The sequence below is a fragment of the Entelurus aequoreus genome, linkage group LG04 (assembly GCF_033978785.1).
Source record: "Entelurus aequoreus isolate RoL-2023_Sb linkage group LG04, RoL_Eaeq_v1.1, whole genome shotgun sequence".
Lineage (NCBI taxonomy): Eukaryota > Metazoa > Chordata > Actinopteri > Syngnathiformes > Syngnathidae > Entelurus > Entelurus aequoreus.
Window position 1 is genome coordinate 69,665,764 of NC_084734.1, and position 288,358 is coordinate 69,954,121.

The following is a 288,358-nucleotide window of genomic DNA, read 5'->3' on the forward strand; positions in this document are numbered from 1 at the left end:
TGGGGATGATCTGTTCGACTATTTTGTCAGTGACAGGAGTGAAATTTGCTAGCTCTAGTTGTCTAGTTGGCTGCAGAGTAGCTATTTTTTTTCTGTGATTTATTGCTTTGTAATGCCTAGACATTATTATGAAATAATATCGCAAACACATTGCACTTTGATGTAGAAATGAGTTTTATTGGAAGGGAAATTGAAGGGTTTGATGAACTGTTTAATACAGCAAACATGATATGACAGTTATTACTACAGTTTCTGATGATTTCAGAAAAATGTTTGTCCCTTGTTTTACGCAAAGTCTTATTTGAACACATTTAATTTTTCTTTGTGAATTTATTATAGGCTTGGAGATTTGACTTGCATCATTTCCGTTTGGCTCTGCGGCACTCCCTTTTCTGTGCCCAGACCGAGTCTTCATTTATCTATGGAGCTTTTTGCCTACTTTTAACCATTCTAACCTTGACAGGAGTAATGGTATCCAAAACATTCACGACATGTGATGTATAAGAGTTCAACAGATCAATAGCATATGGAATGTTTCCAAACCTAATCATTTCCACAAACTGGGTCTGTATGCTGTCATTTATGAGTCTTCCCCTAAAAAACGCAAACCCAACTGCCGGTTTGGGTCTAACAGACAAGCCAAAGAAAACACAAACATGATCTGATGAAGCAGCATCGATAACATTCACGTTTGAAATAACAAGACCGTTACTAATTTTAAAATCATAAATTCCCTCTGTCATAATTTCCGGGCCATAAGCTGCTACATTGCCCCACTCTTCAAACCCTGTGCTTATATAATGCTGCAGCTAATTTATAGATGTTTCTGGGGTTATGTGCTTCACATGCCACCTATGAATTTAGTCTCTGTCATAATCTGGCAGCTCTGCTCTCGTCAAGCTCCTTTTTGTTGCAGTGCCTAGTTTCTGGGTCACGGGGCGCAGCCACCCGCGTGCACACCTGATGCTCATTTCCCCCTGACAACTTAAGCTGGTGCATCAATGAAATTGTTCACATTAAAACAAACACGCTGACACAATCAGTCAGTCAGCCATTTAGCGCTCTGTATAACTGCCATCATCAAGTCACGGCAAAATGGACACGACGCAGCCCCAAAGCCAAAGAAGATGGACCGGGCCATAGAAAAGGAAAACGGAACGGAAACCCACCCCCACTAACGGGTCCCAAAAGGCCGGACCACCAAACATTGAAAAAGACGGCACAAGCTTATAGGCGACTTGCTTTGATACTGAAGTGTATTAATTAACTCATATTATGTTCTACATATGGTGAATGTTCATATTCATCTTGGAGAAAGTAAACCATCAAGTTTGAGTAAACAATGGTATTTCAGTTTGAGCACATGATAAGTGTGAGGTGTGGGGGGCGGGGTTGAGGTGGGCGGGTTTTGGGGGGTGGGGTTTGGTTTTAGCGGGGGTGTATATTGTAGCCTGGAAGAGTTAAGGCTGCAAGGGATTCTGGGTATTTGTTCTGTTGTGTTTGTGGTGTGTTACGGTGCGGACGTTCTCCCGAAATGTGTTTGTCATTCTTGTTTGGTGTGGGCTCACAGTGTGGCGCACATTTGTAACAGTATTAAAGTTGTTTATACGGACGCCCTCAGTGTGACCTGTATGGCTGTTGATCAAGTATGTCTTGCAGTCTCTTAGTGTATCTGTAGAAGCCGCATACAACTTGTGACTGGGCCGGCACGCTGTTTGTATGGAGAAAAAGCGGATGCGACGATAGGTTGTAGAGGACGCTAAAGGCAGTGCCATCACGGCACGCCCTCAATGTTGTTGTCCGGGTGAAAATCGGAGAAATTTGGGAGAATGGTTGCCCTGGGAGATTTTCGGGAGGGGCACTGAAATTCGTGAGTCTCCCGGAAAAATCGGGAGGGTTGGCAAGTATGAGGGGCACACTCAGATGATTTACATTTGCAGCTGCTTTAAACATATAGCACAGGATTGATCAGCATATGAAGAGAGGACAGCAGCAAAGACAGATTGCATGAATAATTTAGGACTGAAGTGAGAGGCCTCACAGACCTGTGAATCACTACCAATGACAGCTGTCTGCTCCTCTCTCAGCTTTTTAACGATCCCTCCCATAAAGTCCTCCTTACTGTGGATTGTGGGGCGTAACGTAGGCCCAGCAAGTTCTTCAAGGATACCTTGAAAAAGTTAAGTACATTGTTGGACTAAAACCATCAAAATCCGTCAACCCTTCTGTATTTTCCAGTATTTATATACAGTAGTTCCAATATTTTAACTAGCACAGCTTTGGGGCCACTCTACAACACATTCTGTGGCCTCTAAAGTTAGACCTTCAAAATAAAAGCATGCCAGTAAAAACCCTGTTCCACCATAATAGGCAATCTGGTCTGGTCCACATCAATCAACTGCACACAATTGAGTAAATTCTTCATAAAACAATCTGTTAGTTGATTATTATGCCCATTATTCTACTAACGTCTCTTCTTGCTGCCTTAGCAGACAGATAACTGGTCGTCAATAGCTGTGTTGCATATAACGCCACATCCGTGTTTCTTCTTCGCAGCTTAATTCAGACGATGGTCAAGCAGCTTGAGCATAGCATTAAAACAAGTGAGAGTAAGTGTAGAATTTGAGCATTAAATGCCGTATTGCTGTTCTATTTTTGGGTGTTCCAGTCGTTCAAATATAGAGATAGGAAATAGCTTTCATTGAGTCCTGAAATAAGTCGTTCATAAAGGTAATAAAGTCAGGGAAAAAAACAAAAGTGCGTAGAAGGCTCTTAAAAATATTACTTTCATCATCTTGTGGACTACAATCAGACCACTTGTGTCTGCAGTAATCACTTTGTAAAATGTTTAAACATTAGATTTTTTTTAGATACTTTCTGTGATGCAATTAAGTTTATTCTCTACTGTATAAGTAGTGTTTGACAGCGGAATTAAACGTAAGAAAAGAACAATCTTATTAATTTGTGTTTTTTGTGGTTGCTATGCCTAAATATAACTGCAAAGACCTGCTTGTGCAAATAAACTAACTTCATGTTAAGTCCTATTAATAAATATAGTGATTGTTGGTCCAAGCCACCGTATTTTTGTTGTCCATTTCCATAGCAAAAATTAAAAGCTTAGTTGTTGTTGTGCAGGAAAGCCAAGTGCTTTATTCGACATAGATGACCACATTATAACCTTGGAGATATTTGTTAGCGTCAAGAAAATATCCTTAATAGCATTAATAAACTAGATGAATAAATCTCTCGTAGGCTCGACAGCATATACTGAACATTGATATCACTAGCAAACATTGCTGAACAACAGGGACATTTATAGGTAAAGAATGAGGCAAAATATGAACTTCACACCATAAAAACAACTGCAGAGATTAATTGTAGATGAAAATCAACTGCAATCAAACTTATCCTTTATCTCATTAGCTTCACGATCACAGCGGCACGGCACTCGTTATGTCAATTAAATACGTTACTTAGCGATGCACGGATAAGTCCAACGTTGTCTTTCACGGATTATTGTTTAATTTGTGGACCCCTCAGACGTAAAGACATGATGTGTCGCCAATCTTTTCTTCTCTGAATACCGTAAGTGTCAAATGTGTCAAGTGAGGTGAACCGTCTAAGTTGCTGTTAGGAGAAGAGTGACGAAGTTGGTAGAGTGGCTGTGCCAGCAATCGGAGTGTTGCTGGTTACTGGGGTTCAATTCCCACCTTCTACCTTCCTAGTCACGTCCGTTGTGTCCTTGGGCAAGACACTTCACCCTTTGCCTCTGATGGCTACTGGTAGCGCCTTGCATGGCAGCTCCCGCCATCAGTGTGTGAATGTGTGTGTGAATAGGTAAATGTGGAAATACTGTCAAAGCGCTTTGAGTACCTTGAAGGTAGAAAAGCGCTATACAAGTACTACCCATTTATCATTTATTATTTACCAGCTGCCACCTCTCAGCCTAAGTGCTTGATGAGGCTTATTAGTGGCAACTGTGCCCAATTGCTTCACCGTGCCCATCAACAGGGAGGAAACGGAGAGAGAGGGCAGCAGCATGAAAATGTATAAACAGATGCCAATTTACTTTAGATGTGCCATATACTTTAAATGCTACTGGTTAGCATTGGCAATTTTCTAGGGTAAAATTTAACACTTCCAAATTTGATAATCAAACAACCAACCAAGAAGTGCAGAACAATTGGTAGATGATGTGTAAAAAGTACAATGCTTACGAAAACTTTGCAGGACTCAATAAAAGACAAGACTATCACATGCAGCTTAAAGGCCTACTGAAACCAACTACTACCGACCACGCAGTCTGATAGTTTATATATCAATGATGAAATCTTAACATTGCAACACATGCCAATACGGCCGGGTTAACTTATAAAGTGCAATTGTAAATTTCCCGCGAAACTTCCGGTTGAAAACGTCTATGTATGATGACGTTTGCGCGTGACGTCAATGGTTGAAACGGAAGTATTGGGACACATTGTATCTCAATACAAACAGCTCTGTTTTCATCGCCAAATTCCACAGTATTCTGGACATCTGTGTTGGTGAATCTTTTGCAATTTGTTTAATGAACAATGGAGACTGCAAAGAAGAAAGCTGTAGGTGGGATCGGTGTATTAGCGGCTGGCTGCAGCAACACAACCAGGAGGACTTTGAGGATAGCAGACGCGCTATCCGACGCTAGCCGCCGACTGCATCGATGATCGGGTGAATCCTTCGTCGCGCCGTCGATCGCTGGAACGCAAGTGAGCACGGGTGTTGATGAGCAGATGAGGGCTGGCGTAGGAGGAGAGATAATGTTTTTATCATAGCTCTGACGAGGTTCCGTAGCTAAGTTAGCTTCAATGGCGTCGTTAGCAACAGCATTGCTAGGCTTCGACAGGCGGCACAGCATTAACCGTGTAGTTACAGGTCCAGTGTTTGGTTCGTTGTCTCCTGATAGTAGTATTGTTGATCTGCTGTCTATCCTTCCAGTCAGGAGCTTATTTCTTTTGTTTCTATCTGCATTTAAGCACGATGCTATCACGTTAGCTCCGTAGCTAAAGTGCTTCACCGATGTATTGTCGTGGAGATAAAAGTCACTGTGAATGTCCATTTCGCGTTCTCGACTCTCATTTTCAAGAGGATATAGTATCCGAGGTGGTTTAAAGTACAAATCCGTGATCCACAATAGAAAAAGGAGAGAGTGTGGAATCCAATGAGCCAGCTTGTACCTAAGTTATGGTCAGAGCGAAAAAAGATGCGTCCTGCACTGCTCTCTAGTCCTTCACTCTCACGTACCTCATCCACAAATCTTTCATCCTGGCTCAAATTAATGGGGTAATCGTCGCTTTCTCGGTCCGAATCGCTCTCGCTGCTGGTGTAAACAATGAGGAAATGTGAGGAGCCTTTCAACCTGCGACGTCAAGCTACTTCCGGTACAGGCAAGGCTTTTTTATCAGCGACCAAAAGTTGCGAACTTTATCGTCGATTTTCTCTACTAAATCCTTTCAGCAAAAATATGGCAATATCGCGAAATGATCAAGTATGACACATAGAATGGATCTGCCATCCCCGTTAAATAAAAAAAAATCATTTCAGTAGGCCTTTAATGGCAGTACTTTCTGACAACATCATCAATCAAACAAAGAGAGGCTGAACTGAATGTAAATAAGAATACGTTTACACTGCAGGTCAAAGTGGCCCAAATCTTTTTTCCCGCTGACTGATTAACTGCAAGTAAAACGTGATCTTGACTGGATCCTGTAAAGTGCTTTGCAAAATAAAAGTCGCCACATCTTAAAAATGAATGTTTTTTTTGTTTTTTTTACATTAAAATACATTTTAGTAATATAATGTATGAATATATAAAAATTGTGCAATATAATTGGTAGGGCGCAAATGTTTTTATGGCTGTTAAATAGAGGTAATACTGACGTCAGCGTGGCTCTAGTTAGCTTTTTTTTCTCCAACTCATTTACGTTTACAACTTACATGTAAGCAAATGCACCACAACGTACATGTCATTTCTAGTCCTTCAACAATCGCCATTTCTTCGGAATCAAAGTAAATATATATATGTATATATAGTATATATATGTATGTCAATCAAAGTTGACCTGTATAGCCCTTAGTCACAAATGTCTCAAAGGGCTGCACATGTCACGGCGCGGGCTCAAACCCGCTTTTCATCGGCAGCAAGTTCTATCAGCACCTCAGTTGGCAGCATGCCAGGACACGCCCCTGCTCGCGCTGGGCGCTTCACGCCCACGCAACGGCGAAGCTGCAGGCAATTAGCAATCTGCACTCCTGGGACTAATAAAGACAAGCAGCATAAAGACCAGCGGACCCATGGAGCCTACGCCGGAACGTAGTTCACTCTTCGCATGTCCTTCCTGTTCCCCGTGATCGAGTTGTGTATCTCGACTCTGGATTCTGGACTGCCCCCCTCGGTCCTCGACCCCTGCTTGGACACGGACCTCGTTGCTTCTCTCCAGCCCCCGACTGCTTCCCTGCCCACGGACTACCTCTTTGCTTCGCCCCTCTGGACTGACGAAGGATTCATCCAACACGCACTTACAACAAACCCTTGTAACATTTACATGATTAATTCTACACATCGTCTTGCACCAACCACTTAGAGTAGCATGGCCCTCCCACACACTCATCAAAGGTTGCAATAAACCTGTTAACCTGATCCTCCTCGTGGTGTCATCTCTTTCTTCTGCTGTACAACACAAGCCACAACGGCTCAGATCCCACATAAGGCAAGAAAAAACTCAACCCATTGGGCACAATCAGAAACCTTGGAAGGGACCGCAGACGTGGGAACCCCCCCCACCCCCGGGTGACCCAGCAGGGGATCCTTTTGCATGTAGACACGTCACGGAGCAGAGACGTCACCGACTGATGCATAAGGAGTGGTCCACCCAGGGGCTCCAAAGCATGCATAAATGTATCCATCCATCCATTTTCTACCGCTTGTCCCTTCAGGGTCGCGGGGGATGCTGGAGCCTATCTCAGCTGCATTGGGAGATATATATATTAATATATTTTATACACAATAAAAAAGGGTTGCACAATACAGACTATATATAATATAAACTATATACATTTGGCCGGCAATAAAGCTTTTAATTCTATCCCGTTGATGACACATTCTAGATCAGGGGTGTCAAACTCATTTTAGCTCAGGGGCCGCATGGAGGAAAATCTGTGCACACTATTAAAATTATGGCCTTAAAACTAAAAAATAAAGAGAACTTCAGATGGTTTTCTTTGTCTTACTTTGGCCAAAAATAGAACTAACACGTTCTGAAAATATTACAATAAAAATGTAGAAAAAAATACTGGCAGCGGTAAAGTTTAGATCCATGAAGGAAAGAAGAAAGTGAATGAATGTTTTATAACTGAATACATTTACATATGCATAAACATTTGTTTTCTTTTGTATTACGTTCATGACAAACTTTTCCCAAAACACAATATAGAATGTGAGATGTAACAGGATAATGCATACATTTGTCATTTGTTTGGTTTGAGTTTTTTCTTGCCCTAATGTGGGATCTGATCGTTGTGGCTTGAGCAGCCCTTTGAGACACTCGTGATTTTTTGCAACACGTTTTGAAATGGTTATATGATCATTAATATGCCAAATAATATATAGTGATATATATTGGTATCCCAGAAGGCTGCAATGTAAATTGACACACAGATTTTAACCAATATGTGCAATACCTGTGCAATGGGGATGGAGGCTGGCAGATTGCACACAAACAGTATTTATATACTACATATAGCCTATTATTTGCGCACTATTGAATAGTGATATACTGAAAATTCAGCCGCCGAAAAAATACTTTGCTCACGGAAACCAAATGTTGTAATGACGGAATGACTTCCGCTGGCGGGCTGCGTCTTTCCCCCCCGCACACGAATGATGCAGCTCGACCACAGATGACGTAAAAGTTGCATTCAGGTCGCATTTCCGTTTAGACTTAAAGGCCTACTGAAACCCAATACTACCGACCACGCAGTCTGATGGTTTATATATCAATGATGAAATCTTAACATTGCAACACATGCCAATACGGCCGGGTTAACTTATAAAGTGCAATTTCAAATCTCCCTAAAAACTTCCGGTTGAAAACGTCTATGTATGATGACGTATGCCCGTGACGTCAATGGTTGAAACGGAAGTATTCGGACACATTGTATCCAATACAAAAAGCTCTGTTTTCATCGCAAAACTCCACAGTATTCTGGACATCTGTGTTGGTGAATCTTTTGCAATTTGTTTAATGAACAATGAAGACTGCAAAGAAGAAAGCTGTAGGTGGGATCGGTGTATTAGCGGCTGGCTGCAGCAACACAACCAGGAGGACTTTGACTTGGATAGCAGACGCGCTATCGGACGCTAGCCGCCGACCGCATTGATGATCGGGTGAAGTCCTTCGTCGCTACGTCGAACGCAGGTGAGCACGGGTGTTGATGAGCAAATGAGGGCTGGCTGGCGTAGGTGGATAGCTAATGTTTTTAGCATAGCTCTGTGAGGTCCCGTTGCTAAGTTAGCTTCAATGGCGTCGTTAGCAACAGCATTGGTAAGCTTCGCCAGGCTGGAAAGCATTAACCGTGTAGTTACATGTCCATGGTTTAATAGTATTGTTGATTTTCTGTCTATCCTTCCAGTCAGGGGTTTATTTCTTTTGTTTCTATCTGCAATTAAGCCCGATGCTATCACGTTAGCTCCGTAGCTAAAGTGCTTCGCCGATGTATTGTCGTGGAGATAAAAGTCACTGTGAATGTCCATTTCGCGTTCTCGACTCTCATTTTCAAGAGGATATAGTATCCGAGGTGGTTTAAAATGCAAATCCGTGATTCACAATAGAAAAAGGAGAGAGTGTGGAATCCAATGAGCCAGCTCGTACCTAAGTTACGGTCAGAGCGAAAAAAGATGCGTCCTGGACTGCACTCTAGTCATTCACTCTTACGTTCCTCATCCACGAATCTTTCATCCTGGCTCAAATTAATGGGGTAATCGTCGCTTTCTCGGTCCGAATCGCTCTCGCTGCTGGTGTAAACAATGGGGAAATGTGAGGAGCCTTTCCACCTGTGACGTCACGCTACTTCCAGTACAGGCAAGGCTTTTTTTATCAGCGACCAAAAGTTGCGAACTTTATTATCGATGTTCTCTACTAAATCCTCTCAGCAAAAATATGGCAATATCGCAAAATGATCAAGTATGACACATAGAATGGATCTGATATCCCCGTTTAAATAAAAAAAATTCATTTCAGTAGGCCTTGAAGTCACATTTGAAAAGATCAGATTCTAATCGGATTCAGACTACCCCTTGATGTGGCCCAAATATTATGCGAAAGGATCAGATTTGGAACACTTTGGAGCGTTTAGACTGGCAAAAAATATCCGATCCGTGTCATTTGAAGGCAAAAAATTCAGATTAGGTGTGCAGTGTAAACGAGACCAAGACTGTGCAAGAAAACAGCACATAATCCATTTCTCATAAATAACTTTTTTTTTTTAGTATTTTGGGGTCAGCTTTGATTTAAATCAGGGAACGATAAACCCTCACATGTGTTGAGATAGGACAATAACCTGTTTGACTCTATTTCATTTCATACGTTTTTGTTATGTGACTGAAAACCATCAAGCGTAGACATTCTAAATCCCACAAAGCTTGCTTTATTTGCCACATCTCATTTGTTTAACAGTGACCTTTTTGTATGAACATGGATTAAAGAGGCACCGACCGTAGTTCCTTTCTCTAGGCCGGAAGCGATTAGTAACAGCATTCTGTTTCGTGTCACGTACTGACAGATTGGCAGGCGGACATACGGCAATCTGCATTTTCAAGCTGGCCCCTGTCCCTTTTCAAAGAGTAAGTTGAAGGGTTATTAGAGTTGGTGGCCTGTGATTGGGTTTTAATGAGAGAATGACTGCGCTGGGGAGATAAGGCCCCAACTTCGGGCTAAGAAGTCCTTGGTGGGATTAGAAAAATCATCAAAAACGCCATGTCTTAAAAAAAACCCACTCACAATAGGCCACGGCTGCTCCTGTGATCCTTCCCTCGTCTAGCGGTCAACCCTCCATCCACCAGCCAGCTAATTGACATTCCGTTTTGATGGTCCACTGCTTGCAGAGAAATGTGACATTTCCTCTCATTACTTTGCAGCGAGTCAAATGTGCCGTTTTACAGATTAGAGAGGGACATTGAGGAAACGTGAATTTGGTTGGGAGAATGTGCCAGGCAGGGAAGGACAGGAGACAGACATAAATAGGGAGCTCGAAATGCATAATAAAGCATCTAATAAATACAAAACCCAAAACCAGTGAAGTTGGCACGTTGTGTAGTACGTAAATAAAAACAGAATACAATGATTTGCAAATCCTTTACAACTTATATTCAATTGAATAGACTGCAAAGGCAAGATATTTAATGTTCAAACTGAGAAACTTATTTTTTTTTTGTAAATAATCATTAACTTAGAATTTAATGGCAGCAACACATTGCAAAAAAGTTGGCACAGGGGCATTTTTACCACTGTGTTCCATGGCCTTTCCTTTTAACAACACTCAGTAAAAGTTTGGGAACTGAGGAGAACAATTTTTGAAGCTTCTCAGGTGGAATTCTTTCCCATTCTTGCTTGATGTACAGCTTAAGTTGTTCAACAGTCCGGGGGTCTCCGTTGTGGTATTTTAGGCTTCATATTGCGCCACACATTTGCAATGGGAGACAGTTCATCTTGGATGAGCTCGGCCCCAGCGAAGCCAGCGGCGTTTCTGGGTGTTGTTGATAAATGGCTTTTGCTTTGCATAGTAGAGTTTTAACTTGCTCTTACAGATAGCGACAAACTGTAGTTACTGACAGTGGTTTTCTGAAGTGTTCCTGAGCCCATGTGGTGATATCCTTTACACACTGATGTTGCTTTTTGATGCAGTACCGCCTGAGGGATCGAAGGTCCGTAATATCATCGCTTACGTGTAGAGATATCCAATAATATCGGCCTGCCGATATTATCGGCCGATAAATGCTTTAAAATGTAATATCGGAAATTATCGGTATCGTTTTTTTAATTATCGGTATCGTTTTTATTTTAATTTTTTTTATTAAATCAACATAAAAAACACAAGATACACTTACAATTAGTACACCAACCCAAAAAACCTCCCTCCCCCATTTACACTCATTCACACAAAAGCGTTGTTTCTTTCTGTTATTAATATTCTGGTTCCTACATTATATATCAATATACAACAATACAATCTGCAAGGGATACAGTCCGTAAGCACACATGATTGTGCGTGTGCTGCTGGTCCACTAATAGTACTAACCTTTCACAGTTAATTTTACTCATTTTCATTAATTACTAGTTTCTATGTAACTGTTTTTATATTGTTTTACTTTCTTTTTTATTCAAGAAAATGTTTTTAATTTATTTATCTTATTTTATTTTATTAATTTAAAAAAAAAAAGGACCTTATATTCACCATACCTGGTTGTCCAAATTAGGCATAATAATGTGTTAATTCCACGACTGTATTTATAGCGGTATGGGTTGATATCGGTATGGGTTGATATCAGTATCGGTAATTAAGAGTTGGACAATATCGGAATATCGGATATCGGCAAGAAGCCATTATCGTAAATCCTACTTACGTGCAGTGATGTCTCCAGATTCTCTGAACCTTTTGATGATATTACGGACCGTAGATGGTGAAATCCCTAAATTCCTTGCAACAGCTTGTTGAGAAATGTTGTTCTTAAACTGTTCGAAAATTTGCTCACGCATTTCTTCACAAAGTGGTGACCCTCGCCTAATCCTTGTTTGTGAATGACTTGCATTTCATGGAAGCTGCTTTTATACCCAATCATGGCACCCACCTGTTCCCAATTAGCCTGTTCACCTGTAGGATGTTCCAAATAAGTGTTTGATGAGCATTCCTCAACTTTCTCAGTCTTTTTTGCCACTTGTGCCAGCTTTTTTGAAACATGTTGCAGGCATCAAATTTCAAATGAGCTAATATTTGCAAAAATATCTTGTCTTTGCTGTCTATTCAATTGAATATAGGTTGTAAAGGATTTGCAAATCATTATATTCTGATTTTATTTACATGCCAACTTCTCTGGTTTTAGGTTTTGTACATTAAAGCAAACCAATGGTATTGAGACGTTTACATATTCAATCAATCAATCAATGTTTATTTATATAGCCCTAAATCACAAGTGTCTCAAAGGGCTGCACAAGCCACAACGACATCCTCGGTACAGAGCCCACATGCGGGCAAGGAAAAACTCACCCCAGTGGGACGTCGGTGTGAATGACTATGAGAAACCTTGGAGAGGACCGCATATGTGGGTAACCCCCCCCCTCTAGGGGATATTAAGCCACTGAGTTGCATTTAGAAAATCAGTAAGCAACTTATCTCTCCAAATCTGGGCGTCTGACAAGGTCAAATGGCAATGTCACGTTAAGACATTATATTTGTTCTACAACAAGGTGCAACTCTAAACAATACATGTGGGCTAAGTCTGTAGTAGGGTTGTACGGTATACCGGTATTGGTATAGTACCGCGATACTAATGAATCATATTCGGTCAACCATCCACCCCGCCCTTCCGTCGTGTCATTGCTGGTCGAGCAGACGAGCACGTTCGGCAGCGCACAATCACGGAGAACTTACAAGCAGACACAATGTGTAGACAGAAAAGGGAGAATGGACGCATTGTGGCTTAAAAACTAACGATAAAAAAAAAACAAAAAAAACAAAACAAAACCTAACGATAAAGGTGAAGTTATAACACTGAAACGCCCTCAGGAAGAGGTGCTTTAAGACATGGCTAGCTAGCTAGCGGCTAAAGTCCAGCCGCAATCGGCAGTGTTTTAGCTACTTCCAAATCACTAATCCTCGTCTCCATGGCAACAAATAAAGTATGTTTCTTACAAGTATCATCCCTGCAGGACGAGGAATAGCTAAACATGCTTCACTACACACCATAGCTCACCGGCGTCACAATGTAAACAAACGCCATGAGTGGATCTACTCCTGACATCCACTGTAATGATACCAAGTACAGGAGCGTATCTAGTCGATATTACTATGATTACATCGATATTTTTTAGCATCACAAAATCTTTTTTCGTTTAAAATTATTTTTAATATTATGTTTATAAACTCAGGAAATATGTCCCTGGACACATGAGGACTTTGAATATGACCAATGTATGATCCTGTTACAACTTTGTATCTGATTGGTAACTAAATTTGTGGTATCATCCAAAACTAATGTAAAGCATCCAAACAACAGAAGAATAAGTGATTATTACATTTTAACAGAAGTATAGATAGAACATGTTAAAAGAGAAAGTAAGCAGATATTAACAGTAAATCAACAAGTAAATTAAGAATTCCTTTTCTACTGCTTTTCCTTAATAATTTTGACAAAATAATAGAATGATAAATGACACAATATGTTACTGCATATGTCAGCAGCTAAATTAGGAGCCTTTGTTTGCTTACTTACTAATAAAAGACAAGTTGTCTTGTATGTTCACTATTTTATTTAAGGACAAACTTGCAATAAGAAACATATGTTTAATGTACCCTAAGATTTTTTGTTAAAATAAAGCCAATGCAATTTTTTGTGGTCCCCTTTATTTAAAAAAGTATCGAAAAGTATCAAAATAAATTTTGGTACCGGTGCCAAAAATATTGGTGTCGGGTACAGCACTAGTCTGGAGTAATTACGGTAATAACAGAAGGTGGAGTGCAAGGTCTCTAACATCTTGTCATGGAGGAGTGGAACAGGATTCCAGAGGCAACCTGTGAAGCGCTCGTGAAATCCCTTGCCCAAGAGAGTTAAAGATAGTACTTTATTGATTCCTTCAGGAGAGTTCCATCAGGAAAATTAAAAAGGGGGACCTGTTATTAGTTTTCTCTTTTCTTATAAATGTTACAATGTTGGTTACTCGTGTTAAATAAAGCCAATGCATCAAATCATAAGATTTATGCATTTGGGTGTGAGCTCGCAAGCAGTTTTGGATGTCTCTCAACGTTCTAATGTGGACGTTTGTAGTTCATGCTCTCTTCCAGGCACCTCCACTCTGCTCTGCTCTCTTGCGCCGATCTCCTGGAGAATCCAATATCATTCTTTCAATCAATCATCAATCAAAGTTTTTTTATTTATATAGCCCTAAATCACAAGTGTCTCAAAGGGCTGCACAAGCCACAACGACATCCTTGACTCAGATCCCACATCAGATCAAGAAAAAACTCAACTCAATGGGAATCATTTGTATTTACAATATTAACAATATATACATACTGTCAAAATATAAAAAAGGTAAGCTTTTAGTTAATTTTTTTGTTTTTGTTTTTGTAATTGGTTTTCAATTTTCATTATTTACTTCAAGTTATTACTGTTTTTCTCTACATACATATATACATTTTTTTCTTATTAATTTTGGCCAAAGGTAGCGCATTTCAATTTCTTACACACACACTTGTTATTACATATGTTGGCCAGAGGGGGAGCACTTCAAATTTTTACACACACTTGTTATTTCATATGTTGACCAGAGAGGGAGCACTTTTAAAACCGACACACAGTCCATTTGAAAAATCCCTCCTTATTGGAACCAGAGGTGCGGACTCGAGTCACATGACTTGGACTCGAGTCAGACTCGAGTCATGAATTTGATGACTTTAGACTCGACTTGACAAAATGTAAAGAGACTTGCAACTCGACTTAGACTTTAACATCAATGACTTGTGACTTCACTTGGACTTGAGCCTTTTGACTTCACATGACTTGCTACTTACCCCAAAACCTAAAGTTTAAAAAGTTATTTGGGAGCGCTCCGTATCTTTCATTTTATACGTCTGTGTCTATAAGCGTGTGTGCTGCTTGTCAGCTGGTGTGCTGTCAGTACAACAGCCAATCAAATTAAATCTACGTTGTTTTCATCACACAGCTCTCATCCAATCCAATTGCAGGACAACCACCGAACAAGAGTTGTCAAACAATGCGGCAGTGAGAAACAATTATGCCAAAGTTGGTTTCGTTCGGGTATAAAAACTACGACTTGGTCAACAAAAAACGAATTGCCGTATGCAAATCACGCAGTTCGAATATTACAGACGGAGACGCAACAACTTCCAACTTCGTTCGACATTTGAAGTTGCACAAAGAAGGGTAAGTTTTGAATGTAAGATAACGTTTATTGGCTAAGTAACATGACTTTTATTTGCTGTGTAGTTAAATCAGTGAGGCTGCAAACTCGCTGCTAACGTTATAACCATAGACATCTTATAAGGGTACGCAGCATGGAGCGCTACTGCCTACTGGCGCAGACGAGACGCGGAGCCGCCATCTTGGAGTGGTGATCCGCTCCACTCAGTGCAATTCATTTGGCAGGAGCAATGAACTGTCAGCAAATTTAATTCATCTTACCTCACTGAATACCACTGATTTTCACGCGTTTTTTTTTGTCATACGTGTAGCTATGATAACGGACACACGTTTTGCCGTTTTTATTATTCATAGTTTGCTTAACAGTAATATAATATTCTTATACGCTATAAATGACCAGACGTCCGAGATCAAAACTGGGAATATAATCCCAGAGAAGGGGGAAAAAAACGGTCAGCTATTTTTAAGTTGAAGAAACAATATGATTAGATTATATATACATGCGTATATCCTACATAAACAATGTATGAATACATTAGATATCTATATATTTTAGGGACCTATAGACTGTAACTCTGTTGCTGCAGCAGCAGAGAGTTTATTCTGTCTTGACACTTTGTATTGATATTTTGTATTACATTCTTCCCTTAAATGATAATGTTTACAGTGATTGTTTTATATCTATTTTTTATGTATGTCGCTTTGGATAAAAGCGTCTGCCAAATACTTAAACATATATAAACACCTGAAAGTCTTTATATCAGCTAAAACCACCAATCTGTTTCACTGGATTCAGAATAAAACCAAATGCTGTTTTACCCAACAATGTTAGTATTTGAATATTGTTACTTGAAGACTTATTCCTGGTTACAATTATACTGTTAAGAAAGTATTGTCTTATACTTTGCCTAAAATGAGAATGCATCATAATCAGTGGCGGCTGGTGAATTTTGTTTTAGGTGGGGCTGAAAGTTTGTAAACCAGACCCCTGTAGGGGTGTCATCCTCCCCCAGAAGATTTATTTGTGATTCTCACATACAAATATTGAAGATCTTTGCTCCTTCTCAACTTTGTGGTAATGTTATTTTCATAAAATACAACCAATAGTATGTTAATGTTTGTTTTTGCAAATGTGTTTATTCTGTAAAGGAATGAGTTAAATGTTTAAAATTGTTTAAACTATTAAAATGACTGGTTAATAGTGCTATTATGAATTGCAATGTCAGCACCATTTTTTTTCCTGCAATTTCAAATGCACTTGTTTTAATAAATACATACAGCGTTTTAAAAGCATACACAATTTGTGTAAAAATATTAGTCTGTGGTTAAAAGGACTTGAAAGGACTCGAAACTCAAAATGCAGGACTTGGGACTTGACTTGAGACTTTCTAGTCTTGACTTTGGACTTGACTCGGGACTTGCCTGTCTTGACTCGGGACTTGACTCGAGACTTGAGGGCAAAGACTTGAGACTTACTTGTGACTTGCAAAGCAATGACTTGGTCCCACCTCTGATTGGAACCACCCTAATTTTGATAGATTTCACCACCAGGGGTGCAAATGAGACATTCTCTGTTAGATGCAATGGTTTTCCGTATTGGGACCATGATTTATGTCCTAACTTGTTCACGGGTCCTCATATGGACGGTACTTTTCCTTGTTGATTACTCAAGAAGGGTAGAAATACAAGAACACACACACACACACGCACACACACACAAAGTTAGAGTCGCAAAACCTTGCAGGGCACATTTTGGTGTGAACTAGAACACTCGCTTATTTACGTCTCTTTAAATGCTGTTCAAATCAGACCGGCTAATCTGTAAGGCTTTACTGCTATTGATGTGTGTGTTTATGGGACAGAGGACGAGAGGAAGGAACGGATGGAGAGGAAGTGAGAGAGAGAGAGAGAGAGAGAGAGAGAGAGAGAGAGAGAGAGAGAGAGAGAGAGAGAGAGAGAGAGAGAGAGAGAGAGAGAGAGAGAGAGAGAGAGAGATAGTAAGCTTGTGGCCTCTCTCTTCAGGGAGAGGGGATTATGTTCCTCTGCTGTCATGTGTTCTGACATTCAGAATGTTATTAAACTTCAATAGGCTGAGCTCAGGGTTCACTGATTACTCCAACTGAATCCATTATTCAGCTTTTAACAAATCACAACCGCACCTGCATGCTACATGCAGTAATGCATACACAGAGGATGTCTGCAAACATACATGCAAGTCTGGATGCCCTCATATTGAAGACATGCTTCGATAAATGCATTAGAGCACTGTTTTTCAACCACTGAGATACAGTTTATTGTGCCGTGGGAGATTATGTAATTTCACCTATTTGGGGTAAAAATATATTTTTTGCAAACAAGTAATTATAGTGTGCAAATAATGTGCCGTTGTTGAGTGTCGGTGCTGTCTAGAGCTTGGCAGAGTAACCGTGTAATACTCTTCCATATCAGTAGGTGGCAGCAGGTAGCTAATTGCTTTGTAGATGTCGGAACATCCTTTGTCGTGATCCCAATATGCAGACGACAGTGGGAGGCAGCATGCAGGTGAAAAGGTATCTAATGCTAAAACCAAAAATAAACAAAAGGTGAGTGCCCCTAAGAAAAGGCATTGAAGCTTAGGGAACGAAACTAAAACTGAACTGGCTACAAAGTAAACAAAAACAGAATGCTGGACGACAGCAAAGACTTACAGCGTGTGGAGCAAAGACGGCGTTCACGAAGTACATCCGAATATGACATGGACATCAACAATGTCCCCACAAAGAAGGATAAAAACAACTGAAATATTCTTGATTGCTAAAACAAAGCAGGTGCGGGGAATAGCGCTCTGGGAAGACATGAAACTGCTACAGGAAAATACCAACAAAACAGGAAAAGTCACCAAAATAGGAGCGCGAGACAAGAACTTAAACACTACTCTAGGGTTGTACGGTATACCGGTATTAGTATAGTACCGCGGTACTAATTAATTATTTTCGGTACTATATCGCCTCTGAAACGTACCGGTCCCGCACCCCCCCGCGCCCGCGTCATCGTCACATCGTGACATTGCTGGTTTATGAGCAGAGGAGCATGTTCGGCAGTGCACAATCAAGGAGTACTTACACAGTGTGTAGACAGAAAAGGGTGAACGGACGCATTTTGGCTGAAAAACTAAAGCTAAAGGTGAAGTTATAACACTGAAACACCCTCAGGAAGAGGTGCTTTAAGACATGGCTAGCTAGCTAGCGGCTAACGTCCTTCCGCCGTTATAATTTATAGCTACTTCTAAATCACTAATCCTGGTCTCCATGGTGACAAATAAAGTACGTTTCTTACAAGTATCATCCCTGCAGGACGTGGAATAGCTAAACATGCTTAACTACACACCGTAGCGCACTGGCATCAAAATGTAAACAAACGCCATGGGTGGATCGGTACCCGACATCCACTGTAATGATATCAAGTACAGGCACGTATCTAGTCGATACTACTATGATTACGTCAATATTTTTTGGCATCACAACATCTTCTTTTGTTTAAAAAAAAATTATATTATGATTATAAACTCAGGAAATATGTCCCTGGACACACGAGGACTTTGCATATGACCAATGTATGATCCTGTAACTAGATGGTATCGGATCGATACCTAAATGTGTGGTATCCTCCAAAACTGATGTAAAGTATCAAACAACAGAAGAATAAGTGATTATTACATTTTAACAGAAGTGTAGATAGAACATGTTAAAAGAGAAAGTAAGCAGATATTAACAGTAAATGAACAAATAGATTAATAATTCATTTTCTACCACTTGTCCTTAATAATGTTGACAAAATAATAGAATGATATGTTACTGCATATGTCAGCAGACTAATTAGGAGCCTATGTTTGTTTACCTACTACTACAAGACAAGTTGTCTAGTATGTTCACTATTTTATTTAAGGACTCAACTGCAATAATAAACATATGTTTAATGTACCCTAAGATTTTTTGGTAAAATAAAGCCAATAATGCAATGTTTTTGTGGTCCCCTTTATTTAGAAAAGTACCGAAAAGTACAGAAATGATTTTATTAGCGGTACCGGTACCAAAATATTGGTATCGTTACAACACTACACTACACACAGGAAAACAGCAAAAAACTCCAAATAAGTCACGGCATGATGTGACAGGTCGTGGCAGTACACCACTTTGAGTCAAGAGCTATAGTGATGCATGCTTGGTTATGGTTTAAAGTCATACCCAACAATTGCGGCAACGACTTTTTGGAGTTTCATTTCTTAATGATTTCTGCTGGTGGTGTGCCTGCGGATTTTTGCAATTAAAAACATGTGCCTTGGCTCAGAAAAGGTTAAAAAAAACACTGCATTAGAGAAGAGTGTCATTGCAGCCGTGAAAACATTCCGTAAAACACGACCTGGTTTGGCAGGTGTGATTTGTGTCCCTGCTAAATATGCACATTTCATATTTCATTTTACGTCACAGGAATGAGAAGAATGAACAATGTTTTGAAAATGTTTTATTGTGATGTGATTGCCTTTTAAATGACCGCTGACTAGAGCCAACACAAGCCCACTGTCCTCCATTCCACTTTACAGAGTGATATACTGTACATGTATTACTCAGTAAAAAAAATGAATTTCCCAGAGTAGAGGGTATTTCCTTCTTCATATATTTTGGCCGGCTGCTTGGCGCAGGGGCGCTCTCTAACTTTGATCACTGTTGAAAGTGGCCCTGCTCCATAATCCCCTCATCTATCATTCTGTCTGAGGTGATGTGAGCCACCATACATCTCTCTATCGCTCGCTCTCCTCCTTCTTCCTGTCTCTAGCTCTTGTTTACAACCTCCATCCATCTTCCCCTCAAGGCGTCACATGCCTCCCACCGCCGAGATGGACAGAAGGGACGTTTCAGGCCATCGAAAAACAATGAAGGTCGCGGCATTACAACTTTTCTATTTAACAGGGAAAAAAACAAGGACTAATAGAAGTCAAGGACAGCCTGTCGATTAAAAAAAAAATTGTTTACGTCCTAAGACATCGTAAAAGACGTGGACGGTCCAAAGTGGATAATTACTCATCATAACTTCAGTTAAAAAAATGTATTCTTTAAACTGAACTCCTGGGCCGGCAATTGAAAAGCAATGTTTTTTTTACTGCATACAGTACAGGCCAAAAGTTTGGACACACCTTCTCATTCAGTGTGTGTTCTTTATTTTCTTGACTATTTACATTGTAGATTGTCACTGAATGCATCACAACTATGAATGAACACATGTGGAGTTATGTACTTAACAAAAAGAGGTGAAATAACTGAAAACATGTTTTATATTCTAGTTCCTTCAAAATAGCCACCCTTTGCTCTGATTACTTTTTCGCACACACTTGGCATTCTCTCGATGAGCTTCAAGAGGTAGTCACCGGAAATGGTTTTCACTTCACAGGTGTGCTTGAAGCTCATCGAGAGAATGCCAAGTGTGTGCAAAGCAGTAATCAGAGCAAAGGGTGGCTTGTTAGAATAATCATGTATATACACTACCGTTCAAAAGTTTGGGGTCACCCAAACAATTTTGTGGAATAGCCTTCATTTCTAAGAACACGAATAGACTGTCGAGTTTCAGATGAAAGTTCTCTTTTTCTGGCCATTTTGAGCGTTTAATTGACCCCACAAATGTGATGCTCCAGAAACTCAATCTGCTCAATGGAAGGTCAGTTTTGTAGCTTCTGTAACGAGCTAAACTTTTTTCAGATGTGTGAACAAGATTGCACAAGGGTTTTCTAATCATCAATTAGCCTTCTGAGCCAATGAGCAAACACATTGTACCATTAGAACACTGGAGTGATAGTTTCTGGAAATGGGCCTCTATACACCTACGTAGATATTGCACCAAAAACCAGACATTTGCAGCTAGAATAGTCATTTACCACATTAGCAATGTATAAAGTGTATTTCTTTAAAGTTAAGACTAGTTTAAAGTTATCTTCATTGAAAAGTACAGTGCTTTTCCTTCAAAAATAAGGACATTTCAATGTGACCCCAAACTTTTGAACGGTAGTGTATATCATCACACAACTTTAGTATGCTTAAAGTCCGTTGCTATAGTTATTAGCTATTGTGCTCAAGTTAGACTTTTGTATCTGTGCAAGGACGAAACTTCTTGTCTGAGGGGTGGCCTCAGCCGCAGATGTTATCTTTGTTTTAGCCCGCCAGCAGCCAAAGACTTCAATGACCTCAACAAAGATAAGATGACAGCACGCAGACGAAGCGGAGACAAGGCAAAATCACAAGGCCCCCAGCACATTCTGTCACGTATTGTGCGCCCTGGACCTGCTTTGCATGATATATATGACCACTCCTTTTACAGACGGCCTCAGTGATGTTGACTGTGGAACTCCTGAATAAATAGAGGGACGCGGGAGCTGAGCCTTAGAGCATAGGGCGAGACTGTGACTAAGTGTGCAGCTCCATGCGTTCTCCCCATGAGCTAAATTGAACTCTGTCTCTGCATGATTCCTCGCTTCTTGTCTGATTAATAGATGTCATCAGTGTTTGAATCTGACATGGCTATTTTGAAGAAACTAGATTATGGTAAATGGTAAATGGGTTATAGTTGTATAACGCTTTTCTACCTTCAAGGTACTCAAGGTATTTCCACATTCACCCATTCACACACACACATTCACACACTGATGGCGGGAGCCGCCACGCAAGACGCCAACCACGACCCATCGGGAGCAAGGGTGAAGTGTCTTGCTCAAGGACGCGACGGACATGACTAGGTTGGTAGAAGCTGGGGATCGAACCAGGAACCCTCAGGTTGCTGGCACGGCCACTATCCCAACCAGTGCCACGCCGTCCCAAAACATGTTATCAGTTATTTCACCTTTTTATGTTAAGTACATAACTCCACATGTGTTCATTCATAGTTGTGATGCCTTCAGTGACAATCTACAATGTAAATAGTCATGAAAATAAAGAAAACACACTGGAGAAGGTGTGTCCAAACGTTTGGCCTGTACTGTATATGGACACGGGTCGACTGTTCTTTCTTTTAAATAATTCCCCATCTTCCATTCTAAATAAAGCCAGGGAGTTGCACCTGTATTTTGTTTCAATATGAACTACTCTTTAACCTCAGACTGCTATGTGGATGCAGTTACCTAATCCTCCGCCTCCTGACTGTCTCCAGAGGCCGCAGGGAAACAGCCTGAGGGATGGATGCTGAGAGATGAGATGTTACATGCTACTCAATGAGGCCTCCCACCAGAAGGATGTTGGGCTTATGTGTCCCCCTCTGTGTAAGTGTGCTCACATATAGAGTATGATCCGAGCAACATGGGTTTCTACAAATAATGTGATGACAATTCATATCTAAAATCGACAGTTAGCTTTTGATTTTCAGTGGTGTAAATCTGCATATGGTGTTTCTAATATATTGCTTCTTTCCTGGATTGTAAAGTGTTATTAATTCAAGATTCAAACTATAATGAGCAATGGTTGGCAACAAGAGTGGGCATGCCGAGGGAAACCGATCTCTGAATTTGAGCTGTGGGACTGAGATGACTATCAATAATGGATGCCACTGAATATCAAATGCTAGGTACACAAAATGTCTCCTTGGCAACCAAAGCTGAAATATCCTGCAAAGCAAAAGCCCAGTTGGCTCATTTGTTTCAACTCATATCCTTGTTGCTGTCTAGCAACAGTGTGTCAACATGTTTTTGGTATTGTCAGGTAGTCTATATTTGTTTAATCATAGAATAAACAAATATATATTCCAAGATAAGTTAATTTGTGTTTAAATGTGCATATGGGGGAATCTCTAAAACCCTTCGACTGTAATGTAGACTATAGAGCGCACCTAAATATAAGTTGCGCCCACCTAAATTTTGGGCAATTTTTATTTCATACATATGTTGGTCACACAAGTCTATAGGCTGCAGGTGGCGCACATTGAAACATGACCTATTGGCCCCGGGAGCCAGGGGAAATTGGACATCATCTGAATGGAGAGACAAGTGGCAGCATTCATGGAATCCAAGGAAATACAGGTAGTAATGGACTTGGAAAACGTAAAAGCTTGCCACCCACTACATAAGAAGAAGGATGGATCGGCACCAGCAATCATAATGAGGTTCGTCAACAGAAAATATAAAATAAGGGAGGAAGCTAAAATGAACAGACATGTACAGTACATAAATGAACAAAGACAAACGTAGACATAGTCATAAAATCACACAACCTAAAAATATCCAAAGCAAAATACAACAAACATGGACAAAAAAACTGCTACATTTTCATTAAACTAAACCAGGGGTGTCAAACGTACGACACTTGGGCCGGATCAGGTTTTATCTGGCCCGCGGGATGAGTTCGCTAAGTATAAAAATTGACCTGGAATTTTTGAATGAAAGAAACAGCTGTTCTAAATGTGTCCACTCGATGTCGCAATAGCAATTATTTGTATCTTTGTAGACGATGCTACATATGTACAAAATAAACCACATGTTGTTCGAGGAAAATGATCAAACTACATAAATAACATCCTGTAATTTGATCTTGTTATAATTTTTTTATCTTGATAGATTGAAAATTGACACCAATGAGTTGACTGATGAACATTATCACATAATTGATTCAAAAAATATAAATAACGACAAATAAAGATAGAATACTATTAACCAACAACATTATGATTTGTAAATGTTCAGAATGTGCTTATTCTATTTTTAAACAAAGAAAACAATCTGAGGATGTCTCTATTTTTATTTTTATTGTGCCTTGATTTTACCAGTCCGGCCCACTTGGGAGTAGATTTTTCTCCATGTGACCCCCGATCTAAAATGAGTTTGACACCCCTGAACTAAACAGAACACCAGAGGAAGGAAGAGTAATAGTCATAAGGAAAATAAAAGAGCTGGATAAATATCAACCATGAAACACACAAGCAACACTCAAACAGGGAATTATTAACCTTTTCCGGCATAGATCATAATAATATGGAATTGGACAATGCTATAGATCCAGACACTATTTTTTCTCTCACATTGGCAATGAATGCCTATATTTTACAGAAGTACAGTGCAACACCAACATTAATTTCAACAACAAACTGTCAATTATTCATATTAACTGCAGAAGCTTGTATGCTCATTTCAACGATATGAAATTATTTTTGGAACAATTTAAAGGCCTACTGAAACCCACTACTACCGACCACGCAGTCTGATAATTTATATATCAATGATGAAATCTTAACATTGCAACACATGCCAATACGACCAGGTTAACTTATAAAGTGCAATTTTAAATTTCCCGCTAAACTTCCGTTTGAAAACGTCTATGTATGATGACGTATGCGCGTGACGTCAATCGTTGAAACGGAAGTATGCGGACACATTGAATCCTATACAAAAAGCTCTGTTTTCATCTCAAAATTCCACAGTGTTCTGGACATCTGTGTTGGTGAATCTTTTGCAATTTGTTTAATGAACAATGAAGACTGCAAAGAAGAAAGTTGTAGGTGGGATCGGTGTATTAGCGGCGGACTACAGCAACACAACCAGGAGGACTTTGAGATGGATAGCAGACGCGCTAGCCACCGACCTCACCTTGACTTTCTCCGTCTCCGGTCCGCCGACCGCATCTGTGATCGGGTGAAGTCCTTCGTCGCGCCGTCGATCGCTGGAACGCAGGTGAGCACGGGTGTTGATGAGCAGATGAGGGCTGGCTGGCATAGGTGGATAGCTAATTTTTTTTAGCATAGCTCTGTGAGGTCCGGTTGCTAAGTTAGCTTCATTGGCGTTGTTAGCAACAGCATTGTTAAGCTTCGCCAAGCTGGAAAGCATTAACCGTGTATTTACAGGTCCATGGTTTAATAGTATTGTTGATTTTCTGTCTATCCTTCCAGTCAGGGGTTTATTTCTTTTGTTTCTATATGCAGTTAAGCACGATGCTATCATGTTAGCTCCGTAGCTAAAGTGTTTCGCTGTAGTGGAGATAAAAGTCACTGTGAATGTCCATTTCGCGTTCTCGACTCTCATTTTCAAGAGGATATAGTATCCGAGGTGGTTTGAAATACAAATCCGTGATCCACAATAGAAAAAGGAGAGAGTGTGGAAGCCAATGAGCCAGCTTGTACCTAAGTTACGGTCAGAGCGAAAAAAGATATGTCCTGCACTGCACTCTAGTCCTTCACTCTAACGTTCCTCATCCACAAATCTTTCTTCCTCGCTCAAATTAATGGGGTAATCGTCGCTTTCTCGGTCCGAATCGCTCTCGCTGCATTGAAAACAATGGGGAAATGTGAGGAGCCTTTCAACCTGTGACGTCACGCTACTTCTGGTACAGGCAAGGCTTTTTTTTATCAGCGACCAAAAGTTTCAACTTTATCATCGATGTTCTCTACTAAATCCTTTCAGCAAAAATATGGCAATATCGCGAAATGATCAAGTATGACACATAGAATGGATCTGCTATCCCCGTTTAAATAAAAACATTTCATTTCAGTAGGCCTTTAAAGAACCCTTAAAAGTTATCACTGCATCAGAGACATGGATGGATACGCAAGAAGTAATGGACTTCAATCTAGAAAGATTTGAACTTAATTACATTAATAGAGTCAACAAGAATGGAGCAGGAGTTGCAGTGTATGTGATGAAGGACTTATATTACAGGGTGGTTAAAAACATGTCACTGGCTATGACCATTGAAATATATTATAATATAAGGAAAAAAATATTGATCAGTTGTGTATATATAGGTCACCTAACTCAAATATTGAATAATTTGAGGACTGGATTGAGGAAACTTTCCCTGAAAACAGTCAAAAAGTAATTTTCTTATGTGGAGACTTCAATATTGATCTCTTGAACCCCAATATGCAAAGATCCATTCATGACTTCACAGACACAATGTATTGTATGAGTTAAATCCCAAAATCACAAGGCTAAGCAGAATCACAAGTCACTGTGCCACACTTATTGACAATATCTTTACTAATGACTTCGATAAAACACAGCAAGTGGACTGCTAAGTGCTAACAACCGACATCAGTGATCATCTGCCAGTTTACACAATCTATGATGGGGACTACAGCAAGAAGAACATTGACAAAAAGACATTTCAAAGACTGCGCACAGAGGAATGTATGATTTATTTTAAGAATGTTTTGAAAAAACTATTTTGGGACAATGTGTACATTGAAGATGATGTAGATGATGCATATGGGAATTTGTTTAACACTTTTCAAACACTTTACGATAAACATTGTCCATGAAAACAACTTAGTTCGAAGTAAAGGAAAAACAACCAACCATGGATGACAAAAGGACTGAAAAATGCTTGTAACAAAAAAACTAAAACAACATTATATTCAATATTTATAACACAAAGATCTACAGAGGCAGACACAAAGTACAACAAATTAAAAAACAAGCTATTTTGTATACTACTAACAGGCTGGTTTAGGAAGAAGCCTGATTGCCAATCAGGGACAGGTGTGGGAGACAGCGCTATTGAACGGATTAAGCAAAGTCAAACAAAGTACTAACATGGTCCAGTTTTGGAGGCTGTCCAAATTTAAAGTGCTTACAAAGTAAACAGATGAAGAATTTTGAGAAACACATTGAACCTTATTGAAAAGGTGATATTCTTCATCTCAGTATGTTACTTTTGACTGACTTGATTATCTATTACAATAAATAATTCACTGATGCAAATTGTGTTACAAAAAGAAGACAGTAAGTGAAAATATGTACTGGTAAGTGCTCTGAAGTGGGAAAGGGGTAGGATTAAATAAGCTTTGCTTCTTCCTACTCCTTCTCGGACATGATGTAAAGAGAAATGTTATGAAATGACGTGATGTCTCATGTTGTAAGTGTGTTCATGTTTGAAATAAACTCAAGTCCACAGGTGCTTGTGTTCCTTTCACAAATGTAACAAAAGACAGTGCTTGTAACACAAGCCATGTGTGGTTTGAAACATCCCTCCCTTCCGCCGCATGCCAGGAATATTAACAAACAAGCTAAAGTGGATTGTATTTTGTATTCCTAATCATTTTAGCCATTTGGCTGTTAAAGTAAGGAGTTTTGTGATTTCAATCCGTGAGTGCATCACAGGGTTAGTGACAGCGTGTGTGCGTTTCGGCAAGGCGGCTGACAATAAGGACAGTTAAGCTTGTTGTTGTTGATCCATCACACCCTTATGTTTGTTTGATATAAGGTATTCTATAGCGCTTTATATTGTGCTCAAAGTGTACAAACTTGAACTAAAACATGAACTTTTGTCGAAGCTGAAACTCATTCATATTCATATTGTCAGGTTCAAACACTGATGACATCTATTAGACAAGACAAGAGGCAAAGAAATCAAACAGAGACAGAATTCAATTTGGACTCATGAGGAGACACATGGCGACTGTACTCTCGGTACAGTCTTCAACCACGCTCTGCCACAAGATTGCAACCCTGCTTCTTTATTTGACTTTCTCCCCCCACCTGACCACAGCTGCTTCCAGAGGGAAGTGGGTCGTAAACAGCGTTGCCTTTGGTTACCGAACAGTTCAAAGAGAGTTCCATAAAATAGTTCAAAGAGAGTTCCTCTGAAAGTTTGGGCAGATCCTGCCATCTGTCCGCTTTGAAGTCACAGTGGAGTTTTACGAGCCTTCTTCCTCTTGGTAGGCCTCAAAGACAGCCCTTTTGTCTTCTTTGTCAGGAACACAATGTAATACAATGTTTTTGTGATAATTTAGAAACAATTATTCAAACACATATTGTTTCTTATGAATAAATATGCTTCCATATACAAACTTTTCTATTTACGAACCCTGTTAAAGTTAAAAAGTCAAAGTACCACTGATAGTCACACACACACTAGGTGTGGTGAAACTATCCTGTGCATTTGACCCATCCCCTTGTTCCACCCCCTGGGAGGTGAGGGGAGCAGTGAGCAGCAGCGGTGGCCGCGCTCAGGAATCATTTTGGTGATTTAACCCCCAATTCCAACCTTTGATGCTGAATGCCAAGCAGGGAGGCAATGGGTCCCATTTTTATAGTCTTTGGCATGACTCGGTTTGAACTCACAACCTACCGATCTCAGGGCGGACACTCTAACCACAAGGCCACTGAGCAGGCTGTTGAAGAACCAATTAAGTTAGTAAATTGAGAAAATAAGGGAAAGTAGGGAAATTGAGTTGTTTGGAAAGACCAGACTGCCCTCTGTCAATACGTACCAAAGCTGCAGTACCATAGAGCCCCATAATACACCTGCTGTGAACCTGTTTTTATGTTTTATTTATTTATTTTATTTATTTTTTATCGTGTTCTGTTTGTGTTGTGTTGTGTTTGCTCGGTTCTCGTATTATCTTTTAACCTGCCCATTGTACAGCACTTTGGCTACCCCTGTGGTAAATTTTAGATGTGCTTTACAAATAAAGTTGATTTGATTTGATTTGATTAGAGTTGGTGTTTTGTTGCCTTGGTGATGACAATTAAATATGGGAGAGACTGACTGGTGTATGTATGCTGCAGTGCGGACATCAGACTTTCATTTTGCATGAGAATGTGGCTTGTCAATTTAGACATTAAGGGTGTTTGAATATGAAAGTTTCACTGTATTCCTAATTTATACGAGTAAAACGCGACACAAACACAAATAAACTGACCTCTGCCATGAAACAGATTGTAACCCGGTTACGGTTTTTGCTATTCATAATAGTTGCTCAGGTGCAAAAACACATACTAACTGTGCTGCTCATCAACTGTACCCTCACGGGGGAAAAAAATGGCTTGTTAGAGTTGGTGTCCACTTGTGCTGGAATGATAGGGCTCTTTATCAACAGATCACAAATGAGAGACAGAATCTAACACCTGGACTCACTTTCAGTACATACCAATCAGTCAATGACTCTTCAGGAGGATGTCTATACAAAAAAACGACAAATACACTCTTGTTTTCTTTGCTTTGTTTGGTTCTGACTCCTTAGTTCAACTTTCTTTTTTTGCTACTTCTTGTAGTAATCTGTTTTAAAAAGACTTTATCATTTCATAATGTGATGTATTTATCATGATCTCACATGACAGTTATCATTAGTTTCCTGTACTTTGGATTATTTCTTAGTGCTATTATTTTTCATTCCAATTCCTGATTGCCTCCTTTTACCACCACTTGCAAATACAACTCTTAAGACCGTTTGTATGTGGAATTAAACTATGGAATGGATTAAGCATAGAAGTCCAACAAAGTACTAATTTGACCCAGTTTAAGAAGCTGTTCAAAGTGTATACGAAGTACTATAATTGACTTTACTTTTTAATTTATTTTTTTAGAATTTGATTATGTATGGAGTAAAATGTGTACAAATTGAGAACAGGAAGTGAATAAATGTGTTAATTGCTATGAAATGAAAAAGGGTAGGATTAAATAAGCTTTTTGAACATGTTGAAAAGAGAAACTGTAAATTGTAATGTATCATGTTGTAATTGTATGCATGTTCGAAATACGCTGTAACAATAAACCATAATTTTTTCTGATCTGAGTGCTGGCTCCCGCACCTGTCCTTGATTGGCAATAAGGACACACCTGTCCTTGGTTGCCAATCAGGATAATTCATATGCCAGCCTTCTCCTCTAGATTTGCTTTCCCCAGCTGCACATCTTAGTTTTTGGGTTACTTTTGTTTTCCCTAATAAAAAAGGGCTTCCTTAATGCAGTTAGTTGCCTGCCATCGCTGCATCCTAGGATCCCGACATACACCAGAACGCAACACTATTATTGTTCAAAATCAGGCAAAGGCGATGCATCCTGATTTTATTTTGGATAAATAATATTCGGGAACATTTTTAAATTGTATTGCTATCAGATTTGTTATGATCCGTTGCCTGGATCATAGTTTGTTTATGTTTTGGTCTCTGGTAGGCTTAGTTCTGTTTCAGCACCCCTGGTTTGTGTTTCAGTTGCCATGACTGCAGATTTGTTCCACCTGCCTCTGATTAGTGTTCAGAACGCTCACCTGCTCCTGGGCATTAATCAGAGGCAGGTGGAACTAATCTGCAGTCATGGCAACTGAAACACAAACCAGAGGTGCTGAAACAGAACTAAGCCTACCAGAGACCAAAATGTAAACAAACTATGATCCGAGCAGCGGATCATAACACTAATAAATAGCTCTCTGATTAGTGCCCAGGAGCAGGTGAGCGTCCCGAAGACTAATCAGAGGCAGGTGGAACTAATCTGCAGTCATGGCAACTGAGACACAAACCAGGGGTGCTGAAACAGAACTAAGCCTACCAGAGACCAAAACGTAAACAAACTATGATCCGGGCAACAGATCATAACAAGATTTTCAATAGGCAAACAAAAAGGCAAAATGGGCTTTTGAAATTGTGATTTTTTTTGTTGGAATAAATATTTATTTGTAACTTTTAGGGTCCTGCCTTTGAGTTTAGGTCAATAAAGCAGATAAATATCAACAGTGTGAGTGTTGATGAAGAAAAACAATGGAAGTATTCTGAAAAATTCCATTAAGCCAAACCACAGATGTTTGCGGATACAATTGACAAACGCACAATCTTATGAGCATTTTTAATACGGTATTGATATTGGACTGGCAGCAAACACCTGATGTTTTTATATGTTGAAGTATTAACAAAATGCAGTACAGCAAACACGCACACCTGCTGGTCCCTTCTGCATGCTAATATCATCTTTTCCCAACTGTCCTTGAGCTGCAGATGCAACTAATACCGTGCACGATGTGTGTCAATGGGTGAATGTTTCATAATGAGCTTTAAGAGGTCGGTATCGTCCCGAAGAGTGCTTTATAAATGCATTTAGTCTGTGAATGTGCTTCATGAAGTGTGGAAGGTTAAACATTTTATGCTGCAAGGAGATACATTCACTTTGACTGGAAGTCAAAATAATAGAAAGGGAAGATGTAAGCATCCAAGTGTAAGTCTAAGTCTGAGAACTTAAATTATGACCAATGTATTTGGTGTATTCATTGTACCCCGCCTTCCGCCCGAATGCAGCTGAGATAGGCTCCAGCGACCCCCCGCCACCCCGAAAGGGACAAGCGGTAGAAAATGGATGGATGGATGGATAGGTAGAAATAAGTTATATAAATAAATGTTACAGATTTGAGTAGTTCTCAACAATTTTAATTTTGCAAAAATAGCTCTCAGAGGAAAAAATGTTGGAGCCCCCTGTTGTAGAGATTGTACCTTTCACAAATGAATCGATACAGTACCAATTCTTGTTGCCTTGGAAATGATAGCAGTACTCGGCAGAGCTAATTTTCGGTACTTTAGTGTGTGTTCAAATGTGTTAATAAATGTTCATTGTTTTTGAGAAAAACAATTATTAATGTTTTTTGGGCTGTTGTTTTTTAACACTGAGCTATGCTGTCCAGTTATCTTGTTTTCTTACACTTCTAAGTGCCATTTGCATATACTGTACTGTATTTTATATAGTGGACTTTGCATGCAGTTACAATTCCAAGACGTTAGATGGCAGTAGTGTAAAGACTACGGTGTGTTGCCTGAACCAGGGAGTAGTCTTTGCCATTAAGTTGAATGTGCCAGTCTTATTCTTTTGTTGAGTCTCTATGATGAGGACCATTAAATCCAATTTTTCTTTCACCGCAGCTTCAGGCTCTTGCAGGTCCTTCCATTTTATTTTTTGCATGTCAGACAGAATTCCAGAGATTATATATTGGATCACTGCACTCCTTTCAAAGCCTGACAGCCCATCAGCCTTCTATGCAGCTAATATTTGAAATCATTTCCCATTTGCTTAAGGCAGGGAGTGAAATCCACTATCAGCATCACTACAAATAACACACGTACATGAACAAATATACATTGTTTATTCCTTTATTCTGTTACAAAAGCATGATGACTTCCTTCCAGGACACATTGGTTAGAAAAAAATATTTCTCCAAAATTTTTTTTGCCTTCTTCAAACACATTTATTCACATATGTTTTATTTTTTTAAATTACTACACACCTTTTTTTTTATTTAAAAAAAAGAAAAAACAACAATGAAAATCTTGGGATAAAACTATGATTAGATTCCAAGATGGATATATTCAAATGTTAAAATACCAGCACTTAAAAATACAAAATCATTATTAAATCTTAACAATACAATGAAAAATAAAACCAAACTGGATCTGAACATTAGTTTCTACAGATAATTCCACATTAGCATGTATTTTTTGTTTTGTTTATTACACTCTTCAAAGTGTAAAACACCAGCAACCGAACTCTCCTCTATATACAAACATTAAGTCTTTTTTTTTTGTTTCTATATATTTTTTTTCTTATATATAAATCTGTAACGGCATATAAAACATCTCTCCAAAGGTAAAGTCTCCTCTGCGCTGTGTCCTAATTCATAAAACAGCACGAGAAGACACATGGATGAGCGGAAGAAAAGTAGTGAAAGTACACTGAGGCATGTTTGCAAACGTTTTAGAGAAGACATCCTTTTTGTATACATCTCATGTGGTGATATGTACGGTTTTGGTAAACACCGGATGCCTATTTATCCAGCTTTAAAAGATGTATTCAATTTGGTACCATAGTTGTAAAGCAAAACATGAAGGGGATCATTTCTCCTAGAGCAGTGGTTCTCAAACATTTTTTTCACCAAGTACCATCTCAGAAAAAACTTGGCTCTCCAAGTACCACCATAATGACCAACACTACAGTAGCATAATAGGCCTAAGTGTTTATTAAAAACAAGGCAGAGGTCTTATTTAACAAGTATCTTTATATTTTTAGCCACTGCAACATTACACACTGTTTGAATATACGGAAATAAAACACTGTACTTTAATCAAGTGATTCTTTGGCGTACCACTAAATGGAGTCCACGTACGAGTTTGAAAATCACTGGTCTAGAGGAAGAAGAGCTGGTCAAATGTGGGCGGGGCTTTAAATGTGGCAATGATGATGGTAACACCCAGCAACAACCTCTCGAGTCACCTTCAGGTAAAATCACAGCTTGAGGTATGAACAATGTGCAATGTGTTCCAGGGCTTGTGCGGTGACAAATGACTATAATTTCATGTTTTCATGTACCGGCCTTTGCTTTCATCTACTTTGTCTGACAATTCCACCGGAGGAACTGCTCACGTGCAGAGAGGACATGCGATAAGGTAAGTGGAAAATGGTGAAATGAATAAATAATAATAAAATTTAAAAAAAGAACATTGCCTGTAAGGCTTCAGACTGTAATACAAATGTGTGTCACCGGCCTGGACAACTTCTACCATCACTATAGACAACATTATAGTTTCTTGGTGTGCAGAATACACAAAAATAACAATGACGTCATACTAATATGTAAAATCCAAACCACAAAATAAAGCCATGTTGTTTTTTTTGGGTCATATAATAATCAAATGAATCAAATAATTGTATTTCATGTTCATATCTAGTTGCCATGTCAACTATGAATTTTGTTCACTGCATTTAAAATGAGTAATTTTATTAAATAAAAAAAGCAACTTAATGGTAATAGTGTTGTCTAACTATTTAAAAAAAATGGAAAAAAAATCAGATTAACCACACTTTTGAATTTAGATTAATCGTGATCAATCACTCGCTTGCATAATTTAAATCAACTTGGAGAAGACCCCAATATTTGAACACTTCATTGTCAGAATGTTATCCAGGAACATTTTTCAAAATGTTCTACTTGAATGCACATCATTTATTTGCCAAAAACCTGGTGACAGTTTGAGCTGAAGTCCCATCGGGATGTAGTTTGAAGTCAAATTTGCGAACGAGCGCAACAGTCGGCGTCTCCTCACTAATTTTTGCACTGACATATGCATTGACTGTATGATAACACACTTTCATCTGCAGCTAAAATAAGGGAGTACGCACGGTCAACATAAATTGTGTGATTAATTTGCATGTACAGTCTTTCCTCGTTTATCGTAATTAAAAGGGCTGTTTGCAACTTGCTTACATGTGTCAAAGCCAAACTAGAACAAAAACACCACTGGCTAGCTTTTAAGTTAAAGTTAAAGACCCAACGATAGTCACACTAAGTGTGGTGAAATTATCCTCTGCATTTGACCCATCCCCATGTTCACCCCCTGGGAGGTGAGGGGAGCAGTGAGCAGCAGCGGTGGCCGCGCTTGGGAATCATTTTGGTGATTTAACCCCCAATTCCAACCCTTGATACTGAGTGCCAAGCAGGTAGGCAACGGGTCCCATTTTTATAGTCTTTGGTATGACTCTGCCGGGGTTTGAACTTACGACCTTCCAGTCTCAGGGCGGACACTCTAACCACAAGGCCACTGAGCAGGTTTGTGTTGTGTTACCATTAGTGGTTTAACAGAAAAACATTCGTATTAAAACGGTCTATATTTTTCCCCAATTACTCAGTTTGTGTAATTACATTTTTTACCAGCCCGAATAAAATGATTGGTGTTTACGGCGGTCACTCACCCGGTCTCGTCAACACATACGCGCAGAGAGCACGTGCACACAAACAAAGGCAGTCCAGGAGAAGCGATGAACAATTCAAAGCCATCCAAATCACTATTATTAGCCAACAACACCCAAAGCTAATGCGCGTGCATGTGTTACGTACGTATGTAGTTACGTCCTAGAGGCTGGAAGAGGGCGGTATATACTGTGTAAAATACATTGGAAAGTTAGCGCCCTCTAGACATCTGTGTGCATGTTGCAAACAGCCCTTATAATTGGAATAGGAATTAATTCTAAATCAAATATTTTCATAGCTAGAGCATAAACACCTGTTTACAAACCTCTCACTTTTTCAACATTATGAGAGCCTTTTAGACTTGAAATAACACCCCTTAGTCACCTTTACGCTATTATATAGTAATGCTGCCTGAGGCTAAACCAATCAGTGGCCACGGTACTGAACAGCGCGTTGTGACTGGTTTGGCCTCTTCGGGTGACCAATACTACTGTAGTGTTAATATTTTGGTTGTTTTAGCCATTTTTTTAAATTTTTGCCTGAACATGGTTAATTTAGGACACAAATGTAGAACATGCTTAAAAAATATCCTCCGAAAAATCTGCAATGTGGTGAAGGGACGATTGTACTCATGACTATTGCGATCATTTGTTGTCATTAATATCATGAGTTAGCTGGTTATTTTTGACAACCCTAATATTAATTCAATAATTTTTTTGGTAACACTTTAGTATGGGGAACATATTCACCATTAATGAGTTGCTTATTAAAGTAACAAAGACTTAATTTACAGTTATTTGGACACTAGGGGAACATATTAGGGTTAGGGTAACTAATAAGCAATAATTCTGAGGTTATTGAGAGAAGACTCTTAGTTAATGGCTTACTGGTTGTATAATAAGGCCATGCAGAATAAGGCATTATAAGTACTTAATAATGACTAATTGAGAGCCAATATGTTACTAATTTGCATGTTAATAAGCAACTAATTAATGGTGAATATGTTGTTCCCCATACTTAAGTGTTACCCTTTTTCTAATCATAAAGACAATAAATACATTTCCAATTAGTAGAATTTGTAATATTTTTTTTAATTAGATTGCACAAAACTTTAAATTGTGGTCATTTTTTTTGTTTTCAAAATGGACATTACAACAAATTTAGAATCCAACCAGTCAATTGGAACATTGGAATGTTTACTAAGCCAAAAAAAAAACATTTCCTGTATTTTACATGGTAAGACTTGAAAGTGGTGCACAAAGTGCAATTGATATGTCACTCTCAGGAAATGTGTGAATAGTGGCACTGGCCATTTAATTAGAATTGAATACAGCGCAAAATACATCACAGAATGGATAAGAGCAACCGCTTTAACAATATTTCCCGGGAACATTTTAATTAGCTTTTTTTCTAAAGGAGCCAATCTTTCTCATTCCACGTGTACTGCTACTAGATTTCAGAATATAGCAGTGGGTGTCCTAAGAAGGCCGTAGCAGCATGATGCAGTGTATGGTCACTCATAGCCACTATTTTGCGCCTTTTCTATAATCGCACACGTTGTTTTAAAAAAGAAAAAAACGGTGTGCGCATACAAATAATGGTGCTATGGCACAAAGACAAGGCATGGCGTGTTCCATCAGGTGTAGCAACAATGCACGTTCTGGCCCAAACACCAGCCTTCAACCAAGAGTGACTCAAACCAACCACACTTTTCACATTATAATACAGCAGTGCAAACCCATGGACTAGAAAACTGGCTATGCTACACAGAGCACTTGGTCCTCCCAACATGGCAAGAGTGAGAACAAAACAACAAAACATTGTTGTCTGTGCAAAGACACCGCATCAGCCACCAGAAAGCTTCTAGGTAGTACAAGGTCAGCAGTTGAGGTGAACATTTTGCACATGCAGACTGACAACTCCATCAAAATGGCACAACACAGGCGTCACACTTAAGGATGAGGGTTTTTTGTTTTGTTTTTTGAAAAAAGAAAAAAAAAAAAAAAAAACACACACCCGGACTTTTTTATTGCAGCTCACTTCCTTTCTTCTTTTTTTTCCTTTTTTTTTTACATTGCCAATACCCACATATTTAAAAAAAAAAAAGTCTTGTGTTTGAAGAGTGCATTTTGGCAGTAAGTTAAATCTCGTTCCAGTCGGCCACAGCCAGAAGAATAGATGGGTCAAACCACAGAGCCATTGTTTGTTTTTTTTGTTTAGTTTTTTGGAGTCATTAGTCCTGTCCCACCCTGCTTACTTCCTGCCCTCCCCTTCTCCAAAACGCAGTATTGTGATCACATGCCAGAGGCACCCAGTCCCATGCTGGCAGTGTGGCTCATGCACGGCAGTGTCTGAATGGTTTTGGGGAAGTCGTGGGTGAGGAGGCGTCCGTTCTCTCCTCCTCTCCCGTTACCGCTCATTCTGGTCAGGGTGGAACAGCGCATGGCGTCATTGATGGATTGCTGCAGGACGACAAGACAATACAATTAGACTGCAGACTGGAATGATGACATCGCACAGGAATCAACTTTGAGCCCATTTGTTACATTTTTGAGCACAATATTGTGCAATTTATACCATTTAAGTAAGTGTTATCTAAGCGTGGTGCTGGAACGCTGATAGATTGCACTGCAAAACGGGAAACCTAAGCAGACATCGAAATAAAATAATTTATTTTTTACGAACCAATTTTTTTCTATGCTAGACCATCGTCTTCAAGTACCAACTGAATTGACTTCAATTGTTTCAATGGGGGACATTGTTTTGAGATACAAGTGTTTTGAGTTGAGAGCTCCGTCACAAAACCAATTAGGCTCGTAAGTTGAGGTACTACTGTACATAGGCGCCGATCTACAGTACATTTCTGCCAGTGGGTGCTCGGTGTGTGTGTATTAGTTGGTCCTGTGGCCTTAAGAGGTAAGTAGATATGAACATCATCGGCATAACAATGGAATGAGACATTGTGCTTGGCCAGGATTTCACCTAAAGGTAGTATGGACGGTAGGAAGAGTATGGGACCTAGGATTGACCCTTGGGGAACACCACAGGTAAGGGGGGCCACCGAGGAGAGAAAGTCTCCTAGCTGCACAGAGAAACTCCGGTCAGTCAATTTGTCGCACTTTTATTATTATTATTTTTATTCTGTAAATTTTTACTTTTTATTCGACCCCTTTTACCGTATTGCATTTGCACTATCTTGTTCAGCACATTCATTGTTTATGTTCTTTGTTTGTTTTTTGTTGTGTGTTTTTTTTGTTTTGTTTTTTGTTTTGTTTTTTACTCTATGATTTTTTAACCTGTAAAGCACTTTGGTTCAATTTAAAAGTTGTTGAAAACGTGCTATATAAATAAAGTTGACTTGACTTGACTTGACTAGTGTTGTCCCGATACCAATATTTTGGTACCGGTACCAAAAGTATTTCGGTACTTTTCTAAATAAAGGGCACCACAAAAAATGTCATTATTGGCTTTATTTTAGCAAAAAATCTTAGTGTACATTAAACATATGTTTCTTATTGCAAGTTTGTCCTTGAATAAAATAGTGAACATACAAGACAACTTGTCTTTTATTAGTAAGTAAACAAACAAAGGCTCCTAATTTAGCTGCTGACATATGCAGTAACATATTGTGTCATTTTCCATTCTATTATTTTGTCAACATTATTAAGGGCAAGTGGTAGAAAATTAATTATTAATCTACTTGTTCATAAATTTCTGTTTAGTACAGTAGCATCGCTAACCCAACAAGGGACTCCTCCCAGTAGCTCCACCCACTCAGCAGATGACTTTATGAATTTCTTTAATAAGAAAATTGAAGTCATTAGAAAAGAGATTAAAGACAATGCATCTCAGCTACAACTGGGTTCTATTAACACAGATACGACTGTATATACGACGGATACCGCCCTCCAAAATAGTTTCTCTCTCTTTGATGAAATAACATTGGAGGAATTGTCATAATGTGTAAATGGGACAAAACAAACAACATGTTTACTTGACCCAATTCCTGGGAAACTTATCAAGGAGCTTTTTGTATTACTAGGTCCATCAGTGTTGAATATTATAAACTTATCACTTTCCTCTGGCACTGTTCCCCTAGCATTCAAAAAAGCGGTTATTCATCCTCTACTCAAAAGACCTAACCTCGATCCTGATCTCCTGGTAAACTACCGGCCGGTGTCCCACCTTCCGTTTATCTCGAAAATCCTCGAACAAATTGTAGCACAGCAGCTAAATGAACACTTAGCGTCTAACAATCTCTGTGAACCTTTTCAGTCCGGTTTCAGGGCAAATCACTCTACGGAGACAGCCCTCGCAAAAATGACTAATGATCTATTGCTAACGATGGATTCTGATGCTTCATCTATGTTGCTGCTTCTTGATCTCAGCGCCGCTTTCGATACTGTTGATCATAATATTTTATTAGAGCGTATCAAAACGCGTATTGGGATGACAGACTTAGCCTTGTCTTGGTTTAACTCTTATCTTACTGACAGGATGCAGTGTGTCTACCATAACAATGTGACCTCGGACTATGTTAAGGTAACGTGCGGAGTTCCCCAGGGTTCGGTTCTTGGCCCTGCACTCTTTAGTATTTACATGCTGCCGCTAGGTGACATCATACGCAAATACGGTGTTAGCTTTCACTGTTATGCTGATGACACCCAACTCTACATGCCCCTAAAGCTGACCAACACGCCGGATTGTAGTCAGCTGGAGGCGTGTCTTAATGAAATTAAACAATGGATGTCCGCTAACTTTTTGCAACTCAACTCTAAGAAAACGGAAATGCTGATTATCGGTCCTGCTCAACACGGACATCTATTTAATAATACCACCTTAACATTTGACAACCAAACAATTAAACAAGGCGACTCGGTAAAGAATCTGGGTATTATCTTCGACCCAACTCTCTCGTTTGAGTCACACATTAAGAGTGTTACTAAAACGGCCTTCTTTCATCTCCGTAATATCGCTAAAATTCGTTCCATTTTGTCCACAAGCGACGCTGAGATCATTATCCATGCGTTCGTTACGTCTCGTCTCGATTACTGTAACGTTTTATTTTCGGGCCTCCCTATGTCTAGCATTAAAAGATTACAGATGGTACAAAATGCGGCTGCTAGACTTTTAACAAAAACAAGAAAGTTTGATCATATTACGCCTATACTGGCTCACTTGCACTGGCTTCCTGTGCACCTAAGATGCGACTTTAAGGTTTTACTACTTACGTATAAAATACTACACGGTCAAGCTCCTGCCTATCTTGCCGATTGTATTGTACCATATGTCCCGGCAAGAAATCTGCGTTCAAAGAACTCCGGCTTATTAGTGATTCCCAGAGCCCAAAAAAAGTCTGCGGGCTATAGAGCGTTTTCTATTCGGGCTCCAATACTATGGAATGCCCTCCCGGTAAAAGTTAGAGATGCTACCTCAGTAGAAGCATTTAAGTCTCATCTTAAAACTCATTTGTATACTCTAGCCTTTAAATAGACTCCCTTTTTAGACCAGTTGATCTGCCGTTTCTTTTCTTTTCTTTTCTACTCTGCTCCCAACCCGGGGTGGACCGCTAGCCTGTCCATCAGATGGGGACATCTCTACGCTGCTGACCCGTCTCCAATCGGGATGGTTCCTGCTGGCCCCACTATGGACTGGGCTTTCGCTGATGTGTTGGACTTTCACAATATTATGTCAGACCCACTCGACATCCATTGCTTTCGGTCTCCCCTAGAGGGGGGGGGGGGGGTTACCCACATATGCGGTCCTCTCCAAGGTTTCTTATAGTCATTCACATTGACGTCCCACTGGGGTGAGTTTTCCTTACCCGTATGTGGGCTCTGTACCGAGGATGTCGTTGTGGCTTGTACAGCCCTTTGAGACACTTGTGATTTAGGGCTATATAAATAAACATTGATTGATTGATTGATTTACTGTTAATATCTGCTTATTTTCTGTTTTAACATGGTCTCTCTACACTTCTGTTAAAATGTAATAATCACTTATTCTTCTGTTGTTTGGATGCGTTACATTAGTTTTGGATGATACCACAAATTTGGGTATCAATCCGATACCAAGTAGTTACAGGATTAGACATTGGTCATATTCAAAGTCCTCATGTGTCCAGGGACATATTTCCTGAGATTATAAACATAATATGAATTTTTTAAAAACGACATAAGATTTTGTGATGCTAAAAAATATCAATGTAATCATAGTAGTATCGACTAGATACGCTATTGTATGTGGTATCATTACAGTGGATGTTAGGTGTGGATCCACCAATGGTGTTTGTTTATATTCTAGCGTCCCGGAAAAGTTGGTGCTGCAGGGAATTTGGGGAATTTATTCTGTAGTGTTTATGTTGTGTTGTGTTGCGGTGCAAATATTCTTCCAAAATGTGTTTGTCGTTGTTGTTTAGTGTGGTTTCACTATATGGCACATGTTTATGACAGTGTTGGCATTGTTCAAGCTGCCACCCTTAATTTGACATGTATGGCTGTTGAATAATAATGCCCTTCATTCGCTCGTGTGCAGTGTGTTTAAAGTTAAGATGATAGTGTAATTAGTTAATTATCGGGCACAATGAAATCTTGGTTAGGCTTTGTCAATTATAGACTATATGATTTGCGACGTTTATATTAGGTAAAACGAACCAAACTCGCCTCAATATTAACGACATCAAGATTGATTTTTCAAAAATTAATTTAAAGATTGATTGCCATCAATCCCACGTGGGTGCTCGGCATTGTCCGTGGGTGCTCGGGCCCCAAAGCAACCCCGGGATTGGCGCCTATGCTACTCTACATGTAGGTTTTAAGAGTTTTAAGTTTCACTTGTTATTTTCTTGTTCGGTGGGCAGATTATTTTTAGATGTTTATACATTTTACTTAGGATAAGCACATTGGTCTAACGTAGTAAGAAAACACATATCTTACTCCAAAGATTTCAGCTATTTCATCTTGCTGAGGTTGCAGTTATTCCATTGTACGGACGTCATGAGTTTTTCGGAGTCACAGCCTGCTGCTATGTGTTGGAGAACGATCCATTAATCATGAGCCTTAGTCTCCTGAATCGCAATCCTTCATCTTATCAAGACACAATTAGGGTAATTGTATGCTTTACAACTTGAGAGTTTCTCCATGAGAGCAGTTTGAAGAATGAGACGAGACTCTTTAAGATTTTAAAAACAACATTCCAAAAACCATATTCATGGTTACCTTCAAATTCTCTGTCTCTGAGCTGTTTAGGAAGTTGTTGTCAATTGATGATTCTCAAACTGTGGTATGTGTGGCATAGGGTTGTACGGTATACCGGTATAAGTATAGTACCGCGATACTAATGAATCATATTCGGTACTATACCGCTTCTAAAAAGTACCGTACTGGTGTACGAGCAGACGAGCATGTTCTGCAGTGCACAATCACGGAGTACTTACAAGCAGACACAGTGTGTAGACAGAAAAGGGAGAACGGATGCATTTTGGTTTATAAACTAACGATAACGGTGAAGTTATAACACTGAAATGCCAACCGGAAGAGGTGCTTTAAGACATGGCTAGCTAGCTAGCGGCTAAAGTCCAGCCGCAGTCTGCAGGGTTGTAGCTACTTCCAAATCACTAATCCTCGCCTCCATGGCGACAAATAAAATACGTTTCTTACAAGTATCATCCTTGCAGGACGAGGAATAGCTAAACATGCTTCACTACACACCGTAGCTCACCGGGCGTCAAAATGTAAACAAACGTCATGAGTGGAACTACAGTAGACATCCACTGTGATGATATCAAGTACAAGAGTGTATCTAGTCGATACTATTTTTTAGCATCACAAAATTTTCTTTAGTTTTCTTTAAATTCATATTATGTTTATAAACTCAGGAAATAATGTCCCTGGACACATGAGGACTTTAAATATGACCAATATATGATCCTGTAGCGACTTGGTATCGGATTGATACCCAAACTTGTGGTATCATCCAAATTTTATGTAAAGTATCCAAACAACAGAATAATAAGTGATTATTACATTTTAACAGAAGTGTAGATAGAACATGTTAAAAGAGAAAGTAAGCAGATATTAACAGTAAATGAAAAAGTAGATTAATAATTCATTTTCTACCACTTGTCCTTAATAATGTTGACAAAATAATAGAATGGAAAATGACACAATATGTTACTGCATATGTCAGCAGACTAAATTAGGAGCCATTGTTTGCTTACTTACTACTAAAAGAAAAGTTGTCTTGTATTTTCACTATTTTATTTAAGGACAACATTGCAATAATAAACATATGTTTAATGTTTTGTTTTAATATTTGTTCAAATAAAGCCAATAATGCAATTTTTTGTGGTGCCGTTTATTTAGAAAAGTACCGAAAAATATCGAACATTTTGGTACCGGTACCAAAATATTGGTATCACTAACACTAACACTAGTGTGGCATTAGTGGTACTTGGGCTCCATCTAGTGGTACGCCAAAGAATCACTTCATTAAAAAACAGTTGTATTTTCCTATATTCAAACAGTGTTTCTGTTCAAACTGTGTGTAAAGCTAGAGTGGCCTAAAATAATAAATGCACTTGTTAAATCAAACTCTCTGCCTTGTTTTTAATGCATACTTAAGCCTACTACGCTACTGAATTTTTTTGTTGGTCATTATGGTGGTACTTTGAGAGACAAGTTTTTTTCTGAGTTGGTACTTGATAAACAAAAAGTTTGAGAACCACGGATCTAAAGTAGTCTAAACTGAAGAGAGTTTAAATATAGTTTGCAGGCATGCTTTGAATGAAGGTTGGGGCGCAGCAGAGCAAGGTGTGGGCAGTAAGAAGTGAGCTAAGGCTTCATTCATTGCTGTAATTGCTCCATTAGGTGGTGTCCTGCAGTAACAGCCACCAGCTTTGAACGTGGCTTAACGCTGTCTGTGATGGCGGCCCATTCTAGTGCTGATTAATTTTGGACAAAGCAACCGAGATCTTAAGGAACCGCCGGGTGCAGCGCGGCAGTTCGGGCATCGCGCTAATTGGACCGGCCTTGTTGTGTCTTTTAAGCCAAACAGCAAAAAGGCACAGTGGCTTAAAGGGATCCTCGGCAATCTAATCCGCATACTGATCAGGTGGCCCTTCGTGCACTGATTAAAACCGAGAAACTACACCCGTGACAAAGATCCGTCCTTGGTTTGTGCATTTCCTGCTGTGTACAAGAAGAAAGTGTGGTATTTTAGAGTAGTAATATCTTAACTGAATGCAGTCTGATGGGGGCAATATATATTGAAACAAATCCATACTCAAAAACTTCTGAAATGCAGTTAATAGGGTAAGAAGGTTCTGTGTAAAAGCAGGGATGGAACCTAATGGTATACAGATAAAGGATGTTCACCACAATGGCCCTGCATTGCCAGACAAGAGCAGAAGGAGCAGGGGACACATTTATTCAGAGCGACAGAGCCAGACAGATGCATCACTGTAATTGAAATTGCCTTTATACCAGTCCTGAGCTTCCCTATGTTTTGTGTGTGCACTCAACATTTACATTATTATGCGCAAAAATTCTGCTTTTGCAAATATACATTTGCAGTTGGCTATTCATTTGTGGAGTTGTAAATAAAATGCACTCCATCATACTAAGAGTACTTTTAACCCACATAATTGATACTTCTTTGGCATATATCGTTCGTTCGTTTTGGTGTGTCCAGAACTTGTTTCTGTTCTATTAACTTTGCTCGACATTGTCTTTAAAGCATTTTCCTCAATGTCAGAGTGAATGCAATAAGGCAGGGGTGTCAAACTCAATTTAGCTCAGGGGTCACATGAAGGAAAATCTGTGCACAGGCCGGCCGGACTATTAAAATCATGGCATTCAAACTAAAAAAATAAGACAACTTCAGATTGTTTTCTTTGTCTTAGTCCGGCCAAAAATAGAACAAACACATTCTGAAAATATTACAATAAAAATATAGACAAAAATACCGGCAGCGGTGACGTTTAGATCCATGAAGGAAAGTGAATGAAATGTTTATAACTGAATAAATTGCATAAAATAAATATGCATGAAAATTTGTATTTTTTAAATTATATTTTTAAATGAATTAAGTAACATTTTATGACAACCTTATTCCAAAACACAATAAAGAATGTGAGACATAACAGGATAATGCATACATTCATCATGTGTTTTCAAAACGCTTACACAAAAGTGGGACCCCAGAAATGTACTGTGGGAGCCCATTTTTATGACTTTTATGACATTTTGAAAATTCCTAGCGCCAGCACTGAGTATTGGTGCGTGCAAAACAGCAGCAGCAGGCGGCTGTGGCCTGCGGGCCGGTTCTAATACTAATCAAATATCATCCCGGGGGCCATATATCATTCATTTGCGTGCCGGATCTGGCCTGCGGGCCCTGACTTTGAAACCCCTGCATTAATGGCTTGATGTAATAAAGGCTGGAATATACTCTTGCGTCAAATAACTTGCAACAAGACGCCGCCAGTCTTATTTGACTCTGACGGCGTCTTGTTTAATTTATAGTTCTTCCATGGGGTGGCGCCAGATTTGTAATTCTCTTCCAAAACACTAAGGGGCACTGTTTCCAGAAGGAGCAACCGCAGCTGTCGTTGACTAAATATTTACTTTCTTGTGAAGAGTAATGACAACCCCAACATCGATATCTTTGTCTAAACTGGAACTTATCGTTCAGAATTATCACTATACTTTTCATGGACGTTTTACTAAAAAAAAAAAAACAGAGGAAAATACATTTGTGAAAAGTTTAAGCTAAAGTACCACTGATAGTCACACACACACCAGGTGTGGTGAAATTACCCTCTGCATTTGACCCATCCCCTTGTTCCACCCCCTGGGAGGTGAGGGGAGCAGTGAGCAGCAGTGAGCAGCAGCGGTGGCTGCGCTCGGGAATCATTTTGGTAATTTAACCCCCAATTCCAACCCTTGATGCTGAGTGCCAAGCAGGGAGGTAATGGCTCCCATTTTTATACTCTTTGGTATGACTCTGGTAAAGATGGACTGTGCGACTTCAGTACAAGTCACGACAGAGGACGTTATTATCATTTGCAATGCTATCCTGCCGTTCGGGACACGGGACAAGCAAGAGCTATGTAATTGAAAAAAAACAAACCTGTGTCAAAATTAGGAGGCTTTGCTCACATTAAATCAAATATGCTGACACAATCGATGAAATGCACAAGACGCAGGCCGAAGACGATCGACCCGGCCATCAAAATACATTTGCTTATAGACTTGTGCGGCCAATAAAAGCAAACAATAAACATTCTGCAAGAATTAGGTGACTGCGGCTTATATTTAGATGCGCTCTATAGCCTGGAAATTAACATACCGTTAAGTGTGACGATCTGTCACATTTTATTATTATTTTTTATTCTTATTGTTATATTTTCTATTTAATTTCCATTTATACCTCCATTATTTAGTTTTGAAATTATATCTCAAATATGTACACTGCTGCTGGAATTTAAATTTTTCCTGAGGGAACTCTCCTGAAAGAATCAATAAAGTTCTATCCATCTATCTATCTATCTATCTATCTATCTATCTATCTATCTATCTATCTATCTATCTATCTATCTATCTATCTATCTATCTATCTATCTATCTATCTATCTATCTATCTACGTCTGGTTATGCTTAGTTTGTTTATTTCCTGAGGAGCGCTCTTAATCTCAGTTCCTTTTCCTGCATGTCTCCTTGAGCGCTCTTTCCCCTCACCTGCCGCTGATTGGTAGCCTGGCCACACCTGGTACTGGTTCCCAATTAGACTTCTTTATAAACAGGGCTCAATGATCGTTTCCTGTTTCTTGTTTCAATGTTCCCTGCATGTGCACTTCCCAGTGCACTAGTTCCTTTTGACATTAAAGTCATGTTTACCTGCGCTATGCCTGCCATCTCTGCATCTTGGGGTTTAATAACCCCACACAATCTGACAAATAATGGTCTAATTAATATACATAACCCCAGTACTTGTACATCCGGCGTCTGCTGCAGTGGACATTTGTGTTTTGCAGAACCATTTTTAAAAAAAAAAATATGTAACGCTGACAAAAGACCAAAAACAAATGTCTACTGCAGAGGATGTTGGTCGTCAGGAGGATATGTAAACACAGTGCTATTGTTTTTAAACGCAGTGTAGATCCAGCCTGAGAGAACATTGTTACTTGTGTGATGTCCCGCACAGTGTGCAAATATCAAAAAAAAAAAAAAAGATAAATCAAACAATTGAATAATGTTTCCAGTATTTGTTCAGATATTTTTCATTTACCTGCAAAACTGAGAACAGACTAAACAGCGATTCTCAAACTGTGGTACGTGGGCTCCATCTAGTGGCACGTCCATGAATCACTTAAATATTTAAACACAGTGTCACTGTTCAAACTGCGTAATGTTACAGTGGCCAAAACTATTATATATACTTGTTAAATAACACTTTGCCTTGTTTTTAATGAATATTTAAGCCTGCTACGCTACTGTATTTTAATGTTTCTCATTATAGTGATACTTGGAAAGCCCGAATGTTTTCTGAGGTACTTGGTGAAAAGAAGTTAGATAATCACTAGACCACGGGTCCCCAAATTTTTGTGGTAGAGCATAATTACGCTCTACCACGGTATCGAGCACTATTTTTTTATTTATTTATTTTTTTGGATAATCCAATTAAGACATATATTCCGCTCCAAATTCACATTTGTTGAGCACTGTACGACGATCAGAAATGGAAAAATTCAACATCGACTACTCCACGAAGAACATTCCCATACCCGTGCAGAATGACTACAAGCTAAGGCTCATAGAAAAGACGGAACACTTCCTAAGAAGGATGCGATGGAAAGCACACTTTTTCCTCCACCCTGAAAAAAAAGGAACACAAAAGAAAACTTACGGATTCAAATCCACCATGAACCCACCCACAGTTGAGGAACTAAAGGATTTTGAGAACGACATGCTCAAAATGATACAATCAGTCAAATTCAAGCCAGTTCGCAACCCACTCCTCACCAAGCTGAAAAATGACACGGAGTGCATCAAGAAAGTAAGCAACCTCATCATAGCCGCCGATAAAACCACAAATTTCTACAGAATGAACATACAAGAACATAACACTTTACTGGACAGAAGCATCACCAAATCATACAAAAAAGCACAACCCAACACTTTACAGAGCATCCACCTGGAAAACAAACGGATTGCGGCTGAACTGGACATCGAGGACAGGGTGGACGCTACAGCCAACAAGGAAGCCTTCATCACATTGAAGGACCACAAACCCAACGTCGCAAATAACCCATCATGCCGACTAATAAACCCAACTAAATCTGAAATAGGAAAAATCAGCAAAATAATCCTGGACAGAATCAACACAAAAATTACAGACAAAACACCACTCAACCAATGGAGAAATACAGCAGCAGTAATCAAATGGTCCAGCAACATCCAAGACAAACAACAGCACAACTTTATCTCCTTCGATGTCGAATAATTTTACCCTTCCATCACACAAGACCTACTGACCAAAGCACTAGACTTTGCCTCGGACTACGACTCAATCACAGGCAACGAAAGAAACATCATCATCCATGCAAAGAACTCCATACTCTTCCGCAACGGTACACCATGGCAAAAAAAGAACAATTCAACATTCGACGTCACTATGGGGAGTTTTGACGGAGCAGAAACGTGCAAACTTGTTGGGAGTTTCCTCCTCTCCCAGCTCGCTAGCCTCAACCTGAACCTTGGTATTTACCGTGATGACGGACTGGCAGTGTGTCGCGCCTCGCCAAGGAGCAGCGAGAATACCAAGAAGCGTATATGCCAAATCTTCAAAGAGAACGGCCTACGGATCACGATTGAAGCCAACAAGCAAACCGTCAACTTCCTCGACGTCACTTTCAACCTGAGGAATAACAGCTACCAACCATTCACGAAACCCAACACAACACTCCAATACGTGCACCATGACAGCAACCACCCACCCACCACCACGAAAAGAATACCTACCGGTATTAATAAAAGACTATCGATGCTGTCATCTAGCAAAGCTGAATTCGACAAAGCAACCCCCCCGTACCAAAAAGCACTTGATGAAAGCGGATACAACTTCACCCTCACCTACGAACCCACGCCAGGAAACCAACCAAAAAGGAGCAGAAAACGAAACAACATTATCTGGTACAACCCCCCATACAGCAAAGACGTCTCAACTAATATTGGCCACAAATTCCTCACCCTGATCGACAAACACTTCCCCAAAGGCAACACCCTAAGAAAAGTATTCAACAAGAACAACATTAAATTGAGCTACAGCTGCATGAACAACATACGACAAATCATTTCACACCACAATAAAGCAATTGAAAAGGAGCCGTCCACCACCAGGCAGAACGACTCCAAAACCGACAAAGGCTGTAACTGCCGCAAGAAACCTGATTGCCCTCTCAACGGGGGGTGCCTACAACCATCAGTCGTTTACCAAGCAAAGGTAACACGCAAGGACATTAACACATCCGACACATATGTAGGATTAACTGAGGGAGCATTCAAAACCAGATGGAACAATCACAAAGCCTCGTTCAGAAGCAAAAGCTTGTGGAACACTACAGAACTCAGTAAACACATTTGGAATCTCAAAGACAATAATGTTGAATATTCAATAACATGGCAAATTCTTGCATCCAGCACACCTTACAACAGTGGTAATAAAAGATGCAACCTATGCTTAAAAGAGAAACTGTTCATTATATACAGTCCAGACTTGTCATCCCTCAACAAGCGCAGCGAAATTGTATCAGCATGCCGTCACAGAAGGAAACACCTCCTCGGTAACACATGAGCCAATCACCACGCCCCTACGCCTGCCTGTACCCACCCGCCCTGTGCCCTATATAAACCATGGTATGTGAATGCTTCCATTAAAATCTCCTGATGATTGAGGAAACCCTCATGAAACAGGCCAGTAGAGATGAAATAGTCTTGTGATTTTTTCCCACAAATACGTATATATATATATATATATATATATATATATATATATATATATATATATATATATATATATATATATATATATATATATTTCTAATTGACTGAAAGAGAGCGCACTTGCCGCGGATGTCACTTTATTGATGGGAAAATGCATTTTTAGACAATATGATTTGCCTGAGTGGCTAGGAGACACCGAGAATAACAAGCGGTAGAACATGGATTAGAAGGGACAGATTGAAAAAAATAATAATAACAAAAAAACTAAATTATATATATACGTATATATATATAAATTTATTTTATTTTTTTAAAATTTTATTTTTAATTATGGGACTTCCCGTGGGCTGGAATTTGGAAGCTGGCGGGCCGTATCTGGCCCCTGCACTAGACTAACAGATATGTTCATTGCATGTTTAATTTGGAAACATGTTGGTGCTAAAACTTAAACATGGCCAAGGGCAATTTCCAATTACGTGATTGAGGACATCTGCAGGCCATCAGTAACAAGAAGACTTAGCAAGGGAGCGGTAGAAGGAGAAAGAGGTACAGGAGAGCGTTTGCACTGCGGTGGAAGCCGTGAAAAGCCCACTGTGGTCACGGTTAGATGGGCGGGGGATGAGGAGGCGGAGGACATCATCATCATCATCATCATCATCATGGCTGAATCACAGCGTTTCCTACCCCGTGGCTGTGCTCTGCCCTTATATCTTAACAGTGTTGTTGGCGTACAGGCCGTAGCTCTGCAGCTCTGTGTAGGGGGCGCTAGCACCACTGTCTAAGGCTGAGCAGTGAAAGGCCTGAGCAGCTGAGGCAGCAGCGGCTCGAGCGGTCGACACCTTCATTCGTCGTGACTCGGTCCTGGACTTGTAGCAGAACTCCACCAGGGCCACTAGCATGGCCAGGCCCAGGCCGCCGATCAGGATGTAGAAGACTCCGGCCACGTTGCTGAGGCTCAGAGCGCTCGTCTTGTCCTGGAGACGAGGGTCGAGGGGGGCAATTAGCAACAGACAACGTTTAGAGTGACAGACACATGACTGACTTGAGAACGTTCTCATTCACACATTTGCTCGAGCATATACACTCACTGGCCACAATATTAGGTACCAGTACGTACTGTTATATTGGGATTACCAACTAAACATCCATACATTTCCCCATACTTAAACAATGTGAAAAGTGAGTGTATAATCATTCATTCACAGACAGAACTACACATACATAAGCTTGACCATACACTCAGGATTTAGTCACACGCATGCATACAAGACAATAAACATGTTCTAAGGCCTGTCTCACAAATCACAGTCACATAATTTTCAACAAGTCCCTCGTAGATAGAAGAGCTTAAGTTCTATTGCTATAGTTGCCTAGAGGACACTGCCATCTTTACCACCTGGTGCATGTATGAGTGACGGATGTTGCAATCACACTGAGTGATTGCAAAATGATGCACATAAATAAACTGCATTTATAGTAGAGTGCATGGTATTTGTTAACCTGACTCTCGCCAGATCCTTGTAGTTCGCTGAGCTCCACACAAGGATCTGGGAGTTCTCAATAGGAGATGTATTTCAGAAGGCGGGGCCTTGAAAACAAATCATTGTATGTGATTGGATAAACCACTTGTCCGTTATCTTGAATGACGTGCTACTTCAACCACTCACATCGAAATCAACCCATGACGCTGATAAGAGCGACGCTGGGAAATCCAAAACAGAACAGCCGACATATTGGATAACGACAGAGCGAAAAGTTAATAAATGCCTTCAAAACCGTTCTCTGTTCATCTTTTAAAGAATTAATATTTGATGGATTGGACCAAACAGTTGCAATAGCAGAATCAATGTCAGCACACGACTCCTCGCTGCGTGCCGCCATTGTTTTTTGAATCAAACAGTCGCTTCGGCGCTACGTCACATCTATGAAATCCTGATTGGTTCCTTATTTTTTGCTATCTTGAAGGAGTTTGCATTGCCCTCGATTCCAGACCATTGTGTGGAGCTCAGCGAGCTACAAAGATCTGGCGAGAGTCAGCTTATGGTATTTTAACTCTCCAAACACTGTGCAATATCACATAGATTGATGTTAGTGAGAACAGTAATCATTGTTGAACTGGATTTATGACACAGGCCTTACAAATTGAATTGCTATAATGTACATATTACATGTACTAATGCATTTCTAACATTGTTTTTGTACTAACATTAAAGGCAGTACTAGTGTTGTATTTTGTAAAGAAAGAAACTACAGCCCCCCATCATACCATGTACTGTAGCTGCACAACAAAATGGTGTTAAAATCGTACAATTTATAGGTCACATACTGTATACTATTTGTAACTTTAGTTTTTGAATGTGATGTAAATCCAACTTGATCCATAAACTCAAAAAAAGCTTGTTATTGGCAGACTTTACTGTAATCGGGCTGTTCTTTTGCATGATATAATGTAATTAAGGTTATTCTATGGCAGGAAGGGTGTCAAGTAATGTGTTCTGAAGGCATGACAGGCTGCAGGTTATCAGTCGAAACACTAACATGTGATGATTTTAGAGTCTAATTCCTCCTGTCAGGGGAAATTTACGCTCATCAAATCCCCTTCACAGGCTTTTACAAGCCTCTAAGAGTATCTCCCTGAGGCCAGATTTTGAGAAGCATCTTAGAATACATGTTCTGTCTGGATATGCGTCAGAAATTTCCACCTAAACACTGTGTAAATATAGCAAAGCGTGGGGAAAAAATATATCAATGTCTTAGTCAATTATGTTTAATTCTCCCCTAAAAAAATGTTTTTTTCTTGGGAAAAACAAGACTGATCCACCGTTTCCCCATGCAGCTACATAGTCAGTGAACACAACAACAAAGAATGTAGTGCTAATATTACTACTAACATTCTAGCTAGAAGGCAAGTATTATCCCAGGCATAGTAATGACACAAATGTTGAAATAAAAGGATTTAGAGCAGCATATTTTCTCATGTATTTTCAATGTTGAGTCAGTGTTCAAATTATATGTGGCCAATGTTTCAATTCATATTAAACTGCAGAATAGTTTTGAAAATATTCTAATGTACAGTGTTGTACCTCGGTTTTTGTACGCCCCACTTTTTGTAGGTTTCGGTTTTTGGCAAAGGTTTGTCTCAGTTTTCATATACCGTCTCAGTTATCATACGGTAAAATATTGCATTTTAAAAACTACTCCATTAGCCCGCATATCAAATGCTCAAATAAAGAATCCAACGCTGTGGTGATAATTTTTTTAAATTTTTTTTATTGAGTACGGCTATAAAATAAGCTACAATGGGGTCAAAAAAGTTTCAAGTGATATCAGTTTGTTAACCGCCTAAAATGTGCCTATATTAATTAAACAGATTAATCAATTATTTTGTCTCCAACAGACTAAGCTCCTGTGATGGCCTTCTCACTCTGCTCTCAAAACGAGTTGTGAAGCAGCTAAAATACATCTATAGTGCTGCTACTCGAGTCCTGACTAGAACCGGGAAATTTGACAATATTCGTTCAATGCTTAGGTCACTGCACTGACTTCCTGTCGCCTCAGAGAATAGACTTTTAAACAGCTCTGCTTGTGTAAAAGTATTGTCCTGGTCTAGCGCCAACATATACAGTATCTCTGACATTTGAGAACAAAGGTGTTCAAACTTTTTCCACTTTTTTAAAACAAGTTTTTTCATATTTTTCATTTTAAAAACCAATACAATATATTGATTTTTTTCTCCCCTCAAGTTTGGTGCAGGTGACCCAGAAGGGTCAGAGTCATAAAACATGTTAAAAGTAAGTCATATATCAATTTCTATTTTTATTTTTATTCAACGCTTAAATCTTTAGATCAACTTCAGGTCTGTCGATAAACAGTTTCTTTTTATGTTTTATGCCCTTTTTCAGTTCAGTTTCAGTTTATTTCGAACATGCATACGATACAATGTAATGCATCACATATTTCCAGTTGTTTCATTACAGCACGTCCAAAAAGAAGTAGGAAGAAGCAGAGCTTATTTAATCCTACCTCTTTTCATATCATAGCAATATTATCCCTTTTTCTTGTTCTCTGTAACAGAACAGTGAATAAATAAATAATAACAAATAATACTACCAAACATTAAATACATAACCATTATCTAAACAAAAAAAAAAGAGGTTCAAGATGTTCATCATACTTTTTCTTCTTTGTACTTTGTAAACTATTGTAGTTTGAACAGTCTCATCATATTGGTGCTTTATTTGATTTCTTTGGTTAAGACCAACCCCAGCGTTTACCTGTTTCTCACTTTTTTTGCAAGGGGCGCCGGAAGTTGGCAGACCCGTCAGCGATCCTGTTCTGTCTCCCTGTAATGTTTGTCTGATTTTGAATGGGATTGTACAGAAAATCTTAATTTCCCCTTGGGGATTAATAAAGTATTTTTGATTCTGATTCTGATTTGGTTGTCTGAAACAGACTAATCGGAAATATATTATTTCTTGTGGAAATACATTTCTTCGGTTTTCGTAGGCTTTCTTTGTCTGACCTTTTGGAACACATTACTAACAAAAACAGAGGTACTACTGTACTGTACATTATTAAAACATGGTACTACTGTATAAATGCATCCCTTTCAAATGTTGACTCCATTGTTCTATTTTTTTTGTAGAATATTCTACAAATTATATGCCGACACTGAAGCTAAAGTGCGAACACATGCAAGCCCAGTGGCTGGCTTGATGTGACTGAAGGCTGAGCTAACAGATTGACAGGGTTTTCATCACACATGCGTGCCAGTCTGTGCAGAGCCTGGACAGAAGGCAAAGGTTTTGACAGAACATGTTCAAAATAACTGATCGTGTAATCTTGTGGCCTTCCACATGTGCTTGTGTCATGTCGTACAGTTAGCTCTGATTAAATCATCTTTCAGCTACACCGTGAACACAAGTTTATCCAACAGTAATATTCCAGGTGTATTTTTTTACATGTATTTTTTGACACTGACTTGCAAATTTATATAAACTAGTTTTAAAAATCACACACAAACATTTTTAAAGTAATAAAAAATCAGACGACAGATTGCTCACAAAGTATATGCCCGAATATAAGACAATTACACATAAAATTACACTTCAACTTAGGTGGTTGGAAATATATTTTAAAATCATAAAAGCAATGCTCTTGGAATTGTGAAGACAATAATGTATTGTTGTGTGGGTAACAATCTTATTTTATGTTGAGCAGCAGAAGCAGAACTGTGCATGTATGTACACATATCAAGCCAATGATAAAAACTAATTAATGCTTGAATAGTATTTAAATGTTTCTTGACTCTTAAATATATTATATCACCAAGGATATTATCATTGAAAACATAAACATTAGGACTGTCAAATTATTATTTTTTAAATCAGATTAATCACATTTTAGAATTTGGATTAATCATGACTAAACCCGGGTGATTACTCGCTTGCATAATTGAGATTATCTTGAGAAAAAAAGCACAATATTTGTACAAAAATGCAATTTTATCTTTAGAATGTAGTCCAGGTACATTTTTCAAACGTTTTACTGGAATGCATGTCATTTATTTGCACACGACTTGGTACCAGTTTTGTCTAAAGTTCTTTCAGAGGTTCCTCACTCATTTTCAGTGTTCTGAAAATTACTTTAAAAAAGTAATAATTATGGTTACTCGTTACTTTACCAAAAAAGTAATTTAATTAATAACGGAATTGCTCTTCAATAAATGTAATTACTTACAAGGTAAAGTAATTTATACGCTACTTTAAAAAACTTTACTTTATATATCTTGCATTTGCAGTTGAGAGACGTTTTATATATGATGTATGAGAGCAGTGTGCGTGTGTGTGCTTTTAAAAGGCAGGGCCTGTTGCCTAGTGACGCGTGACGTCATCGAGGGTTTCCAAAGGAGCTGTGTGTGTTAGCTTTAGCAGTTAGCAGCGGAAGTTTGTCGGCTCTGATGCCAACTCTTTTTAATCTTTTCACCAGATTCTGTAACCTCTGGTTAATAAATTGATTGAATGTGCTTCGATGGCTGTCATATTTACTTGTCAACAAACGGGGTATTGCTTGGATGGCAAGTTTGTCACTTCAATCATTGATTTGTTGTCTGATTATTCCCATAGCGGGAGTATGTTGTTTGCTGTGTCACAGTGTGATGGTGCCTCTTCCTATTTGATATCAAGTCCATTTTAGTGCAGTGCCGCTTGTTGCTTTCACTAATAAAAATATATTTTCTGCCATGAACTTGCTGCACTTATGACGCGGTTGTTGAACCTCATCAAAAGCAGTGTTCCAATTCACATCAAGCTATCGCTATTGTTGTAACGGACCTAAAGTAATTAAATAGATTACTCATTACTAGTAAAAGTAACGGCGTTATTACAAACACTACTCATTTTTGTACTGACGTATGCATTTATCTGACCACTGACCGTACAGCGGTTGAGGTAAAAGGCTTGTACGGTCAAAATAAACTGTATGATTAATCCAGGTGTCTACGTGATTAGTGCGATAATTTTTTGTGATTACTCACATTTTTGACAGCCCCAACAAACATTATTTTAGAAGAACAAAACCTACCTCTTGCTGCTTTTGATATACTGATGCATTTCCAATATCAAATTTGTGCATATGTTTTGGTATCTTATATTCGGGCCAATACTGTAGTCCTGCTAGAGTCACAAGGGGGTATACTGCATATGTATAAGAGGCCTATAGGTCTGGAGTTGGGTCTGTTCTAGGATCAGGGCAGGATTGTGCAGACAGAATCAGAATGGCGACTGACCTTTCTTCCGGAGTCCTTGCTGCCACACTCCCCTTTATCGTACCACCATTTGTTTTTCAGTTTGTCTAAGACGGCTTGCTCATTGAGTTTCAACACCGCTAGGTTTACTGGGATTCTTCCAACCACAAAGAAATAACATAAATAACATATTATACCAATGTTATTTTATGTTATTGATTCAGAAACATAGAGCAGCAAAAAATGCATTCACACAATAACATTTGAGCTTGCCTATGGTTAAAGAAAGGAAAAAGCATCACACCACCACACGTGCACGCACACACACATGAATAGAGATGGCATAAACATCATTAAGAACTTGAAAATCAAAGTGATATGCATTAATACTCCATCTAGCTTGGTGTGCTGGCTCCCTAAGGCAGTAGATGTGTATTACTATATCACTTTGGGTAACCGGCACACTGCTCACCCTCACTTATGCATCACAGATGCTGCAGTTGTGCTTCTATGAAATGCTTTTTTGAACAAGACCGTAAATACCAGCGTCAAAACGCTTTGTTTTTTTTTCCCTTTTTCTGGAGTGGTATTACAATGTTGACCTGCCGGTTACCCCCCTCCCCATACAGCACCCACACGCCCAATGGTGGTGGTGGTGGGTTACCCGCAGGGTTTATCAAACTGGCTCTGACCTTGGAGTCCCCGCCCCCGCTGCCGCACTCTCCCTTGTCGTACCACCACTTGTTTTTCAATTTGTCCAAGAGGCCCTGCTCGTTCAGTTTTAACACTGCCAGGTTTACTGGGTTTCTTGAAAATGATATAAAACGATAACCATTAGGATACACTCTATATCTGACAAGGTATAACGACGTAAGTATCATGGTTGTGGTGATTATGACAACACTGACTTACGAGTTGAAACTCCTGCGATTAGCTACTGGTATGAAGCAGGAGCCCTGGCTTTAAGATGCGCATGTTTGATATACAATATGTTAGTTGTACATCTGCAATGGGCTGAAATGCTCGATGCCCATACAGCAGTCGAGTCAGGTTTTACCAAGCCGGGTCCTCAGAGGGAGGCAGTGCAGACACTATAAATTGAGATGCCTTGGATGCGGAAGTCTGTCTACAGATGGTAATTTCCTTTCCCCGGCGCCGGCATACAGATTGCCATGGTAACTGACATATCAATGTTCAACCCAAAACAGCCTTCTGGTGAATTAAAGTCTGTAATGATTCATTTATCAGAGGAGACAAATGCATGCACAGACACTGAAAGAAAACTGTGAGATCTACAGATGTTTTTGAACATGGACGCCCTCATCCAGAGCATCTCATCAGTGGCTGCACTCTCCCTCTGGTGAGTGTGATGTGTATTTCCTCGAGCCGATGGCTGCTGATAAGGCCTTTTTACACCCACAAATCAAAGAAGAATATGCAATCAGAGTCTGTATGAAGATACTGCTTTTGCAAGATATTTCCAGTAGAATTGGGGTCAAATGAACTCTGTATCGATCTATATTTTGCATCATTCTTCCTATCTCGCATGTGGATGCAGAATAGCCTTCATTCCCAACCATCAGCTGTAGGCAACACAGGAAATGTCCTCAGAGCTGGTAAAACCATTGAATTCTTTCTCAGCATAGGTCTCAGACAGAAAGAAAGAAGTCAAAGTCTGTGAACATGGATGGTCTGGAAGTTAGTTTGTTCACTTGTGTCGAGGCTAGCAGATGTCAGCGAGGCGCAGTGGTGAGATGGGATTAACAGGCAGGCAAGTGGGTGGCGTCGTGCATGCGGGAAAAAAATGAATTGGGGAGCAAAACAAAACATATAAAGTACACACAGGTAGTCCTCAGTTTACCACGTTCCGTCTTAGGGCGTTTCGTGAATAAATGTGAACACACTCCACAAAGTAATAAACACTTTGATTTTGTTGTGTTAACACAAGATTTGCTCAAGAACTACTTACAGCACAAATACACGATGCGGCTCACACGTGGAAAGGATAACATCAGTTAACTCTTTGAACTTCATTATGTCTCCCAAGTGTAAGACGGGCTTTTCTGGTTGCCATGCACCAAAGAAGCCATCACCATGAAAATAAACTACATAAAAGGTTCAGAGACAGGAGAAAAGACCATACTCATGGTCTAAAGTGCTCGACTGTCGCAACCCTGTGTTTGTTGTTTTCCTCGGTACAGTATTTAGTTTTTATCCAGCACTCTTATTTTTCTTTACGCTTCCTGTTTGTCTCCACTCAGTCACTTTACCTCTGCTTGCATGTGCTTGGTTTTCCTCACCTGTCTCCTGGTTGGCAATCAGGAGACACGTCTGTTCCTTCCTGCTAATCCAGGGCCTTCTTAAGCCAGCAATGTTTCGTCAGACAACACTGGTTCATTGTACTCTGTAAATGCTTAACGCAGAGCCATTTCATGCTATACCCATTGGTTCTTGTTTCTCATGCTGCTCTATACTTCATACTTTTTTTTGCCTCAGCCTCGGTTCTGGTTTATTTTTTTTGTTAATTTGTGACTCACCAGTGGACCTCTGTTTCATCCATACTGGTGCTACCTTATTTTTACATCATCAAAATATGATACCGCCTCTCATCTCTGCATCCTGGGGTCACGCCAACAATTCCAAGCACAACCCGAGTCACGAAGCACGGGTTTAAAAAAGGTCTACCAAACAAGACCTTGTATGATGACGAGGTGGTCGATAAACACGCTCAGCCTGTCCTGTTCACGGCCTCACAGACAGTCAGAAATAGGGATGGGAATTTGTAAGATTTTTTTGGTTCCAATTCCACTTTTGATTTGGCTTAATGATTCGGTTCTTTATCGATTCTCTTATTTATTCTTATTTGGAAAAAAAAGATAATAAAAAGGTGGATTAGCATCAATTTTGTTTAGTTGAAAGGTAATATGACCTTCCGAAACCAACAGTGAGGGCTGAAGAGGCACATAGCATAGACAAATAAATATATTTGAAAATAAATATTAGAAAGTAATATTCTTCTGTATAATTTAACAAAAATGTGGAAACGACACAAGAATGTAACATTTAGTAACACTTTCAAAACTTTTAAGGATCTTTTGTCATCTGCCTAGAGAATATACTGGTGAAACTAAAAAAAAACAACTTAATATCATACAAAGGTTTGTTTAGATTTATAAGGTGAAACTAATACATGACATAGGCTCATAACATGCATCACAATATATTTCAAGCCTTCTTTTGATTTAATGTTGATGTGTATTGCTTAAAGCTCATGAAAAACATCAATTGAAAATCTCAGAAAATGTGGGTTTTCAAAAAATGTAAGCCAAGATCATCGAAAAGTATTGACATATATTGACATGTGATGAGTTTATATCACATACAGTATTAGTCTCACATTTGAAGTTGAATTGCTGATATGAAAGGACTTTTACACAATATTCTAATTTTATGAGTTTCACCTGCATAGTATAATGACTGAGTGAAAATGTGGTTGGTGGAAAACATGCAACTTTTTCCTGGCTACCAATGAACAGTCACCTACCGAAAGAGTGTCTACTGTGACAAATGGGTGCCAACTTTTGACCATAAACTTAGTCATTGCTCGGTGACATTCGTCGTTCCTGGCCGAGACATGGTACTCTTCCCTGCCGCTGTGAAAGCTAGCGGCAGACATGAACTGGAGATAGTACTTTACTTACTGCCTGCCTTGAAACAGTCAGTATATGTCTACTCATGCTCATCTAAATGAGAAGAAATTAATTTTAATTTAACAAATAGCGTAAACATTATAAGCAGTGTTCTGTGAAAAAACGAGACATTCGTTTATATACTGAACAAAAACATAAACGCAACACTTTTGTTTTTGCTCCCATTTTTCATGAGTTCAACTCAAAGATGTAAAACTTTTACAAAATACACAAAATACCAATTTTATTCAGATATTGTTCACAAATCTGTCTAAATCTGTGTTCGTGAGCACTTCTTCTCTGCCAAGATAACTGCAGTCAGGTTGAGACCCCGTTGAGAACGACAAACATGCAGATGAGCTTCCCTTAGAAGGTTTCTCACGGTTTGTGTAGAAATTATTTGGTTAAGCAAACCAATTGTTGCAGCAGCTGTCATGGTGGCTGGTCTCGGACGGTCATGGAGGTGCACCTGCTGGATGTGGAGGTCCTGTGCTGGCGTGGTTACACGAGATCTGCGGTTGTGAGGCCGGTTGGATGCACTGCCAAATTCTCTGAAACTCCTTTAGAGATGGCGTATGGTAGAGAAATGAATATTCCATTCATGGGCAACACCTCTGATGGACATTCCTGCAGTCAGCATGCCAACTGCACGCTCCCTCAAAACGTGCGACATCTGTGGCGTTGTGCTGTGTGATAAAACTATATATTTCAGAGTGGCCTTATATTGCACCTATGCAATAATCCCACTGTTTAATCAATATCTTGATATGCCACACCTGTGAGGTGGGATGGATTTTCTTGGAGAAGAAGAAATGCTCACCAACACAGATTTAGACCAATTTGAGAACAATAATTGAGAGAAATACATGTAGGAATTTTGTGTATATAGTAAAAGTTTTAGAGCTTTGAGTTCAACTCATGAAGAATGGGAGCAAAAACAAAACTGTTAGGTTTATATTCTTGTTCAGTGTAGTTATCGAATGCTGTATGTTCAAATGTTTAGCAAATTGCTTATATGTCCTCCTTGATGAAATAGCAACCTTTCAATTATTTCAAGTAGCACTGTTGCATTTTTTTTTTTTCATTTAAAATCCTTGCAATCTTTCAAGCGCTTCTTCCGCCCCAGCGCCGACATGTTTCTGTCTGACGTCACTACACACGTTGCGTAATGTCATTCTCGCCCACAAGAATCGTTTGACAAAATGGCAAGTGATTCCAAGGAATTGATACACCGGGAACCGGTGCTTTCGGTTCTCGATTCCCATCCCTAGTCGGAAATTTAGAGAACTCTTTAAAACTTTGCATAACTGCCAGGTCTTTACAGTATCATTGAGCATGTTGAAGTATGTGCTCCTACAATCGTGAAAGTAATTAAGAAGTGGTCTCATTGAGATGGAAAGGTTGCAGTGCTTTGGCTGGAAAACCAAAATCAACACTTCTCCTAGTATTTTCTCCTTTTTATTACTGTTTTGTTTAATTCTTATAGTTAGTTTTTTATTAATGTATTTAATGAGTATGAGTTCCATCATATTCTACAATTTGACTAAGAAAGCCACATAGGAACGGAACTTGTTCATAATCTGAGCACCACCTGTTATATATTTCACACATTTTCAACATATTGTATTATTGAAGAAATACAGTCTCCTGTGGAAAAAAATACTTTGCATGCATACGGTACGTGCATATTCACATGTTGTTGCTTTCCAAACAAAAGTGGGCATCTCTAAATGTGAGTCTTTTCAATGAATGAAACTTGCACAATTTGGAGTGTCACACTTCTTATTGGATAGGAGCAATTATGTATGTATGATTTATAAATTATGACACTGAAATATTTGTATTCACTGGCTATTCAACAATGTCTGATTTCAGGGGTGCATTGCAGTTAAAAAAAAAAAGTAAAAGCACATTTTTTTTCCATCCTCAAAAAAAAAAAAAAATTCAGGCGCTCTTATATCGTTACGTGTCATTAAAGGGTGGTGCTAAAACATCCCACATTTTTTTTGACACAACACGTTTCTGAATGCTTTGCTGTTATGTATCTCACTGCTTCTCTTTGACAATACAGTCACCCGTTTGTCTGAATGTACAAAACCCAAAACCAGTGAAGTTGGCACGTATATAGTAAATAGAAAAAGAATACAATGATTTGCAAATCCTTTTCAACCTATATTCAATTGAATAGACTGCAAAGACAAGGTACTTAAAGGCCTACTGAAATTAAATTGTTTTATTTAAACGGGAATAGCAGATCCATTCTATGTGTCATACTTGATCATTTCGCGATATTGCCATATTTTTGCTGAAAGGATTTAGTAGAGAAAATCGACGATAAAGTTCGCAACTTTTGCTCGCTGATAAAAAAAGCCTTCCCTGTACCGGAAGTAGCGTGATGTAACAAGCGGTAGTGCTGCTCACAATTCCCCGTTGTTTACAATGGAGCGAGAGAGATTCGGACCGAGAAAGCGACGATTACCCCATTAATTTGAGCGAGGATGAAAGATTCGTAGATGAGGAACGTTACAGTGAAGGACTTGAGAGGCAGTGATGGACGTATCTTTTTTCGCTCTGACCGTAACTTAGGTACAAGCTGGCTCATTGGATTCCACACTCTCTCCTTTTTCTATTGTGTATCACAGATTTGTATTTTTAACCATCTCAGATACTATATCCTCTTGAAAATGAGAGTCGAGAACGCGAAATGGACATTCACAGTGACTGAACATGTAAATACACGATTAATAATTCAGCTTTGCGAAGCTAAAAAAATAGAAGCTAACCTAGCTACGTAGCCAACTTGATAGCAGCAGTCTCAAATGCAGATAGAAACTAAATAAAAAAAAAACCTGACTGGATGGATAGACAGAAGATCAATAATACTATTAAACCATGAACATGTAAATACACGATTAATAATATTCCGCTTGGCGAAGCTAAAAAAACAGAAGGTAACCTAGCAACGTAGTCAACGCGATAGCGTCAGTCTCAAATGCAGATAGAAACTAAGTAAAAAAAAACCCTGACTGGATGGATAGACAGAAGATCAATAATACTATTAAACCATGAACATGTAAATACACGATTAATAATATTCCACTTGGCGAAGCTAAAAAAACAGAAGCTAACCTAGCTGCGTAGCTAACTTAGATGCGGCGGCGGGCGTTGTACGCTTTTGACGACACCCCGGCCGCCATCAGAGTCGGCAAGAAACATATATTTCCCCAACGTTACGTACGACACATGCACATATCGACACGCACGTACGGGCAATCGATCAAATGTTTGGAAGCCAAAGCTAGACTCACCGTAGTGCGTCTGTTATCCTGCTCAAAACACAACACAACCTCCTGGTGTTGGTGTTGCTGTAGTGCGCCGCTCCACCGGCTCCAACTTTCTTATTTGCAGTCTCCATTGTCCATTAAACAAATTGGTCAATCGCTTTATTAACAAGCGGTAACTGGTTGTAGTTCAAAAAGTAACGCACACACATACACGAGCTGCTGTTAGCCAAAAGTCACGCTCACACACACTCAAGTTCTCCGCCAACTCACTCGCGCATGCGCGTTCCCCAAACCCTAAAAGACACAGTACACTAATGCAAATATCACAGATATTACAGTATTGTACTTAGCCGCTAAGACACCGATCGATCCCACCTACAACGTTCTTCTTTGCAGTCTCAAAAGATTCACCAACACAGATGTCCAGAATACTGTGGAATTTTGTCAAAGAAAACAAGAGGTTTTTCTATCGGGTCCGATGGGGTCCAACCACTTCCGTGGCTTTTGTGACGTCACGCGCATAAATCATATCCAAAGGAGTTTTTCCACCGGAAGTGTGGCGGGAATTTTAAAATTGCACTTTATAAGTTAACCCGGCCGTATTGGCATGTGTTGCAATGTTAAGATTTCATCATTGATGTATAAACTATCAGACTGCGTGGTTGGTAGTAGTGGCTTTCAGTAGGCCTTTAACGTTTGAACTACAAAACGTTATTTTTTGCACACATTAGCTCATTTGGAATTTGACGCCTGCAACATGTTTAAAAAAAGCTGGCACAAGTGGCATAAAAGACTGAGAAAGTTGAGGAATGCTCATCAAACACTTATTTGGAACATCCCACAGGTGAACAGGCTAATTGGGAACAGGTGGGTGCCATGATTGGGTATAAAAGCAGCTTCCATGAAATGGAAGGATGGTGCGAGGGTCACCACTTTGTGAACAAATGCGTGAGCAAATTGTCGAACAGTTTAAGAACAACATTTCTCAACGAGTTATTGCAAGGAACTTAGGGATTTCACCATCTACGGTCTGTAATATCATCAAAAGGTTCAGAGGATCTGGAAAAATCACTGCACGTAAGCGATGATATTACGGACCTTCTATCCCTCAGGCGGTACTGCACCAAAAGGTGTGTAAAGGATATCACCACATGGGCTTAGGAACACTTCAGAAATCCACTGTCAGTAACTACAGTTCGTCGCTACATCTGTAAGTGCAAGTTAAAACTCTACTATGCAAAGCCAAAGCCATTTATCAACAACACCCAGAAACGCCGCCGGCTTCACTGGGCCTGAGCTCATCTAAGTTGGACTGATGCAAAGTAGAAAAGTGTTCTGTTGTCTGACGAGTCCACATTTCAAATTATTTTTGGAAACTGTGGAAGTCGTGTCCTCCGGACCAAAGAGGAAAAGAACCATCCGGATTGTTATAGGCGCAAAGTTCAAAAGCCAGCATCTGTGATGGTATGGGGGTGTATTAGTGCCCAAAGCATGGGTAACTTATACATGGGACGGCGTGGCGAAGTTGGTAGAGTGGCCGTGCCAGCAATCGGAGGGTTGCTGGTTACTGGGGTTCAATCCCCACCTTCTACCATCCTAGTCACGTCCGTTGTGTCCTTGAGCAAGACACTTCACCCTTGCTCCTGATGGCTGCTGGTTAGCGCCTTGCATGGCAGCTCCCGCCATCAGTGTGTGAATGTGGAAATACTGTCAAAGCGCTTTGAGTACCTTGAAGGTAGAAACGCGCTATACAAGCATAACCCATTTATCATTTATCATCTGTGAAGGCACCATTAATGCTGAAAGGTACATACAGGTTTTGGGGCAACATATGTTGCCATCCAAGCAACGTTATCATGGACACCCCTGCTTATTTCAGCAAGACAATGCCAAGCCATGTGTTACAACAGCGTGGCTTCATAGAAAAGGAGTGCGAGTACTAGACTGGCCTGCCTGTAGTGCAGACCTGTCTCCTATTGAAAATGTGTGGCCTAAAATACCACAACTTAACAACTTAACAACTTAAGCTGTACATCAAGCAAGAATGGGAAATAATTCCACCTGAAAAGCTTCAAAAATTGGTCTCCTCAGTTCCCAAATGTTTACTGAGTGTTGTTAAAAGGAAACGCCATGTAACACAGTGGGAAAAATGCCCCTGTGCCAACTTTTTTGCAATGTGTTGTTGCCATTAAATTCTAAGTTAAGTTTCTCAGTTCGAACATTAAATTGAAAAGGATTTGCAAATATTTGTATTCTGTTTTAATTTACGAATTAAACAACGTGCCAACTTCACTGGTTTTGGGTTTTGTAGTTTTAAGGTATAAATTATGACACAAAACCATTAATGCAATATGTGCCTCAACCGTGAAACATGTTTTTTCAGGGATGATTCGCAAAGTGCTCCTAAAAGCCTTACTTGTTATTGATTATTTAGGCTGCAGCGTAAATCTAGGACCTGATCTTCTAATGGTTTGTATAGATTAAAAGACAAGCAAACTGGACAGCACACACAAGGCTGATCTACAAAGTTAATGCGCAGAAGTTTAGGTCTCTTAATCATCAGATCATCAGAATGGCCTCAATACTTGGAGGACATGCAAACATAATCATTTAGCACTCGCAAGACTGGAACTGTTTTGCAGCCACTATTTTGTGTTTATATTTAGTACGTCTGGAATGTGCGAGCAAACTGGAAGTTGCACATAAATCGCTGTGATAAAGAAGCCAATCACGCTGCAAAGAAGGATGATGGAGAGAGAATTCTCCATTATACATCACGTGTGTGTCAACATGTATGACCTGTCAGAAAAGAAAGATATTACAAACGTAGACAGATCATCTATTTAAAGACATATTTTATAATTATATTGCTGTTAGATTATTATGGGGCTGGTTAAAACAAATTAAACTGATTCGCTTTGGTGTCTACTGGCGTTTTTTTAACGGTGTTTGGTATTTTTTCATTACAGCAAATTTATAATGAATATATATGCTACATAAAAAAAACTAACTTCTTGCAACACACATTTTAATGCATTCTTACATGCATTTTGTGATCATTTCAGATACACCATCACAACAACCTTTGGCGTGCTAAAAATAGATTGTTGTACAGATCACAATTCTATATCGCCCAATAAGATGTGCTGCGTATTGCACAACATAACGAAACAGCACATGTTGGACCATCGGACCATACGATGCCATGAATGTGGAGGGAAAATAGTGTCTCCATGGGTACAGCTTGTATAACACACGCAAAATATTTGTTTAAATATGGCGGTATGCACCGCTTTTGCACTTGTTCTTAATTGTACACACGGGGCCTGATCTACTAAAGGTTTGCGTGTACTAAAACATGCAAACCTCATAGCACACGCAGTTGATCTACTAAACGTGTGCAAAGCTGATTGCGTCTGTTAAGTGAGCAGAATAAGGAGTGCAATCCATTTTGCGTCTCTCCAAATTAATATAAATTAGTATAATATTCTTGTATGCTGATTATCATAACGCCCACATTATGGGAGGAGAAGATGCAATTATAATTATCTAGCACGCTCAATGTTATTTATCGACACTCATCACTGTTGTGCGAGCATTATTTTAAATTGTATTTAGCACGCGTCAGAAAGACGTGCAAACTGATGGTTCCACACAAGGCTGAAGGATCAGTGCTTGCGTTGCACAGACAGGCGATGAGATTCCTACGTGTCTGTGTGTCTCACAAATATTAGACATATCGTCTATTCAGCAACACCATTTTATAGTTTTATAGCTGCTAGAGGACTAAAGTGGCTGAATAAAACAAATTAATTTGATGCGTTTCAGTGTCGTTTAATATTTTATAATGTTAATTTTTCCACATAGAATATACAGTATATAAATAAAATATTTCTTATATGAAAAAAACTTCTTGAAGTATGCCTTTTTGGGCGTATTCAGTCTCTCTCCAAAGAGCGCACCTTCAGCGATAAAAAAAAACAATACAAAAACTGGTGCCATTTTAGATGCACAGCAGGACTGCTTCTAATTTAGAATGCCCATAAAAAGTAGGAGATGTCTCCTGCATGTTTGAAAACATGGCAAAACGCCACAGGTAGGAGCATGATAACATGAATGTGCAGTAAATGAGTGTCTCTTCGGGTGTTGCCCCGTGCAGTACACGTAAAATCCTCATTTAAATAAGCCGGTCTGCATTACCTTCTAATTGCACACGCAGAGTTAGTAAATCACATGCCCTCACGCCCACTTATAGTACATACTATTTTATAAATTGCACACGCTGTTTACCGCGTGGTATTTGAATCTCAGTGAATCGGGCCTAAAGTCTTAGTATATCACCTGCAACACGCCCAGTAAGAGTACACACAATTATACAGTTTGCACACGCTATTTATCTCAGTAGCTCAGGCCCTATGTGTATTATAATGAACCATACTCTATTATAACATTGTGATGTGAATTCAATCGCGGTGGAAGGTTACGTATTCAAAGCAACGCATTCTAAAATAGTTATTTTCAAATATTAATTTGCGTTGCAATAATGTATGCTAAACATTACGATTTGAAGCTCAGCAGCCTTTCAACTCACATTGTGTATTCCAACCTGATATCAGACATTTGTGAATAGTCAGAGTGGCACCTTGAAAGTAAAATCATTAATTTCCACAGAGAAAAGAGAGCTTTTGGATGTTGTGGTCAGTCGTGTTGCAGTGTATTGTACTTCTAAATGACTCTGAAGAGGATTTCAACACTGGTTTTTACCTTAAAGGCCTACTGAAATGATTTTTTTTTATTTAAACGGGAATAGCAGATCCATTCTATGTGTCATACTTGATCATTTCGCGATATTGCCATATTTTTGCTGAAAGGATTTAGTAGAGAAAATCGACGATAAAGTTTGCAACTTTTGCTCGCTGATAAAAAAAGCCTTGCCTGTACCGGAAGTAGCGTGACGTCACAAGCGGTAGTGCTGCTCACAATTCCCCGTTGTTTACAATGGAGCGAGAGAGATTCGGACCGAGAAAGTGACGATTACCCCATTAATTTAAGCGAGGATGAAAGATTCGTAGATGAGGAACGTTACAGTGAAGGACTTGAGAGGCAGTGATGGACGTATCTTTTTTCGCTCTGACCGTAACTTAGGTACAAGCTGGCTCATTGGATTCCACACTCTCCTTTTTCTATTTTAGATCACAGATTTGTATTTTAAACCACCTCGGATACTATATCCTCTTGAAAATGAGAGTCGAGCACGCGAAATGGACATTTAAAGTGACTTTTATCTCCAAGACAATACATCGGTGACACACTTAGCTACTGAGCTAACGTGCTAGCATCGTTCTCAAATGAAGATAGTAAACAAAATAAATAAACCCCTGACTGGAAGGATAGACAGAAGAGCGAAAATACTATTAAACCATGTACATATAACTACACGGTTAAAAATTCTCAGCCTGGTAAGGCTTAACAATGCTGTTGCTAACGACACTAAGGCTAATTTAGCAACTTAGCAACCGGAACTCATAGAACTATGTACTCTCTCCTTTTTCTATTGTGTATCACAGATTTGTATTTTAAACTACCTCGGATACTATATCCTCTTGAAAATGAGAGTCGAGCACGCGAAATGGACATTTAAAGTGACTTTTATCTCCAAGACAATACATCGGTGACACACTTAGCTACTGAGCTAACGGGCTAGCATCGTTCTCAAATGAAGATAGAAACAAAATAAATAAACCCCTGACTGGAAGGATAGACAGAAGAGCAAAAATACTATCAAACCATGTACATGTAACTACACGGTTAAAAATTCTCAGCCTGGTAAGGCTTAACAATGCTGTTGCTAACGACGCTAAGGCTAATTTAGCAACTTAGCAGCCGGAACTCACAGAATTATGATAAAACATTAGCGCTCCACCTACGCCAGCCAGCCCTCATCTTCCCATCAACAGCCGTGCTCACCTGCGTTCCAGCGATCAACGGCGCGACGAAGGACTTCATCCGTGGGTTTGGCGGCAAGCATCAGCTAGGCGTCTTCTATCAGGGTAAGTAGTCCTTGTTGTGTTGCTGTAAGTATTGTACTAAGACACCGATCGACCCCACCTACAACGTTCTTCTTTGCAGCCTCCATTGTTCATTAAACAAATTGCAAAAGATTCACCAACACAGATGTCCAGAATACTGTGGAATTTTGTCGAAGAAAACAGAGCTTTGTGTATTGTGTCCAATAGGGCCCAAACACTTCCGTGCATTTTATGACGTCACGCGCATAAATCATATCCAAAGGAGATTTTCAACCGGAAGTGTGGCGGGAATTTTAAAATTGCACTTTATAAGTTAACCCGGCCGTACTGGCATGTGTTTCAATGTTAAGATTTCATCATTGATATATAAACTATCAGACTGCGTGGTCGGTAGTAGTGGGTTTCAGTAGGCCTTTAAATACAGCAATGGCTAATTTTAATGGAAACCCTAAAATCAGTTGCAATTGGGCCAGGGGAAACAATCTTATCTGACCTTTGGCTGGGAGTCAAGGTGGAAGCCAAAATGAATCCTCTGCAATTTTGAAGGAAATCTCTCCATATGGCTCCGTTCATTAGAATAAACGAGCCTTATTAGCTATGGATTAAATGTTTCAGACAGTGTCAGCTTTAGCTCTCTCTCTCTGTGTTCACAGAATTAGGAATAGGTTGTTGATGGAATGCAAGAAGGCCGTGCAGGTTGCATTAATTGAGAATTACCATTAGTTGCACATATTCAATTTAGTTGAAGGCACACTTAAAGTGTGAGCCCTGGCTTAAGTGGAGACTTTTGTGTGTGGGATGTGCTCCTCTACATGGCTTTAAGGGCCACTTGTTTTGTGAGAGACACATTTATGTTAGCCTATGTTTTATTCAGTGTGTTTGAGAGGATGATTCAGTTTTAAAAACTGACCATAAAGAAAAGTTATACATGTAATTAGATGGATAAGGGCATTTTTGGCCTACACTTAAGCAAGTGCTCACACATTTCAGTGTATTATTTCAAAAATACATAAATAATCCGTGAAGGAATGAAGAAATGATGAAAATGATCAAACAATAATTGTGACCTCACTGCTACCAAAAACATTAGATAAAAAAAAAACGGCAATAAATATATTGCTTGAATTAGTTGTAGTTGAAAGGAACTCATGCATTAATGTAAGGAATAATCAATGACATGATGAATATACATTTAAACATAAAAAAGCTAGATGTAGAAATAAATATATATGCAAAAGCTTTCATAAAAGCATTATAAGGGTTTTTATGCAGCGTTGCTGCTGTTTCAGTGTTTTACCTGAGGGGGGAGCCTTTGGGGGTGGCGATGCCGTAACCTTTGGAGTCCAGATTTCCTCCCACTTTCATTGTGTCGCAGGGTTTCCTCTGCTCTATGTACTCATTCATTGTGGATTCCAGCAGGTAAGCATACTTTCCCTTGGATTTTCTCACCCTTATTACGCCCTCGTCTGTGGTCTTGACAAACACAGACGGGTCGGCGGCCTTCATGTACGACCACATCTTCTCAAACACGGCAATTTTTGACCTCTGACGGGCAGAAAACAATTACAGAGTGTCAGTCAGGTACGGCAGAGGGGGTGAAAGGTTGATACATTTTAATAAAAATATGCTGCATTTGCCAATACATGATTTCTTAAAGGGGTCATGTTATGATTTTTAATCTAAAACACTTCATTGTGGTCGACGAAATTGTGGTACTTTGGGCCAAGGTTCACATACATTTTCGAGCCACGTTCTCACTGTCCTATGAAAACGTGTGCGGTCCTATTTGCATTTACATGTCAAAGAACTCTCCTCCATACCTCGCTAACTCCAGCTAACTGTGACTTTGATTGCCGTTTTAGCTGATCAGTATCACAAGTTAGAACTATACGCTGTCTTTTATAAGAAATAGCACAGCTAAGGATTTTAGCATCCAAGTACCCTGTTTATCTCTGTAGTCCGAGTAAGCTAACAATACTACGATGCTAACGTATAACTAAATTTGTTAACTTCCTGTTACTGGACTTACTGTTTCATAGTATCCACCATCGCCATTAATTGTAGGAACTGTCTCTGAGATCAAGTTTATTTTTGAGCAAATTTTTTATAATGTTGCTCTCCGACAGAGGCAGGGATATATATGCTTAAAGATCTGACTGGGCCCCGCGTCAGATAGACAGTATATTGTCACAAAACACAAACGTTAAGTAGGCATTTCTTACTGCCTTAGATGAGGCTGGACTTTTGTTTATTGTTAATACAGGGGTGTCCAAACTTTTTCCACTGAGGGCCGCAAACGGAAAAATTAAAGCATGTGGAGGCCATTTTTAAAATGTTTCATTTTCAAACCATAACAAAATATATGGATTTTTTGTATTTATTTTACCTTTAGGGGTCCCGGGGACCATAAAGGGTCTCAGTTATTAAAATGTTAAAAAAAAGTCTAATTTGTATTATTATTTTTTATTTAACGCTTACAGTAAATCTCTATATCAACTTAAAAAAAAAAGGTTTTATGGCTTTTCTGTCAAAAACAACTTTGTTTTTTTATAGTAAAACTGAAATATGCAGTATTTAGTCATTAGAGCCCTAAAATATAAATAATGCAGGACCATTGATTTTAATTATTTAATATTTTTGAGTCATCACAGTGAAAAGATAAATACAATACCACTAAATATATTTGGGATCCAAAAGGTGCCCCACTCATAAAGTGATACAATTTTATTATTTTTATTTTTTTACTTTCATCACTTAAGTTACGAGATCAACTTCAGATATATTAGTGGATTTTACGTTTGAACTATTATTTTGTTTGTTTTATGCTCTTTTGTCAAAGAAAACTTTGTTTTTTATATGGCAACTTGGCTTTGTGTCAACATTGCAACTTTTTCTCGTTAGATTTCACCTTATTCCACTTTTTTTAATGTTAATTTTTATTTTTTGCAATAGCATTTCCAGAATGTGTGGCGGGCCGGTAAACAATTAGCTGCGGTCCGCAAATGGCCCCCGGGCCGCACTTTGGACACCCCTGTGTTAATACAACTAATAACAAATTTTAGCTTATGGATCTTGCCATAAACATTATTCAGTTTGAACTACAGACCCGCAACAAAAAAACAAATGGCAGAAGCATCAGTCGGAAAACATTTACTATCTGTGGAGATACAAATTAACAAATCAAACACGTCACAAATCATGGCAAATTTCGAAAAAGTTTGGAACAAGGCATGTTTTTGTTTTGTAAATATCTCCACAAGAAATCCATGATTTGAATTTAAATTTGTTGACTCATGGGCATCCAAAAAATTTAACAGGTACCAACAGACCAGACAAGTGGGTTTTGCATAACATGACCTTTTTAAGAATGCTAAAAAACAAATATATTTTAAAGGTGACCAGTGGCGGTTCTGGCATTGCCCAAGGAGAGACTCCCTTACAGCGAGAGCCTCTCCGTTTAAACCACCATAGATTGACAAGACACCATCCATCCATTTTTTACAGCTTGTCCCTTCTTGGGGTCACAAGGGTGGCTGGCGCAAACACAGATAGATAACATTCACACTCACATTCACAGACGAGGGCCAATTTTGTGTTGCCAATCCCCAGTCACGGGGAGAACATGCAAACTCCACACAGAAAGACCCAAGCCCGGAAATAGAAACCCAGGACCTTCTTATTGCGAGGCACCAGCATTAACCCACACAAACTGTGCCATTGTGCTGCCAAGACACAAAAACACAAAATTCAGCTAGTTCTTGTTGTTCTAACTTTGTTATTAAATGTATTATTGATCCATCATCCCATTTGTTATGTTTGTTTGATATACAGTCCTGTATTGCGCTTTTTATTGTGTACAAACCTTTACTAAAATATGGACTTTTGTCGAGGCTGGAACCCACTATTCATTTTTGTATTGTTTCTTATGGAAAAATTTGCTTCAGTATACGAAACCCTGTTCAAGAACCAAATACTTTGGTAGCTCGAGGTTCCACAGTATTATTACAAAACAAAAGCAAAAAACGTGTTCATACTCTCAAAAAAAAATAGAAATAGTGATTTCTCTGGAAATGTGGTCCCCAAAACATTTTAGTTAAATAGGCCTGCTTTACGCTGTAGGGCCCCATGATCCATGGAGGGCCACATTCTATGTGGAAAAAAAGGCATGTAAAATGTCGGTTAATAAATGAAAGGGCGCTCCATATAAAATTTTACCGCAAATGTATGCCTAGCCTCTTCATGCTCTGTCACTGATAAAACATTTCCCCTTACAATTGTCTATGTCCTCTGTGGCGCGCAGTGTGAGTGCTGGGTTTTTGAATAGTTCTACCGGGATCGAATCCAGGCAGGACATGTATGTTTTATTTGGTGTTAAATGTGTTGTTTTTCACTAAAAAAGGCATCAATATAAAGTACAGGCCAAAAGTTTAAACACATCTTCTCCTCATTCAATGTGTTTTCTTTATTTTCTTGACTATTTACATTGTAGATTGTCACTGAAGGCATCACAGCTATGAATGAACACATGTCGAGTTAAAGACCTACTGAAATACATTTTTTTAATTTAAACGGGGATAGCAGATCCATTCTATGTGTCATACTTGATCATTTCGCGATATTGCCATATTTTTGCTGAAAGGATTTAGTAGACAACATTGACGATAAAGTTGCAACTTTTGCTCGCTAATAAAAAAAGCCTTGCCTGTAGCGGAAGTAGCGTGACATCACCGGAGGAAGGACTTCTCACATTTCCCCATTGTTTACAATGGAGCGAGAGAGATTTGGACCGAGAAAGCGACTATTACCCCATTAATTTGAGCGAGGATGAAAGATTCGTGGATGAGGAACGTTAGAATGAAGGACTAGAAAACAGTGCAAGACATATCTTTTTTCGCTCTGACCGTAACTTAGGTACAAGCTGGCTCATTGGATTCCACACTTTCTCCTTTTTCTATTGTGGATCACGGATTTGTATTTTAAACCACGTCGGATACTATATCCTCTTGAAAATGAGAGTCGAGAACGCGAAATGGACATTCACAGTGACTTTTATCCCCACGACAATACATCGGCGAAACACTTTAGCTACGGAGCTAACGTGATAGCATCGGGCTTAACTGCAGATAGAAACAAAATAAATAAACCCCTGACTGGAAGGATAGATAGAAAATCAACAATACTATTAAACCATGGACATGTAACTACACGGTTAATGCTTTCCAGGCTGGCGAAGGTTAACAATGCTGTTGCTAACGACGCCATTGAAGCTAACTTAGCAACCGGACCTCACAGAGCTATGCTAAAAACATTAGCTCTCCACCTATGCCAGCCAGCCCTCATCTGCTCATCAACACCCGTGCTCACCTGCGTTCCAGCGATCGACGGTGCGACGAAGGACTTCACCCGATCACAGATGCGGTTGGCGGCCCTTAGACGGACGAAGTTAAGGTGAGTTCGCCGGCTAGCGCGTCTGCTATCAATCTCTCAGTCTTCCTGGTTGTGTTGCTGTAGTCCGCCGCTAATACACCGATCCCACCTACAACTTTCTTATTTGCAGTCTCCATTGTTCATTAAACAAATTGCAAAAGATTCACCAACACAGATGTCCAGAATACTGTGGAATTTTGAAATGAAAACAGAGTTTTTTGTATAGGATTCAATGGGTCCGTATACTTCCGTACCAACCCTTGACGTCACGCGCATACGTCAGCATAAAAAAACGTTTTCAACCGGAAGTGTGGCGGGAAATTTAAAATTGCACTTTATAAGTTAACCCGGCCGTATTGGCATGTGTTGCAATGTTAAGATTTAATCATGGATATATAAACTATCAGACTGCGTGGTCGGTAGTAGTGGGTTTCAGTAGGCCTTTAAGTACTTAACAAAAAAGGTCAAATAACTGAAAACGTGTTTTATATTCTAGTTTCATCAAAAGAGCCACCCTTTACTCTTGACATTCTTTCGATGAGCTTCAAGCACACCTGTGAAGTGAAAACCATTTCAGGTGACTACCTCTTCAAGCTCATCGAGAGAATGCCAAGAGTGTGCAAAAAAGTAAGCTCGTTGGTCCGTGACGATTACTTCTGCTCTTGTTTGAACAGTCGTTTTACTGCCGTGTGACAGGCACCGTTTAGAAACAATTAAGATATACGTAAATAAACATTTACAAAATATTTCCGTGTAAATAACTAATTTCACATCGTATACATCTGCGGCTTACGGTTTGGTGTGGCCAATCTGTGGATAACATGTTTTTTCTTCTAACATACCTTTGCGCTTTATAGTCTGGAAAATATGGTAAGTTAGTACATCAATTGAAATGTCCTCACCCTGAAAAACTCTTTAGTAGAGCCAGCATCCAGCGTTCCATAGGCAATCTCTGTTTGCTTGGCCAAATCTTCAGCACTCTCTATAGGAGACACCATTCTCTCCACTGTCAGGAAGGCAGCCAAGTTGGCGGTATAGGATGAGATGATGATGAGGGTAAAGAACCACCACACTCCTCCAACAATTCGACCTGAAAGGGAGCTGAAACCAGAGGGATGGCATCATCATAATCATTGGGTGGTCAACATTTGAGATGAATCACTTTTTGGTGAAGATTTATAACATTGTTGAAACTGTCTTGATGACCTACATTACATCACACTTCTGCTGCTCACCATCATTCATCCAGTCTTGGACAGATTAGCCACGTGTGGAAAAAAAGATAACCAATACCACTGAGCTTCCTGCTTAATTTGATGTTGGGGACCATGCATGTTAATTATAAGGATTAATGCATACAGTGCATTTAAAAAAAAAAAACAGATGATTTGAACAAAATCCCCTAAGTCAAATCCCTGCAGCACATCTCTTCTCCCCACTAGAAGCCATCTTGAACAGCAACAGCTGCGTTGCATTAGACTTCGGTCTCTGTCAGCGCTGATGCCGTTAGAGTGGCAGAACCGGCGCAACGAAAATGACACAAATCTGAAACAAAAAGGTGCTTTCATGATTCACCTTTGTGCTGTCAAGCTAAATGGAGTGTGGACATGAAGGAGAGATTAAGTAAGGAAAGAGCGAGAGGCTAAAATGTAATCATTTAAGATGCTTTTCAGATGATGGCTGAATGATGAAAGGGTAGCCAGCCGAGCGCAAACAGAGTGGAAGCTCAAGCTTTGAAAAATTGCAGTCAGGAGAATGCAGAGTGATTTTTGCAAGCTCAATGTGTTTGCTTTCTAGACTTACAAAACCAACAAAGTGCACCAGTTAACTAATTCTCTCTTCATTTGCAACATCCCTCTTCATCTCTTTACATCCCCCAAACATTAATGTTAAAGGGTTTTGCTATTTTGATTACATTTAATCACAATTTGGGATAGGTACCTTTCACATTTGAAATAATAGGGTTGCAATTCCAGGTACCATGGGATCCATACTCGTATTGTACGGAACCAATGTTCTGTACTTTAAATGTTAGTTTGAGAATAAAATCTCATTTAACAGTGATAACTGTGATGCCCAGTTGATACATCTAGATTTCTTACACATCGGAGTAGAGATGCTTTAAAATGAAATATCGGAAAATATCGGTATGTTTTTTTTTATTATCGGTATCGTTTTTTTGTTTTTGTTTTTTTTAATTAAATCAACATAAAAAACACAAGATACACTTACAATTAGTGCATCAACCCAAAAATCCTCCCTCCCCCATTTACACTCATTCACACAAAAGGGTTGTTTCTTTCTGTTATTAATATTCTGGTTCCTACATTATATATCAATATATATCAATACAGTTTGCAAGGGATACAGTCCGTAAGCACACATGACTGTGCGTGCTGCTGGTCCACTAATAGTACTAACCTTTAACAGTTAATTTGACTCTTTTTCATTAAATACTAGTTTCTATGTAACTGTTTTTATAATGTTTTAATTTCTTTTTTATTCAAGAAAATGTTTTTAATTTATTTATCTTATTATATTTTATAATTTTTTTAAAAAAAGGACCTTATCTTCACCATACCTGGTTGTCCAAATTAGGCATAATAATGTGTTGATTCCACGACTGTATATATCGGGATCGGTTGATATCGGTATCGGTTGATATCGGTATCGTAATTAAAGAGTTGGACAATATCGGAATATCGGATATCGGCAAAAAGCCATTATCGGACATCCCTACTTCGGAGTCTTATTTGTGTTATACAAGCAATATACAGTATAGTAGACTTTGCATGCAGTTGCAATTCCAAGACGTTAGACGGCAGTAGTGTATAGACTACGGTGTGTTGGCTAGTCAGAAAAGTAGTTTTTGCCATTAAACGGAATCTAGTCTTTTGTTGTGCCCAACAAAGTGTTTATACTGTAAGTATTGTACTTATTACACACCAGCTTTTTGATTGTAATGTGCATTTTAGTCATACTTGCCAACCTTGAGACCTCCAATATCCAACTGAAGTATTTCATATATATATATATATATATATATATATATATATATATATATATATATATATATATATATATATATATATATATATATATATATATATATATATATATAAATACTTGACTTTCAGTGAATTCTAGCTATATATATATATATATATATATATATATATATATATATATATATATATATATATATATATATATATATATATATATATATATATATATATTTATTTATTTATTTATTTTATTATATATATAAATAAAAGAAATACTTGAATTTTAGTGTTAATTTATTTAGACATATACACACACACACACAACACTCATCTACTCATCGTTGTACTTGAAAGTACAATGCTTTGTTAAGGGTTGAATTGGCCATCCTCTTTCTATTCTCTGTCTATTTTTCTAACCATGCTGAACACCCTCTCTGATGATGCAATGCTGTGTGGCACGCACAAAAGTGCTTTCATCAAATGCACGAGAGTGTGGAATCTTCCATCTCTCCCTAGCATGGCCCAAAACTTTGTCCAGTTTACATCTGCTGTGACAACTAGAAACACACGAGCCTCCACCAGGGGGCAGTGTAGCGTACCCAGATGTAAAACCTCTTTTGCACAATCAGCCTTTTCATATAAAGCCATAAAGGAATGGAACGACCTCACAACAAACTTGAAAAGTCTAACAGATTACTCTTCATTCACAATTGAAGTTAAAAAGTGGCTTTGGAGCAATCAAAGCTGCTCACACGGTCACTAAGATGGGGATTATGTTTGACACATCAACCTAATGTGTATTATATTTATCCATGAGAGCATTTTTTATTGTAAATTGTGAGGTGTGTCTGTTAAAATCATGCTTGTTTTTACAAATGATGACAGATGTGAACAAAAGCATGTATTGTCTTTGTGTGATGATGTAAATGAGGTGTGGTTGTATTGTATATTAAGTATGTGTCCATGAAAGGGCATTTTATGACTTTTTTCTTAATACTTGTGTATGATTTTATTGTCATAATTTTATTGCATGATTTTTGTATCCCTTTAATTTAGGTAGCCAGGGACTGCAGATGGAAATTAGCTATTTAGCTATAATCTGGTACAGAACATATCTGTCTTTGAGCTTAATGTTTCTGTACATTGTCCCTTCAAATAAAGACTAAACTAAAACCGGTCAATCCTTGCTTCCTGGGGAAGATCTTCCCTGGCAAGCAATTGGTACTCCAGTACTTGTACCCGGAGGCTGGTCAGGTCCAATCGCAGCTGCGGCAGACTTTTTTTTTGGGGGGCGTGGCCTCCAGCTCCGGCTGAATACCGGGAGTTTGTCGGGAGAAAATCTCTGTCGGGAGGTTGTCGGGAGAGGCGCTGAATATCGGGATTCTCCCGCTAAAAACGGGAGGGTTGGCAAGTATGATTTTAGTTGTGGTTTTCATTACCGAATTTGGAGGTGTTGAAATGGCCATGTAAAATGTCTAATTAATAAAAGTAATAGCAATAGTAAAAGGTCAAGTTACTAATTAGTAGCACGTCTATCACAAATCCAATGATCATTGAGCTTGTGCATTTTGAAAAGTGGAGGCTTACTGTACATTTAAACGTTTTCTATCATGCATCTTTGCTGGCATTGAAAATTGTAACATTACGAGGCACCGACAGAGTTCCGCTCTTGGTGCTGCCTAATTGCTTGTTCCCCCGCCAAGTGTTTGAGCAGTCCGAGTCTGCAACCGGACGTGACATAACATGCAACAAAGGTATCGAAATATGGCACTATTTGATTTTTTGCCAATCGATACCGAGTAGTATCGAAGGAATTTTAAAAGTACCGAATTCAGTAACATTACCTAATCACGGTGAAATATTCATTTTTAATCCATACAGTATTAATCATTGTGGGGAGGCGTGGCCGACAGACTGACAGCGAGGCAGGGCACGCCCACTCCAAGATGGCGGCAAGGAGGCGTGGCCGTTAGGCCAGCGGCGAGGCGGGGCACGCCGAGATCGACGCCGTAAACAGGATCAGGTGCGTGGATCGCCCACCTAGGCACAATCATCTAATCTCCTCGCAATGTGTAAAAGGGGAAGGAGTTGGAGAGGCAGAAGCGGATGCTGAGCGCAAGAGATGGAGAGCCAAAGGAAGACACCGACGCGGAAAGCTGAAAAGCAAGCGGAAGAGCGAGCAGGCACGCGGAAGGCTGAAAAGCGACCCCACGGAAGACGCAGCTTTATTGAAAAATAAAGAAAGTCAGACCTGTTCGCAGTAATGTCAGTCCATGGTGGTCCATGGAACCCGCACGACAGCGAGAGACTGTCACAATCATGTTTTATGAGCAAAAGAGACTCAGGAAAGAAGGTAATACAAATGCCCTTAACGTGTTAATCAAATACCTTTAATGTGGATAAAGGTTTGTTTACAAAAAGTTAATGTGGACTAGCTGATATAGGCTCCAGCACCCCCCGCGACCCTGAAAGGGACAAACGGTAGAACATGGATGGATAGTTACTCCTTTTGTGTTAATAATGTGCTATTTTAAGATGGAGGTGTGTCTGTGAAAAGAAAATTCCCTTCGTACTTTATGACGGTGGACTGTTCCGTCATGTTTGTTTTGTACTCACATTTCCTATTGAGTGGGCCAACATGCTTTTCAGGGTCTTTCATACTGACTTCTTGGGTTCATTACGGGATCAACTGCGCATTTCTGCACGTGCGACACTCACGGACGTAATTGCAAGAGGGCACATGTCGCCTGCACTTTTTCAAAAAGCTGTTTTTGTCCCCTGCACTTTTTAACGCCCAAAAAAACAATGTTAAACTATTGAATAGAGACAAGTCAAACACTCGCGCCAGGTGGAAAACGCCCACTCAGGCTGTAGCTTGTCCCTTTAAACTGCCCACAAGCTCAACCATTGGCTTTCTATGGCTGCCTTCTTGCCAAGGTGACAATGATTCAGTCAGATGCTAGATAGGAGTGAGTTGGAATCCACACGGTAATATTAATTACAAAGAAGTAAGACAAAAAAATAAAAAATCCAAACAAGAGGAGTCAAGTGCTCCAAAGGTAGTTATGTTGTTGACTTGTGCTAAGGTAATAAGTACGCAAACATGCTAATTACAGTATTTGCAATACAAAGTAAAGTTCAATATTTTATTTTGTTAAAATACATTATTGAACAATTTGTTTCCCAATTTATATTACTCCAACTATGCATCTAAAATCTTCGCCACCCAACTTCTGAAATCCAAATGCTGTCCCTGGTGATGCTATCACTGTTACATGCGGGGGGTCGCAACGAGCTGCGAGGTTCGTTCCCCCGGGATACAAACGGACCACTCCGGACAGGACGTGCAGGTAGGAACATCATTTATTTGTCGGAAGTCAAACAAGTAACAAAAACTGAAAACAAGCCAGAGGAAAAATGTGCAGATCGCACTCGAAGCTAAGGCTAACACTTAGCATAGGCAAGGAGACAAGGAATACTCACGTAACTGTAGCATATAGCAAACAAAGAAGCCAGGCCGACTGACTGGCAAAGGCAGGCTTAAATAATGCCTCTGATTAGTGCTCGGGGAACAGGTGAGCGTCCCGAACACCAACCAGAGGCAGGTGAAAACATTAAGCAACCATGGCAACCAAAACAAACTCAAGGGTACACAAAACAGGAACTGAGGGAGTCCAAAACTACCAGAATATAACAAAACATGATCCGGGCCACGGATCATGACAATCACTACTTGGACAAACTGTTCGAAATCGGTTGCTTTAAGTTTAGACGTTTCAGGGTTTTTGCAGTCATTGTCCACTGCATATAAATTAATTTGTATTAATTATGTAATTTCTTGTAAATCAGATAAATAATGATGGATTAATCCACGTTATGAATGTGAGTGTGCCCTGTGAGTGACGAGTGACCTGTCCAAGGTGGACCCCGCCTCTCGCCCGAAGTCAGCTTGGATGGGTTCCAATTTACCTGTGACCCTAATGAGGATACATGGTATGGATGGACGGATAATCCGCGCTAATGCATTGATTTTGACCACACTAATACAAATATATAAAACATATGTACACTTTTTAATTGATTACTTTTTAAAATATGTCTAATGCACCTTTAGAAAACAGATGTGCTGGAGCTGGTGGGCTGGCAGGGCTTTCTTGTGGGCCACACCTTGGCGCAAACACCGAGGCACTCAAGTGTGCATAGACTCTCTCACAATTTGTGAGTGTTTGCAACTGAGTTGTCTCAGTGCAAGAGAACAACCAGGCCATCATTTGCATTTTGTGTGTGTTTGGCGTGACAACAGTTCTCCACGCTCAAAGAGCAGAGCGCCTGGCACACCCAGACCTGTTTGTTCCTTTTTGTGTCTTCCCCAAGTTTGTTCCTTGGAGCCTCTCATGCTCTCTTCAAACAGTAGTGCAAAGCTTTGGTAAAACTAAGCTGTCTCATTACAGTAAGAGAACACCTCCAAGTGGGACTGTAATTTCTTAACCTTGTTATGCTACAGCTAAGATTAATCAATTATTCAATCCGCCTTGCCCTTTTTTTTTATTGCATGGTGACAAAAAGAAATGGTAATGGGAGCACAGCATGGGCACTGTTTACATGAATGCGGCTGTGGATGATAATAGCTGAAATGATTTATTGATAAGTCACTTTGCCGGCATTCTATATTTTCCAGGGTACTGCATTTGGAATGTTAACAGGGAAATAAAAAAAGCTTAAAGCTTTCAGATGCCACCAATTTATACAGGGACCATTATGGCCACAGCCACACATTTATGCTCAGCCTTTCCTTGTAATATCGATTTCTTTCTCAGAGGCGTCACTAAGTCAATTTAAGGTAAAGGGGTTGTAGCTCTACTAAAAAGATACCCCAACTATTTTTCCCACTGAACTCTCCCCAACATGTGTCAAACTCAAGTCCCAGGGGCCACATCTGGCCCGCCACCTGTGAATGTTAAATTAGGACGATATTGAATGAAAACAAATGCATATTGACTAAAACAATGAAGAAAATAATTGACAATTTAGTCAACGAATTAAAACGAGACAAAATCCAATCATACGTGAAGTTGGCACGTTGTATAAATCGTAAATAAAAACAAGATACAATGATTTGCAAATCCCTTTCAACCTATATTCAATTGAATAGACTGCAAAGACAAGATACTTAGCGTTTGAACAGGAAAACGTTGTTATTTTTTGCAAATATTAGCTTATTTGGAATTTGATGCCTGCAACATGTTTCAAAAAAGCTGGCACAAGTGGCAAAAAAGACTGATAAAGTAGAGGAATGCTCATCAAACACTTATTTGGAACATCCCACAGGTGAACAGGCTATTTGAGAACAGGTGGTTGCCATGATTGGGTATAAAAGCAGCTTTCATGAAATGCTCAGTCATTCACAAACAAGGATAAGGCGAGTGTCACCACTTTGCCAACAAATGCGTGAGCAAATTGTCGAACAGTTTAAGAACAACATTTCTTAACGAGCTATTGCAAGGAATTTAGGGATATCATCATCTACGGTCCGTAATATCAAAAGGTTCAGAGCATCTGGAGAAATTACTGCACATAATAGTGAACAAATAGTGAACTTCGATCCCTCAGGCATCAAAAAGCGATATCAGTGTGTAAAGGATATCACCACATGGGCTCAGGAACATTAAAAAAAAACACTGTCAGTAATGACAGTTTGTCGCTACATCTGTAAGTACAAGTTAAAACTCTACTTTGCAAAGCAAAATACATTTATCAACAACACCCATGAACGCAGCCTGGTTCGCTGGGCCTGAACTCAACTAAGATGGACTGATACAAAGTGTAAAAGTGTTCTGTGGTCTGACGAGTCCACATTTCAAATTGTTTTTGGAAACTGTGGATGTTGTGCCCTCTGAAACAAAGAGGAAAATAACCATCCGGATTGTTCTAGGCGCAAAGTTCAAAAGCCAGGATCTGTGATGGTTTGGGGGTGTATTAGTGCCCAAGGCATGGATAACTTACACATCTGTGAAGGCACCATTAATGCTGAAAGGTACATAAAGGTTTTGGAGCAACATATGTTGCAACGTTATCATAGACGCCCCTGCTTATTTCCCCAAGACAATGCCAAGCCACGTGTTACAACAGTGTGGCTTCGTAGTAAAATAATGCGGGTACTAGACTGGCCTGTCTGTAGTCCAGACGTGTCTCCCATTGAAAATGTGTGGTGCAATATGAAGCCTAAAATACCACAACGGAGACCCCGGACTGCTGAACAACTTAAGCTGTACATCAAGCAAGAATGGGAAATAATTCCACCTGAAAAGCTCTCCTCAGTTCCCAAACGTTTACTGAGTGTTGTTAAAAGGAAAGGCCATGTAACACAGTGGTAAAAATGCCCCTGTGCCAACTTTTTTACATGTTGCTGCCATTAAATTCTAAGTTAATGATTATTTGCAAAAAAAAAACATGTTTCTCTGTTTGAACATTAAATATCTTGTCTTTGCAGTCTATTCCATTGAATATAAGTTGAAAAGGATTTGCAAATCATTGTATTCTGTTTTTATTTACGAATTACACAACGTGCCAACTTCACTGGTTTTGGGGTTTGTATTTAAGTGAGTCTGTAGGTGGGTTAGAGAAAATAGCCAATCATAGTTGCATGTGGGAGAAGGGCGGATGGAAAAAGCACAGAGGGTATCCAATCAGAAGTAACGTCTTCAAAATGGACACTGTTTTAATTTTTCACCCGGAAAACAAGACGCAATACAAGACGTCAATACAATATGTATCCTACACTGGGAAGAAAGAGAAGAGAAGACATATGGATGCACTTCCCTTTTTGAACAAGTCGCCACCTCATCGCAGGGCCAACACAGATAGATCATTTATTAATAAATAAATTGAAACATTTACAATTAATACATGTGATTGTTATCGGTATGGGTTTAGCTCAGTCATGGATGATCAGTATTGGAATCAGCATGGTTGCAGTGCAGATACAAAAGTAAAAAAACCAATAAGGTAAAAAAAACAAAACATGGAAAAAGAGGAAAACAACAAAGGACGTAATATACATTTTAAAGAGCACCGAGCTGATGCAACCAACTGCCACTTTATCGGCCCCATTAATAAATACAGCTACAAAAGTAAAACACAACGAAAAAACCAAAAAAAATAGCTATTATTCATGAACACATTTAGATTAATCATGCAGTTTATTTTTGACTATGAAAGCTATTTTACTTTAACTGCCATACGGTCAGTGACAAGATCAATGTATACCTCAGTAAACACAAATGAGTGAGGAGACTCCGACTGGTGTGCTTGCTGGCAAATTTCACTCCAAAATACAGCCTGAAATATCTTGAGAACAAAATTTTACAAAGGTTTGTGCAAATAAAATGACATGCATTCAAATAAAACGTTTAAAAACATTCCTGGATGACATTCTGACAGTAAAATTGCATTTGTGTACAAATATTGTGTTCTTTTCTCTATCTAATTTTAACTATGTGAGCGATTATTCACCTAGGATTAATCATAAATAATCCAAATTTCAAAATGTGATTATTCTGATTTAAAAAAAATATCCTTCACATATACATATACTGTATGTTATATACAAATAAGGCAACAAGAGAAGTATTCCACACTTGTCTTTTCCAGAGTAAATCTATACAGCAGATATGGGCATCTACATCAACAATATGATTTGCCTGAGTAGCTGGACAAGACAGATTATTAACATTTAAACAATTTTTTTAATCGACTACAATTGTTACAAATAAGACTTGCGATTCATTTGAAAATCAATTTTTTTTTACACCCTTAACATATATATAAACTTCTTGCAATATGCATTTTCTTGCGTCTCGATTATTCTAGCACGCCATCGCAAAGCGCACCGTTGGCCTGCTAAAAATAGGTTCTGTTGCGATTCGAATAGTCCATAAAAGGTGGTACAGATTCTAGTTGTGCACTGTATGTTCGACAACATAGCAAAGTGCTACAGGCTTCAGCATGATAACATGAAGGTGGCTGGAAATGAGTGTCTTTATGGTCGCAGCCTGCGGTACATACAACAACTTCATTTAAATAGGGCGGTCTGCACCCCTTTTGCACTGGCTATGAATTAGTAGATCACCTGCAACACACCCACTAATAGTACACAAATGTTACAGTTTGTGCATGCTATGTAGCACTTGTTATTTTGAATCTTAGTAAATCAGGCCCTTTTCTTCATTCCCGACAAAATTCTTCATTCCCGACAAAAAAACATGATTGCACCCATTGTACTATTTTGCACCCTTGATTGTTCCAGTGGTCAGTCCTGATGTAGATTACACTTTTTCAGACAGACTATGACATAAATCATTAATGTAACACTGTCAGCTTTTCTTAAAAAAAATAAAAAAAATAAAATAAAAAAATTCTCTATACATACATCAATTCATCACAGGGCCAACACAGATAGACAGACAACATTCACATATCCCCAGGTGCATATCTTTGGAGGTGGGAGGAAGCCGGAGTACCTGGAGGGAACCGACGCAGTCACGGGGAGAACCTACAAACTCCACACAGAAAAATCCCGAGCCCGGGATTGAACTCAGGACCTTCGTATTGTGAGGCAAATGCATTAACCCCTGTTCCACCGTGCTGCCCATTCTCTATACAATTCTGCTGATATGTATACAGTTATTGATGTTTGCAATCAACAGCTGGGATAAGCTCCATCTAAACCAGGGGTCGGCAACCTTTACCACTCAAAGAGCCATTTTGGCAAGTTTCACAAATTAAAGAAAGTAATGGGAGCCACAAAAAATTTTTTAAAATTTAAACCCCGTGCTGCCCATTCTCTATACAATTCTGCTGATATGTATACAGTTATTGATGTTTGCAATCAACAGCTGGGATAAGCTCCATCTAAACCAGGGGTCGGCAACCTTTACCACTCAAAGAGCCATTTTGGCAAGTTTCACAAATTAAAGAAAGTAATGGGAGCCACAAAAAATTTTTTTAAATTTAAAATGAAAAACACCGCATACAAAGCTTAAACGCTTTGTGCTATGTTAACCAGGAGTCTCCGACACACGCACCGGCACGCACTTTAATGTGGACATTTGATGTTAGTGCAGCCCGCGAGTTTTGAATGAATGGCGCTTGATAGCGTCATACTTGCCAACTCTCTCATTTTTCCCGGGAGACTCCCGAATATCAGAGCGTGATGACACTGCATTTGGCGCCCTCTACAGTCTGCCCTAACAGTGTACCTGCTCGACGACACGTAGAATGCAATTTCAGCTTGCTCACATAAGTGACAGCAAGACGTACTAACTCAGCAGCCACACATCTTACAGTGACGGTACCAATACCCAGAGTCCCATGCAGCCCTAACTCTTCCGCTCAACCAACGCACGGAGAGGGGGGGGGGGGGTGTTGATGTGTGGGGGGGGTTTGGTGGTAGCGGGGGTGTATAATGTAGACCGGAAGAGTTAGGGCTGCATGGGATTCTGGGTAATGGTTGTGTTGTGTTTATGTTGTGTTACGGTGGGATGTTCTCCAGAAATGTGTTTTTCATTCTTTTTTGGTGTAGGTTCACAGTGTGGCGCATATTTGTAACGTAACAATGTTAAAGTTGTTTGATACGGCTACCGTCAGTGTAAGCTCTGTGGCTGATGACTAAGTATGCTTTGCTGTCTCCTGTGTGTGCAAGTAATAACAACATACAACATGTGGCTGGACTGGCACGCTGTATGTAAATGCTATAGAGGACAATTACTGCAGTGCAATTAGGGCACGCCCTTTATTCAGTAATTAGAGTGCAAATAGGATTATATTTTCCCGGGGAGTAATCTATGAGGGACACTGAGATCCATAAATCTCCTGGGAAAATCGGGGGGGTCGGCATGTATGTAGCTGAGCCGCATCAGAGTGGTCAAGGAGCCGCGGGTTGCCGACCCCTGATCTAAACCATGACCTTAATAAGGACAATGTATAAAAACTAGAGATGTCCGATAATGGCTTTTTTGTCGATATCCGATATTCTGATATTGTCCAACTCTTAATTACTGATTCCGATATCAACCGATACCGATATATACAGTCGTGGAATTAACACATTATTATTCCTAATTTTGTTGTGATGCCCCGCTGGATGCATTAAACAATGTAACAAGGTTTTCCAAATGAAATCAACTGAAGTTATGGAAAAAAATGCCAACATGGCACTGCCATATTTATTATTGAAGTCACAAAGTGCATTATTTTTTTTAACATGCCTCAAAACAGACAGCAGCTTGGAATTTGGGACATGCTCTCCCTGAGAGAGCATGAGGAGGTTGAGGTGGAAGGGGTGGGGGGGTATATTGTAGCGTCCCGGAAGAGTTAGTGCGGCAAGGGGTTCTGGGTATTTATGCTGTTGTGTTTATGTTGTGTTACGGTGCGGATGTTCTCCCGAAATGTGTTTGTCATACTTGTTTGGTGTGGGTTCACAGCGTGGCACATATTTGTAACAGTGTTAAAGCTGTTTATACGGTCACCCTCAGTGTGACCTGTATGGCTGTTGACCATTGCATTCACTTGTGTAAGCCGTAGATATTATGTGACTGGGCCGGCACGCAAAGGCAGTGCCTTTAAGGTTTATTGGCGCTCTGTACTTCTCCCTACGTCCGTGTACACAGCGGCGTTTTAAAAAGTCATACATTTTATTTTTTGAAACCGATACCGATCATTTTGAAACCGATACTGATAATTTACAATATTACATTTTAAAGCATTTATCGGCCGATAATATCGGACTGCCGACATCTCTAATAAAAACTGAACAAATACATGTATTTTAACATATGCAGCATTTCTAATTATTTGTAACACCCATATGTAGTCCTGAGCAGCACTGAAAAGGCAGTTTTATTCTTATTGTGGATAAAAAACCAGCAAAGCTTGAAGAATGCACACCGGATTTCTTTATGCCAAACAATGCTTTTGGTGCTCAATGAAGCATTGTCTGTTTTTTTTTGTCACTAAGGAGCTTAAGGTCCTAAAACCAGCTCTGCTAGTTGAGGCAAACCACCCAAATTATTTGAGACCCGGTGGGATAAGATGTGCGTAATGGACAAAGGTTTGGCAAAGCTGCGGATTTTGTTTGCTTGACTGCTTGTGCCTTTCAGATGGTATCACAACTGCTGCGGTTTCAATCTCCCAAAAGAAAAAAAACACTGTAAACTTTGAGCAGGGAGGGGACATGATGATTTAATAAACACCCCCTTCTCTCTCACAATCTAAAGGTCAATTTTAGCATGATACCGTGTGGAAAATGGACTATGAAAATGTTGCTATCAGCCTGCAGCACCACTATAAATGATGGTAGCTGCACTATTGGATTTTTTTTTATTTTTATGAGCTACACATGCAATATTTTGGCTCGTGGATGCTGTCTTAAGTTCAGTCGGATAACTCACTGCTGACAGGCCGTGCACGTGCCCACATCCATCAGCACAGGTCTGAGTCAGACCACAAAATACATTAAAAAAACATTCCTATTTGCCGCATCATTTAAAAATTACAAACGCCAACAGGTCCAATCACTTTTGTAATTTAATTCACCTGTAGATGAGCCTGAACTGCTTTGTGAGAAACCTTTTTTTTTTTTTAAACTGTTGCCATGGTAGCACACTTTGCACTCCAAACACTCCAGCTGAACCGAGACAGACTTTTGTGATCTCATTCCTCTCCCTCGCTCCTCGCATGCCCGACAAGAAAAACCGTTCCTACAGTGCCAACGGAATTGCCATTACAGTGGGAAAACCCTCATTAAGTCTTCCTATAGGTCAGTGGCTAACAGATGCAAGATTGACTGATAAGCCATTAGCATGCCATCACAGCTTGATTGCAGCAAAGCCCAGTGCTGCATTAAACAAGGATGGGACTGTTTAAAATGTAGATTAGACACAGTAAACGTCTCTGAGGGGACAACGTCATTGTCAACGTACAAAGTGTGAAAGCCCCATGGAAATGCTATAGGGGGTTTGTGCATCCGTGTTTGTGTGCTGCAGCTCGTGCGCGGGGATGCATGTATCATCAAAAGTTGCTTTCATGCCATTTCCAGATAAATAAAACACGAGTGATGGTGTGCACCAAAATGAACTGCTCCTTCATGAATAACGCATTCCTTCCCCAATAGCTGTGACAGCAGCTGAAATTATGTAACACAGTGCAGTGTGACTAGATTTACTACATTACTGTTGATTAGACTAAAAACAATAACAGTAAAAAATACCGCATATTGAGATGAGTAATTCTTAAGATTTGAAATATACTATTGTTGGCAGACAGTTAAATATGGTGGGGTTTTTTTTACACGGCTGGGTACAATTTCAGTAGAAGCAATAAACACTGTGCACACTAGTGTTGTAACGATTTTGGTACCGGTACTAAAATTATTTCGGTACTTTTCGGTACATTTCTAAATAAAGGGGACCACAAAAAAATTGTATTATTGGCTTTATCTTAACAAAAAATCTTAGGGTACATTAAAAATATGTTTTTTATTGCAGTTAAGTCCTTAAATAAAATAGTGAACATACTGACCACTTGTCTTGTAGTAGTAAGTAAACAAACAAAGGCTCCTAATTATTCTGCTGACATATGCAGTAACATATTGTGTCATTTATCATTTTATTATTTTGTTAGCATTATTAAGGACAAGTGGTAGAAAATGAATTATTAATCTACTTGGTCATTTACTGATATTATCTGCTTACTTTCTCTTTTAACATGTTCTGTCTAAACTTCTGTTAAAATGTAATAATCAGTTATTCTTCTGTTGTTTGATGCTTCACATTAGTTTTGGTTTATACCAAAAAATTTGGGTATCAATCCGATACCAAGTAGTTACAGGACATTGGTCATATTCAAAGTACTCATGTGTCCAGGGACATATTAACTGAGTTTATAAACATAATATACATTTTTTTTAAATGAAAGAAGATGTTGTGATGCCAAAAAATATTGACGTAATCTTGGTAGTATCAACTAGATACGTGCCCGTACTTGATATCGATACAGTGGATGTTAGGTGTAGATCCACCCATGGTGTTTGTTTACATTTTGATGCCGGTGAGCTACGGTGTGTAGTTAAGCATGTTTAGCTATTCCTCGTCCTGCAGGGATGATACTTGTAAGAAACATACTTTATTTGTCGCTGTGGAGGCGATGATTTAGAAGTAGCTAAAACACTGCTGACAGCGGATGGATGTTAGTCGCTAGCTAGCTAGCCATGTCTTAAAGCACCTCTTTCTGAGGGTGTTTCAGTGTTATAACTTCACCTTTATATTTAGTTTTTACACCAAAATGCGTCCGTTCTCCCTTTTCTGTCTACACACTTTGTCTGAGTGTAAGTACTCCGTGATTGTGTGCCGCCGAACATGCTCCTCTGCTCGTAAACCAGCAATGTCACGACGTGACTTTGACGCGGGCGCGGGGGGGGTTGCGGGACCGGTACTTTTCAGAGATGGTATCGTAACGAAAATGATTCATTAGTATCGTGGTACTATACTAATACCGGAATACCGTGCAACCCTAGTACATTCACAACACAATGTGATATTAGACATCAAACTGGAAGGTGTCAAAATATGTCGCACACTGATAAATGTCACATACATTAAGGAAGAGATTCATATGGCCCCATTCCTGGGTTGATATCATATGAGAGGGTCAATCATTTTACAATGCAGTCTGCTAAAATTTATAGAAAAGCGCCACTCTACATAGCAACGGACGCTGTGGTCAAAGTTGTAATTGCCAGAAAACACATTTTAAGGTAGAGTCATACCAAAGACTATAAAAATGGGACCCATAACCTCCCTGCTTGGCACTCAGCAACAAAGGGTTGGAGTTGGGGGTTAAATCACCAAAATGATTCCCGGGCGCGGCGCCGCTGCTGCCCACTGCTCCCCAAGGGGATGGGACAAATGCAGAGGACAAATTTCACCACATCTAAGTGTGTGTGTGACAATCATTGGTACTTTAATCTTAAAAAATATAACACTCTAATGCTCCCCGGTTCCAAAAGTGAATAGTGCACCGTCTAATTTGTTACGTTTCATGTGTCATGTAAACTGCAAAGAAAGGGACCGTATGAATCCCATTCATACTGTATGGGCAAAAAATTGGAATTTAACCTGCAGTGTGAGCATAATCTGAGTGGCGTTTTACTTAGCCACTTCATATGGGTGCCCCAGCCCACGAACACAAGAGACAGACTCGTGTAAGCTTCTTTTCTGAGAGCCTTATTTTGTTCAGTGCAGCCAGCCGAGATGTAACATGCAGCTCTTTTATTGTGAAGGGCGGAATGTGGTGTTTTGTCTTAAAGCTCTTGACGCCTGTTAGTGACGGTGAGACAAAGTTGGTTGGAAATAAAGATACTGTTCACAACTGTCGTTTTGTTTTTTCTTTAAAACTGTCAGTGCTTAAAAATTGATAATGAATCAAAAACAATGTTGTTATAATTTAATGACCTATTTAAGGCTCCAATTACTCCATATGAAATTTTAGAACTTTGAAACATTGTTTGGAGGAAAATATTGCATATTTTGTGTGTTTGCCATATAATCACGAATCCCTTAGGGGTGATGGACGGCTGGGCAGCGCCTGAGGAGCTGCAGCCTGCAACCGTAGCCCACACTCCCTCCCCTCTGTTGCAAGTCTCCAGTTGTATGTTGTAATATGTATATGTGTTTTGCTAAGGAGTTTTTTTTCCCCTCCAGAATGGGCCCCCTTAGGAGCCCAGTCTAGATTATATTTTTTTACTCAACCTCTCCCGGCGTTTACCCTTTTCCCATCTTTCACGGGGTGCCTTGTGGCGAGCCATTAGCGTTCCTGTTCTGTAACCCTGTACACTGTTTGTTTGTCTAATCTCGAACGGGTTTGTGCCGAAAACAAAGTTTTGTTGTTCTTGTGCAATAACAATAAAGATCTACCTACCTAAAAACAGCATTTTCTTTGACAAAGAGGGCATAAAACAAACAAAAAAACAAACATTTAAAAAATATTACAAACTTACAATTGACAAATAGATCTGAAGTTAATCTAGAGATTTAAGTGTTGAAAGTTAATTTTAAAAAGTATGGCTTATTTTTAATGCTTTTATGATGTGTGTTATTGCCATAAACAAAAAGGGCACATTCATTTTTAAAACTTTATATGGACAGATAGACCTGAAGTTGAAATTTAAGCGCTGAATAATAATTAAAAAAATAATAAAATAATACATGACTTATTTTTTAACATTTTTATGACTAGGCTTCAATTTTTAGTGTGCGGCCCTCAATTGAAAAAGTTAGGACAACCCTGATCAATACACTTGTTTGACACATGATGTGGTCAGGTTACAGCTTCTTCTCTTAGTAGGTCGGTTCAAAGGGAAGACATCGAAATAACTTACAGATCACGTACAGTACACCTCGCTCCCAGGTTACCATATTATATCTGATAGAGCCTTTTACCGCCAGGCAAGAGTGTGAGTGACAGAGCTCATTAGTTTCAGTCTAGAGTCATACAACTGCAGCAATCTAGGCAATGCAAGAGGAGAACGCTTAATGGCGCGCTGCAGATTGGACACACATGCATGCCCACGCTGACATGAACGCACACATTCACGGTCAAAGGAAGTTGCACTTGGTTAAATTGTCAGCTCCCTGCAGCCTACAGCATTAATAACACGCTATGAAGATGGAATCCTGGAGTCATGTTGTCGAATGTGGGTGGGGTGCAGGTGGATTAGGGCTATTGGATTTATCATTAAGATGGCACTTGAATTCAAAAGAGTGACATCAAAGAGCATGGTCTTAATCAGTTGTTTAGTTAGTTAGCAAGATCACACACAAAAAATACACAACTGTGAGTCAACGGCATACACTGCAAAAAGACAGTGTTCAAAAACAAGAACAAAAAATACAAAAGTTAGGGGCATTTTACTTGAGCTAAGCAAAATTATCTGCCAATAGAACAAGAACATTTGGCTTGTCAAGACTTTCCAAAACAAGTAAAATTAGCTAACCTCAATGAACCCAAAAATACCTTTAAAATAAGTATTTTCTCACTAATAACAAGTGCACTTTTCTTGATAGAAAAAATAAATATGAGACCTTTTTTCTCAATATGTTAAAAAATATTCTTAAATTAAGTAAATGCTAGTGCCATTATTTTGACATAATGATATGCGCTCGGCATTACATTTCTTGCATTTTGCCATCGATAACATGACATCATCGCGCCAAGTGCGTGCTCTTTCAGTCAATTAGTGCGCAATGAAAATATATATATATACATATAGATATATATATATATATATATATACATATATATATATTTACTGTAATTTTGAAGAATTTATCTGAATGTGCATAAACTATTTCTGTTCAAAATACTGTAGTTTGAAATGTCACATGTTAAATGTTTAAATATCAGTTTGCTGTACTGTGTCAACTGTACTACTATACGAGTATGTCAAAACAGCAAAGTCCATTTGGCTGTCATCTGTTTTAATATGAGACACAATTGTGTCAAAGTCATGATTTTTTATTTCATGCTTGATATAAGAAATTCTTACTTTGAAAAAGCAGTTTTATACTTGTGAGTGTTGATGACACAGCTTTGCAACAGTTGACATTCTATAGTTTCAAGCATGTTTTACTCAATATAGGTCATAAAATCTCAGCAAAAAGCTGTAATATCTTACTACCAAAACACTTAAAACAAGTAAAACACTAACATAAAATCTGCTTAGTGAGAAGAATTATCTTATCAGGCAGAAAAAATGCAAATATCACCCTTATTTGAGATATTTAATCTTACTTAGATTTCAGTTTTCGCAGTGTACGGACTAAAAGTTATTTCGGCCTGTGAAGCAATGTGGTTATGACATCATTTAACAGCTCTTTTTTCAGAGTTTGAGGTAAAGTATGGCAGCAGTAAAGACCCAAAACGGTTTAAAAAAAAATATCCTGTCCTTTCATCCCTCCATAAAGCTTCAATAACTCAGTATCCAAAACGTTTGGTTTCAGGTGCGCCAGAACCGAATGAAATGCAAATGAAGGTGATTCCATCCTAACGACTGTTTTTGCACTGACTCCATTGTATCTCAACAAATGTCATTTTGCACCACTATTAGGCATAAACATTCTTGTCCCATACCTATAGGATCCTGCACCATCCTCTCAGGCCCCCTTCTACACTAACCACACTAAGATTACGTGTAGGTTATCCAGCGTAAATCCCACCTAACCTTATCCTTGTCCAAACACACACAATGCTGTCGTTTAAGACCCCCCCACCCCCCCACCCCCCTCCATCCGCCTAGTGCGCATGCGTGGAAAATGTGCACATCATAGTCACCTCTAGTGTTGCTTTGTGTGCAAGTTCTTAAATTAAATTTAACTTATCTGAACAATATCCAGTGTTGTGGTATATCAATAACTGGAATCCAGTGTGCTGTGGGGCCCTATTGTAGTGAATCACACCTGAGCCATCATAAATTCATCAAATCTTTCATGGACATGTGGAAGTAAACAATGTGATAGAGAACATTTTACGTCAATCAATTTAGGGATCTAGATATCTGGTCAGGACACTTCTCACTCGTTTGCCTTCACCTTCATTGTACATTAGTTTTTGGTGACTGTATATACTCTGGATCTAGACGTTGAGTCCGCAACATACATGGCGGACAATAACTGATACAGTCTGCTTTGCCAGTCCAAATGCATTCGCTGTTTTCCCTAGTCTTCCCTCATCGGCCACGTGATACAAAGCACACGCTACCTTTTTTTTAATCACATTTACGGGAGCCCGCATTCTCGTTGTCTCTCCTTCGACAAATGGACAACGTTTTCGGTAAGTAGAATCACAGCTGACTTGGACATTTAAAAGTTCTCTTGCCGTCTGAGAAGTGTTGTATCCGATATAGCTGCAATGACTCGCCTCCATATTTCCTCCCCATTTGACACTTTGCAATTACTAACACCTACTTCCCGTTCTCAATTTGTACACAATTTACATCAATGTGTTCTAATTACATCAGTTCTTCCCATAAGTAGTTAAATCAGTTATGATTCGTTTAATGAGATGGATACATTTTCATTGTCAATAAATTCATGACGCTTGTCACAATTCTTCTTCCTTGTACTTTGTAAACACTTGTAGTTTGAACAGGCTCTTAAACTATCCATTCCAAAATTGAATTCCACATTCTGATATGCTCAGTGTTTTAAGTGTTACATGTGCATACAGATGTTTTAAGTGAGATTTTTCTCTAAGGTTAAATTTCTTCTCTGTTGTTGAGAAGAATTACTGTACATTCTTGGGTAGCAGGTTATAGTTTGCAATGATTTGGTGCATTTGCAAACAGCCAAATGTATGCACAAAGCAAACTATAATCTGTGAACATGAATTGATGAAGCATAATCTCAGTCTCAACAGTCCAGTTGCGATCTGGTCAATGTCCTGAGAGTACCCAACACTCACTCACAACCGCTATGTGAGGGCATCTTTATGAAGGCCTCTGTCTGGGCCAATAGAGGTATAGTGGTGGTGGTTGAGTTTTTGGCTGTGCTTGCACTATTGCAGCGGGTTGAAAAATAAACTGTATGGAACCTGGTCATTTAGAAAAACAAGCACAGCTGGTGGCAATGTAAGAAAAAAAAATGGACAGACAAACGGATGTACGGATTGATTTTGAAAGACTTATGGATGGATGCAGGTGTGTTTGTTGAAGGCATTCAGCTGTCTGCAGAGATAAACAAACGGAGGACCCACCAGAGTGGACCGCGGCCTATGGGAGGCCTGACTGACGGTGCTGACATTTAGAAAGAGCACAGTAGACAGAGAATAAATAGCAAGGGCAGCAGAGCGTCTGACAAACACACACACATGCACACACACTGTATCACATCAGTGTATGACTATGTAACACTGAACGCCTACAAGTGTGTGTAAACACACTTACCATACAGAATGTGAGCAAACACAAACATTCAGGCAGACGGATGGGAATTAAACACATCGTCCTCTGATTAATCCAATACTGTGACGATAGCCAATATTGTTTATTGCCCTTTTGTCTCTGATTAAATGGAAGAGTGAAACATTTCCTCTAAGGAAAGTACACCTCCAGAACATTCTGTCCTTGCCTATTAAGGCCAGAAGGCACAGTGGTGAGAGGTTTGCGAGCACCTGCACCCACATTACTGCTTCCAACATTTAATGTGTTCATTATTCATGCTCTGTGAGACACAACCACCCAATGCCACATGAGGAGAGAACACTAAGACATTGAGCTTATGTAAGATTTGGAAATACTCGTTTTTGATATTCTATACATTTAATTTACTGAAAATATTGAACTTTCTAAGTCATTATTCATCAGCTCTCAGTTTTACTCTGAGATATCCGTATTTTAATGCCCTCTCCCGGCATCGCATTTCCCCCTTATTACGTTTTTGGGTTCGTCACTTGCATGGATTTCTATTATCCACTTCACCACTACTATTTTAACCTAGACAAATGAACAGCTGCACCACAAGGGCTGTAAGACACACCAAAGAAAGGAGCAGTAGCAGCAACTGAAGCAAATGGAAAACGGTACACAAATATGGTAGCAAATGTCAGCTGTCGGAATGGGAAGTTTCAGAGGCTCGATGCATGACTATTGCAATATATGCGATGCAGATTTCTCTGTAAAGCATCGGATCATACTGACGCATAAACTTAAGAGCATAAACTTACTAATGACCGTCATCAACAAAAACACCTGAAATGGTTTTAAAAGGAAGACATAATACTGAAGTGTCTGCTAAAGCAAAGAGTGCAATGCAATCCTAACATTAAAAGATAACTGCACTTTTTAAAAAATGTTTTTCCTATTGTTCACAAGCATTATGAGAGACAAGCATACACATGTCTTGTTTTTTTTTTACCATTTTAAAGATGATAAAAAACACTTGAAAGATGGGGCTAATGGAAGTAACCGTTGTAGCATTCAAAGCCCTCTAAAACAACTTCAAAACCCTCCAGCAACATTTTATCTACACACTGCAAGTCTATATATAATGTAGTAGCAGTCACGTTCATAACAATATACAATATTTCAATATTTACCGTATTTTGATAATTTTAATCATTTCCGGGACTGATTTTTTCTGCACATTGATTTCTGTTTCCCTAGCAGCACACGTCCGACTTCTGGCAACGTGTGTTCCTACTTCCGGAATCAAACACAAGTGTATGTTCTGATTATGGCTGACTTGGTAACAGAAAACGAAAACGACTATTTTTGGACAAATGAGGATTTACAACCTTATACTTTTGAAGCTAAATATACTGCTGCTTATAGAAGTGAGCACGAAGGAAAAGACGTTGGAGCAGACGGGAGTCGGGAAAGCGGGATGAAAGCAATTTTTTCGCAATAAATATGGAACTTGGAGACAAGCAAATCCAACATAAATGAATTGCTTACCCGAAATATAAATAAAAAACGTCCCCGGCCAGCTGGACCAGACGAACAAGTGTCCATAAATATGTGTGTCATTACTACAGTACATACACAGTCTGGGTAGCTGTGTACAAACTAAACATGAAATGTGGGCTAATACTTTACAGATACTGTAATATGATTGCTCATATTTTTCAGTCAGTACAAATTTATGTCCTATCAGAGTGGTGTGCATCACAAACTTAAACGTGTTTCGTGTTGTTGTAGACGCTAGCTTATCTCTGGACGTAGTTAGCTTTTACGGCTAGTACCGTAGCATGCTGATGTGTTACTACTACAGAAAAAGAGTTCCTCAGTGTTTGCTCGTACAATAACAATGTCGCTACAGCTTGGTTATTATTCGGGTTACAGAACGTAAATTCAATATTGGTGACAGTTTTTGAATGCATTTTTAAAGTGATTTAGAGGTAGAATTGATTGCTCCCATTAGCTGGATTGCTAGCCTCTTAGAATGAGCCGATGTTTATGTTAGAAAGCAAAAAATACCCAAAGCCTTTTGTCTTCTTGTCTCTCATAAGGATTGTGAATGATAAGTAATGCTCCAAAAAAAGTGCAGTTCCCCTTTAAATTCTCTGATGAGGCAAATTAGTTCGAAGACATCCCTGAGACATTGCATAATGGATGCTTCCAATTTTGCCCGCTAACCGCACCCCCTTGGTTACTGTTGTCATGTACCACACTACTTTTGTCAAAGATGGTGCAAGATCAGCAATCACTCGCTCAAATTTCAGACAACATTGGCATATCTTTCCTTACCGATGCTGAAAATATTTTTCAGCGCTCATTTAAGAGTGGGCTAAATTACTTTACCCAAGGCTAAATTCGTGAAATTAGTTTTTCAGAAGGCAGAAATTTTGATGCAAGTGTTGATGCCAAGTCCTCTCAGTTAATGCAGAAAAATCTGGCACCACCTATTCCGGGAAAAATTGAATATTCCGTATGCTATCTTTCACTATGTGTCCATGCACTAAATTAGTCAGATTTTTCAAATAGTTTGGCTCTAAATATGCATCACAACTGGCAAGATAGTCAAGAACAATAGCAATCTTCATCTGGAACAGTATTGGCTGGGGCACAAAAGGTATTTTCCTAAATTTACAGAGCCTTATGAATGAACTCAGAGACATTCGAAAGTTTTGTTTCTACTATACTCCATCTATAAAATCCTTTAAAACAACTCTCTCCTGCCGGTCGTTCTTGGTTCTTGGTCATTCGTAGCTCAATATAAGATTATTTATTGATGTTGTCTGCTATTTAACATCAGCATAGCCATTAGAGATGTAGTATTTCCAATCTGTGCCAATATTACAGTGGACAACAGATAAAGCAGAACGAGGCTGTTGACTTGTAAGGAGCCGCAGATGCCTCGTGTGTTGTCATATGTCAACCGCAAAGCAATACATTTATCCGTGCTAAAATCCAATAAGCGCCCTCCAGTGTACGGGAGGCACACTGCGTTTGACCAACAGTCGCATTAGAGAGAGTGTATGGACACTTGGACTTTACATGTAGGTGTGAAAATACAATAAAACTAACTATTTGAAAAATCAGAGTAATTTAGTGCATAGAAACATAGTGATTGTTACTAACATAATCAGCCGGATAGATAGCCTCATTAAAGGAGAGAAGTTACGTAAAAAGCGATACGTTCCACCACGAGCTACCTGTTTACCATTCTTAAAAAAACAATACGTCTCTTCAGTAGGCCTGTAGCTACACATAAGCCAACGAGTCGTTGACAATCAAAACAACTACCAGAGGAAAGTAAATTGTGTAAAATTGTGTATTTATGGATGTAATGCTGTAACTATGGGATTTATGAACATACATTTTTCTTTAACTAACCTTCGAACAAACATACTTGTGCTTGTTGATGTTCTTCCCATTCAGCTGAAAATGTGGTTCTCCACAAGCTAGCTTTGTCGCATAGCTGCATTACAAATGCCCTATGCATATTTGAGAAAACATTTTCTAAAATAATTTTCAGTGTCTGTCTCGATGTTCACGCATGATTGTTTTTGGGAGGAGCCTGATTGTAGTGGGAGGGAACTATTAATTCTCTGCAATTTGATTGGTTGAAAAACTCAAAATGATTGACAGGTTGGAGCAGATATGTATTCATGAGCTGTGTAATGTTTAGTGACATAACATGACATAAATATTAGTTCCGGCATTCCTATTCAGGTACCAAATTCGGTACTTTTTTAGGGAATGACCAAATTCTGTAGATACCACTGGGTATCAATTAACAGAAAAATAAAACTGTGCCATGTTTAAATACCTACGCACCTGGGGAAATGCTGATTGGCAACACTAAATTGTCCCTAGTGTGTGAATGTGATTGTGAATGTTGTCTGTCTATCTGTGTTGGCCCCGCGATGAGGTGGCGACTTGTTCAGAGTGTTCTGCCTGAGTGCAGCTGGGATAGGCCCCACTCTATACACTACTGCCATCTAACATCTTGAAATTGCAACTGCATGCAAAGTCTACTACTGTATATAATACTTGCAAATGAGACTCAAAAGCGTAAGAAAACAAGATAACTGAACAGCACAGTTATTATGATCAGCTCACAGTTAAATGATAAATTATCATTCATTAACACAAGATCACACACAGAAGTACCAACAATTGGTACGGTTTAACATCAGTATTGATTCCCAAGTACCGGAAATTGGTATCGTATCAGTTAAAATGCAAAAGGTACTTATCCCTATACCAGTGATCGTATTCTGTCCTATCAGTGTAATCGTAGATGGAAAGTCAATATCCTGTTCTGTTGAAAAGTAAAATAAACAAACAAATTATTGCAAAATAAAGCTTTCTTGTTTAATAGAATAGAATAGAATAGAAAGTACTTTATTGATCCCTGGGGGAAATTCAGCACCACAGTTCGCTCACAATAGAGAGTAATAATAATAAATAATATATTATATAAAATATAATATACATATAATATATAAATAATATAAATATAAATATACATATAATATATATAATATATAATATATAATGGATTAAAAGCTTCTCCCTGATTTCCAACACCTAAATGTATTTTGACCTGTTGAGTAGAATAAAAGCCATAATGTTCAGGCTGTAATTACATTGATTTTAATTGAATGCATTATTATCAATTACACAAACCTGCAGAAAAACAACAACTTGCTCTAACTGCAATTAAGTGTCTCTTTGTATTACTCCTGCTGTCACAGTGCTGATTATTTGTGAGAAGAGCCAGATCAAGTGTTGATGAAAAAAATTATGTACCAATCTGATCTTTGACTATAGAAACCAACACCATTTTGGTTATCATCGACTCCAACAATCATTGCTAGAAAATATTGAGAAAAGTGACAGTTTATATGTTCAACGTTAACCTTTAACCTATCACAACCAACTTGAGTCTCTTATCTTTATTTTTTCTAAAACGAAGTGCAAAACCCCCAGAAAATTTGATGTATAATGCAGATTCACTGACAAGACACTTCAAAAATACATAAGCAGCTTCAGGCAAAGCCTGATTCAGATTACTGCTGTGTTGTGAAAATAAACTTTAGTAATTTTCAAATACTGCATATACTTTTAAAAAGCGTTAAAAAAAACAGTGTTAACAAGTGTTTATGAATGTTATGCATGTACAGTATACATACCGAAATCATGCAGGATGATGAGCTCCATCCACATTCACCTCTGTGTGTGAATAAGCTCCGCGCTAACGAGAGTAACTGGGTCACCCAAATGTTCAAGGGGAGGACGATTCCTTCAGGGCAGTAGAGAGTGGGGTGAAACATTCACTGTGTTGACATTTCAGCACACTGAGAAGAGGGTTTCCTGCTCATTTACACTTTTACTATAATTATACTATACCGCACCTGCTCAAGTGTGGTGTTTTTTTTTTACTTAGAATTGCCAAACTCTGAACCATAATTGCACCGGTGTCGAAAAGAAAACCGTATTAACCAGACCAAAAAGTGAAGTAGCTATCGGTGTCTCATTTTATTAATGCAGATTCATCCGTCTGATGTAGCATCCCAAACGAGGCACACAAAGGGCCGGATTTACTAAAGGTTTGCCTGTACTAAAACATGTGCAAACTTGATAGCATGCCCAAAGCTGATTTACTAAACGTGTGCAAAGTGGATTGCGTTTGTTATTGTAAGTGAACAAAATAAGGCGTGCCATCCATTTTGCGTCCCTGTCTTCATTAATATGCAAACTATGTAATTATTTAGCACACGCAATATGATTTATCAACACTCATCACTGTTTTGCGAGCACTATTTAGCGTTGTTTTTAGCACGTGTCAGAGGGACGTGCAAACTGACAGTTCCACTCCCGCTGCAAAGATTCTACAGGACTTAAGGGGCTGATTAAAACAAATTAAATTGATGCATTTTGGTGTCCTTTAGTATTTTTGTTTAATTTTCACATAGAATATATATTATTAAAATATTTCCTATATGAAAAAAACATTTTGAAATATGCATTTTTTTGCTTCTTGAACGGAGTAAGTGCAGGATACCTCCCATGCAATTTCAGCGGTTAAAAAAAAAAAAAAAAAAAGTTTTGTCAATGCATGGCTGATTAAAAAATGTCCATAAAAAGTGGTACATGTCTACTTCATGTTCGAAAACATGGCAAAATGCCACAGGTTGGAGCATGACAACATAAATGTGTAGGAGATGAGTGTCCCCATGGTGATGCCCCGTATAGTACACGCAAAATTTTCATGCACCACCTGTCAATTGGACACGCAATGTTAGTCATTTGTACGCAACATGCCCACTAATAGTACACGCTATTTCATAGATTGCACACGCTGATTACAACATGGCGTTTAGATCTTAGTAAATCAAGCCAAAAGTATGCAAACTCTTTTTAAATCAACCCTAACACGGCAACAGCAGTGCTCGGTTACAAACTTGTACACGTGTTTTTCCGCAGAGCAACATTTCCTCATTGTCCACCAATCAAACTTACACAAGGTGCATTCAAAAGCACCGGCATTCTAAACATTACAATTACAGCACGAGCAACTTGATTTTGTTCAATTATTACACGACTCTTCAATGCATGATTAACTAGCAAACATAACTATGTCGGTAGTCTAACATCCTGGAATCATATGTCCATTATCAAAATGTATGCACTTAAACAACCAAATGTATGTACTGATAAATATAAAAGAGTAGTATTTCAATTGAATAAAATGTGTATGTTTTCATTTTTAAGTACCAGTTTGGGCACCGTTTAAGCATCGGCCCCTTTTAAACGGCAATTTAGAACCAGTATTGGATAATATATAAACAAAACTGTACTTTTGACTAGCTGATACCGATTCCTTTTTTTTGAGAAAGGACAACAAAATAAATGATAAGGACAAAGAAAACATTGTATATTTGTCGCTGCAAGACACATAATACAATCAACGCTAGTTAATTCTCCACCAGGTAATTAGGGATGGGGCAAATTCTGTCTACTATTACCCAGTATCGATTCACGTAAAATCCAACGGTGCCATATTTTGATGTCTTAGTTGCACTTGACGTCACGTCCGGTTGCAGACTTGGCTGGCTCAAACACATTGCGGGGAAACAAGCACTCTAGCAGCACTCAGCGCAGACTCCTCAAAACTGCCTGCAGTTAATGTTACAATTTTTCATGCCAACAAGGTATGCCTGATAGAAAACACTCAACCGTACAGAGAAAATGCGCTAGCCTGATGCTAATTTACAATGGATTTACCACATAGGCTACATGCTACTGATTAGCATTAGCAATTTTACATGGCGTTTTCATATCAAATTTGATCATGAAAACTACAACTAAGACGCACTTTACAATCAAACAGCTGGTAACACGTACAATACTTACAGTATTCACACTTTTTAGGGCACAACAAAAGACTGTACTTTCAGTTAATGGCAAAGACTAGTCTCTGACTAGCCTATACACTATTTCCATCTAATGTCTTGGAATTGCAACTGCATGCAAAGTCTATTCCACTATATACAGTAATACAGTAAATGAGACTCAGAATGTAAGAAAACAAGATATAACAACTGGACAGGACCATTTTCCTAATCGGCTCACTGTTAAATGGTAAATAAAAAATGAGATTTTATCATTAAAGAGATTAAAGTTTATTAATACATGAATGCACAAATGTAGCAAAAATTGGGACAGTTGAGTACTGGTATCGATTCCCAGGTGTCCGGAATTGGTACCATATTGGTTCAAATGTAAAAGGTTTCCTATCCCTATTGACAAAATAATTCATCCTGCATGAGACACAGCAGTGTCAAGGCTGCTCTTGTAATATTTCTGTAATGTTGCAAGATGAGAGTAGTTAATGTACACATTTCACTGCAACATCCCTCAAACCAAATTGTTATATTTATAACTAAAAGGTTATAAACGAAAATCTTACTTACTTTACTTTTACCACTGCTGTGATGATACATGGTGTCAGGTTTGATACAATTTCATTTAAGGTGAGCAAACAAGATAGAAGAGAACACATTTGTTTTTGGGGTTAAGCTCCCCGATCAAACACCTGGGTAGTTTGAACTTTGGATTTTGAAATGCTCAAACAGAGAATATGTTATTGCAAGGTGATAACATTGCTTTAGACAACGCTTATTCACACATTGATGATGCAACTTGTTGTTTTTGGTAGTAGGGATGGGCGATATGGCCTAAAATCTATATTGCGATATACTGTATGTATCAGCCTCGGTCTAACACAGTTACAGGGGCAGAATTGGCCATACCAATAGTGATACTGATACTTACATTTTTCGAGATCATTAAAAGATTAAATTGTTGATCACAATTTTAATCAGACAACAACACAGGATGGTGTTGTAACCATATAAATTAAATATTTGTATTATTGTATTTACCCTATATATATTGAGCAAAATAAAGCCAATAGTGCAAAATAACAAAACATAAGAAAAAACTATTATTGTCTTGGATTTGAATATTTTGGTTTTTGTCCTTAAAGTCCTAATATGTCCAGGGACTTATATCCTGAGTTTATAAACAAATAAATAGACAATGTTATGATAATAAGAAATATTGATCTAACCACTGTCTTATTGACCATATACTGGTACTATACTTGGTATCGATCGATCCGCCCACCTTCAGCTTAGTGGTTAGGGGCTAGCATATCCTCCTACGATGTGTAAGTGTAGCATATTTAGCTGTTCTTCCTCCTCTAGTTCTCCAGTGTTAAATTTACTTGTCAAAAACAGTTTATCTGCCGCAATGATTTAGAAGTGGGCTTGCAATGTGGAGTCACACTAGCCGTTAGCAAGAATGTTACAGTGCGTCGAGGACGTATTTGTTCACTTGTCGCTGTCAAATTTGCGGGACACAGCCAGAATGTTTAATGAACATGCATTATCACGATCTAACGTTAATAGGTATGTCCGATAAAGGCTTTTTGCCGATATCCATTATTCCGATATTGTCCAACTCTTAATTACCGATACCGATATCGACCGATATCGATATCGACCGATACCGATATATATAGTCGTGGAATTAACACATTATTATGCCTAATTTGGACAACCAGGTATGGTGAAGATAAGGTCCTTTTTAAAAAAAATTAAAAAATATAAAGAAATTCAAAACATTTTCTTGAATAAAAAAGAAAGTAAAACAATATAAAAACAGTTACATAGAAACTAGTAATTAATGAACATGAGTAAAATTAACTGTTAAAGGTTAGTACTATTAGTGGACCAGCAGCACGCACAATCATGTGTGCTTACGGACTGTATCCCTTGCAGACTGTACTGATATGTAATGTAGGAACCAGAATATTAATAACAGAAAGAAACAACCCTTTTGTGTGAATGAGTGTGAATGAGTGTAAATGGGGGAGGGAGGTTTTTTTGGGTTGGTGTACTAATTGTAGGTGTATCTTGTGTTTTTTATGTTGATTTAATTAAAAAGAACAACAACAAAAAACGATACAGATAATAAAAAAAAACAATTTCCGATATTACATTTTAAAGCAGGCCGATATTATCGGACATCTCTAAAGGTTAATATTAAAAGCTCTATCGTCGGTCAATTTTATATAATTTATATCGTCTTTATAGCCAAACCCTAGTTGGTCCAGAAACAAACAAAGCGATCATTTAAACACAGCATGGCTAAGAGAGAATCAGTGTCTAAGATGATGTGACGTTTTATGTTTTATTTAAAGCTGCTCCTCAAAGCAAAAGTCTGAATGGTAGAATAATTACATATACTGTACATATATCTAACATTACACGCATAAATAATGCACATGTCGGTTAATGTTTAAAGAGACAAGAAGCCCCTGGGCCTTGACCCACCCTGTTTCCGCTAAGTCAATGCTTAAACAGTGATAACACCGCCATGATCCTCTCCTTCGCTCTTTAAGGTCCCTCTGGAAAGCTCAGAAAGTCGACCTGAGTGTTTTTTGGTTTTTTTTTTCTCCCCCCGTCTCCCCGTCCCCAGCGTTCACCTGTTTCTCACCTTTTTTTGTAAGGGGCGCCGGAAGTTGGCAGATCCGTCAGCGATCCTGTTCTGTCTCCCTGTAATGTTTATCTGATCTTGTGCTGAAAATGTTAATTTCCCCTCGGGGATTATTAAAGTATTTTTAAATCTGATTCTGATTCTGATTCTAATTTCAGACATTTAATGAGATTTTTAATTGGTGACTTTTGGAGAATGGGAAATCACTCTTGGAAATCCGCAGAAATCAGAAAGGCATCATTTCTAAAATGTACATCCTAATTTCCCATCTTAAAGAGACATCTCTTGACAAAATTAAAAACGACTGGGAAGCAGAATTTGGCAAAGTTTTGGATGACATGACTGGAAATCTGCATTGGTACACATACAGTAAATGATAGAAAATCATGTTCAAAGCTTAATCTAATACAGTTTAAGGTTCACCGCATATATTTTACTATCGCTAAAATTTCCAAAATGTTTGCCAATATTGCAGATCCATGTAATCGCTGTCAATCGACTCCTGCAAACAGGACACACATGTTCTGGTCCTGTCCCTGTCTGAAAGCCTACTGGATTAATACTTTTCAACATCTTGCCGATGCATTACATTTTAAATTGACGCCCTGTGCAGAATTGGCAGTTTTTGATACTACACCAAATTATCAAAAAATTAAGCAGACTTTTACGGTTAGTATCGCCTTTGCATCATTAATAGCTCGTAGAAGGATTTTATTGGAGTGGAAATCACAGTTTGCCCCCAAGGCCTCCCTATGGCTTAAGGACCTCATGTTTTTCTTACATTTAGAGAAAAATAAATATAATCTGAGGATTACACCAAAACAACTTGACTTGACCTGGAGCTGCATAATTAGTTACATAGCTAAATTAAAGACACTATAGGATAAATGTGACACCACCCCACTCGCTACCATTACTAAAAATGTTAAATTTTGTCGATAAATCTGTTATGACAATACCTCTGCATAACATCGTAGGCTTATCAAAAATAAAGGAAACAACACACCAGTCTTTCCTCGTCCCCCACGGTGGTTACAGTGAAGCCAACTGCGACATACGCTCATCATATTCTGGAACAGCAAAAAAAGCATGTTCCCCCACTGCCCGACATTGCACCATGTCCCCACAGGGGGGCCCGCCCCACTGTTTGAGAAAGACTGACTTACCTCAAATCTTTTTTCTTTGTTGTTGTTGTTTTTTATTTAGTGACATTTCTCTTTAAATTTGTGATTTTAATTTTTGTTGTTACCTTTTTTTTCCCCTTCTAGTCAGTTATTGTGATTCTCTATCTGCTTGTGGTGAAGAGGAAGGCAGTACATTGCTCCCCACTGTGACTGAAATGTAGGACGGGGGCATGAGGGGTGTTATTATTTTACTTTTATTATTTTTCTGTAAATTTTGTATTTTTTTGGTATTTTATTTGTATTTTTTTGTATTTTTGGGGGTGTACAGGGCCAGAAAAAAAAAGTGTTTGTTTTCTCAGTACTTGTATTATGATTTCCCTATCAAATGAATGAACACAAATTATAAAAAAAAAAAAAAAAAGAAGGAGACAAGAAGCCCCTGACCTAACCTGTTTCCGCTAGGTCAATGCTTAAACAGTGATAACACCGCCATGATCCTCTCCTTCGCTCCTTAAGGTCCCTCTGGAAAGCTCAGAAAGTCGACCTGAGTGTCTCTAATTTCAGACATTTAATGAGATTTTTAATTGGTGACCTTTGGAGAATGGCTTCTTGCCATCGCATATGAGAGCACTGATAGGGATGTGGCACGGAACATTCAATACTCCCACCAGGATCTGTCAAAGAGTAAAATATTTACCTTTTCCCACGTACAGTTGAAAGGATCAATTGTAGAATCTCCTCTCTGGTCAACAAAAGCACCATGAAGATTCTGGCGGGAACTCTCATTCAACCCTTTTTCGATTACGCATGCACCTCCTGGTACCCTAGCACCTCCAAAACCCTCAAATCTAAACTCCAAACATCCCAGAACAAGCTAGTCAGATTACTTCTAGACCTCCACCCCAGATCACACCTCATTCCTACCCACTTCTCCAAAGTGGGCTGGCTCAGGGTGGAGGACAGAGTAAAACAACTTGCACTGAGCCTAGTCTATAAAATCCGCTACACCTCCCTGATACCGAAGTACATGTCAAACTACTTCCTTAACGTAAATGACCGCCATAACCACAACACCAGGGGGAGCTCCACTAACCACGTTAAACCCAGATTCCGATCTAACAAAGGTCTTAACTCATTCTCTTTCTATGCCACATCAATATGGAATGCACTCCCAACAGGTGTAAAAGAAAGGGCATCTCTATCCTCCCTCAAAACCGCACTAAAAGAACACCTCCAGGCAACTTCAACCCTAAACTAACACCCTCCCTTCCTCATCATACCTCTTCGGACTGTAAATAATCAAATGTAAATAATGAAATGTAGACACTTTTTCTTATAATTTCTGATCTCTCTCTCTGTGTCCACTACTTGCTGTACATATCCTACCAAGTCAGTACTACACTGTTCCAATGTCCATTTCTCTGATGACGCAATTGTTGATGACTGAAGTGTTGATACCAACCAAACCTAAACCCCCCCTCCATATCCCACACCCCGGATCGTAAATAATGTAAATAATTCTGTGTATATACTCTGATGTTTATCTTGTGTGATGACTGTATTATGAAAATAGTATATATCTGTATCATGAATCAATTTAAGTGGACCCCGACTTAAACAAGTTGAAAAACTTATTCGGGTGTTACCATTTAGTGGTCAGTTGTACGGAATATGTACTTCACTGTGCAATCTACTAATAAAAGTTTCAATCAAGCAATCAAATCGACTTTTGAAATGGTTTGAGTGAAAGGCAGATTTAAATAGCAGATATCCAGTAGCTGATATCTAAATGAAAGGTCTTACCGTGGGGAGATATCACAGCCTTGCTGCATGAAGGCGCCCAGCGAGAACCACAAGGAGTTGAAAATCCCAAACTCATTGGTCTGCTCCGCGCTTTGCTGGTTGGTGTTCTGCTGAGTGGTGCTCTGGCTCTGCTGCAAGCCATTGGAGGCCGCCGCCTGAGTGGGGCTCTGCGGCTCGCCTCCTTCCTCGTAGTCGTCCGCGTGCCACTCATATGGGCTGAAGCGACTGACAAGGAAGAGCACCACGCTGACGCCAATGTAGGCAAACACGATGCACATCCAGATCTCATAAGCCAGGGGGTCCAGGAAGGAGAACACTCCAGGTTTGGACTTTGTGGGTTTCTTGATCATGATGGAGATACCCAAGGACATGAAGGGCTTGGAAAAGTCGATGACTTCCTCACGGACCAAGGTGATGGTTAAAGGAGCCACAGCCACATCGGCTTTCTGAGGGAGGGGAAGAAGTCACACTTTGTGATATACGTACCGGTAGCGTGGATTATATTACCCAATTTAGCAGAGTTTTATGTACTGCAAGAAAACGGGCGGAATATACTCGTAATATTTAGGTTTTTGACATTTTCACCAAAGCCTATTTTCGACCCGACTGTATGGCTCGTAACTATTTACATAACTGATGCAGCTATCGTCTTTCTGCTTACACATGCCTCGGTGGAGCATGGACAGGGTTTTAAAATGTATCGTGACAAAGTGAACTGAGCTGCTTGGTGGGATTGTGTCTTTGCTGGGCAAAACATTAGGTACACCTGTGCAATTCAATGGAACCCTTTAGATGGAATGCATAGAATCTTTACTAGGGCAAAAACTATTTGTAAATGCATAACTCAATTTGTGTGTGTGTGTAATCAGATCCGCATGCCCGTATTCTAATTGTGTCAATGTTTAGAAGTCTGTTTTTGTAAAAAAATAACGTGTTGAGATCATCTTTGTGTCTGCGTTTAGATTTACACTACCGTTCAAAAGTTTGGGGTCACATTGAAATGTCCTTATTTTTGAAGGAAAAGCACTGTACTTTTCAATGAAGATAACTTTAAACTAGTCTTAACTTTAAAGAAATACACTCTATACATTGCTAATGTGGTAAATGACTATTCTAGCTGCAAATGTCTGGTTTTTGGTGCAATATCTACATAGGTGTATAGAGGCCCATTTCCAGCAACTATCACTCCAGTGTTCTAATGGTACAATGTGTTTGCTCATTGGCTCAGAAGGCTAATTGATGATTAGAAAACCCTTGTGCAATCATGTTCACACATCTGAAAACAGTTTAGCTCGTTACAGAAGCTACAAAACTGACCTTCCTTTGAGCAGATTGAGTTTCTGGAGCATCACATTTGTGGGGTCAATTAAACGCTCAAAATGGCCAGAAAAAGAGAACTTTCATCTGAAACTCGACAGTCTATTCTTGTTCTTAGAAATGAAGGCTATTCCACAAAATTGTTTGGGTGACCCCAAACTTTTGAACGGTAGTGTATGTATGTGTAAAAAAAAATCTGTCTATGTTCAACTCTGTGTAAAGCGATTGGCTGTCTTTTTACACGTGACTTTTGCTTAATTTCCACCGTGGAATATCTGAGTGTGTGCAGCAATCTCTACACAAAAAAAACATGTATTTAACGTCCCCTTTCCTTTGCCTATACATATACTCCCCACTTGTCGGTACCTAGCACCTAGTGATTTTAACCAGGCTAAAGTTAGATTTGAATGTAGGGCGATACCGATAGTCGGTACCAGACTGACACTATTTACCTGAAATGTCATGATCATTGAATAATTTTGTCACTACTATAGTGCAAAAGTTATGATAAGAAATACAAATGGAACAAAAATATAAAAAAGAACAAAAAAAAAAAGAAACCTTTTATCTATTTGTGAAAATGAAATAAAGTCACATTCAACCCTTTTTTCCGATGTAGACGACATTAGTTCAGGTCCAGGTAAAAAACACTGTACTTAAAGTTCTTACATTTGGACTAAAGGTTCTTAAACTTGGACTTAATTATCCCACAGACCGTGAAGAATGAAGATAAAAAAACACAATTTGTAATTTGTGAAAACTTTAATTTTATTTCTGAAACTATTGGAATTGTGTTTTAAATACAACTGGCTTGCTATGGGATGCATGTTCAGCAGTGTATAACTGGAATGTGTGATGTTAAACTGATAGCAACAGTCACTGCAAGAAACAGATATGTGATTGATCAGGCTATTATGGATGTAATTGTATATTTAATATATAGAATATACATATTGTATTGTCAAAAAATAAAACCAGTGTTTTTTATTGTTATTTTGCACAACAGTAGTTTTTTTTTTTTTTTTTTTACGTACGTACAAATCTCAACAAGGACGCCCAGAATATTTTTACACACAGGAATCTAAACACATATATACAAATTGGAACACGGACACACATATCTGGTTACACACACAAATATTGAAACATGCTTTTGCAAATGGTTTTGCTCCAATAATACTTCCATAGAAGAACTGTGTCGAAAAGTGCTGTCTATAATAGTGTAGAGCAGCACTCTAGCATACTGAGACGCATATTATACTACATTGGTTATGTATGGAAAACAATATAAAAACACTTGTCAAACAGCTCTTCTACCTCCAACAGTCATATTTAACATATTGTTAAGTCTTGGCAAATTCTAAATAAGAAGACAAGCAATAATTTGGTTGAACATTTAATTGCTACTTAATATTGCTTAGAATTCCACTTTTATTAGATGTATGCAGAATGTGAATGTGTACTCAATTGACTATCAAACAAAACGTGTCTTCACCCTATTTAAACTCCACATCCACAGGTTATTACTCTTCTGTATACTAAACCCAACAAAAAGCAAGCCAATAAACAAAACATAATGTCCATGGTGTTGCCTAAAGTGAATCCAGTTAAATAGCACAAGCATAGAGTACTCCATCCAACAGAATTCCCCCACCATAAAGTAAGAGGGAAACCCAACATATAGCTGTCCACTCACCCCATACACAAGTTCTCCAACCATGCCGTTCCACATCTTGGTTTCAGGGTCTCTGGCTCCGTATTTGCCGTCTGAAACAACCTTCAGTTTGTACTGGTAGCCAACATGTTTTGCTATCTCTGCAGCCAGCTCCACAATGTAGCCCTCATACTTATCATTTCCGACAAGTTGTTCATGGTTTTTCTTCAGCATCACATATGGAGACTCCTGCATGAAAGAAAGCAAAACAATACCATAGAAAAGTTTCTGAAAGAAAAAAAGAAAAAATACTGATCCAAAGAAACAACATCTCTATTGATGCATGGCTATGGAACAAGCTGCAAGCATTCTTGTAGTTCTGCTCTGTGCAGCAGCAGAACAGTTTGTCAGGTTAATTAAAGCAGAGACAGCATTACGGCTCATATTAAAGCCGGATACTGTATAAGCATCACAGTTATTTATTACAATTCTTGCCTCTTAACAGCGGCAGAAAAATGTACTACTGGTCTGAAGATGTAAGTAAAAAAAAACAAAAAACACCAATTACGATAGTACCTCGGTTTTTAGTATGTTCACCTAAAATATGTCTCTGTTTTCATACACTTTTGCTGTTTTAGTACGATTTAACACACGTGGGTGACTTTTTTTATTGAGTGCATTTGCAAAATAACACAACAAAGAACCAAATAAAGTTGCAGCATACAGTAATAGTCCGATCAAAGTCAACGAGAGCCTTAGAGCCTATGTTTCCAGAGTGTCTCTAAACGCACCATAGCTACGGTAAGGCTAGGTAAAAGTGATGTTAAGGGGGACATAAGATGATTTTAATCTTTAATTTAAAACACTTCCTTATGGTCTAGATAGATAATATGTATTGGATAGGCTTTGGTGTAAATTTTTCACACATTTTGCTCCACAGTCACATTTATAAGCCGGTTTTTGAGTGTTTGTGGAGGCATTCCCAGATTGCAAATCAATCGATCAATCTACATAAATATCCTTTATCAGTGCTCGAATTTAACCGCGGCAACTGCCTCAAGTGTCGCGACCGCCCTCGTCATTTGCCGTAATGCCCCAAAAATTTACCAACATTTGGGGCAAGAACATGGCTTGACCACCCTTGACTTTTTACTTGTTAATGGACAAGGGATGGAACGGTAAACGGTATAATGATGATTTGCGATAATACGTTAGATTTTTTAATTGCCGAAAAACCGTCATTTATTAATGCATTTTCGGCAACACGAAGTCAAGCGCATGCGCACTACCGGTGTTTGGCTTGATAATCATGGCGGATCAACGACACCGACTTTGCTGCGGAGATTTCCATTCATAGTAAACGGAGCCAAGCGCTTGGTTTAACGTTATTTCCCCTCGCTTCCTGGCGTGTGTTTAAGAGCGCACTGCTGTGTTTAGATGGAGACAGGTGTGGACAATATTGGAGAGAGACGCACTTGTCCCCACACTAAAAGTATACAGCGAAGGAGAAAACTATTGGATATTTTGCAGCAGGCGATGTGTTGTGAACGTTGTCAAAACTTGTTTATAACGTCTTTACTTTGTTTACTGGGATGTTCACTCCTCCTTTATTTAACTGCAAACTGTATCAGTGTTCAAATAACATGAATACTAGCTAAAATGTTTAGTCATCTCATCGAATTGAACGCAGGCGGTGAAGATTGTTTATTCGGTGTGAGAGGTATCACTCCGGGTTTTTTTTGTTGTTGGCCAAACTGTTGTACTGAAACACTAGGGAGGCGTTGGAGAAGAACAAAGCTTGTTTATTAGACTTCATCTTCCATTAGCCAAACTGCTTTGTGTTTTATTTTGATATCAAAAAGTAAACACCAGGTTTTTTTTTTTTTTTACATTAATTGTGTTTTTTTCATGTCACTAAGGTGTTATTTAAAAAAAAATTCATGTGACACAGCATTTTGTTAATGTTTTATTGTGTATGGTTAATTCCTATACGACATATGTCTGCTCAAACTCGTAATAGATCTGTCCCGATACAGCATCTACATGTACATATAAATGTACATAACTTAAAAATAATAATAAAACAAAAACTCTCTCTATCAAAATGCAAAAATAGAGATAAAGTCATCATGTAATGACAAAAAGCTGACAAGTTGATGGTAATAAAGAATAAAAAAAACTAAAATTTGTCTCTAAATATATGGATAACAGTTATCTATAGTCTTTTTTATAAGACATTACAAATGACATGATGGTATTACGTTCACACCCCAACACTGCTTTACCTAACAATCAGTAATCATGATTTCAATATTGATAAAAATAATCTTAATTATTACTTTGGCCATAATTGGCAGCCCTAGATCTCATACATGAACTACTATTTTTTTTCCTATTTTATATATATATATATATATATATATATATATATATATATATATATATATATATATATATATATATATATATATATATATATATATATATATATATATACATCCTGGTGCCCTTCTAACTTGCCTTGGTGCCCTAAAATATGAGCCCTCCTTTAAGGCAACACTTGCCTTGACCTCAAAAGGTTAAAATTCGAGGCCTGCTTTATTTAACCGGGTTAATGGTCATTGCGATTAAAACCTATGTTTCAAGAGTGACCTGGCCTAGAGGATGGCAAAAAAAAGTTACAGAAACACATATAAAAGCAACAGAAACAACAGCAGCCACACTTCACAATTAAACATAATTAACTTACATATTAACATAAAAACAATGTATGAAATGTTTCAGTAAAAACACCTTAAAAAACAGTACAATGCCCAATAGAAACAGTTTCTCTATCATTTAAAATGACCGAAAAATTCCCCCAAAGTGATCAGCTCAGGTAACCTCAGATTCTTTGTAAATTATTCCATGATCGTGGAGTAGCATATCTAAAAGCATTTTTTCCAAGATTTGTGTTGGCTCTAGGAACAAACATGCTAAGCATGCCCTGCGACTTTAAGCTGTAGCAGTTGGAGTCTCTACACTTAAAATAACACAAATAAAGGGGAACCAGACCAAGAAGTGATTTATATGTAAAACACAACCATCGAGAACATCTGCATACTGATAAAGATGGACAATTTGCATTTGAAACCACACCTCATCCTCTCCAAAAGTATCAAAATGTATCTTCTAAAAATGTACACTGTTACTGTAAATAGTAATGTCCCGACACAACTTTTTTTTCTTACTTCCGATACGATATCGATATTGAAACCTTGCGTTTTTGGCCGATACCGATATTAAGCCGAAACAATGGTAGATATGAATAACCCTATCCTTGTAGCAGAAGTGTTAATCTGAGTTTTGGGGACATCTAGTGGTCAGGATATTTCATTAAAATAAGCCCATGATGCAGGAAGTTGAATGATCCAGAGCAACTGTTAGTGAATACTTTCTAATACTCTTCTACCTTGGAGACTTAGTATCTGTAAGTATTATGCAAATATAATTATTTGATTCTTGTTTGTATTGACAAATGTCGTGTTTTAGACTGGAATGTTGTTCAATAAAGGACACTTATTATATACGTCTTGCTTAGTTGTTATGTACAGTAGATGCTAGTAGCCTATAGTCTACCATGTTTACCTTTTTGTAAATGACTTGACTAAAATACAAGAAAAGACCAACTTTGTGTGCTTATTGGACGGCATTTCTATGTATCGGAGCGAAATATCAGACATTTCAGATACAAAATCAATATCATCCGATACTTGTTTTTCGCTGATATTGGGCTGATATCTTGATATCAATATCAGATCAGGACACCCCTACTATTAAATATATATCTTGAAAACAAACGTCACCGCAATTTTTTCCAGACATGGTCGAAAAATAAACTTCATAAGCATTAATAATTTGGTCACAACATTAGGTACACCTGCACGATCGATACAGAGCTGTATAAAAAAACTTGCTTTTAGCAGCATTGCATGTCACACGTCTGGGCTATTGTGCGCATGCCAACATTAGATACAAATAACACTCTTATATTGTGTTTCCTGAAACTCAGCTGGCCTTATACAGAGTTCCTCCCTCTCTGACTGAAAGCTTTACTCCAAATAAGTACATCCTCCTCGCTGTGATGTCACAATGTAAGCTGACTGCAAAACCCCATGGGCAGAGGCATCCAAAACTGTGTGCGGGCTCACGCCCAAATGCATGGATCTTATGATTTGATGCTTTGACACTGTTTAACATTGGGTATACAACGTGATTATTTTATTTTATTTATTTTTGGGTGTCTAAAACTCTTTAAACGAACTGACAATATATTTCTATGGGGGGAAAAAAGTTTTGGTTTTCATAGGATTCAGTTTTAAACAATGCCTTTACAATGGGTTCATAACCGAAACTGAGATACCGCTGTATATCAGATCATATACTTGATGTTCATTTTTGTCTTCATACTTTGAAAACATGACATGCATTTCCAACACAATTAGAATGAAACAAGGAGCAGATTAGGCAGTGAGGAGGCAAAGGAAGACAATAGAGATGATTAGACCTGGACTCTGAAAAAATGAGTGAGCAGGTGTGTGTGGGTGTGTGTGCGTGTGAAGTGTGTGTGTGTGAGTGTGTGTGTGTGTGTGTGTGTGTGTGTGTGTGTGTGTGTGTAGGATGGATGATCTCTGATCCCTTGGCTGTCTGCAAAGTAATTATGTCACAGCATTTGTACACCTCACACTGATTTGGTGCTGTGAGATATGACACCTGCGGTTTGGCTTTGCCTTTCCAAAAATAGTTTCCTATCAATACTCGGATGTTTGAAATAACCGCCACTTAGGTTTGGAAAGACTACAATTCCTAGAAGTTTATATATACATATTACTTAGATATACATATTTTGTGCTTAGGTGATCAAATGCTGCTGCCATATTTCATGAGTGTAAAAGGAGGAAAAAGGGGAATTCCTTTGCAAGTTATCTAGGGTTTTCTGCTTGTTTTGGCTGAGGTTAAGGTGATCTGTTTTAGACTACTGGTTATATATATATATATATATATATATATATATATATATATATATATATATATATATATATATATATATATATATATATATATATATATATTAGGGATGTCCGATAATGGCTTTTTGCCGATATCCGATATTCCGATATTGTCCAACTCTTTAATTACAGATACCGATATCAACCGATACCGATATCAACCGATATATACAGTCGTGGAATTAACACATTATTATGTCTAATTTGGACAACCAGGTATGGTGAAGATAAGGTACTTTTTAAAAAAAATTATAAAATAAAATAAGATAAATAAATTAAAAACATTTTCTTGAATAAAAAAGAAAGTAAAACAATATAAAAACAGTTACATAGAAACTAGTAATTAATGAAAATGAGTAACATTAACTGTTAAAGGTTAGTACTATTAGTGGACCAGCAGCACGCACAATCATGTGTGCTTACGGACTGTATCCCTGCAGACTGTATTGATATATATATATATATATATATATATATATATATATATATATATATAATGTAGGAACCAGAATATTAATAACAAAAAGAAACAACCCTTTTCTGTGAATGAGGAGGGAGGTTTTTTGGGTTGGTGCATTAATTGAAAGTGTATCTTGTGTTTTTTATGTTGATTTAATAAAAAAAAAACAAAAAAAACAAAAACAAAAAAAATGATACCGATAATAAAAAAAACGATACCGATAATTTCCGATATTACATTTTAACGCATTTATATATATATATATATATATGCATATATATATATATAAACAGTGTATATGCTTTAGCCGATGTATACTGTATGTATATATATATATATATATATATATATATATATATATATATATATATATATATATATATATATATATATATATATATATATATATACATATATATATATATATATATAAACAGTGTATATATATATATATATATATATATATATATATATATATATATATATATATATATATATATATATATATATATATATATATATATATATATATATATATATATATATATACACATACAGTATACAGTATACATCGGCTAAAGCATGGTCGACTGTACATGACACTGAGAATATACCTGACTCAAACAAACATAAAAGCAGTAAAGATACCACTGCCTATAAATAAATCTACCTGTTCTCAACCTTGGAGCATGAATGTAGATGAATTATTTAGGCCACCACACCGCCGCACATACTGACACGATGCACGGTTTGCATGCAAATGCAAATACAGTGGAACCTCAAACGTCAAATAACACTGAGGTATTACAAGTCAGAAGTTCCATAGTAATAGTATACATCTACACAAATTCAGGCAAAGGAACTGAGTTATTGATGTTGTCACTTTGTTAAGGTGAAGTGAAGTGAATTGAATTACATTTATATAGCGCTTTTTCTCAAGTGACTCAAAGCGCTTTACATTGTGAAACCCAATATCTAAGTTACATTTAAACCAGTGTGGGTGGCACTGGGAGCAGGTGGGTAAAGTGTCTTGCCCAAGGACACAACGGCAGTGACTAGGATGGCGGAAGCGGGGATCGAACCTGCAACCCTAAGTTGCTGGCACGGCCGCTCTACCAACCGAGCTATACCGTCCCAAGGTAAATTGTTATGTTTTTCTAGAGCTGTTAAAAGGATAAAACATTTAAATCAATATAATCACAGGTTTGCAGTGGTTTAATTTAGAATAATTTCAATTAAATACATTTTTTTAAGGGAATATGTATGCAGTCAAAGGGTACCTCTAATGTTGACAACATTGGCACATATTTCTGAGTTCTGGACCTAAAAAATATGTCTACAGGTAAAATTCCCCACAAAATGTATACACTAATTGTTTTAGGCTTGTTTTATAATGAGTTTCATTTTGTCATGTCATTTTGGATTGCTCACTTGCGCCTCCAAAATGTGGGCAGGCTTGCATCAGCTTCCTGACGTCGCCTTCAAAAGACTGGAGGCAATTTATATATTGAGTAGCATGTTTTAGTAGCATCTTATGGGTTTTTCACACAGAATTTGAAGGAATCATCAAATATGTCTGCCAGATGCATTGTAGCAGGTTGTAGAAATACAACTAAAGAATATTTTGCAAATGATGGGAATATGAGGTAAGTATGGACCTCTCCAGTCAAATTGACTTGTGCAGAATGGCATGGACCAAATGTATGTGCAGTGAACATTTTATTGATTCTGACTTTGAAGAAGGAGGGTTTTGGTCTGATTTTGGATGGAAAAATGTGAAAGACTGAAGCCGAATGTGATCCCGAAGATCAGGAGACTAAGTCAGAAAAAAACGAGAGAGAAAGAAGGTAAGCCGCTATTTGCATCCTCTTTTACTGATGTTTTCCTCAAGATGCTTGAGAAAACGCTGAATGAGCATTAGGAAACAGGCTATGGTGTCAACGGAAGAGGAGATGGAAGAGCAGGAAAGTCCGGAAATGGTGATTCATTTATATTTATTTTTTGCTCGTAATGTTAACCATATCAGTTTTTTAGTAATCATAGACCAGGGTGACGAAAACATGCAATGAAGTGATCACAATAATACTATTACATGCCTTTATCCACATTGTGAATGCGGGGAAATGGGCTCCAATTCTGTAGATGACATCACACCATGAGGGTATCGAGGGATATCGAGTCTGGCGAAGGAAAGGGGGTGTTCCAAGTACTGTTAGTTATCTACAGATTACGCAAAAAAATAATTGATATTATGGTAAATGACTGCCACATTCATTTTCAGCAGCAAAACAAATACACAGAGAACTTAATAGTGAAATGACGGTAATCTGGGCGCTATGGGTCCTTTAACCTGCATTAGTCTGTTAATTTTGACAGCTGTCGTTGTATTATAACCACTGGTACATTTTTCTGACCTCTTAGTTTCTGTACTTTAAAGTACATTTGTTTAGCTTAGACATTGTAGTTAAGTGTAGCCGTGGAGTGGAGGTAGCCAGGAGTCAATGCAAAGCAATCACAAGTCTGTACTGAAAATCACAAAAAACAAACACAACATAAAACATTACTTGAAAGCCTTGAAGGGATTCTGGACAAAAAGTGTCAAGGACCATTTCACATTTAATCTCATCTCATTTCAAATCTGCACAGCTCTTGATTTGATGTTAGACTATTATGCACGACACTACAAAACAACAGACAATTTTTTTCCTCGATAGTTGTTGGTTTGATGGGTTCATTCTCAGGGCTCGTTGCAGCCTTAGAATGACAGCATAAACCTCAGCAGAGAATTGAAATACAAAACAAAGTTTAAAGCTTCTGCTGTCAATTTAAACCAACAAAAATGCTATTTATTATTAAAACAGCTTGTGAATTCGACAGAGCAAAAAACAAGGTGCAGATTTCAAGTGAAACCAAGCTCATGAAAGTGTTGCTTTAAAGCACATCCAGTCTGCTTTCCTCCAGATTTCCTTCTCATGCAGCCGGTGCAAACGTTGTATTGAGGCCCCATGTTGGCGGAACAGCACATCGCCTCAAGCACCAGGTTGGCCAACAAAAAAGTTAAAAGGTGTAAAAGCTCTGCTGCTACACCCTTCAGCCTAATAAATGTTAACACCTAATCTCTTCTCTTTGGTATATAGAGACTCAAAAGCAATTTATCTTCCCTGAAAGGGGGGCACTGATAGGAGATTATGTCAGTGAAAGTTATTTTGGGTTTGTACTCTTGGGCGACTGTAACCTTCATGTTTAAAGGAGGATTCTTGTGACTGATTTCTGATTAGATTCCAAAACTCACTTTATTGCTAGAAGCACTTTTAATTCAGGCGAGCAGACTGCATTACTGTTTGAGCCTAGTAAAACACTTCTGCAGCATTATGACACAAATCTGTAGTCTTCCCGATATGAAACAAATGCAGCGTGAATGTGTTAAACTGCTGCTACGCCAAAGCAACCCAGGAATATGCTCCTGTTATACCCCTGACAATTTAATTCCGTGAATTTCTCTGAAGGAAACGGCTTAGTTGAAATCCTTCAACCCATCAACCTTCATAGCAGAGATCAGCTGCACACAAACTGCCTCACTCAACCACGGAATGCACACAACATGTCTAAAATCAGCTATCTTGCATTTCATCCAGAAAATGGAAGGTTTGCTCCAAGTCCAGTAATAATACATGGCTGCTCTGATGCCGAGAGATAAAAAGCATTCATACTTGAAAATACACCAGATGTACAGCCAGTAAACTGGAACGGAGCTGCAGGCATTTCTAGACACTAAATTTATTCTCTGATATCAAATTTTCTGCACGAGGCAGAATCTGAGAGCATCCTGTGCCTGCATTGATAGAATTACATCTTTATAATTGTCCTTTGTATACAAACCAGGTGTTTTCAACATTGCTCTTAAATTCCAATGAAATGTCAGGAATAACTTTGCTGTCAGATGAATTGGCCCGCCATTGTGTGCTGTTTTATTTATACACTCAAACTATTATACAGACACCAGCTGCAGTGTTATCTCTTTACAGACCAATGAATAAAACTACAACATTAAGAACATCTCGACTGTTTTGTACACTCACTTTTTCTTGATTAGTTATTGCTGCACCGCCATTGTCCCCCAGAACAATTTGTGCTACTGATTTGAAAAGGTGTGGAAAATATTACTCATGCGGCATTTGTCAATTACTGTACATTTGGGAATGCCACTTGAGATCATGTCGTAAAGGTGATATATCCTCTTAAGGATTTGGTAACCATCAGACCATGTTGGTTAGTGAACTGTGTAAACTGATCATGTTTGATGTGTTGATGCGTGAAGCTTTTCCTCACGGTGTGTTTGCAGAACATTCGCTGCAAATAGCACACGGAATGCCTACTTCTGAATCAGTGAAGAATTCCCACACGATCGACGCCATGTTTGTTTACAGTGAGATGGGAGGAAGTTCACGACGCTTGATTTGCTTATCCTAACCCACCTACAGCACAGTACAGATAAACTCTCTTATTGGAGCATTTTTTAAAATCGGCTTTATCGGTATGATAATTCTTCATGTCGGCCTGATAATTACCTGTTCCATATTTATGGTGCACCCTTACCTTTGATCTAAGACTTGAAGATGCTGTACACATTCTTACCAGAACAAATGAAGCTGTTATGAATGGTATACAATGGAACCTCTAGAGTTGAATGCCCCAAAAGACAGACAATTTGGAGCTTGACAAAATTGTCTAGGAAGAGATGCTTCAAAGTTTAACGAAAACAACAACAAAGACAACATTTGGTCTAAAAGTAGATGCTCAGGTGCATTTCAGCAATACCTCTCCAATGTGGAGTTTTCCATCCACCCATGTTTTATGCTGCTTGTACACAATAGGGCAGTGAGTACACCCTGGACAGGTCACCATACAAACAAACATTCACACTCACATTCACACCTAAAGACAATTGAGACTCTTTATTTAAGCTAAAATGAATGTTTTTGGAATGTGTGAGTAAGTTGGAATAGCCAGAGAAAACATGCATGCATGGGTAAAACAACGCAAATGCACTCAGAGATGCCCAAAAAGAAATTCACTCACTCTCTTTACTGTGAGGCCAACGTGCTAACCACTGAGCCACAATAAAGGCCACTGTGCAGTTATTCTAAGGGAACATTGTGATTACTTGGAAGTCAACCAGCATTACAGTTCGACTTATGAGGTTCCACTGTGTTTTCAAGTTGCTGCTGCATTTCATAATTAGGCCAGTAGGGTCAGCTTAGCATTACCATGTCTGTTAAGTCCTAAAGGGGAAATGTGCACTTTCTAATTCCATTTTCCCCAAACTCACCAAAATAGTAGTGACAATGTAAGTTCGGTTCTGAAGGCCATAAGTCTCATTGCTGCCTCTCATAAACGTTGCGGTGGTCACATACTTCTCATCTTCATTCCAGTAGCCAACCTGAACAAGGACGGAAAATCAGTGTCTTAAATGTATCAAACACCGTGAGAATGACAACCTTGTGGTTAATGTGCCAACTCACTGAATGCTTACCTTTTTGGGTCCTGATGGAGCCAGTTCCATGACACTAACAGTGTAGTTGGTTCTACGGCCTTTCTCGTTGAACTGAATATGGCCAGTCAGTCCTTCTATGCGAACCTGAGTTTGAGATATTGAGTCAAAATGTGGGACTTTAGATGTGAAGGATAGCAAAATATGTACAGTCTATGTTCTGCATGTCCAAATAAAAATTATGTGATGTAAAGTGTTTGTGTGGTTTTCATATGTACGAGACCTCAGCATCTGTCTCCCTGCGGAGGTGAATGACAGACGGAGTGTCCGTGTACAGTGCACTGTGTTTATCTTGGCGGTGCAATGGAGTTAATTGAGCGAACACGGCTTCATTCTACAGCCCATCCGCAGGCAGATGGCTCGATTGACACTGAGTGGGTCTGTGCACAGACGCTCTGCAGACAGAGCCTCGGGCTGCCTGGTCATATAAGTGCAATTACATCTAGGTCTGCAGAGAAGATATCTTTTTCTACTTGACATTTAGTCAGAAGTTTTGGGGTAAATTAAAACAATTAATGCGATATTACATTATTTTGTGGGGTAATTTACTAAGAATGTGCTTCATATTGCCTATGTTCAGGTTTAAAGAAGTGTCACAGCTCAGGCCACTAGTTCTTATTTCATTGCCAAATATTACATTTCTCAACTCAATTGCTGATGTCATATCACATGATGATCAAAACTGAGAGTTATTGCCTCAGGACATTGTTTACTAGCCTGTACGTCACTTTTGATACAGGGGAGCTTTACTGCGACTTCATGTGAACTTTAGATGACAGAACCAGGGACCTAATTTGCTCCGCCAGCCCCAGCTCAGGAGCGTTTAGTCCATGTGCCACTCAGGAATGGCTGTAAGACTACATGTCTTTGTCTGCGAGTACAAGGTTTTACTGTGTTTGCACAGACCTGCTGCAAGGCTCTCTGGATGTCTATGCCCTGACCCCAGGGAGCTGGTGGGTTAGCAAGACATTCTCCAGCGTTTCCTCTGCGCGAGATGTCTATCCGTTGTCTCCTTAAGTTCTGGAACGCTGTTGACATGACTTTTACGCCATCATATGTCAGAGCTCCAGTGTACTGAAAATACAGAGAACACATTTTTTAGACTTAAACTAAGACTTAGACAAACTTTATTGATCCACAAGGGAAATAGTTCCACACAGTAGCTCAGTTACAAAGTATGGAAAGAGTAAGGATGGAAAGGATAATGCCGGTTTAAAGGCCTACTGAAATTATTTTTTTTAATTTAAACGGGAATAGCAGATCCATTCTATGTGTCATACTTGATCATTTCGTGATGTTGCCATATTTTTGCTGAAAGGATTTAGTAGAGAAAATCGACGATAAAGTTTGCAACTTTTGCTCGCTGATAAAAAAAAGCCTTGCCTGTACCGGAAGTAGCGTGACGTCACAGGAGCTAGTATTCCTCACAATTCCCCATTGTTTACAATGGAGCGAGAGAGATTCGGACCGAGAAAGTGACGATTACCCCATTAATTTGAGCGAGGATGAAAGATTCGTAGATGAGGAACGTTACAGTGAAGGACTTGAGAGGCAGTGATGGACATATCTTTTTTCGCTCTGACCGTAACTTAGGTACAAGCTGGCTCATTGGATTCCACACTCCTTTTTCTATTGTGGATCACGGATTTGTATTTTAAACCACCTCGGATACTATATCCTCTTGAAAATGAGAGTCCAGCACGCGAAATGGACATTTAAAGTGACTTTTATCTCCAACACAATACATCGGGGCACACTTAGCTACTGAGCTAACGTGATAGCATCGTTCTCAAAGGAAGATAGAAACAAAATAAATAAACCCCTGACTCGAAGGATAGACAGAAGACCAACAATACTATTAAACCATGTACATGTAACTACACGGTTAAAAATTCTCAGCCTGGTAAGGCTTAACTATGCTGTTGCTAACGACGCTAAGGCTAATTTAGCAACTTAGCAACCGGACCTCACAGAACTATGATAAAACATTAGCGCTCCACCTACGCCAGCCAGCCCTCATCTTCCCATCAACAGCCGTGCTCACCTGCATTCCAGCGATCAACGGCGCGACGAATGACTTCATCCGTGGGTTTGGCGGCAAGCATCGGCTAGGCGTAGTAAGTAGTCCTTGTTGTGTTGCTGTAAGTATTGTACTTAGCCGCTAAGACACCGATCGATCCCACCTACAACGTTCTTCTTTGCAGCCTCCATTGTTCATTAAACAAATTGCAAAAGATTCACCAACACAGATGTCCAGAATACTGTGGAATTTTGTCGAAGAAAACAAGAGGCTTTTCTATCGGGTCCGATGGGGTCCAACCACTTCCGTTGCTTTTGTGACGTCACGCACATAAATCATATCCAAAGGAGTTTTTCAACCGGAAGTGTGGCGGAATTTTAAAATTGCACTTTATAAGTTAACCCGGCCGTATTGGCATGTGTTGCAATGTTAAGATTTCATCATTGATATATAAACTATCAGACTGCGTGGTTGGTAGCAGTGGGTTTCAGTAGGCCTTTAAAGTAGATTAAAAATAAACCATAGTAGCAATATAAAATATAACATAAATGTAATATTTACATATTATATATACAGTATTTGTATGTATAATATGTAAAGTTAAAGTACCACTAATAGTCACACACACTAGGTGTGGTGAAATTACCCTCTGCATTTGACCCATCCCCTTGTTCCACACACTGGGGGGTGAGAGAGAAGTGAGCAGCAGCGGTGGCCGCGCTCGGGAATCATTTTGGTGATTTAACCCCCAATTTCGACCCTTGATGCTGAGTACCAAGCAGGGAGTTAATGGGTCCCATTTTTATAGTCTTGGGTATGACTCGGCTGGGGTTTGAACTCACGTCCTACCGATCACAGGGCGGACACTCTAAACACAAGGCCACTGAGCAGAATATTACATATTACATATGACTTTTACGCCATCATATGTCAGAGCTCCAGTGTACTGAAAATACAGAGAACACATTTCAAAATAAAAGCAATCGTCTTGATATACTGTGCTGTGAGAGTGAGCATAAATCTTAGTAAGAGTCTGCAGTGAACTACATTATCACCATTTGCATCCTTTCTGAGTTAATTGCCTCACCCAAGTCCATTATCTTTGCTGGTAAAGTCCATTATCAGGTAATTGTATTGCAAAATTTCAGATGTTTAATTATCAAAAGTGATACGATCATACTTAAGTATCCTGTCCCAGTTTCATAGTTTCACGACCTCTTGCAGACAGCCAAAAACAATCGGGGGAAAAAAACAACCTTCTTTGATACAGTAGGACTCCAATTACATAAACGAGGACATTTAGTTACTTTGAGTCGATTCTTGGGCACTTTGGAATCTTTGTTATCAAACTCCATCCATTGCTGGACAACTCGACTGACGCCGGGCTCCGAGTTGTTGACGAGCTGGAAGCCGGTGATGTTGGCGCCACCCTTCCGTAGGTCTGTCAGGTCAATGTCCAGGAAACCCTGTGAGAGGATGTGGACAGGTAGTGAGTGGTTAAAGCCACAGGCAAGAGAGTGTACCGTCACTGGCCACAATGATGATACACCTGCACAACCTAATGACACAAGAGCTGTTACACATTTCTCCTTTTTGGAAGACCATAATGCTTAGTTTTAAACATGTTTATTATTGTAGTGTAACTTCTACAGTATGTACTTATTGTCACAAGTGCAAAATGTAGGAGATAATTTAACAATTTCTGTGGGAAAAATTACTCATTAATAAATTAAACAATTTATTGAAATTTTCTAAATATTACATATAGTTGGATAGAAGACGTGCTTTCTATTGTCAACTCCTGTTTCCATGCTAGCATTGTATTAACAAATATAATGCTGCCAGGCAGGGGCATTGGTCGGCCTAAAATATTAATTACCAATTTGATGTTATTTTCTTTAAAAAAAAAAATAAAACGCCGAAAATGCAATATAAAGTGTCCAAAATGCAAATTAAACATATCAACTTCACTTATATATGATCATATTTGTGTAAGTTTCTCTTCCCTTCCTTCCTGCGTCATTATTCAATCCATTCCACTTACAGTTGTGGTCAAAAGTCAAAAGTGTGACTTCACAGTTAAAATCATCAGCCTGGGAGGTTGGGTCTTGGGCACAGTTGGGTGTTCCAACAGGACAATGACCCCAAACTCACATCAAAAGGTGGTAAAGGAATAGCTAAATCAAGCTAGGTTTTAGAATGGCCATCCCAAAGTCCTGACTTAAACCCCATTGAGAACATGTGGACAATGCTGAAGAAACAAGTCCATGTCAGAAAACCAACACATTTAGCTGAACTGCACCAATTTTGTCAAGAGGAGTGGTCAACAATTCAACCAGAAGCTTGTGGATGGCTACCAAAAGCGGCTTATTGCAGTGAAACTTGCCGAAGGACATGTAACCAAATATTAACATTGCTGTATGTATACTTTTGACCCAGCAGATTTGGTCACATTTTCAGTAGACCCATAATAAATTCATAAAAGAACCAAACTTCATGAATGTTTTTTGTGACAAACAAGTATGTGCTCCAATCACTCTATCACAAAAAATAAGAGTTGTAAAAATTATTGGAAACTCACCCACAGTCATGACATTATGTTCTTTACAAGTGTATGTAAACTTTTGACCACAACTGTATAAACAACACCTGCATTACTGTTTACATTTTTCCTGCATATTATTTAGTAGTATTTATTATCAGTGCTGTTAGTAAAAATGTGTTAGCTCCAGCTCACAGCTAACAGCAGAAAGTCCCATGTCATTATAGGAACCAAATTATTTGTGTTTAACGAATAAAAACCTAGCTTGCACCATAGAGGATCTCTGCACACATTGTCATGTTGCAGTCAACTCACATTTCTCTAAAACAACATTGCTACTTTTCTTGCAATAGAAAACAACGAGTCTGAGTTACTGAAAAATCAGTGTTGCCAACATTGACTTAACAACTATTTTGATATGAATAACAGTACAGAGCATATGTAGTATATCAACAATAAAATATTGTATTGTTTGCCTGTACTTTGAAGTGTAAACATCTAATCTAGACTTACTAAAGACTTTTAATATACCTGTTTGAAACCTATGTACTTTTATAAATTATTTGCACTGGCACAATATAAAATGTTGTAGCGGTGTATTGTGGTGTGAACATCTCATGTAGGTTTTTAATATAGGTGTTTTGTAATGTATGCACTGTAGCCTAGGCACTTTGTAAATTATTGGCACTTTTGGTCACTTGATGAAATATACATTGTAGCATATGCATTATAAAAATGTACACTATTATATAGAAGCCTTTTCAACAATAAGTAGCTGTGAGATAATGTTTATAAGCGTGTGGCAGCTCATGTATGATGTTTATTGTATACTACTACTACATGTTATACAGTGAACTGGAAGTCTTATTTTCCTGTATTTGATGTTAGTGTTTGTATTACTGATCTCTCCAGATGGAAATTAGCTGAGCAACTACGATATTTAAATCAAAGGTGTTTCCAAAGACCTTTTCCGACTGGTGTTATGGCTATATTTTATACTGACATAGAAAAGACAAAACAGTACACTATGCTTAATCTTTTCTCCTGTATCGGCTAAACCATCCTGTGTTGGCAAAGAGGTGTCCTGGGACTAATTGTGGGTTGGACTCTCAGACACTACCAAGCCTCTAAAGCCTGTGAGTAATTTGGATAAAAAGCCTTGTACTGATTGGAGGTTAAAAATAGGTTGCATTCCCTTAAATGTTGGAACAAGTAATTAAAGGCCTACTGAAATGACATTTTTTTATTTAAACGGGGATAGCAGATCCATTCTATGTGTCATACTTGATCATTTCGCGATATTGCCATATTTTTGCTAAAAGGATTTAGTAGAGAACATTGACGATAAAGTTTGCAACATTTGGTCGCTGATAAAAAAAGCCTTGCCTGTACCGGAAGTAGCGTGACGTCAAAGGTTGAAAGGCTCCTCACATTTCCCCATTGTTTACACCAGCAGCGAGAGCGATTCGGACCGAGAAAGCGAAGATTACCCCATTAATTTGAGCGAGGATGAACGATTCGTGGATGAGGAACGTGAGCGTAAAGGACTAGAGTGCAGTGCAGGACGTATCTTTTTTCGCTCTGACCGTAACTTAGGTACAAGGGCTCATTGGATTCCACACTTTCTCCTTTTTCTATTGTGGATCACGGATTTGTATTTTAAACCACCTCGGATACTATATCCTCTTGAAAATGAGAGTCGAGAACGCGAAATGGACATTCACAGTGACTTTTATCTCCACGACAATACATCGGCGAAGCACTTTAGCTATGGAGCTAACGTCATAGCATTGGGCTTAACTGCAGATAGAAACAAAAGAAATAAACCCCTGACTGGAAGGATAGACAGAAAATCAACAATACTATTAAACCATGGACCTGTAACTACACGGTTAATGCTTTCCAGCCTAAAGCTTAACAATGCTGTTGCTAACGACGCCATTGAAGCTAACTTAGCTACGGGACCTCACAGATCTATGCTAAAAACATTAGCGCTCCACCTACGCCAGCCAGCCCTCAACTGCTCATCAACACCCGTGCTCACCTGCGTTCCAGCGATCGACGGAGCGATGAAGGATTTCACCCGATCATCGATGCAGTCGGTGGCTAGCGTCGGATAGTGCGTCTGCTATCCAAGTCAAAGTCCTCCTGGTTGTGTTGCTGCAGCCAGCCGCTAATACACCGATCCCACCTACAGCTTTCTTCTTTGCAGTCTTCATTGTTCATTAAACAAATTGCAAAAGATTCACCAACACAGATGTCCAGAATACTGTGGAATTTTGCGATGAAAACAAAGCTTTTTGTATTGGATACAATGGTGTCCGAATACTTCCGTTTCAACCATTGACGTCACGCGCATAAGTCATCATACATAGACGTTTTCAACCGGAAGTTTCGCGGGAAATTTAAAATTGCACTTTATAAGTTAACCCGGCCGTATTGGCAGGTGTTGCAATGTTAAGATTTCATCATTGATATATAAACTATCAGACTGCGTGGTCGGTAGTAGTGGGTTTCAGTAGGCCTTTAAGGAAGAGCATAATGCAGGTGTAGATGTTGTTTGTGTGACAAAGCTAGTCTATATTGTACAAGTTGTATGTGGGAGAAATTACAAATACTATAATTCCAGCCCTTCATTTTAACCACCCTGTTTTGCACTCGAAAATACAAGTCTGCGGCGAAGACTTACTGCCTTTTCTCAGGGACAAAAGTAGTGGTTCAGAAATGTGAAAATGTGGGATCATGGCTGGAGAAGTAGCGTTAACAAGCGTTTGCCTAAAAACATCAAAACTCTGCAGGCTTCTGTGCACACAAAAAAAAAAAAGCAGGGCAAGTCTCAGTCAGAGCGTTAGGGGTTTTACTGTAATGATATGTCCAACTTGCACTTCCTCCCAGACTATTATGTGAAGATGGCTGTTTTAGCAAGACGGACAAAGTGTAAGCACTGTGCCTGTCAGGAAGAGGCAGTGTCAGAATTGAGTGGAAAGTGGAGACAAAGCAAGACCGTTTTGACTGATGAGATGAGAATATGTCTCTGTGGATACTCTGTCAGAAAACCTTTTTATTTTGTCTTTATGCTCTGTTCTTTGTGTTTGAATGTCATGCAAAACTTTTCTTTGGCCCCCTACCACATGTCTACTTCTGAACGTCCCAGTCCACGCTTTAGAATAAATGACTGATCCTCATCTTAAAGGCAATAGAACTGGCTGACTGTGTGGCTTTATGAACTAGCATTTTTTTTTATATCCTTTTGGGTCTAATGAAGGTTGGCATGGTGACAACTGCAAAATTAAAGTTAGTTCATGTTTTAGGAGAAGGGATTGTCAGCGCAAGCTCCCTGATGCACCTGTGTGTTGCAACTTCCTGCACTTTAGCAGTTAATTTTGTTTATTTATTTATTTATGTATTTATTTGACAGGGACAGTGCAAATAAACATTGCTACCCACAGGTAACCGATGTCAAAGTACATACGACTTCTAGCCACAGGCTAATTTGCAACCCTTGTCCCTGGTTAGGGTTTTTTTTTAATTGAGAAAACTGTAAAACACATACAAAAGGATTAAGTACAAACATAAAAACACATTGAAAATAATTGGTCCCATTTGTCCACACTACATCCAGTTCTAGTGCTCACACTTCTGATTTTCCTTAAGCCACTTTTTCAGTTTTATGGAGAAAAGTAGTACTAAACAAGCACAATAAGCAATTGCCAGTCTGCATTGAGGATCAAAGATGAATTTGCAAAAATGGTTGTACATAAAAATGACCGATAATTAACCTTGTCATTTTTGGGTGTGAGTTCTGGCACTTACCTATTCCTCCTTGCTATTAAAATGCATTTCATATGTAATACAAAACAGTGGTTCAATTGTGTAATTAATGTGTGCAAATAAACATTTCTTATCATTTTTATAGTGGAGACCTATCCTCAGTAGTGCGTGTTTCTGTGCCTGTCAGCTATACATGTAGGCATTAAATTATTATCAAAGGGCCATTCCAACAGTCAAGTGGCCCTGCTGCCATATGAATGAGCCCTATAAATTCTGCCTAGCAACAAGTGAGATGTGGCCAGACAAAAAAAAAAAAAGATTATCTTGCGTTATAAATTTGACAAACCTTTGAGTTTAATTGAGACATTTGAAAATGGAACTGCAAGACTTGTGTTGGTGGAGATTTGTAATATTCCCATTAGAACGCGCATCTGGCCCAGTGTCAAAATACAATGCTACTGTAAATAACTCACTATATTAGACTACTTAAATCCACATAACACATTGTAAATAGCATGTGAAACTATAACATTGTGTGGGTGTGTTACGGGTGATCTACTAAGTGTATACAATTGATAACGAGTGCAAAAGTGGGGCAGGCAGCCCTATTTATATGAGGTTTTTGCGTGGTTTTTATTTTGCCATGGAGACACTCATTTCCCTCCACATTTATGGCATCATATTCTCCAACCTCTGGCGTTCTGTCATGTTGTTGACATGCCGCACACAAATATAATATACAACAGAATATACTTTTAGCACGGTGAAGGTGCTGGGAGGCGCTGTGGTGTTGTAATGGCGCGTCCGGAATGATTAATGTGCAAGAAAATGCGTATTGCCAGAAGCACCATTAAAAAACACACACCAGCAGACACCAAAACAAATCCTTTGGATTTGTTTTATCTCGCCCCTTAAGTCATCAAACAGCTATGAATGCATAAAATGTAATTTTTCTAAATAAACGATATGTTTATATTAATATATAAATATTCTTTCTCTCAGTCGTCTGTCTTTGCAGGCGGGATCGCCTGTTTTCTCAAAGTGAATTGTGCATACTGTTTGCACTAAAATTCCAAATGTGATAAATAACAGTGGCCACAACAAAAGTTTCAGTCTTGATAAATCACATTGCGATCACAAAGTAAATAGAGTTGCACCTCCTTCTCCCAGAATGTGGTGTGTTCTAATAATTATCATATACTGTATTCTGCATATTCATGAATGCAGACATGCTAAATTGATTGCAATCTCTATTATGCTTATTTAAAAGACACAATCCTCTCGCACAAGCTTAGTAGATCAGCTTTATGTGCACTATAAAGTTTGCAACTGTTTTAATACAGCGCAAACCTTTAGTACGGGGGTCATCGGTGTCTGCTGGTGTGTGTTTTTTAATGGTGCTTCTGGCAATACGCATTTTCTTGCACATTAATCATTCCGGACGCACCATTACAACACCGCAGCACCTCCCAGCACCTTCACCGTGCTAAAACTATATTCTGTTGTCTATTTTATTTGTGTGTGGCATGTCAACAACATGACAGAACGCCAGAGGTTGGAGAATATGATGCCATAAATGTGGAGGGAAATGAGTGTCTCCACGGCAAAAAAAAAAAAAACACGCAAAACTCTTTAGCACCGACCTAGTGGCTCTCTGGAGTTTTTTCAAAAAATGCATACACATTTTTGTTCTACTATGGTTTCTTTAGAAGGACAAACATGACACAAACTTTCCTAACTGTTAGAAATCCCACTGTTTATATTAAACACGCTTTACCGATACTAATTTTAGCGGTCTTTGATTTGATTTGATTACAAGTACAACTTTCTACGACACTGCCACATAAAGACGTGTTTTATGCCACTCCTTCTTTGTCTCATTTTGTCCACCAAAAATGTTATACTGTGCGTGAATGCACAAAAGTGAGCTTTGTTGATGTTATTGACTTGTGTGGAGTGCTAATCAGGCATATTTGGTCAATGCATGATTGCAAGCTAATCGATGCTAACGTTTAAATTATAACTGGGGATCTGAACACAGATATTCAACTGAACTCACACACAGATATTCAATCTGAACACAGATATTCAACGCAAAGATGCGCCTGTCTTCAGATCCTTCAGCAAGTTTTGTAATCTGCGCGGTCTTTCCCAGCTAATAGCGCTACCTACAAGGGTGTGTGATTCCACCCAATCAACCATAGATCTCATTCTCACTTCAGACCGGCCTAAAATAAAAAATAGTTGGGTCATGATCTGTGGTCTTAGCGACCACTATCTAACCTTCTGCACCCGCAAAATACCTAAACCCAAAACCAATGGCCACATAACAGCCCAATCCAGATCCCTCAAAAAATACTCCAATGACAATTTCAATTTAAAATTAAATGAGTGGGACTGGTCCCCTGTGCTCGCGAGCAACCTGGTCAATGTTGCTTGGGATCGCTTCAAAACGGCGTTCCTAAAGATACTGAATGACATGGCTCCCGTGAAAACAGTCAGGATCAAAGCCCGCTCGGAACCATGGATGAATCCGGACCTATTAGCTGCCATTAAAGACAGAGACAGAAAATACTCTGAATACCAAAAATGTAAAACAGAAGTAGATAAACAACCCAATAACATCAACCTCAAATTACTCCTTTCAACTCTCAAAAAGCAATGCAATAAATTAAGAAATAAGTCAACCAACCTGACTAAATCCTTAAAAAAAAATTACATTAACGACAAAATAGAGTAAAATACAAATAAGCCACGTGAGCTCTGGAAAATTCTCAACAACCAGCTTCCTGGTTGCAGCCAGAAACTTAAAACAAGACTCACCAACATCAGCATCAAGGAGGGTGACTCCCTCATTACAGACAAAATGGAGGTAGCTAGCAGACTTAACATCTTTTTCACCAGCATAGCCGCAACTCTTGTCAACAAGCTGTCCCACCACTCTGGTTGCTTTGGTGTAGAACACATTAAAACCTTCTACTGAAAGCTAGGAGTATCCAACGATGATTTCAAATTAGAAATGGTCACAGCTGATGAGGTGTTTAAAAAATTGAGAGCGCTCCACCCTAACAAGGCCACCGGCCTTGATAATATTCCCTCCAGATTCCTCAGGGGGTCTGCCTCCATCATTGCCCCGATCATCACGCACATAATAAACCTATCAATTACACAAGGCCAAGTACCAAAAGATTTTAAGATAGCAAGAGTAACTCCCCTCTTTAAAAAAGGAAGCAAATTGGAACCTGGCAACTACCGACCTGTTTCTATTCTCAGCTCCATTTCGAAAGTAATGGAGAAAATAGTTTATGAACAGGTCGATAGTTACCTTGCCACTAATAAACTCATGTACAAATTCCAATCCGGCTTCAGAACTAACCACTCCACTGACACATGTCTTCTCTATCTGACCGACCACATCAAACATGAGGTGGACGCGGGCAAATACTGCGGCATGGTCAGGCTGGACCTTCAGAAGGCCTTTGACACCGTTAACCACGCTATACTGTTGGATAAGCTCAGAGCAATCGGATTTAACAAAACCTCATGGAGCTGGATGCAATCTTACTTGGAGGGGAGGGAGCAGGTGGTAGAGGTGAACGGCACCGTGTCCCCCCCCCCTCTCGGTGAGCTGTGGAGTACCCCAAGGCAGTATATTGGGACCTTTACTGTTCCTAATATACATAAATGACATGTCATCGGCATGCGACTGTGAATTGTTTTTGTTTGCGGATGACTCTGCCCTGCTGGTATCCGGCAAGGACAAGTCACAGGTGGAGAAAATCCTCAGTGCTGAGCTCTGTAGAACTTGCACCTGGCTCGCTGACAACAAGCTATCCATCCACTTGGGTAAAACAGAATCCATCCTGTTTGGGTCCCACATCAACCTTAAGAAAGTCAATGACTTCACCATAAAAGTGGGTGACATTGTTATCACCAGGAAAGATGAGGTCACCTACCTAGGTTCCATACTAGAGGCTAACCTTTCCTGTGATAAAATGGCAACCAAGGTAATCAGAAAGGTTAACCAACGAACGAGATTTCTCTACAGAATCTCCTCTCTGGTCAACAAAAGCACCTTGAGGATTCTGGCGGGAACTCTCGTTCAACCCTTTTTCGATTACGCATGCACCTCCTGGTACCCTAGCACCTCCAAAACCCTCAAATCTAAACTCCAAACATCTCAGAACAAGCTAGTCAGGTTACTTCTAGACCTCCACCCCAGATCCCACCTCACTCCTACCCACTTCTCTAAAGTGGGCTGGCTCAAGGTGGAGGACAGAGTTAAACAACTTGCACTGAGCCTAATCTATAAAATCCACTACACCTCCCTGATACCGAAGTACATGTCAAACTACTTCCTTAACGTAAATGACCGCCATAACCACAACACCAGGGGGAGCTCCACTAACCACGTTAAACCCAGATTCCGAACTAATAAAGGTCTTAACTCATTCTCTTTCTATGCCACATCAATGTGGAATGCGCTCCCAACAGGTATAAAAGAAAGGGCATCTCTATCCTCCTTCAAAACCGCAATAAAAGTTCACCTCCAGGCAGCTACAACCCTAAACTAACACCCTCCCCGGATTGCTAATAATCAAATGTAAACAATCAAATGCAGATACTTTTTCTTATGCCTTCTGATCTCTCTCTCTCTCTCTCTCTCTCTCTCTCTCTCTCTCTCTCTCTCTCTCTCTCTCTCTCTCTCTCTCTCTCTCTCTCTCTCTCTCTCTCTCTCTCTCTCTCTTTCTCTCTCTCTCTCTCGCTCTCTTTCTCTCTCTCTCTCTATATGTCCACTACTTGCTGTCCATATCCTACCCCCCACCCCCTCCACACCCCTGATTGTAAATAATGTAAATAATTCAATGTGATTATCTTGTGTGATGACTGCATTATGATGATAGTATATATGATAGTATTTATCTGTATCATGAATCAATTTAAACTCATCTTTTGACACTTCTTCCCATCCTGTCCTGGCACACTACACCGCTACAACAAGTTGAAAAACTTATTCGGGTGTTACCATTTAGTGGTCAATTGTACGGAATATGTACTTCACTGTGCAACATACTAATAAAAGTCTCAATGAATCAATCAAAAAACGTGCTATCTAGACTAGCTGTATGTACATTTTGCATCATTATGCGACGTTTGTAGGCAAATTTGAGTTAATTTAATTTCCTTTACTTATGTCCTCTGTGTATTTAATTTACATTTGCATGTCTCATGACACATTATGTGTATGTAACATTGGCTGCATTTCTGATAGTTGTTTGTGTGCCATGTTGTTCCAGACCACAGCAAACGTTACCCAACTTGCAAAGATTGTAATAAATCCATTAGAAGAAGACAGCCTGCCGTTTCCTTTAACTTGGACACACACGTTTATTATACCTTTGGCCATTCTATGCCAGGAGTTATCTCACCTTCTGAGAAGCCCCTGTTTTACTAATATTTTCCAATGTTGTAAAAATGTGTAGATTACTGTCAACATTTCTGTCAACGAAGATTTGCTTCAGCCTGTGACACACATAGTCATTTTAATAGTAGGCTAATATAGACACTTACGTCATGTGTTGCCTTCATTATAACACTTATATATTAAAGGCTTTTGTTTGTTGGGGGCTCCAGACATTTTTTTTTGTTGTATTTTTGGTCCAATATGGCTCTTTTCACATTTTGGGTTGCCGACCCTTGCTTTAGTAGATCAGGCCCCTTAGTATTTGATAACATTTAATGACATTTGACATTCAATAAATATTCAACTATTTATTCCATTGTTGTGTAGCCTAAGGTTCCATTTCCTACACACACAAATAGTGGTGACGCGTGCAGCTGCCACCTTCTTCAATGCCCAAGAGATTGGACCATCTCATTCCCCAAAGTGTATATATACAAAAAAAAAAAAAAGTTGTGTAAACTGTTTTTGGCCATAATTAAAAAAAAATGCTCCCTTACCCCACATGCCTGCTGTTGAAAGTGTCCATTTTTTATCTTCTAAAAGGCAATCTTCCAACCGGGCCAATAAAACAACAGTAGTGAACACGTGTTCAAGCCGGCTGCATCCATATAAATGCTATTATTACTACAGCAGCCGTTCATGTCAATTTCCTTCTCTTTTGGGCCAGTGTGAACAATGCCACAGGGGGTGTGGAGTAACGGGTTGGTGGGGAGTGGTTGGGGGTGGGGGTGTCTGCAACTCTGCATAGCATTTGCATGTAGATAATGGCAGGAGTCAAATTCAGCTAAGGGCTCTCGATTTACAGTATATAGACTACACGACCAGTGTCACTGTGCGTCTGCTCACATTGTGGCTTGCACCAGATAAATTGTTTGGAATGTGTCTTTGACTCAAAGGGTTGACAATCCCCGAAAGCCATAGTTCAGAGGAAAATGTTGTTGTTTTGTGCAGTTGAGGTTTTTTGTCTATAATCGTACCGCTTACTAAAATAACCAATGCCACGGCTCTTGTCAATGCAATGGTGCAGTACAAACCACTGTAGTGTGGTAAGTCACTTCCATGCAAAGAAAAGATCACACAAAAAAAGCACATTTTATAAAACAAAGGCTTGTCAACTTGGAATCAAAGACTTTGCAAGAAGAACCAACACGATAATGGCTTTTTAATCCCCCCATTCCTGTTCTTTGTTTACCATTTCTCTTCTTCATTAAATTTGCACCAATAATTTATTAATCTCCTCGTGGTGGAAACACAACAAGCTATGTTATTCTAAGCAGGTGATCTGAACAGAACCATACCACAGGGTGTGAAAGGTTTTTCGTAGAGTGAAGAGAAAGATGCTTACCAGGTTAGCCAAGATATAGTGGTAACTCTTTGCATTCTTGCCTTGCTCCACAATCTGCAAAAGAAACAAAGAATAGACAATAAAATGACCCGGACACAACTGCGTTTGTGTTTCTCCGAGTGTGTATGCGTGAGTGAGACGCTGTCAAAGCAGTGTACTCTACCTTGAAAAGTGTTCTCGACAGCAGAGAAAGTAGGTCAATAGAAATTGGAGCAAGGAGCCTAAATGACGAGAGGTCGACTTTCTACTTTAAAAAATACATCAACACAGGTTTTATTTTGCTCCAGAATCACCTCAGTGTGTTGTAAGTGGGTTGGAGTTTTAAACATAATAATAATTATTCATATTTTTAATTTTGTCAGGAGAAAACAGCAACACACTATCAACAAACACACTGAGAATTGCTACTTGCTCTTTACATTCTTTTTAAAGCAAAGAAAAACAAAATCAATCAGACCACTTAAACCCTTTTGTTTTCATCTCTCATACAAGTTACAATTAAACATTTATATGTTCTATTCTGTGGATATTGGTTTATTGCTCTCATTTGATGTATGATCTAAAGCAGTGGTTCTTAACCTTGTTGGAGGTACCGAACCCCACCAGTTTCATATGCGCATTCACCGAACCCTTCTTTAGTGAAAAATATAATGTTGTATTTTTTCAAATTCAAGACAAAGTTATATGTTTTTGGTAACACTTTAGTATGGGGAACATATTCTAAGTAACAAAGACTTAATTTAAAGTTATTTGGTTAGGGTTAGGGTTAGGGTTAGAGGGTTAGGGCCAGGGTTAGAGGGTTAGGGTTATAATAAGGCCTTGCCAAATAAGGCATTAATAAGTACTTAATAATGACTAGTTAAGAGCCAATATGTTACTAATTTGCATGTTAATAAGCAACGAAATAATGGTGAATATGTTCCCCATACTAAAGTGTTACCATGTTTTTTACTGGTGCACAAAATGAACTGTGCATGAACATCACCTTGTTCAAACAACAAAACCAACACAGTGCATAAACTCACAACAAATTACACGCCTGCAAATCAGTCTGACTTCTGCTGTTGCCGTATCCGTAATACGCCGATAGGAGATAGGAGAAGTTTTTATTTACACGATGAGTCGGGTGTGTCTTGACCTCCGTCGAACCCCTGAGCCCGACTCACCAAACCCCTAGGGTTTGATCGAACCAAGGTTAAGAACCACTGATCTAAAGCAATGTTTCCTAAATAGTGGGTCAGGACCCCTTTGGGGGTTTGCAGTTTGATGTCAGGAGGGTCTCAAGCAACAGAGGAGATTTTCATTATGTGTGTCTGCACTCCAGTATTCATGTTAGAACGATGCACAAGTCTGCAGCGAGGTGGCAGCAGTGCTCAATCCAATCAACAGGCTCTCTGTTCTACCCAGTAGAAGTAGTACCGTATTTTCCGGACAGTAAGCCGCTACTTTTTTCCTACGGTTTGAACAATGTGGCTTATAAATTTACAGATGTTTTTTTCGCTCACAGCCATAATGTTTTGTTTTTAACAAATAGTTTTCATATTACACCAACACAGAGACACTGAAAATGTGTGTTATTATTTGTGCTGTAGTACCATTTTTTGGACAAGTTTGCTCACTGCAGATTCTGCGGGCTGTGCTGCGGGTTCCTTCTGTTTAGTGCCTTTAACCGTAAGTACACAGGCCATTCTGTGTACAAGTCGTCCATAGCGTTTCTACTCATATGGTTGCTTCATTCATCACTCCGAGCAATGTTTGTAAGTTTTACAATATATCTAAACTAATTCCTGCTCACTAAACCGTCCCATGTTTGATGTCTGTAGGAGTGTTTTCATGCTTATCTGTATGTGGTATTGTAATGTAATCAAGCTAACATTGGCGGTGTTAGCTAACATGCTAACACGCTAAAAAGTGTCTGTGTTATTAACTTACATTTCAATTATTTTTGTATTGTTTCAGTTTCACACATTCCTCAGTAAACTCACCAAAACATCACTGTAGAGTTATTGAGTTTGTTTAGCTGATTGGAAAGCTAAATAGCATTATTATTGCACAGTTGTGCCTGAGGCCCACTATAAAAGGCCTCTCTGAAATGTGCAGTTTTATCACACAGCACAATGCCACAGATGTCGCAAGTTTTGAGGGAGCGTGCAGTTGGCATGCTGACTGCAGGGATGTCCATCAGAGCTGTTGCCCATGAATGGAATGTTCATTTCTCTACCATACGCTGTCTCCAAAGGCGAGAATTTGGCAGTACATCCAACCTGCCTCACAACCGCAGACCACATGTAACCACACCAGCCCATGACCTCCACACCCAGCAGCTGCACCTCCATGATCGTCTGAGACCAGCCACCCAGACAGCTGCTGCAACAATTGGTTTGCATAACCAAAACTTTCAGCACAAACTGTGAGAAACCAACTCAGGGAAGCTCATCTGCATGCTTGTCGTCCTGCATGTTCCTGGTTTGCTCTCGGTGAGTAACATCTTAAGCCTCATTCTCCAGTGATAATGCTGTTTAAGAAACTAAGAAATGCAGTTTATTTGCCGCAAAGGAGATAATTATTATTAGCTTAGGGGACTGGCTCCACACTGTGTATGACATTTTCAGCCGTAAGACTATACATGCATAAAGTATTAGCTGGATGTGATCTGTGTTTGTGATCAGCATTAAAAACAGTAAATCAGCAATTGCCGATCACATGCTTTTTCACAAAAATCGTCTGATACCAATCGACGGCCGATCGATCGGTACATCCCCATGAGTGTAATTCATTAAAGATGATCAAATTCAATCAGCGCTGAGTATTCAGATCTTTAAATACGCGGACGTACTGTTTTCACACGGCCGTTGCAATAGAGCACACATGAGAGCGGTGGTGTGTGGGTGCTCTGATCTGTGTGGCGGCAAACAGTGAATAGTTCAAGTTGTTAATAATGCACAGGTTAGAAGTGCAATTTTGATGTTACTGTTTTCCCTAAAACACACATTGAGGCTACAAAGTGTTTTTTATCCGATCACTCGAATAATCGAACAACCTAATCGCTTGATTACTCGATTACTAAAATAAATTGATAGCTGCAGCCTTAATTTCTACATTCAATGAAACTTCATTACGGTCTGCATGTACATATTTTTAAAAGTGCATTGTATTTTTGCCTATTGCCCTGGAAACATTTAATAACTCCTCTGCCTCTGCCTTTGATGCTCCCTGTCAGCCCACCAGCAAGGGTCAGGCCTGATGGAGTAACACAGTCAGAGGTGTGTTGTATGGTGCCAGCATCAATTTACTCATGGGTGAAAAATGTATTTTTGGCACCACTTTGAATGACATTTAAATGGGTCGTACAATCTGCTGGCCCTCAAGGCAACTCTCTTGCCCGAATAAAGACCCTGTTTTACTGTGCAACAACTGAGTGTCAAGTGTGTCAGAGCAACAATCTGAAAAAAATTGCACAAAACACTACAAGACCTATAGTTTAATGTCATGTACCCTCCAATTATTAGGTCTTACAGTAGTTATTAATGTGCCTATGTTCAGCCAGTGTGCAGAAACTCACACCTTGTCACTCCTCTCGCACTCTCAGCATTTCCCCCTAAGGGGATAAGCTATTGTTATTGTGTTCTGTGTGCGGATGTGTGTGTGTGTGTGTGTGTGTAATACTGCCGCAGGTCACGGCAGAAGGTGGCATTTGTTATTAATGATGACCCCGGCACAAGACATGCCCCGCGGTCAAGCCTCAAGCAAGGAAAAGCAAGACGCACTCATGCAAACAGACTACAGCACCGCGTACACCACCAAATGCAACTGTTTTGGATACAAGCGCCCATTAATTATACATGCATATTCCAAGTGTCATTCAGAGTTTAGCCTTAAAAGAGAGGGTCCGTTTTCACATTTGGAATATTCTTCTAGTAACTCTCTCTTGTCACCACGAATGTTCACGCAGGGGACCATGTTAACATTTAGCTTCTCTGAAAAGTCACCCTTGGGATGCTGTCAGTGACATTATCGTAAGAGAATCTGTGTACTGTAAGAGATGAATGAGATGAACATGGGAGTTCAAAGGGCGAAAGAGGCTGGCGAGTGTGCGTGTATGTTGGGTAAGCATGTGTGTGCGTGTGTGTGTGTACTGTAGCTGCATGCGGGTCTAGGGTATTGTTGGGGTGCACAGGCAGGCTATGGAGGCGAAGAGAAGATGTGGGTGATTGATGGTGGTTGTCTGAATGGAAAACTTCTCAGGCTGGGCTCTTGAACTGACGCAATAACCTTAACTGTAGACAACAGACCATCAATAACATTCACACAGAGGTACACAAGTCTCCACTGTATGTGTGTGTGTGGGTGTATCCTGCATGCATTTGTATCATTTGAGTTGCACATTAAACATGCACACAAAATGCTCACAAATTGTCACAGAAAACGACAACAAGCTTTGTCGTCCAAATTGTCTGTAAAGTCATTCAATGTAAGGGAATATTCAGAATCAGAAATACTTTAATAATCCCCGAGGGGAAATTAAGATTTTCAGCACAATCCCATTTAATTCTCGCTCAATGCTATTGACAAAAAAACAAACAAAAAAACAACAACTTGTCATTATCATCCATTATAATATGTCATACTGTATTTTTCGGACTATAAATCGCAGTTTTTTTCATAGTTTGGCCGGGGGTGCGACTTATAGTCAGGAGCGACTTATGTGTAAAATGATTAACACATTACCGTAAAATATCAAATAATATTATTTAGCTCATTCACGTAAGAGACTAGACGTATAAGATTTCATGGGATTTAGCGATTAGGAGTGACAGATTGTTTGGTAAATGTATAGCATGTTCTATATGTTATAGTTATTTGAATGACTCTTACCATAATATGTTACGTTAACATACCAGGCACGTTCTCAGTTGGTTATTTATGCCTCATATAACGTACACTTATTCAGCCTGTTGTTCACTATTCTTTATTTATTTTAAATTGCCTTTCAAATGCCTATTCTTGGTGTTGAGTTTTATCAAATACATTTCTCCAAAAAATGTGACTTATACTCCAGTCCGACTTATATATGTTTTTTTCCTTCTTTATTATGCATTTTCGGCCGGTGCGACTTATACTCCGGAGCGACTTATACTCCGAAAAATATGGTACTTTGTTCTGAAATTGTCATGTATCCATCCAATCTGCTGTTGAAACTTGGACTATATAACCAACATATATATAATCAGCCTATACATTGATTGTAAATTAGGGGCGGGACATGGATAAGCATTCTTGATTGTTTTCCCGTATCCCTTTTCGGTGGGTGCAGTTGCATGTCTGTCAAATTACAAAGAGTGATGAAGTGTTGCTATATATGCCTGTCTGCCGAAATAAATAAATACATTAATTCATTCTGACAAACATTACAGTGAGACAGAACAGGATCGCTGACGGGTCTGCCAACTTCCGGTGCCCCTTACAAAAAAGGTGAGAAACAGGTAAATGCTGGGGGGTGAGAACAAAAATATTCAGTCTGAACCTGGGACCCTGGAGAGGGGGTCCAGACTGAGGCCAAGGAAAAAAAATACTCATAGCCATAGCACACATAAACATGTGTGTAAAAGGGAAAACATCAAAAATCACAAAGGACATTAAAGACCTTAAAAGAGCAGAGCTGATGCAACCAGCCACTTCTACACACAGCCACAAAAATAAAACAACGTCCCCCACGCCATCGTCTACTGGGGTGAGGGGGAGCATGGTCAGAGACAGGAGCAGACCCAACAAAGCAACCAAGAGAGCCGACTCCACCCTCGGCCGCCCACCAACTCTCGGACAGTGTCCAGTCCGCATGGATGAACGAGGATGCGTCCAAGGAGACCGAGGTGTCCCATACCTGCTCATTCAGCCAAGACACTGTGAAGCTTGTCCGTCCCGGCGCCCAGCGCCAGCTCTGCACCTCTGTCTCTCCATCCACAATACTCTTCATATTGTGAGTATTGTTACTATTACAACCCCTAAAACACTGCACATGTGCATCGGGCCTATGTACATTTAACAGAAACTCTACTCTTCAATTATGTAAAAAGGGAGAAAATCTGATGCTGTAAATACACATTCAAAAAGAGCCGACATTGCAGCAGCTTACCAAAGAGTAAGGGCTATCACACACTGAAGTGGTTCCTATAGAAATTATACTGTTTGGTAACACTGTGCATGCAGCATATATTTGAGCCACTCCAAATCTACTACAGTAGCATCTCCTTTGCTGTATGGCTTAGTGTTTCATTTTTTACACACACTTCAACCCTTGCATAAACCGCTCATCCTCATTCCATGGCAAACAGTTGGGTAGTATTAGGTTCTTCATAGAGCGTCTACATTATTTGTGTTTTTTTCCCCCTTTTGAACTGTTTCGCCCTGTCACATTTTGGCTTAACTGCTGTTTGTGATCACAAGCAATCTGCCAGGAGCACATGTTGACATCAATGAGTATCTGACAAAACGTAATGCTGACATGCCAAGACAGCACGCTAATACGGAAAGCAGGAGAAAAGTCAAGGCACCTGAAGCGCCAACTGAGAAATATATGAGTTATTTAATTGAGGACAGAGGAAGCGAAATTATTGTTGACAAAGACATCAATAAACTAAACGAATATTGAACTTTATATCAACTTGAACTTGTAGGGAAATAAAATACATAACTCTTAAAGACTTAATGCAGATGAAGTGATTAACTGTCCAATTCAGTCAAAACTCTTATTCCAGTACTTATTATAGAATGTATTATCCATGTCCCTGCATTGTTTGTCTTTTATTTAATGCCCCACTTTGTCTAACTCAGTGGTCCTCCAACTTGTTCCACTTCAAGTACCACCTCAGAAAAAAACTTGGCTCTCCAAGCACCACCAGAATGACCAACATACAGTAGCATGGTAGGTCTAAGTATTCATTAAAAACAAGGCAGATGTTTTATATAACAATTATATTTCATGCTTTTGGCCCCTGTAACATTATATACAGTTTGAACAGTAACACTGTGTTTGAATATAGGATAATAAAACATTGTACTTTAATCAAGTGATTTTTTGGCATATCAATAGATGGAGCCCGTGTACGAGAACTACTGGTCTAACTTATTCATGTTATAATATCAATATAAACTATTTATTTGTATTTTATTACTTTTATTCAATTGTGATCTTATTTGTATAATTTTTTAAATTTGATTTATTGTATTTTATGTTTCTCTACACAGCACAATCTACAGTTTATGGTGTCATTTTTATAATTTTTTATTTCTTTATCACCTTTGCTAGAATATTACGTAATCACCATAGTTTGTCAGTTAGTTAATTAGCAAGATACCTCAAAAAGTTATAGGTAGATTTTGATGACACTTGAAATGTCAGAATTGCAACAAGTGATTCAATTTGGGGATGATCCGAATCTGTTCTACTACCTTGTTATTGTTACGAGGCTCAACTTCTGTGTCTGTATGTTAGCGGCCTCGCCACCACCCACAGAGACAATAAGAGTCTGTTTATTTATATAGAACAAAGGCGCCCAGGTGCTGGGGCCGATGCAAAGAGTAAACCCTCTTGCACTATATTTGGACGCGGTAGACGAGGAAAATCACGCACAGACCTGTCAATTTAATTTACTGTGGTACCTCAACTTAAGAATGCTCTTTCTTATGAGTGTTTTGAGAGAAGAGCTGTCGCTCTACTAAATTGAGAGTAAATATTTGAGTAATAAGTATTCCCGCCATAAGTTGGCATAGCGAATGCCACAGTGAACCTAAGAATGGATCAATTTGTTTTTCCAACCGTGGGAAGGAAGAAAGTGAGCATGAAGGACAAATGATGATATGCTTACATTAAAGAAATAAATCCTTACAGAGCGAGTAGTGAAATGATGTGAAGTGAGTTATATTTATGTAGCGCTTGTTCTCCAGAGACTCAAAGCAATTTACATTGTGAAAACCATTTACTACATCTTTTAAGCTACATTTAAACCAGTGTGGGTGGCCCTGCACGGTGGATAGGGTGTCTTGCCCAAGGACACAACGACAGTGGCTAGGATGGTGGAGGCTGGAATCAAACCTGGAACCCTCAGGTTGCTGGCACGGCCGCTCTACCATCTGAGCATTGCCACCCCCAAATGTAGCCAACTTGGCAAATGTGTTGGAGCGTAGCACTGCTAGTCTGCACCATATTCACGTAAAATGAGTCAATAACGCTAGCCAAGAATGTTAAAATAGTATACAAATACTAAATACCAAATCATTTATGGAGAAGCTGCCTATGGTGTGTTTGACGGGGAAACAGCTCAAAGGAGATACTGCAGAAATCCGCCCTCCAAGGTAAACAAATGCAGTACATGATTATTACATTACTTCCTAAATCTACTGTTAGTAGTACATGTATTGTTTTCATACAATAGTTCTAAAAGTTGTGTTTGTTTTTTTTTTAAAGGTATGCTACATGGTAAAACTATGTCGTTGTTATTTCCGGAGACGGACGTCTGTTCACAGGAGGAAATATGTGCAGGAAGTGAGCTGGTTGCTAGCATGAGATTGGCAATAAAAGTTAAAAAGAGCGCCAGACTTTGTGGGACTCCTTCTGGACGCTATAATAGATGATATTACTTTAATTTGTTTTCACACAAAAATCTGTCATTTCCAAGGTGTGGCCGTCGCCACAATCAAGCACATGTAGAGAAAACTTTGATAAAGATTTTTTGGGGAGGAATTTTATTTCATAAGCACACATTTTTTCTCAAGTGTTTTAAGTTAAGAGCTCCGTCACAGAACCAATTCGGCTTGTAAGTTTAGTATTGTCTGTCTGCTAGTTAGTTAAAAATTAAACAAAGTTATGGGCGGATTTTGATTAAACTTAAAAGAAATTGCAGAAATAGGATAAGGAACAAGTGGTTGAATTGTGGAGGTGATCCAGACTACTGTCAGAATTCAAGAGGTTTATTTTTGAAGTTTCTTTACTTTTGGAAGTGGTGCACTCTGAATGCTTGTCTAGTTGACATTTAACTCTTTAACACCTTCCTTTCTTTTCGCACAGGAAGTGAGCTAAATGTAGTACATATATATTGTGAACAAATTAGCACTAATAGACGCTGACTATGTTTCCATGCACTAAATTTGTCAAATAGTTTGGTTCAAAAGAAGCCTTCTACAACCCATGGAAACAACTTCAGCTGATCGTGTTTGTCTTTTGAAAAGTCGGACGAACACAACAAGATCATGCGACTGAAAACCAGATCTCTCGAGTGGGTGTGTGTCGCTGCAGGGGACCCTTTGTGTCGCGCATTGCCCCGGTCTCGGAATATAACCTGGAAACGCATTTCAGTAAAATGTAGACAAAAAGAGGAGACATCTTTATTTGCTTCACAAATTAAAAGAGCAGAACATTTTGGAATGCATCGATGGGAGATGAAAAGAAATATATATATTTTTTTCACACTGCAATTGTGCACTCCAAACTAATTAGCAATAACTCTGTTTTCCGCACAACTGGCAAGCTTGTCCACAACAATAGCAAGCCTCATCGGCACAAACTATCTTTTCTTTTGGATTTAAAACTCCTTCCAGCAATCCACAGAGCTTATTGAATGAATATCATGACATTCCATTTTTTTTTTTCATTCTTCAAAATAAAATTCCTTCTAAACAACTCTCTCCCTCCAGTCTTTGCTTCGTACCCGCCAGTCCAGCAATTCTGAGACATTCCTGGTAGTAGCGTCTTGTTTGTAGCGCAATCTAAGATCATGTTTTGATGCTGTCTGCTATTTAATATCAGCATAGCCGTTAAAAACATAATATTTCTAATCTGTGGCAACATCACAGTGGACATTAGGTACAATAACTGGGCTGTTGACTTGTGAGAAGACGCAAAGACGCCTTGTTTTGGTGTGACAACATAGGTCAACCAGGAAAAGCAAATAACCGTATTTTCCGGACCATTGGGCGCACCGGATAATAAGGCGCACAGCCGATGAATGGTCTATTTTTGATCTTTTTTTCATATATTAGGCGCACCGGATTATAGGGCGCTTTAAAGAAGTCATATTATTATTTTTATTTTTTTCTAAATTGAAAACACTTCCTTGTGGTCTACATAACATGTAATGGTGGTTCTTTGGTCAAAAATGTTGCATAGATTATGTTTTACAGATCATCTTCAAGTCACTTTCTGTCAGTCGCTTCAGGATGCGCCGTTTTGTGGGCGGTCTTATTTACGTGGCTCACCTTCGACAGCGTCTTTTCCCCATCATCTTTGTTGTAGCGGTGTAGCGTGCAAAGACGGCAGTGGACGAAGTGTCAAAAGATGGAGCTAACTGTTTTAATGACATTCAGACTTTACTTAAATCAATAACGGAGCAGCATCTTCTCATCCGGAAACAACAACACCGGAAATGTTTCCTGTGAAAGACCGTCCGACCGGAACGCTAATAACTAAAGTTCCTTGGGTAAATAATGTAAACTCACTAGGCCGGTATGTTTTAGCGCTTTCATGACAAGTTTACTGACAGATATAAGTAAGAACTTTACACTACTTTATGTTAGAAATGGCAACAGCGGAGGATGAATGTCCCAAAACAAGAAGATAGAGGAAAAAGAAGAAGCGTGTTGACTAGCGGACGCGCGGACATTTTCAGGACTTATACAGATCCCAAATACAGATCAGCGGGTACCAGAAGGTAAGAAAAGTTGCTTTTGCATAATATTGCGAAACAAAACGGCAGATAATATGTCTTACCTTATACACACACCATAATAATACTCGTACGTTTAATACGTCGACATTTCTTCAAGCGGTGCGGCTTCATAGCTTACCAAGTAAAACATTTTGATAGATTTTTGAGCGCCGTGCATAATGTTCTATATTTTCAATGGAACATGCAAAATGTTGGTGTTGTTTACTTGAGACATATTGCAATCATAGTGCTGTTTACACTTATCTCTTATGTTTGACTGCCATCTACTGGTCACACTTATCACTAAACCATGTACCAAATAAAATAGCTTTGAGGTGAGTAAACTCAACCAAACGTATTCCTTACATTAGGGACACCGGGTTATAAGGCACACTGTCGAGTTTTAAGAAAAAAAAAAGATTTCAGGTGCGCCTTGTAGTCTGGAAAATACGGTATTAGTCCAGGCTAAAAATAAATAAGTGCCCCCAAGTGTACATGAGACACACGGCGTATGATCAGTAGTCGTACTAGAGAAAAGTTCACCTCCAGGCAGCTACAACCCTAAACTAACACCCTCCCCGGATTGCTAATAATCAAATGTAAACAATCAAATGCAGATTCTTTTTCTTATGCCTTCTGATCCCTCTCTCTCTCTCTCTCTCTCTCTCTCTATGTCCACTACTTCATGTCCATATCCCCACCCCCCCCACCCCCCCACCCCACCCCCCTCCACACTCCTGATTGTAAATAATGTAAATAATTCAATGTGATTATCTTGTGTGATGACTGTATTATGATGATAGTATATATGATAGTATATATCTGTATCATGAATCAATTTAAGTGGACCCCGACTTAAACAAGTTGAAAAACTTATTCGGGTGTTACCATTTAGTGGTCAATTGTACGGAATATGTACTTCACTGTGCAACCTACTAATACAAGTCTCAATCAATCAATCAAATGTGCATGGACACTGTGACTTCACCTTTAAGTGTGAAAACACAAAAAATCGAACTATTTGAGAAATCAGACTAATTTAGTGCATGGAAACGTAGTTACTGAGAAAGGGTAAGATTAAATAAACTCTGTTTCTTCCTACTCCTTTTGAGACATCTTAAATTGTGCAAAGGTAGACATGTCATAAACAAATATACATACCATAGCATTATCCCATCATAAACAAAGCACATTTTAACCACTATAAACAGGTCACTCTGAGAATTGGGTAGTGTAAATCTCAAGGGAATTTGTAGTTCTTTTATCGACTAGCAGGATATTTTGGAATATTAGACTGGGCAAGAGATGAAAATACCACAAAAGACAGTGAGCTGTGAAAGTATTCCCATTGAACTGTCAGTTATTATTCCTGGATATTTTTTGTTTGAGCAGTGCAGTTGTGGGAGCTCATCTTGTCACACAAGAATGCACAAAAAATAAATAAACACATAAGCTGTGTTGTTTATCACTTTTGTCTGTGATGCGTGGTGACTACACACAACAGCAGACCAAGAGACACCATCACTACCTGCACATTATTTCCCCTTCTGCATCGCCACTTCCCTTCTTCTTGTCAAACCATGCAGGGCAGAGTATACAAAACCGTGTCTGTCTACCTCCTTTGAGGAAGCTAATTGCTCAAAATAAATCTCATGTGCCCAAAGGGGAAAAAACAAACTGATGGAGGTTTTTTGTGAGGTTTTAACATAATTATAGCGCAATGGATTTGTATTAAGGCATGGGGAAAACTCCTTACCTTTTTAAGGATGCCGGTAAGCCGCTCTGTCTCACAGTCGATGATAATCTGTCCCTCCTTCCTCTTGTCCAAATCCTGGAACACTTTCAAGAACGATGCCTCAGTCATGGTTTCCACATTGACGGATGTCACCAGCCAGTTCCTCTCTGCTGCTGTGTCCAGAACCTTCTGCAGCACAGACAGACCTGGACAGAGGTTGACAACAGTTAAAACCAGTAAAGCTGTATGTGCATTAATAATATTAGAGGTGGTCATCGGTTTATGACGTTCTGTGTTATGACATTTCATGGTTACGAAAGTGCTCGCATACATTATTTAAAAAACTTAATTTTGGTCCATTAACATGAGACTCACTTAAGAACTATACTTAAATAATACTCTATGGCAGTGGTACCCAACCCCCGGATCGATTGGTACCGAGCCGCACAAGAAATTAAAAATAAAAATAAATAAATAAATAAAAAATAAAAATAAAAAATATTTATTTTTATTTTTATTTTTTATTTATTTTATTTATTTTTTATTAAATCAACATAAAAAACACAATATATATATTATATATATCAATATAGATCTATACAGTCTGCAGGGATACCGTCCGTAAGCACACATGATTGTATTTCTTTATGACAAAAAACAAATAAATACAAATAAAAATACCATATAAAGTGGGTTATGTTCTATTTGGAGGAGTGCTTTTATATTACTCAGAAAAAAGTTCCAGAGATTATAGTTGTGTGCTGCATGCTCCACAACATAGCAAAGCACCACGGGTTTGAGAATGATGCCATGACTTGGAGAGAAATTAGTGTCTCCCTGGTGACAACCGGTACTACACACATAAACCCCTTTTAAATAAAGTGCAATGGAATTATTATTTAGCAAAATTATTTGCAAACAAGTATCTCAATCTGTGCGTAGATAATCCGATTGATGTGTTGTGTACTAATGTGTGTGTCTGTATCTAAATGTGTGTGTGATCAGAGCCAGATGTGCGTGTTTTAATTTGTCTGTCCGTATTTCAATCCGTCTGTGTGGAAAAAAATGCATGTGTTTGTAATCATAATTGTGTGAAGCAAGAACCCTCGATTTACTGTCTTTTTACAGGTGACTTTTGCCACACATCTGCCGTGAAATATTTGTGTGTGCATATTCAGATTTGTGTGCATGTAATACAATCTCTGGGTGTGTATTTAGATCTGTGGGAATCAGGAACTCTAGATTGGCTCTCCTTTTACACATGGAAAATCTGTCTGTAACGTCACCTTTCCTTTCCTTATCCCTTACAATAATATTACCATAGACAAAAAATACAAGTACAAAAATGGAAAAGGGAGCAACCTACTGTATTGCTTTGGCAGGAAGATTCTCCTGCCTCTACTACCTCCTCCCACCCAGTAAGCCACATGCTAAAAGTAGGAAATTGTTCTCTTTTTTGTATTAGTCTTTCATGTCGTTTTTAGGTTTACTGTTTTTACTACTGTGTTTGATGTCCTTCATGTGTTCTGTGTACAGTGTGGTATACTAAACTGTTTTATTTTGGAAAGAGTTCCAACTCGGAACGTAAACCGTTTCGTAACCCAATGACCACCTGTATTACGATTGTTGGCAAAATATCATGATATAAAAAATCGAGTTACAACTACCTTTGCTAGAAAGTAGAGAACCAAGCCCATCCATCAGAACGTTCTGATGTCTTTGTCAGTAATAAAGTGTAATAAGTGTTGAGTCTATTCAGCACACTGACACTTCCAAGTGTGCCGACCTAAATAATGACCACTGCTATGCCAACCGACAGTCAGCACATGCATCACAGCCAAAGACACAACCCCGGGCCGGTTTACATCCTCCGAGTACCAATTACAAGAGAATATGCTGCAGTACGCTGTTGCCTGGACACTTAAGCATCATGGAGGGAGAGCTATAGCAGCCAATGAGAGAAGAGCTCTTGGTAAAGCAGGAAATAAAAGGTGATTAGACAACACACAAGCTCTGACTCACTGCTTTTTGCTCCCTTTCTCTTGGAAGTCAGCCACTCCAGCTGGTAGCAACAAATATTCCAGGGAGGGAGAAAACCAAATGATTTCACTATAGCAGCAGACTGGCAGCTGTTACCCACATAAATCAAAAATGTAATTAAGAAATTAGATCCAAAATATAGTTTGTTTTGTGCATGCAGTTTGGAGAATGTTTCTGCACACATGCATTTGATGCATATTTAGCAAATGTAAAAATAGCTGAGCCACAACAACAATACACTGTCAAAGAAAAATGAGGAACATAGTCACCGCCTCCAGAAAATGATGGCTTGGCCTTATTTGAATGCACAGCAGCTGCTCTGCAGGCAATGTATGCTGACTATTTGTCGCCAAGTCATTAAGTAACAAAAGGATGGATAGTGTTCGACCTCCATAAATAACCACAATACAAGTAGATAAATAAGACAGCCAGGAAAAGTAGCAAGTGTAGACAGGAAGCAGAGCACTTCAGCCTGGAGACCTTGCACACTGAAGCGTTACCAGAAAGACCGTTAATCGAGCCTTTCACCAAGTTATTAGATTTAACACTGAAAGCGAGGAACATGGAAGAGTGACACAGGTAGCAGTGAATCAAGGCTGATAAACAAAGTACAAGGCTACAGACCAGTTTGCCTCTTAAATTGAATTCAGCACCATGGACAGCAGTCATTTCATTTACTCCCAATTTGGAATAGCGCGGACAAACACAAGCTTTCTGCTCAGTATATCAACCATTTTAAGTATTAACTGTTGAATTTTAATTTTGGTGTAACAATGACATTTAAAGCATTTGAGTTATAGGGCAATGCCATAAAAAACCAAAAACAAACGGTTATTACAAAAATAATGTTGAATTATGTAATTTTGCTAAACACAAGATTAACAGAATGAAGATGTAATGTATTTGTGTTTCTGCTTTTAAGATCAGGTGTCACACAGAGAATCACTTGTTTACTTGAATTGATCACAACGGACACCGCCAAACACTTTGCTCTGGTACCTCAATGTGCACTTTATTGTTTTATGTTTTTGCCTTTTACATTAATTACGTTGACTTAGGGTCTAAAGCAGGGGTGTCAAACGTACGGCCCGCGGGTTTGTTAAGTATAAAAATTAGCCAAAATGTTTTAATGAAAGAAACTGCTGTTCTAAATGTGTCCACTAGATGTTGCAATAGCAATTCTTTGTATCTTTGTAGATTATGCTACATATATATATAAAAAAATAAACCACACGATGTTAGTGCACCAGTCGAAGAAAATGAGCAAACTACATAAATAACATCCTGTAATTTTATTTTGATATTATTTGTTTATCTTGATAGATTGAAAATTCACACCAATGAGTTGACTGATGAACATCCATCCATCCATCCATTTTCTAACGCTTGTCCCTTCTGGGGTCGCGGGGCTGCTGGAGCCTATCTCAGCTGCAATCGGGCGGAAGGCCGGGTACACCCTGGACAAGTCGCCACCTCATCACAAGGGTTAGTGCATGTGCCTCACAATACGAAGGTCCTGAGTTCAATCCCGGGCTCGGGATCTTTCTGTGTGGAGTTTGCATGTTTCCCCATGACTGCATGTGTTCCCTATGGGTACTCCGGCTTCCTCCCACCTCCAAAAACATGCACCTGGGGATAGGTTGATTGGCAACACTAAATTTGCCGTAGTGTGTGAATGTGAGTGTGAATGTTGTCTGTCTTATCTGTGTTGGCCATTATCACATTAATTTATTCAAAAAGTATAAATAACGACAAATAAAGATAGAATACTATTAACCGCAACATGTAAGTGTAAAAAAAACCCAACAACAACATGATTTGTACATTTTGAGAATGTGCTTGTTCTATTTCCAAACAAAGAAATCGATCTGAAGTTGTCTTTATTTTTAAGTTATCGTGCCGTGATTTTACCAGTCCGGCCCGCTTGGGAGTAGATTTTTCTCCATGTGGCCCCCGATCTAAAATGAGTTTGACACCCCTGGTCTAAAGAGCAGATCCTGCATAATGGCCATTCAGTGTTTGTGACTTTGCCAATGTGGTTTAAAAAAAAAAAAAATCTTAATAAATGTTTTTTTTCACCTGAAGACGGTAAAGACAAAAACATGTGTGGTACTGAATCCAAAAAGGTTTAGTTTTTTGTTGTTACAATGGGCAAGCTACGTGCAGAATAATGTAGACATAGATACACACCTTGTTTGACAGCTAGTGCAGCAAAACAGAAAAGTTGCTTTCCATCCACCGCTGCTTTATAGTGAACTAGAAGTGGTGCCACAACAAACAAGTTTAAACTGTGACACTGATTATTAATCATCATCATTATTTATTAGTGATCAGTATCGATTATACTGTATATTATCATTTAAATACAATTAATAAGTGTGTGAGGCACATTTCGGGTTTAAACCTGGAGTGTGCATTTAGTTTTTTAGCTTCAGTCATTAGTGTACTGACAATCTAAGAGGGAGATAGTTCTGGAGATTAATCTAATCTAATAATTACAACACGTCTATTGCAGTTATCATAATAATAGCACTTCTGTTCCTTTCAAAGGTGGAGAAGAAGACGTCCGAGATGTTGGAGCAAGAGGCATCACTACAGACTCGACATTTTTGCATCTAGTTCTCTTCTGTGGCTGTTTGCCGCACTTTGAGGTTTTGACAAGCGGTAGAAGATGGATGGATGGATGGATGATATTAAATTGATTAATTAGTTAAATGAATTGAAATGTTCTTATCATCAATTATTTAAAGTGCAAAGAATGTTGCAGAAACATCCAGTGTTTCAAGCAAATATTAAAAAAATAAATACAACTTTTAGTTGAGTGTCTTTAAACTGACAATGTCCACTTTACTTTGTACATACATATTTATATATATATATATATATATATATATATATATATATATATATATATATATATATATATATATATATGTATATATATGTATATATATATATATATATATATATATATATATATATATATATATATATATATATATATATATATATATATATATATATATATATATATATATATATATACATACAAACCCTGTTTCCATATGAGTTGGGAAATTGTGTTAGATGTAAATATAAACGGAATACAATGATTTGCAAATCCTTTTCAACCCATATTCAATTGAATGCACTACAAAGACAAGATATTTGATGTTCAAACTCATAAACTTTTTTTTTTTTTTTGCAAATAATAATTAACTTAAAATTTCATGGCTGCAACACGTGCCAAAGTAGTTGGAAAATGGCTTGTTCACCACTGTGTTACATGGCCTTTCCTTTTAACAACACTCAGTAAACGTTTGGAAACTGAGGAGACACATTTTTTAAGCTTCTCAGGTGGAATTATTTCCCATTCTTGCTTGATGTACAGCTTAAGTTGTTCAACAGTCCGGGGTCTCCGTTGTGGTATTTTAGGCTTCATAATGCGGCACACATTTTCAATGGGAGACAGGTCTGGACTACAGGCAGGCCAGTCTAGTACCCGCACTCTTTTACTATGAAGCCGCATTGATGTAACACGTGGCTTGGCATTGTCTTGCTGAAATAAGCAGGGGCGTCCATGGTAACATTGCTTGGATGGCAACATATGTTGCTCCAAAACCTGTATGTACCTTTCAGCATTAATGGTGCCTTCACAGATGTGTAAGTTACCCATATCTTGGGCACTAATACACCCCCATACCATCACAGATGCTGGCTTTTCAACTTTGCGCCTATAACAATCCGGATGGTTCTTTTCCTCTTTGGTCCGGAGGACACCACATCCACAGTTTCCAAAAACAATTTGAAATGTGGACTCGTCAGACCACAGAACACTTTTCCACTTTGTATCAGTCCATCTTAGATGAGCTCAGGCCCAGCGAAGCCGACGGCGTTTCTGGGTGTTGTTGATAAACGGTTTTCGCCTTGCATAGGAGAGTTTTAACTTGCTCTTACAGATGTAGCGACCAACTGTAGTTACTGACAGTGGGTTTCTGAAGTGTTCCTGAGCCCATGTGGTGATATCCTTTACACACTGATGTCGCTTGTTGATGCAGTATAGCCTGAGGGATCGAAGGTCACGGGCTTAGCTGCTTACGTGAAGTGATTTCTCCAGATTCTCTGAACCCTTTGATGATATTACGGACCGTAGATGGTGAAATCCCTGAATTACTTGCAATAGCTGGTTGAGAAAGGTTTTTCTTAAACTGTTCAACAATTTTCTCACGCATTTGTTGACAAAGTGGTGACCCTCGCCCCATCCTTGTTTGTGAATGACTGAGCATTTCATGGAATCTACTTTTGCACCCAAACATGGCACCCACCTGTTCCCAATTTGCCTGTTCACCTGTGGGATGTTCCAAATAAGTGTTTGATGAGCATTCCTCAAATTTATCAGTATTTATTGCTACCTTTCCCAACTTCGTGTTGCTGGCATCAAATTCTAAAGTTAATGATTATTTGCCAAAAAAAAAAAGTTTATCAGTTTGAACATCAAATATGTTAGCATATTCAACAGAATATGGGTTGAAAATGATTTGCAAATCATTGTATTCCGTTTATATTTACGTCTAACACAATTTCCCAACTCATATGGAAACGGGGTTTGTATATATATATATATATATATATATATATATATATATATATATATATATATATATATATATATATATATATATATATATATATATATGTATGTCTGTGTGTATGTATGTCCGTGTGTATGTATATGTATGTATGTATATATGTTTGTATATATATATATATATATATATATATATATATATATATGTATATATATATATATATATATATATATATATATATATATATACATATATATATATATATATATATATATATATATATATATATATATATATATATATATATATATATATATATATATACATATATATATATATATATATATATATATATATATATATATATATATATATATATATATATATATATATATATACATATATATATATATATATATATACATACATATATATATATATATATATATATATATATATATATATGTATATATATATATATATATATATATATATATATATATATATATATATATATATATATATATACATATATATATATATATATATATATATATATATATATATGTATATATATATATATATATATATATATATATATATATATGTATATATATATATATATATATATATATATATATATATATATATATATATATATATATATATATATATATATATATATATATATATATATATTTATACATACACATATATATATATATATAACAGAAATTATATATATATATATATAAATTATATATATATATATATATATATATATATATATATATATATATATATATATATATATATATATATATATATATATATATATATATATATATATATACATATATATATATATATATATATATATATATATATGTATATATATATATATATATATATATATATATGTATATATATATATATATATATATATATATATATATATATATATATATATATATATATTTATACATACACATATATATATATATATATATATATATACATATATATATATATATATATATATGTATATATATATATATATATATATATATATATATATATATATATATATATATATATATATATATATATATATATATATATATATATATATATATATATATATATATATATATATATATATATATATAATTTCTTTGGTTGTGTATATATTTAATTTTACATTAAAATGTGTTTCTTTGGGTGTGGCAATTTTTCATTTGTATCTGAAATGATGCATGTAGGACCCTGTAAACGAAAGATAAAACCACCCAGATTTGTATTTTATTATATACCCCCTTTAATATGTGGAAGTATTTTTCATTTAGCTGAACATCCCCTTTTAGATGAAGACATGTAGCTGAAGCACCGCAAAGATTTAGAGAGAGGTCGACAAGGGGCCTCGTAAGACAAGCCAAAGTAAAACGGTCCTTTCAAGGCATCCGAGAGGAGAATAATATCTTAATGGAATCTAGCTGTCACAAGCACCCTTGGGCACCAGGCAATTGAGAGTCGAGAAAATAACCCTTTAGGAAACCATTTTTTATAATGGGTTTAATGGCCCATCAAATGTGTTTTTCCTAATCTTAGCTTTTGAAAGGAAAAACAATAGGCCCTCTTTCAGTGACTGCTGCGTGCTAAGATGACAAGAACAGATGTCCAATGTTTAAAGCTTGCTGTAAATGTGGGTGTTCTTGCCTGAAGATAATACGTACAACTCGAACCACGTTTAACATATACGAGAACAGCATTTTAAATGAACCACAAGCATGCTAAGACATGTTGGACCCAAGCAAAGAGGATTTTCTTGAAAGTCTTAAAATAACATTGTGGGAAAAGGTGACTGCAGTGTTGTATCCAGGCAACAGATGACTTCTGATATGGATTTCACCGGCTCCATTGTACCGTTCAATCATACTGGGTTGACTCAACGCACACGCACACGCACATGCACACAAACACACACACACACACACACACACACACACACACACACACACACACACACACACACACACACACACACACACACACACACACACACACACACACACACACACAGCGAGTGTGAGTAGATGATGAAGGGATCAGGGAACTTGAAAAAATCTTCAGGACATGTGTGACTCTAAGGCCATCATGCATCAAGAGGGCAGAGGACTAGCGTGAAATCTTCACTGTCACTGCTCATCACTGATCTTGGCAACTTGATAAGATGGCATCCGCCTTTTTAAAGCTTAAAGTTACAGCAAGTCCTTGTACGAGTCCATTTGTTAGCACATGCAACACAGTATTTGCGTGTTTTGACCACAGAAAAGTTCCCTTTGTGGTCGTGCACCAAAACACCTGGAGCAGATGGCCTGGCATTATGGGAAGGATCGAGTTGATTGGCTACCGGGAAGGGAGATGAGCCAACATGAGGAAGACTGCCGTGGTTCCCCCCCCCCCCCATTCTGTCATTGTATGTTCAAACACCAGCTGAGACATGCACAATGGGAAAGCTGAATTTTTGCTTCTATTGTATGATTGTATCTGCCAGTCAGGGAAAATGCTTCCTTTCAATAGCCCCGTGCACTCAAAAGACAATTCTTGGGGATAAATAGCCTCATTCACACAACACGTTGCTGCTGTCGCCATGACGATTTGACAACAAAGAAAAAGCAGGATGGATGACTACTTTCGTCAGTCTGCATAAATGTGTTAGGTACATCATGAATGGCTATAATTAGTATATATATTGACATTTTAAGCATAATAATAACATTATTATCATCATGTATCATAATTATGTTGAATACTACAGTGCTGTTATGTCACACTAGTGTTTACATCATTAAGCCAAATATATATATATATATATATATATATATATATATATATATATATATATATATATATATATATATATATATATATATATATACTACCGTTCAAAAGTTTGGGGTCACATTGAAATGTCCTTATTTTTGAAGGAAAAGCACTGTACTTTTCAATGAAGATAACTTTAAACTAGTCTTAACTTTAAAGAAATACACTATATACATTGCTAATGTGGTAAATGACTATTCTAGCGGCAAATGTCTGGTTTTTGGTGCAATATCTACACAGGTGTATATAGGCCCATTTCCAGCAACTATCACTCCAGTGTTCTAATGGTACAATGTGTTTGCTCATTGGCTCAGAAGGCTAATTGATGATTAGAAAACCCTTGTGCAATCATGTTCACACATCTGAAAACAGTTTAGCTCGTTACAGAAGCTACAAAACTGACCTTCCTTTGAGCAGATTGAGTTTCTGGAGCATCACATTTGTGGGGTCAATTAAACGCTCAAAATGGCCAGAAAAAGAGAACTTTCATCGGAAACTCGACAGTCTATTCTTGTTCTTAGAAATGAAGGCTATTCCACAAAATTGTTTGGGTGACCCCAAACTTTTGAACGGTAGTGTATATATATATATATATATATATGTGTGTGTTTTGAGGAAAGGGTTGGCTGTTGCCGGCACGATTGAAGAACGCCAAGGCAAAGCTGAAGTACCTTAGACCAGTGGTCCCCAACCTTTTTGTAACTGCGGACCGGTCAACGCTTGAAAATTTGTCCCACGGACCGGGGAGGGGGGTATTTTTTTAAATACATTTTTTATTTTTTTTTATTTTTTTTGGTCATAAAAAAGTGAGTATAAATGGGGAGGGAGGTTTTTTTGGGTTGGTGTACTAATTGTAAGTGTATCTTGTGTTAATAAAATAAATAAAAAACAATTTTTAAATTTTTTTTATTTCTTGTGCGGCCCGGTACCAATTGATCCAAGGACCGGTACCGGACAGCGAACCGGTACGGGGCCGCAGCCCGGTGGTTGGGGACCACTGCCTTAGACCATCCATTGTTAGTTTAAGATTGCCGCAAAAGTAACATGTTTCACTACAAATCACCAAATGATTCCCGAGCGCGGCCGCTGCTGCTCACTGATCCCCTCACCTCCCATGGGGTGAACATGGGGATGGGTCAAATGCAGAGGATAATTTCACCACACCTAGTGTGTGTGTGACTATCGTTGGGACTTTAACTTTAACTTAACATTTTATAAGTAACAGTAAATGGTAATTATTTACATGACCAGTTACTAGGAACAAATAACACCATTATCTGTTTACTGCTGAGATTGTATTGATGGCAATAGAATCCATTTTTTATTGCCCTATCATTTACAATTAAGGTGGACATGATACCAGAATGTCAGTAGTTAACATTAATAGCTGTGAATTTCCACAATAAAAAATGTTTACCCATGTATATAGAAATTCACTACGCTATTAAAAACTAAGTATTTAAGATTTTTTAACAGATTTTTGCGCAAAATTCAAATGGCATCATCAGCTGCCCAGAGGTAACTATACTTTAAACAATTAACATTATTGGCCTACACTCTCCGGGTATAATTAAAAAACAATACTGTGCTTATAAATATGCTCACAAATAATAGTAGTATTCTGCATTCTAAAAAGAACAGCAGTGGCGTTGAAGTACATAAAACAAACAATATTGATGGTGACATTCTTTCAATGTGGTGGCGTGACGCCATCATGTAATTCCTAATGCAACAGGCTACTAAAAAAGTCAAATGTATTATTAGTATCAACATTTAAACATTTTTTTCATTACGTTATGACTTTCTACTCATAGATTTCCTGTTTTGTTTTTTTTTCATTTTATTTCTACAATGCACCACATGTCCATAAAAAAGTGCCACAGATGGCCGAAAGGGCACATTTTGAGCACCGCCAATTTACATATTTCACCAGAAAGGCAAAGTGTTGCCAAACGACGGAAGAGTGTCTCTCACCTGTGTCTTCTCAGCGCTTATAGAAGGGATAAAGGTTAGGCAGCATCTTTGTGAAGGGGTCAGATATAGAAATAGTGGACTCATTTAAATACCTGGGTGTTCACATCAACAGTAAACTGGACTGGTCTCACAATTTAAACGCTGTGTACAAGAAGGATCAAAGTTGCCTACACCTCTTGAGGAGACTGAGGTCCTTCGGGGTGTGCGGGTCACTGCTGCACACTTTTTACGACACTGTGGTGGCTTCTGCTGTGTTCTATTCAGTGGCATAGTGGTTAGAGTGTCCGCCCTGAGATCGGTAGGTTGTGAGTTCAAACCCCGGCCGAGTCATACCAAAGACTATAAAAATGGGACCCATTACCTCCCTAACTCAGCATCAAGGGTTGGAATTGTGGGTTAAATCACCAAAAATGATTCCCGGGCGCGGCACCGCTGTTGCCCACTGCTCCCCTCACCTCCCAGGAGGTGGTCAAGGGAATGGGTCAAATGCAGAGGACACATTTCACCACATCTAGTGTGTGTGACAATCATTGGTACTTTAACTCTTTAACTTGAACCATGCTGTCATTTGCTGGGGTGGCGGCAGCTCGGTCAGAGACAGGAACAGACTTGATGAACTAATTAAGAGAGCTGACTCCGTCCTAGTCTCCCCACTAGACAACATTGAGGAGGTGGCTGACAGAAGAATGCTGACCAAGTTGACATCTCTAATGTCCAATCCCTTTCACCAATGCACTACACTGTGGAAGCCCAGAATAGCTTTTACAGCTTTAGACTGTTACATCCACAGTGCAAGAAGGAGCACAGGTCCTTTCTACCCACTCCCATAAGACTTTACAACACACTTATGTAGTAACTGTGATCTGTTTTGTTGGTGTGCAAGACGGATGTTAGTGTTTTTTGTTTTATTTGATCTTTTATCTACACTAGTCAGTGTGCAATATGTAATATGTATTACTAAAGTTTTGTTTTTTATTACATTTTACTTCTGTTGTTGTATGCAAAAACCTGATTATGGTCACGGTTTAATTTATTTTGAACTTATAAAGAGATAGATCATATAACAATTACATATGTTCATTTCTATTTACAACATGTTCAAAAGGGAGTAGGAAAAAGCAAAGATTATTTAATCTTACCCCTTTTCCAATTCATAGCAATTGCTAACATATTTGTTCACTTCCTGTTCTGATCTTGTAATTGTAGCAACATTTACACCAATGAATACAACAGTTTTCTTAATAGTAGAGCCAGTCATGATTCACATATGAGATTAATAGTACCTAATTTTCAACAAAGTTTCAACAAAGATCGAGATTATTTTTCCTTGTACTTTGTGAACACTTGTAGTTTGTACAGCCTCTTTAATTGGATCATATTAGTACATTGTTTGACATAGTTGCCTAATCAGTTCCAGAATTGAATTCCACATGCTGATATGCAAGGTCTTAAATTGGAACTGCACTTTTTTTGGAATTTTGCCTGTCAGTTCACAACAGTGACGTGTGGTGAGGTTCATGGCTGGTGAGGCACTGACTTAATCACAGTCAGATTTACAAACATATGAACCCTAAAGAGTATCTTATTCACGATTTGATTGGCAGCAGTTAAAGGGTTATGTTTAAAAGCTCATACCAGCATTCTTCCCTGCTTGGCACTCAGCATCAAGGGTTGGAATTGGGGGTTAAATCACCAAAAATGATTCCCGGGCGCGGCGCCTCTGCTGCCCACTGCTCCCCTCACATCCCAGCGGGTGATCAAGGGGTGGGTCAAATGCAGAGGACAAATTTCACCACACCTAGTGTGTGTGTGACAATCATTGGTACTTTACACATACAAACTGTAGCACACAAAAAAGCACATTTAATAAAAACAACGTTATTATGGTCTTACCTTTATGTAATATATTGGGTTTGAGGCAATAACCAGGCGAGGTGATGAAGTACGTCTCTTTACTGTAGACTTCAGAACAGACTCAACACACTTGACGTCAGGTGCGCAACACCACGTAAATCGTTGGCCAACCAAAAAGTAACCCCAGTACGCTATAGCCAACATTAACCAGGAGATGGCAACAGACAAACATAGATCACTCTATTACATTCCTCCCCTTTTAAAAATGTAGAAGTTACTCAAAATAAATAAACAACCCAACCAAAAAATGCAGCAGCTCAATAAGAAGCCAAAAAGTGCAAAAACAATAATGTTCGTGTTGGAGGAGTTGTGAATGAATGAAATATGAAATCTGTGCTGCAGTCTGCAGGTGTACCTAATGTTGTGGCCCTGTCATTCACAACTCCTCCAACACGAACATTATTGTTTTTGCACTTTTTGGCTTCTTATTAAATAACTTTTTTAAATAGATTCAATCTTGCACGTGGAAAGTTTAAGTGTGGGCTTTAGTTGATATAACACTCCCGTCAGGGGGTGCATTCTACGGCGGGGGTGCATTCTCTACCACCAGGAGGCGGGATCACTGCGAGCCTCACACAGTGCGTCTTCGCAGCAGTTTTATGATTGCTCAGCACAAGAAATACTTTACACACATACAGTTGTTGACAAAATACACTGTACATTATATACCTCAGCTAACTAAACTATGGAAATGTATAATATAGTTAATATAGCAAGTTATCCGAGTCCGCAATCCATGTTGAGGCACAACGCAGTGACGTGCCTCAACTGGCTGCTGATCACAGCAAGTCCCTTCTCAGTATTTGAACGGCAAATGTGAAAATTCAGCGATTTTGAATACAAATAATCTAAAACTGGTGAAGTTAAATGGAAAATAACTTTATAGTACAATCACTGCATACATATAACAATTTAATTATTTTTTTTTCTTTTTACATTTTTTTTCTTTCCACACCTGCCTCTAGTGACTGCACGTCACTGGTTCACAACCATTATGATCAAGAAGACAAAAGTTGTTCGTTTTTTCACATTTTAACATATACAAATGGTCTCGTTCTTAGTGGCTAAATAATGGGAGCAATCAATTTTACAACTAAATCACTTTAAAAATGCATTCAATAACCATCAACAATACCTCGTTTACGTTCCGTAACCTGTATAATAACCACACTGTAGCGACATTGTTATTGTAAGAGCGAACACTGATGAACTCTTTTTCTAGCGCACTAACACATCGGGTAAGATACGGTATTAACCCTAAAAGCTAACTACGGCGAGAGATGAAATAGCTCCTACGTCAGCAGGAAACACGTTTGAGTTTGTAATGCACATCACTGCGATACGACACCAATCTGTACTGACTGAAAAACATGAACAATCATATTACACTATCTGTAAAGTATGAGCCCGCATTTCATGTTTTGTTTGTACACAGCTAGCCAGACAGTGCTTTTTTCGGTTCTTTATGGGTGAGCACACCATTTATGTCGAAATAGCTTGGCTTCAAATTCCACATTTTGCAGCTTCGATTCACTTTCACCTCTCTCTGTCGGCTTCCGTCTACTCAAACATTTCACTCTTCTTTCATACAGGCTTCCAGAAGCAGTAGTTCATCCTCCATAAATTCTGATTTACAAAGATAAGATTGTGAATCCTCATTTGTCCGAAAATAGTCATCTTCATTGTTTGTTACCGAATCTGCCATGATTAGAACACAATTAAGCGTTTTGTATCCGAAAGTAGGAACACACATTGTAAAATGTGCACTGCTATGGAAATGGAAATAAATGCGCCAAAGAATTAGTTCCGGCAATGACTAAAATGACCAAAATACGGTAAATATTGAACATATTACATATTGTTATGAACGTGTCTGTTACTATATTACATATAGACTTATATATATATATGTATATATATATATATATATATATATATATATATATATATATATATATATATATATATATATATACAGTATATTTATAGACTTATATATAGTATATAGTCACTATAGCCCTGTGAAAATGACTACTAATTAAAATTGTTGCGATGCTGTGTTCAGTTGAAAAGGACAAATGGAAATACACATTTGGCAAGCTAGAATAACAATGGTCAGGAAACCATTTTGAGAAAAAAAACATATTTTAGTGCATATAGCCCTCCTTTGTTTCCCTAATTAACATAATATGGAATATTCTTACCTGAGTCTGAACTGTACATGTAGACAAACTTGGTCCATCCGTAGTATTCAATTAGTCCCACGAGAGCGTCCTGCAGCTCCGGCCTCAGCTGAATGACAAACTGGTTGGCCGTCTCGATGGGGAAGGATGGCGTAACAAAGCAGACATGCAGGGCGCCGCAGAAGGACATAAGCATGTTGACCGTCTTCCTGTCGTACAAGCCGATGATGGCATACACGCCTTTGGAGAACTGGGAGCAGACTGCAGAAAAGAAAGAAGAAAATAGTTAACACTCAGGCTTTTTGAGGGCCGAGCACCAACAAATAGAATTTCTATTAATTTCAATGAGGAACATTGACAAAAAATACAGTGGTACCTGTTTTGAGCTAAGAGCTGGCACTCGGTTAATTGTTATGCTTTAAGTTGCAATCATAAGTTTGAGTTACACGCATCCCCGCCATTAGTTGGCATAGCAAATATTACAGTGAACCCTGTAAGATCTGCCCAAATATATGGTCTTACTTGCTAGCATTATCTTATAGCTAGATATTGACATAACTGTATTTTTCCAAACACGGGCAGGAAGAAAGTGAGTGTGAAAGAAAGCGCTGAGAAAAAGAAGTGGGTGATATTTGTTGAATTAAAGAAAGAAAACACCAAAAACATGACCGAGAGTGTACCCAACTTGGTGGAGTAATTGGAACGTACCACTGCTAGTCTGCACCATACTGAAGCAGAATGAATCCAAAGCTAGCCAAGAATGTTAAAATTATATCTAAACGGCAGATATTTATCCATGAAAATATAGAAAAGCTGCTGATGGTGTATTTGACGGAGAAGCAGCTAGAAGGAGATTATTACATTACTTCATTAAACTATTATAGTGGTATGTTGTACATTCTATTGCGGGGGTGTCAAAAGTGCGGCTTGGGGGCCATTTGCTTCCCGCAGCCAATTTTTTTTAACGGCCTGCTGGGCATATTAATAATAATATTTAAAAAAACAATAAAAAGTGGAATAAAAGAGTAAACAAGTAAAATGTTAGGAGAGAATGTTGCAATATTGACACTAATAACACAAAGCTGACATGTAGGCAGTTGTTTTTACTTCAAAACTGTCAATGCTCCGAAAATAATGAAAATGTATACTTGACAAATAGATCTGAAGTTGATCTAGAGAATTAAGCGTTGAAAGTAAAAATAATACATATTTAAAATATGAATTATTTTTAACACTCTTATGAGTGGGGGCCTTTTGAATTTCTGAGGCTTTTGTCTGATTTTTAAAAACTGTCATTGCTCAAAAATGAGAGTGTACCAAAAGCAATGTTATAAATTATTGACCTACTTTAGGCTCCAATTATTTCACATAAAATAGTCCACATTGAACATTTTTTTGGGGAAAATATTGCATATTTTGTGATTTATCTAATAAAAAACCTGGGTTTTGACAAAAAGGGCATAGAACCCAAAAAGAACATAAACTTAATGGCAATGGATAGATCTGGAGTTGTTATATAGATATTTAAACGTTGAAAGTAAAACAAAATACTAATATATGACTTATTTTTAACACTTTAACAACTAAGACCCTTTTGGGTCTCTTGGACCTTTAGCGTTCACTAAAATTAAGGGAAGCCCTAAGGCAGGGGTCACCAACGCGGTGCCCGCGGGCACCAGGTAGCCCGTAAGGACCAGATGAGTAGCCCGCTGGCCTGTTCTAAAAATAGCTCAAATAGCAGCACTTACCAGTGAGCTGCCTCTATTTTTTAAATGTTATTTATTTACTAGCAAGCTGGTATCGCTTTGCCCGACATGTTTAATTCTAAGAGAGACAAAACTCAAATAGAATTTGAAAATCCAATAAAATATTTTAAAGACTTGGTCTTCACTTGTTTAAATAAATTCATTATTTTTTTTACTTTGCCTCTTATAACTTTCGGAAAGACAATTTTAGAGAAAAAATACAACCTTAAAAATGATTTTAGGATTTTTAAACACATATACCTTTTTACCTTTTAAATTCCTTCCTCTTCTTTCCTGACAATTTAAATCAATGTTCAAGTAAAGTTTTTTTTTTTTTATTGTAAAGAATAATAAATACATTTTAATTTAATTCTTCATTTTAGCTTCTGTTTTTTCGACGAAGAATATTTGTGAAATATTTCTTCAAATTTATTATGATTAAAATTATTCTGGCAAATCTAGAAAATCGGTAGAATCAAATTTAAATCTTATTTCAAAGTGTTTTGAATTTCTTTTAAAATTTTTGTTCTGGAAAATCTAGAAGAAATAATGATTTGTCTTTGTTAGAAATATAGCTTGGTCCAATTTGTTATATATTCTAACAAAGTGCAGATTGTATTTTAACCTATTTAAAACATGTCATCAAAATTCTAAAATTAATCTTAGTCAGGAAAAATGACTAATGATGTTCCATAAATTTTATTTTTTAGTTTTTCAAGAAGATTCGAATTAGCTAGTTTTTCTCTTCTTTTTTTCGGTTGAATTTTGAATTTTAAAGAGTCGAAATGGAAGATAAACTATGTTTCAAAATTTTATTGTCATTTTTTTCATTTTTTCTCCTCTTTTAAACCGTTCAGTTAAGTGTAAATATCATTAATTATTAATAATAACATAGAGTTAAAGGTAAATTGAGCAAATTGGCTATTTTCGGCAATTTATTTAAGTGTGTATCAAACTGGTAGCCCTTCGCATTAATCAGTACCCAAGAAGTAGCTCTTGGTTTCAAAAAGGTTGGTGACCCCTGCCCTAAGGGTTACAATATATATTGTATTGGTTTTGAAAATGAAGAATATCAACCGCATACTAAATTTTTTCAGTGTGCGGCCCTCAGCTGAAAAAAGTTTGTCCTATTGTATTGTTTTCATACAATATTTCTGATATATTTTTTTTCTTTTTAAAAGATAAGTTACATGTTAAAATGGTGCTGTTCTGTTGAATTGATTTGAATTCATTTCAATGGAAAATGTTTATTTCACATACAAGTGTTGTGAGTTAAGAGCTCCGTCACAGAGCCAATTCAGCTCGTATGTTGAGGCACCACTGTACAAGTATTTTGACATACAAGGTCCTTCGCAGAACCAATTGAACTTGTATGTCAATGCACCACTGTATAACTAAAGTAGTGTGGAATTAAACCAAGACAAGTGCATTAAGCCTTTGTAAAACCCTATTACATTGCAAAACAATTAGGGGAGGTTTTAGGTACAAATCGGTTGACTCTTGCAATACAGTAAATTACATCAAATCAAGTTCCTCATGCACTCAAAAAGGTATAATTTATGTGTATGAATGTATTAAAAATAAGCTGAGTCAGTTTAAGATCTTGAATAAATTGTATTTTACATATTCTCAGCTGTTTAAAATTGATGCAGTAGATAACAAATTATGTATGAAGTGTCGGGCAGCTGAGGGAACTCTTGTTCATTTATTGTGGGAATGTCAGAGAATAAAAGAGTTATGGTTGAAAACAACAAAAGAATCAATCACATTCCTAAATATAAACATCCCAATGACACTGCAAACTTGTATTCTTGGTGATCTGCATCAATTTAGTAATGTGTTATCAAAGAGTAAAAATGCATTTCTTTCAATACATAACCAAAAGGGGTAATACTAAAAAAATGGATGGATGTTGATAGTCCAACTCATACTGACTGCTATACACAAGCTACGGAGATGATATCAGTAGAAACAACTGCATTTAGTTTAGATAATAATGAGTCATATATTGGAATATGGGATCCATTATTTACATTTGTTTTAACTATTAAAAGAACCTAAAATATGACTTATTTTATCTTTGTGGAAAATATTGGACACAATGTGTTGTCAAGCGTGTGAGATGTGATGCAAGTGTAAGACACTGTGACACTATTATTAATTTTTTTAATGTTTTAATTTTTTTTATATAAATGGCTGTGATGATAATGTCAATGAGGGATTTCTAATCACTGCTATGTTGGAAATCTTTTGTTATTTGTATTTATTTATTTATTTTTTTGTGTCCTGTCCAGCTTCTCAGGCAAATCATATAGTTGATGTAGATGCCCATATCGGCTGTTCCGATTTACTTTACAAAAGAGAAGTGTAGGTTACTTCTCTTGTTGCCTTATTTGTATTTGAATTTATTACATGCATTTATATTATCATTTGATGCAGCCGGGCTGGAGCAGGAGGGAATAGAAAGAGAAAAAAAGGAAGACCGAGGGGGGAATTGTGGGGACAAGAGGGGGATTAGACAGAGAGACAAAAACCACAACAGCAAATACAACAACAACAACAACAACAATAGAGCAACATCAGCAAATACGATATGTACAAACATGATGGTAAAAGTGATAGCAAAGAAGCAATTAGCGAAATATATAATAATACAGAAATGAGCATTATTACACTACAAATGGAGCAATACAAATACCAATAGAAATAGCGCTATTGATAATGAACAATACCAATAATTTACCTCTATTATGAACAATACAGTTGTTCAAATGCAACAATACATATACGTAATGATAACTAGAGATACAAAAGAATGCAGAGAAATGGAGGGGAAAAAAGAGAAGCAACCTATATTAACCTTGTAGATTGTTATAGTAACTATAGGTTAAGCTATGTTGGAATTCTTATTAATATTGATAATGTTGTTGATATTATTCATTTTTGTTTGACTACTTTTGGATTGTTTTGTGTCATCTCAATTACTCTGTTGATTGATATTCTGAATGTTGCTGGGCCGGGTTTGGTTTTGGAATTTGAATTGTATTATTATGGTATTATTGTGTACTATTTTGTTGGATTGATTAATACAATTTTTAAAAAAGGTAGAATTAATTGGAAATATTGCTATTATTTTGCAGCAGTGGCTCCACACGACATAGAACATTGTCCATTTGTTTCCCACCAGCCAGTCTGTTCACCGTCAGTGCAAGCTGCAGGAACTGAAGGCAGATTAGGAGTAGAGAGGTTAATCAATGTATCCCCGGAGTTCCACTGGCATTTCACTGGCAGCAAGAGGCGGATTCCATCTATCATTTGCTTTTATCCCACCTCACTCCCTGCACTCCTTTTCCTCCTCTGTCTTTGTCTCTCTGTCAAATTTCATTCATTCGCACCCTAATATCCCTAAATAGCTCATTTCTGTTTTACAGTCTCCTCATTGGGATCGAGCGAGATTCACCCATGCAGGTTTGGTCTGGGCCAGTTCTGCAGTGGCAATCGGTGGCTCTCATCTCAGTATTTACCAAACAGATTGATGTTGCCGTTGCTGTCCCTGCGCGAGGGCCAGCTCGCCGCTAGAGGCCCGGGGAACTACAGTGAGAATGGCCCGTATCCAAAATGCCTAACCTGCCACAGACCTGCACCCTCCAGGCAGGCAAATGTGTGCTTGCCTATGACGAAGACAGAGGGAGAAAGGGAGGAGTGAGGGGGGAATACACATACAACAACATGTGCACACACATGAACACAAACACACACACACACAGCCTGGACTGCTCCAAAAACCTGGTGACTCACCCCACTTAAAAAAGCCCTGAAATACACATTTTGCACCTCGCCACACTGACTCCTTCCGTCATGGGTCTGCACACATTCGGACTAGTTAATGGACACTGAGCTATTCTCCTACTATACGTCACATTTGCACTTATAATATGATAGAAGCATTTATTTATGTATTTTGCCGTGGCCTCCACGTTCTGCTAAAATAAAATGTAATGACAGCTGGTTTGACTTTTTCTACACGGCTGCATTACTTTCTGTTACAGCCGGTTAGCATATCACATCAAATGGGACTCATTTCTGTGTGACAGTGTGTCTTTTTATACAATGAAAAGAGAAAAAAAATGGTGTAGCTATTTGGTGCAGAACACCCACTCAATGCTGGGAAGAGGAGCATGAAGTTGTCTTCTAACCTGGGAGCATGCTACAGAACAGACAGAGAATAGTAGCATAATTCTAGGGGCATTGATTTTCAATGATTATATATTTAGCGCGTTACTTTTTTAAATCGCATTCTTCTAATTTTTCATCGTTATCGTTACTGTGTATGGCTGCGGTTTGCCTCGCCCTCTTGTGCTTGACTGAAAGCAACAACAATAGGGCCAAAGATAATATGTAGCAACTAGGGGTGTTGACAAAAATTGATTCACATCCAAATTGTGATTCTTAATAATAACGATTATAAATCAATTCGGAATTTCCAAAAAACGATTGAATTGTAATTTTTTTTAAAAAGACGCTTTTTGTCACAGCGCATGCGCAATCCCTTATGCCATCTGCGGCAAGCGACGCCGGCACTTCCGCTAGGAGCGCGCCGGGACACGCCCCTGCTCACTCTTCCTGCATCGCGGCCACGCGCCTGCACGGCTGCAGGCAATCAGCAATCCGTGGACCTGGGTCTGATGAGGGCAGACGGCATAAACACCAGCGGACCCAAAGATCCAGTACCGGAACATACTTCACTCCCCGTAGTAAGCATCCCGTCTCTGGCTTCCCTCCTCGTACCTGCTCTCTCTGTGCTTTCCCTCTACCCGTGTCTTATGTCCTTTGTTTCCCCCGCAGTGATCCCTCCGTATCCTGTGATCGAGCTGTGCGCCTCGACTCCCCTCCGGACTTTGGACTGACTCGATCCTCGACCCCCGCTTGGACTCTAACCTCGTCGCCTCTCTTCAGCCCCCGATTTCTCGCTTGCCCACGGACTGTCTTCTTGCCTTGCCCCTCTGGACTTTTGAAGGATTAATCCAACACGCACGTACAACACCCGCTGGTAACATTCACATTGCTAATACGTCACATCGTCTTGCACCATGCACTTATAGTAGCATACACACCCCAGCATATCATCAGCTTCAATAAACCTATTGAACTGATTCCTGTCGTTGTGTCGTACGTAACATTTTCAGGACTACTCATTGCGTATACGTCATACTTAAGTGGCCAGAATGAGCTCTTGTAACCTATACGCTGTTTGCCAGGCTTTATTTACATTTTTATTCCAAATAATATATTGCGAGAAGCGGTTTGAACCGAGAAATGTGTTGCATCAAGAATCGATTCCGAATCGAATTGTCACCCAAGAATCGGAATCGAATTGTAATTTGTAAGACTCAAACTTTGACTTATGTTAACGACTGTAAATAGTTGGGATAGAATACATTATATCTAAAAAACAGTGTAAAATATTCAAAACAACTTAGTCAATTAAAAGGCGTATCAGAATTGTGTTTAATGTTTGTATAAGTTTAAAGGCTGTCTTGTTTTTAGCGTCGACAATGTGTTTTTTTTTAGCTTAGCGCGCATCCATCTAATACAAGAGCTATGGAGAAATGAATTCACTCGCATTTGTGTTTTGACACCTACAGATTACAACCCATGTGTACATCCATGGAGTGATATATTACATGTTTGTAAAATTATTTTTACATTATATTTAAAATCAATAGTGGCCTAGTGGTTAGAGTGTACCGACCGCCCTGAGATCGGTAGGTCGTGAGTTCAAACCCCAGCCGAGTCGTACCAAAGACTATAAAAATGGGACCCATTACGTCCTTGCTTGGCACTCAGCATCAAGGGTTGGAATTGGGGGTTAAATCACCAAAATGACTCCCGGGCGCAGCCACCGCTGCTGCTCACTACTGCTGCTCACTGCTCCCCTCACCTCCCAGGGGGTGAACAAGGGGATGGGTCAAATGCAGAGGGAAAATTTCACCACACCTAGTGTGTGTGTGTGACAATCATTGGTACTTTAACTTTTTTTTAATATATACATTTACAATAATGTCCACATTATATTTAAGTCAATATAGTAATATATTATGTTTACAATTATGTGTAGATTATATGTAAAGTCAGAGCACACTTACATGGAGGATAATGTTTTTTTTAATCATATAAGGCACATGCTCGCATGTCTGCTGGTCGACAAAATGAAACAAAACTGATTAGTAAATATATTCATGTTCTGTCGTTAAATAAGGTTTATAACATGTGATGCACTTGTACGAGACATATTTGATTGAGAGTCAGAAATACGGTTAAAGCCAACGTTTCCTTTGATCAGTTTTTGCGACGCTTAAATTCCAATTGTGACAAATATAGTTAATGATTTGTTAAATTTGTTTTCTTAAAGCACAAAGGATAACATTCATTGGCAGCACTGTGATTGATGTTTTCTTTATTATATATTATGTGAAGCAGAGGTAAATCAACGAGTGTGTCATATGTGCCAAATGTGCTGAACTGGGCTTTATTTGGGTTTGGTTTTCGGTCATTCTTTTACATTCTATTTACACTACAGGATAACAATGAATTCTATTTTATTTATTTATAATCTATATCTATTAATCTTTGTTAAGTATAACCTGTGGTTTTTAGATTATGTTCAATTTAAATTACAATTCACATACTATTGTTTTTGTGGTAATTATTTCAGTTTCAGTTTATTTCGAACATGCAGACAATACAATGTAATTCATCACATATTTCCAGTTGTTTTATTGCAGCATGCCCGAAAAAGAGTAGGAAGAAGCTGAGCTTATTTAATCCTACCCCTTTTCATACCATAGCAATGTTATCCTATTTTCTTGTTCTCTGTAACATAACAGTGAACACATAAATAATAAACAAATAATATACCATATTAAGTAAACAAATATTAAATACATAAATTATCTATGTCTCAATAAAAAAAAATTAAAAAAAAAAGACTTTAAGACCTCAAGTACTAAATTGTGTGCCATCCCATGTGTGCTGGTATGACATTTAAGATTCTTGAATCCTTGAAGTTTAACATTCAATACATATTGGTAAAAAGTGTATTGACCTCAGCACCTAAAATGGACTTCATTTCTTTTCGTAAATAAAAGAGACTGTCACTAGTCCATCCATCCATTTTTTACCGCTTGTCCCTTTTGGGGCAGCAGGGGGTGCTGGAGTCTATCTCAGCTGCATTCGGGGGAAGGCGGGGTACACCCTGGACAAGTCGCCACCTCATCACAGGGCCAACACAGATAGACAGGCAACATTCACACTCACATTCACACACTAGTGTTGCCAATTTAGTGTTGCCAATCAACCTATCCCCAGGTGCATGTCTTTGGAGGTGGGAGGGGCCTATCCCCAGGTGCATGTCTTTGGAGGTGGGAGGAGGCCGGAGTACCCGGAGGGAACCCACACAGTCAAGTCTGGTAAAAAGATCAAATTACTTTATAAACCTACTTTTTTGTTTATACACTATATCCATCTTTAATGAATTTAAATTAAAATATGTCAAGTTGAGGTATTTTCTGAGCATCTTGGGTGAACTGAAATTGATTAATTAACTACATATCATAATTAATTAATCACTCATTTTCAATGGCTCGACCGCACTATGTAATTCCAACACCCTAAAGCGCCAAACTAAGGATTAAAGCATCAACAAGTGTTATTAAGATATTAATGTGTGAAGAGAAGAGTAAGAATAATATTCAATGAAAATCAGCTTCCTTTTATGCAAAGATTTGCATGTACTAAAACACGTGCAAACCTGATACAACACGCAAAGCTGATCTACTAAACGTGTGCAACGTGTTTTGCGTCTGCTCAGTGCAGAATAAAGTGTGCAATCCATTTTGTGTCTCAGTCTTCATAAATATGCAAATGATATGCTGATCATCAAAACTCCCACAATACTGGGAGGAGAAGACGCAAATATATCTAATTAGCATGCGCAATGTGATTTATCAACACTCATCACCGTTTTTGCGAGCACTATTTGGCGTTTTATTTAGCACGTGCAAACTGACAGTTCCACACACGGCTGCAGGATCAGTTTTTGCAATGGACAAACGACAATCCTTTGGCTGACGTGTGTGTGTCAACATTTGGGATGGTCAGAAATAAAAAAATATTAGACACATCGTCTATTGAGCAACTTCATTTTATAATTGTATAGCTGCTAAAGGACCTAAGGGGCTGATTAAAACACATTCAATTGATGTCCTTCAGCCTATCCTTTAGTATATTTTGAATGAGTTTTTTTTTTTTCCAAATATAATATATTTTAATGAAATATGTATTACATGAAAAAAAATGTGCCCTTTATATTACACAACATTTGCATTTGAATCACCACTTTACAATTAAACACGCAGTGTTAGTAGATCACATGCAACACACCCACTAATATTACACACTTTTTTTATAGATCGCACATTCCGTTTACCGCGTGGTATTTGGACAGGGCTGTACAGTGCGAGTATTTTAGTTGCATTTGTGACTAAAAATAGGTTGTGCGAGTATTGAAGAAAAAAAAGTAGCACACGATCAAACAGAGATTTTAATTATCATTTTGCTCAAAAAATAAATCCGTCCAAATTTGATCAAACGAGGGTAAAATTGTCATTTTCATTTCATTTAATTGATGACGGGGAAGTGTCACTGATCAATCTGTTTGCGCTGATAGCAGTGTGTGTTCCTCCCTCCTGCGCCATGCACATTAGGGCAGTGGGGCTGGAACCGTTAGTTCACACACTCGGTCTTCCAACACGAAGGAAACAAGGTCGTAGTTGGAGGAACTGGTCAGTAAAAGATGCTTTTTCCACCACCTTAAAACTGCTCTGCGCGGTAGTAACTACGAGGAGTCGGAGGGAATATTGAACAACAAATCAATGATTGACGTGACTGTGGAGGGGGGCGTGGCCTGCGGACCTGCAGTGAAGCGGGGTGTGCCAGGACTGGCTGCGAGATCAGCGACAGGTGCGTAGATGGCCCACCTGGGCCTGATTGTCTAATCACCTGTCGCTCCGTTATAAGGCAGCAGCCGGAGAGGAGAGGAGCACGAGAGAGAGCGAGAGCGAGACAGACAATCACGAACCAATTTCTGAAAAGCAAGACTGTCTATTGAAAAATAAACAGTATTGTAAACCTGGACGAGACTGTCATGTCAGTGCTTGGTGGTCCAAATAACCCGGAGGAGAGAAACCTCTACAGTGACAAAGTTGCCATCCAAACAATACACTGTTTGTTGACAAGAACATATAGCCATGGAAACACATTCAATCTATTCTTTAAGCAGAGGTAACACAAACCAGTAAAAGATTCAAAAGAGTTTCCGTCAGGGCAGACAAACTGCCGCTGCTATCCTGCTATGCTACCAAAACCAGCTCAAGCTAAAATGCCTGTGAGACTCAGACTGAGCGTGGACTCGCTGACATCACACGCCACTAGGCAACAGGCATCGTCTTTTAAAGGCACACACACAGACGCACACACTGCTTTCACATAAAGTTAAGTTAAAGTTAAGTTAAAGTACCAATGATTGTCACACACACTAGGTGTGGTGAAATTTGTCCTCTGCATTTGACCCATCCCCCTGACCACCCCCTAAGAGGTGAGGGGAGCAGTGAGCAGCAGCAGTGGCCGCGCCCGGGAATCATGTTTGGTGATTTAACCCCCAATTCCAACCCTTGATGCTGAGTGCCAAGCATGGAGGTAGTGGGTCCCATTTTTATAGTCTTTGGTATGACTCGGCCGGGGTTTGAACTCACAACCTACCGATCTCGGACACTCTAACCACTGAGTAGGTTTGAAACGTACCTCAACTGCATCATGCCATGTGTTTCAATTTTTTTTAAGTAAGGCCTGAAACACTTTCCCTCGTGATTAATTACATCTATTAAAAACGAATTTCAATAGTAAATCAATTACTTTTTTGGTAGAGTAACAAGTAACTATAATTAATTAATTGGCTAAAATATTTGTGTGTATGTCGTATAATAATGTTTACCTAAAAAACACCATTGTTAAAGGTACATTATTGTCATATTGCTGCCGGGGTTTAAACATGTCCTCTTAAACCTGGGCACTTTATTTCACATTTCGTTCTTTTGTGTTTTTGTTAGCTGAAGAATTAAGTGTACCTAAATGGTTTTTTTTTTAAAGAAGATGGGAGGTTATATTTGACTTTTCTTGTAATTCTTTTATAAGCTTTTTCTCTTTTCTAATCTCAAAATCGTTTTTTGCAAAACACTGCTCTTACTTGTTGGTACCTGTTTTTGTGTATTTGGGATCCCTATTAGTCCCGAAAATTTAAGATTAAGGCATGGTGGAGGTATTTAGTAACGTCAATGGATAAAAAAGCGCATTGGTGAGGTCACACACTGAAGTTGGTCGAGATGGCCTGGCTCTCAGTCTCCGTTCTAATTCATCCCAAAGGTGTTCTATCGGGTTCGGTTAAGGACTCTGTGCAGGCAAGTCAAGTTCATCCACACCAGACTCTGTCATCCATGTCTTCATGGACCTTGCTTTGTGCACTGGTGCACAGTCATGTTGGAAGAGGAAGGGGCCCGCTTCAAACTGTTCCCACAAGGTTGGGAGCATGGAATTGTCCAATGTTTTGGTATCCTGGAGCATTCAAAGTTCCTTTCACTGGAACTAAGGGGCCAAGCCCAACTCCTGAAAAATAACCCCACACCATAATTCCTCCTCCACCAAATTTCACACTCGGCACAATGCAGTCCGAAATGTACCGTTCTCCTGGCAACCTCCAAACCCACACTCGTCCATCAGATTGTCAAATGGAAAAGCGTGATTCATCACTCCAGAGAACGCATCTCCACTGCTCTAGAGTCCAGTGGCGACGTGCTTTACACCACTGCATCCCACGCTTTGCATTGGACTTGGTGATGTATGGCGTAGATACAGCTGCTCGGCCATGGAAACCCATTCCATGAAGCTCTCTGTGTACTGTGCGTGGGCTAATTGGAAGGTCACATGAAGTTTGGAGCTCTGTAGCAACTGACTGTGCAGAAAGTTGGCAACCTCTTTGCACTATGCTTTTCAGCATCCGATGAACCCTCTCTGTCAGTTTACGTGGCCTACCACTTCGTAGCTGAGTTGCTGTTGTTCCCAAACTCTTCCATTTTCTTATAATGAAGCCGACAGTTGACTTTGGAATATTTAGGAGCAGGGAAATTTCACGACTGGATTTGTTGCACAGGTGGCATCCTATGTCAGTTCAACGCTGGAAATCACTGAGCTCCTGAGAGCGGCACATTCTTTCACAAATGTTTGTAGAAACAGTCTCAATGCCTAAGTGCTTGATTTTATACACCTTTGGCCGGGCCAAGTGATTACGACACCTGATTCTGATCATTTGGATGGGTGGCCAAATACTTTTGGTAATACAGTGTATATCGCAAAATGAGTTGTGATCCATACCACCCAGCCCTAGCACAGTTTAGGTATGTTCTCTATCTTTATTTATAGTTACAGTAGGCGTTATGATGGGATTGTGTTTGTATGTATGAGTGCGCATGTATACAGTATGCTGTTTGAGTGTTAATAATGAAATTGTGATATTTTCAGACATTTCATATTGTTCCTAAATGTTTTCTGTGCTACAAAACATTTTCTGTGCTACTATTTTTTTTTTTTCATTTTGTACAGTTGCACCGGTGCTAGTGAAAAAGCTCAGCGTACAGTCCTGTTGGATCTTAGTAAATCGGCCCCAACACCTAATCATTGGAAATGTCCAGTGGTGGTCCCAAGCTGGGTTAGATGACAGAGTTGTGCATACTTGCCAACCCTCTCGATTTTCCCGGAAGACTCCCGAATTTCAGTGCTCCTCCCGAAAATCTCCCGGGGCAACCATACTCTCGAATTTCTCCCAAATTCCACCCGGACAACAATATTGGGGGCAATGTTCCCTACTAATTTTTCATGTGTGTGAGCAAACGCACAAACTCCCTGAGCATTCAGTGGAGCACATGTGAGCAACATCAGGCGTGCACACTGTGGCCACACCAGCGTCACACCTGTCCCAAACCTGACATCATAACAATTGAAATGTTTTATTAAAATAATTTTCTGATATAAGTGATGTTGCCCTCTTACAATGACAATAACAAAAAAACATGTTTTTCATGACCTATGTATTGTATGTCTGGCTGCGGGTCCTGCCTTTAAAAGAAATGTTACCCCTTTCAGAGATTACATTTAGTTCCTGTAACGTTCTGTCTGTAAAATACATCTTTTTATTAGCATTTACGAAATCTAGTGACAATATTTCATGAATAATATCCTTAGATTAACATTCTTAATAAATGGCAGTAAAATAAGCACGTCACATCTGATTGTGGAGTCAGAGTGTTACAACCCGGCATTTACACATTGTGTGGCGTTGGGGTTGTCCGACTTTTTGTGTGGCCATAAACGCAGCACTGGCTAAGTGCCATGAGTGCGTGTGTTTGTGCAGGTGAGCGAGAGAGCGGCTTCCGTTGATTAATGAAAATTACCAGTTTTTATAGAAACACGTTTTTTTTACTCATGTTTTTGGTGTGGTTACAAACAGTTTTGCTCAATAAAGTGATTGATGGAATTCCTGTCCGTAAAGTGTCTCGACAGACGATAATTGAACGATGTTGACAAGGATTGTTTTATTCATTGGGGCCACTCTTGTTGTCACCTGTCACTCACAGAGTTGCATTGCAAAATCATACAGAATAAATTGTAATGTGTTTATTGTTATGTTTTTTCCCTGCCTTCTCTTTTTGTTGTGATTTGTTTCCTCAGCTCGTTAGTCTCCAGCGAGGGGCGGACACTAAGGCACACCTGCAACCTATTTTCCACCCTGGAGTATTTAAACTCGTCACCCACAGCTGGTCTTGTCGGTTAATTTTTATCCTGCACCTTCCACGTGCATGCGTCTGCTTCGCCTCATCAGTCCTGGTATGTTGCTTTTCCTTTATCCTGTATGTCCTAATGTTGTTTTGTCTGTTTCCTAGCCTCCTTGAGGCCGCAACAACTTTTACCATGTGCATAGTACGTCCTGGCTGTTCTCCTGACGACCACTGAGAAACCTGTTCCATTTAGTACTTCATGGTGTGCACTTCTGCCCCATCGCTTTTTGTTAACACTTTATGGACTCATTATATGTATTCTTTTTTGTTATTCAAACTTGCCTCCCGTCTCTGCATCCCGGGGTTCCCCCTTGACCAGTTCCTAACATTTATTTTGTTTAAAGTTCAGATGGGATTTTTGATTTCCTGCGCGGCATTAATTTGCAATGCGCAGAGGATGCGTGAGCGGGGGCGTGCCTTTAACGTCCTCTACAACCTGCCGTCACATCCGCTTTTCCTCCACACAAACAGAGTGCCAGCCCAGTCACATAATATGTGCGGCTTTTCCACACACACAAGTGAATGCAACGCATACTTGATCAACAGCCATACAGGTCACACCGAGGGTGGCCGTATAAACAACTTTATCACTGTTACAAATATGCGCCACACTGTGAACCCACACCAAACAACAATGACAAACACATTTTGGGAGAACATCGCACCGTAACACAACATAAACACAACAGAACAAATACCCTTTGCAGCACTAACTCTTCTGGGACGCTACAATATACACCCCCGCTACCAACAACCCCCCCCCCCCAACTCCCGAATTCGGAGGTCTCAAGGTTGGCAAGTATGGAGTTGAGCCAGTAAGGGCATCCAAAGCCAAATCAAAAGTGATTGACTTGTTGTGGCGACCCCTGAGAAAATATATAGTATATACATCTAAAGTCGCGTGAAGTAAGTGGGCACATATTTAAAGCAGCATGAATGGGAGGTCGACCAATAACCTATAGTTCAATCCAATGTTCCTCTGTACATGTAAGTCAGCTGTATCAACAGTAGTGAGTGATCCCAGTATGCAAAATAAACAAAGATTTGGCATCAACAGCAACATGTTGACTGACCACATTCATCTATCATGGCTGCGCCACTGAGGTTTGCCTGGCAGGAATTAAACCCGCCAGAAACACAAGTGGAGTGGAAATTGAGTGTTTTGTCATAATTAGGTTTTCTCTCCGGGAATGAGTGAAATTGCCAAATCGACTTGGCTTTGCAAAATCCACTGAAATAATGTGAGGATTTGACTCACAATTCCACTGCGTCACATTTTCATTTACACTTAAAAAAAAACAAAAAAACATCACCCCAAAAAATCAGTCTCATGCATACAGATGCAGGGGGAGCTTTATGGGACAGTTTGCAGTCCCAACAACTCCCAGACATTGCTGACAAGGGAACACTGCATGTGTTTGCAATGGCTGAAGACAGGGAGTTTGGAGCCACATGAAAATAAAGAAAATCTTAAATCCTAGAGGGACGCAACAGCAGGGTGTGTCGGAAACAACTCTACGTCTTGCCTATTCACTGTTGCCTGTACCCTGCAGCTGTCCCTCAGCTTAGCATGAGCCAAATATCAAATGACAGAAGTGTCTGTGGCCGCTGCACAAGCAGGGCATGTTAGTGACAAGTAGTTTTTTTTTTCCAGTGCATCTGATTTTGCACATGATGGCGGGTGGTTGCTAGGGGATGGAAGAAACGTCTGCAGCCTTCAAACGGGTCATTAGTCTTAAAACCGTCATTCACAATTGCATTACAGACACTACTTCATCATTTTAATTACATTACAAATATAAGGAGTTAACTTTTATGTCTGTTGAAATGAATGGCAAAACATTTTTGATAAATGCTTGCATATAAACAAGCCAAAATTATTACAACTGCAGTGAAATGAGCATCCATAACAATAAGCATAGGGACGGGGGCCATTGCTGGGCCGTGATCAGCCCTTACAGCAGTGTTTTTCAACCACTGTGCCGCGGTGTCGTGAGATACAGTCTGGTGTGCTGTGGGAGATTATGTAATTTACCTATTTGGGGTAAAAATATTTTTTGCAAACAAGTAATTATAATGTGCAAATAATGTGCCGTTGTTGAGTGTCGGCGCTGTCTAGAGCTCGGCAGCGTAAAAATGTAATACAGCCAGTAGCTAATTGCTTTATAGATGTCGGAACATGGTTTGTCGTGATCCCAATATGCAGATGACAGTGGGAGGCAGCATGCAGGTGAAAAGGTATCTAATGCTAAAACCAACAATAAACAAAAGGTGAGTGCCCCTAAGAAAAGGCATCGAAGCTTAGGGAACGAAACTAAAACTGAACTGGCTACAAAGTAAACAAAGTTGGTAGAGTGGCTGTGCCAGCAATCGGAGTGTTGCTGATTACTGGGGTTCAATTCCCACCTTCTACCTTCCTAGTCACGTCCGTTGTGTCCTTGGGCAAGACACTTCACCCTTTGCCTCTGATGGCTGCTGGTTAGCGCCTTGCATGGCAGCTCCCGCCATCAGTGTGTGAATGTGTGTGTGAATGGGTGAATGTGGAAATCCTGTCAAAGCGCTTTGAGTACCTTGAAGGTAGAAAAGCGCTATACAAGTATAACCCATTTATCATTTATCATTTAATGCTGGACGACAGCAAAGACTTACAGCGTGTTGAGGAAAGATGGCGTCCACAAAGTACAGCCGAACATGACATGACAATCAACAATGTCCCCACAAAGAAGGATAGCAACAACTTCAATATTCTTGATTGCTAAACCAAAGCAGATGCGGGGAATAGTGCTCAAGGAAGACATGAAACTGCTACAGAAAAATACCAACAAAACAGGAAAAGTCACCAAAATAGGAGTGCCAGACAATAACTAAAACACTACACACAGGAAAACAGCAACAAACTCAAAATAAGTCACGGCGTGATGTGACAGGTCGTGACAGCACATATACTTTGAGACAAGAGCTATATTGATGCATGCTTGGTTATGGTTTAATGTCATACCCAACAATTGCGGCGGCGACTTTTTACTGTCAATATTGGCTGCTGAGTTTAATTTTTTAATGATTTCTGCTGGTGGTGTACTTCCGGATTTATTCAATGAAAAAAATGTGCCTTCGCTCAAAAAAGGTGGAAAACACTGCTCTAAATGACCGCCAAAAATGTGTTTCTCAGCTGTGGTCCATATATGCAGTTACGGTACTGCAATACATTTTTCCATCACTTGTGGCAGTAATGAGAATGAACAGAATACGTCTGGAGCAGTAATAGAGAAGTTTTTTAAGCGCAAAACATGTGACAAATGTGGTGAAGCTGCCTTTTTATTTGTACTTTAATGTTACTGACAGTTTAGTCAAGAAACATATATTATTAGTTATTATTAAATGTGTTTATTTTGTCACTAAATAATTGTATATAAATTATTTTTTCATCAATCCCTTCTTATGTAGTATATTTGGGTAATATTTATTTATGCAATGAGCCTGACCTAAGCCTTGATAGTAATATTTAGGATTAACACAAGGGGTTTAATTACTAAATATTTGCGAGTACTAAAACACATGCAAACTTGATACCACACGCAAAGCTTAACTCCTAAATGTGTGCAAAGTGGATTGCGTCTCTTAAGTGAGCAGAATAAGGCGTGCGATTCAATTTGCGTCTCTGCGTTCACTAATTTGCAAAATATATGCTGATCGTCTGAACGCCCACAATATGGGAGGAGAAGATACAAATATAATTATTTAGCATGTGCAATGTGATTTGTCAACACTCATCATTGTTTCGCAAGCGCCATATGGCATTTTATTTAGCCTGTGTCAGAAGGAAGTGCAAACTGCCCCAACTCCACACACGGCTGCAAGATCGGCGCTCACGCTGACGATGGACAGATGAGAATCTACCGCCCTACGTTAATGTGTCAACATTTCGGATGATAGATATAAAAACTTAAAAAAATATTGTCTATTCAACTACATAATTGTATAATTTTATAGCTACAATAGAGGCCTTAAGGGGGCTAATTTAAAACTAAATTCAATTTATGTGTTTTGGTGTCCTTTAGTATCTAGCCGGGACGGCGTGGCGAAGTTGGTAGAGTGGCTGTGCCAGCAATCGGAGGTTTACTGGGGTTCAATCCCCACCTTCTACCATCCTAGTCACGTCCGTTGTGTCCTTGGCAAGACACTTCACCCTTGCTCCTGATGGGTGCTGGTTAGCGCCTTGCATGGCAGCTCCCTCCATCAGTGTGTGAATGTGTGTGTGAATGTGGAAATACTGTCAAAGCGCTTTGAGTACCTTGAAGGTAGAAAAGCGCTATACAAGTATAACCCATTTATCATTATTATTTATCATTTATTTTTTAAGGAGGTCCATTTTTTTCACATATAATATATATTATTAAAATATTTCCTACATTAAAAAAACTTATTGAAGTATGCATTTTTGCTTTTTGATCGCAGTAATAGCAGCCTGCCTCCCATGCACCTTCAGCGGTAAAAGAAAAACGGGGGGGAAAAAGTGGTGTCAATGTAGATGCCCTGCACAACCCATACAAAGGTGTAAATGTGTCCTGCATGATTGAAAACATAGCAACATTGTTGAGCGTTGTGTGTAATGTTCTATATTCTCAATGGAACATTTAACGTTTTGGTGTTGTTTAATGGCGTCATCTTGCAGTCTACACGTATCTCTTATGTGTGACAGCCATCTACTGGTCACACTTATCATTACACTATGTATAAAATACAATAGCTTCGAGGTCGGTAAGCACAACCAGAAGTATTCCGTACATTTGGCGCACCGGGTTATAAGGCGCACTGTTGATTTTTGAGAAAATGTAAGGATTTTAAGTGTGCCTTTTAGTCTGAAAAATACGGTAACAATAACCTGATGAATGAGAACAGCCATAGGCACGTTCATCTCCAAATTACAAAGAAATGCATTCTTTAAATGTGACATGCTTCCGGTATTTTCAAAATTTTAAAACACGACATATATCCCGAAAAATGTTAAATAAAGTAAAACGCCAAACACATGGCACATGCCAAATAGATTTCTTTGCCACGTGTCAAGTCAAGTCATTGTCGTGACGGACGCCTACGGGTTCTAGCCAATGGCTTGACTGGAGGGGCGGGACTTCTGGGACAAGGATGGGAAGTGACGTGTGTAGTGGAGTTGAAAGGGGAAAGGAAAGTTCCCAGAAAAGAGAGCGGAACATGGAGATTGAGCCCGTTGTACGAGAACGTTCCATTTTGTGAAATAAAGAAAGAGAAACCAGGAATCTCTCTAAGCCGCCATTACTTGGGAGGTTACAATATTGACGAACGGTACAGCTCAGTGACGGTCCGCGGTGTTAGCGTTACGTATCCCATGGGTAATTATTTGGTGGGCAACCATGGCTTTCGCTTTGTTTTAAAGATAAACTGATTGCTAGTCTTGCGCGACACCCGGACCATGTATCTACCGTCTCCAGTTACGTAAGCAACGTAACAAGTGTGTGACTGTTTTCACTGACAACCCTGGCTCTTGTCTCGTTTTCAAGACAAAAACCGTCAACTGATTTCTACTTCGGCGTGATAACCGGTTGTGTCTACACTCAATTAACCTAAGAATTCACAGCTGAATCTTATAGATTGAGGGGGCTGTCACCGGCATAGCCGAACCGGCCACCTCTCATACCGGTTATCCGGGCGCATCGGTTTATCGTTAACAACTCTATTTACACGCATCCCGCCATTTATCGGCTTAGCAAATGTCACAGTGAACCCTGTAAGCTCTGACCAAAACATCCAATCTTACTTCTAGCAATAGCTTATAGCTAGAAAGGATATACTGTAACTTTGCTTTCCAACCATTGGATCAGAGAAAGTGAGTGTGAAGGACACTGCTGAGAAGAAGAAGTGCATGATATTCATTGAATAAAAGGATGAAATCATCAAAATCATGACCAAGTATGTAATCAACTTGACAAACAAATACAAGTTTATCACTGCTAGCCCACACCATACTGAACAGGACAGCCAGGGATGTGATGATATTCAAACGGCAGACATTTAGACATGAAAATATGGAAAAGCTGCTGATGGTATGTTTGACGGAGAAGCAGCTGTAAGGAGATACCGGAGAAGTTTACTCTCCAAGGTAAAAGCTATACATTAGTATTACAGTATTCATAAAATCACTGTCGGTGTTAATAGTACATTCTATTGCATTGTTTTTTCATACAATATTTGTTGTCTCAAAGTTATTTTTTCCTTTTAAAAGGCTCAAACTGTGCTATTTTAGGGGCCAAGCACCGATTAAATGTATTTTAATTAATTTCAATGGGTGACGTTGATTTGAGATAGACGAGAATGTCAAGAAGTATTTTGAGTTAAGAGCATCATCCCAGAAATAATCAAACTCGTAAGGTGAGCTACTACAGTATAAGAAATGACGTAAAAATGCCGACCAGTCCTATCTTTTATGGTCTGCGTTGTCACGGCGCAAGCGCATGCCTCTGCGCATGCCTCTGCGCATTCCTAAGCGCATCTCTGGGTACGCCCCTGCGCGTTGCTCTCCTGCCGCGGCCGCGCCACTGCGTGGCTGTCTTCAATCTGCAATCTACACAACTGACGCTGATGAGGCTCCGCGCTTCTTAAGCCAGCGCAACCTGCGTTCCAGGGCCAGAACGTAGCCCCCTGTATGGTACAGTAAGCCTAGACGTCTCTAGCTCGCTCCCTAAGTGTTTCTCCTCCTTGTCCTGTGTTGTCATCCCGCAGCGTTCCTCCGTTTCTTGGTTTCGAGTTGTGTGTCTCGTCTCCTCGAATTCCCTCTGGTTCCCTTGGCTGCCTTCCTGGATCGCGACCTCTCGCCTGGACACGGACTTTGACACTTCGCTCCTGCCCCTGACCTCTTGCTTGCCCACGGACCTCCGAGACTGCCTTGCCCTCCCTGACTTCCGCATTTTGCTCAACGCGCACCTTCAACAACTCCTGGTAACACTCAGTTAAACACAACACAGTCACACCATACGTATCTTGATTTATTTGTTGTGTTTTATCATTATCCTGCCTTCTCTTTTGTTGTGATGTCTGCACCTGTGTATTCAGTCATTCGTTCTCGGCGAGGGGCGGACCTTGAGGCACACCTGCTAGCGATTAGCCCGCCAGTATTTAGGCTCGTCACTGACAGCTTGGCCTTGCCGGTTAATGTCTCCTGAACCTCTCTCATGCATGCACCTGCTTCACCTCGCCAGACCTGGTACGTTGTTGCTCCTTAGTCCTCAATTCCCTAACCTCTTTTGTGTTTGCTTCCTTGCCTCCCTGAGGTAAAGAAGATTATTTTGTTGGACTTTTGCCCTGCTCAGTGCGCCCTGGCCGTTTCTCCTGCCGACCACTGAGGAACCTATTTGGTGAATGAATGATGAATGAATGATAGGTGGTGGTCGGAGGAGCCGTAGGCGCAAACTGGCAGCCTCACTTCCATCAGTCTACCCCAGGGCAGCTGTGGCTACAAATGTAGCTTACCATCACCAGGTGTGAATGAATGATGGGTTCCCACTTCTCTGTGAGCGCTTTGAGTATCTAACAATAGAAAAGCGCGATATAAAATATAATCCATTATTGTTATTTTGTCCATGTTACATGGTGTGCGCTTCTGCCCCATCACCCTTAGTTATCCCTTTTGACTAATTAAATGTTTTCCTTTTTGTAATTCTACCTTGTCTCCCATCTCTGCATCCTGGGGTCACCCCCTTGACCAAGACTGTAACATTATTACACACGTCATTTTATTACATTAATGAATACGCCTCTGTGCCGTCTTCTTCTTCCCCTGTACCGTAACAGGCTGGCATAGCGTACACTAGCACATTGAACCAGAAGCATAATTCAGGCTTGAACTTGAAACAGTAAAAATGCAACAAAATGCATACCTGCAAAACTATAACATGGTTAAAATGCAGGCGGAGTACACAACATTTTGTCCAGGATGTCAGATTTGTGAAAGCCGCATACATGAAACACTACCATTTCCCTCCCCTAGGGCCCCCTGTGGTTATCCTGTGCACCATTAAGGTTAGAAGGAGCTGAGGGTATTTCACAGTCGCAAGAAGCCGGGTTCATTTGGAGAGAGAGCGCACTGATTGCCGGCTTCCTATTCAGTGAACTATGCTTCATGACAGAAGACTAAAATGCCAGGTGACTTCACAAAATAGGGCATTGGATGAGGATGCTCCACAGCAAGACTCTTTGTGTTTTAGATTGCAGACATTCACTGAAAATGGACTATGGGCCTAAGGAGGGGGAGGGAGTAAACAACTAAATCCAGTGCTGCTTTGTTCCACGCTAGTATTGTATTTAGTCAGCTGTTACATTCATACACTCATTTTAATGCTACGATTACTCAAATCTGCTTTATTTTTCAGTTAGAATATAAATTACAATAAACCAACCCTGGCAAAGCAACTAATGCGGTGTCACTTTCAGTCAGATGATTGTGTAAAGCAAGCATTACCTTTACATTGCCAAATTGCATGAACGCACTGTTGCATTGAATCATTATGCATTTTTAAAGTGCACTTAGATGTGAAATAACTAATTTTATCTGTGAGGAAATGACGCATCAAGCCTGTAAGTGCCCTAACACAGTGGTCCCCAACCTTTTTTTGCACCATGGACCGGTTTAATGAAGGCATTATTTTCAGGGACCGGCTTTGCACTTGTGCCATGTAAATACAGCAAAAATAAGTGCATGAAAAATACAACTCCCTATAATTCTGAATTAGTAGAAGACCTGGGCGTGTTTCTTTGCAATGAGATGCAGATGGAAATCAGCCTTTGGCTACAATCTGTCACGTTTACATTTTATATGTTCATAAATCTGCATTGTATCATGTCACAAAGTTATAACAAATATAACGAATGGCAGCTTCCTATCAGGAGTTTTATTGTGCATCTACGGTATAAACAAGCTTATTTATCGGTGTGTCTAGTGCAGTGGTTCTTAACCTTGTTGGAGGTACCGAACCCCACCAGTTTCATATGCACATTCACCGAGCCCTTCTTTGGTGAAAAATAAAATGTTTTATTTAGGTTTTTTTTTCAAATTCAAGACAAAGTTATACTGTTTTTTTTTACTAGTGCACAAAATGAACCGTGCATGAACATCACCTTGTTCAAAGAACAAAACCAACACAGTGCATGAACTCACAACACATTACACACTTGCAAACCAGATGGAAAATTAGAGGGAACATTGTTTGGGGTATCCATAATACTTACACTTAGATTTCCTTTTCATTGTCATTCAAATTTTAACTTTACAGTACACATACGCCGATAGGGAGAAGTTTTTATTTACACGATTGATTGATTGATTGATTGAAACTCTTATTAGTAGATTGCACAGTACAGTACATATTCCGTATAATTGACCACTAAATGGTAACACCCGACTAAGTTTTTCAACTGTGTCCTTGGGCAAGACACTTCACCCCTGCTCCTGATGGCTGCTGGTTAGCGCCTTGCATGGCAGCTCCCGCCATCAGTGTGTGAATGTGTGTGTGAATGGGTGAATGTGGAAATAGTGTCAAAGCGCTTTGAGTACCTTGAAGGTAGAAAAGCGCTATACAAGTATAACCCATTTATCATTTATTTATACCATAACTTGTTTAATTAAGTCGGGGTCCACGTTAATCAATTCATGAGTCTGGTGTGTCTTGACCGCTGCGGCGGAGGCTCTGCCGAACCACTGAGGCCGACTCACCGAACCCCTAGGGTTCGATCGAACCCAGGTTGAGAACCACTGGTCTAGTGGGACAGGCGAAAGTTCAGTCGGAGAAAATGCAGTCGTTTATAAATTATTTAATGTTTCCCTGCGGCCCGGTGGCAAATGCGTCACGGACCGGTACCGGTCCCCGGACCGGTGGTTGGGGACCACTGCCCTAACAAACACATCCCTCCATTGTTTAAAGTCATATTGATGTTCTGTTGCTTCCATTTTCTTTGCGAGGTTGAAAGGGAAGACAAAGACAAGGGCAGAACATCTCCTGTCACATCAGCCAGTAATACACACCACCTCCACAAAGGTGAAGGGTCACTCAATCAACCGCGGCGCACTTTGAGGGAGATGAACACATCTGACACCAGACAATGGAAGATGCACACCATCGCGCTCCACTCAGCCACCCATGGCTGATAACTGTCAGATGATGTGCGTAATAAAAACCGAGCGCCTGCTGCACTCCCTCTGGCCCCATCCATCTCGAGGAGAATAATAAGCTATGTTAATGAGAGGCCTAACAAAGGACGTCAATACCGTTTTACAGAGCATCTTGCACACAGTGAAAAAAACCTTCAGGTAATGGGTGGCTCTCCAACACAGCATGACTCACACGGTGCAATCAATCTCCCTGTGTGCACACGGCTGGGGACCAAGGGACACAGCAACAGCGTGGTTCTGCATGAATGTCCCCATCACTGACTGGGTGGCATTGTGAGTCCGGATGCTTTTGAGGGAAAATGATTCATGGCACCTCTCACTGCGCTGCAAAAAGTTTATTTCAAACATGCAGCCAATTGTTGTACTATTTGGCAGTGGGAGGATTTGCACCATTGCCTTCCTGACTCTCCAGAGCTCCCCTGTACCCCCTGGAGTGCAACACTCCAGGGAGGTGTGCTCGCTATTCCTCCGTATAAACAGCTTTAGCTCCTCTGGCTCAAGGGAGATTTGCAGCTTGTGCAAGAGCAATGAAGCAGTGTTTATGACGATGCCGTTCCTGGTGTGTAAGTGTGGTGTGTGTGTGTGTGTGTGTGTGTGTGTGTGTGTGTGTGTGTGTGTGTGTGTGTGTGTGTGTGTGTGTGTGTGTGTGTGTGTGTGAACAAACAAGTAAAGAGAGAGGCAGATAAATAACGTACATAAAGAAATCATGAAAAGAAATATAAAAAGCACAGGAGCCAAACTTTGAAAATGAATATCACATTTAAATGAAGTTGCATCAGTTAAACTTGGCTAATGGACAGTTAGCAGGAAAGGCAGGGATGTCTTGATATTAGAGGTGATGGGCACAGGAGTGCACAACTGGTGGGTTGGAGAGGAGAAAAACAGATGTATTATTGCCTTTGAGAGGAGATAATGGGAAGACTGCAGCGAACAAAGAAAACAGATGCCGGCCTAGCAGTGGGAAACAGGGATTGCCCAGTGAAATCTCGATTTCTCTCATTTCCTCTAAGTAATAAAACAATGGAGCTACATCGCCTCATTAGACGGGTAATCGAGGGTATGAGAGCACTCTGTTTCCTTCTCTTCCTCTCTAACCTGTCCCTTCTAGGCTATTGTCTCTCTGCTGCTTCCTGTGCAGCCCAGTCTTGCCACCTGCTGAATAAATGCTTACCTTGGCAGCGGGTCGGAACCCCAGCCGTGACCATCACCTGACAGGGGGTATGGACAGACTAATTATCGTCTTGACAATCATTCTTTTGCAATTATCTCCCCAGCCCTATCTCTGAGTCAGTGCACGGGGCCCCTTTTTTGCTCATAGTTTCATATCTCTGACAGAAGAGGTGATGGGGATGTCATTTGAACTTCACAATCCCTGCTTGTGTCCTATGCCAACCTCATGCACTTGTAATAAATGAGCACACGTCTCCGGAAGAATAAAGTACTCCCTGTTGCTAATTTACCACTTACTGACTGAGTCTGGTTAATGCTTAACAAAATCATGCAAATCAAAGCAAACATTATATCCCTTGCATATGCATTAGAACTAGTATTGATAAGATCCATCCTAGCATCAATGGCTCACTATTAAGCAAAGGATTTCTTCAGGTTTGGCCACATTTTCCTGTTGTGTTGCTAACTCAAAAATGCCCTTATTTGTGTTTGACTAGATTGACTATTGTATTGATGCACGTAATTACAAAATAGGCTGTTAACGGTCATGTTGTCATACCTAGTTGAAAGACAAACTCAATGAAAAAAACATCACTATACAGAGCCATTGATTATTGGAATAATTTACTACTCGATATCCATCTAATAAAAGTTCAATCAGCCTTCAAGAAAAGTGTTGCAAAGGTATTTACTGCAATGCAAATGACAATAGTTGAGGGAATAACCTTAAACTAAATTAGTGTAATTTCATGTGTTTTTTCATTTTTTTATGATGATTGATGCAAATGAATCCTTTTTTAAACATATTTTATACATACAGTACAGGCCAAAAGTTTGGACACACCTTCTCATTCAATGTGTTTTCTTTATTTTCATGACTATTTGCATTGTAGATTGTCACTGATGGCATCACAACTATGAATGAACACATGTGGAGTTATTTACTTAACAAAAAAAGGTGAAATAACTGAAAACATGTTTTATATTCTTGTTTCTTCAAAATAGCCACCCTTTGCTCTGATTACTTTTTCGCACACTTGGCACTCTCTTGATGAGCTTCAAGAGGTAGTCACCTGTAATGGTGTTCACTTCACATGTGTGCTTGAAGCTCATCAAGAGAGTGCCAAGAGTGTGCAAAGCAGTAATCAGAGCAAAGGGTGGCTATTTTGAAGAAACTAGAATATAAAACATGTTTTTAGTTATTTCACCTTTTTTGTTAAGTACATATAGTCATGAAAATAAAGAAAACGCATTGAATGAAGAGACGGTGTGTCCAAACTTTTGACCTGTATTGTATATTAATGAACTATAATGTGAACAATCTTTTAGTTTCATTTTATTTCTTTTTTTAATGTGTTTTGCAATGTTTTTAAACTGTTTTGTAATATGTAATGTTTTGTGTCGACCCCAGTAAGACTAGCTGACTGCCATGACATCGGTTCATGGGGATCTTTTTCTAGTAAATAAAAAAAAGCCTCCACGGAGTGAGTGCAACACTGTACAGTACACGAATGCCGACAGGGGTAACCGAGCAGCAACGTTCAAATGTTCCAAACACATAAATGACCCAAACCAAAATTCACATCATACTACTAGAATGAGAAAAACACACACATAAAAACTACATGATGGAAACGCTGCAACTTAGCTAAACTACCAGGAAAATGGCCAAAATACCAGAGGCGCCAAACCTGCAGACTTTACAGTACCTCCTGAAAGACATGACGATAAGAAATGTGTTAATTTTGTCTTCATTTAACACTGATTTACTAAAGGTTTGCATGCATTAAAATGTGCAAATTTTGATAGTGCACGCAAAGATGATCTACAAAGACTCGTGCACAGAGGATTGTCTCTCTCAACCGAGCAAAATAGGGAATGCAATCTATTTGCCGTGTCTATCATGTATATGCAGAACATATGCTGATCATCAGAATGTCTGCAATACTGGGAAGAATAGATGCAAATAGACAACTGAGAGAGACAATATTTCATCTGTGTGCCTGTCAACATATGTGAACTGTCAGAAATACAAATTTTAGACATATCGTCTGTAGAGCAATGACATTTTATACATTTATATCTGCTGGGTGACTTAAGAGACTGATTAAAACACATTCAATTTGTTTTGGTTGCGTCCGTTGGCGTTTTTTTATTGATGCTCAATTTTCCAAATGAGAAACGAAAACACTTATTACAATATGCATTTTCTTGTGGCTGGATCATTCAGGACGAAACATCACAACACCGCAACGTTTTACAGAGTGCACCTTCAGCATGCTAAAAGGAGGTTACGTTGTCTCAAATGCGCATCAATACGGCCCAGAAAAGGTGGAACATATTATATGTATGTTCTGCTTGTCAACAATTTGACAAAACGCCACAGGTTGTGTAGGTAAATGACTGTCTGCACCACTTTTGGACTTATCAATTGTACACGCTTAGTAGATCACCCGCAACAGGCCCACTATTAGTACATGTAATTTCATAGTTTGCACATCCTATTCAGCACTTTTTATTTGGATCTTAGTAGATCAGGCCCGAGGTCCATCCAAAATTCAACAGATTCCCACCAATTATGCTGGGCCTTGCAACATTGTCACCATTTTCTGGTGTTTATGGTGCTCATGTATTTTTGGTTTGGGATCATTTTTGTGTTTTGAGCATTTGGACATTGCTGTATTATTTGCCCCTGTCTTCACAGTAGCTACTGTATGATCTTCTGGCGAATATCAATAAAAAATTTAAAAAGCACTCGAAGACTGCAGGCCTCCACCAGTCCCTGCCCCAAGGCCCTACAGTCCAACAATAAAAAAAAGCCCTGAATCCAGAAAGTGATATGGATCAAATGTTCCTTTTCCTATTTTTGGACATTTTCTAAAAGTCTAATTAAAATGTGCCCATGACTTTTAGAGCTATCTATAGTGGAATTAAAGAAACAGAGTAAAGCCTCTTTCTTGTGAGTCATTCACTGACTTTGACTCTGTGGGTGGAGGCAAAGCCGCAAGCATACGCACACACACACACACACACACACACACACACACACACACACACACACACACACACACACACACACACACACACACACACACACACACACACACACACACACACACACACACACACACACACACACACACACACACACACACACACACGGATGTTGAAGCTTGTAACGTAACTGCAAGGTGACATAGTAGAAATTATCTGGATCAGCTCCAAAATGTAGTGACTTGTTCCCTATGCCGTTCCGGATATATTAAGCCCACTTTTTGAGTTATTTACCTAATTGACAATCAGAAATGGTTACATAACCACGTTGCAGAAGTAAACAAGTTGTGACATGCAAGGAAAAATACCTCCATAGTCATAGAATGAACTTGGATGATCTTGGTTTCATTGACAAATGGGGATGCAATTAAAATATCATTAGCTTGTTTGATATTCAGCAATCGTTTTGTTACATTATCAGAAGTACAAACACTTGACTCTCAGCCTTCCCAAAGATACAATAAGGTAGTGCTTACAGGCTTCACTGATTAGCCACTGAAGTCTAACTCACTCAGAGAAATTACATTGCGTATGTGTAACAGCTAATTTGTGTGTGGGATGTTTACTCTACTGCTTTAACAATGCCCGACTGTTGCAGGTGTGACGACGCGGCACTGCACTAACTTAGTATCATACATGTAGGCATCTTGCGGATGGCAACAGCGGTTATGTGGCAAAAGCGGCTGTGTGACTAAGTGTCACACTGCTTAATATACTTGTAGAATTTGCTACTTATTAGAGAATACATAGGCTCCCGAGATGTGCAGTTTGACAGAAGAACAACTTCACTGGTGTCTTTGCTACCAGAAACATGACAGCTGCCATCATGGAACGCTCACGCTGCATCCCCGAGCACACTGTTTTCTAATTGCCTGGCCAACACGTCACAAGCCGAGACCTCTCCTTTCAAGATGCCGCTACCTCCAGAGATGACAGATTTCTTTTAAATACGAGGTAAGACAGTTTGAATACAAAGAAGTGACATGAACATGCTTTGGAGTGCAATGAGGGAAATAAATGCATAATGGTAAATGGGTTATACTTGTATATTGATTTTCTACCTTCAAGGTACTCAAAGCGCTTTGACACGATTTCCCCATTCACCCATTCATACACACATTCACACACTGATGCAAGGCGCTAACCATAACCCATCAGGAGCAAGTGTGAAGTGTCTTGCTCAAGGACACAACGGACGTGGCTAGGGTGGTAGAAGCTGGGGATCGAACCAGGAACCCTCAGGTTGCTGGCACGGCCACTCTACCAACTGCACCACGCCTTCCACAAGATCACTTACTGGACAGCAGCATGATTTTAAAGAAAACATCCCAACATTTCAATGAAGGTATGGTCCAAAAGTCGAACACAAGTGAACAAGTGAAGAACATAATAACCGACAACATAACGTTTTGGGACAAAACAGTTTACTTTAAGAATGTTTCAAAACTGGTTTTATGCTGCAGATTCCGATCAACCACGAGGGAGATCGGCTGATACCAGTACTGATACCGACCACATGTATTAACTGTATTGTGTTCTATTGACAGTGTAACAATATCAACATAATATTTAAACTAATTTGATATTCTTTTTTATTTTTTGGGGAAAACATTTCCTTTTTCATGGAAATGTGTAAGAAACAAAAAACAATGAAAGTGTCAACTGTACGTGGCTTGTATATGCATTTTCATGAAAGGAATAAAAAGAAATGATGAAATGATGATGATTAATACAAATGTTTGAGCAAAATAAAATCAATACTGTACAACACACTGACTGAATGAATGACTGAATGCATGAAAAACTATCAACATCCATCCATCCATCCATCCATTTTTCTACCGCTTGTCCTGTTCGGGTCGCGGGGGGTGCTGGAGCCTATCTCAGCTGCATTTGGGCGGTAGGCGGGGTACACCCTGGACAAGTTGCCACCTCATCGCAGAGTCCTATCAATAGCTTTCTTCAATTTATTTTGTTTTCTCTCCTGTGTCAAGGATTTTGACACAGGAGGATTTTGTAAACATTAACAAAAACAACTAAAAAAATAACATTATCAATCCAATCGCACTGGTATCGACCATATATTGATACTACCTTTGGTATCTACGCTACCAATTCATGAATCAGTCCCCCCTCCCCTTACCCATACAGTATGCCTGGCCGCTACACACCAACAGAGCGTCGCAGGGCATTCAATCGGTCGCAACTGGACTGTTTGGTTTGTCTTAGAAGACGTTTTGCCTCCAATCCAACTAGGCTTCATCAATTCATGCTCATAGACTTAGATTGTTCCGATCTAGCCTTAGACCATTCTAAGTCTAAGACTAGATCGGACCAATCCAAGCCTATGAGCATGAACTGACCAATCTAAGTCTAAGACTAGATCTGACCAATCTAGTTCTATGAGCATGAGCTGATAAAGCTTACTTGAATGTAGGCCTGGGGCGATACTCGATAAGTCAATTAACCGACGTCTAATGAAAGTTAAGTCGGTAAGTTTTCCAGCGTTGATAAATCACCATGTGCATACTTCAAGCGCCTTCACGCTTTCCGTCCCTTTTCTGCAGCTACACGCGTTGGTACCATAGCGAAATGAAAAGCAGGGGGTGAATAATCTTGTCCTCATTCAGTGTCCTTGACTCTTTGTGCAGCGACGCAGGGCCGCTGGCTCGCTAGTATCGCCCAGAACAACTAGTTAGCATGTAGCAGCTAACATGGACAAAATGAGAGTTTGAAAAGTTTGAGACTATTTCAGTTTAAACCATAGGAACAAGACGAGCCTACCAACACCGAGGAGTCAGTTTGCCGAATGTGTGTGACAAACAAACCTGCACGCCCACTTGATACACAATCTCCCAACAAACTACACTCACTTTGCTTTTGGTGAACAAACCAGGTCAGTGTAAACAAAACAGTGCAAATAGTGTGCGCTCACAGAAAGTGTGGTTGAATACATCTCCAAAGACAAGCTGCCATTTAATACTGTTATAAAACCAGCATTTTATAAAGTGCTTCAAACGTTGGACATACATTTGTCATGTTACTTGGCACTTTTATTTAAAAACGTCCTAGCTTGATTATAAATACAAATAATTTACGTCATTTTGCCATTTTATTTATTGTTTTGGTTGTGTAAATGTAAGCCCCCCCCCCAAATCCCCTGCTTAACATATTTTGTTGCTTTTGGTTGAGATTTTTTTTATGTGTAAAATGTTGCTAACAGACAAAGTATGTTATTATCATTTATTTGTTTTATTTAACTTGGAGATTTAAACATTTTTGTTTCAATTACAACGTTAAAATATACAAGAACAAGTTGGTATCATTGGAAAAGCTTGCTCTAAGAAACAGATGAATGAGGGTTCACAGATACAGTGTATTTTTATTGAAATTAGCGTTGGAAGTGACTCGACTTCTGAGTAACAAAACAAACAGTGGGTCAAAAAAACTCTGTGAGAATCGTTCCATTTAAAATATATTTGGCAGACTCACAGATAGATCTATAACTAGGGATTCCAATGAACATTTTACTTACCATAGATTTTTTGCGAGGGAGTTTTATTGCATGTTTTTGGTCAGAACTTGTCAAATCCAAACATGTTGATATTCTGAATAAACTAAGGTATTTGTTCTTTAACATGATAATTGGTGTACAGTGGGGATGAAAAAAACGCAAATGCAGTTGAACTCTGAATACAGCGGTCCGGTCGCTACTCACAATGGCGCGATCTCTGAGTGACCACTGCGAAGATCCAGCCAACGGCGAATACAAACATACCTACATGCCAGCTTCTGGCTTGCTCTCGGTGTGCAACATGTTTAGCTTTGTTCTCCAGTACACCTAACCTAGGCTGCTTAACATATCTCTAACAAAACCATAAACCAGAAAAGTGCATTCAAATGTTTCCTTTGACTTATTGGAATGCCCTCTGGTAACAGTTAGAGATGCTACCTCAGTAGAAGCATTTAAGTCCCATCTTAAAACTCATTTGTATACGCTAGCCTTTAAATATACCCCCCTTTTAGACCAGTTGATCTGCCGTCTCTTTTCTGCTCTGCCCCCCCTCTCCTGAGTGGAGAGGTTATTAGATGACCACAGATGATTCGCTAGCTGTTCAAAGTTGGGACCCGGGGTGGACCACTCATCTGTGCATCAGTTGGGGACGTCTCTGCGCTGCTGACTAGTCTCCACTCAAGATGATCCCCTGCTGTTCCCACTATGGACTGGACTCTCACACTATTAACTAGATCCACTCGGGGTCACCACCTCTGCGGTCCCTTCCAAGGTTTCTCATTGTGTCCCTTTGGGTTGAGTTTTTTCTTGCCCTGATGTGGGATCTGAGCCCAGGATGTCATTGTGGCTTGTGCAGCCCTTTGAGACACTTGTGATTAAGGGCTATATTAATAAACTTTGATTGATTGATTGATTATTTTGTGGGGGATTTTCCAGTGATTCCAGTAAAGTCAGGTGGAACACATATGAAATAGCATTGGCAATTTGCATTTAAAACGAGAACTACTGTAACAGCTCACAGCTGCAAATCAGTTCTCGCCGTTCATTTGAAAAATGTCTTAAAAAGTGAACGTCACATCTCTAGTTCAGATCATTCATAGTGGGATTTTTTTACCACCCCATACATGTTTTTCTTCATATACATTTTCTTTTAATTATTATATTACATTTAGTTAGACGCCCTTCTCTCTCATTTCTTTACCCTAGTGTCACATTTCTGCAATGTACAGTAGAAAGGAGATTCATAAGGCCCCATTTGTCATGGTTTAACTGACACATGAAATGTGACAAATTGTAGTTGTTTATTGAGTACGTCATAGTCAGCTCCACATCACACATGTAGTACATAATAAACATACATATCTCCAGTGTACAGTCTTGTGTTCAATGGCAATATTATTATTTCACAAAAAAGAAAATTAAATTGAATTCAGAAAATAAAATACAATATAATTTAATTTAATTAAACATATCTTTATAACCTGCTCAGTGGCCTAGCGGTTAGAGTGTACGCCCTGAAATCGGTAGGTCGTGAGTTCAAACCCCGGCCGAGTCATACCAAAGACTATAAAAATGGGACCCATTACCTCCCTGCTTGGCACTCAGCATCAAGGGTTGGAATTCACCAAAAATGATTCCTGGGTGTGGCCACCGCTGCTGCTCACTGCTCCCCTCACCTCCCAGGGGGTGATCAAAGGTGATGAATAATGTTGCCACACCTAGTGTGTGTGTGACAATCATGGGTACTTTAACTTTTTAAAGGGGTAATGGGAAGAAATATAAACTATTTGAATCCCCCCATGTTTTACATAGTTACTTTAACTAATATCCAGTTTCCTCTGAACCACATTTTATCACATTCATCTAGATCCACATAACTCAATTTGCCCAGAACTATGTGCTTACAATTCTCAATATATCATCATAAGTAAGTCATATAAGTCATTCACACTAATTGCGTGGATGCACTAATATCTTACAATGTGTTTTGTGGCAATTCCAACTTTGACCACGGTGTCAGTTGCTATATAAAGTGGCACTTTCCATCATTTTTTTTAGCAGACAGCATTGCAAAATGATTAACCCCCACTTTTCCTCTCACGTGAGATCCACCCAGGAATGGGGCCGTATGAATCCCTTCCCTATTGTACTAGCACACGGTAATGTCAGAGAGGTAATCCAATGATTGTGTATTTCTTCCTTTCAAAGCACATTTTGTGCTCAGTGCGCACATTCCTTTGCCTTCCTTGTATAAAGCCAAGTGGACACGCCACACAGAAACAATCTGCGTCCTCCGCCTGCTCCGCGCTCCATCACTCTGCTGCTTGGGGAGCACTTTTGGCCGATCTACATTGATTGCTATGGGCCATTCACTATCCCCGATGCTGCCTTCTCATTCATCAAACCGGCACCTGCCAGACTCCCGCTCCCAGGAGAACACCTGTCAGCTTCTTATTTTTTTTCCCCTCCCTCAATTCTTTGTTTTCCCCTCAACAAATAACCATCATGTAGGAACACTGACCGGCTATTCTTTTTCAATATCGCCTCAAAGTAATCCCTCTGATCATGAGAGGAGTGCAGATGTCAGTCACCTCAGCTGCACCTTACTGTCTGACACACAACCAACACAATACAGTTTATCACCCGAAGGCTTCACAGACACCAGACCTCAAACTGCAGCTTAACCTCCTTCCCTACACTGCATCTAGAATGAGGCTATATTTTTTTTAACACGCAGAAAAGTGTGTATAGATTGAAAAAAAAACAAAAAAAAAACATAAAGGTATTTGGAAGACAATTATTCCCCCTCAGCTCCCGGAGGAGAAATACACATTATAGTTTGCAATAGAGGGGTGATTATTACATATTTATGCTCATAACTCTATGGAGTGTTAGCTTTGGATGTGTTGACCTGAATAATACATTAAACACATCTGCTCAATCTCTTGTTCGCTATTGTTTGTGTGTGCCCGTGCGTGACTGGTGAATTCTGCACTGTTGTCACAGAATTTTTGTGGATTCGTATTTGGTAGTCGGAAGGAAGAGAGAAGATGAAAAAGAAAGAATCAAGTGATTGTTGACACACAGGACAGCATATTTTAGGCATTGCTGAGATTTATGTTGATTACAATTAGAGGGGCTTTTTGCTATTGTACTGTTTCATAGTAATCTGACTGGTGACTGCTGGCTTACACACACAGGATGCACAAACAGAGCTAATCACTAGTGAGAAGCACTGCAAAGCACAATTTAGGAGGCAAAAAGATGATTGCATGGTCACATGTCTTTATGTGGTAATATTTCGGCTTCAAACCGTATGTCAAACATGAGCACATCAACAAGGACGGACGCGAGAGTATGCCAAATTTTGGGGGAAAAAAACCCCCCAACAAAACCAACCAGGTTTTCCAATTTCGGAAGAAATTGCACTTCAAGATGTTTAATATTTATTGAAGTGCAATTTTTATCAATAGGGCCTGAGACTCACTTTTTTTTATGTTTGTTTACTTATTTCGGATAGCTGAATGTTATTGACCTTCTAATCAGTAGAAGCATTTAAGTCCCATCTTAAAACTCATTTGTATACACTAGCCTTTAAATAGACCCCCATTTAGACCAGTTGATCTGCCATCTCTTTTCTGCTCTGCCCCTCTCTGCTGCGCGGAGAGGTTATTAGGTGACCACAGATGATTCGCTCAGCTGTTCAAAGTCGGGACCCGGGGTGTACCACTCATCTGCATACTTGCCAACCCTCCCGAATTTTCCGGGAGACTCCCGAATTTCAGTGCCTCTCCCGAAAATCTCCTGGGACAACCATTCTCCCGAATTTCTCCCGATTTCCAGCCGGACTTAAGGCACGCCCCCTCCAGGTCCGTGCGGACCTAAATGAGGACAGCCTGTCGTCACGTCCGCTTTTCCTTCATATAAACAACGTGTCTCGGCCCAGTCACGTTATAATATCTACGGCTTTTGGCGAGTGCACAACTGCACACACAACAAGAAGGAGACGAAGCAGAAGAACGAAGAAGACACAGTAATGGCGACGACGAGTGACAGAGAATAGAACGAGGATGGACAATACAACCCTAAACTTTTCCTTTCCTGCAAATTAAATTTCCCAGATGCTGCCTGTAATATAGTGATCTAAGTTGTTTGTTGCCTGGTGAATGTTGGGTATAGTGTTATAAATAATGATAAATGGGTTATACTTGTATAGCGCTTTTCTACCTTCAAGGTACTCAAAGCGCTTTGACAGTATTTCCACATTCACCCATTCACACACACAGATGGCGGGAGCTGCCATGCAAGGCGCTAACCAGCAGCCATCAGGAGCAAGGGTGAAGTGTCTTGCCCAAGGACACAACGGACATGACTAGGATGGTAGAAGGTGGGGATTGAACCCCAGTAACCAGCAACACTCCGATTGCTGGCATAGCCACTCTACCAACTTCGCCACGCCGTCCCGTGTTCTGTGGTTACTTTTTGGTTGGCCAACGGTTTACGGTGTATTGCGCACCCTGACGGCAAGTGTGGGAGTCGGTTCTGAAGTATGAAGTAAAGAGACGTAGCTCCATCACCTCACCTGGTTATTGACTCCAACCCAGAATATTACACTGCCCATACTTATGCTCCTTTAAAAGCTGTGCTACTGGCTGCAAAGCATTGCACTTTCAAATACAACAATGAGTAGAGGAGTGTTATGTGTATATGTGTAAATAAATGAACACTGAAATTCAAGTATTTATCTTATTTATATGTATATATATATAATAAAATACATATATATATATATATATATATATATATATATATATATATATATATATATATATATATATATATATATATATATATATATATATATATTTATATATATATATATATATATATATATATATATATATATATATATATATATATATATATATATATATATATATATATATATATATATACACTACCGTTCAAAAGTTTGGGGTCACATTGAAATGTCCTTATTTTTGAAGGAAAAGCACTGTACTTTTCAATGAAGATAACTTTAAACTACTCTTAACTTTAAAGAAATACACTCTATACATTGCTAATGTGGTAAATGACTATTCTAGCTGCAAATGTCTGGTTTTTGCAATATCTACATAGGTGTATAGAGGCCCATTTCCAGCAACTATCACTCCAGTGTTCTAATGGTACAATGTGTTTGCTCATTGGCTCAGAAGGCTAATTGATGATTAGAAAACCCTTGTGCAATCATGTTCACACATCTGAAAACAGTTTAGCGCGTTACAGAAGCTACAAAACTGACCTTCCTTTGAGCAGATTGAGTTTCTGGAGCATCACATTTGTGCGGTCAATTAAACGCTCAAAATGGCCAGAAAAAGATAACTTTCATCTGAAACTCGACAGTCTATTCTTGTTATTAGAAATGAAGGCTATTCCACAAAATTGTTTGGGTGACCCCAAACTTTTGAACGGTAGTGTATATAGCTATAATTCACTGAAAGTCAAGTATTTCTTTTATTGATATATATATATATATATATATATATATATATATATATATATATATATATATATATATATATATATATATATATGTATATATATATATATATATATATATATATATATATATATATATATAAGAACAACTTGAATTTCATTGAATTCTAGCTATAAATATACTCCTCACCCCTTAACCCCGCCCCGCCCCGCCCACCTCAACCCCCCCCCCCCCCCCCCCCCGAATCCCCCGAATTTGGAGGTCTCAAGGTTGGCAAGTATGCTCATCTGTGCGTCAGTTGGGGACGTCTCTGCGCTGCTGACTTGTCTCCCCTGCTGGACCCACTATAGACTGAACTATCACACTATTAACTAGATCCACTCGACGTCCATTGCACCGGTCTCCCAGGGGGGTCCCTAAATCGGCGGTCCCCTCTAAGGTTTCTCATTGTATCCCATTGGGTTGAGTTTTGTCTTGCCCTGATGTGGCTTGTGCAGCCTTTTGAGACACTTGTGACTAAGGGCTATATAAACACACTTTGATTGATTGATTGATTGATCACAATGGTAAAATATACCAATGAGAAATAAATGTTTATTGCAATTGAAACAGTCACTTGCATTGTTATTATTATTATTTGTAATTGTTAATATTGTTATTGGCCTGCGCCTATATTCAGATTGTGGATGACTCTGTTCATTTAGTTCTACTATTGAATAATCAAGCTCAGGTGCTGAGAGCGATGCACAGAGCAAACTCCTGCACCCCGTCTGAAAGCAAGAAAAGAAGAAAACTATCGATGCCGGTATGGTCAAAAAGTCAAATGTTTTTTTTGTTACTATGTACAGTAAACATCCTCATATTAGAGGTTGCAACGAAAACTGCACACAGCCACAAAATATACATATGTAGATCTAAGCTGAACTTGATGGTTTGTTGACTGTCATGATGGATATTTCAAATACAAACAGTATGTTTTCTTTTTACCACAGTCACAACGCTCCATTTGTTTACTCATCGTCATATTGTTGCTTGATGAGCAGTAAGTACAATAGTTCAACCATAACAAAATAAAATGATGATGACAGTCGACTGTATATGTTCACTTGGAGAGGCTAAGAGCCTGGCCAAATTGCCTTTGCGTGGACTACATTAACTAAGACCTGAGGGTCCCGTCTAAATGGACCACATTAATTGAGACCTGAGGGTCCCATCTAAATGTCTGACAATTACTTACAGTACATAGCTTGCTACTGCAATGTTATTAAAGTTTGGAGCACGCAATGACTACATAAGAATATACTAATAATACATAATAAAATGTATACAATTATATTTGTGATTATTTCATAAAGATGATAAAAACATGGCTGAATGCCAAGATTTTTCAAGTTGACTGGGGGTGACGCACACTCTGCCAACCACACAGCCACCATGCACATTTTTCTGTCTGGTTGCAAAAATAAGCCTTCATCAGTACATTTTGATGTTGAATATAAACCAGATTTGAATGCTTCTTTTCTGCCCCATTGCAAGTTCCACTGTTATTTTGCTTTTATTCCTCGTTTGAATACATGTTTTTCACATACATGTATTCATTTGCCACGGCCTGCCAGAAACACATTAGAACTGCCACAAATAGTATTGGTGCTGCCTGTTTGGCTGTTTTAAAAACACTTTATAATGGGACTTCCTTTTGTCACAACGCTGTGCAGTAGGTGGCATTTCACATCATAACGTTGCTTCTTAACATAACTCATATGCACCTGGTCTGCCAGAGAATACGAAGACTGAATAGAGAATAATTTCTTCTTATTTAGTGACTTTATCGTTATCTTTTGAAAGTAGTCAAAACCTTTTAGATATTTAAAAAAAAAAAGCAATTAGCGGCAAATCTAAAAAACTTGTAGAGATTGACAGGAAAGCACGTATCACTCGTCTGAATGGCCTCTTTCGCAAAAATGACCCAAAAAAAACGACATAGGAGAATTCATTTGTAGTTCTAAACATGAGTGTAGCGGGCACGAGGTACTTTTTGCACCTGACCTTTTTGTCTCTCGCACTTTTCTGGCCTGTAATTTTGATTTGATAATGTTAAATTTATTTTGACAAGTTGGGGCTCATATTTCCGGGTTGCCATCGAACGCACCATGGCGTGTAGTTTAAAGCGCCGCATGTCTTTCCATGAGCATACATTGAGACAAGTGCTCTGACTCTGGATGTCACAGACATGCAATCCCACGCTAGCCAGGGGACACGCTGATGCAGACGAGACACGCTTGGAAACCAAAAAAAAAAAGTTTATAAATGGTCAATAAATGACAGAGTGCTTTATGTGAATTTTAACAACAAACATACTTCCCCTTCATGCAACGTCAACATTAAGAAGAATTACGGTAATAGCCGATTTCTCAGTATTTTTGTATCGAGTGGTGTTTATGATCCCAAGCCATATAGAAAAAGCTGGAAAAAACCTATAATAGTTTACTGTATTGTTATTTTTGTCATTTAGCACACACAATGGTAATACTATACATGCTTGGAAATGCACGATGAAAATCATCTTTCACCTAAAGGGGCCTCTCTATTGCTAATAACAATGGTACTTATTTCATAATTCTGGACCTAAAAATTATGTCTACAGGTAAAATTGCCCCCAAAATAAACACAGTAGTGATTTTAGGCTTGATTTTTAGACTGTCAGCACTTTTTGAAACACACACTTTTGGATCCCAAATGTGGGCTGGCCTGTATCAGAATGTCGATGTCATCTACAGAAGAATGGAGACAATTTTATATTGTGTAGTATATGTTTTGGTAGCATCTTAACTCCAATAATTTCCCACAGAATTCAAAGGAATTATCAAATATGCCTGGCAGGTGCATTTTCACAGGTTATAGCAATATAACTAAAGAATGGATCAGCCTGCAGACATTTCCAAAATGATGGGAAAATGAGGAAAGTATTGACCACTCCAGTCAAATTGACTTGCGCAAAATGGGACAGACCGAGTGAGAGTAGTGTAATTTGCAGTGATGGTTGTAATGATTCTCACTCCGAAGAAGAAGGGTTTTGTTCAAAGTATAGATGGGAAATATTTAAAAGACTCAAGCCAAATTTTACTCCAAAAATCAAGAGCACCCTTAAGGGTCAAAGTCAGAACCTGTGGAAAAAGCTGAAAAAAGAGCAGAAAAATAAGTTAAGCTCGTAGTATTGTATTTTGTGTTCTCTTCTACTGATGTTTTTCTTCAAGATGCTTGACAAAATGCTGAAAGAGCATTAGGAAACAGACTATGGTGTTTTTGGAAGAAGAGATGGAACAGCAGGGAAGTCCAGAAATGGTGATTATTGTATTTATTTTTTGCTCATAATGTAACCATATTGGTTTTGGAGTAATAATAGTAACCAGGACAACAGAAAATGCAATTAAGTGATTAAAATAATAGTTTTACATGCCTTCATCCACACTGTCTATGGGGGGAAATAGCCTCCAGTTCTGTAGATGTATGCTATGAGTCCTTTAACAATGTGTCCCCTGCACTTCTGAAATGATGGCTATGCTCAAAGTTCTAAACATATTAGTTTTGCTTTTCCTTCTTTTTACTCACTTTGTATCTCCTAAAACATTACTCCTCTCTCTTACAGCGTCCATTAGAATTACATGAAAATGTATCCTAGCCAAACAATTATGCCAGTTCAAAAAGCACAGCACATATGATTTAAAATCTGTGGTTGACCACCCCTGGACTTGACCTTTTGACATCTACCTGGCAAAGACAGGCATTCATTGTATGTTATTGTGCCGCAGTATTTCATAGGTGTCTTCCGGGAGGGACATACCCTACCCCCTCCTCCTCTTCTGTATTGATTGGCTCTGCAGGGCTCATTGATCATGGCTCGTCCGTAGAACCTTTTCCAGTCCCATTTGAGCAACCCTGAGAGACCCAGTAAAATACTGCTCCATGCACCCCAGCTACAATACAAAACAGTCTTTTTCATGAACACTAATTAGTCCTAACAAAAGGTTTATTTCCACGATGACTGAACTGGACACAAAATCAAAGTCACATTAGTGACTCCTGAAGCTATGTGTGCCTTTAAAATACCACCGTTACATATTTCTACCTGCTTCTATGTTCTGTCATTTAAAAGCAGGGCTTACTACCAAAAATAGCTAAAGACTGGCGTAAATCCCGGCACACGCACACACATTTGATATCAAAGTGAAAAGTCGATCATGGAAGCGTGAGCCTGCAGAGGATTTGAAGCTTGCAACTCAGTTCGTCCTTATTATAAACCAAGTCAATAGCAGATTATGGTAATGTGATATCTAACTGTGGAGAACAGTGACTAAAATTCTCCAAGTACATGTAGCACTCCTAGCAGGTATTTATATCCACTAAAGTAGCATGTATGCTATAAGCCTGTCCAGTAAGCACAGAAAAAAATATCGCAGGTGTCGCTTATGACTCAGTGTATAAGTAAGACAGCAGACACTCACAGTGAGATCTATATTAAAGGCCTACTGAAACCCACTACTACCGACCACGCAGTCTGATAGTTTATATATCAATGATGAAATCTTAACATTGCAACACATGCCAATACGGCCGGGTTAGATTAGTAAAGTGCAATTTTAAATTTCCCGCGAAATATCCTGCTGAAAACGTCTCGGTATGATGACGTTTGCGCGTGACGTCACGGATTGTAGCGGACATTTTGGGACACCATTGTGGCCAGCTATTAAGTCGTCTGTTTTCATCGCAAAATTCCACAGTATTCTGGACATCTGTGTTGGTGAATCTTTTGCAATTTGTTTAATGAACAATGAAGACAGCAAAGAAGAAAGCTGTAGGTGGGAAGCGGTGTATTAGCGGCCGGCTGCAGCAACACAAACACGTAGAGAACTGGGACAACAGAGACTCTTACCAGGAGGACTTTGAGTTGGATATGCGCTACCGTGAGTACGCAGCTGCGGCTTCCAAACATTTGATCGCTTGCCCGTACGTGCGTGTCGCTATGTGCATGTCACGTACGTAACTTTGGGGACTTTGGGGAAATATATGTGCTGTATGAACTTTGCGGAAGTGAACGGTACTTTGGGCTGTGGGATTGAGTGTGTTGTGCGGGTGTTTGATTTGTAATGGCGGGTTATATGGACGGGAGGGGGTTTGTTATGTGGCATATTAAATATAAGCCTGGTTGTGTTGTGGCTAATAGAGTATATATATATGTCTTGTGTTTATTTACTGTTTTAGTCATTCCCAGCTGAATATCAGGTCCCACCCGCCTCTCACAGCATCTTCCCTATCTGAATCGCTTCCACTGCCCTCTAATCCTTCACTCTCACTTTCCTCATCCACAAATCTTTCATCCTCGCTCAAATTAATGGGGTAATCGTCGCTTTCTCGGTCCGAATCGCTCTCGCTGCTGGTGGCCATGATTGTAAACAATGTGCAGATGTGAGGAGCTCCACAACCTGTGACGTCACGCTACTTCCGGTACAGGCAAAGCTTTTTTATCAGCGACCAAAAGTTGCGAACTTTATTGTCGATGTTCTCTACTAAATCCTTTCAGCAAAAATATGGCAATATCGCGAAATGATCAAGTATGACACATAGAATGGACCTGCTATCCCCGTTTAAATAAGAACATCTCATTTCAGTAGGCCTTTAATACTAATGCTCCATCTCACGTGTTGCCATTTTTATTCAGAGTTGTCAAGTGAAATTAATCACTTTCCTGTTGACTATTGGAACATATCCCTCGCTATCTTAACAGTTTGATTAAGAAATGTTCCAATCAGGATTTTATGATGCTGATAATCCATGAGTGAGATCGGCTCATACAGATCACATGCATTAACTGTAAATTCCATGTATTTATGGCGAATGTTGACAGTTTAACAATATCAATACAATACATACAAACTAGTTTCTTAATTGCCATATTGACTTGAACAAATTCAATAGCTAGAACAACTATACATTACTTATTTGAATCCTCAATGTCCTTTTGTAACCAGGGACTTATGCTCCTGATTTCGTAAACATGAACAAAAACGACCCAAAAAATATTTTGGGAGAAAAAAAGTATATATCTAATCCCTCTAGTATTGATCATAGACTGATACTACCTTTGGCGTCGACACCACTAGTTTATGGATCCTTTAATGATCCTTGATTATGACAATCAAAGGGGACTTATGATGAATTTCATCTTTTTTGATTTTTAAAATGTTGTTACCATGTAGTTTACTCATGTTAAACAATACCAAAAGCATCAAATAATAAGGTTCATGCCTTTTAGATACCCGTGTCCAAAATATACATTTGGCAACTTTTGGAGAGGGTGGGGCTTGGTCTCATTTGTAACCTGAGAACGCCTTACAAATAGACTAAAAAAACAGGTTATAGATTAAAAATGAATAGATGTATACAATTTACATCAAAGCATATCCAATACATGTAATCTAGACCGCAAACACATGTTTCAAATGTAGATTATAATTATCATAGGTTCCCTTTTAGAGGAGGAGGTGATTATTATTATCTTAAGGTAAAACTGTAAAACTGTGCATAGAGACACGCAATTAACTGCTTGTCAGCCGGGTGACTAAAAACAAATACAGTGTCAGCTGGAGGCGATCTATGTTTGTGATCACATACTTTTTTACCAAAATTTACTGATCGATCTATTTGAAATGATACATTTTATCCTGCGTTATCTTGTGATTACCACAGGTATAGCTATATATATATATATATATATACAGGTATAGCTATATATATATATATAGGGGCGGTATAGCTCGGTTGGTAGAGCGGCCGTGCCAGCAACTTGAGGGTTGCAGGTTCGATCCCCGCTTCCGCCATCCTAGTCACTGCCGTTGTGTCCTTGGGCAAGACACTTTACCCACCTGCTCCCAGTGCCACCCACACTGGTTTAAATGTAACTTAGATATTGGGTTTCACTATGTAAAGCGCTTTGAGTCACTAGAGAAAAAGCGCTATATAAATATAATTCACTTCACTTCACAGGGGTATGAAGGTATATGCTGTGGCAGCAACTTTATTGCTATACCCTCACCAATGTTTGCACCCTTCGTTACAATACCACTGCAGTTGTTACCACGACTAATTGGTGAATAGTAAATGAGCTTTCCTACCTTCAATGTACTCAACGTGCTTGTTGACACCCTGTTCACTTTCTAATTAGGCAGCATCAGGAGCAACTGGAAGTTCAGTATCTTGCCCAATGATATGTAGACTGAGGATCAAACCAGCCAACATCAGGTTGTGAGACATCCACACTACAACCTGAGCCATGCTGCAGGTACGGTACAGATTAGATTGATTATGTGACTTTATACATCAGGTTTGCCAAGTTCTCCAAAGCAGGTGCCAATAAAAGGGATGGTGAGTCATAAGAGCCAGCTGATGAGTATCACCCTCATCCGGAGCTCTATTCATGCCTTGTGCACAAGGGCCCATTCACCCACTGCTTTTCACGCTCATGCACCCTAAGAGCCCGCGGGCACTTTCCCACTGTGAACTGTCACTTACTCACGACATCCTCCGCAGATGTCAGAAATACAAACACACACACACACACACACACACACACACACCCTCCTCCACACTGGCATACTAAATAGAAACCCAGGAATAGGCTGTTTTTCTCCTCTGACTCATTACACAAACACGTCTCTATAACCTCAGCAGAGGAATGCTATTTTAGATTGAGTAACTGGAAGAGGTGTCATTTTCTGCTTTCAGTGAATCCCTCAGGGCAGCACGGTGGCACATGTGGTTAGCAGGCAGAGTGCGCATGTTCTCCCCGTGTTTAGCGGCACCATGATTATTCATGTTTGGTGCAAGTGTGAAGAGGAATGGAAAAAAAAAGATTGCATAGTTTCAACAAGTACATTGCTGAAAATGGCCTAAATAATTATCTTTTGGATACTGTAGCAAACTGAACTGGACCAAGTAGTGACAACATGGCTAAAGTCCAAAATGCAATTTGTATATGTTCCCAATCAATACAATTCTAGACGCATAATTATCTTATCAATGTATTTGGTTTGTTTACTTTAAATTACACACTCCTGCACCACTTCCATCCGCTCCATGCGTTGGGAAGGTTTGCCCACTCGATACTGTCTCTCGCTTTGGTGGTGTTTTCGAAATTACCCCGGTAAAACAGCAGACACAAACCTGCAAAAGGAGCATTTGTGTTGCCATACTGCTTTTTGTAATTATCAGCTGCGACTGATGTCCATTGATCTATTGCACATGATTGCAGTGGCAAATATTGCAAACACATCCAAGTATGTCAAAACAATACTGTGCCTATAATTATGCTCATGAAAAATAACAACAGTTGGACACTGCAAATTATTTGCCACTTGCCAATATTTAAAATTGTATTTCTAGAAAGAGCTATTTACTCATTTTTAGTCATTGACTAATCTTAAATTTAGCATGAAATAAAAATATATACAATATATTCTGGAGTAAAAATGTTAAAGTTCAGAAAATAACTTTTCAGATAAGTAATTTAGTTTTTTCTCCAAATAGAAACTAATGTTTAAAGATTATGCAACATTCAGAGAATGCTTTATTTAGGAATTGTAGTTAAATAACACTTGTTTTCGGAATAAAATACTTATTTTTATCTTAAAAGTCCTGCTAAATTATATACATATACACATTTTAATTTAGGATGTCTAATTAAGTAAAATTGTATGTCCATGCAGCTAGTTGATTTCACTACTTCTTAGTATTTTTTTTCCTGACATCTATTTTTTTATATTAGTTTTTTTTTTTTTGCAATGTAAAACTAAAAATATTGTTCTTAACATTTTTTAAATAAGTAGTGTGATGTCATCATGTAATTTGTAATGTAATAGGCTAGTAAAAAGGCTAAAAATATTATAGTACATAATCCAAAATATATATATATATATAGACAGATGTTTGTGTTGTATCGTAATTAGTATCGACATCTCAGCCTTGTGCATTTTTGCGCTATTTTTCATTTTTGCCGGTTTTTTGTTTTTTTATTTCGACAATGTGCAATGAAAAAGAGCTGTGTTCACCAAATGGCCCCCCCAGGCCACACAGGTGAAAAAGGTAAACCAGTGGTGTTCAAAGTGTTGCCAAACGACAGACAAGTGTCTCTAATCCGTCCTTTCTTTGCACTTACAGGAGTGATAACAATTGGGTAGCACGCTTCTGGGGCTTTTCTGCAGACTGTGGTAATGCACACTCCCTGGGCTTGTGGAGGCGGATCTCCGCTCTAACTCGCGCAGCGACTACTTCCATGACGCTTGATAGATCTCTCTTTTACTTTTAATTTGTACCTCTGAAAAAGTCACGAAAGTGCATCACAGATCAATTGTGCAGCTACGTCTTATTTCCTGGCAAATGAGATGGGTTAAGTTAGTGCGTGTGCCTCACAATACGAAGGTCCTGGGTTCGAGCCCCGCTCGGGGTCTTTCCGTGTGGAGTTTGCATGTTCTCCCCGTGACTGCGTGGGTTCCCTCCGGATACGCCGGCTTCCTCCCACCTCCAAAGACATGCACCTGGGGATAGGTTGATTGGCAACACTAAATTGGTCCTAGTGTGTAAATGTGAGTGTGAATGTTGTCTGTCTATCTGTGTTGGCCCTGTGATGAGGTGGCGACTTGTCCAGGGTGTACCCCGCCTTCCGCCCGAATGCAGCTGAGATAGGCTCCAGCGACCCCGAGAGGGACAAGCGGTAGAAATTGGATGTATGGATGGAGACTTCACACCTACAGTTATGCCACACTTTTATAATTTGTTTATGAATGAGACAGCAGGTGTTCTTCGGCGCGGACTTGGTGCTCACGTGCTGAAAATAGACACAGCTCGCCGGGGAAAAAGTGTTGTATGGTATCCGGTACTGACAAAACGGTAAAAAACATGTATCAATGCATTTCCTGCGTGTGGGTATCGAAGTATCAAGAAAGTATACAAAATGCCATGTCCTCTATTGTTATTGTATGTTCTTTGCTACGTCTTGGAATTCCTTGGCAAGTCGATCTGTATTACACGGCGATGATGTCACACTACTTACGTAACCGATGCAACATGCATTCTACAGAGCAAAAACTAGCCAGATGCTTACCATTGAGGAGCAAAACTACTAATGAGGACAATACTTATTATTGTTATAATAATTCAGCAATCCCCATGCTGAGCGTGTAGGGAGGTATTTTATATCCTCGGTAAAACGCTGCACTTGTCAGAATTGAGAGACAATAATTGCAGGATTACCAAAAAAAAAGGAACAAATCAGCTAGGCTTTTCTTTTGTAACTCTCAAGCATACAATTGTTCTGTGACTGGCATTATGACACACATTATCAGCCACAGGAGAATAGCATCCCCGCTACTCTGACCAGCCTGCTATTATCTTGATAAAAAAGCCGCGGTACAATAATTATGCATCATTTCAGGACTATTTTTGCACATGCATTAGGAGAATACTATACTGTACAGTCATTCCATAATAATAAACACAGTCTTTTTCCTACTTTATTTGTGCACTGCTTTTTTTTTCTACTTGTAGTTTGAGCCTCATTGAGCTCAGCAACAGCCTGCTAGATCAGTGTTTTTCAACCACTGTGCCGCGGCACACTAGAATGCCGTGAGATACAGTCTGGTGGGCCGTGGGAAATTATCTAATTTCACCTATTTGGGTTAAAAAAAAATTTTTTGCAAACCAGTAATTAGAATCTGCAAATGATGTGTTGTTGTTGAGTGTCGGTGCTGTCTAGAGCTCGGTAGAGTAACTGTGTAATACTCTTCCATATCAGTAGGTGGCAGCCTGTAGCTAATTTATTGGTAGATGTCGGAAACAGCGGGAGGCAGTGTGCAGGTAAAAAGATGTCTAATGCTTAAACCAAAAATAAACAACTTCTCTGTTGCGGGTCCCAAACTCTGGAACGATCTCCCTCTCCATGTGGCTACTTTTAAGACACTTCTTAAAACCCATTTTTATTCACTGGCTTTTAACCCAGCATGAGACTTTAAACTGTTTTTAACTTTTTTAACTGTGTTTAACTTTTTAACTGCTTTTTATCTAACAAATTGTTCTTAGGGTAATTTGTATTTGCTTTTTCAATGTGTATTTTACTTATGTTTTAAATGTTATTTTTTAGTCTGTCATTTGCCTCTATTTCTTTGTGGTGTACAGCCCTTTGTTCTTCAACTGTGGTTGTTTTTAAAGGGATTTACAAATAAAGTTGGTATGGTTTGGCAGTGGCACTCAAATGGGGGTACGCGTACCCCTGGGGGTACTTAAAGGTATGCCAAGGGGTATGTGAGATTTTTTTTAAATATTCTAAAAATAGCAACAATTCAACAATCCTTTATAAATATAAATAAAAACCTATCTTTTTTCCCAAATAGTTCAAGAAAGACCACTACAAATGAGCAATATTTTGCACTGTTATACAATTTAATACATCAGAAACTGATGACATAGTGCTGTATTTTACTTCTTTATCTCTTTTTTTCAACCAAAAATCCTTTGCACTGATTAGGGGGTACTTGAATTAAAACAATTTTCACAGGGGGTACATCACTGAAAAAAGGTTGAAAACCACTGTGGTATCATGGTATGGTATGGTAAAAGGTGAGTGCCGCTAAGAAAAGGCATTGAAGCTTAGGGAAGGCTATGCAGAACAAAAGTAAAACTGAACTGGGTACAAAGTAAACAAAAACAGAATGATGGACGACAGCAAAGACTTACTGTGGAGCAAAGACGGCGTCCACAAAGTACATCCGAAGATGACAAGACAATCAACAATTTCCCCGCAAAGAAGGATAAAAACAACTGAAATATTCTTGATTGCTAAAACGAAGTAGATGCGGGAAATGTCGCTCAAAGGAAGACATGAAAATACCAAAAAAGAGAAAAAGCCACCAAAATAGGAGCGCAAGACAAGAACTAAACACTACACACAGGAAAACAGCAAACAACTCAAAATAAGTCACGGCGAGATGTGACAGGTGGTGACAGTACACCTACTTTGAGACAAGAGCTATATGATGCATGCTTGGTTATGGTTTAAAGTTGTATCCAACAATTGCGGCAACGACTTTTTCCTGTCAACTGGGTTTCGTTTTTTTAATGATTTCTGCCGGCCAAAAATGTGCCTTGGCTCAAAAAAGGTTGAAAAACACTGTGCTTGAAGACTCCTGAAAGATTGAGGATAATGTGCAGCGTGGATGCTTGTTCCTCTGCAGAGGTTGGGATCCATGCAGTGCAAGAGGGGAGGAAAAAAATGTCCCCACGCAACAGTTATTTAAAAATGTTCAAACGGCCTACAAGTCTTATACATGATCAAAATAATAATACAAAAAAACAATTCATTATGACTTACATGCATATGTCATGGAAAAGCTGTTGCCCATCTTGACCATATCGACCTGCGGCACCAGTTTGGGAATGTCTTGGTGGTGAGAGAGGGCGAAGCGAAACACTTCATATTCATGCGACTCGGTGGGGAACAATCCTCCTGTTGAGCAGCGAACACAAGTCGGATGCAGACGGGAAACAATAAGTGATGTCATGTTCTCTTTTTTTTTTTTAGACCTATTGCGCGCCATGCTCACCTATATTGATGTTACTTGGGAAACTTGCGCTTGAAGCCAAGCACATCCCCAGTAAACTGGTGTAAAGGATGGTGAAGCTTCGCTGCATATTTCCTGTTGCATTGGCGAAGGGGAATAGAGCCGGAATCCAAACATATAAAGGTTTCGTCCGCCTTTTTTCAAGTTAAAAAAAAAATCCCACCCGCGCTCCGGCGCTTCTCCCTCCGCTGTGTTAGCGCAGCATCACCGTCACCGACGTGGACTCAACGAGGAGAGACAACGACGGGAATGATGATGATGGTGGTGGTGGTGGTGGTGGTGGTGATGGAGCGAGGAGGCACCTTCCCTCTCTCCTCCTCTTACGCGATCTGCTGATGCTCTCTTGTCCTTGGCTGCCGTCGTGGAGATTGGAGAATGAGCGCGCCTGAATGCGCACGCATGAAAACGGTGACTTTTAAAGTGAGCATCATTCACTAGAGACCTGTTTTGCTCCACTTGGAATTTAAATCCTCAAACTGATTATCTTAAAAAATAAATAAATAAAATAAAAAATAAATATATATATATATATATATATATATATATATATATATATATATATATATATATATATATATATATTATTTAAAAAAAAATATATATATATATATATATATATATATATATATATATATATATATATATATATATATATATATATATATATATATATATATATATATATATAATATATAAATATATAATATAATTTTTTTTTTTAAAATATATATATATCTATATATTTAAAAAATATATATATATATATATATATATATATATATATATATATATATATATATATATATTATTTAAAAAAAAATATATATATATATATATATATATATATATATATATATATATATATATATATATATATATATATATATATATATATATATATATATATATATATATATATATTTATTTATGTTTTTTTTTTTTTACGCATAATTGACACACATCAAATGGCAGACGCTCCTGATTTGACCAAAGACACACCATTTTCCACCCAATCACTTGGCGAAATCAGTGTTTTTCAACCACTGTGCCGCGGGAAATTATTAGGGTTGTGGGAAAAAATCGATTCGAATTCGGATCGCGATTCTCACGTTGTGCGATTCAGAATTGATTCTCATTTTTAAAAAAATCGATTTTTCTTTTTTTAATGTATTTAATTTTTTAAAATTTGATTTGTTTATTTATTTTATATTTTTTAATGAATCAATCCAACAAAACAATACACAGCAATACCATAACAATGCAATCCAATTCCAAAACCAAACCCGACCCAGCGACACTCAGAACTGCAATAAACAGAGCAATTGAGAGGAGACACAAACACGACACAGAACAAACCAAAAGTAGTGAAACAAAAATGAATATTATCAACAACAGTATCGATATTAGTTACAATTTCAACATGGCAGTGATTAAAAATCCCTCGTTGACATTATCATTAGACATTTATAAAAAAACGAAAAAAAACAACAATAGTGTCACAGTGGCTTACACTTGCATCGCATCTCATAAGCTTGACAACACACTGTGTCCAATATTTTCACAAAGATAAAATAAGTCATATTTTTGGTTCATTTAATAGTTAAAACAAATTTACATTATTGCAATCAGTTGATAAAACACTGTCCTTTACAATTATGGGACGGCGTGGCAAAGTTGGTAGAGTGGCCGTGCCAGCAATCGCAGGGTTCAATCCCCACCTTCTACCATCCTAGTCACGTCTGTTGTGTCCTTGGGCAAAACACTTCACCCTTGCTCCTGATGGGTGCTGGTTAGCGCCTTGCATGGCTGCTCCCGCCATCAGTGTGTGAATGGAGCCTATCTCAGCTGCATTCGGGTGGTAGGCGGGGTACACCCTGGACCCTGGTTGGCGATCAGGAGGCTCACCTGCCTCTGATTGCTAATTAGGAGGTTTATTTCTAGCCAGCGTCAGACGACTCTAGTCCATTATAATGTTTGTGTGTGTTCTTGCCATACGTACTGCTTTGCCGTTACCTGTGGTCCACCGCTGTGGCTACGCGAGTGCTACCTGAGTTTTCTTCATTAAAACATTTCTACCTGCAAGCCACCTTGTGCTACCGTGACGATAACACTTTTACTCATTTTTTTCAAGAGCTGAACTCAAACATCTAAAGCTTTTTCTACAAAATATGTTGGTGAATATTTCCTCTTTGCTATGCCATGCACCATAGGTGTGGCAAAATCAAGATGCTTAGATCACAATTTAGATCACGCAGTGCAACACATTGCTTTTGCACAGTTAATCAGGTTGTTGATCATGGCCTGTGAATGTCGGTCCATTTTTAAATGGCTGTGCAAAGTTGCTGGATATAAGGAACATAAACATACATCCATGTATTATTATGCTGCAACATGAGGTGATGGTCGTGGATGAGTCACTCAACAATGGGCCTCAGGACCTAGTCAGGCTATCTCTGTGTATTTCAAATTCTGTCAATAAAAAGGCACTCGAGCTACAACGTTGACATCAGCAAACACAACACCATACATGTTGTCTGCCAGCGGCCCCAGACTGGGATTCCTTCATATAGAGAACACCTCTCCAAAGTGCCAGACGCCATCAAATGTGAGCGTTTGCCTCGTTAAGTGGGGACTAGTATGCACATAGACTTATATGAGACGGTTTCTGACATTTCGTGCAGAAATACTTTGGTTATGCAAACCGATAGTTGCAGCAGCTGTATAGGCACCTTTTTGATTGGCCAACACATGTCTAATCATTCCTGTAAGGTAAATGCACTATCTAGGCGAAGGATAAGTGCTAACTCACACAGATTTTGACAGATTTGTAAACAATATTTATGGAACTACACTGTAAAAAAAATTACGTAAAAAAACGGTCATCTACTGGCAGCTACGGCTGCCAAACGAAAACCATAAAACTAAAGTAAAACATTGTAAACTAAATAATGATCAAAAAAATTTACAGAAATTTTCATGAAATGTTTTGCGGAAAAATATCGTAATTTTACAGATTTTTACTAAATTATTAAGATCAACCACCTTTAATAAAGTGACGATGCAAACGGTTCTGCAGAAAAATACCTTTATTCTAGAGAGTTTTTCCAAATTATTATGATCAAACACCTTTAATGAAGTGACAATACTGGCAGTTCACAGAAAAATACTATTATTTTACAGATTTTTTCTGAATTGTTAAGATCAACCACCTTTAATAAAGTGACGATGCAAACAGTTCTGCAGAAAAATACCTTTATTCTAAAGCATCGGTGTCAAATGTGGCCCGCCGTGTAATTTCACTTGGCCCTTGAGGCGATATCAAATTAACACTAAAGCTGGCACGCCAATCATATATTGCAGCGGTGCCGCGGTAACACCGCATTCACCGCTAATTCTAATACTTGCTAACCCTCGTGGGAGTCTTCCACACTTCAACGTCCCTCCCGAAAATCGTCACGTCTGCTTTACAATCATTCCAACGAGTGCTGGCACAGTCACGTGACATGTGCGGCTTCTGTACGCACACACAAGAGAATGCAACGCATACTTCATCAACAGCGATACAGGTTACACTGAGGGTGGTCGTTAAAAAAACTTTAACACTGTTAGAAATATGCGCCACACTGTGAATCCACACCAAACAAGAATGACAAACACATTTCGGGAGAACATCCGCACAGTAACACAACAAAACACAACAGAACAAATACCCAGAACCCTTTGCAGCACTAACTCTTCCGGGACGCTACAAGGTGTGTGTGTGTGTGTGTGTGTGTGTGTGGGGGGGGGGGGGGGGGGGGGGGCGGGAGGGGCGGGGGGGGGGGGGGGTAGCGGGGGTGTATTTTGTAGCATCCCGGAAGAGTTAGTGCTGCATGGGATTCTGGGTATTTGTTCTGTTGTGTTTATATTGTGTTACTGTGCGGATGTTCTCCCGAAATGTGTTTGTCATTCTTGTTTTGTGTGGATTCACAGTGTGGTGCATATTTCTAACAGTGTTAAAGTTTTTTATACTGGCACCGTCAGTGTAACCTGTATCGGTGTTGATCAAGTACGCGTTGCATTCGCTCATGTGTGCGTACAGAAGCCGCACATATCTTGTGACTGGGTCTGAATGATGTTAGAATGGATGAAAAGCGGACGTGACGATATCTTGTAGAGTATGTTTTAGGTTAATTTGTTCAACCTTGGCCCGCGGCTTTGTTCAGTTTAAAATTTTGGCCCACTCTGTATATGAGTTTGACACCCCTGTGTTAAATAATTAGTATGGACATAGACTTTTATATAACAAGCTACATATTTAATGAAAGATAATTACTGTCATTTTACATGACTTTGAAAGTAATTTAAGAAAACAGAAAATGCTATGTATAATTAATTTGGTATTTTTCTGTAAAAAAAATTAAAATATATATAGTTCGTCATTACTGGCATATTACTTAAAATAACAGGCGGATTGTTTATTTACAGATAATGTCTTCAATTCTACAGTTTTATAAACTATTTAAAAACAATTGAAAAATTACAGTAGAAATTTAGAGTAAATTAACCATAAAAATTGGATTTTTTTTTACAGTGTTGACAAGTCGTGGTGTCCTCACGTGTTCCTGGTTGGCGATCAGGAGGCTCACCTGCCTCTGATTGCTAATCAGGAGGTTTCTTTAGCCAGCGTCAGATGACTCTAGTCCATTATAATGTTTGTGTGTGTTCCTGACATACGTACTGTTTTGCCGTTGCCTGTGGTCCACTGCTGTAGCTACGCGAGTGCTACCTGAGTTTTCTTCATTAAAACATTTCTACCTGCATCTTTCTGCGTCCTGGGGTCATGCAGCAAGCCACCTTGTGCTATACCGTGACGACACTTTTACTCATTTTTTTCAAGAGCTGAACTCAAACATCTAAAGCTTTTTCTACAAAATATGTTAGTGAATATTTCCTCTTTGCTATGCCATGCACCATAGGTGTGGCAAAAAATCAAGATGCTGATTATATCACAATTGAGATCACGCAGTGCAACACATTGCTTTTGCACAGTTAATCAGGTTGTTGATCATGGCCTGTGAATTTCGGTCCATTTTTAAATGGCTGTGCAAAGTTGCAGGATATAAGGAACATAATAATACATCCATGTATTATTACGCTGCAACTTGAGGTGATGGTCGTGGATGAGTCACTCAACAATGGGCCTCAGGACCTAGTCAGGCTATCTCTGTGTATTTCAAATTCTGTCAATAAAAAGGCACTCGAGCTACAACGTTGACATCAGCAAACACAAAGACTGGGAATCCTTCATATAGAGAACACCTCTCCAAAGTGCAAGACGCCATCAAATGTGAGCGTTTGCCTCGTTAAATGGGGACGAGTATGCACATGGACTTACATGATCTTAGCGCCGCTTTCGATACCGTCGATCATAATATTTTATTAGAGCGTATCAAAACACGTATTGGTATGTCAGACTTAGCCTTGTCTTGGTTTAACTCTTATCTTACTGACAGGATGCAGTGCGTCTCCCATAACAATGTGACCTCGGACTATGTCAAGGTAACGTGCGGAGTTCCCCAGGGTTCGGTTCTTGGCCCTGCACTCTTTAGTATTTACATGCTGCCGCTGGGTGACATCATACGCAAGTACGGTGTTAGCTTTCACTGTTATGCTGATGACACTCAACTCTACATGCCCCTAAAGCTGACCAACACGCCGGACTGTAGTCAGCTGGAGGCGTGTCTTAATGAAATTAAACAATGGATGTCCGCTAACTTTTTGCAACTCAACGCTAAGAAAACGGAAATGCTGATTATCGGTCCTGCTAGACACCAACATCTATTTAATAATACCACCTTAACATTTGACAACCAAACAATTAAACAAGGAGACTCGGTAAAGAATCTGGGTATTATCTTCGACCCAACTCTCTCGTTTGAGTCACACATTAAGAGTGTTACTAAAACGGCCTTCTTTCATCTCCGTAATATCGCTAAAATTCGTTCCATCTTGTCCACTAGCGACGCTGAGATCATTATTCATGCGTTCGTTACGTCTCGTCTCGATTACTGTAACGTATTATTTTCGGGCCTCCCTATGTCTAGCATTAAAAGATTACAGTTGGTACAAAATGCGGCTGCAAGGCTTTTGACAAAAACAAGAAAGTTTGATCATATTACGCCTATACTGGCTCACTTGCACTGGCTTCCTGTGCACTTAAGATGCGACTTTAAGGTTTTACTACTTACGTATAAAATATTACACGGTTTAGCTCCAGCCTATCTCGCCGATTGTATTGTACCATATGTCCCGACAAGAAATCTGCGTTCAAAGAACTCCGGCTTATTAGTGATTCCCAGAGCCAAAAAAAAGTCTGCGGGCTATAGAGCGTTTTCTATTCGGGCTCCAGTACTCTGGAATGCCCTCCCGGTAACAGTTAGAGATGCTACCTCAGTAGAAGCATTTAAGTCCCATCTTAAAACTCATTTGTATAATCTAGCCTTTAAATAGACCCCCCCTTTTTTAGACCAGTTGATCTGCCGTTTCTTTTCTTCTCTCCTCTTCTCCCCTGTCCCTTGCGAGGGGGAGTTGCATAGGTCCGGTGGCCATGGATGAAGTGCTGGCTGTCCAGAGCCGGGACCCCGGGTGGACCACTAGCCTGTGCATCGGTTGGGGACATCTCTGCGCTGCTGACCCGTCTCCGCTCGGGATGGTTTCCTGTTGGCCCCGCTGTGGACTGGACTCCCGCTGATGTGTTGGATCCACTGTGGACTGGACTTTCACAATGTTATGTCAGACCCACTCGACATCCGTTGCTTTCGGTCTCCCCTAGAGGGGGGGGGGTTACCCACATATGCGGTCCTCTCCAAGGTTTCTCATAGTCATTCACCGACGTCCCACTGGGGTGAGTTTTTCCTTGCCCGTATGTGGGCTCTGTACCGAGGATGTCGTTGTGGCTTGTACAGCCCTTTGAGACACTTGTGATTTAGGGCTATATAAATAAACATTGATTGATTGATTGATGACATGAGACGGTTTCTGACATTTCGTGCAGAAATACTTTGGTTATGCAAACCGATAGTTGCAGCAGCTGTACTAGGCACATTTTTGATTGGCCAACACATGTCTAATCATTCCTGTGAGGTAAATGGATTATCTTGGCGAAGGATAAGTGCTAACTCACACAGATTTTGACAGATTTGTGAACAATATTTATAGAACTAGTTTTAGATTTTTAATTTCGGAGCGAGAACAAAAGTGTTGCGTTTATATTTTTGTGTTTTTTGAATTTGAAATATGTGTGATTCAGAGTGAGAGAGTTTATCATTGCATTATTGAAAGATAGGGTTGTCATAAAATAATTGGGTAACACTTGGGGAACATTTTCACCATTATTTAGTTGCTTATTAAAGTAACAAAGACTTAATTTAGAGTTAGTTGGACACTAGGGAAACATATAAGGGTTAGGGTTAGGGTTACTAATAAGCAATAATTCTGAGGTTATTGAGGGAGGACTCTTAGTTAATGACTTACTCGTTGTATAATAAGGCCATGCAGAATAAGGCATTAATAAGTACTTAATAATGACTAATTAAGAGCCAATATGTTACTAATTCGCATGTTAATAAGCAACTAATTAATGGTGAATGTGTGTTCCCCATACTAAAGTGTTACCAATAATTGATTTTCGAAGGAATCACAATTCTTATTTGTAACGATTCTTAATCTATTAAAAAAAAAATTCAAAATCGATTTTTAAAAAAAAATCTGTCCTGTCCAGCCACTAGGGCAAATCATGTTGTTGATGGCGATGCCCATACCTGCTAAACAGATTATTTTACAAAAGAGAAGTTTGTGATACTTCCCTTGTTGCCTTATTTGTATTTGGCTTAATTAAATGTTTGGGTATGATTTTATTACAAATCCAGTTTTCTTTCAAGTAATTTAGAAACTTTTAACAGTACTTCATCTTGTTTATTATGGAGGAATGTAGTTAATCTTAGAACTAATTTTAACATTAAAGTTTGAATCGAGAATTAATTCTGAATTTAATCGTTACCCCAGAGAATCTAAATGAATCGGATCGTGTGGTGCCCAAAGATTCACAGCCCTATTAAAATAGTAATGCAAGAGGTTAAAAAAGAGCCACTATATTGCCATCGTTTGGTTGGCAAAAAGACACATAATAAATCAAAAGGCAGCTGGATGGAAACACATTCAGATTGTGTATAAGCCGGAAACATTGGAATTGCAAGTGAATGCGCTTTACAGTAAATGTGTGGTAAGGGAAAAAACATCTGTGAAGGAAATGATTCAATATTGCAAGATTCCACTCTTTAAACTGATGATTTTTAAATGAGAGAAATGACAAATTCTGACTTCCTGCCCTGGCCTGCACACTCTCTCTCCTTTTGCAGCCAGCAGAACCGGTACTCTGCTGATAAGGCGGGTTTTGATTTAAAACACGTATTTACAGACAGTTACAGTCAGTTACCTCTGAAAGAAAAAAAAGGGTACATGCCCCTGTTCTTTTGTACACATGGGGAAATGAGCTATAGGAGCTTATGGGATGGTCTGCACAATGCACTGTGGTGTGATATCTTTTTGGTCCTTGTTCTGAAAGTGAAGTTTTACCTTGCGATGTTGACACAAGCGGGGTCACAGATGCATGATTTACAAAAGAATGGAGTAATCAATTAATAACAGTCAACTTTTTTAATCTCGTAAATCTCATTTTAATCTCTAACATTACTGTCTTGTAGGGATGTCAGCGTGTTTATTGTTACAATGCATCATGAAATAATGCAATATCTGTTCACCTGGTTATGTAATAACTTCACATTTTGTAATAATCTGACACATTTTGTACAAAAATGTTGTACAATATGTAATAACTTATTACATATTGCAAAAATTGTTACAAAATGCGGGTGCTGCACTTTAAAAAAAAAGAAAAAAAGTTACAATTTGGTGCATTATGTAATAAACCATTAAAAATGTGATGCCTTTAATTAGAAAAAGCAACACAAACAGATTTAATCTTCATCAGAATTAATGATAGAAATCCAGTATCTGACTGTATTTGTTCCGGACTGTTAAACAAAAAATGACTATATAAAGTCACTTGTTTTGGTTGTATAGCCAGAATTTAAATAAAAAAATACCTCAAATTGAGGGTTCTTCTCAGCATTTTCCAGGTAACACCAAAACATGTATTAATCAGATTAAATGATTACAGATCTTAACTGATTAATTACAGATCATAATGAATTAATCACTAATTTTTTAATGGCTGGACAGCAATAAGTATAAGTGCACGTTCCCTGGAAAATGATGAAATTCTTAAACAGAAAATGTAAATTCTGGCCTCCTACTGTACAAGCAGTGTGGTAGCAATTAAATTAATGAATGGTAAGTGTGTCATAAATACATGCAGGGGGGTTAATAAAAACAAGGTTGTAGTATTTCATACAGTATCATCTGGGCTTTTTGAATAATGCATACCTAAACATCCTGGTTTCATTATGTTTTTCTAAGTGTAAGCTCTCTGTGTGCCAAGTAAAAAAAAAACGGATTAATGCAAATAGCTATAAGAATAGCGATATTAATGCCTGCAAACTATTCGAGTGCACAATACTGACAATTGCTTGTTGTTCTACCTTACAAATATATCCAGTTAATGGCAGACACAAGACAAAGAAGATTTAAAAAAAGCAGCAGTGTTATCTTCATCACAGATCATAAGGTGAGTGTCTGTCTGAGGTTTTTAATAGAAGACTGTGCGAAGCAAATAATGAGGCCAATCCGTCAAAATCCTTCCTGTGGTTCCACTCTAGTGGGGGGAAAAGTAACTCACAAGCATGTTATTTATTTTAATTGAGTCACTAGACTCATGCTGTCACCTCGTGTGCAACATGCAAGGCAAAACTGAAATGAAGTATTTTGCTAAGGGGATGAAAAGCATCAAAACATGCCATTAGACAGCTTTAAGAGAGGTGCAGAATGTGACATAGATGGCATCCTGCTGCAGACAAGAAAGCAGAAATGAATCACAGAAACTGCTCATAAACGTACATATAACATCAAATTAATACTTCTTAGAACAGTGGTTGGTTGTGCGGTGTTGCACCTTTACTATGTTTGTACATTGCAAAATTGCACACGGGGTCAAAATTGTTGGTACTCGCACGTCACTTTTGTCCAAATTGAGTTTTTCTTTATTCCACAGAAAATGTATCAACAATTGTAGCCACGTCTGTGTTACGGCTCAAGCACATGCCGCTGCACATTCTTCAGTGCGCTCCTCTGAGGACACACCCTCTCCAGGTCTTTGCGTTCCTCTCCAGCCGCGGCAACGCCCCTGATGAGGACGCCGCACACTATTTAGACCAGCGCGTCCTGCGTTCCAGTGCCAGAACGTAGCTACTTGTATTGTACACTTCTCTCTGTTCCCTGGCTTCGAGCTGTGTGTCTCGTCTCCCTGGACTCCCCCTGGACTTCTTGCTGCCTCCCCTGATCTCGACCTCTCACCTGCCCACGGACCCTGACGCCTCGCTCCTGCCCTTGACCTCTAGCGTGCCCACGGACTTCCGAGCCTGCCTCGCCCTCTCTGGACTCTCGCTTTATTCACAACACGCACCTTCAACACTTGCCGGTAACACTCTCCCTGGAAACGCACAGTCGCACACCACATATTCTGGTTGATTACACACGTCACACTCTTGTGCTAATAAACACGCCTAAGGCTAATCGATGTCCCTGTCTCAGTGCCGTCTTCTTCTCCACTGTACCATTACAGTATGTATGTACTGTAAAATGGTTTCTGAGTGATTAGCGTTAAAGGGGTTATATAATGATAAAAACAAAATTTAAACACCTAATTTTGGTCTACATAACATCTAATGATGGTTGTTTGGTGAAAATGTTGCATAGATTTTGCTGTAAAATCTTTAAAGGGTAACTGCACTTTTTTTTATTTATTTTGCCTATCATTCACAATCCTAATGTAAGACAAGAAGACAGATGTGTTTATTTTATTTAATTATTTTTAACTTATAAATAGACATTAAAAAAAATCCGCTTACAATGGAGCCTATCTGGGCGGTCCTCTATTCCGCTCATGAAGCCCTCTAAAAAACCTTCAGAAAAGCGCCAACAATACTCCATTTAAATTTTGTGACTTGAATATTTACCAAGTATTAGTGATACTGTTATTATAAGCGGCAATGCAGACAAACTATTCATAACGACACTGTGATCACAGACGACTAACTAGCTTGTGTAGCTACGTTGACATCATCGGTTGGTAAACTGCTGTCTCGCCTCTGTGCTTGTAAGATAAATAATGCCCCTCACCTGGATAGAAGGATTTGGACATAATCTGACAAGTTGGTCAATTTTGGCATCCAATTTAGACCTGAAAATGGCAAGAAAGACACGGAAAGGCGTTTGTTGGCACCCCCCTTTTTTCTTTGCAACGATTAAGAATCATTCTTCATCTCTACGGGAATATTTGAATGTCCTATCAGTCGGCGTCCTAGTTACAGCAAACATTGTACAGTAAGTGATGTTTTATTATGTTTGTTGGCTAAATCAGCAGTGAATAGTAATCAGCAGGGCCACTTCAATCCAAGGGAGGTTTTTAGGTCCCCCTTGCCGCCCAAACCCCAACAACCCCATCCACAACCTCAACCCTCACCCAAAAACTACACTAAAATCATGATTTTACACAACAGAACAGCAACTATTCAAAACATATCACGCATTTAAAAAATAATTTAGTTCATGGATACATCTCCTTTGCAACGGGCGCATGCACGTCTGTGTGAGTACAATAGAAAGCAGTACATTTCAAGCTGGCGATCCGCGAGACTGCCTGTGGTTTTAGCTCAGTAGTGGTACGGTGGTCTCTCACACAAGCGACATAGGTTCAAGCCCCGCTTAGAGCAGTAAGATAAAAACAATGCAGCCAAGAGAGAGGGACCAATCCAAGACAAATCTGAGCCGTTTGTGATTGACAGCTTTGAAGACCAATCATTGCATTTTGCCGTCATAATTTGGACCCCCTGATTTGGTGGAGCCCCTGGGTATCAGCCCAGGTAGGCTTGTTCATTAAGGTGGCGCCACCGTAAGCTTAAAATGATTAAAATACATAACTATTGCATGTTATTATGAATATGCCTGTTACTACATTACATTTTTTGCCACTTGTGCCAGCTTTTTTGAAACATTTTGCAGGCATCAAATTCCAAATGAGCTAATATTTGCAAAAAATAACAAAGTTTACCAGTTCGAACATTAAGTATCTTGTCTTTGCAGTGTATTAAATTGAATTTAGGTTGAAAAGGATTTGCAAATCATTGTATTCTGTTTTTATTTACGATTTACACAACATGCCAACTTCACTGGTTTTGGGTTTTGTACTTCAGATGAGACTGAAGGTTTGCATAGTGACTTGTGCTGGTTAAAAAAACCAACAACAGAGCATTTTCCCTCATTGGGGGCAGCACGGTGGTACAGGGGTTAGTGCATGTGCCTCACAATACGAAGGTCCTGAGTAGTCCTGGGTTCGATCCCGGGCTCGGGATCTTTCTGTGTGGAGTTCGCATGTTCTCCCCGTGACTGCGTGGGTTCCCTCCGGGTACTCCGGCTTCCTCCCACCTCCAAAGACATGCACCTGGGGATAGGCCCCTCCCACCTCCAAAGACATGCACCTGGGGATAGGCCCCTCCCACCTCCAAAGACATGCACCTGGGGATAGGTTGATTGGCAACACTAAATTGGTCCCTAGTGTGTGAATGTGAGTGTGAATGTTGTCTGTCTATCTGTGTTGGCCCTGTGATGAGGTGGCGACTTGTCCAGGGTGTACCCCGCCTTCCGCCCGAATGCAGCTGAGATAGGCTTCAGCACCCATCGCGACCCCAAAAAGGGACAAGCGGTAGTAAATGGATGGATGGATGGGTTTCATTGTGGACATGTTGTGGTACACCCGGTCCGGTCTTTATTAATTAATTTATTAATGTATACATTAATTAATTAAAAATGGCTGACACATGCAAGAGTTTTGGGTAAATTTCTACCTTACACAGATAATCCACTGACGTCACAGGTAAGAAAACATCACACGTCAGACAAAGGCTAGATTGGCAAGATTGTTTTATAAATATCTCTGCAATGCCTTCACGGTTTGATTTTTGAAAGTGTTGGGAAAATCCAATATAATATGTGAAGAAATGTTATGTCAATGATGTACCGATAAAGTTTTGACCCTAATTGGATATCATTCAAAATCCTTTGATAAAGAGAAATATTTGTTAACACTGGTATTTATAGTTAAGAAAAAAATTGTGTGGCATCAATCAGTCATTGGCTGTGTAGCATGCAAACTGCAGTATTTTACCTTTTTTTTTTTTTTTTTTTCTGACACTGGCTTCATTTGTAATTCATTACAGAAGCTCAGCCCAGAAATAAATAGTGTGTGTTTTAGCAGAGACAGCAACATACTGTGGCTCACAATAATATTCAGGATTGTTTTTATTGTCATATGTTTGCATGGCCACTTGTTGCCAGGCAGAGTACATGTGAATGTGTGTGAATGTCACAGTCAACCCAGGAAGATCGGCCCAAAGCATCGATAGCATTAGCTTATAAAACAGGGGGGCGATCAAAAAAGTGAGCACAAAGGACAATGCTGAGAATAAGAAGATGATGATCTTCTTTCAATAAAGTAAAACATTAAAAGCATGAAAGAGCGTGTAGCAGTACAGTGATTGGCAAATAAATGTTGAGCACATTGCTGCGAGTTTTCCCCATACTGAACCAACATTAGTCCAAGGGTGTTAAAATAATATCTAATAGGCAGATATTTATACATGAAAATATGGAGAAACTGCTGATGGTGTGTTTAACATAAAAGCAGCCGAAAGGAGAAAACAGAGTCCACTCTCCAAGGTAAATGCTGTACATTAATATTGCATGTTTTCCTTTTTAAAAGGCATGCTACATGTTGAAAGTGTGCTGTTTTGGGAGGTCCAGGCATCAATTACATTTATTTCAATTAATTCATTGAGCGACGTTGATTTGAGACACAAGTGCTTTGAGATAAGAGCTCTGTCACAGAACCAATTAACTTTCTGTACATATTTTTTATCCACAAGAGTGTGCCAAAACGAGTTGAAACCTAGGGCTAATAGGATCATGAGAGTACATTTGACACAATCATTTCACACAATTACTGGTGTATATAAACTGCAATTGTATAGTGTAGTTGTGCATGTTCCTGCCTTTTTTTTTGAATGATTCTGAACCATTCGAGCTCTAAGGTGATGGTTCCACACCCTGGATGTCCAGTGTAAAGTAAGTGTCTGCATTGTAACAACCACTGATAGAAGCGACCACCACTGCTCTGTATTATCTGTAAAATACATATTACAACGGAAAGAGAACTGCCCCTCCGAATCTTAATGTTGAGTCACCACTGTAAAGATCATTCATACAAAATAGCAATGACACCAATGGTGGTTGTTGCCATGAAGGCAACTTGTCTGTTCAATGAGAACAATCTTGCTGGAGGATACTGAAAGTTTTAAAAGGAGGCCTGGATCATACCCGGCAGCACGAGTGTACAGGGGTTAGTGCGTGTGCATCACAATCAGAAGGTACTGGGTCTTTCTGTGTGGAGTTTGCATTATCTCCCCGTGACTGCGTGGGTTCCCTCCAGGTACTCCGGCTTCCTCCCACCTCCAAAGACATGCACCTGGGAATAGATTGATTGGCAACACTAAAATTGGCCCTAGTGTGTGAATGTGAGTGTGAATGTTGTCTGTCTATCTGTGTTGGCCCTACAATGAGGTGGCGACTTGTCCAGGGTGTACCCCGCCTTCCGCCTAAATGCATCTGGGACCCCAAGAGGGACAAGCGGTAGAAAATGGATAGATGAATCATACCAGCCATCTTTCAGCTGCTTTCCAGCCATCACGAAACGCATTTGTGGTTACTTTAGGCTCATACGGTTATTGGCATGTGCAACCTTTATCGCTTTTCTGCATCCCCAAATGTAGACCGTTCATTTCCTTTTAGATTTTGTCCCTTTGCCTCTTTCTGTTTTCCTCTGCTGACTCAGCGTTGCCTTTTTATGTTTGACCTGTTGTTTTCTGTGTGCTGTGATACAGAATCTAAGTCAGAACTATTCAGTGTTTATTTCTGACTTTTCAATTGCAATCTCATTGGTCTCAGTGCATAACCTAAACTACTCTGTATGTTTTTGATGAAAAAATGTTTCAACTTTTTTGTTCTCAGTGGAAGTTTATCATAAAAAGGAAATATTTGTAGTAATGATGTGTAGAAGTCGTTCCCTACCCGTTCCCCTGCTATCAAGTCAGGAGTCAGTTGTGCCGTTTCACCAAGCCTTTAATCACCATTCAATGTATATTTTTCAGTACAATCTTTTCAGATATGTCTCTCCTCTCCCTCCTCCGCTGGCCGCGCTCACTGTTAAAGAAAACAGATGATCAGATTAACACGTACCATCTGCGAAATCTAATCACCTACCAGCTGCGTCACGCCGTCCCGCACATGCCCCGCCCCTAGTCGATGGCGCTCCGCCCTCAACACCATCGACTGAGGCGGTGACCACAACCTCCCCCCACATACCTCCACCGCCAGACTTAGGACGGGACATCGTCCGGCCGCGCCAACTCCCCCACCACCCCCGCCTGCGAGCGGGAGAGGAAGCCTGCCGCGGCCATCTGCGCCCCCGGCCTATGGATCACTCTGAAATTGTAGGGTTGTAAAGCGAGATACCACCGGGTGATCCGCGCGTTGGCATCCTTCATGTGGTGGAGCCACTGGAGGGGCTTGTGGTCCGCGCAGAGGCTGAACGGGCGTCCCAGCAGATAGTACCGAAGGGCACCGACCGTCCACCGGATGGCGAGGCACTCCCTTTCCACCATGCTATATCTGGCCTCCCTTTCCGATAACTTTCTGCTGATGTACAGGACCGGGTGGTCGGTGCCCCCCCGCTGCTGGGATAAAACGGCTCCCAGTCCTCTGCCCGACGCGTCCGCCTGCAAACAAAATGGGATAGAAAAATCAGGCATGCGCAGTACCGGCTCCTCGCAAAGTGCTTTCCTCACCTTCTCGAATGCCTGCTGGCACTGCCCCGTCCACTGGACCAGATCTGGAGCACCTTTTCGGGTGAGGTCAGTTAGTGGGCTTGTCAGGTCCGCAAACCGGGGGATGAACCTCCGGTAGTAGCCCACCAACCCTAAAAACTGCCTCACCTCCTTTTTTGTCTTCGGGGTCGGGCAGGCCGCAACTGCTCCGGTTTTATCTACCTGAGGCCGCACCTGACCTTCCCCCAAGTGGTACCCCAGATACTGTACCTCCCTCCGGCCAACCGCACACTTCGCCGGGTTGGCGGTGAGCCCCGCCCGCCTCAGGGACTCGAGCACCGCCCCCACCCTCTGCACATGCTCCGCCCAGCTGTTCCCCTGGATGATGACATCATCCAGATAGGCGGCAGCATATGCAGCGTGGGGTCGCAGCACCCGGTCCATGAGTCTCTGAAATGTGGCGGGTGCACCGAACAAGCCGAACGGAAGGGTCACGAATTGGTATAAACCTTCCGGAGTGGAGAATGCCGTTTTTTCCTTAGACTCTGGAGACAAGGGAATCTGCCAGTAGCCCTTAGTCAAATCCAGTGTCGTAAAAAAACGAGCAGTGCCCAACCGGTCCAGGAGCTCGTCGACCCGGGGCATTGGATAGGCGTCAAAACGTGACACATCATTTACCTTGCGGTAGTCCACACAGAACCGCACAGACTCTTCTATCACTCCCAATTCCAGCATGGCTTTTAATTCTTCCCGAACTACTTTGCGCTTGTGTTCGGGCAGCCTATAGGGCCGAGACCTCACCGTCACGCCTAGGCTGGTCTCTATGTGATGCTGGGTGAGAGTCGTGCGGCCTGGCAGGGGGGAGAACACGTCAGCAAAATGCTGCTGCAATTTGGCCACGTCTGCTTTCTGTGACGGCATCAGATGATTATCACAGCGGAGCGGAAAGGGCCGGGGGGAGGGGGGAACCTCCGGCCCCAGCTCCTCGCCCTCCGCTATCGCCGTCACCATGGAGACAGGCTCCGCTTCCCTCCACCCTTTTAGTAGGTTGAGGTGGTATATTTGTGTTGCCCCACCCCGGTCAGACCGCCTGACCTCGTAATCCACGTCACCTACTCGTTGTGTGACCACAAAGGGTCCCTGCCACTTGGCGAGTAATTTGGAGCTGGATGTTGGGAGTAATACAAGTACTTTCTCTCCCGGTGCAAATTGTCTGAGTTTCGTCCCCTTGTTATACAGGCGCTGCTGACGTTCTCGGGCTTGGAGCAAATTCTCACGTGACAAGTGCCCCAAAGTGTGGAGTTTTGCTCTCAAGTCCATGATGTACTGAATTTCATTTTTACTGGGGCTTGGACCTTCCTCCCAGCTTTCTTTAACTAGGTCCAGTACTCCGTGTGGCTTCCTGCCGAACAACAGTTCAAATGGAGAAAATCCTGTTGAGGCCTGAGGAACCTCCCGCACTGCAAATAACAGGGGATCCAACCATTTATGCCAATTTGGTTTGTCCTCGTGTACGAACTTCCGGATCATGGATTTCAAGGTTCTATTCATCCGCTCCACCAGCCCATCCGTCTGCGGGTGGTAAACGCTGGTCCGAATAGATTTGATCCCCAATAATCCGTACAGCTCCTTTAACGTGCGTGTCATAAAGGACGTGCCCTGGTCAGTTAGAATCTCTTTCGGGATTCCAACTCGGGAGATAACTTGAAACAGTGCCTGCGCGACACTCTTTGCAGAGATGGAGCGCAGCGGTACTGCTTCGGGATAGCGCGTTGCATAATCCACCAGGACTAGTGCAAAGCGATATCCCTGGGTGCTCGGGTTAAATGGTCCAACGAGGTCCATGCCAATTCGCTCAAACGGGACCTCTATGAGTGGTAATGGCCGCAAAGGTGCTCTAGGGGTGGCCGCGGGGTTGACAAGTTGACAGTCCGGGCAGGCCGCGCACCAGCGGCGCACGTCTGCCCGAATGCCTGGCCAATAGAACCGGACCATTATCCGATTGAGTGTTTTATCATACCCCATGTGACCGGCCATCGGGTTAAAATGCGCCGCCTGGAAAATCATTTCCCGACGGCTTTTTGGCACCAACAATTGGGTGATTTCCTCCCCTGTCTGAGTGTCACGACTCACTCTGTATAATCTGTCCCTAATCAATGCAAAGTGAGGGAAATCCCGCGCTATCCCCGGGCGAACCCGCTGCCCATCAATTGAAATCACTTGGTCCCAGGTCGCACGCAGAGTGTCATCTCGAGACTGCTCGAGTGGAAAATCATCCATGGGGCGCCATTGGGGAACCGGGGAAACCTCCTGCGAAGCCCCCACCGGCTCCCCTTCCCCCTCGCCCCCAGCAGCGTCGGATAATCTCGCGTCGCCGATGAGAACAGCGCGGACATTCCCTTTTCCTACCGGTCGTGAACGCACCCCTGCGCACTGCTTTATTAACCCGTTAAATCCCACCCAATTTGTTCCCAAGATTAAGGGGTGCGCCTGGCGCAAATTTACAGCCACCTTAACACTATGTTTTTCCTCTTTAAAAAAAATTTCCACCGGCACGATAGGGTACTCATGAATATCCCCATGCACACATTTAACCCGCACCCGTGTAGCCTTTCTCAACGCCCCGGGTCGAACCAGGTTTTGGTGAATCATGGACTGCTCGCAGCCCGAATCCACCATCGCCCGGTGTATACTCCCTTGTATTCTTACCGGTACATAGTATGTCTCCCCTGGCCCGGGGGAGGGTGCTGGAGGGTCGCCAACCCGGATCACCTGCCCCACTTCCATCGCTGGACACTCCCGCTGCAGGTGTCCTAGCCGCCCACACCTCCAGCACACCTGCCCCGGCATTCGAGGCGCCGTTTGCGGGGGAAACGCATTGTCCGCAGGGGCCTGGCCCTGAGGGGGAGAAAGCAGACTTGGGTTGTGTCGTGGCCGTGACCACGGCTGGGCTCCTTCGGCTGGCAGCGCCCGCATCCTGCGCGGCGCCGGGACTGGCCGCTCCGCTCCTCCTGCAGCCTTCTCCTCCTTCCCCTTCTCCCGGTGTACGGCCAGGTGGTCCTCCGCCAAGGCTACCGCCGCTGCTACGCTTTGTGGCCGGTGGTAGCGGACCCACACTGATGTGCGCGCCGGGATTGCCTCCAGGAATTGTTCCAGAATGATCTGCTCGATCACCTCCTCTATTCCTCCGGGTTGTAGCCATCTGGTCGCCACGTCTCTCAGCTGTTGGCCCAGGGCGAAAGGCCGCTCCTCCTGTCCGAGTCTGATGGTCCGGAACCGGCGTCTGTGGTCCTCTTGGGACCCTCCTGTCCGGTCCAACACCGCCCTCCTCATGTCCCGGTAGCTCACGCGGGACGCTGGTGGCAGGCTGAGCGCCGCTCGCTGCGCCTCTCCCACCGGTAACGGTAGCAGCCGCACCGCCCACTCTTCCTCCGGCCATGCGCATGCCTTCGCTGTCGCCTCAAACATGTCCATGAAACTTTGAGCGTCTTCTGTCTCTGCCATCCTGTGTATCCCCACCATCGTCAATGGGGTTGTCCCCGCTCCGGACCTTTCCGTGAGCGCTCGTAGGATCTGGCTCTGCTGTGCAATTTGGGCCTGCATCGCCTCATTCTGCCGGTGGTTCGCCGTCGACACCTCCGCCAAGAGCTGTCCCAGCGCCTCTATGGGGCTTGGTGACGACATCGCATCCTTTTTTTTTTTTTTCCTTCTTTTACGTTGGGCGCCAGATGTAGAAGTCGTTCCCTACCCGTTCCCCTGCTATCAAGTCAGGAGTCAGTTGTGCCGTTTCACCAAGCCTTTAATCACCATTCAATGTATATTTTTCAGTACAATCTTTTCAGATATGTCTCTCCTCTCCCTCCTCCGCTGGCCGCTCACTGTTAAAGACAACAGATGATCAGATTAACACGTACCACCTGCTAAATCTAATCACCTGCCAGCTGCGTCTCGCCGTCCCGCACATGCCCCGCCCCTAGTCGATGGCGCTCCGCCCTCAACACCATCGACTGAGGCGGTGACCTTTTTCTCCTGCAGTGCGCTAATCACAACCTCCCCCCACATGATGGTAAACGTGATTAATTTTATTGACTCAAGTACCTCACTGAAGTAAAGCGATTCACTTCACACAAGTCTCGCTGTCAACCAAGTCTTCCGCGCGGAGACTCGCACATGCAGTATAGAACAAGTACATCCCATTTAATAACAATCGCAAAAGTTAAGGCTGGACATTTTCCGAAGTAACAGTATTGATTGAGGTTTAAAAATAATTAAAGATAAGTTCACTTCGTCTTGATAAACTGCAGCCCTAATTCACTGATCAGCAGTTCAGTGCAACATTACAATAAGATTTGAAGCTGTGATATTAAATAAAATAATGAACTATAACATAAAAGGAAATAGGTTTAAACAGATGTGAATTCAATCAGTTTTCAATTATTCCGTCCTGTGTGAGTGTCAGTGAATTATCATTAAGTGACGAACGATGATTTAGTGGGACACTTGGTTCTCTTTGTAGTTCGTTCACTCGGTATATGTGATTTAGTGAGTTGTTGTCAAGCACCCACAGCAGCACCTGCTGAACTGTGACACAGCGAGGGATCCAGCTCGGGCAGGAAGTGGAAAGAAGAGTTGTTTTATAGCAAGAAACATATTTGTTGATGTTTCTATGGGGCTAATACATTTGTGCAAATTAAGTTAGACTTATCATAATTAAGACTTAGACTTAAACTTAGACTTCCTTTTATTGTCATTCAAATTTGAACTTTATAGTACAGATAAAAACAAAATGTTGTTGCATTAGCTCGTTGTAGTGCAGGATAAAAGAGCAATAAGGTGCAGATATAAATAATTAGATTACTGTACAGATAAATATATTGCACTTTTGCATATGCATCCACGTTTATGGACGTATGTTATATTGTCTTTATATTCCAGCGAGTTAATCTGTTTTGGAGTGGAATAGAGGGGATTATTATGATGCGTTCAAGAGTTTTATGGCTTGAGGGAAGAAGCTGTTACAGAACCTGGAGGTTCTGCTACGGAGGCTGCGGAACCTCTTTCAAGAGTCCAGCAGTGAAAACAGTCCTTGGTGGGGGTGGGAGGAGTCTCTACAGATTTTCTGAGACCTTGTCAGGCAGCGGCTTTTTGCGATTTCCCGGATAGGAGGAAGGGGAGTCCTGATGATCTTTTCCGCCATCCTCACCACTCTCTACAGAGACTTCCAGTCTTAGGCACTGCAGGCTCCAGTCCAGACAGAGATGCAGTTGGTCAGTAGGCTCTCTATAGTGCCTCTGTCCATCAATGTTTGATTCGCACATCACTAATTTGTAGTATCATTAATTTCATAATTGGTTCCAAAAGCGTCTCGCAAGAAACCTAAAAGCAAATTATCCCATAGGAAATCATGTCAATCTAATTCATCTGTGTCAATCCCACTAAAATATTAACACAAAACACATTTTAAAGTTAATAATTGTAGTTTTCTATGCAGAAAACAATACAACATACAGTGGTACCTTAATGGGTTATGTGACTGAGTGCTTAAAACTTCCTCCAACTTCTACTCCTTCTAACACACCAGAAGCAGCTCTTACATATTTTCATGGCTAAATGTCCACCCTTTAAATATTATTTTAATGTCCTTGGCTGGCGTTAAACTCAATCTGCTTGCAACAACTGCTTGGCCAAGTCGACTACACGCTTAGTCATGTTTGTGATGATTTATTTCTTATATCAAAAAAATATCATCCACGTCTTCTTCTTAGCACTGTCTTTCTCAACGGCTTTCTTCCTTCCCATGCTTGGAAAAACAAAGTCATGGCCATTTTTAGTTATAAACTAATACTAGTGAGTAAGACCAGATGTTTTAGGCAGATCATAGAGTTCACTGTGGTATTCGCTACACCAACTAATTGATTATAACTCAAAGTTTTGCTTTGCTTTGCTTAAAGAATAACAATTATTTTATAGACATTTCTAATTTAAATACACTCTTGACCTGGGGTTCTCTTAAATTGAGACACAATTGTTAATTTATGTGAAAAACAAAATGGATAAATCCACATTTAAAATTAATATTACCTTTTTGGGGACTATTGTTTAAGCCCATCGATGCCACATTCATGCTTTGCTGGAAGTTATTGTGTTCAGTGGTGTCTTTCGACTTTATTGACAGGGTGCCAGCGCTTGCAGGTTCTTTTTTTTTGGTCCACACTGGGATATTTTGTTGTCCTGCTTGATGGAAAATGGTTGCTGGCACATGGGATTCTTTGTTTGGGCACTAGATTCTGCAGAATGAGACGGGGGCAAATGGTTTGTTACGCGTAATATTTTGACGTACAATAACCAAGATGCAATAAGAAAACCAAGGCTAAATTCTGGTACAAAACTGTGGCTCAACTGTAGTCATTTTAGAAGAGAAAAATAGGTGACACATTGTCAGGTTCAAACACTGATGACATCTATTAAACAGGACAAGAAGCAAAGAATCAAACAGAGACATCATTCAATTTGGCTTAGTGAGGAGAAACGTGTACACCTGTACCCTAGAACAGTGTCATTACGCTCTGCCAAAAGATTGCACACCTCCTTCTTTTATTTGGACCTTCCCTGACCACATGGCAACAGCTGCTTCCAAAGGGACGGGGTCGTAAACAGCCATCGCTTTTGATTACAAAACATTGAAAAAGAAAAGGGCGGTTCAAAAAAGAGGTCATAAAAGAGTTCAAAAAAGAGGTCGTAAAAGAGTTCAAAAAGAGGTGTCTGGAACTTGGGCAGATCCTGACTTCTCTCCGCTTTGTAGTCCTTGGGCTAAAACAATATATTTCTGTTGATTACAATACATGAAAGAAACAAAACACCTTCACGTTGCTTCCCCTCATACACAGTGGAGTTTTACAAGCCTTCTTCTTGGTAGGCTCAAAGACAGCTTTTGACTTCTCACCGGGAACTCATTTCAACACAAAGTATTGTGATAACTTAGATACAATTATTCTAACACACATCACTGGTGCAATTCTTTAAAATATGCAATAAAATAAACAATGATTTGTCTGATTGATTATCTACACTGTTAACTTCTTTATTAAGAGCCAGTAGTCTTTCCTCCCCTCTCGCTCCGTATGATCAATTAGTCAAATGAAGGAGGATCCATCTCCATAAGCAATAATGCTGACACGTTGCTTGTTCCTCACTTTATCTGCATGCTTGAACACTCATTGCTTGACTGACATAAATTGTATCTGTATATAGTACCAGTCTTGGACAAATGCCCAACATTAGCACACAATCAATAGAAAGCAGGCAAGTCTATACTCAGTGGACTGCCAATTTCTGCTCTAAGCCTTAATAGGCATGAGTTATTGACATGTGGCTTACAGTAATTAGGCACCCCATACAGTAATTGATTCAGAACTTCTTCCCAGTGAGGATGTTAGCATTTTAGAGTTTGAGTTTGAGTTTGAGTTTATTTCGAACATGCAAGCATACAACATGATACATCACAATTTCCAGTTTCTCTTTTCAACATGTTCGGAAAGGAGTAGAAAGAAGCAGAGCTTATTTAATCCTACCCCTTTTCTTTACATAACAGTTGCTAAAACTTTTTGTTCACTTCCTGTTCACAATTTATTCACAATAAACTCCATAAGTAATCACAATAAAAATAAATAAATAAATAATAGTAAGAATTTAATAATAATAATTGGTGAAGTAAGTCATATTTCATATGATGAGATAAGTAAGATTACTTTAAGAATGAATGAATGGATGGATGAAATAAATTGAGAGTTTTGGGCAACAATCTTCTCTTCAGTATTGAGGTATTTAGCAAATGTATAGTACATGCATATTTTACAAAAGATAGATAGATGAATAGTACTTTGTTGATTTCTTCAGGAGAGTTCATTGGAAAATTTAAATTCCATTAGCAGTGTACAGAATTGAGATCAAATTTAAAAAGTAAAAAGTAAATAACGGGCATATAAATGGAAATAAAATAGAAAATATAACAATAAGAATAAAAATAAAAATCAACAATAACAATAAAAGTAAAAATAAGAATATAACAAGAGAAACTGTGCAGTAGTGACCATGTTATGAAAATGTATTGCACTGTTATTGCACTGTTTTTTGTTGCAGTTTATTTCAGTATTGTTATTGTTTTGCATCCCCTGTCCTCCTAGTATCCACCCTCCCCCCCAGAGAGGAGTTGTACAGTCTGAAGGCGTGTGGGACAAAGGAGTTGTTTAGTCTATTAGTCCTGCACTTGGGTCGAAGCAGTCTAGCACTGAACAGGCTCCTCTGGCTATTGATAACGGTATGCAGAGGGTGACTGGCATCATCCATGGTGCTCAGTAGTTTTTCCACAGTCCTCTTCTCTGCCACCGTCACCAGTGAGTCCAGTTTTATTCCGATCGTAGAGCCGGCCCGCCTGATCAGTTTCTCCAGTCTGGAGCTGTCCTTCTTAGATGTACTGCCCCCCCAGCACACTACGGTGTAGAACAGAACACTGGCAACCACAGACTCGTAGTACATCCACAAGAGTTTTTTGCAAATGTTGAAGGAGGGCAGCCTCGGGACACAGGAGTCAGCACATTTGCATCTTCCTTTTCATGCTGAAATAGATTTGCCATGTGTAGGGCTGCAGAGATTAATCGATTAAATCAATTAGAAAAAAGCTTTGATCAGTGTCACACGCTTTGAGTCACTGGAAAAAATATAATCAATTATTATTATTGTTATTATTAGCAGTGATGTGAGACGTCAAACAGCAGGTCATTTTTTTATTTTATTATTGCAAAAGTGTTAAAAGTGCAATCTTAGTTGTTGATAATGTTCATTCGTCAGAAAATAATAAAAGTGTGGCAAGCAGAAAAAAATGTGTTTATTCACTCTATTTTCAGAAAAATTCCAATTGAGCTATGAAACGTTTTATCCGATTACTCGATTAATAGAACAAAATAATCAATAGCTGCAGCATGTGACAAAAGTACACGTTTCTCATTACTGAAGGCATACACAAAGGGTAGTTCAGCGATTTTTGTCTTCTAATATAATCTATGAATATACGTAATTAATTTGATCAGTTTTACAACCTTCTACATCCCAAACAAAAGAGATAATCAACTTTACAATGCATACTTGTATCCATATTTGTAGTCAAAGTTAAGTCAATAACTACATGATCAATGCGAAATTATTTGTAATATGAACATATATTGGGGAGTTCATAGTGAATTTAATAAATATTATTTTTTAATTAGCGCTGTCATAGTTAATGTTTAACTCATGCGATTAATCACAAAACATCCCACCAATCAAATAAAAAAGCTGGAACAGCATTGGTCTCAAAATTGCAAACATATAAATGAGGTCTATCTCTGCCGAGATGAGCACTGATAATTGTGCGTAATTCACTGTAGCAAGTCGTGAGATGATCTTATTTTAGTACAGACTTCTTTTTGGGACTACCATACATCTGGGAAGGCCACTGGCCTTCAGTACAGAATACAAGAGTCCATCCATCCATCCATTTTCTATACCGCACATCTCTCATACACCTCCCAGATATTTTGGTAAGAATACATATAATATACATTCACTGTACAAACACACATACTGTATACACATACTGTACATATACATTCACTGTACGAACACACACGTACACATTCTATACATATACATTCACTGTACAAACACACATATACACATACTGTACATACACATTCACTGTACAAACACACATATACACATACTGTACATATACATTCACTGTACAAGCACACATATACACATACTGTACATATACAAGTACATATGCACACATACACTCATGCACATAATCACGTTTCATCAAACATATATTAACGTTGTTGCCCTAGGGTAAACTGGGTATAACACATGGCACACTGACAAAGCTTAACCTATTATTACTATAACAATCTACAAGGTTAATGTACGTTGCTTCTCTTTCTTCCCCTCCATTTTTCTGCATTCTTTTGTATCTCAAGTTATCATTACGTATATGTATTGTTGCATTTGAACAATTGTATTGTTGATAATAAAGGAAAAGTATTGGTATTGTTTATTATCAATAGCACTATTTCTATTGGTATTCATATTGCTCCATTTTTAGTGTAATAATGCTCATTGTCATTTCTGCATTATTTTTTATTTTCGCTAACTGCTTATTTGCTATTACTTTTACCATCATATTTGTACATGTCGTATTTGCTGATGTTGCTCAGGATGTCTTTCAAGAGTCCTAGATGAAGCTAGTGCTTCATCTGGCCAGAAGCACTAGCTCTCACTGGATCTATTCGCAGCTGAGCGTGAAGCGACTGGGATGAAAATCGGCACTTTTAAGTTCTCGCCCGGAAAAGGGTGGAGAGATCCTGCCGCAGGGTACTTGAGGAGTTTAAGTACCTCTGGGTCTTGTTTTCGAGTGAGGGTAGAGTGCATCGTAAGATCGACAGGTGGATTGGTGCAGCATCTGCAGTGATGCGGACCCTGTATCAATCCGTTGTATTGAAGAAGAAGCTGAGCCGGAAGGCAGAGCTCTCAATTTACTGGGCGTGCTACGTCCTCACCTATGGTCATAAGCTCTGGGTTATGACAGAAAGGACAAGATCATGGGTAAATGTGGCATAAAATAGTTTCCTCCACTGGGGGGTGGGGCTCTCCCTTAGAGATAGGGTGAGAAGCCCTGACATTCAGGAGTAGTTCAGAGTAAAGCCACTGCTTCTCCACATGGAGAAGAGCCAGATGAGATAGTTCGGGCATCTGGTCAGAATAACCCCAGAACACTTCCCTGGGAAGAAGAAGAAGATGGATGGATGATGAATGGATGGATGATCTAGACAGTTAATGAGTTTCACTTATTAATACATCAACACAGTCAATGTATATTTGTGTATACTAATTATCTCAAATGATCCTAACAAATAATTCCCTTTATGTGAGAGCAAGGTCAAAGGTATGTACTGTATGTTGGAACAGGATGTATATTTAAAAGTATAAACAGGGCACCAAATAATAGTACATTAATTTTTTTGTTCACCAGGTACTTTGGTCTCTCACAAATTTTTAGGCAATTGTTTTGAAAGTCATGGTGAGAGATGTTCCTCTGAGAAAGTAGAAAATTGTCTCTAGTGAAGATGTGTTTTTTTTCCCAATTGTGCATTAATATTCCTGTGTGTATAGTACCGTATTTTCCGGACATAGCCGCTAGTTGTTTCCATTTTGAACTCTGCGGCTTATAAAGGTATGGATTTTTCTTCTCTATAACGACCATAATGTTTACATTTTACATATTACACCGACAGAGACACTGAAAAGGTGTGTTATTGTTTGTGCTATGGCGCCATCTTTTGGATGAGTTTGCTCACTGCAGGTGTTACGCGTTGATAATGTATTTCCTGTTCCGTGCCTTAAACCGGATGTGTAACTGTCTATGGTGTTTCTGCTTGAAATAATTCTTCTTTTACCATACAACTAAAAATCTTCATACTTACTAACCCGTCCTATGTGTTATGTCTGTAGGAGTGTATTCATGCACAGTTGTACGTGCTATCGTAATGTAATCAAGGTAGCAATGTTGGTATTCCCCAAAATGTGAACACGTTTACAAGTGTCTGTGTTAGTGTTATTTACTTACAATAGCGTTCTTTTGAATTGTTTTAGTTTCGTAAATTCACCAAAACGTTACCGTGGAGGTATTGAGTCTATTTAGCTAGCCACGAGCTTTCGCAGCTAGTTTGAAATAAAAAAATTTAGGGTGTGATTACGATTAACATAATTTGCACCGTTCAGAGCATATTTTGGGCATTTTCTGGACCTAGGAAATAAAAATGTATCAAATACTTTGTCAGTACTGTATTTGGAAACTGTGACAATAATCGCTATGAAATGAAATTAGTAGAAATAATTTGCAGTGTTTTGCAGGAAGGGTTTAAAAGTAAAACAGCAGGGCTGAGTTGACGGAGGAGCTTGCAGACATGTCCTTCAGGCATGTAGCTACTTTGAAGGCTTTCCAAATTATGCAACCCGATTATCTAAATCATGCAAATCGTTTGCAAATGGTCACCCTCGACATTTGGCCCTTTCAGCCACATTTACCCAGATAGATTGTTTATATGGGAGACTTGATGGCGGTTATCAAGCAGGGATATACAGAAGCACAATGGGAAACATTAAGTAGTGGGGGGATAAACATGTTTTTGTCCTCACTGTCCTTTTAGTGCTATTCAGGTGTTCTCGTTCATATACTACAGTACCTGCATAATTGCCTTTCCCCTCCACTAGCCGCGAGGGAAGTGCAGCTCTTACAATGTAACCGTGGTAATACTGATTGATGGAGTCGATACTTGTGCAGTTCCAGACCATTGAGCAACGCTGCACAAAGACGTGTCACATTTCAGGGAACAAATTAGAATGGCCTGCATCATGATTAATCCCCGATGGGGAAATGGAAATATTGTGAATACCTGTGAACTCACAGAAGACATCAGACAATACCAAACTGATGGAGTTTTTTTTTTGTTTGAATTGTTTCACAGAACATCCACAAAGAGAGGACATAAAAGAGGTAGATTTGTGATATAAACCATGTCACAATGTGAAAGAGACAACATTTTAAATGAGCCGGAAATCCTTTGAAATATTTACTAGTGATTAATACGAGGAAATGATGGTAATCCAAGTGCTTTATGGTGTATTACTCTTCCAAGTATTATATTGGATTACAGCCAATTAATTGACTGTCATGGCTGACTTTTATGATTAACAGTACAATAAAAACACAGCTATGAACCCTATTAACCTCCAGTAGTACACATAAAATAAATGGAAGGCAGCATAAAATCATCAACTGCTTCATGGACGCATATTTCAGCCATACTGATCTTCCGATCAGTATGGCTGAGGTAGCCTCTCTAACTGTTGCTGGTAGGGCATTCCAGGGTACTGGAATAGAAAACGTTCTATAGCTCGCAGACCTTTTTTGGGCTATGGGAGTCATTAATAAATATAGATTTAAATTAAATGTATTTAATAATGATTAATACAAATAATCCAAATTGATTGTTAATCTGATGTAAAATAAATATTTGTTTGACAGCACATTCATTTCATTTGTTTATACCACTGTCTTACATTTTAAGAGTGGTTGACTTTAGCTGTGTCCCAATTCAGGGTCTGCATCCTTCGAAGGGTGAATTTGAAGGCCGCTTATGTCACAACGCTGCGCGAAGGCTGTCCCAATTCATTCAAATTCGAAGGCTCCTCCAAATGCAGCCGAAGAATGCGCCCTCCTTTTCCCTGTATTCGGAGGATGCACCGCGACTATCCTTCGTGGCCTCCCATATCCCAGGATGCTTGCGCGTCTGTGTTCAACCCGGATCTTTTTGACGATGGCGGCAAATACAAGCAGCGGCACCGGCAGCGAATACACTTTGAAATGTAAGTATCCTCCGCAGGCTAGACTGTCCCAAATAACAACGGCTGACGCTTCCTTCGGAGGCTGCGTAGGCCGGGTACTCCGAAGTATGCAGACCCTGAATTGGGACATAGCTTTTGACTTGTTTTTACACTCCTGTGACAGTTAATGCAACTCATATTCCCGTTACCCCTTTGTCATTAGCAGTCATGTGACTCCCTTGAGATGCTGTTGCTGACCGATAGTGTAAACAATGTAAATAACTGGGGAATTAATTTACATTTAAAGATAACAGTAACCCAGGATACCATAGCAAGGAAATATGAGTAGTTTGGTTGATGGATCAATCAATCATCAATCAAAGTTTATTTATAAAGCCCTAAATCACAAGTGTCTCAAAGGGTTGCACAAGCTACAACGACATCCTCGGCTCAGATCTCACATTAGGGCAAGATAAAACTCAACACAATAGGATATAATGAGAAACCTTGTCACAGTACCGATATATTTTGAGGGAATTTGCGCAAAAGCTATTTCTTCTTTGGTTGTGTAAGTTGATGATGATGGTGATGCGTTACTCCCTAACTAATTGTCTATAATAGTTTGGATTAAACAGCTGTCCGAATATTGTGCCTCTTTTGTGAGGCAAAAGGAGACAGTGCAAATAAGCTTGGATACACTTACAGGGAAAGTCAAAGCAAAAATAGATAATTAAACAGACCAGGGGCGCCAAAAAGGGGGGGTAAAGGAGACGGATTCTAGGGGCCCATGATGGAGGGGGGCTCAGAGAGGCCCCTAATGATGATGAAATTATAATACAGAAAAAATAATGACTCTAAGTTATTAACTAACATATAATCACACATGTTTTATTTTCCATGTCCTGGTAACAATACCTTTATTTGTTTTGGAAGCATCAACACCTGCAGGGCCATCCCTTCCCCCCTCTATTTACGTAAAATGGTTCAGTCCAACTGGATCAGCTGCAGGTAGAGCACCGCGATTTGTCACAGACATCGCCACAGCGGGTAAAGCAGAGGAGACAGCAGTATACCTCAAAAATCAGGCAGCCAAAAAAGAAAGGAAAATAAAATAAGAGAGGAGAAGGAGTTGAAGGGTCGACAATATGTCACCCAATAGTTCCAAGAAAAAGGCGGGTTGTTAGTTTTGGTGGAAAGTTATGCATATTAACTTTGTCCCTGTCTGTGGTAATAAGCTAGCTCACTTTTCTCACCATGTTAGCTCAAGAAAACTCTGGATTTTTACATTTTACTGCTATATTAGTTAAATAATCAATCCAGTCAAACATTTATCAAGCTGTTCTTATTCAATAATAGTTGATCTCCCCTCTGTCAAAATGATGCCTCATTCTGAACAGAGTCAAGTGCACCAGCAGCAGCAGCAGCAGCAGCAGCAGCAGCAGCAGCAGCAGCAGCAGCAGCAGCAGCAGCAGCAGCAGTGTGAGAAAAGTTGAGCAAGGACCAGTGATTGAAAGGTTGCAAAAGGAAGCTTGACTCGGTCTGCAACGTTATATTATATATGTATTTACCATTCTTTCATATATTAAGTTCTACTTAAAGGCCTACTGAAATGATTTTTTAAAATTTAAACGGGGATAGCAGATCTATTCTATGTGTCATACTTGATCATTTCGCGATATTGCCATATTTTTGCTGAAAGGATTTAGTATAGAACAACGACGATAAAGATTGCAACTTTTGGTATCTGATAAAAAAAAGGCTTGCCCCTACCGGAAGTAGCGTGACGTAGTCAGTTGAACATATACGCAAAGTTCCCTATTGTTTACAATGATGGCCGCATGAAGTGAGAGAGATTCGGACCGAGAAAGCGACAATTTCCCCATTAATTTGAGCGAGGATGAAAGATTTGTGGATGAGTAAAGTGCAAGTGAAGGACTAGTGGGGAGTTGAAGCTATTCAGATAGGGAAGATGCTGTGAGAGCCGGGGGTGACCTGATATTCAGCTGGGAATGACTACAACAGTAAATAAACACAAGACATATATATACTCTATTAGCCACAACACAACCAGGCTTATATTTAACATGCCACAAATTAATCCTGCATAAAAACACCTGCATGTTTGTTATGCTAGCTCCTAGCTCCTCTGCTAGCTCCTAGCTCCATAGAACACGCCAATACAATTCAAACACCTGATCAACACACACAATCACTCAGCCCAAAAGACCGTTCACCTAACCCAAGGTTCATAAAGCTTATATATTTTTAAAAAGTTACGTACGTGACGCGCACGTACGGTACGGTACGTGTTATGCTAGCTCCTAGCTCCTATGCTAGCTCCTAGCTCCATAGAACACGCCAATACAATTCAAACACCTGATCAACACACACAATCACTCAGCCCAAAAGACCGTTCACCTAACCCAAGGTTCATAAAGCTTATATATTTTTAAAAAGTTACGTACGTGACGCGCACGTACGGTACGGTACGTGTTGTGCTAGCTCCTAGCTCCTATGCTAGCTCCTAGCTCCATAGAACACGGCAATACAATTCAAACACCTGATCAACACACACAATCACTCAGCCCAAAAGACCGTTCACCTAACCCAAGGTTCATAAAGCTTATATATTTAAAAAAAGTTACGTACGTGACGCGCACGTACGGTACGGTACGTGTTATGCTAGCTCCTAGCTCCTATGCTAGCTCCTAGCTCCATAGAACACGCCAATACAATTCAAACACCTGATCAACACACACAATCACTCAGCCCAAAAGACCGTTCACCTAACCCAAGGTTCATAAAGCTTATATATTTTAAAAAAGTTACGTACATGCGCAAAAAAAAGTTGCGCACATACGGTCAAGTGATCAAATGTTTAGAAGCCAAAGCTGCATACTCACAGTAGCACGTCTGCGTCTTTGTCATCCAAATCAAAGTAATCCTGGTAAGAGTCTGTGTTGTCCCAGTTCTCTACAGGCGTCTGTGTATCGAAGTCAAAAGTCCTCCTGGTTAGAGTCTCTGTTATCCGAGTTCTTCCATCTTGACTGCATCTTTCGGGAATGTAAACAAAGAAGCGCCGGCTGTGTACTGTTGTTGCTGACTACGTTCGAAAAATACGTCCATTTTGCATCGACAACTTTCTTCTTTGCTTGTTCAGCTTCCTTCTCCATAATGCAATGAACATGATTGAAACAGATTCACGAACACAGATGTCCAGAATACTGTGGAATTATGAAATGAAAACAGAGCTTTTTCGTATTGGCTTCAATGTGGAAGGCATACCCGTGTTCCCCGGTCTACGTCACGCGCATACGTCATCCTCAGAGGCGTTTCGAACCGGAAGTTTAGCGGCAAATTTAAAATGTCACTTTATAAGTTAACCCGGCTGTATTGGCATGTGTTATAATGTTAAGATTTCATCATTGATATATAAACTATCAGACTGCGTGGTCGGTAGTAGTGGGTTTCAGTAGGCCTTTAAATTATGAGAAATCATATATGGCCATTTTGTATTCTGATGGCGTTTTTGTTTTTGCTGAGATTTTTTTCTTTCCACTGATTATAATTGCTATTTTTTCATGGAAGAGTTTATTTCCAATTTAAGAATCAGTGGTGCAGCAAATACATGACTCAAAATGAATTCCATTGTATTCAGAGTGCTCAGTTCTTTCCCTACTGTACATGTCAACTGTGATGCTGTTCTTCTTTCAAAAATATGGTAATGATAGTAAAAAATACCATTAAAATGCATAATTCTATGTAAAATAGTATCAAAAAATGTTGCCGCTGTGTTGGGGGCCCTGTAAAGATTATTTTCATGGGGCCCAAAATCCCTAGCGGCGCCCCTGAAACAGACCCTCGAGCTGTCAGTCTTTCTTTATATGCTCGGTGCAATACGGCTGATGTTGTACATATTGCAGACATCAGTATCCAATGAGTGAAGAGAAATGCCCAACCAGGCCATGACACATTTATAATAACAATAACCACTATGGAACTATTTGAGTTTAAGAAAAAGGAACTGTTCTCAACACAAGCACACACAAATGGTTAAATATCATGGCTCATGAATTGCAATTAATTTATATATATTTCTGGCATTGGAGCCGGCAACTCCTTGAAAGCAACCACGCATCACATACTTGCCCTGGGAAATCAGCGTAGGTACAATCAATTTAGACACACAATATTGTGTGTGTGTGTGTGTGTGTGTGTGTATATATGTTTGTTTATGTCATCACAAATATTTCTCTGCAGCTGCAAGGAGCACAGTGAGCTCATTAAATCAGGAGCTTTAATGATCTCAGCCGTCACCTGATGCAGTCAGACTGACTGGATACTTGCCGGAGGTTTCCGAAAGGTCAGGTGAAAAGTCACAAAAGGAAAACAAGACGGAGTGTGATCATCTAATAATAATTTTCTGCAAGTCCATATTCAGGCCTGCAGTTGTACCACCTGCAGGGATCAGTGACCATGCCAAGGATAAGCTTCGTGTGGAAATGATGGATGGGCGGAAGGCCAAACCTCTGCAGAAAGTATTTTATTCATGATAACAACATCTTGGCCATAGAGTAAATACATCACGGTGTGAGGTAGAGATCTGCATGAGAGACAGTGCAGGGACTGTTGAGCTGTCGGGCTGCACAGGCGTGAGTAATGCAGGTGAATATGCCACCAGTTTGTGGGTCAGCAAACCAAGTCATACACATTCATAACAATACTATACACAAGCACAGCGTGTATTCAAACTAGTGTTGTCCCGATACCAATATTTAAAATGTATTTCCGTACTTGACGGTACAACAAATTTCATTATTGACTTTATTTTAACAAAAAAATCTTACAGTACATTAAACATATGTTTCTTATTGCAAGTTTGTCCTTAAATAAAATAGACAATTTGTCTTTTAGTGGTAAGTAAACAAACAAAGGCTCATAATTTAGTTGCTGACATATGCAGTAACATATTGTGTCATTTTCCATTCTATTATTTTGTCAAAATTATTAGGGACAAGTGGTAGAACATTATTTATTAATCTACTTCTTCATTTACTGTTAATATCTGCTTACTTTCTCTTTTAACATGTTATATCTACACCTCTGTTAAAATGTAATAATCACTTATTCTTCTGTTGTTTGATACTTTACATTAGTTTTGGATGATATCACAAATTTGGGTATCAATCCGATACCAAGTAGTTACAGCATCATACATTGGTCATATTCAAAGTCCTAATGTGTCCAGGGACATATTTCCCGAGTTTATAAACATAATATAAATTTTAAAAAAAAGGAAATAAGATGTTGTGATGCTAAAAAATCTCGATGTAATTATAGTAGCATTGACTAGGTACGCTCCTGTACTTGGTATCATTACAGTGGAAGTTAGGTGTAGATCCACCAATGGTATTTGTTTATATTGGAGCGTCTCGGAAGAGTTGGTGCTGCAAGGGATTCTGGGAATTTGTTCTGTCATGCTTATGTTGTGCTGTGATGCAAATATTTTCCCAAAATGTGTTTGTCATTGTTGTTCAGTATGGTTTCACTATATGGCACATGTTTATGACAGTGTTGGTGTTGTTCATACAGCCACCCTTAGTGTGACATGCATGGCTGTTGACTAAATATGAACTTCATTCACTTATGTGTAGTGTGTTCAAAGTCAAGATGATCGTCTTAATGGTTCATGATCGGGCATAATGCCGTCTTATTTTGACTTTGTCAATTGTAGACCATTTTTAACATTACCTTTGTCATGATTCTGGTGTGTATTGAAGCATTTAGAGCTATCACTCGTCCTACAGGGATGATATTTGAAATAAATATACTTGGTATGTCTCCATGGCGACAAAGATTAGGGATTTTGAAGTAGATACAACACTGCTGACTGCGGACAAACACTAGCCGCTAGCTAGCCATGTCTTAAAGCACCTCTTCCTGAGGGCGTTTCAGTGTTATAACGTCACCTTCATCTTTAGTTATTAAGCCAAAATTCATCCGTTCTCCCTTTTCTATCTTGCAAGTACTCCATGATTGTGCATTGGCGACGGCGAACATGCTCGTATGCATAACACGACATGACGGCGTTGGGGACCGGTACTTTTTAGAGGCGGTATAGTACCGACTATGATTCATTAGTATACCGTACAACCCTAATTCAAACATACCTAAATGTTTACTAGTTTTTTTGCAGATCTGATTGTTTCAAGTGCACAAATTTACTGAATTCATTGGATAGCATACAGTGGAACCTGAATTTACGACCCCCTCATTGTACAAATTTTTCGATTTAAAAACACACTGACTAAAAATAAACTTTGTTGTACGAATCTTGTCTTCACGTACATACCTTTTACAGCTATTGTGTGCCTGCAGCACAACCATTTTGTGCCTGGCAGCCATCCATTGTGGGCAGACTGATTCATCTCAGGCGCTCACTGCTCATTAAGTTAGCATAGTGCTGCTGTTAGTTACTGTGCTACTTGTGTGTACTTTTTAAAAGGGGTTATAAAATGAGTTTTTTCTAAATTTTAAAACATTTTACGTAAATTCTGGATTATGAGTCACCGCTTTTTACAACGCTTTGAAATATAAAACGATGCTGCTAATTTATGGATTTTTCTCTGCTAATGTGCATAATTTTGTATGTTCAACAAATAGTTTTCATTAAACACAAGCAAAGACAATGAAAAAGTGTGTTATTGTTTGTGCTTTGGTGCCATCTTTTGGATGAGTTTGCTCACTGCAAATGCTGCGGGGTGAACGTCTAGTATTTCCTTCTCCTTCGTGCTTCAAACTAGAAGTCAATTTGCCGTTCTGTCTTCGAGTCGTCCATAGCGTTCTACTTGTATGGATTCTTAATTTATCACTTTACGCAACTTTTGTAAGTTTTACAATTTAATTAAAACAATTCATACTCACTAAACCGTCCTATGTATGATGTCTGTAGGAGTGTTTACATGCATATTTACACGTGCTATCATAATATAATCAAGCTAACGTTGTTAGCATTAGCTAATATGCTGACACGTTTACCGGCACAGGTACCAAAATATTGGTATCCGGACAACATTAACGACAACTGAATAAAAATGGTGATCTTTTCTGGTAAACCTCTATTGCTTGGCACTCAGCATCAAGGGTTGGAATTGGGGATTGAATCACCATAAATGATTCCCGGGCGCACTGCTCACTGCACCCCTCACCTCCCAGAGGGTGATCAAGGGTGATTGGTCAAATGCAGAGAATAATCTCGCCACACCTAGTGTGTGTGTGACAATCATTGGTACTTTAACTTTAACTTTAACCATACATGGAGATCCGCGACCCCATCGGTGTTCCACGGAAGTAATACAAGCGGGTTGTGAAATTTTCTGTAGATTTTTTAAATATTTCCCCCACAATTAATTTTTTATTAATTATTTACTTAAACTTACCTAAACACTGTAGTGAACAGATAAATAGGCGATTAACAAGAGATTCGCACCAGGACCCGAGAAACCGACTCATTCCCGACGGAAGCAGTGTATAATGAAAGTAAAAATGAACTTCATGAAAAGCTCCAAGAAGATAACATGGTCACCAATCATGTATTCCCTATTACTTGACTATTGCGATCATGATCGTCATTAAATACGAAGAGTATTAATGTTTAATGTAAATAAATAATTGTCTCCAAAAATAGTTCTTTATTTTTGTATTTAATATTTTTATCGGTGTATTTTTAAATGTCATTCATGTGTTCTATGTAGAGTGTGAGTGATTTAGGATTTAATTTATGTATATTTTAACTATAAGATCTGACTTAAAATATAACCTGACTTCTAGTATCGTCTCGTAACGCAACTCGTTCATAACCCGAGGACCACTTCAATTGCACAAAACCAGGTCCTTCAGAACCAGTTTGATTTAAAACAGTAGTAAGTAGGGGTCCCCGCTCCATCTCTCCATCAGTTTGGGAGTCCTTGGCCTGGAAAACATTTAAGACCCTAAAAAAATATGTCCCACAAAGTTTTGAACACTGGACTTACAATGCGTGGCGTCAATATATTATGCAAGGTAAACAATCATAGGCTCCAACATACCCGTGAGCCTGATATAAACAATGGAAGTTACTATAAAGTAAGCAAATTCACGTTCAAAACAGTCCAGCTGCGTCCCAGTGGATGACTGAGGGCCATGCTGTTGCTGTTAAGCTGTGTTTAGCTCATTTAATGGTTTTAGTTTGCCTGACCAGTGGTCTTGTGGTTAGAGTGTCTGCCCTGAGATCGGTAGGTCTTGAGTTCAAACCCTGGCCGAGTCATACCTGTCATGGTCCGGATCATGTTTTATTATGTTCTGTTAGTTTTGGACTCCCTTAGTTCCTGTTTGTGCACTCCTGGGTTTATTTTGGTCACTATGGGGATTAATTGGGTTCACCTGCCTCTGGTTAGTGGTCCAACGCTCAGCTGCTGTCAACCACTAATCAGAGAGCTATTTAGTCACTTTGCTCGCCACGCTCAGTCTGGCGTCATTGTTTGCTTCATGCTCCTGTTACCTTTCTGTTTGTGGTGCTGTTTTGACTTTTCAAGATTAAATCACGTTCCTACCTACAAGTCCTGTCCGGAGTCGTCCGTTTGCATCCTGGGAGAACAAACCTCGCAGTAAGCTGCAACCCCGCCGTGACAATACCAAAGACTATAAAATGGGACCCATTACCTCCCTGCTTGGCACTCAACATTAAGGGTTGGAATTGGGGGTTAAATCACCAAAATGATTCCCAAGGGTGGCCACCGCTGCTGCTCACTGCTCCCTTCACCTCCCAGTGGGTGGAACAAGGGGACGGGTCAAATGCAGAGAGTAATTTCACCACACAAAGTGGGTGTGTGTGACTATCACTGGAACTTTAACTTTAAGTTTTTTGCGTTCTCCTTTTTTGTGAACATGATTTGGATCTTCTGTGACTGGTAATGTGCATTTGAGTCGCATCTGTTCATGAGCTGTGAGTGAATATGTAGACTCACGCTATAGCTGGACCTTTAAGTTTGTCACTTTTTATCAACAGGTAGAACATTTTATTGTTTTAAAGTTTTACATAACAGTAATGGTTCATTTCATTTTACCATTGTGTGACAGTTAATATTTGAGAAATAAGTGCACAGGGAACATTTGCAACACAACTTTTACCGCACCCTCATTCATCATTAAAGTTGACGGCAGGAAGCACTTTAAGTCCACTTTATTCACAGTCTAACCGCATCAGAGTTATTTTTCCGCACCCTCAGTCAATGTTAAAGGCAACACAGGTCCTTTTGAATACAGGATAGAAACAAATGAATATTTAAATGATGTTGTCGTGGCAGATATGCTGTTCAAGTAAGGGGAAACTTTACAAATGAAACTGTGTTATCCCCAAAGGGCCTCTCCGCAACCTGTCAAAGTACCCTTGAGCATCTATTAAACCTCCAGTTGGTCCTGATGATTTTTTGTATAAACACAATGTCAATGTTTTGTTAACGGCAACCTAGATTAGGATTATGTTTGTGGTAAAAATTCATATGATGTGCCCTGTCATTTACATGCGACTCTCCGCGCAAAACAGGGGCCGAGCTCGCGCACAGTATCCCGGCCCTGATAATAATGACACATTATTAGGATGCATATACAAAGTACACATTAAAATATCCTTTACGGTATCATGAATTCAATAATACATTCCTCTTAAATTGATTAAAACATACTGTATTTGGATGTAAAATCTCCTTGAGTACTCTGCAGGTCACGCATATAGTAACTAACCAACTGAAATTCCTCTGTGAAGGAATGAGTCTAGAATATTGATGGATATGCTAAAATAGCACCAACGGGGGGATTTACTACCAAACAAGCTAGAGTGTACATGTTGCTCAAGTCCTATAAAGTCTCAAATAAGTAAATGTATTGGGTAAAGGTCACAGTGCTTTTAGCCTACCTCAAAATCAATTTCCTTTTAAGTTCAAACATCCTTTGTGCTTTATTGACCGATATCTCTCAAGTGGCAATCACTATTCTTTTTTCCACACAGTGGAGCATTAAATGAATGGCGCAAATGTTTGAAAAAAAAAAAAAAATGTATTACCATTTTTAACAGCACAAGAAGTTGTACACCACCAGCACAATTTAACATCTCACAGCAAAGAAGTCTTTTAGCAACATGACAGGACGCTGTCATGTCGGGGGGAAAAAAATAGCGGTAGTTTTCAGAAGCAGTATAATACCGTTTTTAATTCATTAGTACCACAGCACTTTATTAATACCGGTATACCGTACAACCCTAGTGCAATGCTATGTTTGGTTGTTTCCGGTGAGTGACGTCTTGTCCAGAAAAATTATGGGGCGGCATGGCGTAGCGGGTAGAGCGCCCGTGTCAGAAACCTGAGGGTTGCAGGTTCGCTCCCCGCCTCTTACCATGCCGTTGTGTCCTTGGGCAGGACACTTCACCCTTTCCCCCGGTGCCACTCACACCGGTGAATGAATGTTGAATGAATGATAGGTGGTGGTCGGAGGGGCCGTAGGCGCAAATTGGCAGCCACGCTTCCGTCAGTCTGTGGCTACGAAAGTAGCTTACCAACACCAGGTGTGAATGAATGATGGGTTTTTAACATGTAAAGCGACTTTGGGTACTTAGAAAAGCGCTATATAAATCCCAGGTATTATTATTATTATTATTAAAAAAGTCTGCTGCCACTCGCTGCTGCGCAAAATCTCAGTACTATATTTCTATATGTGCTTCTAATTGTTTTACAGCTTTCTTTATTCCTTGTCCAACATATTTAGTAGTCTTATCAAATTTACAAAGCACTCACTCACTGTCTTACCGCCTCTCTCTCAGCTAGCTAGCTGCTAAACTAGTTCCGGTCCAAACCAAATGCGCTCTGAAGGCTCACGCAGCTGGTACTCTTCGCCTATTGCTCCGAAGACAGCGAGAACTCAACTTGGTGAAAGAAACAACGTGAGTATGGCTCCCTGCTTGTCGTGCACCGTTCTCATGGATAGGTTGGCCCTACTGGAGAGGACCTTGTCTGCCAGTTAGAGCAAACACCTTTGCTAGCGTTTGCTGTAGCGAGCTGACTAGCCCAGTTCGTAGCAGCCCTAAGCGGCCTACAAGCCACGGTGAACCGGTTAAGACGCATAATAGATTTAGCCCTTCAGCTAGTCCTACACCCCAGTCTCCCGGGCACCACACCTTAGTCATAAGGGACCCCAACACCCGGAACATACAGCTTAGTAAACCAGCCATAATTAAGTGTATTCCCGGGGCCAGAGCACCTGACGTTGAAGCTAGTCTTAGGGAACTGACTCGCAACAGGCCTACTAAACACGTACGACAGGCTAATCGCACCACTATCTCCACGAACATAGTTGTATACGTCGGCTCCAATGACACTAGGATGAGACAGTCAAAGATTACAAAGAGGAATATAGCTCGGACTTGTAATATTGCTAGAAAGATGTCTCGGCATCGAGTACTTGACTCTGGCCCCCTGCCTGCAAGAGGCAATGATGAGAGGTATAGCAGATTAATCTCGCTCAACAAGTGGCTAGCTAGTTTTGTAGAAAACAGGGACTAACGTTTATTGATAAACCCCGATCAGATGTTAACTCTGATTGGGGTTTCCACCATGATGATCAAGCTTTTTTTATGCATTGCAGCAGGTACGGCACCTGAAGGAATGCACGTGTCATAATGACGACGGATTTAAAAAAAAAAAAAAAAAACAATAGCAGTATTATTAATCCAGAATTTTACCTGCCCCAATTACCAGGAACCGGTACCTAAAAATACTGATACTCGGTATACAGACATTTTAAGGAGTGGACAACTTTGTTGTGTACATTTTAAAAGTTTGTACTCAATGTAACTTGCCTGATAATTCAGCAGTTTTTATCCATGTGGGTGTTGAATGTGTGCTTTGCTTTAAAGAACTGTGAAGGAATGATGGCAAACCAATCTGCTCCTCTGCAGATTAACTCTATCATCCAAGACTCACCCTTTTTTTGTCAAACACAACACTCACTATCTGCAGCGTCTGTCTGCTCCTCCACTTATTACCCCTACCCATCTACGTCCTTCTCTTCCTGCTCTCTGTCAATCATGCAGGCCGCACAGACTGTAGACTCTTGTGCATCTCTGCAAAAAAGCAATTAATCTGTAAGCGTGATTACCACTGTCGTCTTCCACTGCAGAGAGCAATTGCAGCCGACAATCTAAAGACAAACATTGCCTGAACAGTTAATAAAACTTGTTTATTTTTTATTTTATGGTGACAGCTTGACACTGAAGCAGATACCCTTTAATTTCATTGTTTCCTATTGGAAAAAATGTGTTTAAATCCAGACAATAGACTGATTGACCAGACACCCAGAGGTACACTATATTGCCAAAAGCATTTGGCCACCTGCCTTGACTCACATATGAACTTGAAGTGCCATCCCATTCCTAACCCATGGGGTTCAATACGATGTCGGTCCACCTTTTGCAGCTATTACAGCTTCAACTCTTCTGGGAAGGCTGTCCACAAGGTTGCGGAGTGTGTTTATAGGAAATGTCGACCATTCTTCTAAAAGCGCATAGGTGAGGTCACACACTGATGTTGGTCGAGAAGGCCTGGCGCTCAGTCTCCGTTCTAATTCATCAGTCTGTCATCCATGTCTTTATGGACCTTGCTTTGTGCACTGGTGCACAGTCATGTTGGAAGAGGAAGGGGCCAGCTCCAAACTGTTCCCACAAGATTGGGAGCATGGAATTGTCCAAAATGTTTTAGTATCCTGGAGCATTCAAAGCATCCAAGCCCAACTCCTGAAAAACAACCGCAAACCATAATTCCCTTTTACTCAATTTCACACTCGGCATAATGCAGTCCAAAATGTACCCTTCTCCTGGCAACCTACAAGACCCAGACTTGTCCATCAGATTGCCATATGGAAAAGCGTGATCCATCACTCCAGAGAAGGCGTCTCCACTGCTCTAGAGTCCAGTGGCGACGCACTTTACACCACTGCATCCGACGCTTTGCATTGGACTTGGTGATGTATGGCTTAGATGCAGCTGCTCGGCCATGGAAACCCATTCCATTAAGCTCTCTGCTTACTGTACTTGGGCTAATTCGAAGGTCCCATGAAGTTTGGAGCTCTGTAGCAACAAGTCGGCGACCTCTTTGCACTATGCGCTTCAGCATCCGCTGACCGCTCTCTGTCAGTTTACCTGGCCTACCGCTTTGTGGCTGAGTTGCTGTTGTTCCCAAACTTTTCCATTTTCTTATAATAAAGCTGACAGTTGACTTTGGAATATTTAGGAGCGAGGACATTTTACGACCGGATTTGTTGCACAGGTGGCATCCTATGACAGTTCCACGCTGGAAATCACTGAGCTCCTGAGAGCGGCCCATTCTTTCACAAATGTTTGTAGAAACAGTCTCCATGCCTAAGTGCTTGATTTTATACACCTGTGGCCGGGCCAAATGATTAAGACACCTGATTATGATCATTTGGATGGGTGGCCAAATACTTTTGGCAATATAGTGGATCTACGATAGTTGACTTTTATAGCTTAAATATAGCTTTTTGGCCTTCAAAAAAGTTTGTTTTGATTTGATTGAAAGACAGAAACTTCTATCATATCTCTCTGTCTCCAAATTGTGTTGAGTCCACAGGCTCCGCTCCATCTGGCTCTGGTTGCTGTGAGAAGCGGCAGCCACTTCGCACTTCTTTCACTTAACAGGCCAGAACAAGGAAACAGTATACTTTTGGCCAATTTGCCAAGCATCCAACCACTTCCCCTCTCTTGTGTCTCTTGTGTACTGTATCTACTGTAGCAGTAGGCTCAGCGGACACGATTGCAGCATGAAGGAGACACAGAGGGAATAAACAGCACTTCTTTATGAACCCTGCTAACACCTTACACCTCCGTCATCTCGCCAGGCTAGGGCAAACAAAGAGGGAGAAAAGAGAATAAATGAATAAGGAAAGTCAGAAGAAAACCCCTCCAGTGGCCTTGTGGTTAGAGTGTCCGCCCTGAGATCGGTAGGCCGTGAGTTCAAACCCCAGCCGAGTCACACCAAAGACTATACAAATGGGACCCATTACCTCCTTGCTTGACACTCAGCATCAAGGTTTGGAATTGGGGGTTAAATCACCAAAAATAATTCCCGGGCGCGGCCACAACTGCTGCTCACTGCTCCCCTCACCTGCCTGGGGGTGATCAAGGGTGATGGGTCAAATGCAGAGAATAATTTCGCCACACCTAGTGTGTGTGTGACAATCCTGGGTACTTTAACTTAAGGGTGAACTATGAAGAGTGCTACCTTGGATGCTGGCTGCGGCTATGAATGTGAGAACTGAAGCGTGAAAACCCCGGTGCATCTACCACACATTCTTTTTTTGTTTGTTTGTTTCAAATGTGCTTGTCTAATTGTGCTGAGTGCACTGGAAAACGGATTCGAAGACAGAAGGGGGTTGAACAGGCTGGGAGAGAAGTGTTGTAGCTAGAGTAATAGCATGGGGTTGGATGAGGGATGTCGGGAGAAGGTGTAGGGAACAGCGAGGGTGCGAGCACACTGTGTGCTTTCATTAGCACTCTAAATGCTAATGAATAATATCCTAGCTTTGAAGATGCAGCTATGTTAAATATGCATGGACTAGCCAAGACAGCACACTGGAGGAGGAACCGGCTGAAGGAAGAAGGGAGAGGCGGGGAAATAGGATGATGAGGATGAGTAGAAGAAAAGCAAACTGTCTCTTCTCCTCTGATGGGATATGATGTCTTAGAAATGGACCATATGGAACACGGAACCTCCTTATGGAAATGTGTTGGGAAAACTGATGAGAATGAGAATCGCTGCCTTAATTGTTGCAAATAAGCACTTGCATGACTTATAGTGCGTTTGTCCGCTCTCCCTGCAGAGACAGATGCGGAGTCAGTCATTAGTGTTAAGTCAAAAGACATTAAGCCAAGCCGCTTGTGGTGCAGTAATGACCCGGCAGTTTGAGACAATGACAACCGGGGACGAGTCTTGGCGGTTTCATTTCCCTTCCTCCCCGAAGGAAGGAAGCATGTGGTGTTTGGTTGGAAGGAAGAATTACACAAATATGTGACAGATAAACGCAAACAAGCCTTGAGAAAAAGGCCCATACAACCTGGTCACATTAGCTGGAATATTAGTAATGCCGTGAGTGAGCTCGTAACTCAAAACACATTAAAATCAATTTAATCTAGGTGTGTCAAACGTAAGGCCTTGTCAGTCCCGCGAACAGGTTTTATCCGGCCCGCGGCATGAGTTTGCTAAGTATAAAAATGAGCCGAAATTTTTGAATGAAAGAAACTGCTGTTCTAAATGTGTCCACTAGATGTCGCAATATCAATTATTTGTATCTTTGTAGATTATACTCCATATGTTAGTGCACCAGTCGAGGAAAATGAGCAAACTACATAAATAAGAATTATGATGAACACCTTGAACCCGTTTTTTTTTTTTCCCCTTTTTTTTATTGAGACCAAGATTATTTATGTATTTAATATGTGTATTTTTACGATGGTACATTATTTATGTATTATTTATCTGTTCACTGTTCTGTTACAGAGAATAAGGAAATTGGATACAATTGTTATGGTATGAAAAGGGGTAGGATTAAAAAGGCTCTGCTTCTTCCTACTCCTTTTCGGACGTGCTGTAATGAAATGACTGGAACTGTGTGATGCATCACATTTTATTGTATGCATGTTTGAAATAAACTGAAACTGAACTGAACTGAATAACATCCTGCAATTTGATTTTTATATTATTTGTGGTGAAGAAGGATGCTGAGCCGGAAGGCAAAGCTCTCGATTTACCAGTCGATCTACGTTCCCATCCTCACCTATAGTCATGAGCTTTGGGTCATGACCGAAAGGACAAGATCACGGTTACAAGCGGCCGAAATGAGTTTCCTCCGCCGGGTGGTGGGGCTCTCCCTTAGAGATAGGGTGAGAAGCTCTGTCATCCGGGAGGAGCTCTAAGTAAAGCTCCTCCACATTGAGAGGAGCCAGATGAGGTGGTTCGGGTATCTGGTCAGGATGCCACTTGAACGCCTCCCTCGGGAGGTGTTTCGGGCACGTCCGACCGGTAGGAGGCTACGGGGAAGACCCAGGACACGTTGGGAAGACTATCTCTCCCGGCTGGCCTGGGAACGCCTCAGGATCCCCCGGGAGGAGCTGGACGAAATGGCTGGGGAGAGGGAAGTCTGGTCTTCCTTGCTTAGGCTGCTGCCCCCGCGACCCGACCTCGGATAAGCGGAAGAAGATGGATGGATGGATGGATATTATTTTTTTTATCTTGATAGATTGAAAATTAACACCAATGAGTTGACTGATAAACATTATCACATAATGTATTCAGAAAGTATAAATAAGGACAAATAAAGGTAGTTATTGTATTTAAAAAAAAAAAAAAAATTTTTTTTTTTTTTTACATAAATAAATACAATCATGTGTGCTTACGGACTGTATCCCTGCAGACTGTATTGATCTATATTGATATATAATGTATATATTGTGTTTTTTATGTTTTCATGTTTTAAATTTCTTGTGCGGCCCGGTACCAATCGGTCGGTTGGGGACCACTGATTTACAGTACTTTTGGGAGCAGACTTTTGTAGGTGTCGCCTACAGGCTGCCTCTCTGTCGTACAGCAATAGGAACTTGGACATTGTTGTTTATGTTGTCTTTGAGTGATGGACCGGAGAGGTCAGAGTTGACAGCAAGCTCTGATTGTGTAGCAAAGGCAGACTTGCTAAGTCATGGGACAGAACAAACTCAAACTCATCAAAAACAGGATCGGCAGCTTCTTTATATTTTCAAGGATACTGTAAATGTCCGTCCTTTATTTTGGGGCTGAATGCCGCTTACGTCGGGCGGCAGCTTCTTGTGATGTGGACTGAGGTTGCTGCAGCCAAGCTAACTCGGCACCTAACTGGTTGGACATGTTTTTAATGGTGTTTTTCTCTGATTCAGTCGTCCTCTTCTTCTTCACACTAATTTAAGCAGTTCAGTGGTTAAAGGGCAGGAAAGTGCCGATCTTTGGCTTTTGTCTGTGACAAATACTACATCAACCCGGGGCAGAGGAGTCTTAAATTATAACTTGAATTATGCGCATAACTTAAAAACATAACAATAAGCCAAGAGACCACTCATATGTCAAAATACTCTGAATTTAAGGTACTCAAAGTTGAGGTACCACTGTATTTGCAATAAAGAATGTCATGTGACATTTTCTGAAAATACCTATAGGGGAAACTAATTGATTTTTATTTTTTTTATTTTTTTTAAGGAAAATCGAGTTGTTTTAATAATTAAATGATAGATGGAAAGATAAGTGCAATTGATGTCCAACTACACCTCTTTTTATTTAATGTCAACAAAAAGTCAGTCAACTAACACAGTTGAAGTACGGCTGGGCGGTATTACAGTTAATGCCAGTATATTTTAGAAAGTGATATATATATATATATATTTGAAACAATACCGCCATACCAGTATCTTTTGATGTGTCTTTGATATGGCCGTTTGCTTTTCACAGCACAGAGCATTACCAAACCCTATAGGTGTGTGTTTACATAGGCTTCTCTGACGAACAATTACGCAACACAACACACTTTATATGGCGGCTGCGGTGCCGACTTTTTGACTCCCGAGTGATGATATGCTTTGGTCACCGACTGCATTTCGCTATTGATAAGTGACTACAGCTCTATTTACACATGCACCAAATTGCTTGAGAACATATATCTCTCCTTGTAGCGACTTTATCAATAATCTCATCTGTTTATGTTGTTAAGTTCTGTTAGCGACTTAGCACTGCAGCTAGCGATAGCTCCTCTCTGCTGCTCGCTCGGTGTGTCAAATGTTTAGCTACTCCTTGCCTTCAAAGTGCCTCTCCATAGCCCTTGCGGACTAACCTAGTGCAAAAGCTGGGTGGCTGAAGAGTAGTTTTAAACTGAACAGCCTGCGGCATTCACTGAGTAGAAGCTCCATCTATCCCCGCGCACAGGCATGAGGCTATAAACCTAACGTTATTGAACAAAATTAACGAAAACTGCTTTTATTTAGTAACGGCTAACTAATTACTTTATGAGAATAAGCAACACGTTATGTTACGTTACTACTTACAACAACAATAATCTGAGTATTCTCAACACTGGTTACCTAGCTATAAAAACACTTAGGCAACCGTAATTACTTTGCCCATTTTTTTTAAATGTACCGGTATATACCGTATATTGCCATTCGTACTGAAAATACCGGAATATCAGTTTTGCTCCTTATCGCCCAGCCCTAAGTTGAAATAATGCATTCCTGAATTCACACACCTGTGTGCTAACCTGGCTTGTCTGGTTAAAGGTGCTGTATTCACTTTTAATAGGTATGGAGCTAGTGGCACTGTCAGGTTTAAGCACCGAACTATCTATTAAACAGAACAAGAAGCAAGGAATCAGGCAGAGACAGAGTTCAATTTTGCTCATGAGGAGAACGCATGGAGCTGCATGCACACTCAGTTACAGTCTCCCCCCACGCTCTGAGGAACAGCCCTCGCACCCCCCATTTTATTCAGGAGTTCCCTAGTTACATCACTGAGGCTGCTTCAAAAGGGAGGGGTCACATATTATGCAAGCAGCTCAGTAGACACAATACGTGATTATCCAGAATGGAAATGTGCTGAGCCTTGTCTCTGCTTTGTCTGCCCAGTGTTCCCTTATCTTCGTTGAGGTACTTGAGGTCCGTCCTTGGCTGTTAGCAGGCTGAAAAACAGAAACAGCTGCGGCGAGGCAACTCCTAACTTGCAGTGGAAGATAACAAGTTTTGTGCCTTTGCATGAAAAGAGTTGTGTGATAACTTATATATAATTATTCTAACAGGCACGGTTTTACTTATCAAAATAATGCTGCTCTGGTGGGTTGTGAACATGCATAAACATAGCACAATTTCCCATTACTGACTTCATCGTTCTTTTTTAGAACAAAAACCAATTGATACTGGATTGCTAGTTGCAACAACATACTGATCAATAGTTTCTTCACTTAGCTTAGACAGTAATCAATTACAAACAATCAAGATGATTTTAATCACTGCATCAATTACTAAGCCAACCCTGATTTGCAAGTTTGGGGTCTTTCACCCATTTGAACTCTTCATCACAAAATTAGTAAATGCATACATAATGATACTTAACTGACTGTTATAATATGGCATTCATTAGTAGGTTAATTGGTTTCCATTAATACATATGCCAAAGTTGACAGGAGGGCTGAGCAGGCCCTTCAGTTGGATTTCCAATTAATATGTATGAGTAGACCTGTGTGTGAGACCTGATATGAAGACTTAACCGGGGTGACAAAGCTATCTGAAGCCTTGGTTGGAGAAAATCATGCGGCTATCTTTTGCTAGTCTTAACACCGAATGGTAAGTATGAGGGCAGAGGGAGGCAAGTCAGATGGAAGTATGAGAGATGAGATGGCTGGAGGATGAAGGGAATAACAAGCATATATCTGAAGGTGTAAAAAAATAGCGAGCTGGAATAGTGACTTGTGAAATACGCTGATGTCAAACATGTGAGCCAGGGAATCCAGGGAAGTTGGATAAAAGGTTTAAAAGCTGAGGGAATTTGCATTTGTAGGCAGCGGGAGCAAAATAAGACCATACGTTGGAGCCTAAATCCCATAAAATGTGTCATTTTTGCTGGGGGAATACTTTGATGTCAAAAACGCAGTGCTTACTGTAACATATCCTGCGTGAACGATAACAACACTGGAGCATCCACACTTTCCCCACTGTCTACTGATTGTTGACAGCATTAAAGCACATTACCGCTCCATCCATACCGCCGCACTCTCTGCGTTATGAATTATGCCGTTTGAATGGCTTGCCACCTTTGGAGGAGCTCTGGGCAGGGTCTGTGGAGAAGCATCTGATGGTAGCTAAATTAATTCAAGACCAGATAATGCGTAGGATGCAAACGCAGCAAAGCAACAACAGCTGTCACGGATAGATGGGGAGGCAGGAGAGGAGGAGTAAAAGCCGAGGGAGACTGGAGCTACAGAGGAGCGCAAAAAGCAACACAACATGTGCAGTAATACTACGAAAAAACCCAGAGACATTAAGATAATAGCAGTGGTGCTCAACAAGCGAGGTGTGTGGGAGATGTGAGGAAAATGAATTAGACTTCCTTTTATTGTCATTCAAATTTGAACTTTACAGTACAGATAAGAACACAATTTTGTTGCATTAGCTCGTTGTAGTGCAGGATAAAAGAGCAATATGGAGCAGATATCAATAAATAGATTACTGTACAGATAAATATATTGCACTTTTGCATATGCATCTATGTTTATGGATGTATGTTCTATTGACTTTATATTCCAGCGAGTTAATCCATTTTTGGGGGGAATTGAGGGGATTATTATGATGCGTTCAAGAGTCTTATGGCCTGAGGGAAGAAGATGTTACAGAACCTGGAGGTTCTGCTACGGAGGCTGCGGAACCTCTTTCTAGAGTCCAGCAGTGAAAACAGTCCTTGGTGGGGGTGGTAGTAGTCTTTACAGATTTTCTGAGCCCTGGTCAGGCAGCGGCTTTTTGCGATTTCCAGGATAGGAGGAAGAGGAGTCCTGATGATCTTTTCCGCCGTCCTCACCACTCTCTGCAGAGACTTCCAGTCTGAGGCAGTGCAGGCTCCAGTCCAGACAGAGCTGCAGTTGGTCAGTAGGCTCTCTATAGTGCCTCTGTAGAATGTGGTGAGAATGGGGGGAGGGAGCTGTGCTCTTTTCATCCAATGCAGTGATTCTGAAACTGTGGTACGCTTGCTCTATTTAGTGGTATGCCAAATAATCAGTTAATTAAATATTCAAAGACAATGTTACTGTTAAAACTGTGCGTAATGTTACATTGGCCAAAAATATAAAATATACTTAAAAAAAAACCTCTGCCTTGTTTTTAATAAATACCTAGGCCTGCTACGCTACTGTATTTTAAATGCTGGCGATTATGGTAATACTTAGAGAGTGTTTTCTGAAGAGGTACTTGGTCAAAAAAGCCACCGACTTAATTAGATCTCTTTGGGGCCTTTATTTAGTTGTCAGGCGGAAGCTTTTTTCTGAAATATACAACTATAGGTCAGCCATAATTTATTCACAAGTATTGTGCATAGAACCATTTTAAATTATTGTCAGTGTGGTATTTCAGGTACAATGGTAAATGCAATATTAATATATGATTCGATTACTCTACATGGTATTTTGCAGTGTTGTGTTGTACTCTATGTAAAGATATGCCTGAGGAGAGAGCGAGAGAATGAGGCAGCCGGAACAAATGATGAGGCCGTAGGTGTTTATGAATGATGGATGGGAGGAGGAACAGAATGTCAGATGTCCCCTTTATCTCTGTGGAGCATTTTCTACACAACATGAGGGGAGGTCATCTAAAGCAGGGTATGGGGATGAACAATGAGAAGAAAGGGAATATGATGATGGAACAAGGCAAATGGATAATTGAGTCGGATGCTATTACGCCATTACTTGGTAGAATATTGCTACCACCTGTGATAATCGTTAATGAGGCCGGATGTGCCTTAATGGAGTGTGGACTATAACCCCAAGGCAGTGTCACGAGTCACAACATTTGCTTGTTTGTCCAACACATTGTCACCTTTGTCCTTGGCTGTTTTTAACCCCTTTCCATTTTTTATAAGTTTGTGTTTGTGCAGCACCACAACTGATTTAAATAGATGAATCCAATGGACTTGACTAAATCAGGACATGATTAGGTATAAGTAGTTTCCTTTATGTCCTTTCTATTTGGAATTCATGCTCTGCTTTAATCAATCCATCAAATTTGTGATGATCCGGAGCCCGGATCATGTTTTGTTTAAGTTTAGGATTCCCTTAGTTCTGTTTCAGCACCCCTGTTTTTGTGTTTCTTGTTGCCATGGGTGCTGATTATGTTCACGTGCCTCTGATTAGTGTTCGGGACACTCACCTGCTCACGGTCATTAAACAGAGAGCTATTTAGTCCTGCCTCTCGCCACACTCTGTCTGGCTGTTTTGTTTGCTTCACGCAATACGTTACCTTGGTTTCTTGCTCTTTATTATTGTGCTAGTTGTTCTATAGCTTCCCGTCCCAGCGGCACGTTCCTATGTTTTGTATTGTTGCCTAGTTATGATAATAAACCCTTTTTCTTACCTGCATGCTGCTTCCAAACGTCCATCTGCATTTTGGGGAAACAACCAGCGCATAACCACTGTAACAGAAAACAGCCAGCAAGAAGTTTACCCGCAATGGACGAACTGGACGAGGAGACGTGGCTGGTGCCAAAGGCGATGGAAGCGGAAACCCGAGGAGAGCGAGAGTTTGATGTGGGGTCCTCAGGGTTGGCTGGTCCCCATGGACTCCGTTTGGCCTAAGGACTTTGTTGCACCGCCGTCCCGGATGTGTCAGCGTAGGCGGAAGCCGTCCAAAAAGGCTTTGACTCGCTGCCCGGACGAGCTGACCCCTCAAGCTCCTCCTCCAGATCGAAGCACGCCACAATCAGCTTTATCTTCCTCTCCTTCCAAGTTTGGTAATCCCATTGATTGATTTTGCCAAACATGTCACCGCTTGGGCTGTTAACCAGATTAATATGCGCTCCGATGACATCACACTGACGTCAATGCACACTGACGTCCAATGACGTCAGGCAGCAATTTTTTTTTTTTCAAATTCTAAGTTGACAATTGCCGATTACCAGAATTTTTTTTTAAAGACAAGATCACCATTTCAGTCCCCACCATCCAGGACTCAAGCTCTGGCTCCAAGGACTCAAGCTCCACCCACTTCACTGGCTTTTCCCTCCTTGTCTCCACAACAATCCCCTCAGGGAGAGGAATCCAAACTGATCGCTGGTCTTTGACTCTTCCTCCTTTGGAATCCACACACCTTCTGCGAATTGCCACTGGTCAGCTGCCTTACCCCTCCTCTAATGTCACCTTCAGTATCTTCCAGAGCCTGTAGAGTAACTTTGGGCAGTTCTTGTAAACCTTGTAAGGTACCTTGCATTCCTGGGGCTGAGCTAGCTCTTGCCATTTTGACCACCTCCCGGATCTCCCTTCAGCTAGGCTTCTTCTCATCAAACTCCAGAGTTGGTGCAGGTGGATCAATCAGAGACTGACAGTAGCCGAGCTCCTGCTCCCTGTTGTCATCAGTAAAGATTTTCATTATGTGGCGGTCGATTTCTTCTTTGTAATAGGTTAGCTGGCTTCTGCGTTTCTGCCCAAAATTGTGCTTGGTGAAGCTTAAATACCACTCTCTTCCTGGCCCTCATTTTCCTCTTCACCCGGTGCCACAGAACTCTCCTCAAATTCATTTGTTTTTTTTCCGCAGGATGTTACACAACTCTGAAAGCGATTCTCTTTCTTCCTTCCTTGCCTCGCAGAACTGCCACTTCAGGCTCTTCAACTCCTGCTGGTGGATCTTCTTGGCTCTGTTGCTCTAACTGTAAGAGTGACTTGCTGCTTATCTCCTCTCCTCCAACCAGGGCCGGCCCGTGGCATAGGCCGTATAGGCAAATGCTAAGGGCGCCGTCCATCAGGGGGCGCCACGCCAGTGCCACAAATGTTGGAGGAAAAAAAAAAAAAAAAGTTGGTACTATTATTTCTAAATACATAAAATAATCCCACGTTAATTAAAATGCAAAGTACAGCCTATTTAATACAAATATTATTTGTTACAACATTACGCCCCCCTCCCGCGGCACGGTGCGCCCCCTCCCTTCCCGTATCATGACTCTTTTTGGACGTCACCACATAAAAAAAAATCAACACAAGATGTCAAAACGGCCAAAACTGTCAGGTGCCCAGGGGAGAAAAGAAGGGGAGAAACGAGAAAAAGACAGAGGTAGCAGGTAGGTAACGTTAGCCTACATGAAATTATTTGTCTGTTACAGAATGTGATAGTAACCTGTATTTTTAGCATTAAGCTAATGTTACATGATTCGGCAATTGCTAATCAATAAATAGCTAGTTCTATTTTAACGTCGGGTTAATATTGTGGAGGGGGCTAAATTGTTATGGAAAATAATAATGTAACGTTAGGTAATTACAGTACTCCCTGGTGTACAGTAATTTGTAAGTCATTCTAGTTAATGCAATATTAAAAAGCACAAATAGAGAACTCTGTAGGATCCCCTGTTTTTGTAATATAGTTGTTAAAGTCATACTGGTTTGATATCTTGTTGTGTGCAGTGCCTTATTTATATTGTATTTTTAATTTATTTTATGCAACTTGTTGACACGCTTTATTTTGTGTTTATGTATGTAAAAAATATTGTATTTCGTATATTCATTTTTTATTTTTTGTATTCATTTATTTATCCATATTTTTTTTCATCTTGTTAACTATTCTGATTGTTAATTTGCTTTCTTTAAGTTAAAAAAAAAGGTCAAAGACAAAGCTATTCGGTTTCTTGTGAGTATATACACTTCACTGCCGATGTGGGGGGGGGGGGGGGGCGCCACCTAAAATCTTCCCTAGGGCGCCAGATTGGTTAGGGCCGGGCCTGCCTGAGTAGAGACGTCGATTGACTTCACCCTTGTCAGAGATTTTCAGAATGCAATTAGCAGATTTGTCAAACTGGAGTCATTCCTTGTGCTTATTGGCTTATCATCTTGGCCTGGCCTTGTCTATAGTGTCATTTAAATCCTCAACTGACTCGGGATCTGGAATCTTTTCCTCCAGATTTGGTCTGATGTTCACTTATTGAAGCTTTCAACTACTTTGTTCATATTGTAATTTTTTACATTTCCATCTGATAAGTATTTAGGATAATCCTTTTTAGCACCATTTTTAATAATGCTATTTAAGATGCCTCATGTTGCTCTCATATTGTTTTTGTTCCGGTCCAATAATCGACTGTAATATTCTTTCCTACATGTTCATAGTATGCCAATTAGCTTGTTCTTATACGTTTTGTACTTGTTTTCTTCCTCTGTAGATCTTTGTGTTATAAGTGTTCTATATAATGTATTATTCTTGTTGCAAGCATATTTCAATCCTTTTGTCATCTACGGTTGATTGTTTTTCTTTTGCTTCAAAGTTGTTTCAATGGACAATGTTTGTCATAAAGCATCTCGAAATTTTTTTTTTAAAAGTACCACATGCACCATCTACATCATTTTACTGTACACATTGTCCCAACTTTGATTAAAAAAGCAAAACACCTCTATCATACTTTGTTCTATGCATATTCTTTGAAATGTATTTTTGTCATCAATTTTCGTATTGTAGTTTCCGTCATAGATTATGAAAACTGGCAGATGATCACCGATGTTGGATATTAGCAGACCACTTGTGGTATTATTATCAAGTCATTAGTAAAACTTTTATCAATAAGTGTGGCGCTGTGTCCTGAGATTCTGCTTGGCCTTGTGATTTTAGGGATATAACCTCATGCTTTCCATTATGTCTATTAATCTATGGACTTTGGTTTGTTAGGGTTAAAGAGGTCAATGTTGGACTCTCCACATAAGAAAGTTACTTTTGACTGATATCAATCAGTAAAAGTAGCCCTAATCCATTTCTCAAATGTATCAATGTGTGACTTCGGTGATCTATATATACAACTGATCAGTACGCTTTTGTTTTTTTCATGACATATTTCAATGGTTATACATTCTAAGATATTATCAATAGCTAATGACATATTTGTTTTACCACTTTGTAGTATACATTCTTCATCACGTACACAGCTACTCCCCCTCTGTTCTTTTTGGTTCTGTTGATATAATTTAGTTCAGATGCTTCTAGGTTAAAATCCATTCTTTTTTTAAGCATCTATCCATGTTCCTGAGATAGCGATAACTTTGAAGGGTTTGTTGAATTGTTCCAAAAAATGCTTCACGTTACTGTAGTTTGCATGCAAACTTCTGCTATTTAAATGAATAATCGACAGTTGTTGTTTTTTTATGTTTTCGTTATATTGTTTGTCTGTATAATTAAAACAATTTTTCCTGTATGAAAGAACAAATGGTATCTGGATGTATATTCTTATCTAATTCCGGACTATTGTGATCTATAATTTTGAAGGTTTTCAGATCCACATATTCCTGTCCAGCAATTTTTTGTGTTGCCCTACGAATTTCCAAAAGGGTAGATTAATCTGTACCTGAATACAGATCTTCTTGTTCGGTAATCCCTTGGAGCGTTGTAATTTTGTAGTTGAATGTCGATGTTAGTTTTCCATCAAATTCCATTATCATTGTTGTGGTTGCTCTGGGAGTTTTAATATTCGCCCAGATTCTTGATGTATTTGACAACTACGACTCTTGCTTCTGGACCCCATTGAATTTGATGTAGATTTTGCAGTTTGCGCTCCAAGTTCCCTGAATTTTCCACCGTTTCGTCAAGTCGCGTGGTTTCTTGGCGATTTCAGCATTGCGTTTAGTTAGGTGCTCGTTCATGTACACATCTGTGCCCTTCATCTTTTTTCCCTGTGTAAGCAATGCCATTTTGGATTTCCTGTTGGCAAACTTTGTGATGGTGACTGGTGTGGTATTGTTGCCTCTTCTATTCGGTGAGATGCATGCATAAATACTTTGATTGCAGAAAAATTACCACTTGAAGCAGCGTCCATGTCTTCTGGTTATCTATTGTCAACTGCTCTTGCGTAGGATTGAGGATGGTGCGTAGCCCTTCAATGATGATGTCATTCTCCGTGTAAACTGATCCAATTCCTCTTAGATGTTTTCCAAAACACTGATATTCCCCAGATCTTCTAGTTTACATCCTTGCTCGGAAACAGGATTAAATAGTCCGAGTTCTCAAATAGTGCGGCTCCAAATAAGCATCCTACCACCCATGGAAACATTTTAATCCCATCGTGTTCGATTTTTGAGAAACTAGACTAACACACCTTGAAAACCAGATCTCTCAAGGGTGTGTGTGCAGCCGGAGAGGACCCTTCGTATCGCGCATGTGCCAGTCTCAACGTGCGGGAAGCAGATACCATTCAATAAAAACAGGCAGCAACTGGAATTAAGAGGATACTTTATTTGCTTCACAAATTAAAAAAATGTAACCTTTTGTTGTGCTTTGATGGGAGAAAATGTGGCTTCATTCAGACTCCCGAACAAAAATGAGTGAGATGGAAGAGAAGCAGTTATATTAAAGGCAAAAAATAAAGCGTACACAAACCTCTACACGCTGCATTTGTGCACTCCAAACTGATTATCAACAACTCTGTATTCCACACAATTGGAGAGCTTGTCCACATTAACAGCAACCCACCAGCCCTTTGGAGCAGTATTGGGGCACTAATCGTTTTTTCCTTCTGATTTAAAACTCCTTTCATCAATCCACAGGGCTTTTTTAATAAACTAGAGACATGAGAACGTTTCGTTTCTATGATTCGGCGTCCGAAATTTCCTTTTGAAACAATTCTCTCCCGCTAGTCTTTCTTTACTTCGGACCTGCATTTGCTCTGAGACCTTTAATCTAGCGACATGTTCGTGGCGCCATCCATGGTCTTTTCTTGTTTGATTATTGCTATTTTACATCAGCATAGCCATTAGAGATGTAATATTTGTAATATGTGCCAATATTACAGCAGACATCAGGTAAAACAGAGCTAAGCTGTTGTGATCACTGGTATCGAAGGCAGCACTGAGATCAAGCAGTAGCGATACAGATGATGTTTTAACAGCCACAGTTTACAACAAATCATTAGTCACTTTTGCAAGGGCCTTCTCAGTAGAGTGCTTTGCCCTTAAACCCGACTGAAAAAGTATTTAAAAAAATGGAAGACAGTCAGTCAGTGACGTGCTATCTGGGGAGGCAAGTGAGGCAGTGCCTCACCTTGCCACCAGGGGGGTAAAAGGCTTAACCATGAGATTTTAAAAAATAAAGTAATAAAATAAAATAAGTTTGAATATTTCTCTTTTGGTCAATGCTTTCTATGTGATTTTTGTGTGGTTCCTGTATATTTTGATAATTTTCATGGTCAAAATCGCGGAAAGTCCGTGATTACTAATCAAAACAACAAGGCAGATGAGAAGTGAGGCAGACACAGGTGGTGCCTCCACGGCTACACACAAAATGTATTGAGTGTGTGCGTGCAAGGGGGAGCGTGCTTGTTGCCACAGGGAAAAGCAGGCCTTGAAACAGCAAGTACCTCTGCCTCAAAGTAGGGGGCGATATATCAAAAGTTCATGATCTGCCAACACCTGTTAACCCTTAAGAAGTAGAAGAAGAAAACAACAGACAACAACTGCCACGCTTCCCGCAAACCGTGATTATTATTTGCCCTAAAAATGGAGGATTTATTTTCTAAAAAGACAATTTTTTTCAACACTGGACTTTCAATCAAAGCAAGACGTCATTAATACTGGGAGACCAACGCCAGAGCTGCCAGATTTGATCTAAACGTGTGTGGTCCGAGGACAGAAAATAACTTGTTCATTTCAAAAGGATTGGTATACTGGAAAAGAATGGCTTTGTGGCTGTGCTACAAAAAATGTCTTTATTTATTTCCCTATGTTTTATTCTCAAAGAGTGACCATGTTTGGATCCAAATGGGATATACTGATCTGAAAAAGCTGCCAAGAAGCCTTGAAAAACATGAAAGCTCATCAGCCCACATTCAAGGTCAGATTTCTTTCAATAAGTTTGGAATATCACTTATTGATCTCGCTCTAAATGAGACTAAATATCAACATCCACAATGCCAATGTAAAGAAACATCATGAGATATTAAAAGACCTGATAAACACCACTTGCTTTTTAGGGAAATAGGAGCTTGCATTTCATGGCAATTATCTCAATTGAGAAAGAAAGACTTTTTAAACTCAAAGAAAAAGAGAAAAAGGAGGACTTCTACAACAAAGTCATAGAGATCTTCGTCCAGAAGAAAAGGCAAATGGACTTCATTTACAAGTAAAGGTAAGATATACTGTCTAGTGCAGGGGACCTCAAACTATGGCCCGCGGGAAGTCCCAAGTTTAAAAAAAATTGTTTTTGTTTTTTTCAATTAATATTTTTTTTAAACCTGTCCTTTCTAATCCATTTTCCACCGCTTGTTACTCTTTGTGTCTCCTAGCTGCTCAGGCATATCATATCGTCTAAAAATGCATTTCCCCATCGATAACGTGACATCATTGCGCTCGCGTCGCAGTGTCGGGCGAGCGTGTGGCAAGTGCACGCTAATTCAGTCAATTAGTGCGTGAGGATTATATATTTATATATGTATATATATATATATATATATATATATATATATATATATATATATATATATGTAGCCGTGGAGGCACCACCTGTGTCTGCCTTGTTACTTTGATCAAGAATCACGGTATTTCCGCGATTTTGACCATGAAAAGTATATATATATATATATATATATATATATATATATATATATATATATATATATATATATATATATATATATATATATACAGCCCGGCCCCCGGCCAAATTGTTTTAACCCAATGCAGCCCCAAAGTCAAAAAGTTTGGGGACCCCTGGTTTAGTGTCTGCTCTGCAGTGCTGTGTTAATTGTTTGCTAAGTGTGTTGAAATGTTTTATTCTAGCATCATACTGTGTGTTGTTGTGATTTTGAGCCGGTGCCATTGCATTCTACTGTCATGTTTGTAAATCTGACTTGTGAGTCAGTGACTTAGCATCGTACTGTATGTTTGTAAATCTGACTAGTGGGTCAGTGCCTCCCCAACCTCAAACCTCACTGCACGTCACTGCAGTCAGTGTTCATTCAATTGCTGCGTAACCATTTTTTCTTATTAATGTCGTTAATGTAATTTTTTGCAACCATTCTTGTGCTGAGATGAATAGTTCAATCACTTGTGGAATGTTTAAGTTCAAATATGTCCTGGTGCTGTGTAAAGGGCAAATAGAAACTATTTTTATCCGAATACCTCTGCACATGTTTTCTCGGGTGTTCCAATCCCACTCTCCTTTTTGCAAGGCAAAACTGCGTCATTGGTCGCCACTTCAGACCTGCTGCCTGATCAGAGGATGAATAGGGCCCTCGTGATGTGACGATGAAATTCACCCCAGAAAGCTTTCCTTGAACTAGCATCTAGGGAGGATATGAGAGCAAAGGCTAGTCAGAGGAAAGACAAGTGCTGAACAGAGGGAAAATAAATGCACGGATTTCCGAATATAATTCCTGATGGAATTTTGAAGATCATAACTGAATGATACTCATCACGCTTCATTCACTGCAGTTCTAATTGCTTTTAGATCGGTTCCTATGGAAACTGCAGTTTTCATTTAAGCTGCTTAAAGGGAATGTTTCATTACCTTTTCTCTTGGGGGTTTGTGCCACTGCTGGTGTTGAATGAATGCAACCCACCGAATGCACATCAGCCGTGCTGTGTCTATGAGACAGGCAACACAATCCAGGAGAAGAAATATTAACAGAGAGTACGATAAATACATATTGACGCATACAAACATGCTCGTAAGCCATGTTTGACAATGCAATGAAATAAAAAAATGGCTATGGAACATACTATGCAAATATTGCAGAACATAATGTGATTGTGAATAAAATAGAATATAATCCCGCGACCCCAAAGAATGGACAAGCGGTAGAAAATGGATGGATGGATAATCTATTACGCAGGAAATGCTAAATTTGTTGAAGCAGACAGTACAAAATCTGTCTTTGATGTACAATTTTAAACACTTATCCGCGATAGTGTAGCTATTTTTTTCTTTTTTTAAAAATACCATAATTTCCAGACTATATAGTGCACCGCAAAATAAGCCTTATCCACCTAATTATTGTACACATTGTTACGGTACAGCGGGGAAAGAAGACGGCACAGAATGCAGGATGTTGTTTAGCTCTATTTATTATAATAAACAATATGCAATGAGGCGTGTAACTAAACCACAATGTGTATGTGTGCGACTACGTGTAGTGATTGTGTTGAGTGTTACCGGGAGTTGTTGAAAGTGCGTGTTAAATGAGAGGCGGAAGTCCAAGATAGGGCAAGGCAGACTAGGAAGTCAATAGACAGGCGGAAGATCATGGGCTGGAGCGAGGCCTCGTGGTCAGAGGGCAGTTGAGATCCAGAGAGGCAGCAGAGAGTCCAGAGGGGATCCGGGAAGACGAGACACACAGCTCGAGAATGGGGAAGGAAGATGGGAAGCTGGATGACAACACAACACAGGACACAATGAGCACGACGGGGAAGAACACAAAGAGCGAGACACAAGTTGGCTTACTGTATGGAACAGGGAACTATGTTCTGGCCCGGAACGCAGGTTTGCTCTGGCTTAAGAAGCCCAGGGAGCTCATCAGCGACAGGTGTGTTGAGTGCTGAATGATTGCAGATTGATTGCAGCCGCCTGCTGCAGCCGGAGTGGCGCTTGGAGGTGCGCTCAGCGCAGCGCACCGATGAAAGCGCATTGGGATGCGCCCGGGCCGTGACACACATTTTATTCTTTATATACTGTATATTGGCCACACAATATGCTACAGGTGTGCACGTTGAAATATGAAATATTTACACAGGCGATTATGTTCAGTCACACATCCAACAAAAACGGTGCCTGTAACACGGCATGAAAAGGAACATCCAGCGCCGTCTTCGTCCTTGTCGTTCTCTGCGCTGGGGTCATCATATTCAGTGTCAGAGTTGAAGGGACTTGCTTTGTCCGACGTTTTCTCAGCCTCGTATTTGCTTTCACCTCTGGGTTGTGCCGTATTTTTCGGGGTGGGGCCTTTTGGGATCCTTTAGTGGTGATGGATTTTGATTTCAATGGCCTGGTCGATCGTCTCTGGCTTTGGGGCTGCATTTTGTGCAATTAATCCTGTCTTCTCCATGATGAGGGTGAGTGCTTTACACGCTATATGGCCGAGTGAATGATTGTGTGAGTGCGTTTTATTTAATGTGAACAATTTCATTAGTCAACCGTGACCCGTTCTGTAATTTCTTTGGTCTGATGCGACAAGGCTAAATTTATTGGTGGCGTGTGAAGCTTGTGAACAAGGAAAAGTCCATAAAATAGCCACAGCATTGTATAAACTGTGACATATAGTCCGGAAATGACGGTTGAAAAAAATCAAAACTACATACAGTGTAGCTGCAGACAATTGCAAACAACAGGCAAAACAATAAATAGTCTGACCGCAACAGCCCATCCTCTCAGTCACATCTCTGTACTGTACTCCTTTCGCTACACAACCGTAAAATATAGCTAATTGTTCTGCTCATTCTCTGTGTGCGAATGTGAGTGTGAATGTTGTCTGTCTATCTGTGTTGGCCCTGTGATGAGGTGGTGACTTGTCCAGGGTGCATTCCGCCTTCCGCCCGATTGTAGCTGAGATAGGCTCCAGCACCCCCCGCGACCCCGAAAGGGATAAGCGGTAGAAAATGGTTGGATTCTCTGTGTTCTGTATTGCTACTGGTTTTGCTGTGATAATTATGACAATGCGTTGATTTTACTTCATATTGGTGAAATTATTAGAGATAGGCTCCAGCACCCTCCGCGACCCCAAAATAGGGACAAGCAGTAGAAAATGGATGGAGAAATTAGAATTTTACTCATTCTGCTAAACTAGCAAATTACAAATCCATAAACATGAACATGTATTGTATTTGGACAACATGTGAATGTTTTTCTTCTTTTTAAAGAACTGTTTAAGCACTGGCATCGTTTCAAAAGTACTGATTTGGCACAGGTATAAACTAATATATCAACAATAACATCCGTCACATACTGCTTCAAACCATTCCTTGTCCATTTGTCTTTGACTATACAACTATTATTCTTCAGCCAATTCATTAGCTTAACTGACCATGCATTGCCCTAAATCTTTCCTGCCACTATAATAGTTCAATGCTTTATCAAGAGTTAAACGCATGCTATGCAACACTTGCAGCATTTTATCCACATAAAAACCAAGAGCAAGAGATAACGATAGAACAAGCCTGTGGGCTACAAATCACTGGAGATGCTTAATAAGCCTTGAAATGTATTTGATGACAGGCCATGAGTAAGTTTAATGTAGCTTGTGTTGTGGCTCTGGAGGATCATTAGACTCTTATCTTTAGGTTTTCTTGCTCTCACTCCGTAGAGCAACTCAACCGCAATAGTTCACCTCGGAGCTATGCCTGCTTGCAAGCAAATCCTAAGCCTTCACTTTCACTTTGGCTGTTGTGACAAGAGTATGTGTTCAGATAACCTTCACTCTGGACTTACATGTCAAAAAACAACGCTCTATCTCTGTCCACAACCAAGATAAAAATGTATTTAGGACACAAACTGCTTCATGGCTCAGTCAAACTTTACAGTTCAATATTAGGGATGTAAATCTCTTTGTAATGGACAATTTGATTCTCATCTCGATATATGGGTTCCGATGCAATTAAAAAATGATTTATCGATAAAAAATGTAATGCGATTTGATTTAATGTTTGAACTATTCGATGTAGTGTATGAACAAGTTGATAAGATTTGATAGGATGTATGAATGATTTGATTCTATGGTTAACATGTATTTTACACCACAAAAGAACGTAAGGATTCCTTCCATGAGTACACTCCTCATGTTAGAGGATAATAGTTAGGACCTTGGCAAAATATGTCCAAGCTAATAAGTCTATAAGCATGAACTGATGAAAACTACACGAAAGAGACATCAGATGTTGTTGTTTTTTAAGACAACTGATTAGTTGATTGCCATAAAAATAGCAATAACCTGATAAATGAGAACATCTTCAAATATTAAAAAACACCTAATATACAATTGACATGCTTCCAGTATTTTCACATTTTTAAAACACAACATATATCCCTGTTAAATAAAGTAAAAAGGCAACACATGTCACCTGAGATCGGTAGGCTGGAGTTCAAATCCCAGCCGAGTCATACCAAAGACTATAAAAATGGGACCCATTACCTCCCTGCTTGGCACTCAGCATCAAGGGTTGGAGTTGGGGGTTAAATCACCAAAATGATTCCCGGGCGCGCCGCTGCTGCTGCCCACTGCTCCCCAAGGGGATGGGTCAAATGCAGAGGACAAATTTCACCACATCTAGTGTGTGTGTGTGACAATCATTGGTACTTTAATCTTTAAATTTTAAACATGTCAAATGTGTTTATTTTCTATGAGTCAAGTCATCTCAGTATCGTCACAAACACCTAAGGGTTCGAGCCAGTGGCTTGACTGGGGGACGAGGATGGGAAGTGACCTGTGTTGTGGAGTTGAAAGGGGAAAGTAAAGTTGCCAGAAAAGAGCCCAATACACAGAGATTGAGCCCTTTGAATTAGAATGTTGCATTTTGTGAACAAAAAAAAAAAAAGAAAGAAAGACAAACTGGGAATCTGTCTGTACCTCCATTACTTGGGATGTTACAATAGTGACGGAGGTCACAGCACAGAGACAGTCCGCGGTGTTGGCGTTACGTGTCTTGTGGGTAATTATTTGGTGGGCAGCCGTGACTCTCGTGTTGTTTTAAAGATTAACTGTCTACTGATTTCTAGTCTCGCACCGCACCCAATCCATGCATCTACGTCTATTCTCGTCTCCAGTTCTGTATGTAACGTAACAAGCGTGTGGCTCTTTTCATGGACAACCCTGGCTCAAGTCGTTTTAAAGACAAAAAAAACGTCAACTGATTTCTAGTTTGGCGTGATAACCGGTTTATGTGTCTACACTCGATTAACCTAACGATTCACGACTGCACCTTATCGATTGAAGGGGCTGTAACCGGCATAGCTCAGCTGCCCACTTATCAAATCGGATATCAGGTCGCATCGGTTTTGATTGGTTGATTGATTTAGACTTTTATTAGTAGGTTGCACAGTGAAGTACATATTCCGTACAATTGACCGCTGAATGGTAACACCCGAATAAGTTTTTCAACTTGTTTAAGTCGGGGTCCACTTAAATTGATTCATGATACAGATATATACTATCAGATATATACTATCATCATAATACAGTCGTCACACAAGATAATCACATTGAATTATTTACATTATTTACAATCCGGGGTGTGGAGGGGGGGGGGGGGGGGGGGTTAGGTTTGGTTGTTATCATCAGTCATCAACAATTGAGAACAGAGAAATGGATATTGGAACAGTGTAGGTCTGATTTGGTAGGATATGGACAGCAAGTAGTGGACAGAGACAGAGACAGAGAGACAGAAAGACAGAGACAGAGACTGAGACTGAGACAGAGACAGAGACAGAGACAGAGAGACAGAGAGAGAGAGAGAGATAGAGAGAGAGAGTTTATTGTTAACAACCCTATTTATTATATTGTGCATTCAAGTCACATCAACAATGCGTTATAATCACGTCTCATACCCACACTGATGATGCATCAAGGAAAAAAAACTGAGGTTCAATATTGTCCTTGAAGAATAGCCACACGGGACATTGTTGATTGCAACGCAGTAGTTTTGCCATCCCAGCTGAGATATACCTTTCAAAAACCATTGCTATACCCAAGGAAAAAAATGTCACGCAATGTGAATAAAAATGTTTAAGCGCCTATTCAAAACTAAATGGACCAAAATTACATGATTATTGTGATTACAAATATTCTAATTCAGTTTCAGTTCTGACATTCCACGTACCCCAGTCAATGTGCGTCTGCACTAATAAGAGCACAGCTTCCAGGAGTGCTGACAAGTTCACAGGTTCGGCCAAACAGCTCTTATCTCCAGCTGGCAGCTGGAAGTGGCAGAAATAACTCAATTTAATAGCCATTGCTATTGCGTGATAATGGCCACACTCCTGTCATGATGAGAGACTTTTCACCTCTTTACCCCCCAACTTAGCTTCTCCTCCGCAAGCAACTGCCATTTACAGTGGGAGGAGGTAAAGATTTATATGCACCCTTTCCTTATCATTCACCTTATTGGGCGCTAACGTATCAACAATAACAAGGGGGAAAAGTTATTTATCCTTGGCGATTTAAAAAGTTTCAGGTAAACTTTGGCAAAGTTCTCCCTGTTCACGAAGGACTTCAAAAATGACTGAAAGCAACTGTAGTCAAACACTGCACCCATCACACCAAATGATTTAAAGCAGTGTTCCCCAACCACCGGGCCACGGTTCGGTACAGGTGCGTCGATCGATTGGTACCGGGCCGAACAAGAAATTATTTTTATTTATTTATTTATTTAAAAAAAATATTTAAATCAACATAAAAAACACAAGATACACTTATAATTAGTGCACCAACCCAAAAAACCTCCCTCCCCCATTTACCCTCATTCACACTCATTCGCACAAAAGGGTTGTTTCTTTCTGTTATTAATATTTCTGGTACCTACACTACCGTTCAAAAGTTTGGGGTCACCCAAACAATTTTGTGGAATAGCCTTCATTTCTAAGAACAAGAATAGACTGTCGAGTTTCAGATGAAAGTTCTCTTTTTCCGGCCATTGTGAGCGTTTAATTGACCCCACAAATGTGATGCTCCAGAAACTCAATCTGCTCACAGGAAGGTCAGTTTTGTAGCTTCTGTAACGAGCTAAACTGTTTTCAGATGTGTGAACATGATTGCACAAGGGTTTTCTAATCATCAATTAGCCTTCGGAGCCAATGAGCAAACACATTGTACCATTAGAACACTGGAGTGATAGTTGCTGGAAATGGGCCTCTATACACCTATGTAGATATTGCACCAAAAACCAGACATTTGCAGCTAGAATAGTCATTTACCACATTAGCAATGTATAGAGTGTATTTCTTTAAAGTTAAGACTAGTTTAAAGTTATCTTCATTGAAAAGTACAGTGCTTTTCCTTCAAAAATAAGGACATTTCAATGTGACCCCAAACTTTTGAACGGTAGTGTACATTATATATCAATATAGATCAATACAGTCTGCAGGGATACAGTCCGTAAGCACACATGATTGTATTTAGGACAAATAAAATTACCATACCATAATATTTGGTTTGCAATCCTTTACATTTAAACATCCCAGCATATTACAAAGGATATGAACGACTTTGAATCTTGTTTGATTATTGAATTTATAAAGGGACGTTGTAGGGGACGGCGTGGCACGGTTGAACCAGCAACCTGAGGGTTCCTGGTTCAATCCCCGCCTTCTACCAACCTCGTCACGTCCGTTGTGTCCTTGAGCAAGACACTTCACCCTTGCTCCTGATGGGTCGTGGTTAGGGCCTTGCATGGCAGCTCCCGCCATCAGTGTGTGAATGTGTGTGTGAATGGGTGAATGTGGAAATAGTGTCAAAGCTCTTTGAGTACTTTGAAGGTAGAAAAGCGCTATACAAGTATTACCCATTTACCATTTACCATTTAGGAGAGGACTGGCGCAGCCGTAGGTCCCTGGCTGCTGCTGCTCCTGTCCTTGCTGGAGTCACAGGAACACATTGTGACAACAGAACATGGCAAAATGGTCGCCTACATAAATTAATGGACTTCTTCACAAATATTATTATGAATAAGAAGCATTACATGCATTGGCGATAAAGTGGATTTTTTTGTCAAATTTTTTTTTTGAGTTCACTTGGTCCTTTCCCTTATTTTAGAGAAAGCGGCTGAGATCTACCAGCACCGCCGGCGTCTGATATTCCTGCGGTTGAGAGCCGACCGATCAAGGGAGATGGTTGTCATGAAGATGTGTCACGTGTCGACACGTATTTTAAAGACGTTATTCCTAATTATTAATTAATGATGGATTTATTTTTATGCCTGTGTATGCTTGTTGTAGTGAGACAATCCAGAAGATGTCCCGGATAGAGTCCTCACGGTCGGTCCATACAGCAACACCACACCATCTTACTTTGTTATGTGATTCACAATTGATGTACTTTTCGAATCTAAAATATTGGGATAGCATAATATTATTATTATGATATAATTATTTGCAATGAAGACAGAAGAAATGAATCACAACAACTAAAGCTTTAGCAAATTAGTTTATTAAATCGTATATGATATACAAATACTTTGTTTTTAAATGGTCATCCAAACACGTATATACATGTTTTGTGACATTTATTTTTGCTCTGTTGTTGTCCAAGTCCTCCTCCTTGATCATTCTGCACAGCAACAAAAAACAGAAAAGTTAAATACAAGATTACAATAATCATTAACATAATTAAACATTTTCAAATAAAATACACACAAAAACAGCAATAACTAATATCGATATACTGATGCACTTGTTTACAATACTTCATTTTTCCGGCCACAAATTAATTGAACAAAATTAAGTCAACTTATTGCGGTCTAAAAGTAAATTAAATAATGTCAGGTTTTACTTTCAAATGTTGAAAAAAAGCTCCAGGCACCAAACTGTCTGCATTAGCCGGATGCTCTCCCTCCGGGTAAAGACAGGGACAAAGAGCACAGAGGTCGCTCAAGATTACGCTAGTCGAGGTCTCGTATTTGAACACAAACGTATAGTACTACTGACATCCCAGCTTTACATGTCTACTTTTAATTTTTTTAAATGAATAAATAAAGCTATACTTACATTTTAAAGTTGCTCCTTCCGCTCTGCATAGCGTCGCCATGTTAAAAATTATTTTCAAAATTTCATGCTTAGATTTTTAAAGATGTTTGGTAATATCCATCCATCCATGTTCTACCGCTTGTCCCTTATGGGGTCACGGGGGGCTGGAGCCTATCCCAACTGTCATCTGTGATATTTCTACCTCAATAATTGTTTCTGATATTCTATAAATGACATGTTGTACAAGATAACGGTCTTCATATTGCTGCATAACAATGTTTTAACCTTCTCTATTAATTAGTAAATGTAATATTCAGCCTGCTAATAATTCTGTAATTGAAGACTGGACCAGAACATGTTATAAAATAGTTTACACAGTATTTCAGCAAGCCAGAAAGCCCCCCCCATTCCTCAACTGATGTACTAGCATTTGTGCAATTATCACAGAATAACATTACACAACATCTCTGAAAAAAAGTATTAGTGTAATGTAAGACATTTTTGTTTTGTTAACGTAGTTAAACCGGATGTATCAATCAATCAATCAATCAATGTTTACTTGTAGAGCCCTAAATCACGAGTGTCTCAAAGGGCTGCACAAGCCACAACGACATCCTCGGCTCAGATCCCACATCAGGGCAAGAAAAAACTCAACCCAATGGGATAACAATGAGAAACCTTGGAGGGGACCGCAGATGTGGGAACCACCCCCCTGGGCGACCAGTGCAATGGACGTCGAGTGGATCTAGCATAATATTGTGAGAGTCTAGTCCATAGTGGATCTAACATAATAGTAGTAATGTATAGTGCAGCGCTTTTATTTTGAAGCTGGAAGAATGTGTGATTGGTTTGAGAAAGTGTCTTGACATGTTTTGAGATGACTGTTTGCAATAAAAAAGTCTCCTTTTATCTTCCTGCCGACCGTATTTAATTTCTATTCAGCTTTTATGCCATCTTACTTACTAAAGCAGTCACAGTAACAATCTAAATGTTATGTTATCACTACATCTTAACTGTAATCTAAACAATGAAATGAAGCACCACCCACCTCTGAACGATACGCAGAGCAGGCTTTGCTGCAGTAATGTTGCCTCTTTTCATGGCCATAAAAGCCACATGTAAGAAAAATAGTCCTTTCTTGTCGGGAGAACAACTTGCCATGGCTTTGAACCTGCTATTGCCATGAGCAAGACTTTCCTTTGGTCATTTCTGCTCGCATGTAGCTTATCCGTAACAAATGAACTGCAGCCAAGTTCTACGGCCCGAGGGTAAAAAAAGACGCATGTGCCTTAATCGCCCATTAAAAAAATGTGTGCCGTTATTGACATTTTTAGTTTGGGCACCACTATACTATGGTTTCTGAATAAGAGGCCATTCCTGTTTTCAAGGGATGGTTAGCAACCCTAAGTGACGGGTTATAAACAAATGTGTATGGGATGTATTTTTTGGTAAATGGGTGGTTTTAAAAGTAAGTATAAGTAATTGTAGTATTTACAAATATTCAGAGGTATCAGCTGAATTCATCCCTGCTCATTGCCAGTGTAACACTGTGTATCTGCTAAGAGGAATTAGAAAAGCTGTTTTGTAGTGGATTGTCCGAAGCTTAAGCAGGCAACAAAAGTAGTTTAGTACAACAAATGTATTTACCCATTATCAAAAGTGCAGGTTGAATTAAGTTGTCCGTGCAGATCAGACCACATGTACTCCGGAGCACACAAGACACACACAAGCCAAAATCTCTCTCGGTCTTCTGCCATTTTTTATATGTCTCTTGTGCGTCACTGTTTTTATCTCGTGCGTCATGATTGTTTTTGCAACATCCTTGGACTCCCCAATCATACCCAAACAACCAAAACATTCTGTAGACAGGTTGGCACGACTTAATATTCACTTTTGTCCCACACCCGGGGGACACAGAATAGAAGAGAAATCAAGTGTGAAGTGAAGTGAAGTGAATTACATTTATATAGCGCTTTTTCTCAAGTGACTCAAAGCGCTTTACATTGTGAAACCCAATATCTAAGTTACATTTAAACCGGTGTGGGTGGCACTGGGAGCAGGTGGGTAAAGTGTCTTGCCCAAGGACACAACGGCAGTGACTAGGATGGCGGAAGCGGGGATCGAACCTGCAACCCTCAAGTTGCTGGCACGGCCGCTCTACCAACCGAGCTATACCGTCAATCAAATGAGCATACATTCTTGACAGACATGAAATATAGGTCAAAGGTCAGAAATTCTACTACAGTTTCAACAAAACTACTCTGTTGTTCTGCTATGCGACAATGGGAAGTGTGATATTAATTGGGTACTCTGTGTCGACATGTCTTCCTATGATGCCTCAGCCTTCCAGCACTTTGTACACTCATTGACACCCCCACACACATACTGTAATAAGTAAGGTGGTGCACATACCTAAACACACGCACAGAGACTAAGAGAGAGCCAACAATGACTGTCGCTACCTAATTCAATATATGTCTAATATTACAACGCCAAATATGCCCCTGCTCTTTATTCTTTAGCTATAATGGGTTTTGTTCATTTACGGTAGGACATACAGCATCTTTACTGT

The 288,358-nt window shown here is 39.5% G+C and overlaps 1 protein-coding gene across 8 annotated transcripts; it reads right to left on the minus strand.

Moving 5' to 3' along the window:
- Positions 1-32,001: 32,001 nt before the first annotated feature.
- On the minus strand, positions 32,002-218,099 carry gria1a (glutamate receptor, ionotropic, AMPA 1a). Of its 8 annotated transcripts, none has more exons than XM_062045596.1 (16): positions 217,768-218,099; positions 217,536-217,670; positions 167,017-167,256; positions 151,434-151,618; positions 138,978-139,031; positions 127,163-127,321; positions 124,742-124,909; positions 123,818-123,922; positions 123,614-123,724; positions 112,819-113,025; positions 109,806-110,251; positions 75,711-75,909; positions 70,679-70,926; positions 56,422-56,536; positions 50,474-50,608; positions 32,002-37,094 (listed from the first exon to the last, which is right to left on the minus strand). In XM_062045596.1, exons 1-16 carry the CDS (start codon positions 217,853-217,855, stop codon positions 36,927-36,929), a joined length of 2,763 nt encoding a protein of 920 aa, XP_061901580.1. In that variant the 5' UTR covers positions 217,856-218,099; the 3' UTR covers positions 32,002-36,926. The 8 variants fall into 8 exon arrangements, 6 of the variants coding, with proteins under 6 accessions (XP_061901580.1, XP_061901579.1, XP_061901583.1 ...); XM_062045595.1 differs by lacking the exon at positions 56,422-56,536 and adding an exon at positions 57,072-57,186; XM_062045598.1 differs by having other exon boundaries at positions 36,949-37,094; positions 50,319-50,608.
- Positions 218,100-288,358: the final 70,259 nt, after the last annotated feature.

Excerpts from the sequence above, each read along its gene's own strand:
- gria1a (XM_062045596.1), bottom strand. The coding sequence starts at position 217,855 with ATGCAGCGAAGCTTCACCATCCTTTACACCAGTTTACTGGGGATGTGC. Across the intron at positions 110,252-112,818 it reads TTGGAGAACTTGTGTATGGG|AAAGCCGATGTGGCTGTGGC; the intron begins GTGAGTGGACAG and ends CCCCTCCCTCAG. Across the intron at positions 75,910-109,805 it reads GGCTGTGATATCTCCCCACG|CTCCCTTTCAGGTCGAATTG; the intron begins GTAAGACCTTTC and ends CTCTGGTTTCAG.